The 288,358-nt window shown below is 43.3% G+C and overlaps 5 protein-coding genes and 1 long non-coding RNA gene across 9 annotated transcripts; 5 read left to right on the forward strand and 1 right to left on the reverse strand.

Moving 5' to 3' along the window:
- The first annotated feature begins 14,518 nt into the window (after nucleotides 1-14,518).
- On the forward strand, nucleotides 14,519-67,411 carry PLS3 (plastin 3). 3 transcript variants are annotated; one of them, XM_065846589.2, is made up of 16 exons: nucleotides 14,519-14,644; nucleotides 44,958-45,044; nucleotides 52,521-52,684; nucleotides 55,066-55,195; nucleotides 55,610-55,742; nucleotides 57,025-57,106; nucleotides 57,793-57,958; nucleotides 59,507-59,649; nucleotides 61,070-61,165; nucleotides 61,938-62,133; nucleotides 62,733-62,811; nucleotides 63,474-63,588; nucleotides 63,707-63,840; nucleotides 64,525-64,648; nucleotides 65,108-65,232; nucleotides 66,054-67,411. In XM_065846589.2, exons 2-16 carry the CDS (start codon nucleotides 44,978-44,980, stop codon nucleotides 66,184-66,186), a joined length of 1,887 nt encoding a protein of 628 aa, XP_065702661.1. In that variant the 5' UTR covers nucleotides 14,519-14,644; nucleotides 44,958-44,977; the 3' UTR covers nucleotides 66,187-67,411. The 3 variants fall into 3 exon arrangements, with proteins under 3 accessions (XP_065702661.1, XP_065702663.1, XP_065702662.1); XM_065846591.2 differs by lacking the exon at nucleotides 14,519-14,644 and adding an exon at nucleotides 21,636-21,776; XM_065846590.2 differs by lacking the exon at nucleotides 14,519-14,644 and adding an exon at nucleotides 34,623-34,709.
- A 4,171-nt stretch (nucleotides 67,412-71,582) lies between these two features.
- On the reverse strand, nucleotides 71,583-72,869 carry LOC136106085 (uncharacterized). Its single transcript, XM_065846133.1, has one exon. It carries the CDS (start codon nucleotides 72,867-72,869, stop codon nucleotides 71,583-71,585), a length of 1,287 nt encoding a protein of 428 aa, XP_065702205.1.
- Nucleotides 72,870-80,949: 8,080 nt separating this feature from the next.
- On the forward strand, nucleotides 80,950-85,125 carry AGTR2 (angiotensin II receptor type 2). 2 transcript variants are annotated; one of them, XM_065846581.2, is made up of 2 exons: nucleotides 80,950-81,818; nucleotides 83,551-85,125. In XM_065846581.2, the coding sequence occupies exon 2, from the start codon at nucleotides 83,576-83,578 to the stop codon at nucleotides 84,692-84,694; it is 1,119 nt and encodes a 372-aa protein (XP_065702653.1). In that variant the 5' UTR covers nucleotides 80,950-81,818; nucleotides 83,551-83,575; the 3' UTR covers nucleotides 84,695-85,125. The 2 variants fall into 2 exon arrangements, with proteins under 2 accessions (XP_065702653.1, XP_065702652.1); XM_065846580.2 differs by having other exon boundaries at nucleotides 80,954-81,818; nucleotides 83,503-85,125.
- An 8,824-nt stretch (nucleotides 85,126-93,949) lies between these two features.
- LOC136106291 (uncharacterized) lies at nucleotides 93,950-116,687 on the forward strand. The gene is made up of 3 exons (XR_010652117.2): nucleotides 93,950-94,051; nucleotides 110,422-115,723; nucleotides 116,254-116,687. It is a non-coding gene; the product is annotated as an uncharacterized lncRNA (long non-coding RNA).
- Nucleotides 116,688-122,900: 6,213 nt separating this feature from the next.
- SLC6A14 (solute carrier family 6 member 14) lies at nucleotides 122,901-138,009 on the forward strand. Its single transcript, XM_065846421.2, has 14 exons — nucleotides 122,901-122,973; nucleotides 123,899-124,067; nucleotides 125,519-125,650; nucleotides 127,111-127,272; nucleotides 128,227-128,362; nucleotides 129,099-129,231; nucleotides 131,047-131,187; nucleotides 132,198-132,426; nucleotides 132,511-132,636; nucleotides 132,728-132,846; nucleotides 134,263-134,362; nucleotides 134,601-134,710; nucleotides 135,706-135,873; nucleotides 136,438-138,009. The coding sequence occupies exons 1-14, from the start codon at nucleotides 122,926-122,928 to the stop codon at nucleotides 136,585-136,587; spliced, it is 1,923 nt and encodes a 640-aa protein (XP_065702493.1). The 5' UTR covers nucleotides 122,901-122,925; the 3' UTR covers nucleotides 136,588-138,009.
- A 14,437-nt stretch (nucleotides 138,010-152,446) lies between these two features.
- LOC136106565 (protein FAM162B-like) lies at nucleotides 152,447-156,899 on the forward strand. The gene is made up of 4 exons (XM_065846941.2): nucleotides 152,447-152,709; nucleotides 154,552-154,657; nucleotides 156,046-156,154; nucleotides 156,792-156,899. The coding sequence occupies exons 1-4, from the start codon at nucleotides 152,577-152,579 to the stop codon at nucleotides 156,897-156,899; spliced, it is 456 nt and encodes a 151-aa protein (XP_065703013.1). The 5' UTR covers nucleotides 152,447-152,576.
- The last annotated feature ends 131,459 nt before the right edge of the window (nucleotides 156,900-288,358 follow it).

Consider the following 288,358-nt stretch of genomic DNA (forward strand, 5'->3'; position numbering starts at 1 on the left):
TGCCAGAGCTCAGCAGAGCAGCCCCTCCGCATGGTCACACTTGCCCTTCTCATCCATATTCTGGGTAATCAACTCATGAATCAAAAAGCTGCTCTCCAAAACTCTTCATAACCAAAAATCTCTCTTAAGTCAGTTGTTTGCTTCATGCTTTAGCTTTTGGAAAAGTTATATCTCTTTTCAGAACAGGGGGCAAAGTACTGTACGCTGGCATCCAAATGCTCCTGTACAGGGAACCTGTAAAACACCACTACAAAGTCCACAGGCTGGGAGGTGTCCTGGCAGGAAGGAGGGAAGAAAAGGTGTCGTATGTCATAACCTTCATCCCCTCGATCTACAGCTGATCTCAAGCTGAGCTGACCCTGACTTTGCCAGTGCTAAGGGACAAGTCCCACATAAACACTCAGAAGGAGATTTGGCCCCAAAAGGTGTGTTTGGCACTATCCTGCCCTGAAAAACATAGAAGCCAAAAATCCCAGGCTCCTCTGCTTGGCAGCACGCTTGGCTCTCCCCAGTACCAACAGCCTCCGAGCTGCTGAGCCTGCCTTGCTCCACGGCAAGGTGGCTCCGTTTTCACATCACCGCCTCCAGCACTGGATACTCCAAAAATTAAGCCAAGGGGGCTTATCGAGTACAAGCCTGATGCCAGGCTCAGAGGCTGATGGTCTATGACACCCACTGCTACTTGCAGTTAGGTGATTATATGTTCATAACAAGTAAGCAATCAGATCAGTGCAGTCAGGAACCTGTTTCACCACGTGCATACCAGGGCACAGATACAGACTTGAGCTGCCTCCTTCTTCTTAAACTCTTTAACTATTTTCTCCTCTGCTGGATAGCCCCTGAGTTGCTGCCTATGAGGAGTGCACACATCTCCCTTTCAAAAAATGAATGCACAAAGGCATTTGTGGAGAACTGAAATTACTTGTGATGTTAACAACAGATACAGCTGAAAAACACGTTTCTTTCAACATCTTCTGGTTTCCCCTTTTTTTCACCTTAGGACCTCTATAACTATTGGAATTTCCAATGGAAGTTTTTAAAATGCATTTTTTCCATTACAAGTGACCTTAAGTATGAGGGGAGTTAAATATAGGTTTAGGGAAAACAACAATGTTCAGGTTGAACAAAGTGCTTTAGATTGCTCAAGATTAAATATTTTGCTCCTCCTCAACTCACTAACCCAGACCTGTTTTCTTTTGGGTTTTTTTGACCCCTGAGCTGACAAACGCTTCCCCTCCTGTGCCTGCTCAAGTGTACCTGTAATACCAGTGCAGTAGGTACACCTCAGAGTACGTTTTGTGTTTCTCCTCCCAGCATTCTCATTTGCCTTGAGCTCTTCAAATTTGAAGCCTTCATCTCTGCTTTCCAGCACATTTTCTCCTCTGCCAGCTGAGAAAAAGCATGTTGAGCATTGTGACAGAAGAGACAGCCACGCTGAACCCTGCGGACAGGAGTTGCAGCAGACCAGGCTCACGAAGCTGCAGAAACCAGTTGTGCCCCTGAGTGCCAGCGTCAAGGTTTCTCTTATGAGAAAAAAAGAATGCTTATGCTTTCCCTTGGTAGATTTTTTATTTGTGAAGGAGCCAATCTGACCTCAACAGGTTCTCTTGCACATCTTGCTTTGGGCAGAGCCAAGGCCATGGACCTGTGTTATCCTTTCTTGGGAGTACTCCAGTAGCAGATGGGGACACTGCCCTCTTTCATCATGAGTTTTATACCATCTATTCATCAGTTCTGCTAGAGCAACCTCCATTCTCAGCCTGAATGGGTGAGCAGCAGCGGAGGCATCCCCGTCCCCATCCCCACCCCTGTTGTCCCACATGGAGGGTCAGCATGGGACCAGCTCCAGCTCCCTTCCCCAGCTGAGCAGGTGGCTGCATTGCCACACTGACAGTGCCCAGCTGCATGGATGACTGTACTTTGCCACGTCACAGGTCATCTGTCACTGCTGAAAGCATCCTTACTTTAAGACATGAGGATTCAGAGGATTTTGAACTTGTCAAAGTTTTTCAGAGGTGCATCATGGCACAATAAGTTTCCTTGGTTTGTGGTTCGTTCGTTATCTGCACTTCATTTCATATGGATCCTCAACACTATTCACTTTAGGATGGGTATTTATCACACGCTTAGAGCCTGCCACCTGCTCATCAGGGACAGCTACTTTATCCAACCAACAGTTTGATGTGTGGAAGTTTCAACATCTTCATCAGTGGCTTGTCTAACTCTTCCTCCTGATCCCCCAGAAGGGAATATTGCCATCCCTGATCCTCCTGCCAACGCCTGCTTAGGGTGTGGAAAAGTCATAGAAAAGAGTTCTCATTGACAAAACTGTAAACATGGGCGGCTTTACAGAAAAGCTGGCTAATTATACCTGCTGCAGATAACTGTGCTGCTAGGAGAGAGATAGCACAGACAATCAAATTCAAACAATGAGTGTTTGCCCAGCAGTTTGTGGACTCGCAGCAGGCTGCTGGAGGGAGCAGGGAGCAGCTTGTATCAGCTACTTCATGATCAAGGCCAGAAAAGCAGTAAAGGAGAACTTGGGGATTATCTGCTAACAGTCAGGACCCTGTTGAGTAGGTCTGCATTTGTGGTCCCTTAGAGACAACCATAGCCCTCTGGTCTCAATCATCCTAAAACAGGCCATAGACAGATCACATGTGACTTTTCCCTCTGTCTGTTTTCTTCCACACTGAGCATGTTACAAGAAAAAGAGAAGAGAAAGCAGATGTGAGAGCAAGCAGGAGTGTGGACTGTCCCCAGCTGAATTATGTTGTTCATACAGCAAGTGAAGAAACACTATGGTCTTATGTGTGTGCCACTGAATAAATTGTGCTTTTAATAATAGTAATGAGGCTGAAAATCAGTTTTGCACACACATGGATGTGCAAGAGTGCCGACAGGAGCTGCCCCCCATGTAACAGGTGATTCCATAAGCCGCTCTGGCTGCCCACATTGCAGGCAGCTGCCTGCACCCATAACTTGACCTACCAGGCTGTTGTTTTAGCAGTTGTGTCTTCCTAATCCCCCCCACCACATGTTAGCACTCCTTTGGCATGCTCAGCGCTCCCGGCCACGCTGCAGCTCTGCTTGGCTGGAGCAGCTGGGAGTGTGACAAAGGGTGGACTCCAAAAAGTCTTTATTGTCATGCTGATAAAGATCAAAGTTTTTCTCTTGATGACTTCATGTCAGTTCCCTGCTGGGGAGGAGGCTCACTGGGGAACTGCAAGATCTGTCCCAGGGTGAAGGCAGCTGTCACACCAGTAAGGTAGGGCTGCACGTGATGCCAAGGGCAAATTGCACAAACCAGTTTGGGACACAGGGACTGTTAGCAAATCCATGTTCAGAAGGTAAAGCTGTCGTTAAAGGTCTTTTGGATCATAGCATACGTGTCAGTCAAGACATGTCTGTAGAAAACATGGGCTTACATTGCCATGGCCTACCCCAGCCCACCACCCTCCTGTATCCTGTGGTGATATCACTACTGCCTCCATAATCATGGCTCTGAGAAATCCTGTGCTAGATGGCACGTGAGGGCTGGACATGATCAACTTTATCTCAAAGCATCTAAATACTCCGAATAAAGAGTGAAAGGCATCAGATAGACACACTGACTAGTGTATTCAGGGAGCTGGCACAATGGAGGAAGGTTGAAAATTTTAAAGATAGTGCAAAATATTGCAAGCCTTAACAAAAAAAGTTGGCTTGTGCCACGGTGAATATCCAGCTCACAGGCTCAAAGGATTCAGCAGCTAGGTGACATTAGCTAGGGTAGGACTTGATAGGGGAAGCTTTAAACATCGTGTTTTGCTCACTCAAAGATTATTATCGTGGTGAGAAGAAAATGCCATGGTCTCAAGCTGAGATTTAAACCTGAGGAACTGTGCATGCACCAGAAAGATGGATATATGCATAGAAACCTTCCTCCCAGCTGGGGATGCAAAACCATTAGAGACTTATTTGCATTGCAGGGGAAAGGGTTTATTTAGTGTGTGTTACACAGACCACATCTTTCAGCTCCCAAGTCTGTGAGGCTGGTCCCAGTGTGGAAGTTAGATTCTTTTTCCCAGTTACAGGACGGGAAAATAAGAGTTTGGCTGGTGAAACAGCACAGGAAGAGGATCAGTTATAGTGAGACCAAAAATAAATGCTTCATTTTGTCTTGACTTGAACACTCAACACTTGCAGTCTCCTTTAACTGTTTAACCTCACATTCAAAATGAAGTGTCAAGTGAAGTTTCTTTAAAATATTGCACTTGAATGTGTTGTTAGAATTTGTACTCCCCAGGATTTGGGGTTGATTTACTGAGTTTGATCTGACTCCACGCATGTTCTGTCACTCGCCAGGGCTGAGCTTTTGGGGGAAGTTTACTATCAACTGTACAGCTCACACCCAGCTGTTATGAGAAGGGTTGGTCTGATGCTGTTTGTGGTTGAGAAGGAGCTCAGAGGCAATGGAAGGGCAGCACAGAAGAGTGAACCAGGACCCATGGGGCTGTGAAACAGAATCTGTATTGGGTTCGTGTGGCAAGGTTCTGGTAATGGGGGCTACAGGGGTGGCTTCTGTGAGCTCAGCTCAGAGGAGTCAGCATCCCTTTTTGCAGCCAGTCAGTAAATATGAGCAGGACCTCTGGGCTCACAGCAGGCACCCTCACTGTGGGGCCTCAGTGGTGAACAAATAAATCATGAGGGTGTAGCTGTGACCCCAAGGAAGGAGAGCAGGGACACATCTGCCAGCTTTGGGTATCATGTTCTCCTTAGCAGAGCACATCTAGATCAGCAGGATGGCTGGGACTCAACCTCACCAGGACCTTTCAAAGTGTGATTTCCAACTCTTTGTAAAACAGCTCTTTCGATGTAATTTTTAAATAATAGCGTTAATAAAGAAATGAAACCCACAGTGATCGCAGGCCTTTAGAATCATCTGTAAAAAAGGCCAGATTTTCCAAGCTGCCTTCATGGCGAGCTGGCCTGACAAATCCATTGGACAATATTGTAGTTACCGCCACTGCTGAAAGTGTGTTTCAAAGATTAAAGCAAGTATTAGCTACTTAACAGCTATGTGGCAGAGAAAGCTACCTCAGATTTTCTTCCAGTGCCAATTTGATGGACCACAAGTATATTATGATGGGAAAAGCCTCTTATCTCAGATCAGGAGAGGATACTTAGTGGCTGAAAAACGTTTTCATGTTTTAGTGTCTTTGGCAGTGCTTCATTCTCAAATTTCTTATGAGATAAATGTGTGAACAAAAAACTAAGTCAATTGTAAAAATATTCGGGTCAAAATCAAAGCTAAGGCCAAATGTTGTTCACCCATCTTCCAGAAGAAGTGTCTTTTATTCACAGATTTCACACTAGTTGAAGTTGGTCTGAATAGGAACACCAAAACCATGGAAAGTGAGGACAGAGAATGCGAAAACAGCAACAAAGAGTGTTGGAAGGGATCAAAACTCTTCACCCTGCTGAGTTTAATCATGAGGTGAGATCTCTGTGGAACAGATATGTGTTACACCATCCATCACAGGAGCTTCTTACTCCATCTGGGTGCTGGTAGCTTTTAGCATTGTATTTTGTCTCTGTCTGGAGCACAGGAGATGCTGAAGTCGGCAGAGCTGTAATAACAGACACCACCTGCCCGAAGTGACTGCTGGTAAGCACATGGACAGCCCTCCGGCAAGAGTGTCCCTTGGAGATGTCTTGGACCATCCACCCCTTGTTAGAAAAGCTGGATCTCTAAAGAAATGAAGCTTTGGGCTCTTCTGTTGCAGTGCCTTCTGGGGCAGGGACAAAAAAAGAGGTGCAGAGACCCAGCCCTTAAACCTCGGAGTAATAAAATGCCTGGGGCAGCCATTTTTGAGCAATATCCTGGGCTTGGTGAGGATGGGAGCAGGGTCCCACAGTGCCTTTCTGAGAACCAGTTTGCTCTTTCTGTGTAGGTCAGTATGGCCAGGTCCTGGTTGTCTCGGTAGTCCTCCACATGCAGGAGCTGAGGACATCTTGCTGACATGATCTGCCATCCTTTAAAGACCTTCAGTGCCCGCTGCAGAAGCAGGAGGATGTGGAGTGCCCTTGCTTGAGGACAACACAGCCTGTTTTCTAATTCTGCCTGTGCCTAGCCCACTAAAGAACATTTTATTTTTTTTTTTTTCCCTGCAAGAGTATTATTTTCTTCTGTTTTTAAGCCCTGTTGCAGCTATGAATACCCTTCCATCCCACAGGTCCCTATCAACTCTAACAAAGAGGGCGAGATGGGCTTCTGGGAAGAATTCCTTTCTGGAGCTGATGCTGAGGAACAATTTTTATTAGCTGTTTACTGTCCTTTTCCAGTAAATGACTTTTTTTATAGACCATGTTGGTCAAAACCTGCAGGCTGTTGTCAAGCTGGAATGTGAAATGCCAGGACAGTGTCCAGTTAAAAGCTGCTGTGATAGAAGTTATGTGAGTGCAGAAGACAAGGTTTCTGCTCACCCATCTTAATTGGCATAAATGCTCTTCAATGTCAGCGAAAGCAAATACTCATACAAAACATGTTTTTTTATGAATTCATAAAGAATTGCCCGTCCAAATTAATTTTCAATTTTATACAGCTCCTCCATTGCTGAGTACTCTCCCCTCAGCCAGGACAAGGTACAATCTTGCTCTGGCTGCAGAGGTACTTTTTGGGACACAGGAATTTTCCACAAACTCCTTGCACAGACTGTCCCAAGGCTGCACACTCCTTGGAGGCATTGTTGAAGTACTGTCTGCAGGACTGGTCTTGCTCTCAGACTTTGTGACTGCTTTTAGAGAAAGGTTTTATGTTTTCTAAGGTGGTTGTCATCACAGTAGAGCTGTTCATTTGTCTTCATCTCTTCTTGCCTAGGAAACATTAAACATTAGCTACAGCCTACTGGGTGAGGAGGAGGTATATGGAAAAAAGTTTCTGCACTACTGGAAATAAGCGTGGTGATGATTCCAGAATGCAGACCAGAGTGGAAATGAGCTTGGCTCTTGCCCCAAGAAGGCCAATCTTTTTACAACATGGAAATGCAGTTTTCTTTTTCTCTTAGAAGACAATATTCCTTGTTTTTAAAATGAATCTTGCAGGAGTTTGGATGCTGACTAGTCATCATTCCAAATTCAGTGGATAACCAACCCACAGCACAATGCAAATTATTTTGGCAGCTGACAGTCACATCCTGCAATGACCCAGCTACCTAATAACCTTGCCTAGAGTCAGGGACCAAGAGAAAAAATAATTTTAATGCATCTAGATCAGCAAGAATTAGAACAGCAAGAGCTAAGCACAGGGAACACAGTGGTGGGATCAGGACAGAGAAAGCATTGCTGCCAGCTGGATCCAGAACTCCACATACAGCTGCCCTGAGGATTGACCCATGCTCCTGTGCCAGCAGGATGGAGCTGAGCACCACTTACAGGTCTGGGGATGAGGTTATCCCCATTGCAACTATATCCTGCAGCTGTTCCATGCACTGGAGATGCAACCTACATGCTGCTTGGGGTCTTGCACAGATGGGAAGAGAAAGAAATCTTAACGTGATTGGCACTAAGAGGTGCTTTCCTGCAACAAATGGGAACTGCAATAGCAGAGAGAAGGCTGGAAGGGCCTTAGAGAGAGTAGCTAGTCCGTCCCGTGCCCCACAGCAGGATGACCTGAACCCGAACCACCCTAGTCTGATTTTTGTGTGCCCTGACTCTGCAGTTCCTCATGTTCTTCTCATCCACCACAAGCAGTTCCTATGCTCTCTGCATTGTCCCCACATCAATTACAACAAAGTCACATAATTTTCAGCCAGTTCTCTCTTTCCTGCTGTGACCATAGCAATAAAGCTGAGGGAATAAAAAGCACTGATATGTAAATATGGGCTGATGTGCCAGCACCAGTCGATGTACCCCATCTGTTCTGGTAAGGCTGGTACCCACCAGAGCCTCCCTGTTGTCATGTAGCAGGATCAGCCCTGCCTCTGCAGCTCTCAGCTACCTGGAGATGCAATTCAGGCCAGGAGGGCTAAGCAGATCTGCCTTGCTGCTATGCAAGTCTGTAAGATCAGGGCGTCTGGCCTGATCTCTCCTCTGCAGGACACCGGAGGAGGCAATAAAGCCTTGTGGTTACTAGATCTGTAAGATAAACTGCTCCTCTCAGTTTATCCCAGACACTGCACTGGATTTGTGCATGTTGGGCCCAACTGGAGCTACATGGGGTGTTTATTTTGGCAGGCATGGGGCAGCCTGGTCTCAGAGCTGGGAACAGTCACCCCCAGCCATTGCCTGCCTGCAAAAAAGCAACTTCTGTACTGGACAGGGTGCAAAGGAGCTGCGTGTGTGTCACAGATACACTTCAACACATGATCCTGCTGCCTTTCATACATGGTGTAGTGCCTGCGCAAACACACATATGGCTGGATAGACAGATATGCATTTAAGGATAACCTATTTTTTTCCCATTGCTAAATGTCCTTATCCAAAATCAGCTTATGGGAATTCCATGAGTCTTATCTTGTTCTGCAATTTTCCTGCTTTAGACAGTCACTAATAGTTCCCTATTTATTAGCACTGGCACATATCCATACCATCTCCCAAGCCCTTGGCTTGCAGGAATGTAGACAGCCCTGCTCTGTTTCCGCTCACCGTGGATTTTGGAAGCTGTGGGATGGCTGAGTTTTGTAGGAGCTGGGGGAACTTCGCACCAGTGTGAGTAAAATGGAGGAGGAGGCAAAGAGTAGAGGGGCAAAAAAATTACAAAAGCAAGAAGAAAGTGCAGAGAGAATGAGAATAAAATATTCAGAAATGTATTGCACAATAAAAAGATTTAGAAGTCCGAATTAGTTACTAGCGAATGAGGAAATATTAGGAACACTAGAAATAGTGTCCTTTGAGTAGCAAGAACACTTCATCAGTTATTGAGCACAGCCTCCTGCTCCCAGCCTGGAGCAGATATAATTATTCGTCAGCTGCCTTCCGGTCTCTGTGCACCTTGTTTTACCTTCAGTTGAGCCAAAGGAAGGTGGAGTGGAGAGAAAGAGGAAAGCGAGGCCATCTCTGGTAAGCCTGACTGGCATGAAGGGCAAGAGTACATGTGCAGACAAGAGCCCTCCTTGAAGGCCCTGTCCATGTTCCAGTTTATCCCATCCCAAGCTCCCTATACCATGCAGAATTGCCTGTGTCAGCAGCTTTTTTGTTTCCTGCCTCCAGTCTCGTCCCAGTGCAGAACCAACTGCATGAAATATTGACCCGGTCCTAGTTTGCCAAACCACCAGGCTTTTCACCCTTCAGACCCTTCCTAAAAACTCACTTCAGGGTGACGTCATCCAGCTCTGAGCAGATTGCCAGGATTTAATAAGAAGAAGTTGCATGCAGATCTTTGACCCACAGTAACAAATAGGTTACTGAACATCAAATCATGAACCTCAATAAATGCCCAAAATGACCGGTTGTGACCTGCATGGGCAGTGACTGTATTTTCCACAGTTTGCAGCTAACTCTGTTTTTTCTGCCCGAAGCTACCTATGTCTGACCTTCTACATCTCGTACTCTCTGGAAACATGATTTTCTTTGGAGACAGTTGTTTGTACTTTAGCTATGAGGAAGAGAATGTGGATTCAGTAGCTTTTGAGAGTCTGGTCTTGATAAGCTGATAAATTTGGGGAAGTGAAGAGACAAAAACACCTGCTCATTGTCATGCTGCTTTTTTTTTTTTAATTGGTCCGCAACAACGAAGGAGGGAAGTTCACCCTGTTGATAGGAACTGCAAATAAAGGCTCAAGTCACTTTCCTGCATGCTACAAAGGTCAATGAGTCCTCTGGAAGTTCAGCCTGTAAAAAAACTGTAGCTAAGGATTGTACAAAGACATAATGTGGATAAGTCTGACTTGCCACTGCTAGGTTGGAGGTGCAGAGCTCTCCTGCATGGGCAACCACTGAAACACTTCCCTTGACAGGAAAGAGCATGATTTCAAACAAATAAAATCTATACTGAAGAATAGAGGCAGCATGAAACCCCAGACAACCCCTTCGCCAAAGCACGAGCTTGCCTTACAGCAGAATAAACAGGAGACACTGGCGGTTTCACAACACAGTCCAGAGTCCCACAGCGTGATCTGTTATCTGGCAGCCAGGACGAGGGAGGGCAGGCAGCTGGCAGGTAGCTTGCCTACAGTCTGGTGGGCTGATAGCTTTGGTGGGTTATCTACATCCATGTGAGGAGTCTCAAAGACTTCTTTAGTCTTTGAATATGGATACTTTGCATGGGCCAACCTTACTGGATAAACTTACTGATGTTTGTTTCCCCAAAGATGTTTTAAAATAAAGAATTGCCCAGAATTATTTGAGTAAATGTTTCTAGCAGGAGGTAAATTCAATTTTCTGCAGTTCAAAATATTATCCAGATTTCCATCTGCTTTCTTGCAATGGAAAAAGAACAGTTCCATCTTATTAATCAATTCACAGCACCACTCAGTTGTTCTCCTTGATTGATGACAAGTGTTTTTGACATTAATGTCCTGGTTCTTAGATTCTGTTAATGTTGTGGTTAAGTATTTGCAGAAAACAAAAGTCTAGCTAAGAATAAATGCCCTAATTCTAATGGAAGAACTTCACACCAACTCCTTTAAAGCCCATTTCTTTAAAGACCACTCTGAACCCGCATGCTTACCACTCCCCCAGTACGTTTTGCAGTTTCTCTGCCTCTGACATACTGCACGTCCAAGACATAAGTTTTTAATTATCCCATCAGGCTTCCTCCCTTTCTTCTTGATTGTCACCACTCCTCACTAAGGGTCTATGATGATCGTAATCTTAAAGCAGCTAGCTTATACATGGGATATCAGGCATACATTGCAAAGATACCTGTCATATGATGTTTCACAGCTTCTCTTTGGGCTGTATTGTTTCTTGTCTACACTTTCCAAAAGGCACTGCCTTTTTTGGGCTTTTTTTCCGGTTAGTGATGTTGGTAGGAGGTCTCAGCCAGAAAGGAGTTAGATTTATCACTGAGAAGACAAGCATTATTTATCCTCATAGTGCCTCCCCAACTTTATTTCATCTGAGCATTGCCTCAGTGAAACAATCTCACAGATAAGCTACCATCACTATATGCTAGAACCACATGTTATTCAATAACCCAGCCAAAAGTAAAGATTTATACAATGGAAAAGCAGTACAGGAGCTAAGCTACCAGACAAGAAGCTTACATTTTAACAGACATAATTAAAATTCATTTTACTTCTGTAGACACAGAGTCACACTAATGTTACTCTGGCAGTGGCAAAGTCTACTAAGGGTTGGTCCGGCTTCCACTGGAGTCAGCGACAAAGTCATACTGGAGGCAGGGTCAGCCCTCCATCTGTCTGGTAAGGATTATTACAGTAAACCACATTTATGGAAATTTGTAGTCTTACAGTTAAAAATGTTCAACTCGAAAATCCAGCACGCAGTACTTCCGTTGTGGCTCTATAGCCAGGGCATTTTCTGATACCCGTTGAAGTTACCATAGTCTGCTGAAGCCCTCTTTAAACTTATCTTCAAAAAATATGGCCTATTTTCTTACTCCTAAGTTTCTATATGCTAGTAGTTTGTGAAATCAGCATCTTATAAGTGCATATTTTCTACAAAAAAAAATTTCACTACAACTTTATTTCAAAGTCATATTAAATAAAACTACCCAAGGTGTAAATCAGGATGGAAATACCTGTTGTCTGTCTGCCCTAACCTCTCTGTTCATGCATGCCATTATGTGGAAAGTCCCTCTGTGTAAACAGTGCTCTTTGTCATCTTCTTAATAGCAATCTTTTTGAAAGGGCTTTAAAAATGTCTCAGACATAATTTCAAACACTGCCTAACACTGTTTTTCCAAATCCACCCTGTGCTTCTGTCTCTGTTTAAAATCTCCATGGGACTTTTTATAAGGGCACAGGTTTTCCCCTGTGACCTTAGCCAAAATCTCACCTTTCCTCCCCCAGCTACATCAACTGTGGATGGAGTGAAATAAGAATTACACTGCATACAGTCAGGTGCTCTTGAAAAACTTTGTTCACTGTTTCACAAAGCAGTCATTGCTGAACCTTTTTTTTTCACTTTTTGTGAGAAAAGGGAAGCTGGTATCTGTGTTAATGAGTGTTTTTAACCATGAATAATTACCTAAGAACATGCAGTTGTGTGTTTTGCAAAGAAGGCATTTGCTAATTGTGTGTAAAATGTATCTCCACATTTTGACGCAGAATACAGTAATTACAGTGAGTATGCAATAAAAATCTTAAACGGAGCTTGATGACTATATCATGATGCTAAGCAGTGGCTGTAGCTGAATTAATGGATTTGTCTACTACAGCTTAACTTTTTTGTGTGTGTATGGAGACATGGGGAAATCCTAATGAAGAGATAACTGTTAAATGTTCCATATGTTTAATACTTTGTTCCCTCATCTAGAGAACAAAGACTTGCCTGTTTCATACTACTAGTTTGGACAAAAGCAGGGCACGGAAATGTGTAATCTGCATTTTCTGAATAGGCAAGATCTACAAAGATGATTTCATGTCTGTAGCTCTTTTATGTTGGCGTGCTAGCAAAATCTGACCAAAAAAAAATATAAAGTGTATTTTTATTGGCTAAAATTTGCAACCAGAATCAGAAATATTCACAGTTCTGTTGTGTTTGTAAAGCAACGTGAAGCATTGACCCAATCTGAACACAGGGCTGCCACCACATAGCGTAAAATTGACCTAAGCCTTTAAATCTTTGTAAAATTATTACTCCTATCTACGAGAGTCACTCTAATAAACTGATGAATATGTAAGAGTTTCCAACATCCAATGAGAAATCTGGCTGCATAAAAAGAATAAAAGGCTGAACAGAAGAGAGTCTAATTCTTCTCAGGAAGCTGCTACATCTGATGTGATGAGGAAACTCCCACTGTGAGCTGTGTCACTTCCATCATGTGGGACCACTCTGGGAGACCTTGTCATTTTGTAGCTTCAGAAAATTAACTACAAAATTATTTTTCCTGACGGTTTTGACAATGAAATGTGTTTTGTTTTATATTGTAATGACTGGACTGACAGTCTTTCTCTAAATAATTCATACAAAGATTCGTTATGTGTGACTGGGCAATGCAGATCCAGAAATGTGCACCTGTAACATTGGCAACATAGAGAAATAAATACTCATTACAATGAATTTTACTGGGCAGTTCTAGTCAAATGTGCCCTACATCTATTTAGCTTTTAAAGAGAAGAGAGAGAATGATCTAATGTTGATGTGCACCTCATCTATTAATAGTTTGTTAGGTAACTGTCATGTTTCTAGAATTTCATTTTTTATGGCAGTGGTGGAAAATAATTAAACACAAAAAAGGGACATGTACTATCACTTTATACAAGAGCTAGCGCCTTGTATTAATGTTCCTGTTTCATGCCTGAATTGATTACTTTGCACTGTTCACACCTCCAGGCATAGGAATGGCTCATCTTTCTGACCCAAAAAGGATCTTCTGTGCCTGAATACATATTTGCTTTTCTCCTGAAACCAGAAGAAGATATTAATACCTGAACCCATGTTTTCTTCTGGTCCTGGTGGAGGTGGCAGAATCGGGTTCCTGGGCTGTGGGAAGTCCCTCACTGGGGGAAATGGTTTCCCCCTTTTCTGGCCCAGCTCTGCAGTGCAGCTCTGACCCCCAGCTCTTTCTCTCCATTCACCTCCGTATTCCCAGAGCAGGTTTTTGCTTTTTCTTTCTCAGTTCAAGGCCTCTCTTGAATTAACTTCTGTTCTCCACCACTTCTACGCAAAAGTGTCCCTAAGGCCCTCAGTTTCCCGAGCCCTTCTAGCAATTTTTGGTGTGAATGTCGGTGTGGCAAATGTAGAAATTAGGACAGTTATGAGGTCACCTATCCCAAATCAGACAACCGGAGGCTGGATGGGGAAAAGCTGTGGCAACGCTCCCTGCCCAGGAGCACAGAGAACAGGGTGCAAGGGCCCAGGCACCCACACCTCACATGCTCCTCATGGGAACCAGTCTCTGGGCCAGCCCCTGGCTCCTCTGTGTGGGGAGCCCTTCGTCCAGTGTGCCTACCAGCATCAGTTTCCCCTGAGCATCCTCAGCAGCACCCAACGGGGTTGCTCCTCGGAGAAAAGGGGAGGCTGCAAGGGGAACCCAGAGCTCTGTGCTGCAGGACTGAGGGAGCCAGAGATGCCGATGCATGGGAGAAAGTTTGAAGTCTTGCATGGGAGAAGGAGTGGGAACCCAGGAGAAGGCAGGGATACTTATAGAGAAGAAGGCAAGCATGGTTGGAGGAAAGTTGCGTACCGGGTAAGAATGAGGGATGCTTGCAGGATGGGAGGAACGCATACACGGGAGGTGGGATGCAGGCAGGGCGGAAGGTGGGATACATGCAGAACACGAGGGACACAGGCAGGGCAAGGCATGGCAGAGCAGCCCGGTGGGAACGGGAGCGCGCCCTGGCTGGGGCCGCAGCTCCTCCCCATCCTGAGTGATTCCTCGGCCGCCTAATCGCCGCGCCGGGACGCCGTGATGTGCAGGCGCACGGCCCAATCCGGCCGGGGCGGCGGGGCTGGGGCGCGCCGAGCGCGGGCAGCGGCGCTGGGACACGGTTCGGCAGGACGGATCGGCTCAGCTCGGCACGGCGCACGGGAGGTGAGCGCTACCAGGAGCTCTTCCAGCGCGGCTCCGACTTGGGGAAAGTTGCCGGCGCTCGCTTCGCCGGCCGGAGCCGCACCGGCCCGAGCGGAGCATCCCGGCAGTAGCGGCGGGGAGGGAGGCGCCGACTGGCCCCAGCGGCTCCGCGGGGCCCAGCCCAGCCCGCCCTGCCGCCCGGCTCCGCTCCCGGCCAGGCGTGTCCCCGCGCCACCGCCCCGGGAGAGTCCCGGGACAATGGGGCGGCGGGACGGGCACGGAGCGGGTAGAGGTCGCGGAGCCCTGCGCGGAGCCGGGGCGGAAGGCGCGGAGCCCAGCGTACATCGGTGCGCGTCGGGACGCGGAGTACGTGTCTGCTGGGCGCGCTCCTGCCGCCCCTTCCAGCCTCCCCGCGGCGATGAAAAGGCACTTGGCTGATTCATTCCCCTGGAAAACTTCAGCCCTGGGCTGAGGGGGGGGGCCCGGCACGGGAGATGCGCTGCCCCGTGGCCGCTGTTAGTGCGTTTTGTGCGGCCGGGCCGGGCCGTGAGCTCCGCCGCTGGGACAGAGGGACGCGCAGCGAAAGCCCCGATTTCTGCAAAACTTCAGGCTTTGTGCGAGTTGATAGAAGCAGAACCCGGCTGCAAGGGAGGGGAGATGCTGCTTCCCGCTGCGGGTTCCCGCAGAGCAGTACTGAAAAGGGGCTTCAGTTTGCATTTAACTTTTATCTTTTATGCAGGATAGTGTCCCCAAAAGCAGAAAGAGTGAGGAAATTGGACCCAACTTCTCATCTAATTGAAGTGAGGTGAAGTGAAGCAGTGGGACAGCTGTGTGGGTTTATTTTTATACATCTCTAATTTGGTCTGGGAGAGGAAGTGTCACCCTGCTCCCCCGAACAATGGCTTCTTGTCGGTAGCCTACAAAGTGAAGGGGAAGAGCAAGGAGTTTTTCAGGAGGTGAAGCTTTAGACTTTCCTTTGCATAGGAAATTCTGGGGCACCCTGACACTGACTGTGAGCATTGTAACGGATGGCATCAAGTCTCGATGCTCACAAAGGTAACAAACTCTGTAGTGTGACTGTGCTCCAGTTTTAAGTTCTTGTATAAGTGGAAACAGGGGTGAGATGTGTGGAAGGGAGTCTAAACTCTGGTTAATGCTTCCTTGGGACAGGCTGCATGTGTCTGCTCTGTAATAGCATCCCTACAGCAGAGCATCACTTGAACTCCTTTCTTTTCAGGAGAGCTGTTGGTATAGCTCCGAGCAAATGCCTCTGATGTTGTTATTGCTGTTACACAATCCCAGTGGAATGTGTGTGCACATGAGAGCTTGGCTTCCTGTTTTTGGTCAGTCTGTAGAAGAGACTATAAAAGATAATAGATATCTCAGATAAATTGCTTTTGCATGAGAACTTTAAGCTATTGTTCACCCAGTAACACTTGTGACTTATCCAATGAGCCTGGTAACCTGAGGAAAAAAAACCTCCTTAATGCTGGGAGACTCACTCAGAGTAACTTTAAAGACAACAGCTGGAACCTGGATATAAAGAGGCAATAGTTATAGAGATCAACATATGTCAGTGCTGTGCATAATGATGTATAGAAATTCAATCTGTTTTGAAAAGAAGTCTTGTGTAAAGAGGTGCTTCTGGTAGTTTGTCAGTGGTGGGCAGGGTTTCAAGGAGATTAGTGGACATAAGGCAAGTCCTCTGGGTGCAATATTCTGCAGCTGACTTCTGCCCCAGGGGTATTTGATGGCCTTCTGTGGGGTGTGTGCATGCAGAGAAATTCCAGATCTGCTGGTTTGCATCTGAATAACTCTTCAAAAAAAGTAGTATGTTATAATTTGTTAAGAGAAATGTTTTTGAAACACTACTGTTATCACAGCCTGCTAATCTTGCCAAAAGTTTAACAATTTGAGGATGTTGCTTGGTTGTAACCAAGCTCCTTTGAAAGAATTCTTTGCCTGTGAAAGATGAATTACTCATTCTTTGTCTGGGTTAAGAGATCATAATGTGATTATTTAGTGCTAGATATCAAGAATTATGCTTAACCAGGGTCTTTGTTCTCTTATCAGAGCTAATCTGACGAAGTTTCCCCTCCTATAAAGTAGGCAAACGTGTCTCCAGATTAAAGAATGCCCAAACCTTCAGAAACCTGTTTACTAGTTTTGGCTAGATTATCTTCACAGTGGGGAGGGGTCTGGGGACTGACGACTTCATTAGGTATTCAGCTGATGGATGCTCGGATTTGGGATAAATGCAGAGGAACTCCTTCCCCTGGGGCTCCCCTACTGACTTCTCTGCCCCGGGTTTCAATTGTTGGGAGATTAAGATGGTGAGTGAAGGAATTGCAGCCATGTTAAATGGGTTTGCTGGTGAATTCACTCATGTGGGATCTTCTAGTAACTCTTTCCTGTATTTACTTGGCTCTCTAGTGCAGTGACTTAACTGGCTTTGGAGAAGTGGAAATAATAAAGTTCTCACAAAGGAAGTAAATGAGAATGCTTCTCAGTGATTGATTGAGAAGGATGTTAGGGACAGTAATTAAGTAATTTTGCTTGAGCAGCTGCCAGTGATCTAAGTGATCCAAGGGACTCATGAATAACTTCATAGGTAAACTTCATGTTGGAAGTACTGTCTCTGTCTTTTGTATAGTAAAACTGCAAGTGCTTCATTTCTGCTACCTAAAGGGGACCTATAAGAAAGCTGGAGAGGGGCTTTTTACAAGGGCATGTAGTTATAGGACAAGGGTTAATGGCCTTAAACTGAAAGAGGGTGGATTTAGACTAGATAAAAGGAAGAGGTTCTTCCCCATAAGGGTGGTGAGGCACTGGGACAGGCTGCCCAAAGAAGCAGCCTGAATGCCACATCCTGAAAGTGTTCAAGGCCAGGTTGGATGGGGCTTTAGGCAGCCTGGTCTGATGGAAGGTGTCCTTGCCCATGGCAGTGGGAAGTAGATGATCTTCAAGGTCCCTTCCAACCCAAACCGTTCTATGATTCTAAGGGAAATACTTTTCTTTTTATGTGATCGGCAGTGGGTTTAGCAAGGGTGTGCCCATCATTTTTCTATGTAGGTATTTTAATCCACTTCCTTATCAAAGTATTAATAGATGGTAGTTATCAGTAGTAAGTACACTTGATCACTTATGACAGCTACATTTAGTACTTAAGGTTGTCTTGGTGATATTTCAGGTGTTAGTAGCTCACTTGGTGATGTTACCCAAGTACACCCTGTGTTCTTCGTAACCTGTTTTACATAGCATTAAATGATAGGGGTGTGTGTGGGGGGGAGGGAAACAACAACAACAAAAGAGCCTGTGTTTTCAGCAAAACCAAGGACTGAATGAGTTCTGCTTTATGCCAGGTTTTTTCAGGTTGGTTTTTGTTTGTTTTGATGATGGTGTTGTCGTTGATTCTTAGTTTTGGTGGTGGTGTTGTGGTTGTTTTTTTGTTTGAAGTTACAATGTCTTATATCTCTTTCCTTCTTAAAATGTTTAGTACTGTGGACCGGAATCCTCTGGGGACATTTGTCCCTCCTTAGATACAGGTCTGTTAGCTTGATTTTCTTGCATGTGTACAGCCTATGGCAGAGGAAGTGATGGTAAAGCAGCGTCTGGCCTATTTGCATTATTCTAGCACAGGTTTTGTACAGATCCAGCAGAGCCCTGCAAGGAAAGTGCAGTCCCAGCTCACTAATGACGTTCAACAACAGTGTTCAAGGTGACTCGCAAGCTGCTCTGCTGGGAGGCAGGTGAATCCTGTGCAGGGACATGGTGATGCTTCTGAGCCAGAAGAGAAAAAGCAAAGGTGGAGACGGAAGGACAGGGGTGTCAACTGCTGCAGGGTTGCTTTGTAGCTTACAGAGAGTAGCACAGGTGAAATTTATGTGGCTACAACTTGGTTTTTATCAGTGTGCCACACAGTAGCAACAAACAGTAAAAGAAACATAGTTTATGTTGGTGTTTTCTTTAGGCTTCGAGTATTAGTTTTGCTTGCATGTGTGTTAGAGTAGTAATTCAGCACAGAAAAAAGCAGAGTCTCATGTCTCGGTGCCAGTTGTTTAAACATGTGACTGACAAGCTATCAACCTGCATGGTGCAATAACAGATATTAATTTTTAACTTATTAGTTGCTACTGAGAAGTTCCTTGTCATATAGCCACAATATGATACGTTAATATTTGTTAACTAATTACTGACCTTTGCATACTCAGTACTTTTTGAACTAAGTACCATTGTGTACTAAGTATTCTATGTATCTTTTTGAACACTGAGTTCATGGAGTAATTAAAGCTGTTAATTACATCAAAAAAGCCAAACATGAATCCACAAAATTCTACCACCAGATACCTGTGGAAAGGTAGTGTTAAATACTGAATTTAACAAGTTTATCAAGTAACCTTAATGTGTATGCAGAGGAAAACATCCTCAGAATCTCTTAACTTCAAGTACATTGCAAAACTGAGACCGACTCCAGGGGGTGATGCAAGGTTGTATTAAATCAGTATTTGCTGGGTTACTCTAATGAATGTCACAATATTGCCTTGCTCTTTTTTTATCGCTGGTCCCCAAAACATTTGATAGGCATCTGTTGACATCTTTGCACATACATTCCTGTTGTCACTTTGGGAATTGGGTTATTGCACAAGCAGGACTGTGTTTGTGGTGACCAGGTCTTGGCTGCAGTGCTGCTGGTGGGGGTGTGCATGGAAGAATTGTTTTTTCTCTGACCATCCAGAGAGTAGTTGCTCAGTCTCTAAAACAAAATTGGCTTTCCCTGCTTGTCCAGCCCCGAGATACCTGCAACTCTTGCTGCTAGTAGATGAGTAGGTGGGAATGTGAGAGGTGTCACCTCTTGATTGAAGGCAGTTGAGTGATGGTCTGCACCTGGGCTTTGGGTGGAGTGGCTGGGAGAAATAGTGCTAACTGGCCATCCTGGAGGTCCTCTGAGTAGAGGTAGCTCAGCTGACAGTGACTGGGCAGCTATAATTGCTTTCAGCTGTGTGACTGCTGGCCGTGAATGGGTTACAGTTATATCCCCTGCTCCACACGCTTGAGTTTGGGTGTTCATATGGGTACACTGTCTCTCTTGGATTGATTGGGTGGCAGGGAATTAAAAGTAGGTATCACCAGCATGGTCTGTGTTGGGAGTGGGTGTGCAGTGGGTGGCGCTTAGACAGAGCAGCATTTAGTACAACTTTGGACGTAGCAACTGTTGACTTCATGCTCTTCAGTGCTGAATTTGTAGGTAATGGGTCAAGTTTGTCCTGTCCATCCTCACTGGTGTTTCCTGTCCTGAATGTTCTTCCTGCCTCTTGGTCAGGTTTTTCCTGAAGTGGAGACTTCAGTAATACCTCTCCATCATGTTCTGTGCTGTGAGATTCACTTGGGGTGCTGCAGCATGGCCTTCGAGAAGTCTCATGGTTTGTGCAGGTCCCTTCCCTGACTGAAGGGCTAGGTTAGGTGTAGATTTCCTCTGCTTTACCAACAAGCAGCATGAACCTGTCTGGGTGGCATTGCCACACTGTGATGTCAGTATCAGCCTGGGGACAGGGTATGCCAGCTGTCATAAATCCTCCTGCCCCGTCTGCAGCCCCCAGCCCACCCAGTCTCCCTTGGCATGTGGCACCAGCACAGCTCTCAGGGTGTGTCTGCTGTGGCATGGAGTACGAGCTGCCTGTGCAGGGTGATGGATGCCCACCCTTGTAATTGATGACCAAAGAGATTATTTGATTACAGATGAAAAATGGGAGTCATGAGTGTTTGTGGCTGCAGAGCCCAACTCTGGGCAGTAGGCTCTGTGTCTGACATTTCAGGTATTCAGTGTGACCTTGTGTGATAAGGTTTTGATGTACTCTGTGTGATCTGCCAGCAACCTTTCTTCTCATACGGCTGAGCAGGAAAACATGGTCAATTGATGGAGCTGGAAGATGGAAGTCTCCACTTAAAAGGGCTGGAGAGAAGGGTGGGAGGAGAGGACATGCCAGTTTGCCCTCTGCTAATACCACGTTGTTTGATTCAGAAATTGTGGCATTGGAGATGATCAAGCTCTTCCCTGCAGTGGCCACATCTGACATCAGTGCTGCCAAGAGGCAGCTGCTCTGACAGCAGGACTGCCCGCTTGGCCCAGTCCACCCTTTCCTGCTGGGTCTATTCTCATTACAGGGGTGTGGACCTCCCTGGACAGAGTGCTGAGAGGTAGTTGCCAGTGCACTCAGTTACTGTGGCATCCACCAGTCTCCTGGGAATCTGTCATCTGTTGGCTTTTTTGTTAATAGATTAAAAATGCCAAGAATGACAAGCAAGTCCTGTCTGGCCTGCTTGGAAGAATTATATCATGTGTGCTCTTCTAACAGCTAGTGTTTCAGATCTGGGTTTTGTGGGTTAACACTTGGGCTAGTCAAAGCTAGTTCTGTCACTGGGCTTGTTAGTGGAGTGATGATGATGAGGAGGAGGCCTCTGTGCCCCAGGAGAGTTGCTATCAGCAGAGATGGAGTTATTGAGGACCATTCTTTCTCTTTTGTTTGTTTTGCTAGCTGATTCCTGTTAGTTTATCTCCACCTTTCAGCAGCCGTGAGTCATGAGGCTGACTGCTGCTTGTGGAAATGCAGCATCCTTGTCAGACGGGCTGCTTGCCTTAGGTCCCTTTTCTTGCGTCCCCCTATGCCAGCTGGTCTGTGGTCTCCAACGCCCTGTGCCAGGGGACAATGTGCACATTCCTGGGGGTGAACTGACTCCACCTGCAACATCCAGACTGTTCCCAAGGGTGCGGCAGCCTGTGCACTACTGATATTTGGGAATCATAATGGAAGAAATAAAATAATTATTGGTTTGACATGCATCTGAGGATGTGGGGAGCAGGACAACTGTCTGAAAGAGGAAGCTCTGGTTAGGAGTGCTGCTGATTGCTCATGTCAATCCATATGCGCCATATGTTTCTAACCAGTCCCCGTGTCTCATTTCCTTCTCTCAAATGCTTACAGCTGTTTTTCCTGCCTCTTCAGTAGGTTTTTTGTTCCTGTGAAAAGAGTGACAGCTCACAGATGCTGCTAGGAGTCTCTACTGCATAGCTGGGAAAAGAGACTATTACTGTGACCTTCAAGAGAAGCGAAGGGTGTAGTGTCTCTGCAGGAGGCCTAATTTCTGATGTTTTGAAGTAAGCTTTTATTTTTTTTCTTTTTAAAGCTGAAAATAGTTTTCTGTGTCATTCACGGTTTCCCCATCACATACTGCCCTTAGTGATGGAAGTGAAAGACCAGGTAGTTGGTGCTGTAATTTAGGGGTGGAACAAAGAAGGAAGAAATTACATTGGCCATGAACATTTTATCTAGACTTTAGAGGCGTTCACCATCCAGCCTTGCTGCTATACTTGTAAAATCTGGGTTGAACTTCTCAGTGTTGCTTAGATGTTGGCTTTTTTTCTAAGAAGTCCATGGCTGAAATGATAGCAGTGCTTGAGGTTCATTGTTGCTGGTCTTCCACTTAGCCTGGTGTACTGTCTCTTCTATTCTGCCTTTTTTCAATTTTGCCAAGAGAAGTAATTGCAGACTTCTGCAGTGGGGTTAATAATCCAGCTCTGATCATGTGAAGGAGCAGCTCTAGAGATGCTGTTGCCTATGTGAGTGTCTCACAGTTGTCAGATGGATGGATTTTAAAAGGACACCTGAAGACAGTGAGAGAAGATCTGTGTGTCCTTTTTTATACAATGACCTGAGTACAGCTAAGAACATGGGGTTGATATGGCAGAGTAAGTGGCTGTGTTGAGTTGGCTTGGATGTCAAATTGAGCCTGTAACAAGTAAAACTTAGTGATGTGTTAATGGAGGAAGTCTGTGTGATGTTAGGTTCATTAAGGTGCTGATAGCATACAAAACATCTCTGCTCTTAGTGGGTTGGTTGCCTGTTTACCTTTAACCCTAAATAAGCAAAACTTAGTTTCCAATCATCAGGTCACTTTGGTGTCTTTGCTTTGCCTTTTTTGCAGCCCCAATATCACAAAAGAACAAGGTGTCCCAACAGCTGCTGTACTGGTGTCTGAGATGGGAAACCTTGTGTCGGATCATGGTGGTGTGTCCATAACTAGTGATTCCCAAGGATCTCACTGCTGTGCAACGAGCCACAGATTGGCTCTTACTCCTGTACAAAATACACTTCTCAGCCCATGTTATAAATGATACTTCATAAACTGCTGTAGGAAATGGAAAATAATTCTGATTTGTGTTCTTTTACAGCCATGTTCTTTAGACCAAAATACACAGGATAAGTCTGGCCCTTCCCTTTATTCACTTTTCATAACCTCCTTTGTTTTTAATTTATATATCTTTTTATTCTAAATCCTCCCATCCCCAAAATAGAACAGACATCAGCCTGCAAGCAAAAGTTGCCAGTCTTGTGGATTATAGTGGCTTTTTGGCCTGGTTGTAGACTGAGCCCCACCCTACGTAGGCTTGGATTAAAAATAGCCTTTCTTTTGAGCAGGCTGAAAACTGTAGACAACATGTTCACATCTTGGTTTCTGAGGCACTGGCAACCACAGGAAGCCCTCCAGCTGTAAAATGCCTCAGAAAAATCTGGTTTTTGCTGGTTCATCCAAAAGTGCTAAGGTGACCAGTGTCAGGGAGGTGTACAGCCAAATGTCTGGCTGCCAGCCACGTAGTTATCATAGATATTGAGTAAAATTTTAGTCATGCTTCTTGCAGGACCTGAGAGAGTTGAAAACAGTAGACCACAGGCTCTGCAGTCCAACAGCCTGGAAAGAACCCCTCGTCCATCCTTGTAGTGGAGAGAGTTGGCTGAATGGGATGAAGAGAAGAATGGATGCTGTATCACTGAGTCTTAAGGGTAGGAAGCAGTCAAGGCCTTTTATTGATTCATTGAATGCCTACCTGGCTTAAGCAGATGTTAAGAAAATACTGGCAGAAGCTTTTGTAGTTCCTTACACGTGATGGTAACATCTTAGTGTTATAGCAACATGTCTTATGGGTGACAGGAGGACTCTGATGTTCCACTCTCCGGGGCAAGTGTTTGTGAGTGGAAGAGGTTCCTGGATACAAAGGTGCTTTCATGGAGGAAGGTCCAGCAGACTTACAGGTCACTAACTCTAGGAAGGAAGGACAGAGCTCTGAGCAGCTGAAAATGAAGGCAAGTGCTTCCTGCAACTGCTCTTCTACCTGGTTGTATGAGCTTGGCAGAGAGCTGGGTGAGAAGAAAGGACATATGTGGTGCTCTGATGGCTGCTGGCTATGCATTCAAGGAGAGATAGAAATCCTGGCCTAAGGAGAACAATATTTTGGGGCTACACTGGGCATTAAGCTGCCAGTTTAAGTATGAAGTGGTGTGGGCAGAAGTACAAGGGCCAGGAGAATGCTTCTGCCCCACAGCCTCCAGCTCAGTCCTGTCTGTCCAGACCTGAGCTGCACACTCCTCCCTCTTCCAATAACAGGAAAAAGACATTAAGGGTGAAAGGTTGACAGCATCTGGGATGGTGATCTCATTCTACCACTGCCTGCTGGAAAAGCCAAGCCTCAAAACCAAGATTTCTCAGGCAAGTCTGAGTGGTTGGCCATGGGATAGCAAAAGGGAAGAGTCAAGTGTCTCCTTGCTCTGGGCATCTGTTCTCTGCCTCGTGAATGTCAGCTGTTGACTTCTTGCGTTGTTCAGTTTGTTTTCTACTGTTCTTTGCCATGCTTGTGTGAGGCAGCAAATTGTTTTACAGGGTGGTAGCAGATGCCAGGTCCTCCAGCTTAGCCATAAGCCTCTGCGGTTGTTTAGGCCTGGGGTGGGAATAAATGAGCAGGGAAGTGAAATGGAAGGAGGGCAGGGAGATTCTTCCCATTGCCTGTTCCATTACTGTTTATGATGAGCATGCCCTGTGGGCCTGGAATGGTTTACATGACCTTGTTGATCAAATGACTTTCTGAAATGCCTCTTTCTCTTCAGTTTTGTAGACACCGCCTTGGCCTGTTCTGTTTCTGGTTCTTCTATTCTAGACTAGACTGTAAAAAAAAAAAAAAAAAACACATAAAAATGTGAAATATTGTCTCTTTTATAAAACCTTTGTAAACAGTCATGAAACTGACTGTGGGAGGATACTAGAAAGATTCAGTTTCTCCCAAAGCCTGGGGACAGAGCCTTCAGCCTTTGTCTAACTTGGTTGCCTGTTTTTACTTTAGCTGTGAATCAAGGGGCTGTTTGTTCATATCTCAAATTCTTAAAGTGGAAAAACTGACTCCTGCAGTTATGTCTTTACTACAGACATTTTTTTTGCTAGAGGAAACAGAATTTTCCTTAAAATAATGCTAGTTGGGCGGCTTTTTAAAATGGTGTACATAGAGGGACTTAAAGCAATATGAACCGTTGCCTACTGCAGTGTCAGGTTAAGATGGGGTAAAACCTGCAAAAAGCCAATTTTGGCAAAAGCATGAAGACAACAATCTGATACTCTGCAAGATGGGGCAGACTGGATAACATCTGAAGTGCTGCTGTCTCCTGTCAGTGTTTCCAGCATCAGGTGCTGAATGAGGCTGTGGTTTGGGGAGATGCTGGGATTTGCAGGAGGTGTCGGTGACTGTTGGTGCGATAGCTGGAGAGGGCTCACCTCTGATGTGCTACAGGTGATCCTGCCCCTGACCTGTGTCCCATTAGTGCAGCCCTGCCAGAGTTTTGTTTGCTAGAACTGCTGCTGTTGCTTGGGCTCTGGATGATGGAGAGACTGTCTTGCTAGGGAAAAAGGAACAAAAAACCCCTAACAAAACCTAAAAAAAACCCCACAACAAACCAAACAAGAAAAAAACCAAAAAACCCCAAACAAAACCTAACGAAACCCAAGCAAACTAACAAAACAAAAACAAGACCAAAAACCGGAACAAAACCCAAACCCACAAACTGGTTAATTGGATTCCTACTGAAATTGTTATATCTCATTGGGGTGGTGGGAAATGGAGCTTAAGAAAAATCCCCTTTGTTCTCCCTTGCTTTTTTTTTTTTCTATGACCATCAACATATGAAAAGTATTTTGATACTAGAAGGAAAACAGGAAAGCATGCGATTCTGTGCTCAATTTAGATATATGGGACTGATTTTTGCCAATATGTTAGGGATTAAATTAGGGCTCTTCAGAGCTGAATGCATAAGCTGTTTAAAACACAGGTTGAAGACCTTGGATAACAGAAGCTTGTAGCCTCTTTGGATTAGGTCCTGTTTTTCTACAAGATCTTTCCTTCAAAGTGTCTTTGCAGCTTGGCATTGCAGGAGCTGACTGGGCAAGTGAGGTGTGATCCTGCTTCTTCATACTGGAAGTACCACTGTTAATGCCAGAAATAGTGGCTATGAGTGATGCAGTTTCTGTCAATAGAGTGGTGAGATTAGTCTTTTCAGGAGAGCATCCCACCTCTGAAGTACCCATTAGTTTCCAATGGTGACTGGAGCGCTTTGAGTTACCATATTTGTAGCAATGCATGTGTGTCTTTCTAAATTTTATCAGGTTTTGTTGTGTTTGTTTGTTTTTTAATGTTTGTATTGGTCTTTGCCCTAGCAATGTTGTTCATGTATGTGATACTGTCCCAGCCCTGGCTGCAGAAGCCCATGGTGCCAAGACTACTTTTTGATGAGCTGTGCTCAAAATAGCAGGGGAGGGGGATTGTTGATCTGCTTTTCCCACTGTCTCTCCAGTGCTACAAGGTAGAAGGGTGTCTTGCTCTACTTTCACAAACAGTAGGGCTGAACTTGCTGCCTTTGACTCAGCCCTGGTGGGAGAGACGGAGATGGTGGATGAGGTCCCATGTGCTTTCACAATTGCTGTCCCCATTTTTCTGGGAGAGCTCAGAGCAAACCCTCCCAGCAGACAAAACTGCTGGGCAAGCATGAAAGTTCTCAGTGTGTCCAGAATGCTGCTAACCAAGTGGAAACTTGAATTCAAGCTACCCATCCCTGTAATTGGCATTTTTATTTTGTGAAGCAGTGCTTCAGCTGGGTCACTTGCTAAACAATGTCTGAAAGATCATAAATCCCAGGTCCTTGTTTACACTCCCATTGCTATCTTGCTCTCCTTCCTGCTAATCAGCCGGGAAGGGTCTGTGGAACCTTGTTTGGGTTTGGAGCAGGGCTGTGGTTTTGAGATTCCAGGATGCTGAATCTCGTCCCAGGGACAGGCTTGGATGCTCTCCTGCCTTGGAGCCTCTGCAGCAGGACACTAATGAGCAGCCTGATTGATACTCCAGCCTGTTGCTGTTTTCCTTGGGTTAAAACAGTGTTTGCCTTCTGCTATAACTGCTGAGCAGCTGCAGTGCTGTGGTGGTATATATATATATATATATGTGTGTGCATATATATATGTATATATATATATACATATTCTGCTATAAATACTCTAGTTAAACATTTCCTTGACCCAGCATAGAACAAGTGCTTGTCTCCAGCTGGTCACAGAAATAAAGGAAGTGAGTTCCAAAGCAATATAGTGATTAAGCTTTTTCTTCCTGAATGCTGCACAAAAGGTTTTGCCTTCAAGAATGGATTGTGAGGACATTATTTTAGAGAATACATAGGGTGTTGCAGGTGTATGTGAAGTTATTCTGTTAAGATTGGTATTGTGCAGACAAGCAGGGAGGTTGGCTCCTGTTTTTAAGAACTGTTTCTGAGATAGCAACACTTTGAAGGAGGTCAATATGGAAATATATTTACAAATGCATCCATGTTTCTCAGTGCTTCTGGAAGTAATAAGCAAGTTTTTGAATCCTCATTTAGGTGAAGTTCACCTTTCCATGAGGAGAGGGGGGAAACTGGGCCTTCTGAAAACTGAAAATATTTTGAATAAGTGGCCTTAATGTCTGAGCTAAACTTTAGTCTGTTCTTTCTTCACTGTTCGGCTGAGGTCGGGACTGAGTTTTCCTTGGGGACACGGATGGGAGGTTCCCGTGCAATCCTGCCCCTGCCCTTCTGTTGCCCAGCCCTTTGTAACGTTCTTGTTGATCTCATTTCCAGCTGGGCTCTTGCCACTGTTTTATATAAACCAAATGCTCAAGCAAAAGCAGCGTAGTCAGACTTCTTGTTGAAAACTTGTACCCCTGCCTGGCTCAGAAACTCCTGGAAGTTACTGTAGTTCTCCTAGTTGGATGGGTATGGCAGCAACCAGCCTACTTTAGTTAGATCCATTGCTAAAGACAAGACCTTTTGTGCCTCCCTCCCACCTCCTCCTCTCGAAGTGGTATATACCTTTTTTCTGGGTTATATAGGGTTGTTTTAGTTGGTCCCTTTGCTTCTCGTCATCTGAAGGTCTATGCAAAGTGGTCTTGGAAAGACAGGAGATGAAGTAAGATTCTGTCCTGCACTAATGGCCTTGAAACCCACTGTTATGCAAGAGGCTTTACAACCAGTACTGGTCAATAATTCACTTTAGTGATTAAGGCTTTGTGCATTGCGTTGATATCAGCTTGGCACATAGCAAGGTATTGCACTTTCTTTTACTGCATTGCCCTTTGAACTGTAGTACTTGTAGCTAATATTCTTGATCAGCATTTGGACCTCATTGGTGTAATCCGTGTTGTGGTCTTATTGCTCCCAGCTATAGATCTTCCCTTCCTACCTGAGCTGTGGAGTTGCTTCATGCCTTCTATCAAATAGCATGCCTTGCTTAGTGTCGGCTTTATGTAGGAACTGTAAATATTTTTTGTAAATTTGGAAGGATGAGGTGTTTTTATGGTTTTGTGTTGTGGTTTTTGTTGTTGTTGTTGTTGTTTTTTTTTTGTTGTTGTTAGTTTGTTTGTTTTGGGTTTTTTTTACTAATTCAAAAATTATTAAACTTGGAAGCAGCAACCGACTTGAGAGTCTGTTGAGTCAAAGCAAAGACTGGCTTCACAGCATAGAGATTGATCTGCTACTAGTAGCTGTTTTTTATGGGCTGGAAAATATGAGGCAGCTTACTAATTAACCAGTGTAATGAGCTGTACGGTGAAGATTGCACCCTAGGGACCTAAAGGCTATGGGTGACAACTTGCAGTATATGTGTGAGTGGTATATTCAGCTTATCTCACCTTTCTGCATGCTGAAAATAGTGCGATAGTCAAGAGAGCCCCTGAAGTCAACCTCTCCAGTAGATCCATCCTACAGAATGTATTCTGTTGGGGTCTGATATAAAAGGAGCTGTTAGAGGGGAAGCCAACAACTGCAGGCATGAGCTAAATACCAGGAAAAGCTTCGAGGTCCCTTGAGATGAGATTTTGGACTAGTCGAACACAGCTGAATTTGTAGGCCCACTTGCACAACACGATGAGCCACGTGCCAAAATCTTCTACCTCCAGCATCTGGCAGGATGTCCAGATGAGATACCGGCGATTCCTCAAAGATTCTTGTAGGCTTGGCTGGGCATACAGGCTGCTGCACAGGTGTGTCTGTGACTATACCAGCTGCACCTTGATGCCCCAGCACCGAAACCTTTCTGATAGTGGGAGGTGACCCGCAGATTAGTTGTGTGGGACTGAAGAGCCACCCAGTGGCAGTCTCTCGCAGCCTCCCCACCAACCAGAAGTGGTTTGCAGCAAACTGGTTTGGACAGTGGTCAACAGTTGGCTAAATGTCTATGTGCCATTTGATGACTACAGTGGTATAACCCCTTCCTCCACATAGGTGGAAGATACTAAGCAGTCCTTGACCTCTGGTTCTGCATAATTGCTGGTCTTGCTGCAGTCCACGGATTTATTTTTCAAGCCACATCCTTTTTGCTGTTGTAATCTTATTCTACAGATTATACCAATTTTATTAGTATTCTAATAGGCTTCTTCTCTAGACAAGTCACTGGTGGTGTTTGGCTTTAGAGATAGCTCTTGTTTGCTGTTGACTTTTTTAAAATCAAAATGAGGTACAGTGTTTGGCTTTGGTAACAGTATTTATATTTTAGTATTTGGCAAGTGAGTCTTCTCAGGGGAAAAGTCTGGCTTAAGTAGCTGAAAACTTTGCAGAGCTGTCACTGCTGCTCATTGTGCAAAGAATTTAGCATTGACAGAAAATGAAAAGGCTTATGATGAACTTGTATGAAAACATGAACCTCTCGTGCACAAATCTGTACTCCTGTCATTTGTATTGCGGTACCATCTGCAGTTAAGATTTTTCTGCTGTCTTTTAAAACTTTGTCTTCCGTATATCAAAAGGCCTTAGTACAAAGAACTATATTCCTATTAAATTGCAGGTTTTGCAAATTAATCTGAAGTTTATTCCATGAGGATGCAGCCCACATGAATCTTTTACATTTCTCAATTATAAATGTGTCTAAACTGATGTCAGAAAATGGATTAGAACAACTTCGCTGTTCAGAAATCTTGGGCAGTCACATGTGCTCCTCAGTAGTACAATTTCAGTTATAAAGCACTATTTCCTTGAGTAGTGACTTGCAGGCTTTTTGGTCTTATCGACCTTCACCTCATGCTGTTGTAATTGCCCAAAACAAAATGTTTTCTTTGAGGTGTGATAGGTGCAAGGTGCACTTCATGGTGAGTTAGGTGGAGCTGCAAAACTGGCTTAGAAATATTCTCCACTCCAAGTTCCTTCTACCAGCTTCTGCTTTGGCTCAAAGATGACGTAGCAGGAAGGATGAGAAGGTGCCCCAGAACTGGTGGTTCCCTGCTCAGGCCTGAGACCTGTCTGCAGGGCTGACCGGAGCAAACCCTGGTGGTACCGCAAACACCTGCAGCATCTTCAGCGCTGGCTTCCACCCTGGGAGATGCAGCACATCTGGCAACTGCTTTTTCAGTGGAAGTGCAGAAAAGGTTCCCTTGGTCACCTTTAGTTTCTCTCTCCCTTTACAATAAAACCCACCCAACGCCGGACTCCCCATTGCCTGTGATCGTAAGGGAATAACTTGTTCATTTATTTTTTTCCACATGTCCCCTCTCCACACCCACCTTTTGTGTCTTTTGAATTTAATAAAGTGGGTGACTCAGTACTAAATATAAAGCCTGCTTCCGGCATCATCTGCCTGTGGCTCATTTCCTGGAGCTGACATCAGTGGAGCCTCCGATTTCCTTACGAAGTAGCGAGACACGAGATATCCTTTGCACGGTGTTCTGGGCATACTTGCTGACTTCTTTGGTGACTGCATGGCTCCCTGCTCTAGGCTGTGAATAACTACTCAGTTAATTACTAAGCTGATAGCTGTTGGAGCGCAGGGTAAATCAGGCAATTCCTCAAATCTGTGTTGCATTGCAAAAATCGTACTCGGGTTTGCAAGTGTTTTTTAAATAAAGACTAACTTTCAGTCCCTACTACATATGCAAGTTTTTTATTAAATAAGCATGAGCCTGACTAATGTCTTGCTTTCTTCCTGATGACAGGCTTGCTGAAAGAGCAGTTCAGGAAGCTTTTAAGGGGGAAATCTAGCAAAGATGGATCTTTTTTTCTTTAAAAACACTGATAAATTGAGGACTTAGGTCAAATGCTTGCTCCTCTGTTGTCAAATCCTTCCATAGTTGTTTACATTGATGGAATGTACTCTGCAGTTGGTCGCGACTGAAAACAAAGGCAAGAAGCTTATAAAACCTCAATTTGAATTAAAAAAAACACAGGGGAGAGTGCTTCTATCCGTCTCTGCACAATTTATCTTTAAAAGAGTATGTGAACAGAACTGGAGGAGAGGAGCATCCAGGACGTGGTAAATGGTCAATGATCCCAGTCCAAAATGGGATAGTGGCTGGCCACTCAGCTTTGCTCTCTAGAGCCTTGGCTCGTAAAGTGTGGCAATTTCTTTCTGATGCACTATTTGGGTTACCTGGTTTCTCTTCCAGCTAGTTACTCCTTTGGCTCTGTCCGCTCTCCTTTCTTCGGGAGGATGCTCTCGAAAATGCTTGTTATGTGGCACCAGAGCAGGCAGATCCAGGCAGAGGTAGGAAGCTGAGCCACCTTTGCTGATTGTGGACACCCAGCCAGCTGATGCTCTGCTGGCTCTGGGATCTCCTGGGGCTGGTGTGGCCCAGCCCAGCCCTCTGACCATGGGGGTTTCTCTAGCATGGGGATGCTGGAGGGGACCAGCTTGTCCTACACCCCCTTGGCTGGATGGCAGTGGAGTTGTCTATATCCCAGCAAACAGCTTTTTTAGGCAGGAGCTAGAGGTGCCTACAGGCAAAAACCCCTCCCAAAAAGCACTAGGGCTAGTGTAGCATGCCCAGGGACTTAGACATTGCCGTGAGTTTCATTAGTTGCCTTGTCACGCTAATATTGGAAGATGTATGTCTCTTGGTGTTGCTAACGAGAGGTGGAAAAGACTACTTCTGAAGTGGGCAGGAAAACTGGGTGTCCAGGAGCAGGTGGCTGTTCTCTTCTGGGTGGTGATACTCACTGGAGAGAGCAGTGGGGTGGCACAGTCTGCTGTAGCTGAAGGCCAGCACATTGCATGTGCTCTCTTCCTGCCCCAGACCTTTGCCAGAGGGTCCGTTCTTGAGGGCTAGTGGTGAGAGTGACAAGGTGACTCCTGGATTTACCCTCTCTGCTCCCTTGTCACCTGGAGGGCAGTGTTTGCCACTCCCACAGCAGTTGCTGAATAACCTCTGGAGGGCAAATATGTCTTAGTGGCTTCCCAGTGAAACTTGGCAGCTGGAGCTGGGGAGGAGATGTGTCCTTGCGCAATGGTGTTCTGGAGGGATCCTGTCAGTGTTGCATGTCCTCCTCACGTGTAATTTTCCATCCTGATGCCCCATGCAGGAGAGCAGACATCTCACCTGAGTAGAGTAGAGTAACTTCTGAGCATCCTGGGTGTCCTGTGCTTCCCTAAAAGGTTTTCTTAAAGAGAAAAATACACTGCTATGCTAGCCTGATCGTAAAACTTCCTATTTTGGAAGAGTGTGGGGAGTGGTGTGTGCCCAGCTATGCCAGAGGAAGTGGGCAGGGAGTGCCTGGGGAGCTGCCTGCCCGCTGCCTGCCATCACCACACCCCAGCACAGCAAGTCTCGGGGCATGACGTGCAGATGAGTGGGTGCTTGCGCTGTCGAAGTGCTATTTTAGGTTTGAGTGTAATTGCAGGTTGGATCAACAGGGTGGATTTGAAGTATTTGGAGAGCAGAGTGCTTTTAAAGCAAAAACTGGCTATTGTTGATATTTTGCAAATGTGGAAGATAGATATTTCAGGTGCACTGTGTGTGCATCAGTTGAACTTCTCCTCATGGTGGAGCCCCTGAGGACCTGTGCTGACTGGGGGCAGTGGGTGGCAATGCTCTTTCCCTCCCCGGCAGGGGGACCAGTAGTAGCTGTTAGCCCAATAAGAAGTTTTAGACTCACCTAAAAAAAGAGAAGTGGGGGCTGGAAGACCCGTGTGCTGGTGGTTTTTAGGTGTCTGCCTCTCCAGTGTGAATCTTCAACCTGCACACCTGCAGGTGCTGCTTTTCTGTCCTAGCAACACAGATGTCAGAGACAAGGGGAGGAGTGCTTTTTCTTTTCCTTCCCCAAATCAGCCATTGCTGCTGCAATGATTCTGCTGTTGATAGAAGTCACAACCTGGTTTGGGAGCTGGGCTTTGGCACACTCTCCCTAGGACCTGTCAAGCCCCAAAGCCTAAGACTTCCTAAACCTTACAGGATTAATTTATACTGTGCAATGTGTTCATACTCAGAACGAAAAGTGGAGGGACTAAACTCCCTGAAGTAAGTTTATTCAGCTTTGTTGACTGTTTGTCCCAAGACTTTACGAGCTGGATGCAGTCTCCGGTTTGGATCAGAGCAGGCAGATGTGCTCCTTGCACCAAGGAGCTGACGTGATGCTGAAGCCAGTTGCTGATGCAAGTCAGAGCAAAGTTGTTTCCCTCTAAACCTGGTGCGCAGACAACCTGGTCTTGGTGGAGTGCAGAAGTGTTTTTCAAGCCATTTTTTTCTTTCAAGTGGCAGCTGCAGTTCTGGGCATAAAACCCGCTATTTTAGTTTCCATTATATTTGCCATTCTGAGGAAGCTAACAAGTTGTGGGTTTGGGGTTGGGTGTTTGTTTTTTTTTTTTTGTACTTCTTTTGAAACTTTACAGCTGGAAGCTAAATTTTCAGGTGATACCCAAGAAAAGGGAACAGGCGATGACTCAACTTTCCTGGCTAACATAATTTTTAAAAAGAAAAAACCAATGACTGTATTGGTCAAGTATTTTTAATTTTTAGAACATTAATGGGTTCTTCAAATTCATCACTAGTTCAAGTATTGTGTTTATTAGTAAGTGACACCCTTTCCTTTTAGCTATGGGAGGGCTCAAGCATTATGGACTTAACAGGAATAGAAACTTTTGAAATATGTGATTATAATTTGGAAATCCCACTTAACCTTTTTGATGATTGATTCTACTCCTGTGCATTGCATCAGCAACAACATAGTACATGATGTTTCTGTTTCTTGTGTCTTCCTGGTTGGCAGCAGATGTCTGTCTGTATTTCCTCTAGAGCAGACAGGGATTAACTGTGGAGGTAATGCAATATATTACTATATGGATCAGCTTTGAACTCTGTATTTACCACCCATTCAGACTACCTTATTTTTGAGGGGGGAAATTTGAGGTGAAAGAGCAGGCAGCATCTTCTTTCAGTGTGGACTGAGTCCAAATAGGTCTGGATCCTCACTGCTCTGTTCATGAGTGCCTGGTGATTTTAAAGACATCCGTAAAATAAGTACAAAAAACAATATCCAAACTCCATACCACTGTTTGGCTGAACAAGCTGAGAGCTAGCAGTACAAAATGCATTTAATTTAAAACATTAAACGTAAAAACTGTTATTGTCTTTATTAATTAAAAAAGAAAGTTTGATTACCTAAAAGTTCTATATCTTACTGCCTCCTGTCCCTAAGTGTCAAACAATAAAAGAACAAAAGATTGTTGTTGGGGGGGCATCCCTCCATCCTTGCTTCATATGTGTATGATGCTCCGAGCTGCTTGTCCCTTAGCCCTTCCTAATGCATTTTTTTTGCCACATGACCACATCCCTTCTGTGGCTCTCGGGAAGCGACCTCCCATTTGCTGGGCGGGGATGGTGGGAGGAATGCTGGCTGTCCAGATCCCTGCCCTGGGCGTGGGAGACGCTTCAGCGCTCGGGCCGGGCGAGGGAGCGATTCACCTTCCCGAGGAGAGGAGGAGAGGCAAGGTAAGGGTGTTAGCAGCTGCGGGCTGGCCTTGGGATGCTGCTGGCTGCTGCTGGGTTCTGGCTGGCTGTGTGGATGCAAGCACATACCAGAGACTGCCCTGCCACGACTTGTTTTGCTTTTATTTTCTTTGCGAGATATCTAGTGATTCCTAACACTGTAGCAGATAAAGGAAAATAACTGTAGGCAGAACGAAAATATTAAGTTTGGGTTTTAATGTGTTTTAAAATTGGAATTTATCTGTGCACCTGACTGAGCAGCACATACAAACAGAGCAGCAGCAAGTGCTGTGACTGACTTTGCATCACTGAGTATTTAACTTTTCAAGTGCGGACGGAGGGTGTGCCTTCCCAGAAATCTCAATCTGGGGCACATCTTACCCTGTCTCAGTCTGCAGCAGGTTTTTAAAAAGCAGAACTGCTTGAACTTGCATGTTAGCAGTGTTAAATATTTAAACCTTTGCCTTGCAGAAAGTGTGAGGAGCTCTGCGTACTTCTGGGAAATGGCTGTAGCCTTCTGGCTGTGATGGCTTCCTAACTTTTTGGGCTCTTTTGCCGGTAGAGAATGGGCTCTGAGTGCTGTTCTGGTGGGAATGGCATATGGTATCACAGCCTGGCTGTGAAGAGTTTATCTTCCTTACTGTGTTTTCTGGTGAGGGCTGGCTATACTTGATGCTGGAAGCTGATGTAGACCCTCTCCAAATATTTAGCAGTCACTGTTGGCTAAAACACTTATACAACAAGTACTTTTAAGTATCAGACTGAAATGCTGAATCTTTTGTGCTGAAAAACTTAGACTTAGCATGTGTGAAAACCTATAAAACACATCTAGTGTAGCTTTTTCATGTCCTGATTTTGTTTATACTCAAGGTATTGCTCTGAGGTTTTGCTTAGCTATATTTTATTTCTACCCGGCATTTATTCTACAAAACATCTGGCTGTAAAGTGTGATTTCCACAGCTGGTGTCCTCTCACACCCTCCTGAAATTCAGAGTAGTGATGAGGTTGCCTGCTGTTTACAGTGCACACATTTCTTTAACCATTACATCTGTTCTAGGGGTATCAGACACTGGCTGAGCTGCTAAACTAAGGGAGGAGGAGAAGGCAAAATAGATTAAAAAGACACAAGAAGAAGTTTGTTCTCAGCTCCAGAAGTGCTAGGTGCATTTTGGAGATCCTGCCTGGCCTTGAAACCTGCTAATCAAGGTGCATTTTGTAGAGATTATTAATACTTGTCCAAATTTCAAGAGTCACGGAGTAGAGTTCGTCTGATTCCAGATTGGCAGCTGCTACATTTTGCTCCCTATCGCTCCTCCCTGTAGTAAGTCAAATTATAGAGAGGTGTGGGGAACACCCTGCTGTAAAAGTAAATGTGATTTCACTCTCATGGCAGCCTCCTGGGAGGCAAAGACAGCAGCTCTCCTGCTTTTCTAGCCATTTCACATTAATCTTTGAGATTAATCTTTTGTTATGGGTAGATAGGATTGGTACCATCTTCTCTAGAGAAAATAAATGTTGAATTTACAGGGTTTTTTTTCTAATTTCAAAACCAGCTAGGACAACTATGCAACAACACTGATTTATTGCAGTTTAGTGTTGCTTTCTTGTACTGAATCAAATTATTTTGACTTCTTCCCCTTTTCCCCTAGCGCTTTCTAAATAATATTACAAGCAGCAGGGGAAGGGGAAAAAGGTTTTTCTTCTTTTATCAGGAGCTCTTTCTGGTAAGAGATAAGTTACTGAAATTCCTGGTTTTTAAGTGACTTTTGAAATATAATTCCAATGCTTAGAGTATGGTTTGTAGTTTCTAGTGGTTTGTTTCATATTTAAGACAGCATTCGTCAACACACTTCTCAGAATGTTTATCATCTGGGCAGCAGTCGCCAGGCTGCCGGAATTTCAGCCCTGGTTGTGCCATTTCAGGACAGCTCTGTTTATCTTCAGACTGATAAAACAGTCTGCAAAATCGCTCAACTGCAGCTGTACCTTCTAAAAGATTGCACGAAACCCACCCTCCCAAAATTAATTGCTGAAACTCCCTGTTGTCCAGCTCGCCAGGGATCGGCACCATCACGCTGGGTGTTTGGCTTGCAGGAGCTTGTTTGCTGGCATTGAATAAGCAGTGACTGTACCATGATTTAATTTAGGGATCGGGCTGATTCCCCAGCTTGGGCGGAGGGGAAGTTTAAGAGATTGAGTAATGCTTCTTGCTTTATCATGGCATATTGAATATCAGTTGCTTTACCTGCCAAGCAAAGGCCCTACCTGGGAGAGGAGGCTGGAGATGCTGGGTTGATGGAGATGAGTCTGGGCTGGGTGGCCTTGACTCCCTTCAACCTTTGAATCACTTTCTCCACCTGCTGGGGACCAGGACACAGGCTGAGGTCTACAGCTCACCCTTGTAAGGAACTGGGCTCCTTTCAGTCTAAATATTGAGAAATCGAGAGGCACATGCTTAAAGCACATTTAGGCTAACATGCAGGTCTCAGCAAGCAGGTTCCAGTTGCTTCTGGGGAAGAAAATCAGCACTGATTCAGCCTTGTGATTCTCATTCCTTCTGGCTTATGCAGGCAGGGAACCCATTGGCTTTCTCAGAGTCTTGTTTTAAAATCAAGGATGCCTTATGCCAACTTCTGCGATGCCTGATAAGAGGTGGGTCCTTTCTCAAAGTCATTTATGGTTAAGAAACAGAATAAGCAGAAGGAAGTGTTTAATGCTGCTCTTTACTTAGGGAATAAGCAAGAATAAGAACTGCTATAGTAGCAGCATAAGAATTTCCTGAGAGGCTGTCATGATTTTTCTGTGTCTGAGTCAGGAATTTAAATTTAGCCTTCTGAGTCTCAGCCCATTAGCTGACATCTGACCCTTGTACCCCCTCTCTTTTACCTTCTTGCACTGAAGTTTAAATTATCTCTGAATGTTATTTGCTTTTGCAGGTTCCAGGCAGGATGCATGTTATTTTCTTCCTTTCCTGAGAAGTCTTGAAAGGATCACCTGTTTCATGTTGTACTAATTAGTTAATAGGGAATATTTCGGTTCTGTTTTCACTAGATGTGAACAAATTATCGAAATTCAAAAGTGAGTTAAACCAATCCAGCAGGTTATGATCTCAAATGTGCTCTAATTTTGGAGTTGTTGCTCTGCTAAAACCAGAGGTGTGACAAAATGCAACGTTTAGAAGTATTTGGCAAAGAGGCTTTTAAGAACTGACTCATTGGTGCCTTGAGCAGTATTTATCTGGTTTCTACTGTGCCCTGCAGATTCTAAGTAGTCTGTAGATCATGCAAGAGAGTTGGAGCAGCAAGGTGGCCTGTACGCTGCGAGTCTGCAGTGTGGTGATGTGTGTGAACGCTGCAAGGTCTCGCAGGCAGCTGCTCTCCTCCTTGAAAATCAGCACTGCCCCTGCTTTGACCATCCATCTAATCCACTTGGTCCTGATCTTCCATGTCAGGAACCTTCAGAGAAGAGTGTAGGTCTGCAGGAAGATTTATGTGCTTCTCCTTTCCATTTGAGTCCCAAGTCAGTTCTACATTTCTGTTGGTTCAGTCTCCTCGTAGTAAGTGCTGGGTCATGACGGTAGGAAAGCATCCGTCTACTCTGCTCCAGGATCGCGTGTCAACCCTTTATGCGCATCAGTGGCAGCTCTGGCTTCTAGTCCTTCAGGGCTGGATGGGGAATGTGTTTGGGGAGGCTGCATTGAGGACTGGGGAAGCATTTCTTTCCCTCCCATGTGCAGCTGGAGCAAAGACATTTGCGTTACTCTGAATTCTGCTCCCCTCCAGGCCTTGGGCAACTGGATATCATGTGGCTACGCATCCTCAGCTGCTTATCTTTCTGTTTTCTGCATCTACAAGACAGAGGGAATTGTGTACTCAAATTTCTGTGTCATATCCCCAGCTTTCAGTATTCTGCATGCTGCACTGAAGGACATGGCTTTCCTGGGCTTTTAGCAGGGGCCTGATTCCTGTTAGATGCTGTGAGCGGGTTTAATGCTGATTTTTGTTTTTCTGTGTGTACTGGCTACAGCTGCATTCTGGGTCAGGGTGCTGAACATACTGACCATTATCCATGCCTGACTGCACCCCAAAAAGGCTCCTTGAATGTGCAGGGGAGTCAGAGGCATGTGAATTGGCTGATGGGTCAGTGGCTGTTTTTACGAAGGGATTAAGATGATCGAAGCTAGTGAATCTGGTTCTGTCTTAAAGGGAGAGAAAACACTTTGACCAGCATGCAAAAAGTGAAAGATTAGGTTGTCCGGGATGACAAAGTATGTTGGGGCAGCAGTTAAATTCTAAGCAGAAGGCATAGGAGAACTGGGTTGCTGTGGTTGTTTCCATACCATTGGAGTGACCCTGCCTCTGTGCAGCCCAGGTCCTTGCTGGGCATCTACGCCAGCCCTGCTCAGAAAAATCTCTGTCACTATTCTACCCAAGTCTAGCTGGGAGAACTTAGGTTTTTAATCTGGACCTGCTGGATGAAGGTGCATGTCCAGAGGTAGCTACCACATTGAGACATCTCTCCAAATCTGGAGAGAGCTGCTGGCAAACCAAGTGCAGTGACTAACTGCAGGATGTGTCTCTGATCCTGATGGATTTGACAGATTTTTCCTCTGCAACAGCAGTGAGTTGTGTAACAACAGGAGCAAAGTCTCACAATCTGCTCCCAGGTGAAAATAAACATAGCAGGAAGCCTGTCGCCCCCAGCATGACAGCTTCAGGGATTCGAAAGAATATAAAGCAAAATCCACTAATAGGGACTTCTGTTGACTTAAAGATGCATCAAAAACATCAGCTGAAGGTAATCTTTATATGGGATTGGGAAGATGTGAGCGGTAAGGTGCCTGTTCAGTAGGAATTGCTATCTGTAGTCTAATGTCTTTTCCCTGTGATGCGCAAGTGGCTCTATAACAGCTGGTGGGCTGCACAATCAGCATGGACGAGTCAAAGTATGTACTCTGTGTGTACTGAATGTACTGCGTGTAAAGGCAGTAGCTTGAGGAAGCTGGAGAATTGGGAGGTGAGAGGTAGTGATGTCAAATAGCAAGACAAGCTTAGAGAATTTCAATATTAAGATTGAATTTGTGTGTAGCTGGTCCTTGGCCTGTTGAGGTGAGTTTTTTTGATGCTATGCATGGACAAAGAAAGCTGGATTAATAATGAAATAAAGCTGGATTTGGTGATTCCTTTGCAGGTGTTACAGCTTAGTGTGGTCCAGTAGTTAAAGCATTACAGACTTTGAGAGCAGAGCTGTAGTTTCATTGGTGTTGAGCCTGATGTACATGGGGCTGGGAAAGCCTGCTTGAAGGGAAGAGCCACAGACGAGAGATACAGCTACTTGGCCAAGTCTGGCACTGCAAAGAAATAACCTGCTCAAAGCTTTTTGTGCTCCTTTCCCCCCAAGGCAAGGAAAAGAACTGAGTTGATACAAACACCTCCATATTTTCCATGCATGTGTACTACATTCTTGCGAAGAGCAGCAGCGAAGCAATTTCTGGAGGACACTTGTTTGTAGCAGTGTCACACTGTTGGTGAGTTGTTAGACACTGCAACGGTGCCATCTCTACGCATGGGGTAGCATCTCCTAATCGCTGCTCTTACCAGGATGACGCCTATCACCACGCAGAAAGACAAAAGCATGGAAAAGGTCTTGTTTCAGCCTGTGTCCCCGACTAGTGACTGTCTGGAAGGTAATTGCCAAAGAAAAGTTTATGTGTTTCCAGCAGCCTTGTGTTTGCTAATAACCGCACACAACAAATGGTGCTGTCTTGGAAGAACTTGATGAACAAAACGTTGTTTGAAACACACAAACTGATTATGAGCAGGAGAGGATGGATTGCATGATAGGTTTTTGTTTACAGGCCATCAATCTCTAAACTCGCCTGTCTCCCCCAAAGCAGAGGTAGGTATTTATCTTGCAGGACTCATCAGAGTGCACTGCAAGGTTTTGCTTCCTCCTGTTGCTGTCAAGTTTGAAGATGTCTTTAAAACCCCAAAGGCTTTGCTTGGACTGGACCAGAAAAAGGAGCCAGCAGAGCTGCTGGGTGCACCTGATGATGAGGTGTGTGGGGGTGCATGTGCCCTCTTCTGCCTGCAAACATTTCTAAATGCAGCTGGTGCCCATGGACAAGGGTTCCTGCAGTGTCAGGAAATCCCTGCAATACCCCAATCGCCTGGAAAAGGATACAAAGAAAACTCAGGCTTTCAGTCCTCACCAGTGACTCGCTTCCCTCACTGCTTTGCCCTGAGCAGAGTGGCTGCCCAGGTTAGCCCAACAGCTCCAGAATTTGCAGAGCCATGCTGGGATGCACATGATGACGGTGGCGGCACGGACAGGGTCTGTGCAGCAGTAGGGGAGAATCTCTTGCTGCAAAGGACTAGGACAGACTTTGTGGTGGCCAAGATTCATACATCTTGCAAAAGGAGCCAAGGGGCTGGATGGGGCAAGGCAAGCAGCGGAGTGCGGATAGTTACTCCATGCTCTGATGCGGCCCTTGGCAGGGCCCAACCCAACCTGCAAAACAGGGAGGAAGAGGAGGATGGGGTGAACCACAGGAAGCCTGAGGGGCCAGATGCTATGCCAGCTGAATCACCGGGATTCCCTCCAAATTAGCCAGGCAGCTGTGTCAGTGCCTTGTGCTGCAAGCCCAGGGGCTCTGGCACTTGCCATGGCTCTTGGGGGAGACCAAGTGCTTGCCTGTCCCCCTCATTATACATAAAGCAAGGCTGCTACGTGCTGGGTTAGTGGTCAGACATAAGGGTTTTGAAATATTTTTATTAGCTAATGCTGACTGACTTGCCTTCTCATGTCTGGAGCCTTTGTCATGAAAAAGCAGCAAAACCACAGGTTTCTCTGAGAAGGGGAAGATGTACGGGGTGAGTCACTGCTCCAGTCTAGGCCTAGCTTGCTCTTTTTTTTTTTTTTTCGATCGTATGGAAAAAGAACGTATTAATACCTTTTTGTTGACACTTTAATATGTCTCTGCATTTGTCTGTTTGAGTAAACAAATTTATGCTGTTAATCAGTCAGTTGTTGAGATATTAAAACAGGATGAGTTTGGGAGGGACAAAGCGTCTCGGTTTTCAAACTAACACGGAGCTGCTAAGAAGGCAAATTCTTCCATTTGGATCAGCAGTGAATTCCAGCTCTGTTTCTGTTGGAAGTGTTTGAGTGGCTGTTGGGAAATACTTGGTTTCTGTGCTTTCAAAATTGAATTAATCCTCCAGCTTTTAAGGAGATGCACAAATACCTGAATGCTTCTCCCTCTGTCCTGCTATTTTTGACCCATCCTCTGTGCAGGATGCATGTCCCAGGACTTCCCTTCTTGGGGAAGAGTCCTGGGGACTTTTTCTCTGGCCTTGAGTGTTCTTATGTTGCTGTCTGAGTAGTTAATTTGCCCAAATATCCTGGTTAGCTTTTGACACTTGTGCTGGAAGTGCTGAGCTCCACAGCCCCTACATCCCTCCAGTGACAGTCACCGCTGCAATGCTGTGTCTCCAGGTGGCTTACAGCTGTTAAAACACATGGTCTAGGGCAGCTTTTATTTGACCTGTATTGCAGTTCTGTCTGGAGAGCAAATAAACTAACCCTGATTCAGTGACTGTAGTGTGTTTAGAAGCTATAAAACTCGTTTGCACAGAAACTTGATACAACTCCTCTCAGGGAAGGGAGTTGATATTTGAAAACCTGAGATGTACTTAAAGCAGCTCTGATCTGCAGCACAAAGTGAAGTCTTCAGGGGACAGAAACGGGCTGCACCGTCTGCCAGACACTCGCTTCTGTCAAGCTGCTTTAGTGCTTTGTGTGTTACGGAGCTGCCTTGGCTTTTCTTCTGTGGCGTGAGCGAAGAAGGCAGGAGCAAAAGGGATGTGGAGCAGGAATTGCTTCCTTATACACTGTATTTATGTGTGCATTGACCTATGGACTGTTTGTCACCAGGGTGTAAAATGGGTGTGGGATCACTACCTCACTTCTGTCTTCTCTTTTCCCCTTGTTGTCTCTCTAAAATGGGTCTTTAAATGTGAGTTTGTCTTTGGCTGTCATTGCATGCCCTTGGAGGAGACTTTTCTCCTGGTAGAAAGGACTGGATGTGGTGAGGCGTGAGCAGCGGTCCTGCATCCCCACAGGGCTTCTAGTGGGGCAGCTGATGTGTGATCCCTATGCCAGGGTGATAAAAGGGCTTTTTATCTCCATGAAGACAAAGCCTCTTGTTTGAAAAATGCATGTGAATGAAAAACACGATTCTCAATGCCCTAGACTCAGCTATTAAACAAAAAAACCCTCAGGCAACAAAAGTCTGAAAAGCTTCCTTGCCTCCCAACCCAGTGTACCAATGTGAGTGTAATACCCCTCCATTGCAAAAAAAAACTATGTAAAATTGCTTTGGGAGCTTAGCAGTCCCTGTCAACTTTAACTTTGTGGCCCACTAACCTCTTCATATACTGTTTTGTTTGTTACTTTCCCCTTTTCAGACAGCTATAACAAGGTCAGGTATCACCTTCTTCTCAGGTTCAAATTCTCCATCTGTCCTCCCAAGCTGAGAAATAGAGAAGGAAGAAAAAATATGAAAACTGAGATAGACCTGCTTTATAGACTGTTGGTGACTTTTAGTGACTGTTAAACATCTTGTTATGTCCACTGGCAGCCCTGCAGATGCTGGGAGATGGGGTCCGATGTGCTTTCCTTCGTGTCTCTGCAGTGATGCAACTTCTTGTTGACTTTCTCTGCTGCTGGCACCTGTCTGAGCTGCTTTCCCAGGCTGCTTTCCCACACCTGCCCATCGCTCCCATCTCTAACAACTTCATCCTTTCCACACTGAGTGAAGTGTTACAGAAAATGAATATTTACAGCTACAGGCAAACTTGTGTTCTTAAGCTAATAATTCCTTGTGAAGGCAGCTGGGAGCCTCAGACAAAAGAGGTTTGCTAATCAGAGCACAGTCATTTGTGGAACTGAGACTCTCATTGCTTGAGCAGTGAACCAGCCCATTCGGGATCCTGCCTTCTGACAGTCTGTAAATCTGAATTCACCCTGAATTCCTTTTGCTTACAGAGGAGGAGGCAGCTGTGTCTGTTCCCGTAGGCAGAGGAGGAACCTTTTATTTCTCAGCTTGCAGTGACTGTAGCTAACAAAAGTGAGAGCTGGAAAATCTTGGCATGCAAATCTCATTTGAAGTTGCACTGAGCTTGCCCAGATCTCCATTTTCAGAGACTGAGCTAGAGCTAGCATATATGCTAGAATGTGCTTATCAGTGTGTACCTTTTTGTTCATGCATGGGGATTGTCCTGTTTGCATTGTTCCATGAATTGCTAATCTCTCTTGGTTGTATTGCCCCAAGTGCCAACAGGGCACAGTCTGATGTGCTGTCATGCGTGTTGTGGGAAAGGGACATGGGCAGATTGTTGGTGTTTTCCCACCCCTATGGTGATACCTCCTGTCCAGGCTGGCTGGGTGGCACCTAACAAGTGCTTGGAAAGGAGGATTGTAGCAGATGGGTGTAGGAACTGTGTGGTTCATCCTCTCTGTTTCGTTAACACCAAGCAGATCTGATCAAAGTGGGGTTTCTGCATACTTGGGGTTTGAGCATGGCTAATGCCTGCAGCTCTGTGCTTGCTTGTGATGTTCCCACCATGCCTCACTCAGTAGGGTGGAGGGGTCAGTGGCAGTGCAAACAGCCTCTTGCTTACATGGTTTATTGAGAGACTGACTCTGGGGAAATAGGCAGGTGGTTATTCAAACAGTTTTCTCATAGAAAAGCAGATTATTTCCTTTCTGCAAACAAGGTCAGGTATACTACTTTGTGCAAAAAGACCTTTTTCAGGTACTGTTCAGAATCTGTATGATTTGAGTTTGGTAGCTGTGTGCTGTTGGGAGACAGAGAGGCAGACAGAGCACTCAGTATCTCTTGCATTAATATTTTAACTCTGGTTTCTGATTTTGTTCGAAGTTGTGGAAAAATCCCTGGAGATGTGAGCTTTCCTGAACTACAGAACATACTAGTAACGGGTACCTTAATATGTGCAGAACAGTGTAGCACATAAAATAAATACACAGAGCTAAATATTAACAAGGCTAATAGGATTTTTGACTTGTTAAGGAATGCATTTAACATCTTCTGAGTTTTAGACATCTGTTTTCTTAGTGGAAAGATAAACATGGCTTCAAGAACTGTAGTGACCTTGCTATACTGCTGTTCAAAACTGCATCCATTTGAATGCATCCTGGTTTCACACAGTGTCTTTATTCTCTGTTTAGGTACTCCCTAGATTCATGAGATGGCCAACACCATGCAAATCTCCAAGGATGAGCTGGAGGAACTCAAGGAGGCCTTTGCCAAAGTTGGTAAGTCACAGTGAGGGCACCTTGCTCCTGTTTGCTGTGCATCTGAAATGGACTTATCCACCCCTGTGAGCACTGGTGCCAGCAGGACATGGGCATTCTGGTGCTCTCCTGATCTCCCCCATGCCAAGGGGCCCCTTGGCAGACTTGTTGCTTCTGGCTTGTCATTTCTAGCCAGGGACCAAAAATGAAGGGACTTGGGCAGTTCAGCCCTCAGTTGGCAATGGCAGGCAGCCTTGCCCTGTTGCTCCAGGTGGGCTTTATTGATTCCTGATGGCAGAAGAAATAACCAAACAGGTATTGCATTGCTTTGGCCCAGGCAACACTGCAAGGTTTGCACAGTGCTTTGTTCTGGTGATGTTGGTTTTGGCAGATTGGCTGAGCTGTGCAGATGGTAAATGTAGGTGCTACATTTCTGGTTTGTGCATGTGCATTTGAGGCACCACATTTGGTGAGCTTCTAGGCAAAACCTAATTAGTGGCTGTTTACCTGGCCAGTATAGAGTGACTTGTGGTGACAATAAAATGTTTTGTGGTTGCAATGCATGTGCATTGCCCTCTGGTGGCTTTATTTCTTCTCTGGTTCTCACCTCCCTAACAGCCTGCAATGCTCCGGGAGTGCTCTGCCTGCCTTCCCGCTCTCCCCCTCTGCTGGCATTGCAGAAGCCTCTGGCAGGCTGCTTCAGGAAGCCTAAATGGGGAGAAAACTGACATCATGGAGAAAATTGTTTTCTGCTGGTTTAGTTTCCCGATATGGCTTACTGAGGATCAGAGGGATGCCAGGGAGGGGTGGGAATAGAGCTGGATGGCAGCAGTGTGAGCTGAGGTCAGTGTGTGCAGCTGGAGAACCACACCCGGGACTGGCACTGCCCGGGAATGAGTTGCACAAGTGATCAGAGCCAGTGTTTCGTTCTCCTAACGGGATGTCAGCATCGCTTGTGCGCTGGTTATGAATACAAATTGGTAGTTGCCTCACATCTGCATCGGGTAATCTGCCTTTTGGAGCACGGTGGCTCTTAAAACTCTCACATGCTCTAAACTTGCAATCTGTAGACAGGAATATGAATTTCAAAGACAGCCTGTTCTCATGGAACATTATTGCCTGTTGGATTTGTAGCAAGTTGCATTTTAGGCAGTTCCCTCTCCGGTCTCACTCTTCCTGAGACTTTTCCAGCAGGTGGAAGTGAGTTGCTGTGGAGGGAGATGAGTGACCATCATGCTTCTTGATGCCTAATGGGCCTCTGAGTGCAAACCTTAAAAGGCTGGGATGCAGGCAGCCCATTCTGTCCTTGGATAAACTTAAAATGATTAACCTGGCTGGAATGTGGTGGCTTTTTGTCATTAGTGTGTGGGGAAATTATTAGGTTGGCTGGCTGCCTTTGCACTGGAAACACGGAGAAACCCAAGTCAAAGCCTGATTTGTTTTAGGAAACTAGCTCACCCTGCTCAAGAGGTGGGTCCCTGTTTGGTTTTAAATTATAAAAGCAATGTCAAAACTTAGGTATTATTGAGAAATGTGATAATTAGCCTGGACATACCCACAAGTGAGATGGGATCTGCTAGTCCTTGTGTTTTGTGTGCTTTAGGCATTGTAGAGCTCACAAGCATTGCTGTGGGACACACCTGTCAGGAGTGTCTTGAATGCTCTCACTCATTTTTTTTCTTGCCTAAAGGAGCCACATTTGACCTAGGATATAGAACTGGTTGCCAAATGGGTGACTGACTCTCACTGGGAACTTCAAATAGCATCTCTAGTGAATGTTGGACTAAGTTGGACTAAGGGTGCTGTTTAAAATGAAGCCTTTCTTTCATCTCCCTACTACCTAGAAGACTTGCAACCCAGCTGAGAAGCATGGTTATAGCAAAGCCCAGCTGGTTGACTTCTAGGGTGTCATAAAGGAGACGTGGAGACAAGGAAGTATCTCAGGGTGGTTTCATGGGCTACGTGGGCTTCCTGGAGACCTGCTGTAACGCTAGCATGAGGCAAGTTGTTGCTCGGGATATGTAGGTTGATGAGACTTTAAAGATGTGTGTTTGACCAGCTTTTCTGTATACGGTTAGACTGGATTGAGATATCTGGTAATGCTGGAAGGCAGTGAACTGTGCTACTGCATACTCTTGTCACCACTTCCCTTCCATGCCACTTGAAGGTATCCCCCCTCTCCCGTGCAGCTGGTGTGCTATACTCTGACAGCCAGCAAAATGCAAGAGTCCCACAGGCTCCCTACTGCTTACTGGAAGCAGTCCATAGGTGAGAAAGTATGGTTTAAGGTTAGCACTAAAGTCAGCCACAGCTCACATGAGCAGCTCTCAACATCCTACAACCATTTGTATTGGAAGTGATCCAAGTGGTAAACAGCAGTGGGGAAAAAAGCATTTGAACATCTGAAAAAGCAATTAGGTGGGGCATAAGAACTGTCTTGACTTTGAATGACCCACAGGTTAGTGAGAGCAGGTTGCTCCAAATCTCGGCTGATCTCTGAATTTGTTCTGTAGAACAGGAATGGGTATGCATGTACTTGGCCAAGCAGTGGCCCTTCATAAGGGAGGTATGGCAGAACAAAATCTGCAAACTTGTTTTGTTTATTTGTCTTCCTTCTCCCTGCTTCTAATAGCAGAGATAAGCATCATTTCTGGAAAACACAAAGTACTTCAAAATCGTAACCCAGCTGAACACTTTGTTCACTGCTGCAAGGTGGTAAAACAATGCTCTGAAATGTTAGCTTAAGGCAAATAGGGATCTGTGATCCTGCTAGAGTGTGTCCTGCTGAGCATTTATCCTTAAAAGGGAATGTGTGGGTTACTTTTCCCTCTTGCATCCTGTTATTTAAGCTATTTTAAGGACTTGTCGGCCGGAAGCTGAGCCAGAGCTTGAAGCAGCTTCTGGGTTGCGTTTATTGTGGCTTTGCTGGGCCACCTGCTTATGGGCAGAAGATGGTGCTATACATCGCTGCAGTGACCTCTGCAGGGTTGGGATGCTGGCATGCATGCATCTTTCAGTAGAAACAGGAAACTTCAGATGTGCTGTAGTTTCCTTTCCACCACGCAGATTATAATGAATCCAGGCTGTAGCTTGTCTGTTAAAATAATTTTGCTTTCTTCCATTAGTAATTCTGGGCCGTAGGCCGAAGGATTTAATTTGGGATAGCTTCTATTTTGACAGCCTCTTCAGCTGTTGAATGTCCTTTCAGATTTTGTTAGAGAGGGGATTTTAGATCACCTTCTGTCTGAGGTCTGGCTCTGTTGCAGGACATCCAGCAAGGCACCATATGCTGCTAGTTTGTATGTTTGACTGTGATGCCAGAGGGAGAACAGAGACAGCAGGAAGCGAAGCAGCAGCTCTCCTGTGGGATGGGGATTTCAGGCCTATTTGTCATGTTTACAGGGCTAAAGGCTATTTGACTTCTTGAGAGTAGAATGGGTCCGTGTTCTACCACATAGTCAATCACTAGTTAAAATTACTCAACTCTTCTACCAAGCCAAAACCATAGACTACCACATTCACTGGGCTTTAGGACTTAAATCTGTGCCCAAGAAACTACAACTTGAAATGAGAGCATCTTTACTACAAAACCAGTGACTTGGTGTAGGGTCTTGCAGTTGCACCGATAGACATGTCTTGCTCATAAATTCTGCTACCAAAGTGTCTGGGACATAGATGCCGTTTCACTTTATGAAGTAAATCAGTGATTACTTTTTTTTTTTTTTCCAGGATACTATGGAATAATAAACGTTATGAGTGGGTGTTTGGGATGTTGTTCAGAGTTGGGAGAACGTAGGTCCTGAGACCCAAGGATTCTGATAGAGTTAATGTGCATTACTCAGCAGTGTGTGCACTTCACACTGGATCACATGCTGACTATCTGAGCCCAGTGCAGGTGCTGGGAGCCACTGGTGTGTGGCTCCTCCTGACGGGCAGTACCTTTCCTGGTGCCATGCTCCTGAATCACATGATCTCACATCTGAGTGTGTTTCAGGTGGCTTTTTGTGCTGCAGAGTTGCTAATTTTTTTTTTGTTGCTTTTTTTTTTTTTTTAATTGGGCAGAAGTAAATCTTCCTTGAACTGTGCAGACCCAGAGGACTGGGAAAACACTGCTTTCCAAGGGTGACCAAACCCCTCAAAATGGGCAGATGTTGACCCAGATTGCAGTAAATTCCTGATACCTGCCCTGTAGCCAGGTCCAATGCTTTCAGGCTGAGACTAAGGTCTGCTGAGCAAGTGTGAATGACCAGACAGTAGCTTGGGCTACCTTCGTTGCATTTCAATCAGTGTTTTTAAGTTTATGGCTTCTGTTTTGCAAGCAAAGCAACGAAAGTGCAAGGCTCGAGATTAATTCCTTGAACTAGATCGTACCCTTAGAAGACATGCAGGGCTTCCTATGAACTGACTCTAAATAGGTTTAAGCATCTATGCAGAACTGAGCTCTAAAGAGGTTTAAGCATTGTTTTACCTGGTGCTTCTCTCCAGTGTATTGGAGGTGTGGACTTCAGAGCTTGGTTCCCTGCTGTCTCACCCAACAGGCTTTTGCCTCACAAAATACCATATATTCTATTTTTCCCATTCACTTATGAATAGGCTCAGACATGGCACATGCAAACTTGGTTCAGAAACACTTCTGAATGCTTAAGCTAGATGTGTCAAAAGGAAAACCTTTACCAAATAATGAATCAAAATAACACCTGTCATTCTGTCAAGGATACAATGTGTATTTTTGAAGTCTTATTTTTCTCTGTCCTTTGCCTACAAATACTTAGGTAGAAGTAAAACTTAGATTTTTAGGTGGTGGATTGTTTGGAAGAAGTGATAAATGGTTGTTTCTGGATTTACGTGTTTAATTCGGCAGCATGGCAAAGGATTGTGGTCAGTTCAATCAGGCACAGGCTAAAGCAATGAGTGTTGGCTGTAGGCAGGCTGAGGGTGAAAGCAAAATTTAATTTCGGGTCCATAGGCCCTAGAGATTAGCAAATCCCTTCTTGTCTGATTTTCTTCACTGGCTTTGAGATGGGGAAAAGATGCATATTCTGGGGTTAGATTTAGTAATAAGAAAACTATAACAGAAGAAACTGTGATTTATCTTGAGGGGAAATAGTTTGCTGATGACATCTCAGGCAGGACTGTTTAATAAAGCTTTCCTTTGTAAGTTTATATCCTTTTGGAATAAAATTCTGAAATCAAAGGCCAAACAGCAGCTTGTTGCTGTCATTAATCATTGACCCAAACTGCTTTATTTCATCAGCATTATTGTAAACACTGACATTTCATAAAGTAGTTTAATGTATTTATTAATCCACTGGAATTGATGTGCTTCTTTAGTTTGAGAACTAGGGACTGGGTTATGGTAGGGAGAACAGGTTTGTTCTGTGTTACTTTGGGTGTTTTCTAATAAGCATTTGAATTTGACTTTCTTGCTAATTTATAAAAACAACTTTAAAATCCATGTGGGTCTGGAAAATGAGGAAGGTTGGGGTGGTGGTGAGGACATGCTGCTTGCTGGAACATTGCTGTGAAATAAAACCTAAAAAACACCACTGACACCTCATTAAAATTGAGTTCCAAAATTTGCTTAAAAAAACCCCAAAAAACCAAACAACGACAACAACAAAACAAAAACCAAAAAACCAAACCAAACCAAAACTTTAGAACTATCATGCTTGTTTTCTATTATTCTTGAAAGTACCTTCTTTTAAGTTTAAATACTGATCCCAGTGGTTGTGGTGTGGGATTCATTTTAGAAACAAACAAACAAGCTGTGAGTGCAGCTCTTCCCTTGCGCAGCCCTTGGTCTGTGAGGGTGTTTGGGCACCAGAAGCTGTTGCTTGAGTAGAATTTAATTCCATGGCCTTAGGGAGAGGCTGCTGCCCTATAAATAGGAAAAAAATCCTCCCATGCAGGATATGGGCAGAACAGGGGCCGGGTGCCTTGCAACATGATGTGGCTTTCACGGCCGGTGGGGATAAGCAGCCATCGCACCATCACAGCACCAGGAGCTCTGGAGGTGGAGGAGAAGGTACTGCAGCTACTTAAATGCAGAGATTGCTCTTGTTTTGCTTCAAATGGCTCAGCTGATGTCTTTGATAAAGGCACTGTGTCGACTTTGCAGAGCCTGTGGTTGAATGTTGATGGTAGGAGAATGATGAACCTTCATCTCCTCAGCCCATCCAGGTATTCCCCACCAGCAGCAGTAATCCAGAGTTGGTATATCTCCACTGCCCCAGCCTCGGGGAGGAGACAGTAGCTCTGGCACTGAATTAACTTCCCTGGGCTGTCTGTGCCGCTTACTGACAGTAAAGGGATTTTAACATCACAACCAAGCCGATAACAGCGCAACATACCCTGAATCTCCACCTCTCCAAACATGCTGGAGGGTCATCCTTATGTCTTGGAATGGGAATCTGGGCCATCTGACTGCTTCAAATGCTCTGTCTGCTCATGGACTCTACTCGACAGAGCCTGGGTACTAGCCACACTGTGAACCACAGTCTGCTCAGCCTGCTTAGCCTGAGGAAGGAGAGACTCACCCTGTTCTGTCCATGGTGACAGCGAAACCTCACTTGCCTGAAGAAAGGCTGGGGCTGCTGCATTTGCCCTGTGCAGTCAATGGATGTGATGACATGACAGATACGATCCCAAAGGGGCTGGGATCTGTTGATGTGACAAGCTTCAGAGTCACACTAGTTTCTTCTTTTCCTTCTTCCCAAATCTAGTAGGCGATGATGTCTTGCTAAGCATGTAGTACTGCTGTGGCTTGGTGGTTGACTGTCAAAGCAAATGTCCTTGCAGAGCATTCTTACACAGCATTAAAATATCTGGCTGCAGTTTTCTGTCAGTGGTAAATAGGTAACATTCCTATCAATGTGATAAAAAAATGTAATGCAGAGCCAGCTTATTGTTTTCAGTTCAGAAAGTAAGAAGTGCTGTGTTTCATTGCTGTCTGTTTTTAACACACAAAGTCAGCTGCAGTTAGGTGTAAAAAGAAAAGCTCTGGAGATAATTTATGAAAATACACATGCTTTGTTGTGAAACTTTTACACCAGACTTGGTCATGTGTGCCAAGAGCCATCCTGGTCAACTCTGCTTTGAAGCTGCTGTTGCCCAAAGCCTGGAGATCTCGTGGGTTGTGCTGGGACCCTCTCTGAGAACATGTCGTATGTATTTACCACATGCCTTTGATTCCTGGTGTATTCTTGGTTGTGTCCATTGAATACTGCACTACTTCGGCTTTGTATTTTTGGTGTGGGCATGCTGCTGTGTGTCCGTGTCCTGCACAGATCTTGCTTTTAGCAAAGATGAATTCTCTGTGCGATGTGGCCACAAACAAGGTATGCCAGGGGATTCCTGTGTACCTCCATGTCTTGTAGATGTCCTCAGTGTGCAGGTTACTCTCTCTATTGAGTACTTTTCTTTCCCGCCGTCTGGGGCTGATTCTGTTGGGGTAGTGTCTTGTTTCTAAAACCTTCTCTTTCCCCTCTTGTTCCTCAGACCTCAACAGCAACGGGTTCATCTGTGACTATGAGTTGCATGAGCTCTTCAAGGAAGCCAACCTGCCTCTTCCTGGGTACAAAGTGAGAGAGATCATCCAGAAGCTCATGATCGACAGTGACAAGAATAAAGATGGGAAGATTAGTTTTGAAGAGTTCGTCTATGTAAGTGGTATTTCTGAGTTTCCAGCAGCTGGGGGAACCCCTTTTAGACAAATCTAAGGAGGAGGTTAGAAGAGGTTGAACCTGGTTTCTTGGCCACTTACCCTAATCTGAGTTTTCCTCCTGCAAACTAATCACTTTTGAGGACTTGCTATGTAAATATAAGACATTTGTACAGATCTCTGCATATGACTGGTCTTCTGTGCTGTCACTATCAGCCTTTAGATTTGGATAAAGGGGAAATACTTTGATTTTTAAACAAAACAAACAAAACCACAACATCAACAAAAAATCCACATGCTTTTCCTACTTGTTGGAGGTCGAAAGACCATTTCCACATGAGGTGACAACTGGAAAAAAGATTTCCAGTTCTGCAAGCTTACAGCATTGACTGGAAGCTACTCAGTTTTTTCCAGACACATGGATGAATTCTTGTTTTCCCAGTGAAGCAGTATAATTTCCTTTCTCAATTTAATGGGACTACAAGTATTTGCTAAAAATTTGACACACTTAGAGATTCAACCTAGATGCTGATGTAGGAAAATTCAGATCCATTTGTTGCCTTAAAAGGAAAGGAGTAACAATATAGGAGAAGCTGGAGGATGGGTTTAACCTTCAGGCATTTTTCTGTAGAAACAGGGCAACATTTCTTCTGAGATACTGGTTCAATATCTGTCCCGTCACACTTTTTATACTTTGACTGAATGCTGAAAGGGTAATAAAAGTATGTGCAGTACATTGAGGGAGCTGTCTTCATGTCAACTGTTTTTCTCTGTATTTCTTAATTTATCTTCACCTTCTGTTCCTTAATTGTTTTCAGACCCTCTGAACTTTTGAGTTCGGAGTCAACTAGTAAGTCGGAGTTTGTTTGCAGTTTGTGAACACTTGCATGCTGGGTGCATGTTTCAGCTGTTGGTTTGAGCTGGTCTATAACTTTAACTTTGCACTAGGAAGGATGAAATAAATCGCTTCAGTCACATTTGAATGGTACCAATGATCGAGTAAACATGAAATATCTTACAGGCAACTAAGCTATATAGTAGAAGCAATGATTTGTCATAGGATTTTTGCAAACCGAAATGTTGCTGTTTTTCTAACTCTGAGCACTTTTGCTGGTGTTTATGGTACAAAGGATGACATGAACTGACTTGAGGTTGGGGGCAAGTGACTTAGTGGTACCTCAGCATTAAAGCATGTATTTTCAAAGAAGGCATGTGATACCAGTAATTAATTCAGCAAATTTTTAAATAAATAAATCTGTATCAAAATCCTTATGTTTAAAACCAAGCAACCAATGAGAAAACCCAAAACTTTTGAGCTCTTGAGTCTTCACTCAGCTCTGCCTGATCACCAGGGTAAGCAAAACCTCTGCATGCCTTCAGGAGATGGTTTGACTGTTCCACATCGTCATCTTGACCTGCCACCTCCCCTGTGTTAGGGCTGGGGAAGGCAAGGTGTGACAGCCAGTGGGCTGGCCCTGCGGTGTCACCTCTGCAGCCAGGCGGTCAAGTCCCCTCCTCTGTTTTAAACACAAGCACTTCATTGTTCTGTTTTACAGTTCTGGTTCATTGCCTTTTTCTGGGCAGTGTTTAGAGAACCTGCAGAGGTTTCAGTTGTGTTTTCAGCGTGGCTGAAACTAATTGGGCTAGGTTTTGAAGGAGTTACTGTAGGCTTTCAAGCCATTGAATGTATTTCTTTCAAACAGTTGTTAAGTTCTGTAGGACATCAGGGCCACTAAAATTAACATTCAACCTGCACAAATGGCACATCTAATATTTCTGTGCTAAAACATCTCTTCTGCCCTCAAACATGAGGGTGTTTCGTTGGTTAGCCCAAACCCACTTCAGGGGGAATCTTTACGTGGAGTGCTCAGGGTTGCATATTATTGCATATTTGATGTGGCTGTTAGACACTTACAGAGAATTTTTTCTTGGGTTGTGTACAGTGTGTTTTGTGTGAGCTAAAGTCACAGTCACACAAGCATCTGGCTTATGCAGGAAGGTTAAAATTGCACAACAGCTTTCTCAACTTTGGTCCTGTGGAAACTGCTGCATGTGCACCTGTTCTCAGACTGCAAAGGTTTCACTTTTTGTTTTTCTCATGGTCTCTTGAAAGCTACTTGAAAAGGTAAATGTATGTGAGGTACTTCATGCCTAATGCTTCTGTTTCAATAATCACTTGCAATATGTGTTTGAGAGAGGGGGATGACTCTCTGCCCACTCTCCATGTTAAATCTAATACCACCACACCCTTACTGGGCCCTTCACGTTTGCCAATTTTACTTCAAATTTTGCTTTAAAGCCAAGAAGAAATAGCTTCTTGTGTGTTCCTTTTATTTTATGAAGACAAGTTCTTCTTGTCTAACAGAGCACTTTAAATTGTAGATTTTCCAAGAACTGAAAAGCAGCGATATCGCTAAAACATTCAGAAAGGCAATTAACAGGAAGGAAGGAATCTGTGCGATCGGGGGCACCTCGGAGCTCTCCAGCGAGGGGACACAGCACTCCTATTCAGGTACCGCTCTGTCTTTCAGCTCCTCTCTTTGCCCAAAACAGTAGATTTCTACTGCCCCACCATGTGTTGGCTAAATGATCTCCTGTCAAGGTGAGAGCAGGACAGAATTAGAGGGTAATGCAAGATTAGCAGCCTATAAATTAAACGTGTGCTTATTTGTTTTGTTAACTGTGCTTGCTGATGAAGTCCTTGTGTCACACTTGAATATAAGAAAGTTGTTGAGGAATGAGTAAATAACAAGAAGATTCTGGTTATTGGAAGTGATATTTCTTTAAACTTTGTATGACTAATACAATAGTGTGGTAATGATAGCGGGGCTTTTATTTCCCTGGGCTATTGTGCACTGATTTATTTTGGAAAATTTTTGCTATATTATGAAAAAGCCTGTATTAAATTTACAATTCGTTATCTTAGAGGAAGAAAAATATGCCTTTGTAAACTGGATAAACAAAGCCCTGGAAAATGATCCCGACTGTAGGCACGTTATTCCAATGAACCCAAATACAGATGACCTGTTCAAAGCTGTGGGAGATGGGATTGTACTATGGTAAGTCATGATGGCTTCTGAATTAAAAAAAAAAAAAGTAACCAAAATAACTTCCTAAAACTGTATTTAGAGGAATTTTCATCTTATTCTAGGCTGTACTTTTGGCTACTGTGTGTACATAATGTTTTGCACATATAAAAAGCGGCTCAGTCACCCAGGTTTTCATTGTCATTGTGTGATGCTTCAGCTTTGATGCCAACTTCATGAGCTGGTATTTTTGTCTAGTGTGTTTGTTTGGGCTTGAGACTGAGTTTGCTAAAGGGGAGAAGGTACCTTGCAGGAGCAGAAATTGTCCTGGTGCAAACTCAGCCTGAGGCCAGGTAGCTCGAGTGAAGGCAGATGTGTTAAATAGCCCATTTTATTGCATATTTAGACAGACAGTAACCTCTGTGGGAATGTTAATGACCTTATGAATTAACTCCAAAATGGATTTTCTGGGAATCCTCGTGTTGCTTTTGATAATAGCTGCAGTAAGTTAGTAAAGTAGCTCATTTAACTGCATGCTGAAAAGTAGAAAGCATCAAGGACAGTTAAATACCAGACACCTTCTATATATGGGTTTTCTTTTGTTTTTGTGGTTTTGGTTTGTTTTTTAAATGTAAATGAATTCATATAGTGGAGAACTCAGCCTGGAATTTCAGTAACTCTGTATCAATATGCAGAAGATGTTTAGTGGACTGCCTATTGCCCTTAATTTCTTTATTTTTTCTTTAGCTTGTGACTTTTTTTTTTTCTAATGTCCCCAGTTTCAAGTAATTCAGGTCTTCAGGTGAAGACTGAAATGAGTGGGAAGTAGTTCATAATATAAACACTTGCCGTATTTTTTGTTGACTAAAAATTCATTGTGCTCATGTACTCCCCACTGAGCTCTCAAAGTGTTTGTGCTTTTGGGGGGCAGTTTTTTCTTGCCAGCAGTAGTACACCTTTACAATAGGAGAAAATGCATTTTTTTACTAGAATCTGCATTGGATGTCAACAGAGAATGAGTCTTTGCTAGTACCGTGACTGCACTGTGAATAATTCATTGGCGCTTTTTGCTCCAGCAGCTGAGGTCGGTAGTAGCCAGTAACATGTTTAAGGTTTCAGGCTTTGCTATTAGTTACAAATACATTCTTGATAACATAAATATTAATTTCTTATTTCCACAACCTTGATTTTAAAAAAATACACAAAACCAAACAGGCAAAAGGAAATTTACTGCCGTGAATATTGTAACAGTTCATGGAGTTCTGTTGAGATTAAACACTAAACATTCAAATATTATTGTTTTTCTTCCTGCCAGCAAGATGATCAACCTTTCTGTTCCGGACACAATTGATGAAAGAGCAATTAACAAGAAGAAACTCACACCATTCATAATTCAGGTATAATACATTTCTGTATTTTTTTTTCTGAAATTCATATCCAGATAGAATTAATGAAAATTTAACCTGGTGACTTGAGGGATTATTGTGGAACTCTGGAAAGGGGTAAGTTTTATAATTTACATTTAAATATTAAGAGCCGTTTTGTACTGTGCAGAACTGACAGTCTCAGTACTGTAGGTACAGTTGAAAAGACACAAATGTTAAATTAATGACAAATGGGTGGAATGGCTGGAATACTGTGTGCACCTGATATTGTTGTGGTGATTATATACAGTGCTGTCTTTTTAAAACAAGATGATTATTGGCATTGGGTCTCTATGAACCGTTCCACAATACGACAGGTTGTCATTGTGAGGATGCCTCTGTGTGTGTGTGTGTCTGTGTATAACTTAACACTTCTTCTAGCCTCATTCTTGTTGATGCCACTAGATGTGACTGACTCAGAGGATGAAACTAAATACCAGAGGCTGAAATTAAACCCTGGTGCCTAGTTCTGTTCTCATTGATTCAGCCTGCTGCCACCACGGCTCGGTTAAACTTCAGGTAGAGAGCGGCTGGGAGCGTTTCCTTGAGCTGTTGTTGTTTGAGCAAAGGCAAGGGGGAAATCTCCACTCCACTGGCACTGGATGAAAGGCAAAGCAGCATCTCTTCTGGCTGTGTCTCACTTGCTGTGCTGTTCACAGGAGAACCTGAACCTGGCGTTGAATTCTGCATCCGCCATTGGGTGTCATGTTGTCAATATTGGTGCAGAGGACTTGAGGGAAGGGAAACCCCACCTGGTCCTTGGGCTTCTCTGGCAAATTATTAAGATCGGCTTGTTTGCTGACATTGAGCTCAGCAGAAATGAAGGTAAATGAAGCTATAAGTGATTACTTCTAAAGTATGAATGCCACGTTGCTTGCGCTGTCACCTCCAGCCCCATCGCTGCCTCTTCCCTCCCCTCTCCTCATCTCTGCTGAAAGCCGAGTGATCACCTTCGGGTTCATGGGGGCATGTGCCGAGCTGAATGCTCTCCAGCCTCTTTATAGCTGTGAAGCTGGTTCAGGTGGGTGGGTTGTGCCATCCTGGTAACGTGTGTCTGCCTCGGAGAACTGGCTGAACACACATCTATACGTTGAGATGCATCTTGGCTCAAGCCTTGTGGTGCAAATGAGTGTGGTGCTTTGGGCTTCCTTGGGCTGGACGGGTTCTGCTGGTGTGATTTAGCTTGGAGAAAAGGAGACTCAGGGGAGACCTTGTCGCCCTACAACTATCTGAAGGCAGGTTGTAGCATGGAGGGTGTTAGTCTCTCCTCCCAAGTAACAAGCGATAGGATGAGAGGAAATGGCCTCAAGTTGTGCCAGGGAAGGTTTAGATTGGATATTAGGAAAAAATTCTTCAGGGAAAGGGTTGTCAGGCATTGGAACAGGCTGTCCAGGGCAGTGGTGGAGTCACCACCCCTGGAGGGGTTTAAAAGACGTATAGATGAGGTTCTTAGGGACATGGTTTAGTGCTAGAGTGAGATTATGTTTGGACTCGATGTTCTGAAGGGTCCCTTCCAACTGAAATGATTCTGTTATTCGGCCACAGGTATGCAACGGTATTAAAAGGTGGCAAAAGCTGCTTGCATCCTTTTAAGATTATAGACAACTGCACAACTTCCTCAAAACAAAAACAAACAAACACAAAACAAAAAAGAGGAGGGCTTCCGCTCTTTGGGAATGTGTTCACAATGACTTGGTTCTCCTAAAATCATCCTTGCTACTGTCAGTGGTGCAGCTCAGCTCTCCATTGGTTCTTGGTGTGGGGGGTGCTGCAGCTCTCCCCGTGTGCTCACCTGGTCCTGTGCGACAGCCTGCAAAATGTAAACTTTAACTTTTCAAATAATTCAAAGAGCTCTGTTATTCCTGCATGAGCTATCAGAGCACCCAGATGGATGGAGGGGCTTTGGTATCTTTTATTTTAACTTCCTAATTGTGAAGTGGTAACATGGTTTCACATAGATCAAAAATTCATGGCAGGGGAAGCACCAGCCAATTGAAAGTGTGCTTGTCTTGATTTCTCTGGCTTTTTTTAACAGTGCATATGAAGCTGCTTGGAAGCGCTTTTTCATTGAGAAAGAGGCACATTTACATTTAGCTTACTGTCATCAGTTAAAAGACTGTGTGTAAAATCCAAATAGTTTTGTTATAGAAGAAAATGAAAAATATTTTTTACACACAGTTTTCTTGATCATTCACACTCTTTGTAACAACCAACCGGGGAAAACTCCACTAATACCCAGATTATTTTGACTTAATCAGTAGTTGGTATTGTCCCCAACTTCTCCTCCTGAAATGCTGCTGCAGCTCTAATTCTGCTGTCCAGGTTTGTCTCTTGAAAACTCCTTCCTCCCCCTCACAAGTGTTTTTCTTCTAGCACTGGCTGCCTTACTTCGTGATGGTGAAAATCTGGAGGACCTTATGAAGCTATCCCCAGAAGAACTGCTCCTAAGATGGGCCAACTTCCACTTGGAAAACGCGGGCTGGCACAAAATCAATAACTTCAGTGCAGATATTAAGGTACCAAGAACTCTCCTGGCCTGCACATGCCTGGGAAAAGGCTGGAAGGTGGCCAGGGCTGTGTCTGCATGTGTGAATGATGCCCTTCATCCACAGACAGGACCTTTCTTGACCCTAACACCCTGGGCAGATTTAACATGGGTGGTGTATTTAAGGTATCGCAGTGCTGTTCTCTCTTGCCATGAGGTTGAGCCCAGCATTGAGCTGTCTTGAGGGTTTTCTCCAGTGCTAGTGGGACCCTGCTGCAAAGCTGTTGCACGTTTTAATCGAGTATGAAACTGGTATCACTCATGTTTTCAAATGTTCTTAATCCATCTTTTTTGATGGAAAAAAAATTTCAATGGCATTCAGCTTACTCAGGGTGAAATGCTTTGCTGCATCCCTGGAGAGTGTGACTTCCACACACTTGGCAAGTGATGGCATTTCATCCAAAACATCACCGGCTGGATAGAGGAAAGGAAACAAGACCCCTGTACCCTGGGCTGAGTAGAAATGGGAGCAGAGGGTCTCACAGCTATTTTTGAGATGTGAGAGGGTGGCTCTCTTCTCTCAGTACTAGTGAGAAATAGAGGGTGGTGACACCTGGTCTGTGTGGGGTTTTTGGACACTGGTCCCAGCAGGTTTCTGGAGCTTATTCACACGGCCAGCGGTTTTCAGGAGGAGAAAGAGGAGTGTAGTGGACTCCTTGTTAAAGGAGTGGAAAAAATAATTGATAATTGAGATCCATGGGGAGCTCAGAGCTTGCCTGCGTGTGTGCATGTGTGCAACTTCAAAATTATTACAGCTTTGCTGATAGTTGTTGGCTTGTCTAGTGCAACCCCTAGGCTGCCAGGATATGTTGAGGTGCTTCTTAGTATTGAGGACTAAACAGACTTTCAGTTGATAATTACTGCAGCTATTTGCTTCTCGTAGTTTCTGACCATCCCCGGGCTCTCTCCTTTAAGCTATTCTATTAATAGCTAACGGGCAGGCACAGGAGAAAACATCCAAATTTCTTGTGATCAGCTTTTTGTCTGGACTTCGTCTTCACTGAGCCATTTTCATAATTGCTGTAGCAGTAGGAATGGTTGCCTTGTTGAGGGGATAGGTCTGTCTTAGGACATCTGGCTGTGGGGACTGTGACAGCGAGCAGCACAGGGTCACTGTCACAACACAGCTTGCAGCAAAAGCAGTCTTCAAATAGTTAAGCCCCATAATTTTAATTTTAAATATTTCTAACCTTTTCCCTTTTTGTTTCCTTTTCTGCTGCCTGGATTTCTGCCATCATGCTCTCTTTTAAGCTTACAGATTTTGGTAATTCAGTAAAGGTACATAAGCAAATTATGCACAGTGACTTATTAAAGATGAGCCTGAAATGAATTGTTATGGTTGTATTCACTGCTGTACTGGAGACCTGAATTTTCTTTTTTATCCATTTCAGGATTCCAGAGCTTATTACCACCTCCTCAATCAAATTGCACCTAAAGGGCAGAAAGAAGGAGAGCCTCAGATTGATATTAACATGTCAGGTTTCAATGTAAGTATTCAGGCTGTTGTGTCCTCATGCTGTACTACCTGTACCCTATAATTGCCCTGTGACATCTAGGTAACCTGGTATCTTAATTTCTAGAGCGTGTTAAGTGTCAATGGCCTTGCATGCACCTCAGGTGTGTGCTAAATGAGTGGTTGTTGCAGACCTGATCACTACCCACCAATTACCATATAAGATTAAGAAATTATCTGTGGTTTTGTTCCATTTGGGAGCATGCTGACTTCTGCTTTTACACCACTAAGTTCAAAAAGCATAGAAGTTGGAAAGCGTATAAACTTGGAAAATACCATGCTAGGTAAAATACCAAGAACTGGGACAATTGCAAACAATGGTTTTAAACTAGAAAAGGGGAGATTCTGGTTAGATATGAGGAAGGAACTTTTTACAGTGAGGGTAGTAAAACACTGGCCCATGTTGCCCAGGGAGGTGGTGGACGCCTCATTCCTGGAGACATCTCAGGCCAGGCTGGACGGGGCTCTGAGCAACCTGATCTGGGTGAAGATGTCCCTGCTCACGGCAGGAGGGGTTGGACTAGATGAGCTTTGAAGGTCCCTTCCAACCCAAACTATTCTATGATTCTATAAATGACATCCAGAGCAGCAGGGTTTAGTACATGTACTTCATCCCTTTGCTTGATCAGTGATTGATGCTCAACGAAGGCAGGTGGAGTGGTGACCAGGTAGCAGTTGGGAGTTTCCCATCTGCTTCGTAGCCCAAGCTCTTCCATGATGGCTTTTGTCTGTTCCATACCTGGCAGGAGAAGGACGACTTGCGGCGAGCGGAGTACATGCTTCAGCAGGCAGATCGGCTTGGCTGCCGGCAGTTCGTCACACCAGCTGATGTAGTTAGTGGCAATCCTAAACTGAACCTGGCCTTTGTTGCCAACCTGTTCAACAAGTATCCAGCACTTACCAAGCCTGAAAACCAGGACATCGACTGGACACTACTGGAAGGTGATGGCCATATCAGTTTATAAAATTAACAGGAGGGAAATATCTAAAGTAGACACTTGGGTCACAGGAGGCTGTGTCCAGGGGAGGTACCTCCACTGAAATAACACCTATGATTTGAGGCTTCAGTGCTGCAGTGGTTGTTTACTCATTTGGGGCAGATGAGAATGGTACTTGGCAGCCTGTTCAGCAGCACTGATGTGAAGTGGGAACCTGTAGAAGCACTGTGAGCAACCCATCAGCCCCTGTGACAGGGCTGGGGAGTTGGTTTTGCCATTTCCTATGATGGGCAGGAGCACCCAGTGACATAGCGAGATGTTCACAGCACCACTAATTGGGGATTTGGCTGCCTGGCTCTCAGACAGCAGTTAGCTAACACCCATGTGAAAGACCTTACTGTTAAATCAAAGTGATATCTAAAACTAGATAGCAGGGCAACCCTCTTCCTTTGAAAAAATTATAGTAGAAAAAAAATATCCTTTTTCTGCTCAAAAACCTAATCGATGAGCTATGCTGCTCAAAGCTCCCTGCCTTGCAAGGTGACAAACCTTGCTCAGCTTTGAGCTTGCAGAAGTTGCATGAAACTGTTTTCTCTCATCTAGGAGAGACACGTGAGGAACGGACCTTCCGCAACTGGATGAACTCCCTTGGTGTGAACCCCCATGTAAATCACCTCTATGGGTAAGGGTCAGGCTCTTGGGAGAGACCCAACTAGATCGGACTAGAGATGTATCCACACCAGTGTCCTGTTGCCCCCAGTGCCAAGCAAAGAGCTTGAGAAAGGGTGATGAAAGGGAGCGGGAGATGCTCACTGCACCCTTCCTGCAGTCCGTAGCTTAGGATTTGCTGAGCCAGCACTTGACAGACTCACAATTTACTTTAAGGGCTGTGAGGACAGTTTGTTTATTTTCCCCTATCTTGTGTAAATTGGTACCCTGAGATCCCAATACATTTAGATCTACTTGAGCAACAGTGTTAGTGCAACTGGAACTACATTGCCTCTCACCAGGTTTAACCAAGACATCATAGTTAAGAGGCAAGATACTCAGGATCCCTGTACTCAGTGGTGAGAGGTGGCTACCTTGAGGTTTTATGTAGCAAAATTCTTCCCTGAATCTGTTGCTGATTACTGTGCTAAAACCTGATTTAGTTCAGCAGCTAGCTGATGTTAAGCATGAAGCAGCATTTCTCCTGCCCTGAGAACTACAAAATGTTTTGACTTTTTTTCTTTTTAGTGGTGTTGGAATAACAACCACCTGTAAAGAGTAGCAATTATTCTTGATGTGACAGAGAGTGCATTTAAATCTTGCAACATCAGACTTAATCAATGTTTTCCACTTTAGTGATCTCCAAGATGCACTGGTAATACTACAGTTATATGAAAAGATCAAAGTTCCTGTTGACTGGAATAAGGTTAACAAGCCTCCGTACCCTAAACTTGGAGCAAATATGAAAAAAGTAAGCATTTCAAAATACTTCAAAAGAAGCCACAGACATTAAAAATTTCTGTTTGAGGCTTCCAGTCACGTGAGTGTATTTGTGAGTGATTTTCTGTTTAAATTCTCTTCCTGTGTAGTTAGAAAACTGTAACTACGCTGTAGACTTGGGAAAGCATCCAGCTAAATTCTCCCTGGTTGGCATCGGAGGACAGGATCTGAATGATGGAAACCCGACGCTGACACTAGCCTTAGTCTGGCAGTTGATGAGAAGGTAGGACCCATCTCAAATATGTAAAACTTATGAATCGAGTACAGAGTTTGGGAAGTTTTTTGCCATGAGGGTACTACAGCGCTGGAAGAGGTCACTCAGAAAGATTGTAAAACCTCTCTCCTTGCGGGGTTTCTGACAGTTGGACAAAACTGGCAGAGCTGATCCTGCTGCGCATGGGAGGCTGGAGCAGAGACCACCAGAGAACCCGCTGGTGGATCTGTGAACATCCTACTGACCAGGATCACTTCTCTCTCGCCTGCTGGTCCATGTACAGAAACCCTAAGCAGGAAGATTTACACAATTTTTATGCTCTAACTTTCAACTGGAAATCGAGAGAGAAACATTCTGGGGCTGTTCCATAGCCCCCTTCTGCACTGGAATGGGAGGAAAGAGAAACTTCATAACAGATAGTGTTGATAGTCCTTGTGATCATCAATTATGTGAGTTTACGTTAAAGCAATTGAAAGGCTAGAAACACTAAATGCTTTAACAGAAACCACACTTCAGGTAAGGTAGATGATTCTTCCTTTTTGTTAAAGGAGTTATTAAAAAAAAAAAAGGCAGAGCTGAGACTATGTGAAGGCTTTCCAAGCTGCCATCAACTCACATTGCATCCTGGCTGCACGCTCACCAGGGCTTTGCCCAGGCTCTGTGCCTAATGTTATTCTTTCTGCTGGTTCTCAGGTACACGCTGAATGTCCTCGAGGACCTGGGTGACGGTCAGAAAGCTAATGATGACATTATAGTCAGCTGGGTAAACCAGACCCTGAAAGAAGCTGGCAAGTCCACCTCCATCCAGAACTTCAAGGTGCAGGTTCCCTCTTGCATCCAAAAGGAGAGAGGTGCCCAAAAAGTATTTCGTTGGCTGCAGGAACAGCAGGACATCTTCGGGGTTTAAACAGGACAGGATATGGTCTCTGCTGGAAACCAAGTGGCTTCAAGCTACCAGAGACACGACTTTTTAGGGCTACCCACAGTGGCAGTGATGGGGCAAAAAAGCCGATGGGTTGGCAGAGGAGGAGGGGTGGTCACGCTTTGGCATGCTTCATATTTTCAGAGCATTTGGAGTAGATTGGAATAATGGTCTTGTACTATTACCAAAGGAAAAACAGCAGTTTTGATTTCCCAGTGGTCCAGCACTAACGCTGTTGCTTTGAAATGGCTTTTATAAGCGTGTTTTGTTGCACGTTGCAGAGCAGCTGAATTGAGGTGAGAAGTCTGCTTTCAGGATTAGAAATTCATCTTTGTCTGTTCCTGTGTTCTCTAGGACAAGACTATCAGTACAAGCTTGGCAGTTGTGGATTTAATTGACGCTATACAGCCTGGTTGTATCAACTATGACCTTGTAAAGACTGGTAATCTATCGGAAGATGACAAACAAAATAATGCTAAGTAAGTTGGCTATCTCAAAAGCTGTTTTGCATTGAAAGCGTGTGCCTTGTATGTGCTGGCCTTAAGCTGCAGGTGTTTTTACCAGTTTATTACTGTGGTTTCCAATCTCTTTTAACGCTGTACCTTTTAACACTTCTTCAAGTCTAATTGCTGTACTTGTCCGTGACGCTGGAGGGAGTAATTGTCTGGACTCTTGCTTGTTGAGAGAAATGCAGAACAGCCCAGTCAGTTCTTAGCAGTGATGTTCTGTTTCTCACCTGTTTGTTCAGGCATATGAAGAGCTCAGCCAGCGGCTCAGGGTTTTGAAATTGTACTCTTGTGTGTTTCATGTCTTGTTGAATCATCTTAGGTTGTCAAGTTCAAAGTATGCCTATTAAAACATGCCTTTGAAATGTGTGTTCTGCGACTGTTCTGCAGTGGCAGAATGACAGCAAAGTTTCTTGCAGATAATAGTCTTGTTTGATTATTCTTAAGGAGCAAACAGGAGGGAAATGTAAATGTTAGCTGATTAATCCTTAGTTGTACATGCTATCTATTAGCCCTGATTATTATTAATTACAAGTTTTTAAAACTGTTGGCAAAGCTGATGACATTCAAAAGTCAATTTGTGCATTAAAGACACTTTATTGAGGAAAAGGAATACAGCAAAAGATCAAAAAAACATTTATGAAACAAACATGTGGTGTGATTGGAATGTTGCACATCTTGAATCTTAATCAAGAAGATAATAGGTGAAATGGTGTTGGATAGGGCAGGAGTTGACTTGTAATTTCTTGCTAGCAATCTCAGTGCTGACCCTCTCCTCTTTCCGTGGTGAATAGGTATGCTGTGTCCATGGCAAGAAGAATTGGTGCCAGAGTTTATGCGCTTCCAGAAGATCTTGTGGAGGTGAAACCAAAGATGGTCATGACCGTGTTTGCCTGCTTGATGGGCAGAGGAATGAAGCGAGTATAAAGGGGTTGATCCATACAAAGCAAAAATAAAAAAGCAAAATGCAACAAAAACCCAACCTGCCACCCTGGGTGCATGAGTAGCAGATCAGCTCTGACCATGTTGAAATGCTGTTGGCCTAAGAACTGTTGAAGTTCAAAGGACTTTGTTTTGCTTTGCAAGACAACTCTTATCAAAATTCTCAGGGAGAGGAGTTTTAACCAACAGATGTGCTCTTTTCCCAAAGGAAAGTTTAACTTACCAAGGGCTCACAGAAATGCATTCGTAACAGTCCTGCATCTTGCAATATTGCTCTGGAGCTGTTTTCACTCCATTATTTCTCAAATACTTGGTGCATGGTTTTTTTTACCCTGGAGGGCTATAAGGTGGTTGGTATGAGTTGTAATGGAAACAAATATAATTTCTATCTGCAATCTGGTTTAATTTCTATCATAGGTCCGAGCATATTCTAGGTTTGACCACTTCCATAACTTTGTGGGTAAAGCTACAGTACACGTTGGAACCTGCAAGCCAGCTCGCAATGCTAGATGAGAAATGTGTAATTAGGAAGATGCAGCTTCCTTTGGTATTCTCTGTACATGGTGCTTTTTTATACATCTGACTATTTTGATTACCTTACAAATAAACATGGCAGTTTTTCCTCTTGCTGCTTATAAAAAGGGTGGGTTTTGTTTGTTTTGGGATTTTTTGTTTGTTTGTTCTTTTTTGTTGGTTTTGGTTTTATTTGTTTTTTAAAAGTTATATTCTGTATGAGAATACCACCATCCTTGGACCTCTCACAGTAACATATGATATCATGTTCCTTATGGCACAGTTACACCTGAGAATGGAAGCGAATGCATTTTTGTATGCATCTTGGTTCAGTTCTGTGCACCTAGAAAATAATTTTTACAGGATCTGCATGAAAACTATAACTTTTTTATTTAAAATGCTGTTGGATATAAACCCATACTACATTGTGGGGAGGTTTTGTGCAGGGAAAAGGCAAATGTTATAAACAGTAGGGTTCAACAAGCTGAATAGCAAACGTGCTGGAACATAAAAGTATTTTTACAGATAAAAGGAAGCATTGTCGCCAAAGAAGGAAGATGCTGTATCTGTAGGATTTAATATTATCTTGCTTTGGCAAGCTGTTTGCTGTATTTGAGATCATATTGCTATTCCAAGCTATTCGAAGTGATGTAATATGGTGGCAAAGCATTAGTTGAAATAAAAACATTTAAATACATGTTTATCTCCTTATTTACACTGACACAGCATGGCAGCCTGTCCTCAGCTGCTTTTAGCTTTCCTTTGGTTGATCTTTTTACACCAGGTCTGCTGATCTGTAAGACACCTGAAAATTGGCGTGTGCTTGAGGAGCTCTTGCTTTTTAAAATGGGCACTGGCAGTTATTCTCAACTTGTGTTTTAGTGAGGCTTTGTCTTAATGGCAGCTTCTGTAAAATCTTGCGCTTGAACTCTTGCTGTGTGCCCAAAGGTGATGTCTGTGGGGGTAGTAGAAGACCCCTGTTAGAGCAAAACCCAGGAGGAGGAAGAAAACTGTTCCCTGTGTCAGGAACGTGCTATCCTGGCTCATTTCGAGAAACCATGGATCTGGGGCTGTAAGTGGCAGCTACCACAAGCCTGGCATGACTTAAGTCTCAGGGCGCTGTGGTGGGAGAGGGGATGCCCAGCAGCCACTGGTTGTTGGATGGATTTGCCAACTTGCTGTGTCCAGCAAGGCTGTGGGTGCTGGTGGGATGTGGTGATCCCAATGCACCAGTTCCTTCACTTGTGCAACCCATGGGTGGGAACCTGAGTATCAGCTGAGCTTTACCAAAACTGTGACCTGACAGTGCAGAAGCCTCCAGAACCACCAGTGGCTTTAACAAAAATCAAGAACAATTTGTGTGAGACTGGTGTCACATAAACAAGTTCTTGTGACCATAACAATAGAAGCCTGCTCTGGGTTGTCCCCTTCCTGACCTGCCTGGCATGATTTTTTTTTCAGTGGTGAAAACAGGTAGGTGTGTTTTGTGCAAGAGGTGTGTTGCAGTTTGTCTGCTGATGGAATGGGGACGAGCTTGTGGATTAACCTAGATTATAGGTTCATTCCTGGCCTCTGCTTTGGGCATCATCTTGGGCGAACAAGGTGGCATACCTGTAAGCTTAAACCACTTCAAAACACCCACAAGCCAAATGCTTGGAGGAATGTGGGAACCCAACTACCAAATATGTCGTTCCCCATCCCATGCTCCAAATCTTTCTGTGGGGTGAGGGTGAGAAGGACTTTTGTTCCAATGCCATGTTTTCAGTGCTCCTGAACCACGTGCATGGTTGTGTCCTCACTTTTATTTTTAAAGCAAGGAGAGGAAAAAATAAAGGCAAAACCAAAACAACAGCAACAAACAAGCCCTTCTTACCGTGACCTTGTCCTCCATGAGAGACTGCTGCCGAAGCAGATCCTGCTGGAAATTATTTCTGTTGAAGCAGATGTTGCACAGATCATCTGGAGCCCGTGGTAAGAATCACACACTTCCCTTTATTCCCCTTTTGTGTTTTTTTTTTTTTCAGGTAATTAAGTGTAATCATATTATTATAGTAAGTTTATTTGGGGCATGGCAGGGCAGTGAGGCGACGTGCGTGTCCGTGTGCGCTGTATGTGTTCCCAGTGGGGTGGGTGATGCGCTGGGAACACGCGGGTAGTGCAGCAGAAGCTCCCACCCCACGAGAGCTGTGTTTCGCGGGGCAATTCAGGCAGGGACTCTCCAACTGGGGAGGGACAGAGCTCAGCCTGGGGCTCGGCTGCCACCCAGGGGCCAGCGCTCGCCACTGCACCCCGGCCGTGCCCGGGGCCGGTGCGCCCTGCCCGGGATGGGGCCACGGGGGCGGGTCCCCGCGGGGTGACCTGCTCAGGGTCGGGAGGCCAGGAGAGCAAGGGGGGGGCGTTTGCAGTGTGGAGGATGGGGAATCGTCAGCGCCTGAAAACGTGGAGGGCCGTGGCGCTTTGGGAAGTGCAAATTTGAGACAGGAGTGGGTGGAGATGCAGCGTCTCATAGAAACTTTTGGTTTTAACACCTGAAAGATTATCTATTTATCTATTTTCCTTGCTTAGTTTGAAAATGATGGTCGGAGGGAGATGCCATCTCCTTTTCAGCCCTTTTTCTCAGGTCAGGCATCTTCCTGTGTCCTTCCTCCAGCTGGTGCTTCTGGGCTGTGATGCTCTATGCCATCTTTCCTCATCTTTAATGGCCAGATGCAAATCTGCTCTTAGATGCTGGTCCTTCAAAGCATATTGAGAAGCTGGTGCTGCTGAGAGTGCACCAGGGAACATTCCATTAAAAACAAATGGAGATCACATTTATTTGAAGTAGCAGCTTATTCTTTACTGTTATGCCTAGTGCAGGCTTCAAAGATGGAAATTTATATGAGGGCTATTTGACTGATAGAGACTTAATTTTTCTATGTGTAAGAGATTAAAACAGGGCAGGTGAAAGGGAGGGGTTTGGCAGGGAGCTGGAGAGGGTCTGGTGCACAAAAGAGGAGAGGTGCAGGAGTCCTGCCTGCTGCAAGGGTCAGGACATGGGATGCAATGGTACCAGCTGGGAGCACTCCCTGCTCAGACAGCACCGGGAATGCCAGAAAACCCTTAGTGGTTTACTGCACAAAGCCTCACATACAGCCAGCTGGGAACTTTCCACTGATAAAACTTTCACATATGAAAATTTGTAAACAAAGCTTCCCACAGAAAATGGCATATATTTTCACTGAGTACGGAGTAATATACCATAAGTAGAATCACGTCCATCCTGATGAAACAGTGGTCTAGTGGTTTATAGCACTGGCTGGAGGTATGGTATAATGAATGTCAAAATTCTTAGACTTTGGAAGTGACCATCTGTCTTTTCTTGCCTCTTTTGCATCCTAGTACCATGTTAAAAGGGGAAAAATGGATACTCTGACAATCACTGAATGGGAAAGCATCTCCTTCTTGTGCTGGATGTATTCAAGAAATGGGCTAACTCAAAGAAAAGTTTTGGGTCAAAGCAAAGCAGAGGTCTCACAGTGAAGGGCCAGTGCAGGGCAGGGAAGACAAATCCCAGTGTTTTCCCGAAAGAAAGCCCCTGGCAAGCAAACTTTCAAAATAATTCCTGTTTTATCAAACACTTCTAAAAATTTCTGATAGGAGCCAGAGGTGTAAGCTTTAGCACGTTTCTTTGTTCCTGCAATGCTTATTTTGCTCCTTCATATTCAGTTATTTGTTTTCATTCATTCAATTACTTGGTTCTATTTATTCAATTACATGCATTTTCTTCCAAGGTTTTTTAGCAGTATCAGCTTTCTTCATGCTGATTTTTTTTTTTTTTAAACAGTTGAGTTTGCTGAGTGCATGCTGTCCTTAATCTCAAGGATCTCCTTCAAATGCCTTTCCAAGCCCAGACTGCATCTTCAGAGCTGGATTTTTTTGTACTCTAAATGAAGTTCATCCCAGGCCATGTGGCCGCTCATGGCTCTGATGCAGCACACGGGTGGCGTGAGAGGGCTTTCTAGTGGATCATCACATAGGCTGCAGCAGGATTTGGGCTGTGTTTAATATACCCACGGAAAACGAAAATCCCCTTTGGGAGGATGAAGAAGGCTGATCTGTGTGAGGGAGGAAAAGCAAATAGCACTGTGATGGAGGAATCATGGTGACCATCAGCATCTCCTCGCAGCTGGAGGGAGGCAGCTCAGGGGTATGGCACTGGTGGGGTGCCATGCCTGAGCTTGGCAACAAAATGCAGGGAGACAATACTCGTACAGACCATCCCTGAGACAAATGAGCTCTTTGCAGGGGTAAATGCAGAGCCATGTTAGCTGAGGCTCAATACTGCAAGGAGCAGCTGAGTGATAAAAAGTTTTGCTTGGCGACATTTTCACCCGCTCCTCCAACACTGTTTTATATTGTAACAACAAAGCAGCTTGTGTGCCAGCTGTGGGAACCTACAGCACATTGACAGAGACGCTGATGGACTGAGTCTTTGCTAGGGACTCCAGATGTGCTGGAACATGTGCAATTTATTCCTACTTAACAGTACTTACAATATCCCCAGTGTGGGAAGGCAGCCCTCCTTCCCAAGAGATCACATGTGGCTGCAGGAAATGGGTGGGACAGAGGCTGTGGTGGGGCCACGCATCAGCCAGCACAATCCCCCACCCTGAGCTTGCTTCTGAGCTTCTCCTCTGTATGTGAACATTTACCTTGAATGTTGATATTAGCATTTCAGATTTGACCATTGCCCATGAATGAAAGAATTTATTCCTACATAATGAAATCCCTCTATTTCCATATAAAATCCACCTGTAATGAAAATCATTTTTCACAAGCAAATAGCAAGAAAATAAATAAGTGGCCTCCGCTTTATAATTTAAACATTGTTAAAATGTGGTCATGGAGGTGTCCCATCCCCTTGCAAAATACCACACATGGCAGACAAGTGCCAGCAGGACAACCTTGCTGGGGAGAGCTGAGGGCGCAGGAGCCACGCTGGTATCAGCCACCCTGCACTTATCTTCTCTTCCCAGCTCAGGTGGCACCGTGCAGTCCATCAGGTCCCCTGGACGGGGGACATCGAGCGCCGTTGTGTTGTGAGGGCCAAGGAAGGCACAGTGCAGCCCTTCAATCGCTCCCCTGAGCGTTGCAGTCCACCGCAAGAACCAAAGCATCTTGCAGTCGCATTTCCAGGGGTTGTGGGATAGAAACACGTACTTCAGTTTTGGCAGTTCGGCGAACAAGTGGATAGGGAGGGAGCTGAGGTTGTTCTTGCTCAGGTGAAGGAAGTGCAGCTTGTTTAAATATGAGAAAGCAGAGTCTGAGATGGAGGAGATCTGGTTGTTGTTCAGGTATAAGTTTCTCAAGTTCAGCAGATGCCTGAAGGTGCAGTTGACAGCAGTGATTCTGTTGGCTTCAAGGTGCATGGTCTTGAGCTGCATCAATCCGTCGAAAAGCTGATTAGGCAAGTCAGCGATGAAGTTGTGTCCTAAATTTAACACACCTAATCTGAGAAGCTTTGTGAAAGCGCCATTTTGAATGATCCATATACGATTCTTCCTGAGATTCAGATCGTACAGGGTTTCCAGGTCCTTCAAGGAATCTCTGCCAATGGCTTCTATGTGGTTGCCCTCCAGGGACAGCCTTGTGAGGCTGGAGAGGTTCCTAAAGGCTTGTGGAACATACCGCATGTTATTGGAGGCTAAATCAAGTATTTCTAAAGAAGGCAGGTGTGAAAATAGAAGTGGGTGGATTTCAAAGATATTGCAGTGGGACAAATCCAGGCTGATAAGGTTTAACAGTCCTCTGAAAGTGTTTGCGTGCAGGTAGGTGAGGCGTGAGTTCCTGCTAAGGTGCAGTTCTCGCAGCTCACTGAGAGCATGGAAGGTCCCCGGGGACAGGAAAGTCAGATTGTTTCCATCTAGCCAGAGGCTGTGGAGAAAAGTCAGGTTTCTGAACGTGTTGGTGGTGAGAATCCGCAAATAATTATTGGAGAGATTTAGAGAGACGGTGGATGCTGCAATTTCTCCAGGAAGGGCTCTCAGTCCAGCTCTGTTACAGTGAATAATCTCTTCGGGTGCACATTTGCACATGCTTGGGCATGAATCAGAGATATTTAGACTCAGCCCAGCCTTTGCTGCACAAGTAAATATAAATATAACAAGAAAGAACATGACCAGCCACAAGTCAGCCACTGCATCTAATACCTGATGGACAGTAGAGAAGGAGGCAAGAAAAAGAGCATGTACCTTTTGAATAGGTGAACCGTGAGCATTGCAGGATCGGTTGGGCTGTGCTTTTAGTGCACACTGAAAATAAATTAGCCTGTTCTTCCTGCTCCGGACCAATGAGGATCAAGTCTTTAGGCAGATAAAAGCTGATTAAGTGCTGTCCTGCTATGAAGAGCATTACTGAGAGGCAGCGAGATCTCTTAGTCAAGCATTACGTTCTGACAGTGATTTTCCCCATCTCCTGCCCTCTATAAAAAGCAGCAGGTAACAGATTTCTCTTGCAATCTGTCTGGGAGCAGCTCCTGCTGCTGAGTTCATCACCGTTCTCAGGATCTTCTTGGCTGTTTGCTCAAAAAGCCTCTGGTTTTGGGGAGGTTTTTTGTACTTATCTCTAGTTAGGACTTCAGCAAAGGAAGCTGAGTGGCTCTACCATCTGGATATGAGATAGGGGCTCCCACCCTGCTGTGGTTGCATGTGCTGGTGGATGCCCTGGGCTGATGATCTGGAGCTGTGACTCCCCTGTGGTAAAACCAGAGGCTGTGCAAGCCTCCCGCTCCCTGACAGCCAGGAATGTACCGGGGAATGCTGTGTCCTGCTGAAGCGCTGAACCACCTATGAGTGGTAAAAGATGATCCCCATGGGTGACATGCAGAGCACCCCAAGGTAATGCTACCCTTCCCAGGGCCTGTCTCCAGCTGGGCTGAAGATGCCATTGAGCAGCTGGAGCTGGGCCTGGGTCCCTCCCTGGTTTTTGTCCTATATCCAGAGTGCAAACAAAAAAACGCAATGATGAGAGCCTGACTGATGCACCAGGAATCAGCAATTTGCAGACTGATTATTTTGCTTATGATGCCAAGAGAACTGGACCTGGGCCTTGCAGCTGATGTGTCAGCAGGGCAACCAGTGACACACAGTTGCTGCTCTTGTTTTTTTCTCATTATTTTAATTTTTGTTTCCCCCCTCACTTCTCTCTGCTGGAGTTCTCATGTTTTTTATGTGTTTGAAGGCGCTTCTCTCAGCCCCCTCCTTTCAGGTACATTTCCACACTCTTAGTTTTATGGTCTGTCTCAGCTTTTTTCTTTGCAAGTTTTACAGATTTGAGTTTCCTTTCTTCTGTTCTATCCAGGTAGGGGATAAAGCCCCATATATATCATATGCCCAGTGGTAAGTGTGAATTGGACAAATATGCAGATCCATTGTTTTATCAGCAGAAACAGATTAGGTTTCCTGTCCTGTTAAATCATTGTGCTTCAGCTAGTTCTGATTTCCTCTTCATTTTTTCAAGCAACAACCCCACAAAGAACAGCTTCTGCCTGGAAGTTTGGCTGGGATGGCTGCAATGTTTAAAAGACATCATTTTCCAGCTGTAAACAATGTCATTTATTTAGTTAGACAGGCTTTACCGCATTATTACTAGGGGCCAAAAGCTGATTTTCGCCCTGAGAGCAGCAATGACAACAACTTGCCAAAGGGCTTGTCCTGAGAACCCCGGAGGAAGGTGGAGATACAGGCTATTTGCTCCATCCAGCTGCTCATGTTTGGGGCCATGCCAAAGGTTTTGGTGGGTGACTGTTATTGTTGTTGTTATTATTATTATTTTTTTTCGTACTCCTGGCTCAGTGGGACTGCTCCTTCAAGGCCATCACTTTGAAAGGGGGTCCTGCTTGCTGGGATCTCTGTGGTTTCTCTTCCCTCCTGCTGCAGCACAGCTATGAATATCCATTGCTCCATGACGTTGCCTGTGCATCCCTGTGAAGCCGACAGGTTTCTATGAGTCTCTGTGCAGGATGTGTCTGTTAAGAATGGTCTCACCTCCAGCTGAGGTTTTGTAGCTCAGGCTGAAGAAGATGGATAGCTTCCTCTGGTGTCCTTTTTATTCTACCCAGGCTTCAGTTCTGGTTGTAATTCCAGAAGTGGTGCTGTGTTCAAGCCAGTATTTAAGCTCAGTTCTCGCTCTAATTCTCCTTGATCTCATATTGGAAATTTTCAGAGACCAAAAGCATGCAGCTCTTAGAGCTCGTCATTGCCAGATGTTGCTTAATTGGACTAAAATACACTGGTGAAACAGGACAACACAGCTGCAGAATGTCTCCTTGCTTCAGAGCCTGTAGGCCCAAGGAAGCCCTTAAGTATCAAAATAACCACATTTTTATACCTTGTCATGAGTTTGGCAATTTCAGCTGCTCCCTGCAAGGATTCCACAATGCATGGGGGGTAGCAACTGCCTTGTCAGGATTTTGACTGTGGCTGCTGCCTCATGGCAGCTCTGGTTGCAGCTCCCTTTGGGCTGGAAGCATTGCAGAGGTACCAACACCGTGGAGAGCTAAACCTTTGCTGGGGGCTGATTGTTCATCCAAGATAATGATCACAGGTGTATCCTGTGTGTGTTGCAATGCCCAATGCTCCCTTGCAAGAAGTGCTCAGCATTGCCTGTCCAGCTTCAGCTTGCTGAGCATCACTGCTGCAGTCAGCAGCAGCCAACATTGCTACCGCATCGGATGCTGCAGAGACAAGGTAACAACGTGGTCCTTGAGAAGAACAACCACATGATTTTTCTCTCTAGCTACTCTTTTAACGAATTCTATCCCACTATGGTCGGTTTAGTTGTCTCTTGACCTGTCTTTATCAGGCTCAGCTCTTCGTGCTCAGCATACAGGGATTCTGGTTGTCTCACTCCATCTGCTAGAAGGTCTTTCTGGTGTGCATCATGTGGTTTGGCTGAGGTGGCTCATCCTTCTGACTTTAATGGAAATGCTGAGCTGCTGCAGATCTTCTGTTAAAATATATTCCACTCATTGCATGACAATTATGATGTTTTGTACTTTCTTCAGTGACTGATTTATCTGACATTTGGGATTTGTAGCCCAGCACACCCACTTCAGAAATTGTTTGTAGCTGATGCCAAGATCTTTGCCTAAATACTGTAGATTTTAAGGAACAGTATTCTCTTTACAGGATTGAAGTTCGACACAGGAACTCCAAACATCTACTTCATCTTGCTGGTCTAATAACTTCAAGGAGCAATACTTGCTTTCTTTAAGCTTTCTAGTGGGCAAAGGTTGGGTAAGCAGAATCACTTAATAGCTTTGTTGATTAAAAGAAGGGCTAAATAACTTTGAATACCCAAGTGTCAGGAATATTCTGACTTCCCCAAAGCTTTATCTAGCTGATGAACTCTCTTTCATGTGTATCTCAGCTTTTTTGGTACATAAGAGAAATTCCTGACAAAAATAGTTAAAAATGATGCTTGCAATGAGTATAGTTCAAAACATCAAAAATAGGAAGATTTTTAGTTTTAAAGGATCTCTGAAAAGAGACCCCTGGGTACTCTGTAACTCTATAAACTGACCATGGAGTCCTAGCTCTTCCTAAAAAAATCACTCTGAGACCCTAAGAGAAAAGTGAAATATGCTCCTACATCCTTTAAATGCTGGGTTATATACACATATATTAATTGTAATAAAAGAGAAGTTAGACAAGCGGAAGCTCTCTCCCACAAGCTGTAGGCATCTTGACTTCTGCTGTTCATGACAGCAACTGCTCAGGGAGAAGTGAGCAGAAGAAAATTGTCTGGGATGGAAAATCGTTCTTTATGAAAGCTGAATGTGGGTTGCCATTGCGATCTGGCTGAGCAGGTCTCAGTTGCTGGAATGCTGTGCTTCAGCCATGGCAGCATTGTGGGATTTAGGCTTTACGCCCACTGTGGGCAAGCCTGGGTGCCTGGTGGTTTATCTTTACCTGGGACCACAGCTTGAAGCACTCAGCAATGGCACTCTGGTCAAGTCCTGCTGTCTTCAGCAAGGCTGGGAGTGCTGGGGTGCTCCCCCTGAGAGCCAGCAGCTGTACCAGGGCACACGTGTGCTCGCTGCCTTTGATAACTATGGGGGAAGCATGTTTTCAAAGTCACTTACGTGCTTGTTTTCTTTACTACTTTTAGTAACTTGTAAAATGCTTACGGCCAATTATTTGAACAAACAATGTCATGGAGGATATCTCAGTCTTGGCAGTGCTATCAGCTGGACACAAACACCTCATAAAAGAAATGCTTTGGAAAAGTTTTCTGCGTGCTGGAAGTGGAAAGGACATCCCTCTTCCCTCTGAACTGCCTCTGCCACACTCTAGACACTGAAATGCCTCAAAATCTGACTTATTCCAGGAGATGAATGGGACCAGAGCACTGTGATGGGTCCTGGCTGGGTGACCCATGTGCTCACTGCTGTGCTGCTGTGCAGTGGAAAATCAGGGCTTTCCCCAGGCCTGCTCAGCACTTCCATGTGAAATTGTGGCTTCAGGAAGGAAAGTGAAACACTGACCAAGTTCTTCCCTTTAAAAATGCTAGTAGTTCTCCCTCCTGGCCAAAACACTGGGTTCGCAATTACCCACTGTCACAACTGACCATGCTTCAGAGGTATGTGAGACAGTGTTAAGATCCAGCACATGAAAGCAAGAACCACGGATGCTGGGTGTGAGCAGGACCATCAATTTTCAACTGGTTGCTGCTCACAACTGCTCTACTCACTAAGGCCCCAAAAAGGATGCAAGAAAGCAGCCTTCTCTACAGGAGTGCTCTGGGGCTGGGGAAGGACAAGGTAAGTACTCCAATGTTACTTGCAAGACTGAGCAATTAATCTCTAAAGACACCCTTAAACAAACATGTGGGAAGGAAGAATGCATATAAAAGTTTATGGAGTGCTGGGAGAACCCAGCTGCAGGCAGGATGGTTTCGATGAATGTGTGCAAAAGGCCTGTTGTTTGTCATGATGCAAATGCACTGTCCGGCACGACGGAAATCATCAGTTCCATGGCAGTGTGCGTGTACTGAATCCCCAGCTCCTGCCACCAGCTCCAGGACCAGGGAGTCAGTGTGTCCTGCTGTAAATCAGCACCAAAGGGGTCAGAGCCACATTGACCTCTGTTGGGTTATGAATCCTGAGGAGCACATTTGTGAGAGAGATTTTTGTCCCCTCTTGCTTTCTCTGAAAGAAACAAATCACTTCCATGGATACAGTCTGTGTCTGGATCCCACATTGCTTTGGGGATTTGGCAGGCTGGCAGGGTGTGGACCTCAAGAGCTGTCTCTGACTGTCTGCTGGTGTAGTTGGATACATTGTCTGTTTGGAATATTCCAGCCCTGACAGCAGCACTTGCTTGCAAAAACCAAGACCTAGGAGTTGGAAGGCATTAATTTTTTACTTTTTACATTTTTTTTTTTATTATTTTTTTAATGTGCACAACTGATCAGATGTTGCTATTTGTATTGTGTGTATTTGTGGTTTTGTGTGGGTATTTTGGGTTTGTTGTTGTGGTGGGGTTTTTGTTTCTTTTGTTTTTTTTTTTTTTAATTGTTGTTGCTGTTTTTTAATCACTTCTAGTAACCTCTTCAGGTGTATGGGCTTGAGGACACAAAGGTAAACCTGAGTGCCATGTACAAACCTGTGGCAAAATTTCTTGCTTCTCTTGAATGGTGATTTGTTCTTTTTCTTGGTATTAAATACAACATATAATCCTTCCCCAAATACATGCCCTGGGAAGAACTAACTCCTCATAATTTAAGATAAAGCAGGTGATCTTGTGGTAAAATCTCCCAGCTTGTGTAACTTTGCAGCCAGATGAATTGTATTATAAAGAGCCTGAAGACTCTACCCCTGTGCTGAGCTGTGTGCTGGGCTTTGATGCAGCAGATCCATGTGCTGGGTTTACCAGCCTGGCTGTGGAAGCTGAACAAACATGTTATGGAAGCTCAGGGGGCATCAGATCAGCTGCAGAACTGTGTGGCAAAAAGTTGGCTTGTGCATGGACAGCTTGGGTGTCCATATTGGGTGTACCTTCTATTTCACAGCCATTTGTATCCAGACAATGCTCAGAAATAGTGAGAGGAAGAAAGAAGTAGTGGCAGAAATAGAAGAGGGAAAGGGGTATATACATTGGCCAAATGGAGCTTTGGAGAGAGTACTTAAGATCAGATAGGGAATTGGATACATTGAGCACTGGTGGGGGAAGAATGGGAGAGGATTTGGCAAAGAGCAGCCCAAGGTATGACCCCCATTGCACCAGGTGCATCAGGCTTATCTGTCATCTACCAAGAGGTATGAACCCAGCACAAAGTTTCAAACAGTTTTGAAGGTAAAAGAGAATAGAAACAGTTGGTATCTGTAAGGATCAAAAGTGCATCTGGAAAGGAAAACATATTTAAATCTAAACAATTTATGTTTGTTATCTTTGAAAAAATAAACATTCACATGCGTTTGACTCTTTCCCCTGCTTGCAATGCGTGCTGGGTTTTTGATGAGGAACAGAGCAGGATCTTTCACTGGTTGCTTGTGTGCAAAGCAACCAGCAGCAAGAATTCTTGGCTGAGGATGTCTTGTCACGTACTGCTAGTAAAAATTGAATTAATATGGGTCAGAGTGAGTGCAGACATCTCAGATCACTCAACTGGGAGTCAGCAGCCCTGCAGACCCAAGACAGGGTATGCACAGGGGGGAATGGTGGCAAAATGTGCATTTCTTTCCCTTTGCAGTCGGATGTGCGACCACTGCACTTGCACATCCTATATGCTCCTACTGACCTGGTTAGTAGATGTTTGGTTTGAAGAAGAAAAGAGTTCTTGCAGTGTGTCTCTAGAAGGTGCATCATCTGTTTAATGCCTCTTGAACAAAACAGCAAGTCTCCTGGTAGTGGTTGTAGTATGCAGGAACTGAGTGCAAATCTTCATCTTAAAGTTTTTAGTTAAGTCTTGACCTTTTCAACCTTCAACCTATTATGGAGGTTACTGTCTGCTTTACAAGCTTTCTTCATATTTTGTTGAGTAATGCAAATTACAGTGGTGCCAGGTTGTTTACTCTTTCCTTTGCCTTTTCCATGAAAACCTCAAATGAGAGTGGGGAGGAATGAGTGAGGAAAGAAGAAGGGATGACCCAAAATCAAACTAAATATCTATGGAATGGGTGACTGTGTGCATTGAAGAGTTTCATATGTATCTCCAGGTAACAAGGATGTGCTGACATGTATGTTGTCTAACTCTGGCTGTGACACACGGTACCTGAGCCTTTGAGACAGATAAGGTCTCTCATCCTGTGCAGTGATTTGATATTACCCTCCTTCAAGACACCTGTGAGGTTTGGGTCAGTTGCTGTGTTATCTGCTCTCAGCATGTCATTTCATTGAGCTGTTTCAGCTTTTGTTCCCTTCCAGTGTCTGCCCCAAGCACAGGCATTATGCCTGCTTGCAGCCTGACAGTCCTGACTGCTTTATCGTTGTGTTTGTGAAGCGATAAATCAGCTGCACTGTGATAAATAGAAACGGTGCATGAGATTCCCCTTCTTTAAATAACCTGATCTCCTTTTTCACAGAAAATGTCAAGAGCTGGACTCTTCAAATGAGGCAGGTAAAGCCAAGAGCTGCCAAGGATTCCTCTCCCTCTCTTGAGTAGTGCTCTCCTCCAGGGCATGTATATGAATTTGCTGATGAGCTTTTCCAGCACCCTCTGCAGCTCTGTTTGGGTCAAAGACATCATAGCTGGGTAGAAATGTTTGTCCTCCACAGCCTGCTCAGCCCTTGGTTCCTCTGAAGATGCTGGCAAAAGGCTATTTTCTCTCTTGCATCTCTCTTCTGGGTCACCTTGGTGTCAGTAGAGCTGATTATAGAGCCTGTGATGCCTCTGGTGTGTTGCACAGCCCCAGAGCAAGGGCAGGCACTGGGGTTCCTCCAGACCACCACAGCTGGATACCCCTTCCTGCGAGACTGTGCCAGTGTTTAAAGAATGTGATGAGTTTGGGTCCAGCTGTGGCTGGTGATAGATGGCCAGCCAGCAGCACCTGGCTGGGGCAAAGAGACACATCGCTGGCAAGGACTTCTGCAGTTGCTTTCAGGTGGCACATGCAGCCTTACCTGAGGAGCACAGCACACGTCTCCAGTAGACAGGATGCTGCTGCAGAGGCAATCACACTCAGAATATCAGGGCAAAATGTTCAAGGCTCACGGCTGCTTACTTTGCGTCCATGCTTGTCCTCCAGCAGCTGTCTTGTTGCTCCTCCCAGGGAGAGGTGGCTGGGGCCAGGTGGAGCTTGTGACGCAGGGAAGAAACAGATGTGAAAACTCAGTTTTGTGTGAATGGGAAGTCAGAGTAAGCTGTGCTGATCTGCTCTTTGTGGCCTCAGTGCCAAGCCTGCTCCCTGCCACGTGGATTGGTCCTGCTGCACTCCTCTACTCCAGCAGCATGCATGTCTTTGCAAGGACTTGAGCAGTGGCTTTCCCGTCCTACTAACTGTGAGACAGGATCAGATCCCTTACACAGGCAATAGTGTTATGAATGCTGCAAAGTTCCTCTGCTTTCTACCTCTGCGTGTTCACATTAAGCTCAGCTCTGCCAGAACTAACAGCCTATTCCACTCTCAAATGTGTCAGAAAGTGCTGGGGTTCCATCAAGTGCACAGGAATCCCCCTGTCCTCAGACACACACAGATCCTTGCACAGAGGCTCGCACATGTTGCATGTACACCTGGGAGGCAGACTGTGCTTGCATGTGGGTGTATTCTCCTGGCCCAAGAGCTGCAGTAGAAAACAGCAGATATATTTGTGTGAATTTCCTTTTTCTTCCTTGCTTGCTTGCTTTTTTAATATGGTTGTCTTGTTCCTCTCTCCTGATTTACTGCATGGACTCACGTGACCTTCAAAAAGGGGGGGGTTCTCAAACTGTTTTGCTTCCAAAAGGAAAAGAAACTGGCAGGCGTTCATATTTCAGTTCTCAAGTTATGTAGGTTCAAGTCTCCCAGCGGGAAAACTGAAGATATGAGAGAGCAGATTGCTGGTGGTTATACTCGCCAGAAGGAAAGAAGAAAAAAGGAGCGTGAAATTCTAGAGCTACATCCAGGCAAATGTGAAGCTTGAGAGGTATGTTTTCTATCTGCTGTTAAAACATAATTTCCATTTATTTAATACAATTTGTGATAGAATGCTTCATTGTGTCTTAAGTAATAGCAGGAATTACTGGTTTAGAAGCAAATTCTAAACCGTCAGTTGTCCATGTGCAGAGAGGGGACCGTGTTTGTCACTGAAACCTTTTTGTCAGTAATGTAGCTAAAATGAATTATATTGTGGTCCTTCTACTAGGAATAAGTTAGATATGTAATGCTTTGTGAGTAGTTTTGAGATTTCGGCTTCTGTAGTTTGAAGTGAAGAGTTCAGGAGATAAAGAGATAAGGGCGAAATGGAGCTGCAGACCCTCTCCTGAATCTTTGCCCTCCCCAAACAAAAAGCTTTCCTCTGTTTTAAGACCTGTTTGATTACAGAACGTGGGCTTGTGATACAGTATTTGGGACTTTAAATATTGTCACTCTGCAGAAATTTGCATTAACATTCTCCTATTGAATTTTAATTGTTGAGACACTATAATGAAAATTATTTTTTTGTCTATATTCAAAGTAGCATATTGCATATATTGCACTGGGCAAATGACAGGCTACAGTACACTAAACTGTTAACATAGAAAAACACATTTTAAATGATCAGTTGCCTTCTATTATATGCGAAATCCTTACCCAATTCTGTTGTCGTAGTCAAAATTTCTGTTGTATTTAGAGCCCCTTGAGAATCCTTAAATGGCTGACTGCTTCCATATGGATTTAATTTAAAAGTAATTGTCTTTCTATTATGTAAGATAAAATATTTGGGTATGATATCTTCTCTATTAATTCTAAAGCCCTAAAGTTTAAAAAGTGCCCTGCTGGAGTGCAGACATGAGCTGTTGAACTGAAACAAAGACAGACCTGACAATTAACTCTATTTTAGCTGCTTTGTAGCTACATTTTCCTCTGCTGAAACTGATCTTCCTAAATGAATGAAAAATGCTGCTGTCAAATCCAATGCCTGCAAGGACTGAGTACTTGACTGTCTGTTGCTTGTATCTACAGTGAAAATATTTCTTTTAGTCTTGTGCTTAAAAGCCGCCATGAAGGCAGGAGATGCAAATTTGCTTTGAGAAGGACTGTGACAGTAAATGACATTTTTAAAAGACCCTTCATTGTCTCTGTATCCAGCCCTGTGAATTAAAATAAAGTCAAAGCTTGCTTTCCTAATAGCCTTATTAAAAAGCTGCTTTCATGAACTGTGAAGTCCCACAAGACCCTCAGATGTGAAGTACCTGATCCCCACTGAAAGTGCTGCCTTTCTACATTATTTTAACCTTGTGGAGTGCTGAAAATAGTATGAGAAGGAAAAAAAAAGGATCACAAGGAGATTTGGTGCTGCCTTGGTCACAGAAGTTCTCAAAGTGTCTGCAGCCCCTGAGCCAATAATCTTTCTGTTCTGCTGGCCACAGAAAGCACCATCTGTAATCACAGATAAAGCCTAGCTGCTCGCCTCCCTGCCAGGCTAATTAAAAAGTGCTGTGACCTCCCTAGGGCTCATTACGTCCTGTCAGTGGGACAGAAGAAAGGAATCCAGCAGGGTTGCTTGGTATTTCAACTCTCAGCTTACAGATCTGATTTTTAACTGTTTTTATTTTATTGTAACTGTGTGATTCCAGAGGTAAGATGGCTGCAAAGTGCATGTCTAACACAAGGTTTTTGATCTGCAGGTGAGCGATGTGATAGAAAAGTGCTGCTAACACATGTATTTCCTGCAGAACCTCCCTTTCCACCAGCACCAGCATGCAGAAAAACTACTCCCTGGTCACCACCACCGGAGAAACTCTCCAAGTCCTTTATACAGCACTGACAAACTCACCGGCTGCATTGCGCTCAGCCTCTCCCTGCCCACTTACTTCTTCAAATTATGAGTTTTCACTAATTCCAGCACTCTTCTCTGTGGTTTTTGTTCTGGGGTTGGTTGGCAACAGCGTGGTGGTTGTGGTGCTTTGTCGTCACAGGGGCCCCAAAACAGTGGCTAATATCTACATTTTCAACCTGGCCGTGGCGGATTTGCTGTGCCTCGCCACCCTTCCCTTCTGGGCTACCTACTATGCGCAGGGGTACAACTGGCTCTTTGGGTCTCTCATGTGCAAAATCTCCAGTTCTGTCCTGTGCTTGAACATGTTTGCGAGTATATTTTTCATTACATGTATGAGCATGGACCGATACCACGCTATTGTCCATCCTATTCGCTCTCAAAGAAGAACTCCACAACAAGCTTATTTTATAGCATTGGTTGTGTGGGGCCTTGCCTCTTTGTCCTCCCTTCCAACGTTTTATTTCCGTGACACTGACTACATTGAAAGCTTGGGTGTCAATGCTTGCATTATGGCCTTTCCTCATGACAGTTATGCAAAATGGTCTGTGACAACAGCCTTCCTGAAAAATACGCTTGGTTTCTTCATCCCCTTGACAGTGATCACCACATGCTACATCTGGATCAGGAGGCACTTGCTCAAAGCACAGAAGTTTGGGAAAAACAAGCAGAAGAGGGACAAAGTCCTAAAGCTGGTGGCTGCTGTTGTTGTGGCCTTCTTAATTTCCTGGCTCCCATTCCACATTTTAACGTTTTTGGATGCCTTGGCTCATATGAACATCATTAACAACTGTGACATGACAGAGATCATTGACACAGCACTGCCATTTGGCATCTGCATGGCATTTACCAACAGCTGCATCAATCCTTTGCTGTACTGCTTTATTGGAAACCAGTTCCAGGAGAAGCTCCATCACTTGTTTAAGCGACGAGTTTATCAGTTCAACAGCCATCGAGAGAGCTCTTCTTTGAGGAAAGGGAGCTATTTCAAAGATGCTGAGATCCCTGTGGGCAGGGAAGTGGGGCCTGAGTCCTTCCTGTAGGCACTGGGACATGATGTGGGGCGATGTCAGTGCAGCTGGCTGTCCCTGCAGTGGTGACACTCCTGTCTCCTGTTCCCTTTATTTTGTGCCTGTTCATTCACCAGCTGTTTGAAGAAGAATCTGTTTTTGTCATACATGGGGATTTATTCTTCCTTCTTTTCCGCAATGAGCACTCAAGTTTTACATAGAGGGAAGATTCTGGCAAATAAATATATTGATGGTTTTTTAAATATCATCTTGTGCATGGCTGAGATTGGGCAAGTATTTAGTGTAACACAAAAAGACAAAATATACCAAAAGGCCATTGTATGATAGCTGCAATTGTGTCGGTGCTGAGTATTATACCCTAAACTGATTTTCTAAAATATATTCTCACTAGGGATTGTATAAATAAAGCAGTGCAGATGCTTCTTCAAGTAGCTGTAAGAAAATATTTTGACCTGTATTTATATATGGATATATATATGTATATATATACACATATCATTTTTTAAAAAATACATGGCTAGCAGTGTTGTGTGTAAAATGCATCAAATATACCTCCTGCTTGCTTAGCCTGGGCCCCTTAGAACAGGTGGAGACATGGTTCTGCAAACTGCTGGAGGCAGGAGAGTATCCTTGAGGGAAAATACAACCACATGCATGGTTTTATACTTAGAGCAGGTAACAGGTCCTTAGGTCTGATGGTCCTTTGCTGTCATTCAATGTGGTCACTTTTGACAGTGTTGCCCCAGGAACTGAACATACTACATCCTATTGGTACATGGCCACGCTGAGTCCCACACACTGTCCAGTGGCCTTTGAGGGAAGGACTTCCTGGTTGTCTGGACTTTTTGTTGATTACTACTGTGATTTTGGGGTATTGGGTACAGAAAGCCTATGTGACTCTGTCTTGACACTCAAAAGCAAAATTGTGGTGTGACTCCTAAGACTGACTCACATCTTAGTATAAGCATTTACTTATTTGTAAATAAAAGAAAGAGGGGGAAAAATAGTATTTAGAAAATGTTGATCCTATTCTGAGAGAACTGTTTAAAAAAAATATTTCAAAATATTTGAAATATTTTTTTGCTGAAGAGATACTGGTCCTTTTGGACGCTTCAGAAAGGATCATGTTCGATAGGCTCAATCTAACAGAAGGATCTGTTAACTTCTTGCTCAATTGCCAGCAGGTTGTCCCCAGGCTGGGTGATCCTGGGTGATCGTTATCTTCAGGGGATTCTATCTGGTAGGTTACTCTTGAGGCTTTCATTAGCAATTTTGAGTCTATGGGTCAAAAATCATATCTGCCAGTTGGGTAACCAGGATCTGTCCTCCCTGGAAGTCCCAACACTGTCTGATGCCTGGAAGCCATGGGAACCTGGTGAAGAAGCATCCTTCACTGTTTGGATGGGGGTAAGTTTCTTCACTGGTGCCTGTGAAAATGGGATTATGCAAGAAATGTGCCAGTATTGGAGCGACGAGAGATGAAAAGTTTGTGTAGAACTTGGCAAAATGTGGACTTGACCACAAATAACCTCTTCTCCCTGTTCTGGTCTGGTGTTCTGTACTGGGGTATGTAGCTGGTGACATGCTTGTCCCAGAAAGTGGAAGAGCTGCTAATGCGCTCCCTCCCATGGAATGTTTTTGTTGAAAATGTTCCGAGGAGCTAATAGTGTCTGGGGCATCGGACATTTCTGGAAGGACAAACTGCTAATTGCTTAGCAATGAGCACAACAATACAGCCGTGCTACAGCAAAACAAATACTAAGAAAATTATCAGGTGTTCAAAGCGGCAAGAGTAATAAGAGGTTGTGGAGGCTTTTTACCTTTGCTCCAGTACAAGTCAGTAATGAACACAACCGTGCCATTAATTGGCATCTTTGTAGTCTCAAAACAAAAGCTAAACTGACCCCAGTCATACCTGTGCTTCAGCTGTGCCCATCCTGAGCAAGATAAACACAGACCTCACATTTTCTACATGTCAGTTTGAGCCTGCTCAAGAACAGTTTCTAACAGTTTTAACAAGTATCACGCCTTCTGCCTGGTGTGCAGACTTATACAGATAAGAAAATATGACAGCAACCTGAAATCCAGCTCCAGTTGCATTTATGTCTGTGAGAGGCTAAAGAAAATGAGGACAAAGCTTTCCCGAGGAGAGAGCAGCAATGCATCATCTCCTACTGCTGCAGGGATTACTGACGGCTCATCGGTGCTGAAGCACTGGCTCTTCACGTTACTCTCCTAGAAACAGGGAACAAAAACAAAAAAAGAGTATTAAGTGGGAAGCAAAACTGAGAGGTGAGGAAAATTCCTTCTTTCAAAATGCAGTTTCAAAAGAAGTCTATCCTGAAGGTCATACTCCGCAAGAGTGACAAAGCAAGTGACCCCGTGAGTGTGATATTTCTGTTTGCCAGATGTTCCTTGTATCTCTAATAGGTGATTGATTTGAATAGCGTGGTTAAACAAATATCCAGAAAAAAATCTCTCTAGAGAGGAATCTGAGATGGAAGTTGGGGAGGTGCTCTATCAAGGCTTTTGCTTTATTTTTAGAACAAACTGAATAATGTTGAGCTCTATGAATGTCTTCCATCATGCTCAAGTTTCTCATGGGACTTTTCAGGGATTTTTAGTGGAAAATGTGTTTATTTTGTTGTTTGGTGGTTTTTTTTTTTTCACAGTTTCAGTGTGTTGTGTTTAATTTTTCAGGATTTTCCACGAAAGAATGCAGACAAAAATTTAAGTAGGTTTTTTTTCCTTGCAAATTTAAAAGCTACTTTTTTCCTTTCAAGAGAACATTTTGCTGGTATTTGCAAATTATTCCAGTAATTGTGCTGTGTTACAGCCTCTCTCTCTCAGACCCCAGTTCCCCTTCCCACCCTGCCCTTTTGCAACCCCTGTGTTCCCTTGGGCACTCCTAGGAAATGCAGACAGCCTGTCTGAGGCAGGAGCCCTGCAGCCCTTTGGCAGAGTTTACGAAGCCTGGGAGCCCCGCTGCCTTGAGATCATCTCCTCAAGTGATTCAATGCAGTTTCTGCAGGGACATTGGGTATGTGTGTGGTTACTCAGTGTCTTGCTCACTCTGTAAGTACAGTGAGAGTACAGTGAGCAGCAGCTGGATTTTGGCTGGGGCTGTGCCTGCTCTGCCCTGCCATGGTGCAGTCAGTGTTAGTGCAGAGAAAAAAATCACTCTGGAAGGGGTGCACTGTGACCTACCAGGTGGAAATGCTGGTAGGTTTGGAGTTAAATCTGAGAGTGGTAGAATCATATAATCATTTTGGTTGGAAGAGACCCTCAAGATCACTGAGTCCAACTGTTAACCCAACACTGACACTAAACCATTTCTCTAAAGCAGCAGGAGGATTTCCTTGGAGAGAGAAATGTCCCGGAGCACTTCTGGGCCCGTCAGTGGGTCTCACCTCAAAGAGGTATGGGAGGGATGGTTTCCTACAAGAGTCAGTTGATCTCTGTCATATTTTCACGGCAAATCCTGAATGTGGTTTCCTTTTCTAGCTGTAGTTGATTATTTTCACTTGAAATGAATTGCAGAAAGAGTCTCAGTCAAAACTGAGCATCCTGTGTGTGTCCCTGAGCTGACTTCAATACATGAAGCAGAGAAACTCACTGGCATTTATTAGCATGAGCAAGTGCTGGGTGGTGAACTAAATGCTCTGTTTATATAAGATACACACTAAGAAATGTTTGGTACAGCATGTTCTCCCTGAGAAGTCAACACAGCCTGAGCCTGTGCTGGCACTCATAGCACACTTGTCCTGTTCCTCGGTTCGGATTTTGGACAGGAATATAATCTTGCCACCCTGTAGCCGACTGCCTCAACTTGGCTGCTCTTCACAACATGTCCCCTGGTCCTGGCTGAAGGATGAGGACGTGCCATGAAGTAAGTGAACTGCTCACATTTCCCCATGAAAATGAGGACTTTTGGGTACTGTATTTGAGTGGTTTTGGCAGGAATGCAGGAAACCTGAAGACTGGGGATTGAGGTGGTCTGGCAGCCTTTTCTCTGTGCTGGCAGAGATGCTGCTCTCATCTCAAATCTCCTTCCCTTGGTGGAAAATGAATGCTGTTGTTGGGAAAGGCTGCTCCATTCAGCAAGGTCCTGGGATGTGCCTTCCTCACATCTGCCTGCTGCAAGTTCCAGGTGGGTGCAACAGAGGGGCTTGTTGCTCTGGCCCATGGGCTCTGCCAGGAAGGGTTTGTGAGTCTCCTATGGCTTTGTTTTAAGAGATACCTGTCTACAGAAGGAGCCCAGGGCTACTGTCTGCAACATCACATATCCCCTGGGCTGGGTGCAGCAGTCAGTCAATCACCTTGCTGTTTTGCAGCACATCCAGCAAGGTACCTGGCTGAGAGCCAACACTCCCCCCTGTTTGGTAGGATTCATTAGAATCAAAAGAGGAAAGAAAACAAACAAACAAGCAAATCCCACAACCCCTGAGTAAAAACTGAGATTTGTTTATGCAAAACAACAGTTTTTTGTGTGTATGTGTGTGTTTAAAGGAAAGTGATGCCTAACCCTGTGGGATACCCAGCCGACAGCAACAAGCCTGTGTGCATTCACCTCACCTAATGAGGTGTTTTCAGACCTTCTCCCACACTGGCATTTCCACATCTGTAATCACCACTTTGCAGTATTGCAGTGCCCTCAGCTTCACTGCCACTGGGAAGCAGGGCTTTGGGGTGTTTGGACTCATGTTCCAATGGGGTACACCTGCTGCCGTGGTCACTAGGAATGGAAACCAGAGGGTCTTATGCTTCTTCTGCATGGTAACCCCAGAGACACCTCCCCATAGCACTGTTGTCCTTGATAACCCACAGGACATCCCTCCCTCCCTCTCTGTAATCCTGCCCACTTCACATATCAGCCCTTACATCTGTCAAAGACCATAGATGGTGGTATAACTTCTTCAGCTTACAAAACCAGCTTTTTTGGCTTTGTTGTCTGCACACTGTCAGTGATATGGGGCGAGAAGCCAGCAAGCAATTGAACAGGCCTGGTTAAAATGTTTCTGGACCTTGGTCTTGGAGTGGAAAACCCTGGGACAGGGAGCAAGCCAACCTCTCTCATTGCCTCTTTCAAATGTTTACTTTCCACTTTCTCTTCAGTTGAGACAGCTCTGGATAGAAGTCTGTTAATCCCCAAAACATTTCACAGAGACAAAACTGACTAATATGGAAGTGGATGAGGGTCGTGACGTTAATTTACCTCCTGTGAGACACATCTGAACTTACCCCCTCTCCCCCACTGACAACCAGTAGCTCTTCAGTATAAGCAAATGTGTGCAAAGCGCAGCTTCATGCCTGTAAGACAAGTAGTTATGGGAAGCCAGGATCCCATGTGAGTTTTGGTTTTGACAATTGTAAATTGAAATATTTGCTTTTACAGCAAATAAGAAAATCAACAATACCCAACCTAATGAACTGCAACAGTGCGAATGTGACTTATCCAACACAGCTGCCAAGTCAACATGACAGACAGCTAAAAATGATAGAGAGGACAAGACTGCCTCTAGAAATCAGACTCATCTTGTGATAAATATAAGGAGAAAGAAGAAAACTGTTATAACCATTAAATTAATTTAGACAGAGATTCGTTTGGCATACAAGATACAATTACTGTTGAATGGTGTGTGGGAGAGCTTGCAGGGACTTAATGCAGTGAAACTGAGAGATGTCACTTACATATAGTATATCCATAAGGAAGAAGAAACAGCATACTATTATTGTTTAAACTTTGGTTAGCAGTGTCTTCTGCATTCCCTAGAGGTGCCTCTGAGGTTGTGCTCTGAAGCTATCTGCCCACATATAATGCAGTTCATTCATTCTGGAGGAAGTACTTCTATGTAAATGTGTTTGCTGTGCTGGAGGCATGGACCTGAACTCTGAAATAACTTGCCTGTGCCCCAAACTTGCCCCTTTGTACTTTGCTACAAACTGGCATGTGGGCAGCTGGCAGGTGAACCCTGAGGCTGGGCAATGAGGAGCCATCAGCCACAGCCACCCCTGCCCTCAGCACAACAGGGTGTCCCGCTAGCTGGGTGCAGCCTCCTTCCACACAGCGTCCTTCAAAAAGCACAGCCAAACATCTGCGTTAAGCGTTAGGACAACGTCCAAACACGCAGCTCTTTCGCAATGACAGGAAAGTGAAAATCATGAATACAGCATGTGCTAGACATGCAGCTGTGTTGTGGCAGAGTAGAAAAAATGTAGCAACTACTGCTGTCTCTGGAGACAACAAAGCACTTCAGCTGTACTCTTAAAATCTGTTGCTTCCCGAAAGTCTTTGATGAGGTTTATGTGGTGTGCACCTGTCTAGGTTCTTCATTTGCAGAGGAACACGGTAGGTTTTCTTCGCAGATGCTGAGCAGCATCACTCCGTATTGTTTGACTTGATCTGGTAAGTTCTTTAAGAAGTTTTATATGTAATGAAATACATCTCGTGCCCCTCATGCTGCTAGCATCTTACCCTGCAAGCACCTTCATTGACTGTAGTGAAGCTCTTTCCAAAGTAAGGACAGTGCTGTTTGGATCTCTATACAAACCTCTACTGTTGTGAACTCCGGGGTTTTAGAGCATCATGAATCCGTTTTTGTCAGGAAATGGTGAATGTCCTTGTTTTAGATGAGTATGTTCTCCTTTTAGATGAGTACAGTGTGCAGAATTTGTTCTTCAAAGTGGTTGTGCTTCTTTTGAAGAGGATTCCTCCATGTGCAATTCAGTATGCAGTAAATATATGTTTGTCAAAGGTCTACTTAAGAATCTACTTTCAGACCCAGACAGACATTGTAATATAATCAACATGCTTAATAGTACCAAGACTTGTTTTTCTTTCACATCTGTGGTAATAGACTGCTGCAGTTCGGAACATGTGGGCTTTTATTGGGAAAATGATACAACACAAGGGAGTTATTTTCAAGGATGAGTATAGGAAAGAAGACTTTACAGCATGATACTTGATGTGCTATATTAACTGGGGAGAACCCTATGGATATCACTGGCTCTCAGCCTGGAATTTGACAGTCTTTCATCTGATTTTATTCTGATCTTCACGCCCTGCAGTTCCTGTAGGAGATCATTCATTCACCCCCTGGAACACCCAGAAGAGAAATCACCCAGAAGAGTCAGGAATGTTTATTCCTTCAGCTCTGAGTCCAACATGGATCTGAACTGCAAGAAAACTAGCTGCTTTTCTAGCTACTAGGTACTCAGCTGAGATTTGATACTTTTCAGGTAACTCTCTCTAGGATGAACTGGAAATGCAAACAGGTGATGGAAACAGATAGGAAAGTTCTTAATGTTGGGCTGCCTTGTAGTTAATTCAGCTGCCAGAGTACCCAGAGCAGACTTCATGCTGAAGGCAGGAGCAGATTTTATCCATACCCAAGGTGGGTGGGAAATCATGTTGCTGTCGATTGCTGAGATAGCACTTGAGTTAGGCAAGACTCTTTTAAGGCATACCATCCAAAAAAACACAATCTGCTGTTTGAAAAAATGTCAGAGGTTCATGTGGAACAAACAGGGTGGATTCAGCATGAGGGGCAGTTGAAAGCCTCTGAATAATTACTGAGGTATGTTCATGGGTTTTCCTTGGGTGGCAGCACAGGAGACAGCACCGAGGACTGGTTCTGGTGTATTGGGACACTGGTAACACATGGCCCAGTGAATCACATGAGATGAACTTGGAGACTCATGAAGAATTGAGAGGATGTTCCTGGAGCTCCCCCCTACTGTGGCTCCTGTCACAAATCATTACTGTATTCATCTTGCCACCTGTGCCTGTCCTATAAATTTGTCATGACATTACTGCAGGTACACACATTAGACCTGCTGAAAATACAGGGCGTTTCAAAGAGGTGGACCCAATTTGAAATCACCGTATCTCTGCAATTGGGTCCATCTTTTTGGAACAACCTGTATAACATTAAATCCAGTAACATTTAATGTCCTTTCATAATAAAGTAGCATAATGCCCATAGTTAACACCTGCAGCTCCTGTACAGAGCATTTTCTTTGCCTTTTTTCCCTTTATGTCTCCAGGCTCTTTATAGACGCAATATTTAGTCAGAGCACATCGAGGAAATTTGTGTTCAACTTCATTGGGGTCTTAAACCCTCCCTGTCACTGGTTCAAGGAGAAAAACACTCCAAAGTAGCAGTGGAGCTAAGTCAGAGATACAGCAGGCTGAAATGGAAGCTGTGTTCTCCTTAAGGTGGTGACCAAAAGATGTCACTAACTACTCTCCTCTTCGTGGGGGTGTCCATATGACTCCCCAGAAAAGCGGCCTGTTGTAGATCACCCTTGTGCTAGCTCCTAGTTTAGTGTCTCTGTAGGCTCCAGTCTTCATTCTCTGCCTGGCATGAAGTGTTTACCTGCTCTGTAAACAAATTCATCTCATTTCTACTGACAGAGGAAGTCACTGTTCAGCCACACCATGGCAAAACAGGCTTTATTTCCTCATATGATCTCACATAACAGCACATGCTGCTCTAAAGGCTGAATGTACTTGCAGGCATTTGTTTAGCACAAAACTTATCCTGCAGAGGCACAGTGATTTTGCAATAAAGTAATTGTGCCTTCTGTGGTTGGGAAATACCAAAAGACAAATTAAGAACCCCTTTCCTGAAGCCATTTTACTAGAGTCCTCTCTTGCTGTAGGCAATACCTCATTAATACCTCGTTTCCTCGTTAGCCTCTTCAAGAAGGCTAAGTGCTCCAATTAAACCATTATGTGCTGGTCTCTGCATTAGAAACCTTAGTGCCATTAGATTTTTCACCATCCATGATAGTTTCTTAAATGTTCCACGATTCATCACAGTTTTATGTTTTTGTAGCCCTCTTGGCAGCAAGAGGCCACACTACTGGAGTGTATGAGCTTTGTTCAAAGGCAGAGGTGAGGCTCTGAATGCTTTTTTGGATCTCACCTGGGAAAAACTGAAGCAGAGTAGAGTGACTGTTTTATCTTCACATACTCCTCCCCTCTGTAGGCTCTGGCATCTTTGAGTTGGATGAAGGGACATTGTGGGGCTTTTTTTCAGAAATGAAATACTATGTGCGCCTCCTTGGAGGTTGCTGTGTGGTTAAAACATTGTTCAAGGCTCAGGCTGCAAGCCAAGTTACAGATATTCGGTTCTGTATTCTGAGCTACACTGAATGTATGCCAGTTAGGAAACAATGAGCTGTTTTCTAATATTCATCTTAAAACCATACTGAACAGAGTTCTGTAGATTTGGTTAACTTTTTTTTTTTTTTCACTTTTTATTAAGTCCCTAGGAGATATAATGACATTTCAGACCTTCTCTGAAAGAAGAAAGAGGCCATCTAGTGCTGAATTGTAGGCTGCTGCAGAAAATCATCTGGAAGGTATGAAAACATAACAAACGTAACTTCAGTGTAATAACAATACTGTTTCTGGGTTTCTTTCGGGTTTGTTTGGTTGGTTTTTTTTTGTTTGTTTGTTTTGATTTGGTTTTAAGAGAGATAGTTAGATATTGAAAATCAGATTGCAATTGCCCATACTTTAAAAATTCCAGCCTATTTCGCCAGTGGAGCTACTGCTTATCGAGTGAGATTTGGCAGTCTCTAAGTTACTGAAAGTTGAGTGTAGCACTTAGATATACTGACATATTTGTGAAAAGCCCAGTACCCCACAGAATACTGTCAAAGCTGACTGAAAGGGGAAGGGTAAATGAACGAGTGTTCATGAAAGGTAATTGATGGTGTCAGACCAGCTATTGGCCCACTACAGAAAATCCTTGTGGGCTGCTCTCACCTGTGAGCAAAGATGCCACCAGCACTGCAGGAGCTCTGGTTTCCTTGCTATTCAGTGATGCAAAACGTGATGCAGCAGTTTGTTTCATGTCTTACAAGTATGAATTGCCTGCTGGCATTGCTCCTCTTTCTGCATTGACTTCTAAGGAGTTTAGAGCTATTGGTATGTTTGGAGGAGGGTCTAAACTTACGTTTTTTTTGACCTAATGTCCCTTTGTTGTCCTCTGGAGATACTTAGCTTTTCATGCATTTTCTGCACAAGGAAATCGAGCTCCTAGCTGGCTGTGCTTAATCTCACTTGGATGACTAAAGTAGATGATGCAAATAGCTCCCCAAGGCATGTATCAAGTATCTCTGTTAAACATTGGTCTTGTATGCTTTAGGTATTCAGCCAGGTTTCCAGTGACACCCTTGCTTTCAAAGGAAATCTGCTGTACAGAGAGTGCAAGGTAATCAGGATTCCTATAACCACTCTAAGGAAATGCCTGTATCCATCTGGAAATAGTCTGCTTATACAACATGAAACAATTTCCCTAGGAGAAGAAAAAACACTTTTCCATGTTCCATTCTTAGTCATAGTGTTGTCCAGAAAGATGGCTCAAACAATGATCGTTCTTAAATTTTAGATTTGTCGTATTTCAGTGCTTAGTTTCTCTTGTTAGTCACTGGCAGCTGGAACGTTCTCAAAGTTTAGACCCTAAGTATCTTCTTTGAAGCACCAGAAATGAAGGTGCCCAAAACCAGCATTTCTGCACAGTTGTGCCCGTTTTTTCGTATTCAAACAGTATCATGAAAATACTTCCTCTCTACAATTATTTACTATACACAGCAGGACTTTATTTTAGTAGTGTCTGCAAGCATGGGGAATGCTAGCATGGGACTTCACAAGTCATAATGTGTTGTCCGTATTATGGTCCCCGGTGGCATGGAATTTCAGTAAGGTCGATTTTATTTTTTATGTAATTATAATAAGAGCAGAGTTCTGGTGTACAGCACTTCTCAAAAAAACTCTACATAAAAGTAAAGGGTAAAACAGACAACAAGGTGAGATTCCATCTAAGATTACACATTGATTAAATCAGCTTTGTTCTGTGTTTGAGGCATTTTGCTGCGGACCTAAATTATTGTTTTCCAGATGAGATGGGAACAGCAAATGTAATATTTTCTTTAAGTTGCATCACTTCAGAAAAAAATTAGAGTACCTGATGTGACAAACTCCACAAATATGAATATTACTTTATACCTAGATGAAATATTTAATACGTCTGAAAATGTTTGTAGCAGTTTCATGGGACAATTCCAGCCTTTTAACATATTTTGATAGAAGCTCTAACTCAATCTGGTACCTATTTGGGTATTAAACTAATTTCAGAGCAAAGCAGTTTGTTTTCTGTTTGGTGGTAGATAAGTCAGTCTTAATAGGAACTGAAGGCCTCAGTTTCTGGCTTTAATACCTCAGAGTTCTTTGGCTCATACCACATCTATCCCAGGTGTGCTGTTAGATATGTCCACTGTTCATGAATAGGACAGCTCACATAGGCTAGCGTGAGCTTAGTTTTCTTTTTATTCTTCGACTGCCTAATATCTGAAATTCCAAAATTTTAAGATAGGAGGGATGTTTATAATTGTCTACTCTTATATCCTGCACAGGAGCTTGGTGAATTGAATCTTAATTTAGCTAGGGCTTGTGGTTGAACTTCATCAGTGATTTTCTACCTCTTCGGATATGTGAATCCTAAAAATGAAGTCCTATGAATGTGTAAGCCTAAGAGAACATTAGCAGGCTGTTGTTTTATAATTGTTCTTTGTAGATCCTTAGAAGTAGTCCACTGTGAGGCAGAGATCAGGAACAAGAGACTGCAAACCACTGAGCTGTGTTTTCCAACAGACTGGAAAAGCACGATGTATGTGATTAAATGCGATTTTAACATGCTGAAAACAAATGTGCATGTGCCAAGGCATACACCTGCAAACTCACTTTCTTATAAGTCAAAAGTTACCACAGGCACTAGTGCTGATCCTTTTAGGTCTACAGAGTAGTGCCTCCACCCATGAGTCATTGATATCAGTATTATTTACAAATCAGTTAGATTGATCATGGAGAACAAAAACTCTCACTGCACAGAGGTCATCAAAAGGTCTCAGAAAGTGTTTCGGGTAAATATGTTTTTTCTTTGTTGGTGATGGAAATTTTGATGGTTTGTTAACACCATTTGAAGGCAGCAGCAGACTATATCTTCATATCCCCTTCCGAAACACAATCCAGGAATAACGCATTATTTAAGTCTGCAGATGGTGTATTTGCCGGTGTGTTCATTGCAATGAGCAGTCCCTCCTCTGGGGAACTTCTGGGCTGCAACTAAAAAGTGGAGTCCTCTTTTCAATATGTACTCACAAGCAGGAAATTTGTTGCTTCTTTCTCTTGTACCTTTAACAACAGCTGTTCCCTCTTCTGTCTGAAGCAAATGATAACTTCAGTAAATAAATACCATCTGGTAAATTTATCAGCAGCTCTCTTTCCTTTCTGAGTGCTAACTTCTGCCTGCAGAGTCCTCCAGTGTTTTCTGTCTTGTGCAATTGAGGAAATGTTCGTAAACCCTTAAGGCAGAAGAACTGAAGGAATGCTTCGGAGCTTTTCTGATAAGCTTCAAAATTCCATGCTAATGTCCTAACTTTGCAAACCTGAAGAAATAATACAAATAAAAATTGCACACAGAATGAACACATACAGACAAAAATGCCATTTTTCAGCAAAGATGGAACATTCTTCTGTAAGATTCTTTTTAACAAGATACTACCAGATTTTTTGCCCTTTCCAACAAAAGCTAAAGCTAATATTGAGTAATCTGATGGTGTCCATTAGTCTCATTCATTGCAATAACTCCTGAAGAAAGAAAGAAGCACCCAAAGCTTCACTTTACTTTTTCTCCTTTTGCTTTGGTTCAAGCCTACAGAAGCTGTCTTTTAAAAGTCGTCAGGTCAGCATTTCAGAGCTGAGCCTGACTGTCCTTGCCCTGAGCCTGTCAGGGCTGCAGTCAATCATCCTTGTTAGTAATGATCTTGTCAGATCTACTTTTCTTTTTTCAAGCTTACCTTTTCTATTTTGCAAATCCCCGACCAGCTCTACTCACGTGTCTTCCCATCTGGCTTACAGAGCTTTAGCATTCCTCAGAGCTGAAGTTAGATTTTGTGTCCAATTTCACTTGTCTTTCATCTCCTGTGCCATGGTTACTTTCTTTCTTCTGATCTTCCTCAATTTCAGGAGAACCGGTTAAGGTTTATTTTTGTCTTCCTTCTGATAGAAAACACATTTTGCTGAGTGCTTTTATTTGTTAACAAAGCAAGTTGCAAACAGTCAGACTCAAGAGTTGGTCGTTTACATTTAGTTTCTTCCAGATTTGTTAACCTTGTCATCTTCTTTCCCTCAAACCCCATTACACAAATGACCAGAGTAGTGCTATACGGCATATGTAACTGTTACAGAACTTAATAATAAACAAGCACATCACCTCCTTCATCTGTGAAAGTTTGCTGCTTGTTTTACAAAGTGCGAAGCTATGGCTTCTTTCTTTCTTTCCTTCAGCTCCTTCCTTCATTTCAGCTTCAGAAACTGAAGTTTCTTGCTGTTGGGAATGCTTGGTAATACCAATAAAGCCAATAAGTCTTCTTTTAGAAGGTGGGGTGTGGATGGGCTGTCAAGGCACCTTCAACATCCAGTATGAAACCCTCTTTCTCCCTCTTCTAACATGTACAATAAAGGGCTTATAACAGAGCTTCCTCAGAAAAAAAGGATCTGCTCCAGAAGACTTGCAATGGAAATTTTCTTACCTTTTTAGCAAACGTGTTTCTTTGAACTACTACACTGAGATAAATCCAAGGAAACCCTTAGATCAACCATCCAGTACTTATGCCTGCATCTAAATTTGTCCCAGGCTCTGTACTGGAGAAGAATACACCTCCTCAGAGGGTCTTTCTTAAGTTCCTCCTAATTGTCTTTCTGTGTTACTTTTTTAATCACTGCCTGATGTTAGGAGACCTAGTGATGTTTGTCCAAGATCTTTGATCTAATATCTTTCCAGTGGCCAGCTCTTCTTTGCACAGTCTTCTAAACTTCTTGAATGAGTCATAAAAAGCAATTATTTGTATAGGTGTAACTCTGTGGATGTTCCTCTGGGTCCCTGCACAGACTGCACAGAAAAACTGCCCCTCAAAATTATGCTGTGAAAATCTGTGATGTGCTTCCTGAAGAACTGGTCAAGTATTGCTTCAGCGTAATCCTCTAAACTTTTTGCTCCAGGCCTTAATCCTCTGAACAGGTATTTCTCTAATTCTCAGTTATGTACTTTGGGACACCATCCCACCAACAGTCAGTGACAGTGCTTCCTTTTCTTTTTCCCACCAGACAGGAGGTCAGAGGTTTTAGTGTCACTTGTTTTTCTTGACGAGAGGGAAACTGGGGGAAGGGGGAATATGAATATATATATATATTTTTTTTCATTTTCTATATATTTATTCATTTTATTTTTATATATATATACACATATACATATATATATATATAAGTAGGCTGCTGTTGTATTTACCTTTGGTAGGAGGGAGGGAAATGGACTGGTCAATGTTTGGTTTTGATCTGGCAGCTGACAGGTTCCTGGTTGTTCCAATTCCTCGGAAGCTTTGCCTTGTACAATCACAAAACTCTCCCTATTGGACAACAGTTTTGTTCCTCCTCTGGAGCATAATTGACTTGAAAAGTCTATGCTCCAGTTGGAGCACAGAGCAACCACAAGGCAAGTGACTGCAAACCCAGTATCTGGCTCAGGCTGGATGGGATGACATTCTGTGGTCCACACCTGGCTGCTGTGCTGTGCTGTGCTCAGCAGGGAGGTCTCCAACACCAGCTAAGGAGAACTGTGCTCACCAGCTGTGGTGCTGGGGAAGTAGATTCCATTCTGATCAGACTGGGTGTGATTCCTAGACCAGTCCCAGATGTGTGGGAACACTTCTTCCCAACTACAATTCTGTGCAAGTCAAAGAAGGTCCCACGGGTGCTTATTAGTTGAGCAGTCTGAGGGGAGAAACCTTTGAGGGAAGGACTTTACTCTACAGGAGGGAAGCTGTCCATGTTCTTCTCACAGTTGCATTGCAGTGGGAAAGTTACTATGCCTTGGCATCCTCAGTGCACTCTGTGCCAACCTCTACTGCAGGCATAAGATATGACATCAAATGCCACTCATGTGGGTAGGTTTCTGTCTGGTGGGGGCGGGCTGTGGGGTTTTAATTTTCCTGAAGCACAGGAGCAGAGGAGAGTCCTAAGAAGGGGTGAATATGGTAGGACAGGGGCCTGGGGAGAAGGAGGAAGTCTCAGTCCCACCTTTACTTTCTGTTTCAGCAGAAACACCTTTATCTGGAGGTGAAGTCCTCCTCCCTGTCCTCCACCCTTTCAGTGAGGTCACTGTAGCTGAAGAATGTGAGAAAAGCAGCCCTGTCCCACACCCAAATATAGCCCTTAGAGCCTATGCTGTCCTAAGACTTAATAACATGTCACTTGCTGATATCATGATAATTTCATGAAAGATTAAACTGCATATTCTATTGCTAGTACTACTCCTCAGTCCAGTCTGGGTCTGCTATCAGCTTCTGAGAGGCTGCTAGAAGTTCAGCTTTGTTGTCTTAAAGGGCTGCAGAGTCCATGGATATTTGCCTTGCATGTGGTCTTGATATTTCTATCCCCAGTGTGATCCTCGAGCAGGCATCAGGGAGCAAACTGGCAGCTGGTCAGGCTTTACTTTCAGACGACGTTCCACAAACGCGTGCCAGCATCCTACAGCTGATCAGGTATCTGCTCCCAGTCTGGGCCCGAAATTCCAAATTCCAGGGCAGATTGGCTGGTGTGTGAGGGGAGGAGGGAGGTTAAGGTGGTGTAGTTTTTGGTTGTATGATGGAGAAGATCTGTCTCTTTTTGCACTGCGCTTAGGTTCTAGAAGGGCTGTAGCCCTATACATACAGCTTTTTGCAATAACCACACATCATCTTTAATGCTGTCCTAGTCCTACTGATAAATGAAACAGGTCTTGAGTTTCTCTGCACTACAACATGCTACGCAAGGATAACCTTAGGTTAGATACGTAGCTTAGTAGTTATCCCGGTTTTATATAAGGGGAAACAGAAAGTTGAAATTGCCCACTCAAGCTGTATGTCTGCATTCCAGGCACATCCCAACCTCCCACAGGTTCCCTGACAGCTGTGGGCGAGAAAGACAATGGGAACTGGTCAGCAGTGAGTCTGTGTCAGTGGATATTCATAGTTTTGAGTTCCCTGTTCTGTCTGGTAAGCCTTAAAATTTGGAAGAATGCACTAAGGAAGTGAAATTATGCCAATAATTCCATTTATCTCACCTGCTTTTACAATGTAATAAAAAAAGAAAATTTGTCTGTCTAGAAATTCTGAGAATTCTTTTCTTTGGAATCATTATGAAAAGCTCAAATTTCTTAGTTTAACAAAATTTTTCTGATAAATTTTATTTCTAAAACATAAAAAATAAATGGATTAAAAATTTTTTTTTACTAGATCAAGGCATTTCATGATTTTATCATAGGAGCAGTGTTCAAATCAAGATTTTAGAATCTATTGGACTTAAAGAAACATAAATATTTAATTCATTTAAGTTGAAACAAAATATTTCTGCAGAGACGATATTAAATTAATGCTGCCAAAGACCCGTTACACAACTCTACCAAGTTACTGTTCTTTTGAAGAATTGTTTTGTGGGTAATTTCTAGCTAGTTCTAAGAGCAGTTGCAAGAATGAGACTGATGGGCTTTTCCCATCACTCCTAAGTCTCCAAGGCAAATAATTTCTGTAAGAACTTTGTATTAGGGGCATCTTTTAATAAGAAGTGCTACAGTTTTTTCATGCCAATGTGGTAAATACAAGCATAACATTATGAAGCATGTAGAACATCTACTTTGAAGGGTTTAATTTAGCAATTGCCAATTACTTTTAGAGTAATTCCTGAATTAATCCCTGAAACTACCATGGTCAAAGAGTTACTGTCAGTGACCCTTGTGGGATGGGCAGATGATTGGTTTCTCTACAGCACTCGTCCTCCGCAATTGCCTTGGATCCAGTCATGCTCCAGTAGGGCAAGATTGATTGTTTTGGTATTCCCAGTGGGAAAGCTCAGACTATCTTTTCCTGGAGGTGATGAAATCCTGATCCTGCACTGACAGTTCTGTTTGCAGCTTTCTGGTGTGTACTTTTGTTTGCTGTTCCCCGGCCTTTAAGTAATTTCCACTGAATCAGATCAGGTTACTACTACACTGGGGAATTCCAGTTCTCAAGAAAATGAGAGGTTCTGACCTGACAGTTATTTCTAGTCCTTTCCCCATTTCTTTCCTGGAAACCCTCACCTTGGTCTCTCCCTGACTTTGGCATTCGTTCTGTGATTATCTGTGACCTCTGGAAGTACTTCCTTACCAGAAGCCAAGCCAAATTCTCTTTACTAATTCCGCAACAATTGCTTCAGTCTATGCAGCACTTTAAACAGTCAGTAGTGATTATCAGGGTTTTTTTTAAGCTGCTTTCTGCCCACAACTGTGTGCATGGCTTCATACACTGCTCTTGATCAAATATTATTTCTTACCAGATTTCTAATCTAATCAACATATTCTATGATATTTTACCTAAGACAGATTGAAACTCAGCCCCAAGCTCTGAGCTGCAGTTTAGAGCTGTGGCTCTGAATTTGCCCAGTGTCTCCACTTCTGAACTTGACCTTGTTTCCTAGTAGTTGTTCAGATAAACTGACTTTCCTGTAACATTTCAGTTACATTCATTCAGAGAATAAGGAAGCTTCTAGTCTTTCCTCTATGTGCACTCCCAAGAGCAGCTTTTACATCCAAAGCTAAACTTTCTTTATAGTCCTGACAGACATCCTAATGAATCTGGACATTTATTGGAGTGCTTCAAAGATGAAAAGGGAGCACTGTACATAAGCAATCTTAATTCTATACCTAGTAAACTTTGGAGTACTGACAGTTTGAGTTTTTTGCACATTATTAAACTCAGAAAACTATACAGAGAGCCTTTCAGAAGATGTTCAAAGTACAGAAATACTGCTGTATTAATAATGAGTGAAAATGTTTTCATGACATACTCACAAATCATTATGCTGTCTTTACATGAAGAGCAAGTATTCAGTGGCAAAGCAGACTTCAGTCTGAGACCTGAACTATGGGCAGATTCCCTGCAATCAGCAACCAAAAGATGTATATGCATGTAAGTCCCAGGCAGAACTTGGACATTGCATCACAGGAAAAAAGGGTTTTTCATTAGTGTGTTGCACAATATATGAATTCGCACAGATTGTCCATCATTGCTTGAACAAATTGTTCATTGTGTAACATGAATGCCCAGTCCCATTTCCTAATTTAGCTCCCTGTACCTTCAGCAAAAGTAAAATATCCTTTTAAAGTTTTATTAAATCTTAAGAATTTTAATCTGTCCTACAAATAAGATTTACAAATAATATGAATCCCGACCTTTGCATTAGAACAAGATGTTAAAATTGAAGTTACCAGGAGCAGTTGGAGCCTTTACCCATTGGGCTGGTCATGCTGCTAGATTCCTGTTCCATAGTGAGTTGTACCTGGCTAATGAGCCTGACCTCCATATACCTCATGATGTGGTCAAGGTCCTCAGAGGTTTGTTTCTGATGGTGTTGCTGTCAGAGATTGTTCCAGTCAGAAAGCCTATATCTTGAGATTCCTATGGAATAAAATTTGGGAGAATTATCTTTAACAATGAACTTAATGACTAGCTGAGCTTGACGGCAATGAAATCTTCCTGATTAAGAATGCTGCAGCAGCTTATACAAGACATTTTTTTTTGTTTTTACCTTCTACTCCTAATAGTGTATGTGTCTGTGATCTCATACAATTTTTATGGTACTTCAAACAAACTATCTTTGATCATATTGTGTTGACATAGTTCGTTGTTCAAGTTCATGTGAAGATTTCCCTCCTATCTGTGCATACAGTACAAACAGAAGTCAATGGCAAAAGCACAAATGGAACTGAAGGAGCAAACAATTGGACTCCTGAAACTGATGTTGCTACATTTAGTAAGACAAGATCAAGACACATACCAACTGTGACCTGAATGCCACAATGATGGTGATGAAAGACAAGTGCAAGAATGGGTACCGCTCCCACAAGAGCTGACACTGAATGTTGCCAGATGGTCCTATGGCCTCTTTGTATTTCTGTGGTGAATCTGCTCCTGCTGTCTGTGTTTATTTAATAGCACAAACAAAAAGATATTTTTCTTCCTTACTGCAGTTGATGAAACAAAAGGCATTTTTGTGTCAACACAGAGGTGTCAGAGAATGCAGGAACTGATGTGCATTGTATATCCATCAACATTTTCTAAAATAATAGGTAATAAGCATCCCAAAACTTCTATGTCCTTTTGAAGTCCTTATATCCTTAGATGATAACTGGGCTGCAGTTCTTGTGAGAGGAAACTTCCTTCTGAGAAATTCAGGTGGGGTTTTTTGTTTGGTTGATTGGTTTGGGTTTTTTTTGGGTGGAAAGTATCTTTTACTGGCTAGTTTGAGAACCCAGCAGGAGCTGGGAGTAAGGCACTTCAGCAGTCATACAGTACCTTCCTTTTTTAAAGTGCTTACAACACTAAGTATCTCCTTCCTCTGGATTTTATTCCCCTTCTTCCAACTGAACCACCACCGTGATTGAATGTCTTCTCTGCCTTAAATAAATTTTCACATGTGGTTCTGTTTCTCAGTATCTGTCTGCCTTTGATCAGCATGCCCAGCAAGCTCTTGGGGACCAGAACAATCCCTCAGTATATCCGGTACATGGGCTGAGTGTCTTTGACCACCATTACCATATAAATCAAATAGCAATAAAATAGTGAAATCCTGTCCATACTTCTTTATAGCTGGAGTTATCTAAATATAAGTGTTATAATAACCTTCATGAATTAATGGCAAATGCATAGGCAGGGAGTAGCGTACGTGAAGAACAGGATGGTGAGGCTTTCTGACGGAAGAATGTCACAGGGAGTGAACTACTGCAGGAGAGGAGCATGTGTGCGCTTTTGCCCAGGTATGACATGTTTGCTGCACATGAAAGTGCCATAAATGAGCCTTGTGCTGTTCCAGCAAGGGAAGTGTGGCTTGGATCTCTCATCTCAGTGTGTGTATCTGGTACCTAACATTGTTTTGATTTGGATACTTTTGAAGATGATAATTCATACTCCAAAGGTTCTTGCTGATTAGTTAATTATGGCTTTGTGGTCCCTCTTCCTTCTAGAGATCCTTGCTGTTCTGTCTGTTGTGAACAGCATTTAGCTATATGCTCACATACTCTGGTCATCATCATGACACAGTTGTTTTGGTTTTTTTTAGGTCAGAGTTGTAGGCACGACAGAAACACATGCACAGAAAGCTTTTATCTATGCAAATAAAGGGATCTGCAAGGAAAGTGATGACTGCTCCATGACCAAGATAACGGAGTGTTTTGTGCCAGATATTACATTTCCTCCACCAGCTGCCAACTTCTCAGCACTCTCAGGCAGCGGCTGCTGCCCTGTCTAACTCCTGTGCACTCTCTGCGAAGGTGTCCAAGTCCAGGCAGACTGCAAATGAGAAATGGTAGTTTCAGTGGTATCTGTATTCTAAGGCATGTGTCTTGCAAGATGTTCTGTGTTGAGTATAATTGTGGACATTTTATTTTTCAACATGCAGCCTTTCTCCAGCAGCAGTGGTTAAGCTAATACTGTAGGCCAGTTACTTACAAAAAGAAAGAGATTTTATTTGTGGTAAATCCTAGGGCCAGATCAAACCATAGTGAGGGCAGTAAGAAAAGGAGAGGCCAAAATGAAGCTGAAAAATGTTTGAATGCTGCTGCTGGCATGCGTGGAAGCACATTGCAGGTCTTTAAGGCCATGCTGAGTGGGAGGAGGACACTGCTGGAAGGAGCAAAGGGGAGATTCCTTTGCAGCTGTAGGACATAATTCCTTGTGTTAATTAATATGGGAGCTTCCTCTTATCTGAAGAGAAGTTGCAAGAAAGACATACCTAAGCAGTAGGTGAAGTCCCACCTTACTTAAGTCAACAGAATATCCTACTCTGTGTGTTTGTGTGGTTTCCATAAACACACAGGGTTTTTTAGGCTGGTGGAAAGTCAGTGAGTTTGTGACTTCTGTATCTTGAATCTTCATAAAACACCAGTCAGATCCTGTTTGACAAAAAGGAAGTATTTATTTCTCACAGATCTTTCAGCGTATTCCTGTTGACTCTGGAGGCATTTTACTTCAAGCAGTTGGGAGTTATTACAAGAACATATTGCTGTTTGGAGTTTGAAAGAGAGAGCTGTAGAAAGATAATCAAGTTGTTAAAGATGTTCATAATGTTGTCAGAATTTTATTTACATTGTGGGATTGCCTGCCTAGATTCTCCTGAGCAGAATCCAAACTGAAAAATGACTGAGTCTTGCTTTCAGACTTGGAGTGCTGGTATGAGCTTCCAATTATACGAAGTTGAATCTAATTCTCGGCACCCTAATCTCTATTTGACCCAAATTTAGGCATGATCTTTTTGCCCATTTTTGAAGAAAAGTGCAGCAAACAGTGAATAAAACTAAGCTGCAGAGAACTAGAAGCAAGTTTGTACTGAAGTGCTAAATACACACAGCTGAGAGACATGTATTCACTTTCACCTTTGTTACTGCAAATGTAGCCTAAACCTGGTGAGGCTATGCCTTTGAACAGGATAAAACGACAGATGAAGCTATAACTTAAGATACGCTAAAAACTAGAAGCAGATGTTCATACCAGCTTGTCACATTATATTAGCAGGTAAGAACAGAGTTCAAGTCTAATAAAGGCAAGCTTGGTGCTGTAGTTTTTCTTAACCTCATCATCATTAGCATGAAACACGAAATTATTTAAAATCAGAATTGACCAAAACCAAGAATAGTTAATATGGGCTTTCTCAGACAGCATCCAAGATAGCCAAAGATGTCTTCTGGTGGAGAACACCATCTCAAAATTCAGTTGAGAATTTAATTTTTCTATTTTCCACACAGGAGACCTGAAAACACTTTTCACTGCCCATTGAACTAACATTGCCATTGCTTTTGATTTGTCTGTTTGCTTGAATGAGGAGTTTTAACTGAAAAAAACCAAACAAACAACAGCAACAGAAAACACTGAAAAAATTTAGCTTTTAATTCAAAGTTATAATTTGATGTGGTTTGTTTTGTTTGTTTTAAAGTTCAATATTTTGCCTTAGGAAAAGAGACTTGGAAATTATTTACCAACAGTACAAAATTGTACAAACCAGTACAGTACAACCCTCTTCACAGCCTCTGTCACCCAGAGCTACAGCAGAGGCTTAAAGGGAGAACTGAAGGGCCAGGAGCTGCCTCTTGTGCTAAGGGTAGGACAGAACCAACCCTCCCGAGTCTCACTTGTGCTTTCACTGGAAGGGAGATGTACGACAAAAACTTGCAGTTAGCAATCCAGCACATTCCATCTTCCTGAGCTTGAGTGTTTCCTCTCATTGTAGTGTCCGTCTCAATCTTGTTTACAGCTTTTTGCTCCTCAGCCTGGGCCAGCCCCATGCTGTGTGTTTGTGTTTCGCAAGGCTCTGCTGGTCTGATCCCCAGACCTTAGTGGTGTGACAGTGTTACCCACTGTCTTGAACTTTTCTCTGCTGGGGCTTTACTCTGCGACTGCTGCAGATAGGAACCGTGTGCTAAACCAACTTCCTCCTTCCAAATCTATGGGAGAAGACTGTTTGATAAAGGCTTTGAGTGAACTTTTGGGTAAAACAGAGAAGGTTATCTTGGGTTATCTTTGTGTCTAAATGCCAACAACTTCTATGTAAATGAAGTATCTTCCTCAATGCCAGGCCAAGTTAAGGGAAGTTTAAAATATAAACCTGACACCTTTGAAACAAACTACCCAGAAAACAAAAACAGTTTATAGTATCTGGGAGTTGCCTCTTTACACAGCTCCTTGACAGGTATTAAAAACCTCCTACATTTCCACCTGCCACAGCTTCACAGCATCATCTGTGGTTTCGGGAATCTGTCAACAGAGAAAAGCAAGGTGGGGACACGGCAGGAGGTGTGCTGCAAACATTTAATGCCTTCCTATGGGGGGGCTCTCTTGGTATATCTGTTGGTGAGCATGAATAAATAGAGCTCACGGCACAAAACAGTTGTCATTTCTAACTCAGTATCCCTGCTCCTCAGCCTTCTAGAGTATTTTAACTCTTGAGCACTGCAGAGTGCGTGGAGGTGACAGCCAGAGCTGGACCACAGACAGGAGCACAGGAGGCTGTACTGAGTGGGTCATGCTGCCCAGGGAAGTGATCACGGCACCAAACCTGCCAGAGTTCAAGGAGCACCTGGACAATTCTCCTACTCATATCGTTTACTTCTAGGTAGTCATTTGAAAAGCAGGGAGTTGGACTTGATGATCCTTATGTGTCCCTTCCTACTTCGGATATTCTGTGATTCTATAATTTGTTTAGCTCAACATGGACTTGCAGGGGAGAGGCTTTTAAGTTTCACAGTGTTCAGGACTTTCTGACAGAGTCAGGAATACACTTACTGGGAAAAACAATGAAAATATATTCACCTCCCAATTTGCAACATAAAAGGTCTGGTTTAGCTTCACAGGAGGTTCCTGCAGTCTTTAAAGCAATTAGCAAAGCTTCATCAGGTCCAAGTAGTAGGCAGTACTAGGTTCTGTGAAAATATGCATAATTAAACGTAACATAAACTAGTGTCTGGCAACTTCCATGGGTACCTACTGTGTCCCATTTGGGAAGCAAAAGGAATTTCATGTAGCCTTTTAGAATCCAATTCCCCTCCTGGCCTACTGCACTCTTTGCTCATACAGAAATCTTTTTATCTAAATGTAACTGCAAAGAAAAAAGAGACAGACTGTTATGTCTGTTAGGCGTCACACCTGACAGCTGATGGTCTAGTTTAACAAAGAATTGGAGCAAGTCTGACACTTGCTTCCTAGTCTAAAAAGTCTAATCCATAGAAATCATACTGGCACAGAAACACTAAATTGTTTGAGGCTTTTTAAAAACAGAAAATAAGGAATAAGGCTTAATAGGAGAAGGCTTTCCTTACCAAGTGAGGCTCTACCTCTGGTTGTGCACAAGTGTTTTGTCATAAAAAGAGCTGAAGGAAAAGAGGAAGAATAAAATATATAGAAAAGGATGTTTTGCTCTGGACTGCTCCACATGATTTTTAGGCTGTACTGGCATTTTATCCAGACACCGACTTTTGTTTGTAGGCAAAGCCAAACAGTGTACACAGGGCTTTGTTTCGATACCAGAATGTTGCTATTGAATAAATAGCCTTATTCCCAACTAGGTCTGAGAAAGCCTCTTGCTGGAGCAAAGAGGCCTTGTTCCCAACACTGAAGGGTTGCCCATGTGCAGGTGCCTCCTTGACAGAGGCCACACTTTGCATGTTCCCTTGCAAGATTTTTCAGGTCAGATGCCCAAGAAAGAAGGTCCCAGATCATTGCTGAGGTTTGAAAGCTTGATTGATGAGGAATGGTCCCGTCATCAGGAAAACCAGCTGAATGGGTTTAGTACTGTTAACACAGTTTAGTTTCTTCAGCAACTATAAACACAAGTTATCTTTCTCTGTAAAATAGTTACCATGGAACTTCTAGAGGAGAAGGAAGAAGGTATTTATAAAAATGGCTTGGAGGTTATCTAAATGTCTTTGATCAATGTGACTGACACAAGCTCCAAGGCTCATGCTCATCTCAACTTTGCATATACACAAGCAAAGTGTGGCATCTCATTAGAGGGGTGGGGAATGGAGATAGTGTTAATCAAACACACAAGTCACGCTTGTTATCGTTCTTCAATAATTAAGCTCAAACTTTGTCTTTTTCTCACCATCCTGCTGTGGAATTGGAATTTCTGTTGTGATTGCATTAGTCTTAGGTTTAGTGTGTGCTGGTTAAATGGTGTCTGAGTTATGTATCAGTCAGTCAGAAGTGGAATCAACAGGAGCAGGTTCACAAGGAATTAACTGGAGAGAGAAAAGGAAATGGCCAACTCACACAAACACACCTTACCTACTGCATCTGCAAATTCTTCTTCATTCATGACACAAAATAACTATGGTCAAAAACCCTAGAAGCTGGCAGATCTCAATAAAGGTGAGAAACTATATATTGTGATCTCACAAAAGAGCTTTTCAAATATATTTCAATATATATACAGCAGATCGACTCAGAGATAGTTGCAGAGGTACAACTGCAGGGTTCGGATGACACCGCAGAGCTTCATTACTTCATTATCATAAGGTTTTATAGCATCATCACAACATCTGTGTATGTGATGGACCTGCCATATTGTATAGACATGAGATAAACCACAGTGACTCTGAAGGTAATGGTTGTTGTGATTCCCTGTTTTAATGGCTCCTGTCTTTAGTTTCCTGTTTCATCTCAAATACCATCTCAGCAGAAGAGTTGAAGGGGGGAAATGCTTGAGTTCTTCACTGAGTTTGTTTTTTCTCTCAAAAGAAAAGTGTCTTCTGTATTCTTGGCATTGACTTGGCAAGAATTTTTGTTTCATGAGTATGAGGAGATGACCTCTTTACTGCTTTCTTCTTGCTGAACCTGTGGAGTGCTGTACTGTATCCAAACTGCATCTCTAGGATTCAGAAACATCAGTATCTTCTATCTGTCTTTTCCTGTTTGTTTCTCTATGGCTGTCAAAGCCTTGTTTTATTTTGGTTTTTTTTTTTTTCCATAACTTTCAATGATTTTAGGGTGTTAGAAACTTTTAGTTGTTCTATTTCACTATTGTTTCTTTCTCTCACCTCCTGCAGGCTTTTGCTTTGGTATTGATTTTTTTAAGCACTGAAAATTTTTCTTAATTTCTTTTTCAGGAGTCTCACTGATGTTCACTGAAGCAGATCTCAGGACTTGCAGCAGAAATATTTGCAGTAACAATATTAAAACAGGACACCTCTGACTGCATCTGTTCAAGCTGAAAGGAGGATAAGCTGTTTCTTTTGGCTAAGGGAAAAAACTGTTTCAGCAGAAGTGCCAGATAAAGTTAGAACTGAGTCTTTGCTTTAGCCTAGATCCCAATCCTATTAAGTGGCATAACAATATTCCAACTGCAGAAGTTTACTTCATTTTATACTTAAAAGGCAAAAAGTCTGTTTACCTCATAGGCAGGAGTCTGGACTAGAGGTACCTTCCAGCCTGAGTTGTTCTGTGATTCTAAGCAGTGTGCTTCTTAGTCCTGTGGCAGAACTGATACATATGTTCAGGTTAAGTTGAAAAAAAAATAAAAAAAATAAAAAAGGCAATTAGAACAACATTTTAAAATGTTTTGAAAATAGAAGTTAAAAAATTATGTTACAGTATTTTCCCACTTTTTTGGTTTTTGTTGATTTTGAAGCTATTTAGTCCTTCGGAAAATCAGTTCTGATGAATTTCCTATTTAACAGTCACATGCCTCACCTCCAGTGACTTCCTCCCAGACACTTTTCTTATTATAAAACAGACTAGTATTATCTAATCTTCTGCAAATACAATTTAGTTTGTTTTATCTCTAGTGGGAAACTACCTTCAAACATTAACCAAAGAAACACTTTAATAAATAAATGTATTAAAGTGATAAATCATCTTCTTTATCACCCTGCTAGGGTCAACAGCTTTTCAAAAGGTTGGAGAATCTGCCCCTTCTGTTTGGGCTCTCATGTAAACATGATGCTTAGATTGTCTTCAAAGGTTTCATCCCTGTCCTTCTCACTCTTTGTTCCTACCTGTGGTTACCCATGTCCAAAGCAGCTTAATCCAGGCTGGAAAATGTACAGAGAATGACCAGAAGAACAGAGATGTGACTAGAGGAATTTGGTTTATTTATCCTAGAAATACCAAAGGCTGAGAGGAGATAGCATAGGTCTCAATAGACAAAGGGCAAAAGGAAGGAAGGGGAAGGGGTGATCACAGCAAAGGAGGAAAAGAAAGTTGTTAAAAAAGGTACATATGATCTTCAGAGGTGTCAGATTGTGGAACAATGCTCTATCTGGAGTAGCAGGAGGAAAACCTTACCTGGTTAAGTTGAGGTTTGATCATTCCGAGAGGGCAAAAGAATGACACTAATGTCCATGGCATGGTGGATTGTGTGACCTAGATCTGCCCTTTCCAAAACTCCTCCTTTGCACCTTCTGACTCCACAGTGAACCTTCCTACTAAAGAAGCTGAGTAGGATAAACCCTTCCAGGTCACCCATTCTGAAAAAATCTTTGTAGAGGTGGTCACAAAAACCACTGTAATGAGAATGCTTGATACCTTCTTTTGGTAAAGAAGAAGATCCAAGCGCCAAGTTGGTAAATATCCGTACATTATTGGAGCAAAGCTAGCAAGTTAGCCATTTGCAGGCTGTTTTATAATTTGTGACCTTAGTGTGCCTGTGAAAACCCTGACCTTGTTCGGAGTGTCATGTGGTGGCTGTATTCTTGTTATTTTGATCTTTATTTTTCCAAGCTAAAGGCCTAAAATAGGTGTCTATGTCATTAAATAATGTGCTTGAAATTTTAAAACTAGTAGTGATGTTATATGGCCTTTATTTAGGCAGATAAGGAAGGACAGAACCTCGAGCTTCATATAAACAGCCAGCAGTATAGCAGTAAAACTATGCCAGTGTGGCATATTGAACTCTTCTTGTCTAGGTTTCAGCCTGAACTCTTCTCTAGGGCTTAGTTTCCTCTCTACCATCCACACCCATTTTATCAGCCAATGCGTGCCCATGGAGAAAACATATTCAACGTCAAGTGAACCAGTGAACCCTGAAAAGCCTTAGGAAACAGTCAAGATAAATATACCAGCATTTCTGACAGAATTGGCATCACCAGCAGTCTTTTAGTCTTTGACAGAGAAACGTTTCTTTCACAACAGCATCAACTTCCTTGCAACCTTGTTGAAGTTAATAAGTGAGAACATCTGTTTGTCTAGTGTCTCCGCCAGTTACCCTCACACACACCCAGAATAACCCCCAAGTGCATGTCATTTGAATGCAAATGAAAAAACTGATTGTCTTCTAATCAGTTAAGCAAGTGGGTAAATGCAGCTCTCATTGTTTGGCTTATTTTCTACCAACATGCTTCCTTCCCCTCCCCAACCTTCACTTAGCTAGGAAGTTTAAAGGAGTTTAGACACAAATCTGCAATTTATGTTATAAAGCAATGTTGTATATATGCACAAAAGCCAAGAAATGGGAAGTGCTGAAACATTTGAAAGAGAAAGACAGCCAATATTAAACCCTTGATAGGACTCAAGTCTGTGTGTTCCCCCTTCTACTACCAGTGCTTCATCCAGTATCTGTGTTGTTTTAATGCTTCACACATACCCAGAGCCCTTCTTCAGTGTCACAGTGAAGAAGGCAACCCTAGGAAGATTCAGGTAATGTTTTGTTCTGTTTCCATGCATGCGTATCAGAAGTGATCAAGTTAATGGAAGGGAGTTTCCCAGGCCTCCTGGCACTGTACTGTGCAATTGGGAAAACAATCGTGTTACATGACCGTCGGTAGGACAGGACCTGCTTTGATTCAAACATATAATTGTATCACATGATTAGATTCTATATTGAGGTAGGTCCTCTCTTTTCAATAGCCTGAAAATATAATGTGTTTGAACTGCATACCTCAGGCTGCTATAACGTGATCAATATGCCTACTTATGCTGGCATGGGAGGTATGATTGCAAAGCATGTATCTGCATATGCAAACAAGTACTATCTCTGTGCCCATTTCTTGTTTGTGAAGTTGTTTTTTAAACTCCTAGGATTGTTACTATTTTTAACTTCTTACTGGCTACCATAATTCTGCTAAAAATATGTACAGTCTCTTTACATGGTCCTGGATACTTTCCCATCATGGACAGAAAATCTAGTTCTCTCCTTCAGCTTTTACAACTGTTTGTAAAATAAAAAAAGAGAGAGAGAGAAGATGAGCATTTGGTGACAACAAACTGAACATTCCACAACTATCACAACCAGATTTTCGCTATAAACTGGAGCATTCCTCACAGCTAGTCCTCTACAGATCAGTATTTGCTGTCCATCACACTTCCCAGGGGTTGCTCAACACCCTTTTTTCAGTAGTTGCTGCTGCTGCGACATGTCCTGGTGTTCCCTGTCGGTACATACACCCAGGTTCTTGTGTCTTGCTTCATCGCATGGAAAGGACGTCAGCGCAATTTCTCATTTTGCATTCCAACACTCCTGTGCAAACTTCCTTGCTTGCAGGTCAAGGAGAGGTTTGTAATGAGGAGTGTGGGAGATTACAGGATTGCCAGACCAAGATTATGCAAATAAACTCATCACTGAAGAAAAGTTTATAAAGCTCCACAAACATAAGTATCTGGATGAGTGCCATCGGATATTGGTAATTGCCCCAGCTCGAAGGAAAAATGTGTCTTCATAATACTTTTTTTCACTTGAACATTAGAAGCAGATACAGAAAATGCAGGTTCTTTGAGAATAAAAAAAATAACAGTGTAAAACAACATACCTCTTCAGCTCTAAGACAAAATCCTATAGAGTAAAACATTTGTAGAAGTGGGTATCCTTTACACTGCAGAGCAGTTGTAACCTGATGGAAGCAGGTTGTTAACATTGGGTGTTAACATTCTTTTAGCAATTCCACAGAGAAGTGACAACATTCTTGTAAACTTTTCCCAAAATTTAGGAGTGGTAGATCTATATATTTCCTGCTAATTGTAGCAGAACTGTATCTTTCAATCTCTTCTTATAGCTGAAGTAAAAAAGATGAAAAAGCTTTCTCAGTTCATTATGCAGAGATGTATGCCATGGAGGAAGAAGAGATAAAACTCTGTTCTCTTTGGAGCCTTGATTCCACATAAATCATGGACACTAAAATGATGAAATGAGATGTAAATGAGTTGAGTTGCCAGAAAAGACGAGTTCTTACTCTTTGTAACTAACAGTAAATTGTCTTCCGAGAAATTAATTTCAGATGCACATCTGCACTGAGACCTCACCTCAGGACTACTCAGTCCCTTACCTTTCTGTACTGAGACTCCTTGAAGTCTCATAGAAATTTTGGCCTTTTGCCTAAGTAAATTACCAGCCCAGAGTGGCAATTAAATAGAACTGTCATCCAAAACTGGATTACTAACCTCATGCTAGGATGCTGCCTGACCCTAACATGTTTGAACACTGTTGTCCCTGAGTTTAGACATGGGAAGTCAAGCAGCCTGAAAGACCCTGAGGTTCCTTGGTGTTGGCAGCTCTGAGTGGCTTGATCAAAATCAGTGTTTCATCAGAAAACAGCATCCCTTTGGCTGTTGGGGCAGGTGCACTGGCAGCATGCTAAGAGGATGCACCTCCATGCAGGTGTTGCCACTAATGGCATTGCCATGTTAAGGGAGGAGTTGCCTTTACACTCCTTTTACCCAGCTAAGGCTCTGGTCCTTTCACTGGGCTTTTGGAGCCGGGTATGGTTGTTTCTGATACTGCTGGAGAAGAAGAGGTGCTGGAATGTGAGAATGAGCTGCGCAGAAGAGCCCAGTCCAGAGGGAGAGAGCTGTGGGGCCTGGAAAGGAAAATCAGGAGAGTGGCCAGGCTTGTGGCAACCAGAATGTGTGTTGTGGGTATTAAAATAACCTATGATGTTTCCAGTTAAAGTTTTTTCCAGTCACTTATGGATTGTATGTGGGATAGTTAGTTTTCTTCCCTGCTTAAGGGGACTACAAATGCACTCCTGGGCTTTAGAGGTGAGGAGGTCTGTGATGAGGATAAAGAAAATCATGAGTTCTGGGATTTGTGGGGCACAGTCCTCATGTCCACTGTAGTTCATGTGTTTTCTGCTGAACAGATGCTGCATAAAATAGTTGGGCTACCCAACTTCTGCTCTCATCTTTGTAAAAAGAGTGTAAAAAGAGCAATTTCTATATAAAGGATTTCTAACTCTAGTGATGGCAAGAGCTGTAGAAGAACTAGGTGGTAGTAGGAGGAATAATAATGGTACCTGTTATCATTCATATTATTTTGAATGTATTTATTTATTTTTTTAATCTGAAGGTGTTCAGCCAAGTAATTTTTGTTCCTGTGTCCCTGTAACACGATTGACACAGATTGTGGAGGACCCAACAAGGAGAGGTGTGCTGCTGGACCTTGTCCTAACCAATCAAGAAAGACTGTTTGGAGATGTCAAGGTTGGGGGCATCCTCAGCTGCATCGACTGTGAAATGGTAGAGTTCAAGATCCTGCATGGATGAAGCAGAGCAAGAAGTAGGATTACAATCATGGACTTCAACAGAGCTAACTTTGGCTTCTTCAAGATTTTATTGGAATAATCTCGTGGGTTAGGAATATACAGTCGCTGTTAGAGTATGCAGGGATGTGGTGAGGAAGGCTAAGCTCCACTTGGAGTTAAATCTGGCCAAGGATGTTAAGAACAATGAGGAATTACTGGAGAGAGTCTGGGGGAGAGCTACAAAGATGCTGAGGGGTCTGGAGCATCTTTCTTAGGAGGAAAGACTGAGAGAGCTGGGTCTGTTCAGCCTGTAGAAGAGAAGGCTGAGAGAGGAACTTATTTATGCTCATAAATATCTCAAGTGTGGGTGTCAAGGATGGGACCAGACTCTTTTCAATGGTGACCAATGACAGGATGAGGGGCAATGGGCACAGACTGAAACACAGGAGGTTCCATCTGAATATAAGGAGGAACTTCTTTACTTTGTAGGTGACAGAGCACTGGAACAGGCTGCTCAGAGAGGCTGCGGAGTCTCCTTCTCTGGAGACATTCAGAACCTGCTTGGACGCACTCCTGTGCGATCTGCTCTGGTGAACCTGCTTTAGCAGGTGTGTTGGACTGGATGATCTCCAGAGGTCCCTTCCAACCCCAACCATTCTGTGATTCTATGTAACACGCATTTATGTTATCCTCTGCGAAAAGCTGTTCATGTGTAACTAGCAAGAAAGCACAGAACTACAAAAAAACCAAACCAACAAACAACCTTCCAGCGTCTCCTGGCTTTACTGAGCTCCACAAATATTGGCACTTGATACCGGAAAAGAATTAGAAAATGGAACTGTTAATGAGATTGATGAACTCAGTTCAGCGTATGTGAAAATTAGTATTGTACTCATTCCTAGGCTTTATTTTACTCAATTAAAAATGACTCCTCAGTTTCTACTGGTCACGCCCCCAAAATATTTCCCAATAGGAAAATCATTATATTCTGACACCTATGCGCTCACCAGTCATTAAGTTTTGATAATTGCATACTGCCAGGTTTTTGTTCTTCCATACTTTATCTCTGCCCTTTTATTAGTTGTATCTGCTGTTACGTCTTCCACGATACGATACCTGATGTTTTGCATTTACGCAGTGTTTCAGTCTCTGAAAGACAAGTTGAACGTGTTTGAAGCATCTATCTAGGATGGGCAGGGAGGGGGCAGGTGGACTGAGACTTGCCCGATGGTTCTTGGACAGGCTTGGATGTTTGTTTGGTGGCAAGCTGCTTTGTTCAGGGAAAACTGAGATGTCTGGACCATGTGTGGAAGCAGAACTGTGGGAATTAGGATCCCCGGGCTGCAAATGCAGTTTTTCACTGCAATCTGGTAACTCTTAAGCAAGTCAGTATTTCAGCAGAGATTTTTCAGAGGTTTGCACAGTTGTGATAAACACCTAGCCTGTATTTAATCATACTTCAAACACATTAGTCCTTTTCAGATTGTTTTTCTCCTTTTTATAGATGAAGCTCTGTGTTTGAGAAGTGTCATACGGTAATTACTAATATCTGACAAATTGACAAGTTCTCAGGGACTGAAGGCAGCCAGTGCTACAAGAAAGGCCGTGCTATCCTGAAAAGAGCTTTGGTCTCAATGAATGAAGGATTTGAGGAGAATGTTCCACCCAACAAATCCTGAAGAGACTTGAGTCTCTTCTTAGATTCTCTTCAATTAAGAGTCAAAATGATAAAATCAACTGATACTGTGATCAATGTAACAATGACACAAAACTGACAATCTTGCAAATAGTCTTGAAAACACTCTGATTAATTTTGTGGACGGAGACCTGTGGGTCTCTTTTGAGTGGCTGGGACAGTAAAATCTTCTTCCAGACCCCGTGTAGTAGAAGAGTGGTTCTGTGGAGATTTTCAGGTTTACTGGTGTATTTGAGTGAATTTATTTCTGCCTTGTGTTTTCCCACATGCGTATGTAAAACTTCCCAATCACTGACATGATTAGTGTGTATTACGTTAACTGCAGGTTGCAGACTGATAAAAACGCCCAAAGGCAAATCTGCTTTCCAAGTCTCTGCCCTCAAATATAAAAAATGGGTTTTCCTAGGAGCATGACTTAGAAGGCTTATGCATTTTGCACTTGCAGCACTTTTGCAATTGTTCTGTTGTGAGGGCATAAATGAGTGAGCTTTTGGCAGCCTCTTTTGGGTTATGATAGCAGATTGTCCATAGAGGCAAGTAGCTCAGCAGCAATGTCCTTAATACATCTGTCACCTCTGAGTTGGCCACACAGATGAATCCAAAAGTGCTGAACCTGGGGGGAAAAATCTGATCAAGCACCAGTCGTTGAGATTAAGTCAACAGAGGTCTTTAATCTGATTACATGTTTTACAACAGAGTCTGTTATTTAGTATTACATTAGTGAATTAAACTCTTTAGGCATTACCAAAAGCTTTTAATGTCCCTTTTCTAAGTTTCTGAATCAAAGTTTCTCACAATTCCCATTCTATTAAACCTTTAATGAGAATGGACTTGTGGCTTGCGATCTGGAGTAGATGTGTTCTTCCTGATGGTCTGTTGAAAAGCAGCAATGAACATCCCAGCTATGCAGGAAAGGCACAAAACTGCTGAGAAAAATAGAACCAGGAAGAAGGATGTATAAAAGGTCATCTCCTTTTCCTGTGAGCAAAATCTCACCCTGAAGGGATCAGCAGGATTGGAAGCAGAATCTGTTTTGTATCAGTTGTCTGAGCTGCACAGACTGTTGGATGGGGGCCATGAGAACCAGGCAAGCCAGTATTGGCATGCAGCTTCTTAAGTAATTATTTTCCAGTCTCTTTGTGTTTTGCTATAAACCCTGGCAGTCTGCTTCCATAGGTACCTCTGAAGCCAAAGGTGGCTACTTCAGAAACCATTGCCCTTGTCTCTGTAATTTACATTGCCTGTGCCCTTGGTAATATCATTATTGTCTCTCCATCCTGTCTTCTGAGCAGGAGAGCCCCTTCTTTCTACGCCTTCCTTTTAGATACACTTCCACCTTGCTGACAGCTGCCATACAGTGAAATAATACATTTCTCTCCAGATGGAGAATTCTATCTTGCTTTCATGGGTTACTTGACCAATGATTGAACTTCTGTTGTTGTTAAGTTGGTGGTAAAGGTTTGTTCTAGATCACCTGCAGCTCAGTTCACCACCAAGTAAACTGGCTCACTCAATATCACTTGGTTTTTAAACCAAGGCTGATGTGTTTTTAAGCTAAAATAATCAATTTAAATTTGTACTGTAGAACTTGATTCTGTTTACCTGTAGAGGAGACTATCATTCCTGCTGCTGCAGGAGACAACAGTCCAAATTTTCTGCCTTGCTGTGTCTGTTACTCTGTAACAGTTTCTTCTGGCTTGTTTATAAAGAGTGCAACTTGGCTGTGGAGGTCTGGATGAGAGTAATTACATGCTATTGAGGGATGGTTAGATGGTTTAGGTAATCATCCTCTGATCCTGAAGGCCAACGTGGTGTGGTGGCTTTGTTTGGTTTGGGTTTTTTTGTTTGGTGTGTGTTTTTTTCTTTGGTTGGCTTTGTTTCTTTGTTTTTGGATGTTTGTGTGGGATGGTTTTTTGTTTCTTTTGTTTGTTTGTTTTCTGGTTGCGTTGGTTACTGCCATTTGCTCACCTGAGCGTTGTCTGTAGCTGTAGGGAAGCTGCTGTGCTGGTGCCAGAATAAAATGTGAGGAAGATATTTCTGTCAGCCAGCAAATACAGCTATGTAGTCCCTCACTGCCGTCTTTGGCTCTGTGGGAAGATACCAACAACCTTGTCACGACCATCCAGTGCACACTGGCACCTGCCTTCTTGTTCTGAGGTATGGAGCAGGTTCATAACACCGCACTGGATACCATGGGGCAAGTGTCACGTAGGTGCACTCACAGGCATATGAGCATGGCAGATGTGAGTAGTTTGATCCTTGTGACAGGGATCTACACAATCAGAATGTATTGATCTGTAGGCAGGTATGTCCAGCTCCATCAGCTTTTCGTGTAGCATCCTTGTGTGCTGCTGGTGGGTTTGACTGTCAGCCTTGCAGAACACCAATAATTATTCCTACACTTGGGCTCTCGCTTATTTGAGGCTCTCAGCTAGGCCAGACATTATTTTGAACAACATAATTCACATCTGGCAGGTAGACATTTCCATGTGCAGTTGGTGGTGCTGCTTGATCTTCTCTGGATGGGAAAAAACTTAATTTGTTTTGTAATTCATTACTTTTTCCAGGACTTGTGCATGTTACAGGTGGCAAGGCTGTAGGTATCTCTTTCATTCTCTCTCGCTCCTCTTCTGGATCACTTTATCCTAGAGAATACTGCCGGCCTTGTAGACACACCAGTGATTTCCTTTTACTGCTTTAATGCCAGGATTAGTGCTATTCTAAAGCCATTGCTCCTATTTGCAGAGTGGGTTTTCTGGTTTTCAGCTCCTTCCAATTGGGAGTGGGAGAGATAAATGAGCCCCTCTTCGTCTGCTGAATCAGTTTTGAATGTGTGTACCAGGTGCCAATATTAGTAAGTACTGCTATTGCAGAAGATATAGATTAAGAAATAGAATTCACTCACATTCTTAAATAAGCACAGCAAATACATCCACTTCATCACCATAGCTGTGTTAGCCCAGGGGAATACCCAACATCTGATAATAGCACTACTGCAACCAAATGGAAAACACAGGTATCTTGCTGTTCCTAGGAAATGTCAGAATCGTTTACTTTGTTGTCAGCATGCTAAGGTTATCATTAATGATTTTTTTTATTATTATTATTGTTATTTTATTTTTTCCCACCATTGGGTTAACAGAGTGTTCAGTAAATGGAGTTCATAGTAAACCAAGGGTGCTTTCCAAAGAAAGAAGGTTACTTAAATACCTCAATTATACTGCTGGTCAGGAGATGGAATATCTCATTTATGGCAGAGCGAAGCTGGCTTTGGTTTGCCGGTTGTTATCTCTGGGTTTGTAGCTGAGACATTCCAGTGGTAACTGGCTCGTGGGGTGCTTGCCCAATGGGTGGCAGTGAGGAACCAGCCTCCAGGGCTCAGCCTGATGGACTCAACCTCTAGTGAATGCAAATCAAGCTGCCATGCTATTCAGCTGCATAGCTAACAGAGAGGCAAAATAAAATCCTGCTTCAGGCACAATTCTCTCTTTAATGACACTCATCTCTCCACTGTTCATCCCTGGAATTTTGACTGTGCTGTGATTTTTATATTTTCTTCTTTAAATACAGAAAATGCATTAGAATCGAAACTTCCACGTGGTCAAAAACAGAACATATCCCAGGAGTGGTACCTCCAGTATGGTTTTACTTTTAGTCATCTTGAGTTACACACAGAGAATGCCACAGTCCGTGACTCCGCAACATTACAACACACACTTAATACTAATAAGGAGGGAGAGGCTGAGGCTAACAGGTTGTTTTTCATCTCATTTAATTTCTAAACAAGCTGATAGCCAGTTCTGAATCATGAGTTTGGAAGAGAGTTCAGTGCTTTTGTCAGGCCCAGCACTGTTTACAGGAACATTTTTATTTTCCTCTGGGGAGACAGTGACCCACAGATACTGAAGTTACCCAGAATTACAACCAAAACTATCCTATCTAATTTTATTTCAAACTCATAACTCAGATCAGGATTGGCAAAAAGGTTCATTTAGTTTATGTACAATTCAGATAGGCTTTGGAAGAATGTTGACTGATTTCTCAGTGTGTCCTTGGTGTGGGTGGGTTTTGTATAGTTTCATACAGAATCCAGAATTCACAGGTGGCCTGTGAAGGGATGTTTTCTCAATTTTTAATGTATTTGTTCTCCCCAAAGTCTGTGTCATGCCAGGACACTACACTTGGACACACTTTTTGCTCCAAAGGTAAAGTATTCTGGCATCCCTACAGTTTCTGAAATAGAAGTCTCCTAGAGAACCAGCTGCACAGTGCAATAAAACACAATCTGATTTTACCTTCCCTAACTTTCAGATACTGTCCCACACACTTCTCACTCCTGATATACCTCTGAGCTGTGGCTAGATAGAGCCATGCTGGGTAGCACTTTGCTCAACAAAAAGTCCCACTAATTGAGGACAGAAAGTGTGTTTGTCACGGTGTGGATCTGGAAGAGCCATGGAAAACAGCAGTTAGAAATTAAGGAGGCCAATTAAGCAGCCAGTCAACCAGTGTCCCCTTGTGCTTGTAAGTGGAGTTTGTCCTCCTGCGTGTCCTTAGGGGATACCTGGGGAAGGTCACGCAGGCAGGTGAAGCAGGAGAGTGCTTCAGGAAAGGTCTTTAAGTCGTTGCTTGTTACATTCCTCCTCTGGCAATGGCTTTGCTTTTATGACCTGCCATTCTGTGCCTGTCATGTGTAGTGGAAGGTGTGTTTAGAAGCTGAAATTTCCATACTATTTAACCCCCTTGTGCCCTTTGCTTTCTTGTCTCTCCTGACCCTAAACTCCAGAACAGATTCAGAAGGAATGAGAAGTAGGTATGGTTGGAGATGAAGCCATGAGCAGTGTCTCTGGGTGAGTGAATGTAGGTGAGGTAGCTGGGCAGTGGCTCTGTGGAGAGGCAGTGGGGTCAGCACAGGCAGGTGTGCGGTGCTCAGGAGAGGGTCATTGTGTGATGGGGAACCGGCAGGTCTGTAGATAGAAGACAAGGGAGTCGTTGTGGGGGTAGGTACTGGCAAACAGGGGAGAAGACAACAGGTGAGGGGCATGTTAGAAGAGGAAGGTGGGGGGCAAAGAAGTGGGCAGGCAGGGGTGCAAGAAGGGCTGAAGAGCCCGGGCTCAGGGAGCCAGCCTAGGCGAGTCGTGACGGGGGAAGTGGGTCGGGGTAAGGTGAGGAGGGGAGGGCGTGTGGAGGGCAGGGGATGTTTAGGAGGGGAAGTGGGCAGGAGGCCGGGCAGGGTTAAGCAGGTGAGTGTTCCCAAGGAAGTGGGCACGGGACTGGGGCAGGCGGCGAGGGGGTGCCCCGGGGGCGGGAGGTGCCGCATCGCCGGCGGCTCCGCCCGGGCCGCGGGGCAGCCCAAGGGCCGCGATTCCCGGCAGGGCGGCGAGGGGCGGGCGGGAGGCGGCTCCGATAAAGGGCCGGGCGCCGACCGGCGCGGGCAGAGCGCAGCGGTTCCGGCAGCGGTGGCTATGGGGATGCTCAACCTGCCGGGCTTCCTCTCCTGCGGGAAGAAGAAGGTGAGGCGGCCGGAGGCTGGCTGGCCCGGGGCAGGCGGACAGGTGGGGTATGGGGACACCTGGGCAGGTGTGAAAGCACCCGAGAAGGTATGGGGCCACCTGGGCAGGTGGCATATGAGGATACCTAGGCAGGTATGGAGACACCTGGGCAGGCGAGGTATGGGAATACCTGGGCAGGTATGGGGACACTCAGGCCAGTGACGTATGGGGACACCTGTGCAAGTATGAAAACACCTGGGCAGGTGGGATATTGGGGGTTTCTGGGCACGTGGGATAAGGGAACACCTAGGCAGGTGTGGGTGCATCTGAGTAGGTAGGGTATGGAGGTGCCCAAGTAGGCATAGGGGCACTCAGGCAAGTAGGATGCAGGTGCCTGGGCAGCTGTGGGAGCACTGGGCAGGTGATGTATGGTGCACATGGCCAGGTATGAAATTATCTGGTCAGGTGAGATCCAGACAGGTGTGGGAATATGAGTGCACTGGGTAGATAAAGAGGCATGAGTTAAGATGAGCACTTGGGCAGTTGTGAAAGGCACCTGGACAGGTATTTTTAAAGTGAACTTACAGGTATGTGCTGGGATGAACTTCTGAACAGGTATGGGGACACCTGGGCACATGCAGGGACAGAACAGGGCAGTCCCCTGGAGGTGCTTCCGCTGGATCTGACAGCACAAGCAATTAAGGTAGGAGCAGGGCAAAACAGACCATGAAGATATTTTGGGGGGTCTCTGCTGGGACCCTCTCTCACAGGTCTATGCTGGCCTGCCAGGGATCAGCTGGACTGGCAGCCCACATGGCTCTGCCCACCCTGTCAATCTACCCTGCCCAGCAATACCAAGGTGCTTCTCTGGACAGAGAAATGAGGATATGACTGCTCCATTTACCTATGGGGCAATCCTGAACCTTCCCTATTCTTCCCTTCCAAGGACTTCAGTTTGTCAAATGAAAAAGATGCCCACGCCAGTGCCAACGATGAGAACTCAGAGCGTGGCAACTGGTCAAACAAAGGCGACTACCTGCTCTCCATGGTGGGCTACGCTGTGGGTCTGGGCAACGTCTGGCGGTTTCCCTACCTCACCTACCAGAACGGCGGAGGTACCTGTATTGAATGGCAGGGTGGGGGGGGCACACCTTGCTATCTCCAGGGCAGAGGAGGGGCAGCCCTGAGGATGGGTACATTTTATCAAAGCTGGATGTGAGCATTGCCCTTGGAAGTGGTATAGTGCCTGCTGATGGGAATGAGGAGTAGGAGACCTCTCTGGTTTTTGGGTGCTGGCTGAGGAGGGAAATAGTATTTACTTTTAATTGCAAATGTCCACCTGAGAATTCCAGAACTCGTCTGATTTACTCAAGATCAACTTTGCATCTTTTTGTCAATGCACCAATATCCACTACTTACCTAAATAGCTGTTCTCCCTCCTCAGTGCTTACCTCCTTGATATGCTTATAAAGAGCAATTGAATCCCCTCTCAACCTTTGTTCTGCCAGGCAAACAAGCTAAGCTGGAATAATTATCCAAGCTCAGTAATTATCCCCATCAGACAACTGCAAGTGTGAGGCAGAGAGAGCCTCTACCTGCTTACACAACAAACTAGTGGCAAAGCCAAATGGAGGCACTGACTTCCCTGGCTGCTATTCCAGGGCTTTGTCTACTTGCCAGGCAACCACTGGTAATTAAAGAGAGCATAAACGCCAAGTAACTGCAAAGGACTTACTTGTATGTACTTATTTGCTCTGCCTAACAGTCATTGGAAGTTGAATTCTGTACTGTAAATGCAGCAAAGCCCATACGGCTATCTGTGGAACACAAAGTGGCATTCTTGGTATAGAAGTTTTATTGGAGTGAGTTTAGCTGAGTTGCATTGGATATTGGATCATGTTTAGGAAAACCATGCTCTCACTTGTCCTATCTTCTGCACAGACAAAGAAGTGTCAGTCCCTTTCATGGAACAGGGCAGTCATTGATATATCAGGTTAATGTACACTTTAAAGGGACTCAAACAAGTTCCATGCTGAGATGCTGTTTAACACAGGAGTCAGCCAACCATAGAAAATAATTTTCATGCTTCGACATCCAGTAGCTACTCTAACAGGGCAGTTGTAAATCTCAGTTAAGTACATGAAGAAATGGTTCTGTTCCTTTTTAAATTAAAAGCTAGAAGATGAAATAGTAAGCAGACAAAAACAATGGTGCCTACAGCTGAGCAGCGTTCAGCTCGTATGAGAGCAGTATGTCTTTAATAGTTTTTGTAAAATCCTTTTAATTCTATAAGAGAAGCCATCCTGTGTAAATCACCAATTCTTCTGGTAATATGTGTTTCTTCACTGAAGGTACTATTTAGTATTACAGAAAACAGAATTTAGAAACTGGTCTCTCTATTCTGCAAAGAGAAAAAAAAAAAAGGAAAAAAAACCAAAACACAGTGGGATATTTGAGGCAAGGGGAAAAGGGGAGTATAAAATGTAATAGAACTGTGGTGAATACTGAAAGATTCATTGTTTTCTCTCTGTGTGTGTTTGTGGGTTTTTGCCCTCTCTCCTCTCAGGTGCTTTCCTAATCCCGTACACTCTGATGTTGGCATTAGCTGGCTTGCCCTTATTTTTCATGGAATGTTCCCTTGGGCAGTTTGCCAGTCTAGGGCCAATTTCCACGTGGAGAATATTACCGTTGTTTCAAGGTTGGTATTATGTTTCCATGTTTTTTTTTTCTAGTGATAAAGTAATTAATTCTAGTAATAAATGAGTTAATGATTTCTTCACAAAGCTGCTAATTCTGAAAGGAAGTTTTATTAACGATTCTCCTCATGGCATGCAGTATACCACCCTAAGTGTAGCTCTCCAGGCAGAAGGCAATCCCTGTTTGCTGCATGAGGAAAACCCTCAGTTAAACACCTGGTGCCGTGTGTGACAGATAGAAAATCATATTTAGAAGTTCACTTTTATCACTGCTTCTTTATACTTTATGTACTATGTAGCTTGCAAGGCAGTTCACTGTTGGATGGGCTAATTTTGTATTGGACTGTCAGGATTGGCACAGGCACGTGGCTCTGATTGCTTGATGCAATTCTGTGCACTCATTCAATTCGCTGCCTTGGGAGTCATCTGCTGGTATCATAAAACAGGCTAGACTCCGGCTTCATAAGGTGTCTCTTGTGACAACATAAATGGTTGTGTTCTGTAGTGGTAGTTTGCCTTTCTCTGTGAGGGACTGAATTTTAAAATGAAGATTTCTGTGTTTGGAAACAATTAACCATGTGCTTTACTCACTTCTATCCATCTGGGTCCTGTACCGAAGGGTGGAAAGAGCTATGTAATTGGTCTTGTTTATCCTCTTTCCCTACCAGTGGAATTCATGTAGGAACAGGGAAGTTTCTTTATAATGCAACAGGAATTTCACCTGCCGCCTCCTACAGAAACAAAAGGGATTCCAGTGTGGCTGGTTGCCTGAATGCTTACTCTTTTTGCCAGCAGACACAATCTTTCACAAGAGCACTGTATTTAACTTTAAAGCAAAAGTCTATTGACACAGCAAATCTCTTGTGTGTCTGTGAAGATATAAACTTAAATATAGTCTCCAAGATAACTGGGACAGTTTGGCAGACTTTCCCAAACTTGCAGAACAAAGTTCATATTAACAAAGGAGGAGAACAGTATTGTTGAAACAGATTTACTGTTCTGTGTTCCTTCTCATTTATTGGCAAAACTATACATTGCAATGGGATCTTTAAAATGACTTCGTCAGTCAGAGTTTTTGTATAGTTTGTTTTATGTTGCTAAACAATCAAAACTTCCCACTTAGCTGGAAGTAAACAAAATATCGAATTTTTCCTTTGGACTTGCACTTAGCAAATAGTCCAGTTTTTCTGTGGGCCTGATTCAAGCTTTCTGTCAAACCACATTTGAGATGGTCAGTTTGGATCACAAGCCTCCTTCATAGCTTCGCTCTTTCCATGTTTGACTGTTGTTAAAATTATTTTAAAAAACAAACAAATGAAAAATAATTTCAACTTCTTCCCAAGTAGCCTTTTAAAAGTCATGTGAAGGTCATTCTTTTATATATATATATATATATGTATTTTTTTTTTTCCTTTCAACCGAGTCTGGGTTAGTTAAGACACCATCTGTTTCTCTTTCCTAGGAGTGGGCATCACGATGGTCATCATCTCAACGTTTGTGGCTATTTACTACAACGTTATCATTGCTTATGCACTCTACTACTTATTTGCCTCATTTCAAAAAGTGTTGCCATGGTCAGACTGTTTTTCCTGGGCAGATGAGTTCTGCAGCAAAACACAATTAGGTATTGTATTTAACAGACAGAGTCTAATATTACTGTTTTGGATACTCGTACTTTGTAGTTTTCTGGGAGAAATAACAAGAGCAAGACAGCTACCCATGGCTTGAAAAGTCCTTCCTGGAGTTTTGTCTCTGGACACACTGGTGTGATGCTTGTCTGATTACCTGCAGTTCTGGGCGTCTGGGAAATCTACAGAGAACTGGGCTGAAACTTCCTTGTTGAATCCTTTATTCTCCTTTAAACTCTAAGGTTTCTTCTGGTACACACACTCCCTGGAAATACTGCATTCCCATTTCAACAGGCTTCATGGCAAGGCAAATACCTTCCTTACCTGCAGCAAGAGTATTGCTATATAGCTTTTATTGAGCATTCTTCCATTACCCTTGCCTCCCCAGTGGCTGTGGTTATCCTGAGCACTGGTGAGGCACTGGGTTCACACCGGAATAACTCTTCAGAACATATCTCCATGCTATTGTTCTTGATGTTTGGCAGTACATGTACTGCCAAACATTTGTTATCTTGCCAATTTCCATCTCAGACCAGTATAAGGCAAAAGGTGAAGCTGGTGAGATAACTATTAATTAGCAGCTGGAAATGTGTTGCCAAGTGTTAATGTAATTGTAATTCACTTAACCATATATCTGAAAATATCTTCTAAGTTTCATAGTTTCATAAAATGAAGTTGAGATGCTTTACTTAACAAAAAGTATTTGCAAGTATTCTTCACAATAAGTGAATGTTGGAGCTGAGCATACCAGATTCTTAGTGTTTTGATTTACAGTCAAAGTAACTAAGTCACAGCTGCAAGTGATAGTTCAGGTTTGTTTCTAAATGTTGTTAGTAGGCAAAATGAAGTTGTAACTCTTTCAAAAACATATTTTTTGTGATAGTCTTATTTTTATAACAGTCATTACTGTGTTAACAATCCCCTTTTGTCGCTTGCTTGCTTTCTTACAGTAAGTGACTGCAATGCAACCTTAGATGGAGAAATCATTCATGCAAACTACTCGTTCATCATAAACAACAATCTCACATGTATAAATGGTACCATGAACTACATATCAGGGCAATTTCCCAGTGAGCAATACTGGAAGTAAGTAAATGTTTTAAAGAAATGGCTCAAAATGCTTTTATTACACACTGTGGTTTTGAATATATCTTCTATTTTTGTCTTATCTTGCTGTCCAGAAATAGTCAAGTCCAGGGGGGTGGGCATACAAATGTGTACAGAGGGGACTTAAAATTTAATTGATGAGTCTGGGCCCCTAAAACAAAAATTAAAAAATAGAGAGAAACAAATGAGTAAACCTGTAACAAATTGAAAAATAATCCAGCTTAAAGATGTTTTCTTCTTTGGAGTCCTGGTAGGAACTATTTAGCATCTTTATGTACAGTCTAGAGGTTTTTTCAGGAGCTACTATGCAAAATATTTTCACATATATTCTGAATCTGGGCCTGTTGTGAAAATGCCATTTCTTTAGCCACATGGTGGCTCATGTTTCATGTTCATTGGGCTTCTGGGAACTGATTCTTCTTATGAGCTCTTCTCTTGGCATCAGAGTTTCACAGTTAACATGAAAGAGCTGAGGTAGTTCTGATGGGGAGATGTATGGAGAGCTGAGGGGCTGATAGCTTTTAAAGAGGGGAAAACTGTAGTTAAGTATTCAGTTTTTCAATGCCAATTATGCACTTCTAACCGCATATTCATGGAAGCAGCTACAGGGACTTGTAATATCTGCAGAAACCAGCTCATTTCCCTCCAAGAAGTGGCTGAAGAGGAACATGTGCTGTTGCCACTCTCTTCTCATTGCAGCGTTTTGTGCTTTCAGTAAAGTGGCTCTTCAGCGCTCGAGTGGGTTGGATGAGACTGGTGGCATCGTCTGGTACCTGGCTCTCTGCCTCCTCCTGTCCTGGATAATTGTTGGAGCTGCATTGTTTAAAGGAATAAAATCTTCTGGAAAGGTAAGTTAGGAAGAGCCAGCAGCAGACTTTTGGCCTGATCCTACCCTTCCAATGTCAGCTGGACCTGCAGGATGCACAAGGCAGGATGCAGTTCCTAACCCACTACCCTCTGCTTGAGTCAGCATTAGACTTACTTTCTGCCCCTTGGCTTCATAACTGTTACATAAAATATGAGTAAGGTGCTGATTACTTAACACACGGGTGTCCCAGCTCCACCAGCGCTGCAATGTATTTGGGGATCTTGCTGTCACGCAGGTGTTTCCAGCTGAGTTTTGGCAGTCACTCAGCCTGTTATGACGGACATGTGCGTGTAACTGCACAGGCGCACACCCTGGGAACACCTGGTAATTATTTGCACCTCCAAACTGGTTGAGATGTTTGGACAGTACAGGTCAAGTCCTGCCAAGAGATGTGTGTGTGCAGGTTCCTTTCAGATTGTGAAATGTTATTTGTATTTAAGATTTCAAGCTACTTTTAGGGACTAGGTCCCTAGGTGCCTGTTTTCAGACTCTTGACTCTGCTGAGTTTCCATTTCCACATGCTGGAGCATGATTGCCTGGAGTATTCCCTGGGCTAGGTCAGCTCCTCTCCAGACTTCGGGCAGGCTGAATTTTATTCTTCTTTGCCTGAGGCCCTTTTCTTGGTTTAGTTCCTCCCCGTGTTCCTTTTTTACCTCCATGTTGCATCTCCATTGCTTACCTCCTCAATCTCTGCTGCCTTCATTCTTTCTCTTTCTCATCCTTTCTGCACTGTGTTTGGTTTTTTTTCTCCTTCCTCTCTTCATTCCTTTTGTCACTGTGCCTTTCCATGATTCCTTGCTGCCTGTCTTCCTTTCCTCAGTCTGATGTCTCTTTCTGTTCTGCTTTCTATTTGGAGCTTTCTGCCCTATGTCTCAGCGCTTCAGGCTGGAGATCTGTGCTTACCCAGCCACAGTTTCTGCCACATGGCTCCTCTCAAACTCACATTCTTTGGGTTCCTGACAATTGGCTCTTCCTGTTGTCACTTCTCTTCTGGCACAAAGGTAAGCGTCTTTGAGAAGCAAGGTAAGACTCAGAAGAATCTGGCCGGGCAGGAACAAGGCAAAGATGAAGAGCGGAGAAAATTGACTATTCCGGACAAATATGTAGCAGGTCTTCAGAAATGGCAGACTCACCATATGATGGTGCAATGCTATGGCCTGGTGTAACCAGCAGTACTGGGTCAATTATCTGTCTGCGTAACACTGAAACTGAGACTCAAGTAACAAGGGTATTGTTGAACGTAACCTGCATGATAATAGCACTGCTTAGCCCTGTTCCTGGCCTGAATCCCATCGCACTAGAAATAGTGTAGACAAACAATAAAAAAGATCTGTGTCTGGGAGAACCTAAAAGTTCTCATTCCCAGTAAAGAAAGCCTCCAGCATGGCTGCCTTTTTTTGACCCCAGTCTCAGAAGGAGCTTATTTTATCCTGGTAACCTAATTTTGACTGGTCTTCAGTTAGCTTTTGCTAGAAGCATGCCTAGCAAGAGACCTCTGGGGTAGCTGAGTTCAGAACTTGCTATAGGAGTAAATCATATCAGAAAGTACATTTCTGAAACCGGTCAACTCCTATCTGAAAAGTGTGTATGTGTCTTGGGCCTTCTGCTTCTGCTGGAATGCAGCTCCAGAACCGGCTAAGCCAGATGGTTTTGTGCTTGGCATGTGTTCATTTCCCTGGTTGCCTGTTTATCATTTGTACCAGAAGACCTTAGCCTAAAACCCAGCCTTTCCTCCTGCATGGAGGTCTGTGCATCCCCTTGCTTCTAATATGTGTCCCTGTGCTTCATTCTGCAGGTTGTCTACTTTACCGCACTCTTCCCATACGTCATCCTGCTCATCTTGCTGGTGCGTGGTGCCACCCTGGAAGGTGCTCTGGATGGCATTGAATACTACATTGGGAGACAGTCCAACATCACCAAGCTGATGGAGGCAGAGGTGAGAGGTAGTGCCAGCCCCAGAAACGTGACACACTTCTGTGGTTCTACATGCTTGCCACTTGCAGAGCAACTTTTTTATCCACGCAGTTTCTGCATTTTTTCAGCAACCCCTAGCTCTATCGGAAGTCCAAGCCTCTATTCTAGCTACTCTCAATCTGAAAAATAGCCACCCTCAGCCTTCTCCCTGCCACACCAGGTAGTGATAACTGTGATGTTGCCCCTAAGCAGATCTCAGGGGTCATGTTGGAGTTTCATCCTAGCAAGGCCTGTAGAGAAAGTTCTTGCTGTGGGATCAGGTGTTGCTCTCACACGCCCACTAGCTTTGTTTGCTGATAATTTCGAGGGAGTTAATCAGAAGGTTGGAGGGATCCCTGAGTTTGAAATTCAGGCTGTGCCTTGCCTGGGAAACTAGCTTGGGAAATCAGGAGGACCAGGAAGGGCACCTTGTGCAAAGGAAGCCTGGATTTTTGGTTCTGACTCATGCCAACATTAATTTAGATTTACCAAAAGCAGACATTAAGCATGTTATGTACTTGTAGTATTTTTTGTGAGCATTTGGCTTTAACTGAGGGACTGCAGCAGAGGTAAAAGTAGTTTGCCTGGATAATGGTGTGAGAACAATAAGTGGGAGAGCACATGAAAGTTCTCACTCTTGCAACCCAGTCCTGGTTTTCCTTATTCATTGGCACTGTGACAAGATTAATATCTTGACAACCTGCATATGTGAATGACTTGAATCTCTTCTTCAGGGTTAGCTCAGTAAGATTTAAATATTTGGCAACATGCTTGGGATGTGTCCTTCAGAAATCAAAGAAGATATTGTCTGTGCTTGAGACTGCAAGGTCACAAACGTCCTATATCCCATCTGCTCTGCAACTCATGTGAAATACAATTAGACATTCAAGCTAAATGTAGAAAAAGCCCGGAGCTTTAGCAGAGGGCAGACTTAAATGTTTATGACATGCGCTGTATGTAATACAGTAATTCCCATGTTTTTGTTTCTGGTAGGTTTGGAAAGATGCAGCCACCCAGATATTCTACTCCCTGTCTGTGGCATGGGGTGGACTTGTTGCTTTGTCTTCATACAATAAGTTCCACAACAACTGCTACTCAGATGCTATTTTAGTTTGTGTAACCAACTGCCTCACCAGTGTATTTGCTGGGTTTGCGATATTCTCCATCTTGGGACATATGGCATTCGTGTCTGAGAGACCAGTCTCGGAGGTTGTGGACTCAGGTAGGCTGATTGTCATGCTGTCATTATCAGGACTTGCTTTGACCAAGGCGTGACAATAACCTCCTTGTTTCCACTGCTTTCCAGGATTTGATCTGGCATTTGTAGCCTACCCAGAGGCTCTCTCCAGGTTACCAGTTTCTCCTCTGTGGTCCTTCTTGTTTTTCTTCATGCTGCTGCTCTTGGGCCTTGACTCTCAGTTTGCCACCATAGGTGAGTGGGGTTTTAAGTGACCCATGGCTTTTCAAATGACCATTACCTGTCTTAATTATGCTGCTTAAAACCCACGCTTCTTCCTTTGCAGAAACACTTACAACTACCATACAAGATATATATCCCAAAGTGATGAAAAGGTTAAGAATCCCTATAACTCTGGGTGTGTGCATATTGCTCTTCTTTCTTGGTCTTGTATGTGTTACTCAGGTAAGACATTAAACTATTTTTTGGCAGTGAGTTTGGTTATGTTGCAAGTGATGAACTCAAGTAAAAATATCCTTTCCCACTGTTCCTGTTTGCATGGATTGATCTTAAATTCTGCCAGTGTACCTGAACATGCAAATAAGAAATTCTCAAGGGAAGACTGAAGAACCTAAGGTTTTCTGTGATTATCGAACTGAGATGTGCTTTTAAATAGAAGGCCTGTGAACTGCCAACCTAATGTATTGCTCCCCAGTTAAGGAGGTTATTTGTGTAATCTCAAGCATCCACATACAGTGCATGTGCAGTTCTGCGGGTACAACTAATAGATGCTGATGGGATCTTCTTGTTCAAAACTGACTACCAAACAGGACAGGATTTGAGAAATGGCCTATTCACATCATAAAAACCTACTATTTTGCAAGTATCAATAGACTGTATGGTTACTTCTCCTGTATGTGCATATATATATATTTATGTACATACATAAAGATAATATTAAGCATACTGTGTAAAATTTCTTGAGACAATTGCTTGCCAGGATGTAAAGGTTCACTGTAATTGCATCCATGCAGATTTATATATGCAATTAGACTGAGAATGTGAAGAAGATAATTGTGGTGAATAGACAGTTGTATAGTCAAGTTAAGCACATAAGTCATAAAACATGACATCATGGAAGCTTGCAAACAACTTAGTACACAAGAGTATGAAACGGCTAAAAGCTTATTTTCTGCTCTGTGATCCTGCTGGTGTTTAAAGCTGTGGAAAACCTGTGTGTGTGGTATACAGGCTTACCAGAACTGATAACTGGTATAGCTGTTGCTGTAGCTCAGTATTAAAACTTCAGCACCAGCTTTAAGACAGTTAAGTTCCAAATTTACATTTTGCTCTCGGCTGTCTGGAGGTACTTTAGAATCATAGAATCCTTTTGGTTGGAAAATACCTTTAAGATCATCATGTCCAAACATTAACCTTGCACTGTCAAGTCCACCTCTAAACCATGTGACTAAGGACTTCATCTACACATCTTTTAAACCCCTCCAGGGATGGTGACTCCAGTGCTTCCCTGTTCCAATGCCTGACAACCATTTCCATGAAGAAGTTTTTCCTAATATCCAATCTGAACCTTCCCTGGCACAACTTATGGCCATTTCCTCTTGACCTAAAACTTCACATAGACATGTCATGTTATTAGTATACAGATCTACAGTATTTTGTCAGATGTGCTTTTCAATTTTACATAGAGATATTTAAATGAAACAATGTTCATAAATGTGTACTTAACCTAGAGAACTGGGAATTTGAAAAACTCAGACTGGTGATTAGTTAAGCTCTCTTGAACAATGCAATTCATTTTATTTGCATAAATACGTTTCTTGTAATGGGTACATTTTTATCTCTTTATTGCTTGTTCTACAGGCAGGAATTTACTGGGTTAACCTAATAGATCACTTTTGTGCTGGATGGGGAATCCTTATTGCAGCTGTACTGGAGATAATAGGCATCGTCTACATTTATGGTAAAGTGCTTGCATTGAAAATCCATTACTTGACTATACAGTCCCAGGCACAGTGTATAATAAAACAGTAATTACCACAATAAAGCATTTATAACTTAACTGGCCAAAAAGCTTTAACAGGAACCAAGAAGTGAATAAACTGACCTTGACTGTTGCCTTTCTTCTATCCCCCTTGAGTAACCACACCTGCAAGGGAGGCACCTGCTTTACCATGCTCCATATGATTGTGTTTCAACAGGAGGAAACAGGTTCATTGAAGATATTGAAATGATGATTGGAAAGAAGAGCTGTTTATTCTGGATGTGGTGGAGAATGTGCTGGTTTTTTGTTACTCCTGTGCTGTTAATGGTGAGTGTAGTCAACTGGGTTGTATTAGTGTGACAGAACTTAGTAACTGGATCTTGAAGAGGTTTCCATGTGAAGATCCAGGGCTGAACGCCCAGGCTCTGTGTATAAACATGTGATATGGCTGTGCCATTGAAGCAAACTATGTGCTATCTATGCTTTCTAATACATTCCCACTCCTCCTTGGGTCCTCTCCAGGAGAGGCTACCCTTCAGATCAGTTGCTAGTGAGCTGGGTCTACACTCTGAGGACTAACACAGAGCAAACAGGTTGGCTATCTTAGCTAGATTATCTTCATTTCAGACTGTAAGAAAATGTTTTGACAACCTAGATTTTTCTCATTGGAGGAAAATCCCATTTTCAGGACAGATCCCTGGCTTAGCTTTGCTCTTTGGGTATCCAGCTGCTCCCCTGTCTAAGACTTTTTTACATCCTGTCACATGTCTCAGTTTTTTGTTACTCCTGTACTTCTAATTGTGAGTGTAGGTGGTTGGATTATGTTTTATGAGATAATTTACTAACATCCCAAATCCAGCAGCAGTGGCAAATCGCTCTGGCCAGCATTTAAACTGTCCAGTCTACAATTTAGAAAATGCTGCCCCTGGAATACCTTATTTCTGCAGCAATATTTACCAACAGCTAATCTTAGATTCTTTCCTATATTACTGTAAATAACAGAATATGGGAACACATAAAACAAACAGAGAAAGGTACGGGGCTCATCCAGCAACGTATATATTTTCCAACATAAGATTTCAACATAACCCAGAATCAAATTCTGTTTAAACACTGATGTACTTTAAGTTTTAGGGTGCATATCTGTGTCATTTTTAGTCCTGTCCTTCAGTCTTACTGCTCGGCCATGACTGCACAACTGTTCTTACACTTAGAAAGCAAGAAGGAACTGTGCAAAATTTGTAGGTAGCAAGTTCAAGTTGGCTGGAAATTGACTTTCCTCTCTTAAATCTTCTTGCCTTTTTTTTTTTTTTTTTTAATAGGCAATTTTGGTCTGGTCTTTGGTCACGTTTTCACCTCCCACTTATGGCTCAGTGTCATATCCAGACTGGGGAATCGCTGTTGGCTGGTGCATGATCATCTTCTGCATCATCTGGATTCCCATTGTTGCTGTTATAAAAATAGTTAAAGCTGAAGGAAACCTCTGTCAGGTAAGGCCACAAAAAAAGTCGTCATAGCCTCAAATCTTTATTTCCTTGGCATTATCAGGAACACTTGTGCATTCTTCTCAAAACATGTTTGGTATTTCGAGGTGTTCATTAATTGAATTTGTAGACCAAAACACATCTCTGGTGGTTGAATCAGAGGCAAATTTATCCTACTATGCACACACACATTCAAAAGTGGTTTTCATAGTTCCTGTTATTATTCCAGCTGATTTAAATTCTTTGAAGAATTTTTATCCCCATATCATTTTCAAGACTTTTGCCTCCCATTTCTCACAGAAATGAGCAAGTGCAGGATTTGAGTTCTGGTCTGCTCACCAAGCTTTCCAGAGAATCTTGTTGGTCACAGATTTCATTGTTTGTTTGACTTCAGTGTCTGGAATCCACTGAACCCAGAGACATTTGGAATTATTTTTAAAACCTTTTATTTGTTTACCATTTATTGAGTTGCAGGGCATATCTAGAGTTACAGCTTTACTGAACTTTACAAGTAGCCCAGACCAAGGTAAAACATCAAATGTCTCTTTTTTTTTTTTTTTTGCTTTCTAGCGCATTGTAAGCTGCTGCAGACCTGCTGCGAACTGGGGTCCCTACCTGGCATCTAACCGAGGAGAAAGATACAGTCATGTTGTAGATCCCAAAAAGGAAAAGGACCATGAGATTCCTACCGTGTCTGCCTTTGTATACAGTCAACAATGAAGTGGCCGTTTGGATGACAACTTTTTAACTTATCTGTGTTGTTTTGTTTATTTTTTTTCTTTAACTGTTAGAAAGTGACAAACCAAAACAGCAACAACAAAAAGCAAATCAACCCTCTGTCCTTCAAAGCCTAGCCCCTAAACGATAGTGAGCCGAATTATTTATTTTTAGTGCTGTTTGTTTGGGGAGAAACAGGTAAATTAGTCACCAAGATCTCCCCAGATATCTAAGTTGAGGGGGCAGGAAAATGCATTGCAGGCTTCCCAGGCTGATGGACTGGGTGTGCTTAACCCTATCCAACCTGTATCCAGCTGGACTCCAGATACTGGTGTGGAAGAAAATAAAGACACATTTTGGTCCTCCCCAGCTACAGGGAATTTGAACCAAAATGTGCTGTGCTTGCACGCCCCAATGTGCTGAGGGCAGTTGCTACCTTTGCTGTGCTTTGCCATCCCCAGCAGTGTGCAGGCAGCAGAAGGGGAACAGGTGTGCTGCTGCCTGGCACTGTGTAGCTCAGGGAACTTGAATAGTTTTTCTCTGTCTAAGCCTTGCTCAGTGCTGTGAGGCTCCTCAGGATTTGATGTGGACTACACAGTGTTGTGGTTTTTGTCTGTGCACCTAAATGTTGAGTGGCAAAAAACTGCCATCACAGGAAATATGTCCTTAACATGGTGAAAAGCAGGCTTTTTCTATTTCTCATTATTCCCCTTGGGATCCTCAGAGAGACATATTTTGTGTCATGCCCCATGCTCAGCACATTCATCTGTCTATAATTCAAAAGTCCTGTGTTTCCATATGCTGTCATTAGATGCTGCAGAATGAAATAGTCACCGTTGAATTCTGGTGTGTCTATTCTCCTGCACTCACCAAGCCTTCACCTGTCAGTTTGTCCTCTGCATCTTTGACTCAGGTTTGTGTTTTCCCTTCCAAAGGAGACTCAAAGTGCTTTTTAAAGATCCAAACAGTGTTATTGGTGTTGTGGTAGAGCCAACAGAAGCAGAACTTTACCCCAAGTGAAGGTTGTAACTGCCTTGTAGTGCTATTACTCTAAAACTTGCTGAAATAAGGCAATTATTGAAAAGTTAGGAAGTTTGTAATGCATTTGGGAACACAGACTTATGCTTTTACCTAGGCTCTAGTGAGTTAGGTTAAGAGAACCTGACTTCACTCATAACACAAATGAATTCCTGATGAAGAAAAAAAGACCAATGGATTGAATGAATCCATTCCATGTGCTGAGGAATGCCTCTCCTACTGTGACAATGGTTCCTTGGGAACAGTGCAGCACTGTTTCTAACTGTCGCTGCTTCTCAGGGTTTTGTCACTGTTTCTGGGCATAAAGGAGTGTGGATAGTGGCTTGTTGCCCAAGCTACACACCTTAGTGTATGTTTTATAGTGATGTTTTTGTGAGAAATCGATACTTCATGGCAAATAAAATGTGATTTTCCATTTTTAATGGTTTTGGAGCTGGAAAATGAGATTTCAGTCTTTTGTATGGAGTTTGTGGGGAAGGCGTTTGGTGGGAAGTATCACCAACTCTTCTGTGATCCTAAGCCTTTGGGAAATTGAACTGGAAAGATTGAACTTCCAGGAAGGTTTTTCTTATAGAATTTATATCTAGTGCAATAGCCCTGTTTTGATGCAGGCTCAGAAAGTACAGAAAGTGATTGAGAATTTATAAAAAAGGACTGTGGAATTATAGCCTGTAACAGAAGCTGTTGAAGAAAACCCCTTTCCTGCACTGCAGCTTATCTAGAGTCATGGTCCAGCCACAAACCAGCAGAAAACAGTGCTGTCACTGGCCCTGAGCTGTGGAAAGGTGGGAGGAGGAGGGAGGCTTAACTGCAGATCTGTGGTGCTTCACCCGCCAGTGCAGCACTGGAGCTGCCACAGTGGGCAGCAGTTCATACCCAGGAAGGCAGAGACTCTAGGAAAGAGAGAAGTTAGTCAAGTAACAAGGGCAGTTCAAGAGGTGGTGGCGAAGCAGCCTGACCAAGTTGGTTTCAGAAAGAATCCAGCAAAGGTTTGATGAAGATCAATGCTGAAGGCAACAGCTGTCTGCTGCCCTGCAGGAAGCCCCTGCTGCTGTGCACAAGGTTCCTTTGAGGCGTCTTCTGCTCTGGACTTGGCTTATGCACTTCTAGGAGCTGTTTTCCTGATGTTGCACTATCAAAGTTTTCCAGAAGAGCCATGGAAGATGATATCTCAAGGACTGGGGATTAACTTTCGGTGCTTTTTCCCTTCTCCAAGGTAAGAAAATTCCCCAGTTCTGAAGGCAAGGTTTGCTGTCCTTGCCCCTGGCAGACCTGGGATCCTTATTTGTGTGTGCATGTCTGACATCAGCCCAGTACACCCAGCTGCTGTTGCTCTCTTTGGATGAGCTCACTTCTGACATCCTTGGAGGAGTCTCAAAGAATATCTAGGAGTTGGCATTCACATTCCTCACCCATCACAGTTCTGGTCCAGCAGGGGCCACACCCCTGAGGGTTCCATGAAGAAGTGGTGGCTCTCAGCACTGCTCTGGAGGCAGGATGGACCCAGCAGACCTGGGTGTATTCCTCACCTGTGCAGGCTGGTGCCCAACATCCTGGTGTTTGCTGTGTTGAAAAATCCGCAGTGCAAACCAGTGCAGCATTCCCAGTAAGGTGCTTGAAAAACCAGGGTGTTGGGGTTTTTCACTTTGAGGGAAAAAAAGAAAATGGTTCTGCTTTGGATCAAGCTAAACAGGAGTGAAAGGAGATATCTTGGAAAAAGAAAGTAGAAGTGCAAAAGAGGTGCATTCACTTTGGATTGGCTCAAAATGCAAGTATGTTTCAGGCAGGGAAGAGAACACAGTTCCAAAAAGCCACATCTGCAACATGGAAACATTTAAAAAAGAGGTATTTGAACTGGCACTTGTATATGTATGTAAAGCACTTAGTTAGGAGCCAAGCTTATGAAAGCAAATATTAAATCCCAAAGACATCGCTATTGCAGAGATTTTTTGTAAGCAGGAAGTGATTTATTTTTTTTTTTTTTAAGTATTTACTTTTGTTTCGACCACATCATCAGTTTGCAATAGGCCATTTTCCAGCTGGGCTGTGTGGCAGTGTGGTAACCAGCAGAGAGCAGCGTCTGCTCGTCTCTTCTGCTCCGCTCCGCTCCCGGCAGCGGGGACGGGCGACGGTTCGGTGCGACCCCCGGCCCAGCCCGGCGCCCCCCGCGCTGCTCCTGCCCGCCCGCTGGTGCGCGGCTCTCAGAGCGCGTCGTAGAGCAGGAGCATCAACCTGAGTTATTTGGCACTCACTCCTGTCTGTCTGGCTGAACAGCATCTGAGTTTGGAATCAGATCGGCCATATAGAAAGGTTGGTTTTTTGGGTTGTTTGGGTTTTTTTTAAATCTGGTTCCAGTTGTGTGAAAAAAGATAGCTGGTGCACCCTTGAACTCCTGCGTGCCCTTGAGCTGAGTGTTACAGCAGCAATATGGCCTCCCTGCTAAAACCACTCCGGCCTCTGCAGGCTAGAGTTGACCCTGGGTTATCTCAGCAGATTGGTTGTCCCATGAAGCAGACCTTTCCAGCCCCACAACTCAATTTCATGACACTTTATGCACCCCCATTCCCAAATCCCCAGAGCTCTGCTGAGCTTCAACCTGTTCTCATTCTCCATACCTGTCGATGAGGTAGCCCTGCCAAGGCTTGTCCTCTTCTTGGCTTTTTTTTTTTTCACTTTATTTTTTAATTTTTTTTCTCTGTAAGAAGCATCAGCATGGACCCAGAAGCAGCACACACATTTTTAACTGAAGGATTTATTTTCTTGTTGCAGCTTTAAATCTAATTTTCCATCATTTCCATCAGATCATGGCCATGGTTTGTCTGACATGGCACCACATTCAGGCTCTGAGGAATGGGGCATCTGCCACACAGTCACAGTGTGGCTGTTTGGAGGCAGATGAATGAGAAGGGAGAGGCACCAGTGTGTGAGCACAGCTGTCTTGCTGGGGAGCTGTAAAGGAGTGCGGAGGTGATTACACAGTCTATCTGTTGAAGGTAAAATCATGTATTCCCTGCGAGTTACCTTTTGAAGGGGCTAGGAATACTCTACCAAGTCTGATCCAGCAGAAAAATCCCCAAATGTTCAAATTGAAACTGATCTTAAAAGAAATTAAATGTCTACTGGTCTCAAAGAAATTACTAGGGCAAAAGTTTTTACACTGTTGGAAGAAGCTGGTTTCAGTGATTCCAGAGAAAGACGAAATGGTCTTTGTTTTGGAAGGTTAGTAAATACAGACTGCAGAGCAAGGAAGAAGAAAAATTCTGAAGTTTAACAAACACCTCTTGAAATTTAAAAAACCACTTGGTCAATCTGAGCTGTTCTGGAAGGGAGGTGAGAGGGAAATTCACATTTTAACTTCTTGATTTGGAATGAGGAAATTCTTGTTCCAGCTCTCGGAAGGATGACACTCCATGATGCAAATAAGGGAAATGCTGGCAGGCTCCTTTAAAGAAAGAAAAAAAAAAAAGTTTCTCTGATGCTGTTAGTTAGTTATTTTTTAAGAGATAATATTTGACATCCCTTAAGGGGATCCTGGGAGCCAATATCTAATCCCAGGCTTCTGTGAGTCCCAGGGAAGCTCCACATCCTCTGTGTAGATTAGACTTTGGGGCAGAAAGTAGGGGGGAGGGAAAAAAGGACTGGAAAATTTCCCAGGACTGGGGAAAAAATGAACTGAAATCTATAGGCTGTAGGTTAAAGGCACTTGATGAAGGTAATGAGGAAAGAAGACTATATATAGAACTGTTCATTTTTATGTAAGCATTTTTCATTGATTTTTGTAGATTCTTTTTCTGTAAAAATATAGGTTAACTAGGTTTACAAATGAAACTTTGCAACCAAACCTGTGGTCTGGTCTGGGGCACATACAGAGCAGAAGACCCACTCTTGGCTCTGGTTCTCCTCATCCTCTCTCCTGCCCCAGCAGGGATGTAGAGGGAAATATGTGTGATCTGAACTCTATGTGAGCAGAGATTTTCTCCACTGATAACTTAACCTGATTCATCAACTCATGCTAATAGCATCTGTAGTTTCACATTGAGTCTTTTGGCCAGATCCAGTTTCAGAGATCCTTGTTCCCACCACCCCTCCAGTTCTGGTCCTGGTGCCTGGCTAGCAATATTATTGAGCTTATTGCTATGCAAGAACTAATGACCTTACTCTAAACTAGTGTGTAATTATTTGGTAAAAACAACACCACCAATAATAAAAACAAATTTAAACACACACAAAAAAACTCAAACCCCCAAAAAAACAGTGCTGGTAGTTTTTTTCACAGGATCATATAATAGATCCCCTAAAGATTAGAGTCATATAAATCAGATGAATCAGAGAGAGCAACCGCTGACCAGGCAGGGGAGGAGGTGATGTGGGACAGAAATTACGGTGAAAGGGAAGACGGAGCAGCTCGTTAAACTGGATCTTCCACTGAAGGAAATGCAGTGGGAAAGGGCATCCTTACCTGGGCTGACGCTGCTCCACCAACCATGCTGACTGATAGCACAGTCACAGCTACTACAAGAAGGTTTTCTTCCTCAATAAAACAATCTACATAATGCTTGAGGGAACTTTCTTGAACTGATTTATCAGTGTGTGATGACTCAGCCCATTATAAAAGAGTAAAACTACACCCCAGTGAAGTATGAAGTCAATGCGGAGGTGAAGTGTGCATGTGCAGCTCCCCCAGCCCAATTGGCACAGCAGAACTGAAGAGGTACAGAGAAAGCACCAAAAAACAATCTGGATGTTGGGATAGGCTATGCTTAGCTACCAAGTAAAAGGAACAATGATTTTGCTTTGCAAAAATCAGGGTTGTAGAGCAGAGTCAATAGCCATCTATGTAAATCATGAGATCAGGGACTAAGCACACTATTTTTAATAATTTTAGAACAAGAGAAAATATGAAAACTTACCAGGTTGCAGCTTTAAAGTCAAAGGAGGAATGTTTTGTCCAATGCTCAGTTCAGCTGTGGTGATCCTTGTCAAAAGGTGTTGGTACTGAATGGTTGCATGCCTTCAAAATCTTTCAGAAAACCTAGTGAAAAAGGATAAAAACTCAAAGAGACAGTACTTCTGGTTCAGAAAACACTAGGGAACTGGGTCTGTAATGTTTCTACTGTTCTTATGTTCTTCCCTGGGTGTCTGCATCAGGCTGGTGCAGAGACAAAATACTGGCTTGGACTTGCCCTTTGGTTTGATCTCACACAATTGTCCTAGAGAGCCAAACTTGAACTATGTAATTCATATTTGCAAACTTTAACTCTTATACAATAAAATGAAGAATGTTGCCAAGAGAAACCTATTGAATTTTCTCTCTTATGTGTGCTCAGCCAGATACAAACAGATTCATGTTCAGCAGAGCCTGAACACAGTCCAATCTGGACATCTCCCTGTAGTGCACAATCTCCTGAGTTCCTGACTTTCATTATTTCTCTTCAAGCAATCAGGAAAGCAGAACTTCTTCCGGTGTAGATTTTCTTGCTATAACCAAAAAGCAGGGAAACCATGACTAGCTTTGCTATGGGCAGCTTAAGCTCCACAATGTGAAAAAAGAGCAGTGAGCATCAATGACACCAGCTTCCCTCCCCAGGAAGGATAATTGTCCTCCACCATTGTTAATAAATAAAGGTAAAAAAAGATAATTCACTTCAAAAGATGAATTGTGGAGTTTGCAAGAAAGTAGAGAGCTAATGTTCAACACCACCACCTAAAATGGATGCAGAGGAGAAAGAAAAAAAGAGGGAGGGACGGGGAGAAAAGGCATGCAGGGCTCGCTCCCCTTCCTGTCCGTTGCCTTTGCAGAGTGGAGCACACTCCGTTGCTGAGCCAAACATCTGAGGAGGTCCTTTGTGAACTACAAGAGATCCTCTGAGAACTCCCACAGCTGTGAGACGAACACCAATTCATGGTGATGAGGAACACAGTGATCCTCTTTGAGAGTTCAGCACAGGGGAGGCTCTGACCCTGTCTGGGACATGCAGCTGGTGGGGACAGTCACTGAGAGGTGGCGAATTGTCTTGCTCTGGCACAGAGGAGTCTCAAGCTGGCTGGAGAACTGCAGTTGCAGTAGGAGCTGGGTGCAATTGCATTGGTGGTGCATGGTACAGCAGATCTACTTGCTACGGTGCTACCAGCATGAAAACAGGCAGAATTCCCTCAGGTGTTATGTGACCAGAATGATTAAACTCCAGTGAATGACCACCAGGAATTTTAGTCCTCAGATTTGCTTTGCTGAATATTATTCAAGTACTTTGAAAGCAAAGGAGGAAACAAGCAAACATCAAGTAAGTGCCAAAAGGATCAAACACTGGTGATATGTACAGGACAGATTGGGAAAGCAGGCGGCAATGTGGGAAGGCATAATAGAGCAGTATATTTGATGCAGCTGTTGATCAGAGAAAGAGGAATGCTTAGCAGAAAATCTGGAAATATGTAGAATACTGTGATACTGGTTGTTTGACAAAACCTAAAATAATGAGAGGAATATGCCATAGCCCACCTGTTCAGATAGAGCGACTGGGCTGTGAAATGCAGATCGCATTAAGGTCCCTGGCAGAAAGGCTGTAATGAGACACTTTAATTGCTGAGGCATCAGGCAGACTTGGAGTTGGTGGCCTGGGAGAAGCCAGTGGGAGGGGAGTCACTGGAGGGATCCAGGGTCCAGGTAGAGGGTCTGAGGCTGTGCAGTCCTGGGTGCACTGACTACTCTGCAATCTTGGAAATGATAATTTGTGAATGATGTTTCCATGAAAAACAGCTTGGGAAAAATTGTGTTGAAGTTTTTAATCTAGGAAACTAGATAGCAAATTAGAAATAGAAATGATTTGAGAATTTTTTTCAACAAACCTGTTAAAAACATTCTGATGGGCATTTCTGCATAGGTGGAAATATTTACTGTGAACCAGCAGTATTGGACTTTCCAGCTGCTCTCTTGGAGTTTCAGCAGGACTAACTTCATTAAAAGAACTAACAGACACAGGTCTTGATAGAGAATCATCTCCACCTGCTCTGCAAACCTTGCTGCTCTGGAGCTCTGCAAATGCTAATGGATACATGCTGTGGTTTGCACTTCCATCAACCAGAGCACTTTCTGAGGACTTTGGCTGTCCCGCGGCATTGTCTCATGGAGGTTTAATAGATACTCCTTCTACATCCCAAACACATACAGAACTGGCTAATGTTATGCTTCAGCTACTAGATGAAGTATATATATATATATAGATAGATAGATATAGATATAGTACTTCCTGAGGGCCACTGATGGTGCTTAAAATGTGTCTCTATTCTCTGTGTATGTGTGTGTGTGCCAGGTTTTTACCAATGTGGATGAAAGAGGCAAACCACCCATGTTCTCTGTGGCTTCTGTAACAGGCTGGGATGGAGGTGTCCAAATCCCCAAATTGCTGCCCAGTGCACTGGAGTACAAATCACAGCAGGACCACGGGTTGCTCTATTCTTGCTGAACCCCAGTGCTACCTCTCAGTACTCCTGCTCACCTGGCACTGGGTATTATTTTTTTCTTTGGCCAATTTTAGTTTTATGAAGAGTGTTCTTTTGGGGGGAGACACTATCTTCAATACAGCAGATCAAGTTGTTTCTACATTTAAACTCCACTGCAGCAACGGGGTCATATTAACTTCGGTTATCAACAACGCATTGTTTAATGGCTCCAGTGCAGAGGTCCAGGCACAGACTTCGGAGTTGGTTGCAATAATAAAATCACCTTTTCATTCTGAGACTGATGAATGGTTTAAGTATAGTAGGCAGGAAAATAAAACTTGTCACTGAAAGACAGATGGGGGCAGCACTTCCCTGTAATGTTAGGACATGCGTGTTCCTCTCTGAATAGGTTTTCATCTTCGGCTGTTCCTCTCTAAGCTCCTTCCCAAGGAGCCTTGCCAAATGTTCTGGTTCTTCATATGAAATTTGGGAGCTACATTGCTACATTTCTTGTAAAGTATGCAGAAAGCATAGGAAAAACAGAGCCAGTCTAACTCATTCATGTTAAAGACATTTGCTTCTCTTTTCTAATGGTTTCTTTAGCACTGCTTTTTTTTTTTTTTTTTAATATAATTGTGTACAGTGAATGGTGTATTTGCTGTTTCCCTGGTTTTTTAAGGGGCTAATGGCCACAGTAGCCGATGAGGAACTGTGTTAACGAAAGGCAAGTGACACAGAAATGGGTAAAGGTCCTGCTACTGTGTTTTTCCATGGCACCCATCATGAGCAGCTTATACTCTTCTTTCAGGTGCAAGTACTGTGATTTAGCCTACCTATCTGCTCTCCCCTGGCACTGAGTTTCTCAGAGAGAGATCTGCCATGATCCCTCTCCATTTGTATTTTGTTAGATCAAAAAAAAAAAAAAAGTCACATTCCTCTTCTTTATTCCTTCATTCCTTTTCTTCTTGACTAACTTTCTTGAGGAATCAGAGCAGTGCAAGCTATTCCTGACATCTTACATGAGAATACTAAAAGTGTTTTCTCTATACTGGAATGGCTTTGCTTGTACATCTTGGAATTTTATCTGTTTTTCCCATGGCAGCCTCTGCTTGGCAGCCTAAGTTAAACAAATGCAGCCAGAAGTCCTCATCCTTAGCCCCAAAGAGGTGCCATTGCACTGTGGGCTCTTTGTCACATTTCTACAACACAAGCCCTTGAGATCTTTTTGTTTTCCTACATGATCTTCTCACCAACCTCTGTGTGAACTTGGTGACACCATCCCCATTTTAGCCACTTCCTTCTCCAACTTATATGTTTTTTTCAGAATCTCTAGTTCTCCAAGCATGGTATTAGTAGTTGTGGGAGATGCTTTATTTACGTCTAAGCAAACGAGAGCTGCCCACTGATGGGGGTAGCACACTGGAATTGTAATGTACCTATGAAAAACTCTATTCTTGAACAAATTCCTCTTTCAGTAAGACAGCTTACTGCAATGGCTTTGTATATGTGTTTCCATTACATATATAGCCCAGAAAATGCAGGACAGCTTTGTGGTATTGTCAAAGAGGTAAAGTCCTATTTATGCTGGATGTAATTTCTTTTACTGCAGCTTCTACCTGCTCCGTAATCATTACATATCTTGCCAAGAGAAGTCTCTCATTTTCCTCCTCCTTGTTATTTCTTTACCATACTATGGAGGAGCTCCAGTAACTTTCCGGGACTCTCTGGTGCAAGGACTTGTACAAACAACGAGCAGAGGAGCCACCAGCCCAACTCTAAGCCCTACAGCAGCACACATGAGCCAGTCCCTAAGAGTGCAGGCAGATGTAGCCAGCGGTTTGAACAAAGCATCAAGACATCGCTGTTTCACCAAAGCCCCTGGACCACAATGCAAAAGCCCTGTCTGACAGGAGATTGTCTCTCTCCTGTCCCTTCCATGCTGCACTTTGAGGACTATGCATCTTCTAGGAGATGCGTTTCCCTGATGGCCCCTTTGGTCACCTAAGAGCTGTTGGGAGTAAATCTCGTCCTACAGGTAGGCTGTGTTGGCAAGAGTTTTATTGTCTCTTCAGAGGGATTGTCGACACACAGGTCATAAATCTGAGGAGGCACCTGCCCTGTTATGGACTACTGTGGTGTGCATTGCTGGGACAAACTGTTGCCAGGGTAGTGTCTCCCACTGAGTTACCCAGGACACATTCGCTCCTGTATTGATTGCATACATATTCAGCCAGTCACTAAATGGGGAAATTTGACCCCACAGTGCGGGGGATCGTAATGATCTCAGCAATTTTATTGGCCTGATCGATGGTACATGACTTCTCTGCAGGAGCTGAAAAAAAGGTAAGTCATCCTTCTATTAAAACAAGTGTGGGGAAAAGACATCTCCACAAAGAATTGTTCAATCTTTTAAAATTAGGTTTCTTTTTTCCCTAAACTATTGACTAATGGACTGAAAAATTTCTAAATGTGTCTGGTTTTGAAGACAATGTCATTTTTCTCAGGAAAGAAAATCATTAAGTGACAAGTGAATGAGTCTGTCCTTGTCAGTGTGTTTCTCAGGCTCAGCTGGGGAAACAGGTGTGGAAAAGGTTTAAATTAAATGGTTCTCCAAACTCTGAGTCAAAATGTAAATTGTTAGGATTATTATGGTTTTGTTTTCCTTTCAGAGTTTTGCACATATTTGCTCTGTGGTTCAGTTCTGCATTATTCCAGAACTCGGAGGCTTGGTGCTGCAAAGCTCATCGGTGCATTAGTTTCCTTGATTGTAAAAGCTGCAATTTCATCATAACACCCTGAACACCTTGGAGGATTTCCTGTGGGTCCTGGGATTTTTGCTGCTTGCATCTGACTGCTCCTCCATGATAAGCTGGACTTAGGCAGCTACCCCATGGTTCAGTTCTGCACGGTAAGCAGCTGCTGCTTGTGCCAAGTCACCCTGTGCTGGAAGTGACATGCCCTTTCATTGCCCCTGTATGATCATTCCAAACGCTGGGAAATACTGGGGCTTTGCCAGAGCAATGACTAACTTTTGTTTTGCTGCCTTGAGCTTTGTCCTTCTGGCACCAACTGTTATAAACCCTGCACTTTGTATCAAAGGCATGTCAGACTCGTCCCAAGTCCCTTTTTAGTGTTTGTTTGCAGAGGTTAGTGACTCTAGGTCCAGCTCACAAGTGCCACTGAATTTGGTCCCTAGGAAAACAAAAACAAAACCATCAACAACCCAAAAATAAAACAAAAACAAAACCAAACAAACAAAAAAATCTGAGCATCCTGCAGTGATTAAAGCCTCATGCTGGTTCTTGTTTGTAGAGCTCTTTACAAACCCTCTGACTCTGTTTTTGCAGTAAGATGCTGTGACTATTCCCTTGGTTTGACTTGGCCATGATGAGAAACAGTTAAGGAGCTTATAGTCTCTTGGAATTTGCATTTGAGTTTCCTTAGGGTAGACACTGATTTCCTGATACGGGGAGGATGTGACTCGCCTCCTGGAGAGAACTGAAGTCCTGGGAGTGCTGCTCCTGGGGACCCTGGAGAGGAGGGACAGGCTTTTGGGCTGGGACTCTGCAGGTGACCGAGACATTTCAAAGCAATTCATTGCTCTTGCTGTGTTAAATTTTGCTGCTGGAGAATACACAGTTTTGCAGAGGAATATTTCCTGACTCACTTAGAATTTCATGAACCACAAGCCCATCCAGGATTGCTTGTTTATCTCATCTAGGAACCAAGACAGAGGTCTGCTGCATATTTAATCAGATGGGGCGAAGGCAAAGAATTTTAAGATAAGATTATCTTCTGCTCCTTATCACAGCCGTCATGTAAAAAGTTTGCATGGTATGTAAAACAGAGCCTGATTGGTTTTGAGGACTCTGCACACAAAAACAGCTTTACAGAGTAACACTTTTTGGTTGAATTCTCCTACGAATTCTTTTGTGTATATGACTAAAAAAATTTCTTGTGCAATCCTATGAAAATTAATCTGGAGATGTAAAGAGATGTGCAGGAACCTGGGGCTTCTGGAGGAATAAACTCTTTCATTCCTGTGGCTATTGAAAGCAGAAAAGGAAGAACAGGCGAAGAGGATCCAAAGTCAAGTTTCTCATTGCTGTAATTGGTTGACAGTAATCAGAACTAAGCTACTGGGAATGACAGTACAAAGTCAGAAAACAAAGGTAAATGGATTTTATATTCTGGGCTTTCAGTTCCAGTTCTGCAAAGGTTTTTGTGTACATTTAGGGAGGGGAGAATGACTCTGTCTTGGAACAGGCTCCCCAGGGAGGTGTCATGGGTCCAAGCCAAACAGTGTTTGAGAAGAAACTGGACAATGCCCTCAAACACCCGGTGTGAACTGTGGGGTTGACATATGCAGGGACAGGAGGTGGACTCGAAGATCCTTGTGGGTCCCTTCCAAATCAGGGCATTCTATGATTCCATGGCTGGCTGCCAGTTCTTGCTGCACTCAGCTACAGGAACAGAGTCCGAGGTGGCAGAAGGGATGTGAAGATGATGCAGGACCGGGAGGGAGTCCTGTGAGGTTTGTGTTTAGTTTTCCATCCTCAGTGTTGGCACCAGTGTGCTGCAAGAGTTACAACTGTGTATCACTCTTGCACAGAAAATGGAAACGTTGAGTCTGCGCCACCACAGCTGCAAACCATCCTCTCCCTCTGAGCCAGCCTGCTCCTTTGGAACTCAAAAACCTCCAGGTCTGTGCTCTCTCCTTGCAGTGTGGCTCAGAGGAAGCCTGGGGGACATTTCTACAGTTGGTCAGTGTGTGAGTTGTTGTTGGTACCAGTCGGCGCTTGCTGAGGAGCTGGGGTCTTACTCTCTTCCTGGCAGAAAGGTGTGGGAGGAGGATAAGATGGTGCTTTAAGCCTAGTTTTGCTAATTCTGCGTTTCTGATCAAGTTGTTACTGCTAGAAATTCCATCTGTGAGCTTAATGGTCATGAAATAATGGTTACACTTTGCTAATGAGCCACTGATGGGTATCAAGCGATGGTGAGGGGAGTGAATGGATGGGCCTTATGGGGATGTTTTGTAACTTGGGCAGAGGGGGATGTGTATGTACTGGGCTGGGCATAAAACATCTCTAAAGACTAAGGCAAACAGGCTGCACACAAAGCTACCTTGGTCCCAGAGCATTCTGCATCCCTCTGATGTTCAGGAAGGGATTCAACACGCTCTTGGTCAGAGAGAGATCCACAGTGCACAAGGCAAAGCTTGATTTAAAAACACAGTGGTGTATATAGGCTTTGTTAGCTTTCATGCACTGCAGTGAAACTCATCTTGGTATTAAGCATTCAGGGTGCCAGAGAAACAAATAAAATGCAGGAAAAAGTAACTGCCTTTGTGGTTTCATGAGGACCTCTGTGTCTGCACTTCTAAATGCTGGCAAAATAGATACTGAAGTGCTTTTTTTGCTCACAGCAGACATGATTAATTCAGCTGTTAGCTGGTGTGTCTTCTAGAGGAAACAATTGACAACCCCTAGGTGGATAAGCACCAAAGTCCTGAAAACCCAGAGATTTTCTCCACATCTGAGAAACCAAGAGATAAAATAAAAATGTTCTTTCATTCCTCTTCAAATCCATAATCAGACAAGACTTAAAGACAGACAATTTTGCAATAAGCATTTTGGAGGGCGGCTGTTAAAGTGAAAATTCTCCGAACAGCTGGAGCCCCTGTGGGGTTGGGTGGTTACAATTGCCACATGAGCATCACAGCAGCACATCCCACGTTCCATTGGCTGCACCCAGCCCCTCCTGCCTATGTGGCTTGGGGACCGAAGGATGTCCACGTATACAGTACCTCTTTTACACTCAGCAGCTCTTCTACAAGGTGAGAAGGGGCCTGTGGGATGCTCAGGGTGCTGAGATCTGTATATTTTATGCTATAAATGCATCTTTTCTCCTCCCCTGCTCATCTTCCCCCAGGGAAATCCTGAGCAGGATGCAAATGTCCTCAGCAGCTTTACCAAGTTTGTCTTCTGCTTCTTCCAGCATAATCACACCCACTGATTTCTGCTTGTCTGCAGGTCTTGTTTGCAGTTAGAAGCTCAAAACACCATTTATTCTTTGTATGGTTTCTTAATCTGAAAGCAGATCAAGTTTACTTTACCAGATTATAAACAAAGTAAGTTGAACATATCGTGTTATGTTCAAATGCATTGTACAGCTTTCCTGAAAGAGGGAAAACCACGTTTGACTTTGTTGTGAGTTTCTTCTTTCTTCAGTATCAATAACTTTCTGTTCTCAAAAAATATAAAACATCTCTATAAATGGTAGAGTTTTTTCTTGGGGCCAGGAGCCGGGTAGCTGGAGCTGCATCTGTCTCACACCTTTCATCCTCTCAACCCTTTAAGGATATCCTTGCCAACATCCCAAGGTCTATTCCTTTGCAGTTCCTACCCTTGCTCTTAGACACACTTTGATTATCTGCAGTATTGCATTTGATAGTATTACTAAATAGTTCTGATTTTTTTTTGTTTTGCCAACAGCTTCTTTGCTCTCCAATGTATTTTTTTCCCTAGTTGTAAATCAATTTTAGAGCCTTGCATGTCTAAGGCGAGCAAATACACCACTGCTCCAAATGAGACAAGTATTTTACATGTCCATTTCCTGAACCATCAGAGAGAATTTTGTGCAAAATATGGAAGAAATATAAAAATTATAAAATAGAATTGGTTTTGGTTCATTCTCTGGTTAGAACAGCTGATGTTATGCAAAACATCCATCATTATTCAGACTTCATGGAGATTGAATTCAAAGAGGGCAAATACTTTATAGGTACTGCTACATTTCAGTGACAATTTTACTGACTGACAAATACTATATCACCTGAGGTTTTTGACATAATTTCTTAGTTTACTTATTTAAACTGGAAATATATCTGAAATATTTGCCAGGGAAGTTTGCAGTCTGGATGTGAGGTGAACTCCCCGTGTGCATTTGTAGCCACAGATAACAGCTTTAGTTTCCTTCTGCCAAACCACATTTATTCTGAAATAGGGGGATGCTGTTCCTCCTCAAAAAGTCTGTTTAAAGCAACTGATTTGCAAGATTATTTTTTAGCCCAGAACAATTAAGAACTCTAACAGCTTAACTGGCTGTGATAATTAGCAGTCACTAAGCCTGTCTTTGGGGAAATATAGCATACTGTCCTATTTTAGTACTACCATAGGAAAATAATGAGAAAATAATGTGAAAGCCCATCTCTCTCCTGAACAACTCCTTGGGATGCAGAACCTGGACTAGCCATGAGCTGCCGCAGCGGTGATCTCTGCTCGCTAAGCTTGGAAGGTGTGTCATTTTGATAACCATGGGTGACAAATTTAGCTAGTCATCGTGATGCAAGCACAAACTGTTGGCAGCCAGGGTGGAAATACCTGCTACTCCATTCTTACAGGAAGGGGTAGTTTTATGTTAATCACCCCTAGAAGCAGCCTTCTGGGATCTTGCCGGTTCCCCTGAGTGCTCCCAGGTTGGTGTGGAGGTGGTGGCTCCGTGCCGGTGGGGGCAGGATGTTGGGGAGGCTGTTGGGGTGCAGCCCCAGGCTGTGGCAGTGGGTGACTCGGCCGGTCCCACACCCTGCCAGAGCCATTGGTGACAAAGTGAAGGGCGCTCAGGATGCAGCTTTGCCGACAGCTAATCCAGGTGGGTAGAAAGACTTTGGTCGCTGTTTCGTGCTGCAGCACAGAGGGAAAGGGTGTTTGCAGGAAAGGGTAAGAAAACAACCCTTGCTGTTGTCTGTGGCTGTTACTGCAGTGCTGCAGCTCCTGGGGCTACAAACTCTCGAGACACAAACCAAATTGAGAGCTCTGGCCAGCACAGGGGTAAAGTATTTCCTCTTGAATAGTCTTCCTTCTATGACAGCAAATACAAACCGATACTTAGTGGCAGGGAACCTGTTAATTAAAGAAAAAAAAAGTTCCTCATTGCACCCAGCTGCCAGGTTTCCAGAGGAGGACCCGTGCAGGTGTCTGCATGTGCAGGGCTGGTGGGAGTGGCAACCTTGCACCCCTCTGCTCCCCCCAGCGCCTGTGGCACGCAGGTGCTGGCTTACCTGCCAGGGAGCAGTCATGGGCTGCTCCCACGTGGGCAATCTCCTTGGCATAGGGATGGTTTCTCTTTAATCTGTACCACCACCTCCTTGGCCGTGCCTTTGCAGATTCCTCACTCCAGTGAGACTGGGCTGCATGGGGCTGCCTGTGCTCCCATGGGATACTTCTGGGCCTCCAGTATGGGATTTTGACCTTGTCTTTCCCGGTATGGACCCTGTCCTTGTAGTGATCCATCCTACTCCTTGCCACAAATCTGATTCAGACGCTGATATTTCAGATGCGACTCTACTGATCTTGCTGGCACTCGGTGAGAGAAATAGGAGAAGCAGGAAATGGAATTTACCTGGGGGTCTGGGTGCCAAGATTTACACCTGGGGTTTTTCAGCCATTCACAAGTCCTGGCATGCAGAAGCAGGCCTGAGGCCAAGGAACTTAATGTAATTTTACCATCTTAATGCAGGCAGGAAGAGATGGTGCCTGTGCCCTGTTCTGTAGCAGCAGTGATTTTCTTTCAGCCAAACACTAACAATCCAGCAACAGTCAAGGATCACAGGACACTGAGACTGGGGGTATCTTCATGTCCATCCCTTCCTGCATGCCCTGGTCACTTACAGCGTGTTTCTAAACACCAGTGCTACACGTGCAAGCACAGGGCACCATAACTGGACATCTTGGGTGCACCTACCTAAGTGTGTGAGCAGTCCCAGCTACCTTGCAATGACCACCTGTACAGGTGTGCAATGCAAAAGCCAGGATTTGAGGTAGCCAATACTTGCCCTATTTTTGCAGCATCTCTCTGCCACGGCTCTTGTCATGGCCTGTCATTGGGCTTGTTTCCATCCAGAGGAGCCAGACTCCCTTTCTCATTGTGCTCACAGTGACAGCATGCTAATGGCATCACTGTGGTAGGCTGGTGGGGTGTAATGTATCATCATCAGACTACAGTAACGTGGTACCCAGCTTGCATGAGAACAACTGCCAGCCTCACACCAGGCTGTGTTTTAACAGACCTCTCCATCAGCACTTTTAGAAGGAGATGCTGTCAAGGAGTTATTGGAGCTGCTGGCAGTTTTCTTAACTGGACTATTTGAAAGCAAGATGCTAGCAGGGTGAGAGCATGTTGTGGGCTTGGGTGGCTTCAGCCCCGCATCCTTCCCCCCATAATCAAGAAGATTAGAAGAGATTTTTGGTTAAAAACCTACCTAAACTGAAGGAAAAAAGAAAAAAAAAAGGCACAAAGAAAAAAAAAAGCTGCAAATATAACAAAGCATATCACACCAGCTGCTGAGTCCTTTTGACATTAGAAAGCACATTTAGCTCTCACAGAAAAGTGCCATTCTGAATGTTCAATCCTCCTCCTCCTGTACAAGCAGTTTTTTGTCTCTTCCCTTCTTTAAGGTTAGGTCATTGTTTTCTTTTATAAAATCTCTTACAGGTTACGAAACTTTCAAGAATGACAGAAGACCTACAAATTTTGATAAAAAGGTGTTAGTATGGGCAGGACGCTTTAAAAAGGAGGAGGACATTCCCAAGCTTATATCGTAAGTAGACCTGTCTGAATGACACTTTTTGGATATGAAGATACAGACTGAGACTCCAGTCTGCATTACCCAGAATTGTGTTCACATGGTGAGGGTTAGTGCTTCTCTATGCTGATGGGGTCTACTGCTACTGATGTCCAAAAATCATCTGAATTTTTGGGAACGTGAACTTTTTGTCATGCCCTGAGAAGTAAACTGGATTCACTTGTTGTAGATATCATAAGTTTCAGAGTAAGCTGAAATGTCTTTTTCAAGACAAGCGGCTTTGTAACTTAGAAGTCACCATGATAAATTACTTTGGATTTTTACATGCTTTGCTAACTTTTATTGAGTAGCAATCAATAATGCTGCATAAATTTTAAAAAGAAGCTGGTGTTGTACACAGTTACTGACAGACTTCTGCAACAAGACTCTCATGTCTGGGCTATGGTTTCGCCTCCTTGCTGAAGTATTTTTGTTAAATCATTGTCATTTAGTTTCGGAGACCTAATGCTTCCTGACTTGTGACAACCCCGGGGCTTCTCCAGCTGACCTTCCCCTTGAAGGTGTAAGGAAATCCATGGCTAGATATGAGTTCATGAATGACCCTTTGCCACACTGAAGTCTCTTGCAAGTGTGAATTGTCAGAAAAATGATGTAAAGCTGTTCATGGAAGGTGGTGGAGATCTCCCAGTGACAGCTGTGACTGTTCAGCAATTTGGGAAGACAATTCCAGATGGACAGAGCGGTTGTTCACTCCAGCTGAGGCTCAGCCTCCTGCTGCAGGCAGATGCTGGCAGGGCTGGTGGCAGCTGCCTGGCAGAGGGCTACGCTGCAGCGGGACAGGGACACAAAGCACATCCTGCAGCGGGAATGGGGATGTGGCCACAGACCCAGGCACCACTTGCTGTGTCTCTTCGCTGTGTGAAAACTCTCCATTGATCTGAGCCAAAATGTCATGCATGTTCATTTATTTTTCCACTGATGGTGGTATTGCCTGGCCCAGGTGGCACAGACCCAATGTCTCCTGGTGCTGTACAGCACTCCATGCCTTGCCCTGCAACACCCAAAGGTGAGCCCTTCATAATGAAAAGACTTTCCTGTCCTTGTCATTTTTCAGGTACTCACTCTCATATACACTGTTAGAAGAGAGCAGGATTTGTTATTCCTGTTGTTACTGATGACCGGTAGGAGTAGCAATACCCTACCTGTGTGGGAGGGTGACTACATCTTTCCCCCTTAGACTAATTTTTTGAGTTCTCCTCTACGCACATGCAGAAAGAGAAGGCTGAAACACATTGTACATTCACACGCAGTTGCTGGAAAACTCGAGGATTCATTATTCAGCTCTCCATGATCTAGTTTTACACACGCTGCTGCAGACAGAAACTCTGCTCTGTCCTCTGCAGGTCTGAGGTCCTTGATGCAGCGAGAAGCAGTGTCAGGATAAAGGTTTGCTACATCATGATTGCGCTGACCGTGCTGGGCTGTTTGGCTATGGTAATTACAGGCAAAGAAGTGAGTATTTTTTCTGGGTGAGGTTATCTGATTCACTTAATGTATGGCCTCTGTATGCTGTCTTTGTAAATAAGCACCCAAGTAGACAGATAGGCTTGAGAATAAGTCCATATAAGCAATATTTGCACAGGACCTGTATCACCCCATTCTCCGGAGGAGACACTGGCACAGAGAAGCACAACTTGCTGATTAATGTGTTCTTTCTGGTCCACTTTGCCATAAACCCATGCAGTGCAATGCTCTGTACCATGGTATCTCAGAAAGAGGCCGGTCCAAAGGTTGTAGTAGCTGTCTGAGTAGCTCAGACAGTGTCAATGGTGCCTGATGCTCTCCTGCATCTGTGGGCTGTAAGGATCCTGCGGTCCTGCCTGCATAGTCTGTGTGTCACACTTCTTTCCACCCCGCTGGTGGGGAAGGAGGCTCTCCAGCCTGGCTTGCATGTCCCAACACACCTCTAAACAATTTACAGTGTAATTTTCCTGCTAATCACAGCTGAAAATGCTGAAAACTTGGTAAAATAAGGAAACACATTAGCTTCTGTCACTGCAAAATATCAAAAGGGACAGTGGTGCAAATCTGAGGAGATTTAATGGTGGGAAATGTGTGCATGCAATGATTTTCACCGTTTCTTTTCCAGGCTGCTAAAAGGGATCACACGCTGCTGCGGATGAACATAGAAAAGAAGGCCAAATGGAAGGCTGAAGTGAAGAAAGATGAGGAGGCAGCTGTTGGGAAGCTGCAATGATTTGGAAGAGATTTATTTTAACAGTAGGAAATAAATGATTTGCACACATGGCATGTGTACCTGTCTCCAATTAACTCTTTGGAGATTTTTTACTGAAACTGTCAGTGCAAAGATTTCATTGCTTAAAAATTGTTCCATACAAGCTGGGAAACTCCTGTGGAAACTCCAACAGCTGCTTTCTGTGGCCTCTGGTCTTTGCAATGAGTTCTGCTGAAACACAGACAACTTTTCTAAACTGGAAAGTGTGGGAAGGATGGATGCAGGACTCCCCAGCTCAGGATCAGCTTTTCATGGTGCTGCTGATGTTCAGTGTGGCCGTGGGGCTGTCTCCTGGTAGCCAGGGAGGATATGGCCTTACATCAGAGGGCATCCCATCCTGTGCAATGCCTCTAGCACAAACACCCTTGACCAAAATGATTCAGAGCAGGGCGAAGTAGAGTCTGCAATACATTTGGCAAGCACAAAAAGGTCAACTATCCAGAGTCCTGCTGCCATCACTGTCTCCTCTCCCTCCCCAGCCCCTTGCAGGGTCCCGGGTCAAGAGGAGAGCAGGGACATAAGTATGCAGAGGGGCTGGGAAGATGGAGGGGTGTGAGCAGATCCTGATGATGTATTTGGGCCAAAAGGGGCTTTGGGCCAGAGGAGATGGCAGTGATGTGATGTGATGTGATAGCTTGGGCATGTGGAGGGGTTTGGTTGCTGTGGGGCAGCCTGCGGAACAAGGAACCTGTCCTGGAGGCACCTCTTGTCCTGTTGCACCTCTGATTTTTCATCTTCTGCTTCCAGTCATTGTCATGCAAGTTCTCTAGCACTTGCTTAGTTGTGATTTTAGTCAGGAGTAGTTGTTAATACATGTTTTGCTAAAACCGAATTCTTCTTAATCATCATAGTTCATTAATTCATAATAAAACAACTGTCCAATTACATCTGAAACAAATACATCTCTTCACAGCTTCATTTGAAGTGTCACCAAACTCTCTGGGATGATATTTAACAGATGGGAGACATCCTAATGAAATATTGAAAGTTTCATTTTCATGAAGTGATTAAACTTCAAGACAGGCCCCAGTTGATCCTTGTGGGCACTGGTGGTCTGAGCCCCTCTGTATCATTCATAACCCCTCAAGACCCATAGGACAGGCTGGTGGAGCTGCATGAACCGCACAGAGTGTCAAGTGACATGGAGTGACAAAAGCCAGACATCTTATCTACATCAGGAGATGGCAAATGCCATCAGCTTTTGTGCAGTGTCCTGAACATCACACCAAGGCTTGGCCTGTGCAAGGTTTATTACTCAGACCAGTTGCACTTGCGCTTCAGTGGAGTCTGAAAGCTGCTGCTCAGGTCTCTGGGATCTATTGTGTCAAAAATCATGTCTACTTATTGCTGATGTGTCACTACATGAAAAAGATCAGGCAAATGACAGGCTGGGGGACTGACAAGTGGACAGCAATTGTTGGGCTCTGGGACTCCATGTCCTGTGCCTGTGATTGTTGGATGGCTTTTTCCCTTTGATGCTTCTTAGGAGCCCTTTTCTTCATGTTGCACACCCATTTAGGATGAGGAGTGTGTGTGATGGGGATGTTACATCTGTCACGGCTCAGTGTTTGCAGTCCTTGTTTCTAGCTTACAGCCGCGTGCAGTACAATTCACCAGAAGTGATGTCTGCTCCCTGTGGTATTCAATAATGTAGTAGCAATAAACCTCAAGGATTACCTCAAAGTTACTGTCCATTTGGGGATAACCTAAAACAGCTCTGGTCAGTCACTTAGATTTTTTAAAAAACTCTTAAATGGCTCTCATGTCAGCTTTTTAAGAAGGCACACATAACACTTAAAGGAATCCATTTTTGTGCTCATAAACAAACTCACATTGATGCTCTGAGCTTCCCTGATTTAAGCAGGAAAGGAGATGACTATAACCCTATACAAAGAACAAGTGAATGAACTGTGAGTTGTTCCACTCTCTGCTCTGTGCTTCCCTCTGCCTAGGAAAGAAAAAAAAATGTTTCAGGTGTGAGCTATTGTCAAATCCTCTTAAGCAGCCTGGGTCTCTGTTGACATGAAGCTGCTGCATTAGACATTGTCATTAAGAAAAAGGAAAAATCAGTTTCTCCTCCCTGAGCCAGCGATGATGGGCCACTTCTGAGAGATCATATGACCCAGGTGCTATTGGGCTCTCACAAGGACCTATGACTATTATGTAGGAAATGATCCTTTACCAGTCCCAGCTACATGATTATTCATTTTAATATCATAATATTCCTCCCAAAACCGATCAGACTAATTGCTGGCTTGCACTCAGTCAGTGTTGGGCAACTGCTGGCCCTGGAGTAGCGCAGCCTTGGCTGGAGCCATCCCCTGTAGTAACTGGAGATGCCAGCAGAGGACATTGCACTGCTGATGCCTCTCCAACGCTGGGGCTTGTTAAAATCACTGCTTGTTAAAATCGGTTTCCATCTGTGTTTGCAAAGTCCTTTGACTCTTCTCTTGAAAAACTTCTAATTAACACATCTTCCTGAATGTATAATTGGCTAATCTGCACCACCTTAGGGTTGTGGTGTGATTTTTTTTTTCCCCCTCCCATCTATGTTACTTCAGTGTCACACCTGATTTCCCCGTCATTTAAAGAAGGGATGGGAGTTGTTATTAGATAGGAGCTATTCTTCCATTTTAATAATGTGCCCTGTATTTCCCTAGTGTGGCCCTGAGGACAATGCAAGGGGCTGGTTCCTCTCTGAGGGAGGGGATGGAGCTGAGAGTGTTCAGGTTTGCTGCAATGTTGGAGAGACCAAGGGTGAGTCATTTCAGCTCTCACCTCCTCCTTTACTGCTCTGTACTGGGAGGAAAGTCCTTCCTTCTTTGCAGGATTTTTGCTGTTTTAATGAACTCTTATATGGAAATGGTTAACAGTGTGCTGTTGGTTGGTGCCATAGAGATTTGCATTATAATATTTTTGGGGAAGGTTTTTCCTTGTAGCTGAAGTTGATCTAATTCTGCTTCCACTAAAATCAGTGCTGCAATTCCTGCTGGCTGTGGATTAAGGTAATCACCCGCCATTTTTTGAAGTTTCAGCCATTTCCAGAGACTCTGTTTGCTGAGGGAGCCAGGCTGCTGTGGGGCACAGCTGGGTGCCCTGAGCTTTCTCCTGCCAATGCAGCTGGCTGCTGCTGCCCCACAGGCATCTGGGGTCCTCATCCCCATCGTGATTTCAGAAATGGCTTAAACACCACTCCTCTGTTTGGATTTGGCACCAAGGTCATTCTAGTCTAGGAGGAAAGCAAGGCCTATGTTCAATAGTTTGAATTAATTAATGGATTGTTCATTAACGCATTGAAGTAGCATTAAAGCAATTTTCCATGGTTTGATGGTCATTAATGCAGCATGATTTATTGCAAAACCTCTGTGACAGTCATATGATGAGTAGGTAGCTCATGAAGAGCTCTGAAAGGACCTGACCATTTAATCAATTTGCTTTGTGAAGGATTCAGACACAAACCTCAAGGCTAATTACTCTAGCTGACTCCACACCTTGTCTGTGCATGAGACAGTTTTCTACATGGAAATTGAGAGCTGGGATCTGACCATTTCTCTGCAGCACTGTCATCCTCTGTGAAGGGACACAAACCTGGAGCTATTTAGGCAGGAGCTGCCATTTGCTGGGTGTGTGAGTGCTTGCCATAGGGAGGAGGTCAGTCTGAAACAGGATTTCATAGGAAAGAGTTGGGCTCATTCATGGCTTACGTGTGCTCTGCAGCATGAGCAGAGTTATCAGAAACTGCTGGTGAGACTAGACAAGAAAATTGAGGAATTGCTATGCTGGTCTGTAATACACTTCTCCCAGATGATGTATGGTCCTGAGACTTTTTTGAAGTGAAATGGAAACCAAAATAGCCCAATGAATTAGTCATATACTAATTATGATCATTCCTAACGGTTCATGTTGCTGTTTCCACAGAATGTATGAATGCTAACACAATTCGTGTGGTGCGCTGTGAATTGCACCACCATCACACCGAACTCTGGGCTCCCCAATAGCTATTTTATCATGGTCTAAGCATTGTCCTGCAACAAATTTCTAACAGCAGGCCTATAATCTTTACCAAGGTCATCCATTAGGGCTGTAAAGATGTCATTAAAGCAATGCTGCGCCAGGGGGATGGAACAATCTCCTAAATGGTTTCAAACTGTATGAAGGGGCTGGGGTAAACCTTGAAAGGCAGGTAGTTAAATATCTCAGCATTTCAGCACTCTAAGCCCCATGAGAGGGCAATTTTCCTTGACAAACAAACCTTAATGTAAAGCAAAAATACAACTATTGCATGTTGTTCTCTCCCACTCATTTCCTTTTTCCTTCTTTCAAGAGACGTGCAGGCGACGCAGGGGATGTTGTGAGCTGGGGACTGCTGGGTACCCACCGCTGTGGAATGAGCCCACGCATGGGCAGTGGGATGCTGTGGGGCTGCCAAGCGCTGCACAGTAAAACTGCAGAAAGGGGCAAGAAGCTGCCTGTGCAGCTGCAGTGTCTAATGTGCCAATTCCCACAGCATCTCTGTAGCTGCTAATGTTTAGTATTTGAGGATTTTTTAATCTACTTGCCTCTTGTGGTCTTTGCTGAATGCACCAGGGAGGGATTTTGGGCTCATTTCAGGTGAAGTCCAGATGTCTGTGATCTTCCATGGGTGACAGCTGAATGTGTGTCTCCTGCTTCTACAAGGACACAGGTGTCCAGCCACAATGGGCTCAGGGAGCCCTGTAAGGAACTGCACAGGGTGAGGAGCAGAGACAGTCACTGCTCAGATGGCACTTTGCAAACAGTTCCCCAAATGTGACTGATTCCCTCTGGTGTCCTTTGCTCTGGGCCAAACTGACCTGGCACCTGGCTGCTCTACAGCAGATGCTGCCATCCTCCCAAAAGCCAGCCTGTGGTTGTGCAGCTGCTCTGGAGGTCCCAAGGCAGCACCAGCTGAGTCAGTGCAGTCTCATGACCCCTGGTTTTCACCTCCCTGTGGGGTGACAGGGCTGGGAATGGGGTGTCTGGCTGTGGGGTGAGCAGAGCAGTGCATCCGCCCTGCTGTTACATCCTTCCTCTGCTCAAGCCACAAGTAATTGCTGCAATTCATGTCCCTCTGGACTTCCCACAACACATGGACTCTGCAATTATCTTCAGGTGGGACAGTGGCTTTCTTTTTAAGAACTTTTTAATGTACAGTGGCTACCTTAGGGCTGGTCTTCCTTTGGAAGAACTAGGACAGAATGTTCAGCAGAGCATCTTGTGCCCAAATATTTTATTTTGCTTCAATTAGACAGAGATAAATAACAATAATAATAAAAATCCTGGCAAAACTGTGCCTGCACATAAGCCTGAGTCACCCATCTCCAGATCCACTTTCTGTGCACAAAGTTATGCACCAGCCTGGAAAATGATTTGCAACATCCCTCAGCTTTTTTCCTTTACACATATATTTACATAAAGGTAGGCTGCAGAGATTTTACTTTCCTTTATCTCAAAAGTAGGTTTCCCTTGAGACAGAGTGAAATAGTGTGGCTGTCTCATCTGAAGGAGGAATGATGTGAATTTTGCTTTCAGCCCTGTGGAAAGAAGCTGACAGTTTTGCACCAGGAAGAGGCAGCCCAAATTCTACTTCCCTACAGCTACTGAGGGGGGGTCTAGCCCCTGCTTTCCTCAGCAGCTCCCAACACATGCCACAAAGACAGGTAGTGACATGTCACTGCTATTAGAGGTGGGGAAATCTGCACCCCCTGGGAGCAGGGTTGTCCTGGGAGGGGGCAAGTGCAAGTGTGGACTGGCACAGGCATCACCCCTTTATGGGTTTGTTTTGCTTTTAGAGCTGAGGACTTAGAAGGAATGAGATTTAAGGAATGGGGTTAGGGGATCTGGGAAGGGGTCCCTCATCACCCAGGGGCCTGGAGATGCTGTTGAGCTCTGTGTAAGATCCTGCTGTGGTGGTCAACCCCTGTGAGGCTACCCTGGGAGTGTACCAGAAAGAATATAATTTATGAGGGGGTATATTAAACATAGAAAGTGTCAGAGTGCAGAAATAGTCACAAACCTGGAAGGGAGATGGAAAAACAGCCAAGGGTGACACAAGAGAAAAGAGAGCTTTCCCCCAGTCTTTCTCTGACTCCTTCCTCCCTGTTAACGTTTTCATCAACAAGAATAAGTGATTTGAGTTGCTTTTACATATCAGCTGGGGATCATGACCTGGGAATTAAGGCAGCCCCCCATAAGCACTTAACCCTCTCACAGAGGCTTGGCTGGGGTCTGGATGCTCTCACACAGCAGTTGGTGCAAGCTCAGCACTTCCTGGCTAATGTGCTCCCTTGCTGCTCTGTATTCAGGCATACTTCTATAAACAGCAATAAAACCATGTACTTAACCAATAAAACAGGCATAGAGCTCTGACACCCAGGCATCAGAGCTGAGATAACAGCTCTCTTGGAAACTAACCCTCTGTGCAGGCTGAACCATTATGATTTCTAACTGTACAGCTATTATACTCCATTATCCCACCCGCTGTCTCTCTGCCCTCATCAGAGTGTGCACTGTGTAACACACCAGCTTTCAGACCCTGATAAGTATCCCTAAGTCCCCAGCACTGATCCACCCGGACACTGTGTGGCTGGGACAACTTGGGTGCTCACCAGCTCATGGTGTTTGCCCAGGTGTTGTGGTAGTTTACTCAGGTTTCGCTGAGAATGAGATGAGCTGTGTTTGCATCCTGGCGAACCCAGTTCTCACAGGGAAGGGCTTGACACTATGTGCACTGCTTATCACACACATTGTGCATCCTGGCTAGAGACACACTTATGCATTTTATCAACCAACCTGTGTATTGGCCAATAAAGCATGTTGCTGAAGGAGAAACCTGTCTGCCTGCTGTAAGGTGGTGCATTTAAATCAACTGCATGCTTTTTTTCTAACTCCACAAACCCAGAAGCGGTTTTACAGCACTGGTCTTCCAGAAACACAAGCTTTGCTCTGGAGAAGTGGAGGAGCAGGTGGGCTCTGAAGAGGAAATTGAAAACACAAGTTTGTGTAAACTGACCTACTAAGAAGTCCAGACTTCTGTGGTTTTGAACTATGAACTGTTTGGTGCTTCATTTTGGAGCTGTAAACCAAGTGCCTTAGAAAAAAGAGGACTGTGTGGTCTGTACCTCAGTGTAGCAGGTGGTTTTGTGATGCAGGTGGGGAGCGATGCACTGGGGGACCACAGGGCTGGGCAGCTCAGTGCCTTAGTGAACTCTGTGCCTGCAGGTCTGCCTGCTGATGGAGGGCGAGGTGCACCAGTGTTGGATGCACTCATGTGTGATTACTGCTACCATGAACCCTCTAAATTTGCTGTTGTAAAAGCCGGTGACCCCTTCCCTGTGCTCCCTGTGGGGCTGGCATAGCCGGTGCTTGTGAGGAGATGCAACATCACTTGGTGGCTATGCAAGGGCTGACCCCAGTGCAATGCAGCCTGATGCAGGGCTGGCAGCACCTCCCAAATGTCTCCTGAGCCCAGGAGCATGACAAAGCCTTATGAGCCTCTGGACAAAGGGCTAGTGAAGTTTTGTGGCTGAAGTGCTCAAGCTTCACCTTAGCTGCCAGCTGCACCTGGGCCCTTGATTTTGGGCACTGCTCTGAGCTAGGAAGAAATTTTTTACTATGAGGGTGGTGAAACACTGGCACAAACTGCCCAGAGAGGTGGTGGATGCCCCTCCCTGGAGACATCCCATAACGGGCTGGATGGGGCTCTGAGCAACCTGATCTTGGTGAAGATGTCCCTGCTCGTGGCAGGGGGATTGGACTAGATGAGCTTTGAAAGTCCCTTCCAACCAAACTATTCTGTGATTCTAGTGCCCTGTTACAAAACCAGGAATTCTGTTGCAAGGCTGCGTCTGATCCATAGCTCTGCCCCATCTTAGGCCTTCATACCAACCTGCCAAATACTCTGCTCCTGGTGAGGTGGCATCCATGCAGACTGACAGACCTTGCTCTGGGGTGGGATTTTCTGGTGAGCCTTGCTGGGGTGTCTGGCTCAGGTTAAGCCCATTCCCCTGGTGCACCTGAACAAACATCCTTCTAGTGTTCCCTCCTCCCCATGTCTTGCAAGAGAGGACTGGGACTCCTAGCTACATTTTAAAATGCAAAACCACAGCCTGACATCTATGGAAAGTTAGGCTTAGTGCAAGAACCACTTCAGAGACTCCAATTTTAATTGACTGGAGAATAGTCTTTAACCTAGGTTGCATCTAGAGGCAGATTTGCATAACAATTGATCTAAAAGCTCCACTATCTCCCACAGCCAGAACAAGAAAACTTATTTCTGCTCGGTTTTATGTTTTAAGTGCTTATAACAATGGAACAATTTAGTGTTTAAGCACAATTTGAAGGCTCTACAACAGTAGCCTGCTGCAGAGCAAACTCTCTCCTGGCATTTCCTCAAGTTCTGTTTGGAAGCTTGAGCACATTTTAGTAAAGACTTCCTCCTCCTTTCAGTTTACTGTTCGTCCAGTTCCTTGATTGAGACTTAAGCAGTTCTAGAATACTTAATTTTATTTTTTTTCTTCTGGTGTCAGTAAAGCCACTAAGCCCAGATTCAACTTCATGCACATGAGCAAAATAGCTTTTGTTAATGTATTTAGCTGTGATGAGTGAAAAATCCAAGGTGTCAGCTTTAAGTGCAGGAAGAGTCCTGACACTGTGCTCAGATTTTATATTAAAAAAGGATGAGAAACCACATGTCAACATGTTAGTGAAAAACCCATGAAAGTGAGAACAGGCAATACATTTTTTATTAATGCTATGGTTCAGTCAAAATGTGAAAGCTGTCAAGTGGGGAGGAAAAAGTGGGGCCTGAGTTTCTATCCAGTCAGGTTTACAGTCCCTGTTTGACTATTTTTTTTTTCTCTCTTTCGCCTTTCTAAGTAGAAAGCTCAGGGTCCAGTTAAAAGGCTGTTTATCTACCTCCTCACACCAGCAGATAACAGTGCCTTTCCTCGCTCTGATCACCTACACTGCTGAGCAAATCTCTCCATGCTTTCCTGAGATTTACTGTCAACCTTTTCCATCAGGTCACAAAATCTGGTTTCTTGCTGTGGAAAGGGACTTGCTGAGCAGGGCTGCCTGTTCCAGAGAAATGCAAGTCTCCTCTTTTTCCTACCCAGAAGCTTCATCTCAGCAGAGAGCACTGTGTGGCTTTCTGCCTGGGGTTTTTGATGTGGGGTAGAGTTGAGCAGCTGGACTGGAGCCACACAGCCATGGCCATGAATGTCACCTCCTGGGTATTGCAACCCTCTACCCAGGGCACCAGCCACCAACCATAGCACCCAGATCCCAGCTTTTTTATCATTGAGGCTGTCAATCAATACATCTTGTCTCAAGTAAAGGATTTTGAGGCTGTCAATCAATACATCTTGTCTCAAGTAAAGGATTTTGATCTTGGTTTATTTTAAATCTGTGGGTGAAATCTTGTAGCCGTTAGAGACAGTTCATTTGTTAGATGCTCAAAGAACAGGTAGGTATTATTAAAAATACTAGCGATCATCTTTGGGGCATCTGTGAGGATTGTGAGGAGTAGCAGCACATCCAGGTGGCTTTCAGAGGGAGGCTGGCAGCTCAGGAAGCGCCCTTGAACTGCTCCTGCTTTTACTGTCAGCCAGTACTGTGCTGATTAATCACTTTCAAAGTTCAGTGAATCCATAATCTTGCTGGGAAATGCTGAGAAAGCAAATTTCCTCTGAACAGGGGGCAGTGAGTAGGCTCTGAGAGTAGGACTTGCTCTCATCTTTAATAGGTCTTTATTCTTGCACTTTTATATTGCATTTGTTGGTGCAAAACTGAGCTAATGTGCGTTCTATACGTGTCTCTATTTTTCCCTCCCTTGGCCTTTTTCTCTTTGAGGAAATACAATTTCTTCATATTTTCACTGTTCTTTCCTTTCAACGAGAGTTTTGGAAAATAAAGGTTGGTTTCCTTCTGTTTCCAGCAGGGACGTGATGGGGATGAAGGCAGAAGATCATCTTAGGAGGACGGGAGTACTCTGCTCCTCCTCACCTACCTGCCCTGCCTAATCCATACCAGCCATTAGCATCAGCTTTACAAGCAAATATCCATCCTTTGGCTGGCAGAATTTTAGAGTGCAGGAGTGACACTAACCAGAGCTGTAGTTATGATGAACAACAGAAATAAAAGGAAAAAAATTGCCCTTTTGCAATTCCTTCTATGAGTAAATGGCAAACACTTCAAACCCAGCATGGTTAATTCGGGAAAAATGGGAGCCCGTAGAAAGAGAGTTCAATTCCTGTTTCTGTGTGGACTCAAGCCACCAAAATGACTGCTGCTATGGCATCAGCTCCTCCATCACCAGTAGAGTGAGTCCAAGAGGTAAAAATAGTCAGGAAGGCAGGAAAAAAACAAAACAAAACACACGTCTATTTTTTCTTACCAAATTAAATGACCTGCACAGGGGAGTTGCTAACACTTCTAAATGGTTGACTGAAGGTCCAATTTATTCCCTGTCAGACTCTCACATGTTTCAGCGTGATGAGGGCTGCCCTGTGAGCGCTGAGCAGCCTCTCCTTGCTTGGAGCTGGTGTCCCTGGTGCACCACGTGTGCTCTGCCCGTGCATCTGCTCTGGACCACAAGCTCCTCGCCCTCCTCCAAAAGCCCCACTCACCAGATGTGCTGCTTGCACTTATCCCCTTGGACATTTATCAGGCTTATAAGATTGCAACTACTCAGGCAGTAGGTGAAGCTTTTGATTTGTTTTTTTGTTGTTTTTAAATAACTGCTGTGTTTGCAGCACACTGGGGCTCCTCATGGCTTCCAGCAAAGACAATGCGGTATGAGCTGCCAGTGTGGGTAACTATTCCTTCTTTCAGAAGCTCAGTGTAGTTTTCTTGTGGGTGTAAGGATATTGCCTTACTTCTGACACAGGTGTATGGACATATGAAGCAAGGAGGAAAGTTTGGAAATGGATAACGGTGGATTGTGTTATGTCAGGCTGAGGCAGCTTGTAGTCTGCCCTGGGGTTACCGCCAGAGGGAAGGCAGCCAGAATACAGCTGTATTTCTGACAAAAGCCATTTCTGAAGCACTTGATAATTTTAATAGCTTTCCGTTAATGTGAGCAGATGAGGCTAAGCCAGGAAGAGCAGCCCAAAATGTGAGGCTTGCTGCTTCCCTAGGGAGAGCAGCTTAGTACCAGGTTCCAACGGACAACCGAGATACTGCAAACCAGCCAAGCTCTGCCAAATGTGATGCTGTGGGGCTGTGCCGGCTGGTGAGGCAGGTGATGTGGGCAATAACAGCTTACCTGGGTGAAGAGAAAACCAACTCACAGAGTGTCCCAGCCACACAGACCTGCTGCTCCTCAGATGACTCAGATGGGCCAGAAAGTGGCTGTCATAGAGCCTGGCAGGTCACCTTTGCCCACCCACCTTCCCAAGCTCCACAGTGTTTTGTGGGTGTTTAAAATGCCCAGTGGTGTGACTGAATAACTCCAGTTTTCACCACCTTCCATACTCAATCTAGATAGAGCTTGTAGATAGGATAGGTTTGGATGGACCCTGCCCCTGCAGTTCCCAATCTTCACACAAGGCTCCTCTTCCACATGGCAGGACCTGAGAGTGTACTTGAGCGTCTCCATCAGCTTATCAAACATGTTTGAGGCCTGAAATGTGATATTTGGCCAATACAATACCCTCAAAGGTGCTGTGTAGAAGCTGAAGAGCTCATATTGGTAAAAACATCACCCTCCTCTACCACACAGGGCCGCAATGTTGAGAGCTGAACAGCACATTAAGACATACATAAAATTAGTGACTTTATGTTTTTATTTTCTCCTTTGATGAGGAAAGCTTGTTGCAAGTGGTGTGTTTAAACAGATATTATGCAGGATAGTGATAACCAGTTTCAAGTCATTATGCAGGCAGTTTAATTTGATGTTGCTCTATAAGTAATCCAAGTCTATTTGTATGCATATTTTGTTGACAGGAAGATAAAAACCATAATTCCTACAAACAACATAATGATGTTATGTCAGTGGCAAAAAAAAAAAAAAAGAAAAATCTGCTTTTCAAAATGAAATGGTTCAGTCCTTAAAAAACAGAACTTCATCACATCCAGTAATATTAAAAAAAAAAAAAAAGAATACACCTCCAGCCCTAAACTCTATTGGAAGTACAGAAAAGACTCAACCATGAAAGCTGGAGACGGTATGTTTTGCTTCATAGCTGAAAATACTGGCTGATATCAGCGTTCTCCAGATCAGATCTTGACGTTGTTTTAGGTGGTTGTACATCCTGGTGTATCATTTAGACACATCAAGTAAACGTAATGTTTTTTTGCCTATTCTTTGTAAGAATATCACATGTTTACAAAAGAAGAAAAGAAACAGTTTCATAGTTCAGTTAAGAGAATCTTTAAAACAGATTTCTTTTTGTAGTGAGTACAAATGTGAATCTCACAGCCCATTGCTGTGACTTGTGAGCTCAGGGGTCATGTTGCCCCAGCCCAGCTGCCAGCGTTGGCCAAGATCTGCTGCCAGTGCAAGCCCTGCTACTGTGGGAGGAGGGGAAACTCCCAGGGACTGGAAATAAGGCCTAGCTTTTACAGATGGCAGACAAAAATCTTTTATTTGCAAGTTTCTTGGCACCTGTAGGGAAACCTGGGCACTTCCTCAGATGTCTCTCTTTGTATAAAGATGATTTTTTTTGAGCTCATATGGTGTATGCTGCCTTGCAGTGAAGTTTTTTGGTCAGGTGTCCCTGCTGAAGTCTCCTGCTTGATGCTGAGAGAAGGGTCCCCAGGACAGGGCATCCTGGCCTTGAGCAGTAACTTGATTCACTCAAGCATGTTTTCTGTGGAAGAAATCCTGGGATGAGGCTCAGCTGTGTCCAGCTGTGCTCAGCTAAGGGCCACCTCACCTGGCCAACACTGCAAGGATGAATTCTGTAGAAAACATCGAATTCTTCCTGCAGATCTCTCTGCCACATCCCAAAAGCTTCACTACAAAGAAGTGTCAGGAAACAAGATTCATTCTCATCAATGGTGACACAGAGATGCTGCCACCAATCTTTTAACTAGCTTCTAACTTTCACTTGTTAAGAGTTAAGTGTTGCTTGAAAAAAGAGACGAGCATAGCCTTCTTTCTTTTTTTTATTACTCACTCAGTTTCTTCTGAATGAAGCTTGAAACTGGTGCTGACAGTTTGGAAGAAGGACTCTGCTTTTAGTTTTGGTCGGTTAGGTCTGTTGTTTATTCACTGTTTATTACTCCTTAAGACTTTGCTTTAATTTAACAAACAATTTCATCTGTCTGCAACAAATAAATAAATAAAATATAACACTTGCTTTTCCACAACCACTTTTGCCAAGTCGGGGATGTATTGCTATTTCATTGAGGCACAGCACTGGCAAAGAAAGTCATTGTATCTCTGGAGAACACACTTCATTCTTTTCACAGTGGGTGGTTCTTGATTATCCAAGTTGAATTCTTAATAAAAGATGCCTGTTGTTGGAAATAAGCTGTAATTTAGCAAATATTCTTAGCACAGAAGTTAACAACCCAAGCATTTTAGAGGCAGCACTTTTCGAATTGTACACCTCAGTTTTGAGACTGTGAGGAAGTGCAGGGTCTCTCATCAGTTCCTAAAAGACAGTTTATTGACTTGAACAGAACATCCTTTTGTTGTCATGTTGAACAGCTGGAAGTTTTTCTACTCTCGCATAACTTCTTTCTGCTTTTTTGCCTTTTTCTTTATTTTTTTTTTCAAACAATCAGTTTGAATGAAGAACAGGTTCCTCATAAGGAGCAAAAGGAATCAAGAATGAACAGCACAGATGTTCATGCCAGCTCCAAATAAAGAGTTGCCCAAGCAAGGAAATCAGTGGGAACACCAGGAGGTGGATTTTTCAGCTTGCTTGCAGCTTTTGTAAGGAATTATCTTAGAAATGTGAACTTGCTAAGAGTTAATCCAATTGGGAATTTGTATCCCAGTCAATTTATTGCTAGTCTTCCATGGAGGAAAATCCAGATGGCCATCATACTGATAGCTGGCACCTTTGTTTGTGTATTGCTCAGTGGGAGGCAGCAGGTGGGACTGTTAGGTGTCATCCTGGCTCATGCGGGAGACTCTGCCTTACATTCATTAAAATAGATTTTTCCAAAGAGCAGCACACACAGAGTCAGCAGCAGGTCTGGGTAGCTTTTATGTCTTCCTGGATCAAGGACTTTCTCCCAGACTGGTAAACAATACCACTCTCTCTATGCTTCACTGAACACATCTGAGTACAGAGTTATTAAGCAAATGCCCTTTGATTCATGATGGGACATGATCAGTAGGTCTCTATGGGTTTACCAAATACATACTATGTAAGATGACTAATAATTTCTTAACATACAGTATGCATTTACTGCACATCAGGACTTAAACTAAATTGGTCCCAGATCTGAAGTAAGATGTGAAAAACAAACAGACGAGAACAAAAACATCTCCAGTATGAGGCTTCTGACCCCAGAGGCACAAAGACAAGAAATGTGAAGACCTCTCTACTGCTGCTCCCATCTACCCAGGAGTGTTTCACTGACCCAGGGAGCCCAGGGGGTGTCTAATTGACTCTGCTTTTTTAGCAAATGGATAATTGATGGCTTGTTTGTAAATGACATTCTCATGGTTGGTTGAATACCCAGTGAAATCTGTCTGAAGTGATGGCTGGAGGCACTGGCGAGCTCTGCTCCATTCACAAAGGAGCTGCAGTAGATAGAGCAGAAGTGCGCATGGCCTCCTTGCGGATGTCTGGGCAGACACGTTGGGAAGGGCGCCTTCTTGGGCTATTTTCACTGTTCTGGCAACAACAAGCTTTTTCACAGCCAGAACAGAAACCTGCTGAGCAGAGGCCAGCCAGCTCCTGTGTGCTGCCCTCCCTGCACTGCCGCATGGCCCAGCTGGAAGTGTCTGCTCAGGTCCACTCTCACTTCCACCACCAGCATTTTTCACTTCCTTTCCTGTTTTTTCCAGTTGTTTATGATTTTTCCTTTTTCAGTGCATTGCTCTGTTGGGCCCTTTCCTGCGAAACACAGAACTCCCTCTTACTGTTTGTGTTTGGCTTTCCACCTGCAGAGCTATGCTTGAAAGGACCGTTGTGAAATCTTGCAGTTTTCATAAATTAAATGGAACAATGGGAAAGCAAACAGATGTAGGCCTCTCGGAGCAATTACCTGTATTACAGCATTGCTTGGGCTTTGCAGTTTGGTATCTGCTGGACATGGAGAGAGTCGGCCTCCCTAGGTAGGTGGTGTTGGGCTTGGGAGTTTGCTGTCCTTGCAGGAGGTTCCTGGAGCGCCTTCCAATAGGTATGTTGGACTTCTTTTCCTTTGAGTTTCTTGCTTGGCTGCTGAACTGAATAGTCCCTTCCTGGTTGTCTCTGCTCAGCCAAGGTCCTCAAGGACACTGCAAATAGAAATCAACTTGACTGGGGAATGGGTGCTAAGGAGACTTTCCAAAGGAAGCAGAAATGCATTTGCAGACTCATGTTTTCCAGCCTGGGCCTCCAGCAAGCCCCAGGCTGTGTGTCCTGCAGAGACTGTGCAGGATTGTCTTTACCAGCAGCTCTAAAAGGCCTCCCTTATCCAAAATGTACAGATGTCTGTGCTGTGTTTGACATAGCAGCATTGCTGTCTGATTTCTCTAACTCCTTTTTCCAACTCATTTGTATGAATCATTTGATTTTACTATAGAAACAAGTTTGTCTTCCTTCTTCCGGATATTTTTCTGTCTAGAAGGAAGAAAGACAAAACTAAATCATGAAATATTCTTAAAGAGGTATGGCACTTCATTGACAAGAGAAAAAAATACATCTTTCAACTCAAAAGCTCCTGGCCATTCTCTCTGGACAATGTCTATACCCTCCATGCCTACCCCAAGCAATCAGAATTGCGCATCTATGCAGGAACAGTTCTCATTGTAGAGGTACATCCGCGGATGTGGAAAGAAATTTGAAAGGAGCTTTGTGTAAAGGATGGTGCAAAGAGGACCACTGTCCCAGCAGCTGCTGCTGTTCAGTCCTGCCTTCCACCATCTCCATAGCTCAGACCTTTCTGTCTACCTCCCAGACCCCTTTGCTTGTCTCCAGTGCATCCAGGCTCTGGTCCTGGCACAGTGCAGAATTCAAGACAACAAAACCCACACCCCGCCCTCACTTTGGAGGAGTCATGCAGGATAAAGGAGTTGCAGAAGGCTTTAGAGGATGGATGTCAGAACTCAGGAAGCAGCCAAAACATTCAAAGGCAAAGGGAGAAACAAAATTTAGGGAACTGATGTAGAGGATCTCTGCACAAGCACAGTGTGGGAAGGATCTATCGCAGTTTTGAAAATGGCAGAGAGTGAAATGCAGGGATGTTGCCTCTGCACAGCACTCCGCACCTGAAACCACAGTCCAAAGAGTCTTTTATGTGCTTTACTCTGTCCCAGGATTTTCTGATGTTTCTAATAGCTGTCCCACATGGTAATGTCTTCAAAACTGCAGATTACCAGTGCAAATCAAATTGGCTCAAGTTCTTAATGTCAGATGTGGACTTTTTTGATCAAAACATAGAATTTCACATCAGAGAAAGCTGTATCTTCAAATCTGGCATGCAGACCCACAAGTGACTTCTTTGCAAAAAAGGACTAGATCCTGTGAAATAATATTCATCTACTTTAATTGTCATGCAGCTGGGTTAAGTCTTGCCTCGTTATGTTACCGTTAGGTGCATTCATACTGTTCTACTAAACTACATCAAAACTTGATCTTAGGGTGCTGTGGAGACCATGCTGGTTTTCTGAAGTGCCTGGAAATGTTTTGTCTCTTGATGTGAAAGAAGATAAAAGGAATGAGAGTTGATCAGACAGATGTCCTGTGTGGTGCTGTGCCATTTGGTATGTCACATTTTCAGAGAAGGATTTGACATGGAGCATGGTATGAATGAAGGAGTCCATAGCCAGAATAAGTCAGGATACAGTAAAAATAAAACCAAAATATATATAACATGAAAAGCTGCAAGATCAAGTGACTTCAAATTTTTAATGGAATATCTTTGATTTGCAAAAAGTCCAAAATTTAGAAGTGAAGGCTGTTGTCATCATTAATTTCAGTAGTTGCCTGTTCTACTGCATCCATACATCTAATATTAAGACTGAAAGTCTGTCTCTCTGAAATAACTGTGCATACTAGAAATATTCCCAGTGTTGTAATTTTTTTACACTGGGATGTCCTTACTGGCTGGATTTTAGCAAATAGATCAGTCATCTTTTCCTAGGAAAAGGCAGCCTGGGGTGCAGGGTGGGACTGGAAATTAGGGGAAGCTCAACCTTGCATAAAGTTCAGTTCTGCCTGGTAGTTATGGTGATTAACTCAAAAAGCTGAAATCACATGCAGGAAAGAATTGTTATTTTTAAAAGTGTTGACTTGAGAAGTGTGGGCAGATTATTTGTACATTTTTAAAATATAACTCTTAGAGAAAGATGAGCTAGAGCTCAGCCTGATTGCCACCATGGGGGATTTGGCCAGGTTCCTTGACGTCTTGACACTGAGATGTTTTGTTCCTGGCTCTGATGTACAAACAGCAGTGACTGAATGTTAAGAATGCTTGCAAGTGAGTTTTAGCTCTCTTGACTTAGCCAAGGGAAGCCAACAAGAACTCAGCCTGCATTTTAATTACCACAGCATGAAAATTGTGCAGCAGTGATTGGGTGGTTTCAGAGGAAATGATACTGGTATTTGACAGAAGTCCATTACTTGTTCCTCACCGTCATGCCCAGAGCAGCTCTCCTCTTCTGTGCTGAGGACACCACTTGTGCCCTCACTTCATGTCTGCTTTCACTAATCATCTAGAAACACTTTGTTAGCTGTTGATCAGGGCGGTGACTAAATATGGATCCAGCCTCTCATTTTCATGCAGTGACACTAACAATGTCCCTTAAAGTGCAGTTTCTCATTGCAAAAGCTCCTTGACTGGATGGAGTTTTCCCATGTGGCCAGTACCAGTTCAGAGCATCATTTGGGTTTCCTCCTATTATGACTGTGAACCCCAGTTCAGGTGTCTTCAGCATGTTATTTACAGCATCACTGAGTGTTCTGTTCAGTCTTGGGGGAAAAAGAAAAAAATCTTCCAATCTTAATATGATCTTTGCTCCATTTTATCTTTTAAAAATTTACCTGACCAGCTGGGATTAAGGCTAGAATATTTCTAACATCTCTTTACTCATATAAAGCAAAATCAAAGCTGCTGAATTCTGCTGGGCTGACTGCTGGTTGAAGTGCAATCACTCCTAATCATTGCTGCCTGTGAGCAATTGACTTCTGGTGCTTCTTGAAGGCAATGGCCAAAGCTGACTGTAGGGCAGGGTGGAAGAGCCTCATGGAGATGAGCAGAAGGTGGCTTTAGCCTTCTGGCTCAGGAAGACTAGTGTGAAAACACAAATAGCTTCATGGACTCAGGGAAGAGCTGTAAGGAACCAATTAATATGAACCTGAGGCACAGAGAGAAGCTGATGTTGGTGGTCAGGAGTTGGAGCAAGCAGGAAGGGAATGGAGACAGAAAGGTGAGAAACAAGGGTGAAAGAAAGGGGTGTAACAGGAGCCCCTTTCTGGAGAGGTGGAGGGACACATCTTTCTGAGGTTATTTGCTGTATAGGAAGTAGCAGCTACCTGAGGTGTTGCTGTGTTTGTTCCATACCTTTAGTTTCAGGGTGAGCCTGAAGCACCCTTGTTTTAGAGAGAAGGATCTTTCCCTGAGGCAATAGTTGAAGCAAAATTCCCTGGGGCCAAAAACATGAATTTTCCCTTTGTTACCTTCTGGGGTCAACTCTGGAGGGGGAAGCCTCTGCTTCTGGGTCCCCTTTTCTCCAGCTCTGTGCCATGCTGTGCTTGAACCCCAGAACCCTGTGGTTTCCAAGGTGAGCAGGGACATGAAGCCCCTCTCAGAAAGGCAGTGTCCAGCCTTGTGGCAATCAAGACCTTGTGTGGTGAAACAGGTGGATTTGGTGCAGGGGTGGAGGCTGGCAGGGGGCAAGGGGGATGCTGCCCAGCTGGCACTGGAGGGCAGCCTCCTTCAGAGAAGAATTAGCTCCTATTAGAAATAAACCTCATCTTAATTAGTTTTGCTTCACTGCAACAATTTCAATTAGTTCATCATGTCTCATGTTATCGCTCCTGTTTTGCTTAGGCAGCATTTGCCCTGATTTTTTTGCTCTTGTGTTAGAGTTTCCCACGATCAGAAGTCTCACCTGTTTTCTAGGTGCTTTGCATTTTATGCTCTGTGTCTCATTGTTTGTCAGATAATTCAGGATATTGAAACAACTTATTGGAAGCAATTTCCTTTTCATTAAACATCATCTGTAGTGTGGAGGTTGGGCTCATTTATCTGCTCTCTTACCACACCAGAATCAACTCTCAGCCAGGCGCACCCTCTCAGATGGTTACAAACATTCTTATAAAGTCCTCTCCCCATTTCCCCATGGTAGTCGCTTAGCAACTGCATCCCTGTCATGTCACACATGTGATGGAGCTAATGCGCAGGCAATGTATCTTCATTTGAGGGAAAAAAGTGTGCTTTGAAAAGGAAGAAGCTTAAGTACAGAAAATTAGCTCTGTGAGCTTTGGAAGTAACTTGTTCCCATGGGGTAAGACATTTAAAATCTTCACCCCAAAGTCTTTATTACTTTAAGACAAGTAGCCTCCTCTTGAGCATGTCATTGTCTCAGGAGGACTTCTTGGATCTTTTCTCTGTTAAAGAATGGGGCTCCTGACTCCCCATCCCCTGGTTTGTATTAAAGTTAAAAGAAAAAACCAATTCCCTTCCCCACACTGCCTACAACTCTGAGATGGCTGTACCACCTTTATTTGTCTTCCTTCTTTCCTTCCTTTATTTATGTATTTTAATTTCTAGGCTGATGTGTGGGGTTTCTAAAATTTATTTATTTTCAATATGTGTTAGCTGTATAGTTACATGATATAAGCCACTCTGCCACTCTGCCACTCCTGTCCTGTTTTGAGGGGCCAGTGGTTGTACAGATGGCTGCGACTTCCTTACCCCACAGAACGGTGATGTCCAGCAGCATCTGCTTTCATCTTTCATTGAGGACAGGAGCTCTACCTGTGTGTAGGTGGAGACCTCTGCTCATTTGGAGTTATTCTCTGTTATTTTTAGCTTAACCCATCTCCCAAGTGATTGGAAATGTCAAAGAGATGTGATAGAGTGATCTGAAGGATTGTTTCTGTTCAATATCAAAGTAAACTCATGGTTGTCTTGTAATAATTAAAACCAGCCCAGCTAATCAATAAGTCTCAATTTAGCTAAGTCTTGCTCAAGTTCAGACTTTCTCTTTAATTAAACTTGCTTCAGTGACCTTTTATTCCTTTGCTTGCATCAATAATGCCACCCGTTTGCATATATTAATGCAATAGGAAGGATGTACTCTAGCCAGCTGCATGGGAAATCTTGATTAAACAACTTTATGAGGAAAGGTCTGATTTGCCAGGACGGTTCTTGATGTATTTTCAAGAGAAAGGCAGACTCAGCTGGGAGAAATTAGTTCAGCTCCTTCACAGGAACTGGAAAGGTGTTGGCAGTGAGTGTCCTGACTTCTGGTACTGTGGAATACTGTATGCTTCCTCTGGTGTTCTCCCATGGTGTCTTGCTTTGTTTGCTGTGCAGGTGGATGCCCATTTGTCGTGAAGGCAGCAGGGATCCCCATCTACTATGAATCTTGTTCGAGTTATGCAGAGGTTAAGACCCCGTATAGTTGAAGCTAAGCAGTTCTATGTCCAGAACCATGGGGGTGTTTTAAAACCCTGTGGAAGGTGATCTATCAGACCACCAGTCTACTCTGATGTGTCCCTTCTCTTCTTCTGCCTCTGCAAACTGCCCAGATTTGCAGACTGGGAATTTACCATTTGTTAATTCTTTGCCCTGTGTGAAACTGGATCAATGAGGAGAACTTTTGCTATGAGTGTAGCAAATGTACATGTTAAATGTTTCCACAGTAAGAAGCTGAGTAATACAGATGACATTTTGTCTGGCTCTGGATTTGCAGGCTCTGTTGGTGCGCCTCATCCTGAGATCTCTTGGCATTGCACAGTGATATCTATTCAGCTGTTTTATTTCCTCTCCCCAGTAAATACACGCTAATCTTTCTCAAATGCACAGCTGGAGAATTTCTAACGGAAATAAGTCCACTTCATGCAAGGCAGCACAAAAATCCCAGTCCTACATCACAACCACTAATGTGGACATGAGAGTTCGGAGAGTCTTAATAAAGCCAGGGGGGCTTTGAGCAGGGCTTAGCACCACCCAGCCCAGTGCTGGACTGGTGTTCTTAGCTGGTAGGCAAGTTCATTGCGCTGTGATTCATCCTGAAATGGGGAAAATAATTGAACTTTTAAATGACAAGAGGGTGGGCAGCATGCTTCAAATTATTTGAAAACATTGTTGTGTAGCCAGTGCATGAAGCGAAACAAATGTGCTCACTTTATACATCCCCTGTACATCTGCTCCCCAACCCTTTGGTATTAAAGGTCACCAGGTACTCTATAAAACTTAGCAAACTCTTACTACATTATGTTTTGCTTTCAATGTACTCCTCTGTCATTGCAAAACCCAACCGGGGGAGGCTGCCTGGTAGTTGGTTATGATTTCTCTGCACCATCTGTCTCCTCACGGTGCAGGGAAGCAGGAGCGGAGCTGTGCAGGGAGCTCAGTGCCTGCATGGGGAGCGCTGGCAGGCAGCAAGGCTCTGCTTTGTGGGCACAGCTGGGGTTTCCAAAGCCACTTCTGTCCCATGCTGGCACAACATGAGAAATACATTGACCTTTTTTTGACAGTGATAGAGAGAGGCTGACTGACTCCAGATGTGGTGTTTCTCTTCCTTTCTTCTGCTGTTTCCCATTCTACATTAGAGATACCACCCAAGTTTAATTGAAAATACCCTATTCTAGGAGCTTAATTGCAAATATGATTTTACAAAGTGTTGATTTTAATGCATTTTTTAATGAGGTGGGAGTGGGACTCAAGATGTGTTTTTTGCAGAAGGCTGTCTTGTTCTGCCTGCCCCTGACCTGCCGTCCAAGATCTCCCAGTCCCTCTGATTTTACATGCTCCTGAATACTCTGTTACATGGTTTCCTAAATGACTGTCAGAACTGGAGTGGTTGCAGGTACCGACTGTCAGAGGACAGAATTCATGCTGTGTCATGAAATGACTGGCTTTGACACCTACAAAATAATGAAAAGTGTTTATTAGGTTGCTGGTATAGGACATTTTATTTTGTAATTTTTTTCTGAGCATGCTGGCTGTGCTTAGCTCAACATCTAGGTCAGAAACAAGGGGCTGCTGTGCTGAGCTGCCTGGCTTTTCCCACAGCTGCATCCAGGGCATGCTGAAACCTGGGAATGGAGACGAGAGCCTCTGTCCCCTCACAGCAACTTGCAGGTCTCTCCTGATGCTGGCGTACACCTGAGTCTCTCTAATGAGCCCTCAGATATTATCACTCTCTCTTCAATGAGATCCAGATTGTGTCTTTTCCCCAGGAAGGGCGGTGTGTCTGTGTTACACCTGTTAGAAAACTGTCCGTTTTTACAAAGCACTCAGTCTGCCCCTCCATGTTTTTTTGTTGTTGATGCTTGTCAGGGCTTTCTTCTGCTTTCTTCCTAATTTTTTTGAGTCTTTAGAGCTTCATTTCTGTATTTTGTTTGTGGTTGGTTTTTTGTGGTTTGTTTGGGTTTGTTTGTTGGGGGAGGGGGGTGATGTGTTTGTTTTTTAACCAGATGTTTCTTGTGTTCTAAGGGTTTGGCCTTAGGTTTTAAGGCCTCAGGGTTAAGTGAGGTTGTACAGTGCTACAAAGTCAGGAGAAGTACAACTTATTGCAGGTTTAGATGTAGAGCTGAGTGTCTGAGAAGAAAGTTCTTCTACCTGTATTTCTAAGCACTACAAGGTTTAAACAAAACAACTACTTTCAGTGGTCACACTGTGTTATGTCATACTGAACTACAAAGTGACTTGAGTTTGTCCAAGAGCCAAGTGAGAAAAGAAACAGAAAATATTAAGACACGTAAACTTCATAGTTAAAATGCATTTTCCTTTTTCCCTGAATTTTACTGTACAGTATATGTATCCTGTTGTGTTATTTTGTCTACTCAGTTTAAGGTCCTCCAGACACAAGATCATTTAGAAAACCCATGCAGTATTAAAAAATCATTATGCTCATGCTGTACAACACTTACCTTTACCGTCTAAAGGCACATCCAGCCATGTGCTGTGGTCCCCTTTCTGGAGGCTCTTGCTATGAGCTACACTAAAGAATTCCAGGTGCTTAAAGCTAAGGATAAAACTCGAGCTTTCAAGGAAGGTTCCCAAGATATTTTTATTTTATATATTTATTTTTAGAAGTCCATAAGGCACTTTGTTAATTAGTAAGCAATTAGTGAATTATGCTTTATTAACAGCAGGTTTTCAGCATTTAGCAGTGACCCACTAGCAGTCCTGACTTTCCCAGGAAACATCAACACCTCCCAAAAGCAATAATGTTTTCCTTTTTGTGGAGTTTGGCAAAATGCTCATCTGCAAGAGTCTGACAATATTGCCGACATGTTTGACTGAACATGAAACCTCGGTGATCCCACCTGTAGAAAACCATTTCTAGGTAATGCTGGCAGCTATAATAGGATGCAGTTTTGGGCAGAGCTCCCAGGGGAACTTGCACCACAACTAGGTGCTTTTGAGCCCTATCAGCATCCTCAATCAGCTGAAGAGAGCACTGCATGCTCTCTTAGTAGCATCCATGTCCCCTGAGACAACACAGACTGTGATCATCCCCATTCCTCACCCAAGCAGGCTTCCTGCACCCTACTGTACCAAGGGTTCACCTTGCACCCAGACTCCGTGGCAACAAATAAACAGGTGGGTGCAGGCACCTATAAGAAGGGTGGGGACAGACTTTTTAGAAGGGTGTGTTATAACAGGACAAGGGGTAACGGTTTTAAACTAGAAGAGGGGAGACTCAGGTTAGACATGAGGAAGACATTTTTTACAATGAGGGTGGTAAAACACTGGCACAGGTTGCCTAGAGAGGTGGCGGATGCCCCATCCCTGGAGACATTCAAGACCAGGTTGGACAGGGTCTTGAGCAACCTGATCTCATTGAAGATGTCCCTGCTCATGGCAGGGGATTTGGACTAGATGACCCTTTAAGGTCCCTTCCAACCCAAACTATTCTATGATTCTAAGGTTGTCCACTCACTGCCAGGCTACAGATGTTGCCTGAGTACACACGGGTTGTCACCACACACACCAAGGGTGTACAGCAGAGTCAAGACCTAGCTGAAGGTCTGGCCATCTGGAGTTGCACTTTGACAGCAACAGGTCATTCTCTGTTTCTGCAGCTCTGTATCAAACAAACTCTTGTGCTGCTGAGGCAACAAAAGATGAAACTTGCGGCTGTTCAGTTCTGCTTTCAGCTTGTAGAAAAGAAGCCTGAAGGATGGAAGCCAAATGAAACAAAGAAAACATTTTGCATGAATGTTTTCATAAGCTCTATCCTAAGATAAGGGTAGTATCTCCCATATACCTAGGTAATGTGGCCCTGAGTTAAACTGACAATTACAGTGCAGGCGCAAGCTGAAAACTGCACTGAGTTAGCTCAGTTGAAATATAAAACAAGGAGAGATGGTCATGGCTACTCTGAAAGCAAAAAGGAGGCTTCATGCTACATCACTCTGGGCTGAGCTGTGCTCCTCACTGCTGGTACATTGTCCTCATAAATATCAACTCACAGAAGCTAATGTTTTGGGGAAAAGCTGTGAGCCTTTCTTGAGACTCCTCTGTGATGACAGTAGAGTAGGAAAAAATGTAATCCATTAGAGCAATTCTGCCTGATCTCCCAAGTCTACTGGATTTCTGTGTATTAGGTCTGTAACTTTCGATACTGCAGACAAAGGCCACCTGCACAGCTTGGAGCAAAAGCCCTTTCACTGCCAAAGAGAGCGGACTGGGGATCGCAGCAGTTTGGCTGTGTGTAGGAGGAGATGAAACGCAGGTAATGGAAAGGCAGGTAATGGCCCTGTGGAACAAACTGGGTATCAGCTGTTGAAAAGAAATAATTATTGGGCTTCCCATTTGCATGAAATATTCTCTTTGCTATGTATGTCAGTCAGGGATTGGTAAAGTCCCTGATTATCTTTAGCAAAATTGTATGTTTCTTACCTGGGTCTCTTTTCATTCTCTACCTCCCCTTTTTGACACTAGAATTAAAGAAGAGTAGGATATTTGGTGGTGCTTTTTTTTGCTATTGAAAAGGAAAGCTGTAATTAACTAGTCCATCATGATTGCTTTTTATACCCGAGATCGTTGGAGGTAAGGGAAAGTCACACCTATTCATATGATATACTGCCATGTTATTGAATGCATAGATATATTTTAAACATTTTCCTATGAGTGCTAATTTAACTGAAAGTTCCTACAGCCATAGGGCTGCTTCTAAGCAGGGAGCTTCTGTGCATGCATACATATGTATGCATATATAACCCTAATTATGCAACTCTACGTCAGTAATTTGGTACTTAATTATAGAGGGTCTTTTTTTGTTGTTTTGCTTTGGGTCATGACCTCCTCTTTTCACTCTGGATCACCACCAGAAGTTTATTTGGTGCAATACCATTTCCCCTAATTACAGTCTTAAAATAATCTTTATTTGTGTTACTATGGAAGTAAATACCCTCTAGTTAGAAGAGACATGACAGTCTTGGTATTTCTGTCCAGCAAAGGCTCATTGGATTGATTAAGCTGTGCAAAACAAGCAAACAAAAAAGACTGAACAAATTAAATTTAAAAACTCCAGTCTGAAAAGCCCCTCCACTCCCACAAGAATTGGGAGGACTCACTGCATTGGTGGTTAATTTTAGAAGATGGCAGTTTTGTAATGACCCCTGGAGCTCTTGTGTATGTGTCTGTCAGCTGCTCCCTTAATGGTGGTGGCGGGGGGGGGGGAATAAAGGTTAAAAAACCCACACAAAACTCCAAGAGCATCAGAGTGTCTCTCTTTGGCTCAGGGCTATGTTTCACCAGACCGCAGTGTAGCCAGGCACTGTCCCCAGGATTTTGTAGCCTGGATGCAATTTTTGCCATTCTCCTGGCTAAATGTTTCTAGTACACTGGTGTGGGGAAGAGGATTCCGAAGGAGCAATGTGAAGGGTTTTCTGTAGAGAAGGAAGAGAGAAGCCACCTGCAAGTGAATGCCCTGTGTATTCTATGAAGTTAAGGATGGAGCAGGTTATATGTCTGCACAGGTTTGTAGGGCAGCTGGGACAGCTTTATGCCTCCCTGTCTGGCACAGCACATGGGAGCCTGTGGTGTTCCTGCTGTCTTTGCTGTTTCTGCATTGGTGCTTGTTTGTGCATCAGTGACCTGAGCTCAGAAGTAGCTGCAGACAAAAGCTCCTGAGCTCTGAGCACCCCATGTCATGCTGGGTTGGGATCTGGAGCTCCCAAACTCTCTGGGGTATGCACCTTGCTCCACAAGCCTCCTGCTTGGCAGGAGTTGTTGCTCACACTCACACCTCAGCAACCTTGTGCTTGCTGTGGGTCAGAGCAGGAGGAACAAATGACCTCGACATTGTTGACAGCTACTTCACAGATGCTGGCTGACACCAAGCTGTGGTGACAGCAGTGGAGCATGTCAGACAAGGGGCAGAGCCAGGCTGTGTGTCCGGGTGCTGCTCAGCTCTGGACCACCCTTTCCAAAGACCTTCTGGTACCATTAGCCTACAAAACTGAGAGTTTTCTGGTGAATCAGAAGATAGAAAGGAGCAAGTCCTGCCTGTGTCCTTCCTCCTGCTGCAGCCACGGGGCTTCTGCCTGTGTTTTAAAAACCAGGCACTCAAATAGCCTGGTCGCAAGGACAGAGTCCTGCTGATGGGTCCAGCAAGTGCTTGGCAGTGTGTGAAGGTGGGCACCACTGAGGTGCTCTGACACGGGTGGCTGCATTTGTTAATGTTGGCCATCAAATGTTAACCAGGCCATAAAAATGTCTGTGGGTTGGCTGTAAAGTGTCTCCTAACGAGCTGCTATTTCAGTCCCTTCTCCGGCAGCTGGGCTTGGGAGAAGGATGGCTTCACAAAGACTGCATTTGTGGAAATGTTTTAGGGTTAGTAATCATTTTGTTCTGAGAGATGGTGCTGGCTGTGGGCTGTGAAATGGTTCGTCAGCTTTTTAGGGGTTGTTTTGGTCAAACATTTTTCTGTCATTTGACAGAAAAGATGGTGTGTAGGGTGGCTTAGGTTACACAAAGGCAATTACACTGCTCTTCTGAGAGCTAGACAGCATTGGGATAATACCCAGATATATTTTCACAGCCCCTTTTTACTCCCATCTACCTGGGTTTATAAATCATAGCATTTTATTTTAAGCATTTGCAGTTAAAAAAAACCCAACCCAAAACAACAGCTTTCCTGTGCTGTGGAAAGCTGTACTGAGATTTTTTGCAACCTGGCTGGAAACTCTAAGCAACCAAAAATGCAGACTGAAAACAGTAGAGAGAACATTTCCTGGGCAGGAGGAAGTGTGGGAATGTTGATGGGAGTCAAAGGCAAGGAGCTTCTTATTTAGGGAGGGGTTGCCCATATGTAAATGTTTGCTAAGCTGTGGCCCTTCGCTTGGGAGTTGGATTGCTTCCTGCCTTTCCACAGGGAGTATTGCGTGGTGGTGGTGGAGGGGGCCCCGGGGGATGTTGTGTGCCTGTTTGCTCGCTGGTTCATCTCAGCTGTCCCCAACCTCTCTGTGAAGCTTCAACCCTGCAGCTGATCTGCAACACAGGTTTTGCTGTAGCAGTGCAGAGCAACTGCCTGCAGTGTTGGCCCATCTTTCTGCTCCCACCTGAACAAACAGATTTCGTGTTGCCAGAACAGAAGGAGTAGTCAGATGTGCGTATGCTGCAGCCTCTTGTGAGATTTGCTGGAGAGCTGACTTTCACTAGATAGAGTGGCTAAACCTCAAAGTGGCGTAACCTGAATTGGAGCACCTGGGCCCGGCTCAGCAATGTGGGAAGTAGCTCAAGAGATGGAATTCAAACTCCCAAACTGCCTGTTATGAAAGGAGCTGTGCAACTTTCGTAAAGGTCAACTGAGGACAAAGATGTTTCCATGTTTTGCAAAGCATTTCTGTGTTTTTGCAGAAGTTTTCATGACCATCAAGTTTGTTTCCATATCAAGGTCCAGAAGTGAGGTAGGATTTGACAGTACATTTGACTGTTGTTCCTGGTCCCTAGCTTGGCACAGCATCACTTGAGCAACGCAAAGACTGCCCCAAAATCAAGCCTTCTGCAGACAACATGGTCCTGAGTTCCTGTGCACACCTTGGCCACATTGCTTTCCTACTGACAATTGCATTGTCCCACAAGCGGTGTGTGCCCAAGGAAAGCCACGTCTCCTCCTTCCCTCTCTTCCACCTTGCCCCACAGAGCATGCTGCCTGCTAACTATAATAATTGAAGCCTGAATTCGATCCCAGTGAACCTAGCGGGGGACTTTCTGCTGACTGCCTGGCATCTGCCTGCCTTGGGCTGCTCTAGGTACTACAGGAAACTCTTGATATCTACCCTCATTGCACTTTTCCTGGCCTTGGCCAATGCCTTGCTGTGCAGGGCTGCTATAATTAGACTTCGATGAAGCATGAGCTTGATTTAGACAGGGACCATGTCCCTTTACACCGAAGCAAGGAGGAGAAAACCTTGCTGTGACTGCCTATGCAGACTAGCTGCAATGAGCTCCAGGTGGAGCACAAAGTACCACCTATTCTGCAGGGGAGGTAGGAGAAAAAACATAAATTCTTTGGCTCATTGAATTCAGTAGCTTTTGTTCTTGCGATTGTCCAGATCTGGAGCATGTGTAGATTCCTGAGGGATGGTACATTAAACTCTGAAAAAACGTGTTCTTGACAGGAGTGCAATTTCTGCTATGATTTAATTCTGCCTTTCTGTCCTTTGGAGCTAAATGATCAGCCAGATTATGTGCTGTGCTTCGTTACTTGAGAACATTGCAGCAACAAACTGGAATAATCAGTGCAAAGCTTCATTCATATTGTAGCTGAGATTCTTAGAGCTTCAAAAGATCAGCTTCATCAATGACAAATCCTGAAACATTCTTATTTAAGAAGTGTACATTTTCTAGGGTAGTTCTGAAAATTACAGCAAAATCAGCTGTGATGACAAGCACGAAAAGAGATACAAAGCCTAAAGATGGACCATGTGATTCCCGCTAATACCATCTGAACCGTGTCTGTCTTGGCTGCCCTTTCTGGCAGTCAGCATCTTGCAGTTCTCATTTCCAACTCATATATAAACAGCTGGATTTGGCTTTTCATATGAGAGGGAGAGATCTCTCCACTAGCAGTGGAAATAGAAATAACTGACATAGCAGCAGCAAAATGTAGAGAATGTAATTAACTTTGCAAGCTTTAAAATCCTTTCTGGAGGGGAGAAATGGTAGTACCCATCAAACTAGTCTCATCTCTCTTAGCTTCTTAACGTTAGGTTTCAAGCACGATGTAATCCACAGAAATAAGAACAATATCCATTTCAAATGCACAAGGCTGACAGGCTGCTTTTGTTCACATGAGCTGTTGTGTAAGGAGCGATTCAGTTTGCCCTTATCTCCTGCACCTTCTCTGAGCTAAAATATTGGCATCACTTCCCCCAAAATATATTTTATCTGTGCAGAAATGAATTTAAATATATCTTTAAAATATTTTTTGTAAGTTGTCATTCATTATAGACTTTGAAGAGTGTCATGAGCTAACTTGCTTTGTTCCGCTTCTTCAGACAAATCGCAAGAACAAAATCTTTCAACATCATCCCGAGATGTCTTGTGACATTTGTGTTCTCTCAGTGAGCATTTTGAACATAATTTTGTCCCTTCCTGGGTTAGTTTTGCTTTACCAAATCACTCAAAGATTATTACTTGTACCTTGCATCTTGTATGACTCCTAATTTCCTGGTCTGTAATTCCCACAAAGAACTTGATTAACTTCTGAGGTATTCTGGATAACATTGTCCTAAGTCTCGTTAAGTATCCTCAAAGCAACCTGGCAAGCCTTCCTGCCTTCACAGTATTAATGTTCTCTTAATGTTGTATTCTTGTGATAAACCTTACTTTAAATAAATAAGCCCTCAACACTGAGTATGCATTTTGATCAGACTAACACTGATCTCTCATGCATTAATATGAATGAGCAGGATTAGTATAGGCAAATTCACAATTTCTATAAATACCGAAAGTCTGAGACAGAATAACAGTGTTAAAATCCTGTCTTGTTCATCCTTACAGTTTGTTTGTTTATTTTCCAAGTTATAAACAAGCATATAAACTCAGTCAAAGGCTGAGAATATGGAATACATTTAGAAAGGTGAAACTTTAATGATGTAAGTTGGAGATGTGATAATTAACAGGCATTTCTGTTCTGAATTTCCCACATGATTAGTTTGTGGGTTGGTGGTTTTGTTTGGTTTGGTTTTTAATTGAAACACATATCCTGAGCTGGTAGAGGCTGGAGCATGGGATGCATGGGGAGGGTTGAAGGAGCTGTTCAGCTTGGAGACAAGGACATGAAGCAGGAACTGATTGGCATCTTTAACTACCCAAAATGGGGGCCATAAGAAAAGAGGAGCTAGGCTCATCTGGAAGGCACACCGTGAAGGGCCATGAGGTACCTTCACACCTAATTTATTCTGTGACTATATGCGTTAGCCAGATATTTGCACGCAAGCAGCACCTCCAGCTGTGTTTTTAACATGGTTTGCAAAACCTCAAGGGTGACAAATAGTCCATGTCCCAAAAGGCAGTGGGAAGGAGGATGCGCTGGGCATGCTGTTCACAGCTGAACTGTGACAGGGCTTTTGTGGTCTGCAAGCTCATCCACCCTGTCCTGCAGAGGGGTCTTGCAAGGCTGTGGGCTTCCATGGGTAGCTTGGTTTCATGGTCCATGCAATCGTTCAGACTTACAGCTGCCTTCCCAAAAGAAGATGTCAGGCAAGCTTCTGGAAACTGCAGTGACGAATGGCATTTTTTTGCTTCTCTTCTTTGAGACATCCTCCTCCAAAACGGAGCAGCTGCAGTCTCCTTTCCCAAGGAACTTAATTGTAAATAATCTGATAAGCCAAACTTTCCTCTTTAGGTCATGACAATGAGGAAACAGCTTTGTCAGAGCATCATCCATCAAGGATGAACTCTACATCGGTGACAGCTCAGAAATAGAACAAGCTTCACTAGTGCAGCTGCGTGAGTATCACTGCCCTGACACTGATTTATCAGGGATTTCTCTGTCAGTTGGGCCATAACACACATGGAGCTGGAAATTGGAAAAAGACATCATGGAACATATTTGCTATCCAGAGCTCTCCTTCCTCTGATTGCTGCCTTCTCCCTCTGAGCATATGTTAACTTTTGTTATCAAATATACATCAAAGCATTGTATGTTGCTACCTCCCACAAATATTCTCTATCATTATTAAACAAATTAGATGCAACTGCCAGATGAAGTTAATGAGTGTGCCTAGCTGGAGAGAAGGAAAAAGAAAAAGAATAGGAGAAATCTCTCCTTTTGTTTGTTTGGTTGGTTTTTTTGTTGTTTTTTTGTTTGTGTTTTTCTTTTTACTGTGCTAGGGACACTGGATAATTAGGACATGAATTTTCTTGACATACCATCGTGCTGTCAGAAAGCACACATCTCCCTCAGGGTCTGGAACAGGAGTGGAGTCACGAAGGCAGACGCCAGGTCTGCTGGGAGGAGGGCTGGCTCTGCAGCAGGCTGGCTCTCTGCCGCTCCCTTCCCAGGTGACTTTGGCCTTTTATTTGTTATTCTTCAGCTATGATGCTCCTTGTCTGCAGGGCTGGGGCTGATCCCAGAGCTGAGGATGTTCTGGGACCAGGGCTGTGCTGCCTTTCCCGTGAGGGAGTAGAGTGCAGGAGGTTTAAAATCACTTCCAAATATGGATCTTCTATGGAAGCCTTAAACCAATATATTATGATTTCACCATAACTGTGTCAGTTTGACTTTCCACATGATACTGCAGAACCATTTATATGCAAACATATCTGAATAGATTCGACTCCTTAGGCTGTTTCTAGGACCTTAAGCCACTAGAAAATCCTATTTTCAGACAAAAATATCATGAGAACAAGAAAATTCAAAAACTGTGGGATCTGTTTTTGTGCTCCTGAGGACTGAGAGCACTGGTTCCTCCAGGAACAACCCCAGCTCCTGTTTGGGAGGCTCTGTGGTGACCCTGCTTGTGCAGAGCCAGCGAAAAAAGTGTCCCCCTCCTTGATCTTATCTAGTGCAGAAGGCTCTGCAGCCTTCTTTCCTGCTCATGGAAAGTATCAGCTGCTGGTTGTGGCTCCTATCTCCAAACCTCATTGCTTGCTCAGCCAGGAGAAGGCTAGAAGGCTGTGTGTAGAAGGTAAGGGTGCACACAGGAAAGCTTGGCTCTTTCTTCCTTTTTACCAGTCTGCACTGATGCATTCAAGTGACTGCAGGGGAGTGAACAAACTCTGCAATCTCTTAGCAAAGCCAGTCTGAGTGCAGTGCAACACTACGGAGAATTGAAATACTTATGGGCACCATTAAAGCGCTGGAGGCACCAGGTGTTTGTGATGCTGGCCTCCTCCCATGAATTTTTTATTTTGTTATATTGCAGCATGCAGTGAAATATCAGGCTCCCCACGACACAGCAGCCCTGCATCCAGGGTAACAGCCAGGCTTCTGCCTGCTGAAATGAGCCTTTGTATTTGAAGGTTCCCTGGCAACCAAGGTAACATATCTGGCCCCCTTTTCTTTTAAATGTTAATATAGTTTTGAATTAAAGGAAAAATCCTGGCAAGTACAAAATATGAGGTATTAATGGGCTATTCTGTGGAATTAATTTGCTTGCTAGAGTGATGGGAGGGCTCAGTCTGGAGGCACAGTGAGGTTTCTCCAAAGGCTTTAACACTGGGTCAGGGTTAAGCCCTGGGTTTCTCTGCTGTTTGGGAGTGGAAAACTCCAGCACTGGGTGAGTTAGCAGGTGATTTCAGGCAGACACCCCTGGTGTGCTGTGGTGCTGAGAAGCCAGAGACCTGTAAAATTTAGGTGGGATTCAAGGGATAGAGGAACAGCAAAGACCCCTCGTAGCCTCTGTGCTGGGCTCTGCAAGTCCGTGACTTTGGCAGAAATCCTGTGTGACAAAATTTCAGTATCTTTAGGGGAGGTGGTGAATGGTCCCAACGAAGACGAGATAATGCTGACCCTGTGCCTCTATCCTTCCTTCAGTTTCCGCAGACTCAGTCACTCCAGGGCTGTCCCCGGTTTTCCAGGCAAAGGGCACAAAAGGCAAATTTGCAGCCACTGCAGATTTACCACTCAGCACTGCAGGGCAGTTCCCAGCCCCTTGGATATTTTACAAGAACACCTCCCAGTCCCCAGGGGGATCCAAAATCACAGAGAAAACTTTGCTGATGGATTCCCGGCTTTGCAATGGACTGACATTTGTGTGGACTATGATGCTCCATCTTGTTCCTCCTCTCCTCTTGTTAGGACAGATATAATCTCCGTGGCTTCTTTTGAGGAGCATGTGTGTATATGTGTATGCAAACAGTCAGGAAAAAGGCAATTTGTGATACTGTTATTCAGACAGTGCAGTGTGAATCCAGGAAACTGGACCATGGGGTAAGAAAGCAAAGCCTTTGCTGTGTGTGAAGTAATGGGCAATGCAGCCTAAGGAAAGTGGGTACTGAGTCTGTTATTTCCTGGCACTGAATTCCTGCTGAAGAAGCAGAGGCGAGAGCACACGAGGTGGTTATAACCAGGTAGAAAAACCCTGCAGTTCTTCTTGGCTTTTCCAGAAACAACTTCATTCACTGATGACAGGAGGGTAGGGAAAGTGTGGTGCCTTTCCCAAAGCTGAGATGGGTTAAGTGATACTTCACTGTAATTTTAAATTTCTTTAAATATTAGCAGTATTAGGAGGTAAGACGGTAATTTTTTTCCTAAAACTTGCCAAGCTCCTGAATTTGTGAGTGCTTCCAGAAGACCTGCAAGCAAGAATCATGCTTGAGAAAAAACAATTATGGTGCCACCCTCCACTCCTCGAAAGGGCAGTGGAGCAAGGCAAAGAGCTCTGAGTACTTGGGTGTGGGAAGTGGTTCAGTAGAGGCAGAAATTGCCATTTTGAAGCTCATTGGCATCTGAGGAAGAAGTAAAACAGAATGTGCAGAGACATCTCAATCCCAGTATAACTCTGAGCAGCAAGGCATGTAGGGGGAAAAGGCCACTGAGATTTTCAAGTTGATTTAATGTGGGAGTTTTCCTGTTGCCCGTGCACAGGGTTGCACAGCATGAACGTTACTGCTCCCACAATGTAACTGGTGTGAAGCCCAATGGAGCAGCAGCCTGGGCTGTCTCCTGTTCCTGCTGTGCTCATGCAGCAGAAAAAGCCTCACAGCAAAAAAAGGGGTTTGAGTGATGTAGCCTTAAACGCCTCCAGTCCTTCACCCAGGGTGCTGCACCGGGTTGTAGTGGGGTCTAAGTCAATAAGTCAAATTTATACTTGTGTTTAATTTGAATCAAAACATGCTCTCTAGATTTCCACTAGGAATTCTGTGATACCTGATGTGGATGACGAAAGATTGGAAAAGGGGCTCATTTTGAGCTTTTTTATATTTGTCAGTCATGCTGACTAATTCTCCGAAGTTTTTGACAAATACGCTCATAAACGTAGCTGTCTACACAAATGTGGGATCTAAATCTCATCTGCTTGAGATGCTAGCAAAAATATTAATGATCTGAACAGGAGCAGCATTGGCCAGGTAGCTGATCTGTTGCTCTGGGGAGCACATCTCTCAGTGTCTATAATCTACGTACAACTTGCATGTAATGATTTTGCTGCCAGGGCTTTGTGCATTAGGCATATGAAACCAATCAATTTATGTGATGCTGGCAAGAATTCTGGTCTAAATACAGTCACCCAAAAGTGATTTTGCTAGTAAGTGGCTTGTTTCATTCAGGAGGTTTTTAGAGGTGCATTTTAGAGGCATGAATTTATTGTTTGCTCTCTGTACAAACTGCGTTTCAGTTAGGAGGGTTCGGTGGTAAAGCAGTACCAGAAAACTGCCTCTGATAATGATGGATAAAGGTGGTAAGTGGATGAGGTAAAGCACAGGAAGCAATAAAAATGTATTCATTTTCCTCTACTACTAATAAATGAATACAGCCGATGTCCTGTGAAGGCTCCACATGATTCCAGGCCATGAGCTCACTTGGCATCAATCACTGAGCCTTTCTCCATGTTACCGACGTCCGTTGTGGGAAGAAAAATAGCACAGTTAGTCAGCCATCATTCTGCAGGGACTTAGAGCCTGGCTATTCAAGAGGGCAGATATTTTTTAACTGCAATTAAACTATTGGAAGATCTGTAGGAGACAGTTCTTCTGCTGAGTAGCAGATATTTATACAGTAAGAAGCTGTTCACAAACACTCTTAAGTAACTAGCAAAAATAACCTACCCAGTTACTCTCTTGGGACTGCATTTCAGGAGGATTTCAATAATCTCCCATGACAGACTCTAAAATTAACATGACTATCAAGACAGGAATAATGTCCTGTTTCAAATAATGTCCACTTTCCTCCTGAATATAAAACCTAAAGCTGCTGAGAGATAAGGAACACGTGGCTATTATGTAGTAAATCACTTTACTACTGGAAAGATCTTCTTGTTAGGTTTGCAGAGAGGAAATGTTTGTTTAGCTCCTTCAATCTGCAGATGCTGAGTTGTCTTGGAGTGGGAATAGTCATTTCTAGTTCCTTTACAATTTCAAAGAACATTTGATCCAGAAAGGTATTAGAGATAAATTTTCTGAGTTTCAGAGGGTATAGATAATACATCACAGGCGGTAGGAGATACCACTGTTGTTCTCTGAAAGATTAGACAGGGTTATCTTAACATCATCGGGGAATTTTAAAACTGGCATTGAAAAGTATTTGTTCCGTCACTTATGAGGAATATTTGATGAAGCTTGTTTGATTTGATTGTTTCACTACTGTGTGAGCTCGTTTATCTAATTATGGTATTGACCACTTTCTCATTGTATTGAATTTTAATAGTCCCAAGATTAATTAGATGTGCATAAAAAGCAGCTGCAAGAGATGTGAACCTTTTGTTCTGGATTTTTTTTTGTACTATTTTGAGAAGAAAGAGATGAGAGATAACCGAACACAATCAAAATGCAGTCATGCTCTTGGTTAACAACATAATTAGTTAAAATCCGAAAGTTTTGCAAGGAATATCTGCACTTGCTATATAGGGCTCTGGGATAACTAGAAATGCAATTCTGGGGTTTTGCTTTATTATTTACAAATAAGATTGTATGTTTTAAGAGCAAACCCTGTTTCTCTTCAATAGTAAAATAAGCAAATAATAAACAAACAGCCAAACCAAAACCTATGTTGGTTTCATTACTGTTCTGTTAACCCTGAAAAGGGAGGGTTTGGTGTCCACCTGCAGCTGTTTCACAGCTAGCTTTGCTCTAGGGCTTTATATGCAAACCCAGTCCAATGTTTCATAGAGAAATGCAGAGGAAAAGGGGCTTTTTTCCTGAGATTAGAATTTATGTATCTCCGCTCCAAAATTCATTCTGTATAAACTCCTGAATTCTCTTGGTGCGTTTACATGTTTGTGGTGCGTTCCTTACCAGCTTTTCAGCTGTCGGTTTTAACTTATCAAATCCCATTTATTAGCACTGCTGAGAAACATAAAAAATAGTAGAATAGAAAGCTAGCTTTTTGTGTGTGTGCGTGCAAATAAAACTATTAGTTTCAAAGTCTGGAGGAAATCTGGTTCAGCTGTAATTGTTTTCCAAAAGTTTTGATCTTATTTTTTAATGAAAACTATATTGATTATTTTGTTCACTACGCTTTCAGTGTCTGCGTGCGGCGGGGAATAACATGCAGCCGACTCAACATGAGTGATAAAGCGTGATTCGATTTATTAGCCCGAATAGCGCTCATTTATACAGTTCACACTAATTATGCCTACTAGTCAAACTGTGATTGGTTTAAGTCACTAGTTAATCATTTACATAGTCCTCCTACTTGAGATTAGCTAGTTGTGCAACCCCCTCATTCTTACAGGTCTCGGTGTCCCTGCTGTTCTGCTGCTGTCAGCATGACTAACAGTTTCAGCCAAGGCCTGAGGCCTAGTCTTACTAACATACTATTTAGAATTGGCTCTGCCCGTACAAACATTCCCATGATCCATGGCCTTTCTCATTCAGCCATTCTCCAACAAGTGTCCATAAATCCCTAATGTGCATGGAATACTACTTTGCAGAAGTAATTAATGGTATCGATTTCTTCCTTTCACCATTCCTACAGAGTATAAATATGCAAAAGTAAATTCCAGTATGGAAATTATCATACTTGTATTAATAAATGTCTTTCCTGAGAGTAACGTGGGTAAACCACCATCTTCATTGATTCACCTTGCAGATTTGCAAGCCAGAAAAGAAAGTATCACCACATCTCACACCAGGGTTTCCCCAGGGGACAGATCCAGCCCTTTCCAGAGGGACCTGGGCAGGACAGGAGCAAGGATTTGGGCTCAGAAAAAGCCACATGAGTTTGATTCTGTTTTGGTGTTGCTGATACTTTAGTTTGAAGCCTTTTTTTCTATCCCAATGTGCTGAAGTGCAACACAGAGGGCTTGTTCTGTTTATGCTGAATGTTTGATAGCTAGAAATTAACTGTGTTTGCAGCTACCTCTTAGTGGGCTCGTAAAAATTCCTTTTAACTCTACAAGGCCCTTTTGTATGCAGAAATCCTCCAGTGCACCATCTGCTCAGGGCTTGTGGACATCTGCAAGTTACCTCCCTGTGACAGGGATATCTGAGAGCTGTGTGTCTTTAGCATCCATAACTAGCCAAAACCTTTCAAAGCTGCTACAGGTGAGAAAGCGAAAGGGATCCTAGCACAAAATGAATGCATGCTATGAAATAAAATACAGGAACATATTTGCAACTGTTTACCTTCTGCTAAGCTTGTTGCTACTGAATTAATTCTGGAAATGTGATCATTTCATTCTGCTAAAACTGTAATTTCTGTGAGATGTGTTCTTAGAGCTTCAGATTATGGAAAAAACTAACTCCTCTTAATTTATCACCTGCTTTCCAAAAATCTTACTTTGTAATTTTTCTACTGTGCAATCAAAAACCTATTACTGAAGAGACTGTCACTCAAATTTTCCTCTTTCCCTCCTGTCATCTACATGTTGGAAAATGAGCTCTCTGTCAAATGTGCTTGTGGAGTTCACTGGGGCCAATTCTGTTACAGACTTGATCCTACTTTCACAGCTGTAAAGCGTGAGAAAATCCTCTGAATCCACTGCAAATCATCTGATCAGCTGTTATGCAGGCTCCTGATAGGAAAACCAGAATGTAACAATGGTTGGGTGGATTTACAGGCTGCTAAATAGCTTCTTCCTTAAATCGCCATGCTCCTAAAAAAGAAGGTCGTGTAATGCAGGAGCAGAGCTGAGGATGCCCTGACTATAAGGCACTGAAAGGCCATGGTTATACTTTCCTTTCATCAAGCAGAGAGAACGGATCATTTGAGTTCTGTAATCTGTTGCTGTTGATATCTGACCTAATTTCTGAGTGCAGAAATGACTCCGTAGCAATCCCATCTCTTTGATAAAGGCATTGAGTAGAAGTGGGCTGTTGTTGAATGGCCTCTGCCAAGAAGGTCAGCAAGTTCTTAAGAGAAAAAGTTTGATAGATGCTATTAAATGTACAAGGCTTCTGTCTATTGCTTATTGACGGATTCTGAAATGAAACGATTTTCTCTCAAGCTTGAAGGTCATTTCTGATATGTGCCTTGGCATTAAACTCAGGATCACTTCAAATTAAATGCCAAGAGCAGAAATGAAAATTAAAAATGTTCATCTGCTGCAATTACAGAAAACAAACAAATCAATAAAGGAAGCATATTTAATGAGACTCACAAATGTCAGAATGCAACTTCAGGACACATCCACACCCATGGCTGAGTAAGACTTTACTCCATGTGTGCCCATATTGCACAGCTGATAGACAGAGATGAAAATTGAACCTCACTGACACACTTTATCTATTTAAAATAATCGCTTCCAACACATTGCAGGGGAAAGCAAAGTGGATGTATAATTAGACATCTCCCTTGGTAGAAAGCCAGTCTATAGGCTTGGATGTTTTTTTGTTGTTAACATCCCCAATGCCATCTGGAGGTTACACTAACCCCCAAAAGACTTCTGGTGGTAATACAGCTCTAGAGCAGCTTCAACAAGGTTGAACCCTGAGGTTCAATTATCATGCCTGGTGTAATGTCATAACTCATTACTTTTCAGAAATATAAATTTATAATGTAATACAGCAGGCATAAATATTTCTGGCATTTGATGTGGGGGGCGATTAGAACACAATCGGAACAGAGCTGTACTTGGAGTGGCCTTTTTGGAAACATTGATGTGATGCCTGCTCGTTAAGGGAGCAGCCGAGTGCCGGATGTGGTTGATTGCACAGCTTTCTGTCTCTGGGAGGTATTTTTCTCTGATTCTACAAGCTGTAAAAATAGCTTCTGTGAGTGTAGGTTCAGACTCCATGCCACGTTTGCACATTCCATTAGTGAAATAGGAAATTTGCTCTTTACGGTATGGGAGGTAAAATAAGGTTACACTTTTTGCTTTAATGTATATGTATACACTTATGTAGCATACCCTGCAAAGCTTTAACTGGCTTTCGTTCTGTGTGTATACTGTTCACCCCTAAACACCCAGCTATCCTGCAACCCATTACAAGGAAACTACATAATATGCTAAATTTAATCTTATTGTAACCACAGTAACTTCAGAGTTCCCTTGGATCTTGACTCTTTCCCATGAAGATGTGGCCTCAATTTCCATGGTTTTGCAGCTCCATGTAGGTGCTTGTGTGCAGCAGCAAGGGACATGGGACAGACAACCTGAGGGATGGGGTCAGGCATAGTCCAGAATAAGTTACCTGGTTGCAGAGTCTGTAGGGTCTGCACACAACCTTCCTGCCTCTTGTGCTCCTCTGAATATTTTTCTAGCAAGGAGCTTTTGGAGCTGCAGTGTGTGGTATTCATGGGTCAGCTCACCTTCCTTTCAAATGAGACAGGTGACTTGGAAAGCCCTTATCGAGAGTGATAATGCATTCTGAAAGATGGATGGAGAAATTCTCACTATGCATAATGCATGCTCTCCCCCAAGGACAAAGCTGAAAGTAGTTCTGTAGGATGTTAATGATGGAGATGAGATGGAAATTCCCACTTTAAATTCAGATCCAGGGTGCCATTTAGCATCTGGTAAGCCCTGAAAGCTGGAAGGCTGAGGTTTCCTGGTGGATGCTATGCTGAGTGTTACCAGGGTGGGCTTTTGGGGAAGGATGGCTATAATGCAGTGTTTCAGAGAGGTGAGTGTCTCTATTCAACCCTCACAGGACCTGGGACCTTCCTAGAGCTGCTAAAGCATTCTGGTGATGTTGTTGTAATCTGAGGCCAAGTACCACTTGTGCAAGGGGGAGATGGCAATGGCTCCACATCTGTGCTCCTTCACCAAAACCACTAAGGACACACTCGACAGTCCCTGGGGACAATTCCTAGCATCAGGTGACAGAGTTTGGCCACTGGACTGAGGATATTGCATTTGAAAGGTTATAAATCAGGGCAGGAGCAAAGGAGACTATGGGAAAAGGTCTGAGAGGGCTAGTACATAAATGGGCTCACTTTTGGGGGGTGTGCATGGACCTAGCACCAGCACCTGAGGCTTGTGACATGCTCCAGGGTCCATCATTTGAGACTCTGCTTTCAAAAGAACACAGCTTATAGTGCACTAAAAATACTTAGGGAAGGAGTGCTTATTCAGAGTCTTTTTGACAAATGTGCTCCTTCTGTTCAACGGTGTGTCTCGGCTATGCACGCTGGTGTTCAGCAGCTGTAAGAGGCTGTATCCGAGATCTTCTCTGATTTATCAAAACCTACCCGCCTCTTGTGGGCAGAACTTGCAAAAGGGTTCCTTAAAGCAAAGAATCTCACTATAGATGTCTATGTGTCCAAATACATTTAGGACTACTTTCATCCACATATAGTAGGTATGAATTCATCCCCAATATGTGATCTATAGAAAACAAAGAACCCTTACATACATTTGCTTTCTCTGTAAGATAGTTGTCCAGTGTAGCTCTACACCGTCCTGAAAAACCTAGGCTATCTTCTTCTGAATAACATTTAATTAGTTGCCACTAGGGACAGAAGATGTTTTGGTTTGGGTTGGGTTTTTTGCCCTTAATTTCCCCATGCATATGGGTATTTGAACAGAAGCAGTTGTGTATATTTTACTGAATTGCTGACAAACCTTTGTCTGCAACACTTTAGTATATGTGAGATTCACAGAAAACAGATTAACTGTGGGGCTGTGGAACAGGTTATCAAATGGTCAGTAGAGTCTCCAACATTATTCTGGACTGGCAATCCTGCCTGGTGTGGATATTTGTTTGGGTGATGAAACAGAGGAATGACGCACTAGCATTTGATGTGTGAGTGTGCATTTGTGGCACTGCATGGCTCCTGCCTGCAGTGATGCTAAACCAGTATTTTTTAAGATTGTATTAGCACAGGTGACCATACAAACAGGCCTTCCTGCTGGTGACGTGGGCTCTGGTTGTTCCCTGGGTATACAAAACCCCTGGGACCCCTCCCAGGAGGATATGTAGAATGTGGCACAAGCTTTTGGCACTGGAAAGAAAAGGAAGGCAAGAGCCTGCAGGTCAGCTATGAAATGCTGGGTTTGCACTGCAGCAATGAAGATCATAATCAGATATCTGGAAAAATTTCCTAGTGGGCAGTGTAGTGAAGTACTTGAATAGTTTGAGGAGGTAGTTAAGGACAGATGAGGTATCTCTCATAGGCAGAGGTCTAGCTGATCCTGCCTGAGGCAAAAAATTGTATGAGCTGGACTTGTGAGGTACCTTCCAGCCTTGTTTCCTGTGATTCTGCAAATCTGTCGTTTTGGTTCACATGGCATTGCCCGATGCGCTCTGATGGTTCTTGGCCTCCACGGGCCCCTGCGCTGTGCTCAACACTGGAGCATCTGAGAACTCAGCACCACGTGCCACAGCCCTCGGGCACTGCTCAGGTCAGAGATGGCTTGTAAGAGTAAATCCAGGAGGAATTTGCCCTGCAAAAAACATGTCCAAAACTGAGTAGTGCGGCGGCACCGTGTCCCTCAGCAGAAGAGTAAGTACCTGGCCTTGCGGTGCCTGTGCAGCTGTGCAAGGTGAGGGGATTTGTCACTGCACTGAGCTACATGAGGGCTGGCACTCTCCAGCTCACCTAGAGGGATGTGTTTGAACACAGTGGATGGGACAGCATCTTTCTTATCCTACACCCAGAGAGCACCTGCGCAGGGCAAAAGTGCACAATGAGATGCAGTAGCTTGTTTTCGGAAAAACTACAGGAGCCACAGACTTTCTACCACTCTTCACACTCAGTCACAAGGATGAACAACTCTACTTTGGAGTCAGCTTTTATCCTCAGAGGTGCTTGTCACCTTGTGAGTGGAACAGCTGATTTACTCCCACATAAGCATATGACTCTACGTGCCACAAAGTATCAATAAGCAGTAATTAGCCCAGTTCAGGTGCAGTGGCTTTAGTCTGACTCCAAGGCCCATTTTCTTCATCCCTTAGAAATTCTGTTCATGTCACTGAGACTCCAAGTCACTTGACACATGGCACGTTGCAGCAGCCTCATCAAAATGGAGATTTGCTCCAAAATCCACTGTAGTTGCCTGCAATGTGGAGCTAGTCATTCTCCTTGTATCACCACAGGTTAGAAAGCCTTTTGCTTGTCTTCATAACTTATACTGCAACAGAAATACAAATCTTCATTCGTGGAAAGAGAAGTTGTATTGTGTTACTAAGTAATGCTGCATATGTGGTTGGAGTGTAATACGAGAAAACTGCTATTTCCAGGCTGCTTGGATCCAAGATTCTGATCCATTGTTGTCAGAAAGAAAAGACTTGTGTAGAAACTGAAATCTGCCACCAGATGCTTTCCAAACAGTCAGATCTGTGACTTGGGTCAGGGCTGGATGCTGTTCCGTTCTTTGCTCTTGTTCTGGTGTCTCTCTTTGTGGATTTCAAGGTGCAGATGTAATCTGCTGTTGCTGGCACCTAGATTCAATTTTACCTCCTATGAAATACAGATTTCATAAAATGCTTCAGGACTTCTCTGAGCTCTTTCAATTTTCTTAAATCAGTTTTGAAAAAATATTTTACTTTCTTCAGTCAGTCAATTTGCTTGACTTTTTGACCTTTAAATTCAATCTGTTATATCCAAATTAGTTGGCACAGAACTAGAAATACAATACTAGAAACTCAGCTGCCTTACAGAAGCAATGGCAAAATCCCACTTGCAGTACAAATCTGGAGCAAATTTAGTGGCTTTAGACCAGATCTGAACTGAAAGCAAAAGGAGGTTGTTTATTTTGATGCCAAATTATATATAAATGCTGTACAAATTGTGTCCTTGCAGAATATCACTCTTTCTACACACAAATATTTATGTGATGAACAGACTATATAGCAGAGTTACTGTGGCACTGAACAGTCAGGCATTTGTACTGGAACTGCTATGCAGCTTGCTGATATTTTAAAAGATGCTGCACTTTTGAGTCTTTGCATATCATCTTTTTTGTATGGAAAATTTGCTATTTTTCTACATAGTTATAAATGTACCCATAAAGTATCTGCAAGACCATATTAATTAAATATATAATTAATGAAACATTATGCAATTTAAAGTTGTGTTCAAACTGCAAGTGATGAGATATTGCACTTCAATGCTACTTTCATTACAGATATTACAAGCAAAACATTGGTATCTACCAGTGAAAAGCCCTTGGCTACCTACTGGGAGAGGGGCTGTGAATTTTATTGTCCATCTAATTACTTGGCTGAAGATTCTGAGATTTAAAATCCCATTTCCCACCCCAGTAGGGACGTTAGCTATTGTTGCCTGGCCCGAATCCAAGCCAAAGAGTGAGTTTCTGCATACAAACCTGCCCCTGCTGCTGCACCTGAGTATCCTTCTTGAGGGTTTGCCCTGAAAATATTATATATGTTACATGTTTTGCTCTCTGCTCTGCAGGCAAGTGATGTGACAGAGTACCTAAGCAACGTGGAATGTGATGTTTTGCCAGTCCTCCAGAGCCTCTGCCAAGGGACACTGGTAGGTGCAGACTGGTGGCCTGAGAACCTCTTACCTCCACCAAGCCATTATCCCACTTTTCTGGTCAGTGGGAGTCAAAATGAACCTGGTGTGTAAAGGCAGGATGCAGCTACAATCCTTCCGTGAGTCACCCTATTGTCCAAAAACAAAATTAAGATTCTTTAGAAAAGCTCTGCCAGAACTGATGGATGACGCATGTTGCAGGGTGAACCCCTTATATGTTATTGAGACCAAACCTTTGCACTGTTGTAAACCACATTTATCAACAAGTGATTTTGAGCTTGAAGACAAAATTTTAATGTGTGAAATGGTAGTGTCACGTGTATGAGTATTGTATGAACAGCTCAGCACCAGCCCCATGGAGGATCCTTTGACATTGTTTAAACCTCCAGGTCTTGCCAGGCTCCTTTTTCTCCAGAGCAGGGACAGCCTCCATCTTTTACCCAAAACATCCATCAGTGTTCGAAGAAGTGAGAAAGATCCAAATTGCTACTGGCAGGGCACAGGAGCTGAATTGTGCTTAATGGGCTTCAGAGCTCCTCCTCCGACTCCATCCATGGACCAAGTGATGCACCCACATGGGGAGACCTGCTGGGAGTGATGCTTTCCCTGCCTTAGCGCTCCTTGAGTTCAGGGCAGGGCTCACTGCTCGTCTCTTATCATCAAGGCAGATCTATAGGATTCACTATGTAGAGCAGCACAAAATTCCCAGAAATGCAAAGCTAATTTATTTTGCTTTTTTTGCCTGCGTGTGATGCATTTAAATTGTAGGGACCTGGAAGCCCCACCACAAGGTCTGCAGCTACCCTGCTGATTTACAAAGAAGTAAAAAAAATAGTGAACTGGGCAAAACAAAAGATGAGACAATATTTTAGATTTTTCCCTCCAAAACAGTAGTAATTTATTGAACATTTAAAGCTCCTAATTAAGTGTATAAAACAATAAATCCTCTCTCTTTTAATAAGTTTTCTAGAGCAAAGCAAAGGTGTTAAGTCAGTCAGGCATTCTTCAGAGGATTAAGGCAAATTGTATAAGATATATTTAATTCAATTAATCTTTCCTGATAGGTTCTAAATCATGTCATCAATCTATTTGATTCCACAGGCATAATCCTCAACATGCAGCTGCCTTGCACAACAAGCCAGGGAGACACTCGGTTGCATTCAAGGGAAATAAACTTAATTATAAACACATCATAGAGTTGAACATCTCCTGAATTTGGAATTCAATGTCTTGTCAGCCTTCCAGCTGAGAACACCATCAAACTTTCATAAGGAAGCAAACTCTCCTGAATTTATTCATACTGGCAAGCACCTTAACCAGGGGAAAGATTTAAAACTACATTTTATTGTTTTATCATTTTAAAACTTAAAGCTACTTTTGTCTTTAGTAGAGTTATCCACAGTGTTAACTAATGCCAGGACTATAGTTATTAGAGCTTGTCAGAAAAGGAAGAAATACAAAAATCTACCTGGTCCAGATGGCTACAGCATCACAGTCAAAATACTGAGGGCTGCAGAGGGACTGGAGGTGTGAGGGGGTGCAACAATCCATTGACAGCCCAGAAATTCAGTCTCTTACTCCACTTAAAACCTGGTGGCTCCTTTTTGTGCTGTTTGTTAGCAATTCTACCAAAGACCTTAAATGTGGGCCTGATGCCACCGTGATCACTGTGACTTGGTAAGTTGAGGTATACAGGGGCCGGCAGTCACCCAGTAGCTGGGACGTGGCAAGCGAAGAGGGACAAGCACCCCGCAACAAGGAACTTCGGGCTCTGCTGGGCATGAAGAAGCCAAGCTCTGATACAGCCCTTGCTGACCAGCAGAATCCTGTTAGCACTAATTAAGCACTTCATAGGGCATCTGGATTTATTAGAACATGAATAATTCTGTTTTCCTCTTTTGTTGACTTGTTATTACAACTCACTATTGTCTCCTCAGCAATGCAGATGCTCAGTTCTTTCTGGGTTCCTTTAAGAGCAATGATTGACAGGGTTTTTTACTGCATGATTTTTTTTTAGCATAACCCCAGATTATGCTACTTATTCCATAATTTTTATATATAAACATATGTTTTCAAGGAATTTTATGCTTTGGAAATTCTATGAAAAAGGGGAAAAAAAAAAGAAATCCCTGACACATCCCCTTCCAACATTTATTCACAGTGTTCCACTTAGGGAGTCAAAATTAGTTTTCATTATGAAATGTGAGGTGAAGTGTTTTCATGGCTCCTCAAGTGTTAAAGTGAGAGTCCAGGCAGTGAGCAGCAAAGGTGTCAGAGAAAGAGCAGCTGTGAGGAGCTCACAGAGGCTGAGCAAGGGGTTTTATTGTTCTCAAAAGAAGGCATCTGTATTAGTGTGTTATATATCATAAATGTATAATGGGGGAAAACTGTTCTGCTAATAGCTTCATTTAGTTCAGAATAAATTTTTAATCTTCACTTTTTTGCAAGCTTAATTATTAAAGCCAGTTTCACACTAGTTGGGGTGTTTTACACTAGCTTTGACCCTTCTTGGGGAGGTAATACGTATTTATTTATGTGACAGTTTTCCAGTGACCTGCCAGCTCCCATCTACCAATTTAACTTCTTCCACCTTCCAGGATTTGCATTTAGCTTGTTGTTTCTAACGTTACAAGAATAAATTGGTGGCTTTATAACCAAACAAAAGTTGTCCTGGTCTCCAGGGCTTGCGGTTGCCTCTACATTGCCCTTTTTTTGATGCCTGAGTGGGACATATTGGTTTGGGTTTGTATTTTCTTTTCCTCAGCTGTTCTGCAGACTGGTTTGTTGTGTGTTATCGTGCGCTGAGACTGAGAAATTCTGAGCTGAGAAACAAGAGATCAGATGTTTTCCTCTTGCCAGGGAGATGCTGTGAAGCAGATGCTGGGGAAAAAGCAGAGGTTGCTCGCTGGGGCTGGCAGGGCTCAGCCCCAAGTCCTGGGGAAGTGCTGGGTCACTGGTGGGGGGCTGCACCCTCCTGCACACGGGTGGGGACGTGGCAGCTCCACTGCATTGCATGCAATAACCCCACCGTGCCTATGGCACTACTCCTGCTACAGAGAAAAGCTGTGAAGCTCTAAACACAAGCAAGCACAGAAGCCCAGGGTCAAATCTCTTGGAAGGAAAAGGCCATATTTTCTCTGGTGTGTAATACCTGCTACATCACTTTCCCATACAGCCTACTGAACATTTTCTTTTTGTATTATCTTTTAATTTAGGTTGTGACTGCTTTTTCTAAGTGCCCTTTAACTATGCTTATAATGCAGAGGAAAAATAAGAACTAGTGAGCGGTAACTATCTGTTCATGCATGAACAAGAAAATCAGTTTAAGTCAGAAGAAAGGAGAGCCCAAGCACTGCTTATTGGCTTTGCTTAATATGTAGCATTAGGCAGGCACAGTTATTTCACCTGATATTTTATTAATAGTTTCCCCATGCTTGCCTGGGATTGATGCAAGGCAGGTGGAGGAGAGCAGAAACTCGCCTGCGTGTGCTGCCCACGCCGCAGAGGAGAGGCACCCGTAGTTGCTGTGCTGTGTGAGGAGCCATCATTTTTAGATGACAGCTTCATCTGTGCAAGATTTGCATTTATCTCAGGTAACCCTGAGACAACTCACCAGCAAATTCAGCTGCTTCTTATTTCTACCTTTGTTTTTACTCACTTGGCAGCTTCTCAGGAAGAGTTAACTTTTCACTGATGAAACACTCAGCAATATTAATAATACTTTTTGTTAAAGGTTCTAGAAAAATTTTTGTTACTCAAATCCTAGGGTATTTTTTATTTAGCAGAAACTAGATACTACTAATAAAAACTAGATGCCAGGTATTTTGGTGGTGCTTTGAAAGAGTTTTCATAAGCATGTCGCTAAATCTGTATAAATATTTTCCTAATTTTTCTATTGCAATTAATACAGAATATTTTTCCAAACTGTAGCTGATGCCTTCCCTGTTGTAAGTGCATAAAGCTAAGCATAGAGCTTATATCAAGGTAAATCACTGCTGCCTGTGATCAACCTCTTAGACTATAATCTGTTTATCTTGAAAACAACAAGGATGAGCAGGCAGATCTTCCCACAGATGGTAAGATACCGTCTGACAGTGCAGAAGTAAGTGACCACGGCTGTTGGGGACACGTGTGCCAGGACATGGCCCAGAAACTGGACACTGACCACTGCTGCAGGCCACCATATCCCACGGAGCAGCAGCATGATGGGCTCCTCATGCACCATCCTGTAATCTGCGGGGAGGAAAGCAGAGCTATCACGAGGGACTTCACTCTGACTGACACATGGAGGTCTCAGGCTGTCAGCGCTAAAACGTCCTTGAAATATTTTGTAATTACAGATGACAATCTACTCACTCAAAAAATGTTGTATTTGGCACAGAAGAAGTCTGTATTTGACCTTCTCCTGATAGGGAAAAAGGAAAGATATGTTTTGAAGAACTGAGAATGAGCTATTTGCCTGGGTGCAATTAATTCTGGCAGGACTACACTGCCAAGGCCATCTTTACTTGCCTTCATGGTGGACGGTGATTTGGTAACTGTACGTTCTGTAGTGTAATGGACCAAGTACAAGAAGATTCAGTGAAGACTGAAGTTAGTTCAAACTGGAAGAAAAACGAACAACAAAAAAACAAACCATGCTTTTTCCGGAGTGAGGAAAATGAACTCTGAGAACAATTTGCAGTAGAGTTGTGGTCAAGATGTTATTACAGGAAATTTTCCCAAACACAAGCAGATGTGTCTCTCTAAAATCTCTGCTCTGGCTCCCACAGCGACTGGACTGGCAGCAGGAGTTAAAGTGGGGCAGCACTGCGGACAGCCTGGGCATGGTGTGGAGAGGGATAATCACAGCGGCTCCCTCCACCCTGGCAATTGCTGAAGCTCTGAAAATATCCACCCAAGTGAGTATTTCACTCTCTCCTGCTTTTCCTTGTTTGCATTTAAAACAATGTATTTAGGCACAGTGATATGGCATGGCAAAAGCTTCTTTGGGCAGAAATGATGTTGAGAAATGAGCTGTAACAGAAGGGAAAATGTTTTCCTGATGCTTCTTTGCACCATGCAGTCCCTGAGAGGGTCTGTTCCCCTCTTGGTGGTGGGCTTATTTGAGGTGACAGATCTGGATTACAGCATCGTCTTTGTGGGTGGTGGGTGCCTCACAGCCACTTGTGCTGGGCATGTGTACTCTGGAAGTGCCTGGAGGACAAGGCTGCATCCCCTCCTATTTTGAGGTCACCCAGAGCCAAGGGAAATCCCATCAGGCCCTGAGTTGTGGCGTGTGCCTGGAACAGTTCTGGCACCCAAACAGGACGGGTTCTAAGGCTTCATTTTCAAGGTAAATTCTTCAAGTTATTTTACAGAGTGTAGGGGAGAAATGTGGCCTTCCAGCCTCCAGCACTTGACTGGGGTGAGATTTCACATACTGGGGGAGGGTGAGGGTCAGATCAGCTAATCAAGGTTAAATTAGAACTAGGTGACAAGTGTTCCAGTTTTGGTGGCGTTGCAGTTAGTCGCAGCAGCAGAATTTTGACCCTTCATTTGGAGGAAAATGGGAGGTTTTGTCTTCAAGATTCACTTTGCTTTACTTGGTTAATACACCGAAGTCAGAATGTTCAGTGCGTTTTTATGTATTTGCTTGTGCTTTAATTATTGTTAACAGCCCTGCACTTTACGTGATGTAACAATACCGCTCTCCTTGAGTTTATCTCTGCTCTCATGGAGATAGCAGCACGCCAATTGGTGTCTCTACTGGTAACTGCTGCTTCAAAAAGGGTGAGAAATCTGTCTTTTGAAGTGCTTCAAAGTACACAGGCAGACCTGATCTCTTCAGTGTGTGTTTATCAGGAAACTGCACTAGAGAGAAAACCCAAGGAGAGAAGGCCACCAAGCTGGGGAGTGGGCTTTGGTGGAGGTAGAAGAAAAAAAAAGATGGAAAAAAGGCATTTCAGGCATGGACGCACATCTGGATGAAAGACACTGTTACTCAGCTTATTCAAGAGGATCAATGCTTCCAAAATATCAATGTAGCTCTGTGCAGAGGGGAGTTTCTAATGGCTTTAATGCTGGTCATCTCCAACTCTGTATCCTTAGAGGAGTCCGCAGGGGCGGTGGCACACGTTATGCTATTTCTGGTAGGGACATAACATTGTTTTACTGGGCAACCTGGTAGGCAGGTTAGCCAGTGCAGCTGTGCTCCTGCTACGGAGGGTAGGAAAGGTAACTCCTCCACTAAGGAGTCAGAGCAGGACTGGTTAGATAAGCCACCCTGTAAAGGGTGCCAGGCCCTACCTCACAAGGCCCTGAGAAAAATACAAATAGCTCTTCTGCAGACAGAGTCAGCAAAACCTGTGGTGTCACCACATAATGGATTACAGCCACACTCCTGGAGACAGTCACACCACTGCACACTGAGTCATCTGCAAGGAAACTGCTGGCCAGTCTGGATGGGGAGGAGGAGAGGCATAAATACACCTAAAAGGCTTTCCTCTGTGAAAACAGTCACCAGTAAACACTTGTTTTTTAGCAAGAGTCAAGTGCAATCTATTCATATTCTTCTGCATTAAATTAACATGACAGATTAGCTTACAGCAACGGATCATTGCGGGGGAAGATGTCTGGAACAACTTGCTGGGAGCCAAGTTTTCTGAAAGTCCTGCAAAAGGCTGTGCTTTGACCAGTAAAAGGCTGTCCTTTGACCAGTTTTGAGTGGGGTCCTGTTTGCCTGTGACATTTTAGCCTGAAGATATCACACAGTTGAATCCTTGTCCTCCATTCTCCATCCTAGTGATCTCAGGGCAAGAGAAGACATGTAAATCAACTCCTACCCACTCCCAATGTATAATGTGATTATTCCTCTGCCTGATAAGCAGCTGAGAAGTAGAAAAGAGAGAAAATAGAAAGAGGTGTGTGCAAAGGAAATGATGCTTCTGAGATATAACTGAGAAGTGCTGGTTTCAGGGCAGAGCTTTGTACTGAGATGATTACTAGTGGTGCAGCAGGGATGGAGAATCAGCTGTGAAGGCAGTAGATTTTCCAGCTGATGGAGGCTATAATTAAGCATAGCACCTGCAAGGAGAGGCTGCCTGAAGAGGCTTCCAAAAATACTTTCCACAAAAAGGCTTTCCCTCCCACTGGGCAGGAGATCTCTCCTCAGCTCCCCTTGCGAGTAAGCCTGGCTCTGAGCAGACTGGGGAGCAGAGAGGGACTGGGGGAGCCCAGGCCCCGTCACTGGTACCTCAACACTGCCCCAGCATGGGGTGATGTTGAAGTCCATCCTCCTGGTCTCCTTTTCTGCTCCACCTTAACAAGTCTTAGCAAGTCCTAGCAAGCAAGCAGCTCTGTTTTCATCTCATTGGAAAGTGACAGTGTAGAGTGCTCTACTGTGATTATGGTCCTTTCCACTCCTCACCACCTCTGGAAGTGGATCTCTATTAGCATTATTGTCAGTCATAATGAATTCATTTCCATTCTCATCACTAAAACAATTTTAGTTCCTGATAAGTCACATTATTTTCACTTGTTCTGAGAGCTAATTGATTCTCTCTATTTTTCCCAGGAGCAGGAAAAGCATCACTCGCTGCTGAGCAGAAGCTTTTGCCACTCTCAGGCCTGCTCTTCCTCTCTCCTATCTTTTCCAATCAGTTAGGGCAAGATGAAGACACTGTTCCTCCATCTCAAGTGCAAGTTTCCTCTCTGCACAGCTCTGAGGGGCTGGTAGGAGGAGACATGGGGAGGTGACTTTTTTTTTGGTGTCCTCCAAGTGCTGCCAGTCCCTGCTCAAAACACAGAGGAGGAGTAAAAATCCTCCCCCGCCCCAGTCAGACACTTGCTGTTCTTTGCTTAGAAAGTCATCACATGCAAGTATGGGAGGAGGAAAGTGAAGACAGGTCAGAGATGTTGCCCTGGGCAGCCAACTTTGCAAATAATCATGTCTCTTGGTAGGAGAAAGAATGGTTTTTACTGTTGGATGTCTGTGTTTAGGAAAATGGTCTGGTTTCCTTATAACTCTTCTTTATGCTTCTAAGTCCTTAAGCAGCTTGAAAATGTATAGATATATAGAACATAAAAGTGTCTTTTTGCTTGTTTTCTATAGAAGCAGCATAAGCCCTCAGTTTCCCTTTTCAGCTGTAAGGCTCAGAAAAGCCAGTCCTGTGGTACAACCTCTTAAGGGAAAAGGCTGGAATCATATCCAAGGTTTTAATATTTGTCAGACAATGGTTTCTTATTTTTGTGTCAAAGAATAGGACAGAAATAAAAGGAGGGGCACATTTCTTTTAAAATCTAAGGGACGATATGTTGAATTTTATATTTCTATAGCAACATACACATTGGTAATATGCACACAAGGAGCTGAAAAACAATTATAGCAATCTAATGTTAGAGACAAAAAGTAAGGCAAAGCAGGGGAATCAAGCGTGTAATTTGCTCATTGTTCGTTTATCAGACTCAACATGAATATTTTTGTATCTGAAACTTGGACTCAGGGGAGTTGCATCATGCAGTCATGAAGCCCTTCTTAAAAAAGAGCTTTTTACACTAAAAAAAACCAAACAATAACAACAACAGCATTCGTCTAAGAGATCACAGCTGAAGAAAAGCACTTTTATTTCCAGGAATAAAACTGGTTAAGAGAATTAGTGGCTGTCTGCGGCATCAAGCTGTGTGTGATAATGAGACGTGTTACAAAATAATGTCATTAATTCATGTGTTATTCTAACACATACCACTCCAGTTAATGTACAAATCCAAAATCCCTCAGTGCAGTATACACTGACCTCCTCATTAAAGTGTCTAATGGCATGAAGCCTGGTTTGCATGTATCTGCTGTCTAGTGCTCCAGATCAGGAATAATTATAGGGCAACATTTCTGTTCCTGAGCTAAGAGGCAGAAGTATTTCTGTCACCATAAAATAAGACTTTCCTCATGCCTCGTTCTGTCCCATGTGCTGTCCCATAACACATCCACTTTTCTTTATTCACCATTTTTCTAACAGACCTCTTTAGAAGTGAACATTCTTCTGGAAAGTGCTTGGAGAGAGCAGTTATCTTTGACATGGTGCGGAATTTTCAGCAAATGCATCTTGCCTGGCTTCTCTCAGGGTGCTCTGGGATGTCAGAGCCACAGACGTGTCTACAGTTCAGCAGCAACCAAAGGAAACCACTGTTGCAACCAACAAACGGGTCTTTTTTTCCTCTGTCAGCGTCACATGCAGCCTAGGTGATATTTGTCCTGTTTCCGTAGTAAGAAAGAGAATGAGCTGGGTGTTTTCAACAGGTGAGCAAACTACCTCTCTGCAGTATTATGACTTTGTTGGTGACAGTTTCCATGTTATTCATGTCCTCTTTCTCAGTCTTGGAGTAAGCACAATTTCATTATCTCCAAAGATACGGTTTAAATTGCTCATCTTGTTAATAAATTAAACCCTGATAATAATGGGCTTGTCTAAAAAATCTAGTAAAGATGCTTCTGCTTTGATGGGGATTGTCTAATTGTAAAAGTAATATTTATAATGTGCTTGCAGAAACTGTGATCCACAGGAGTGGCTTGTCTGGAGACCAAAGGTCCTCTCTGCCTCTCTACCTTCCACAGCCAGAGTACAACCTCTTGATGGGAAAGGAGCTACTGGTTTAAATATAGGAACCATTGAAGCAGTGGTCATTTCATCAAGTGATTCAGGTGGTTTTTGGTTGAAGATCTCCTTTCCCACTCCTCATGCCTTTCCCAGCTGATCTGATCTCATCAGGCACAATACTGCCTGTGGGACAAGATGCCCTGTGGAGCAGAGATGGTGCAGCCCCACTGCCCACCTATGTCATGGAGATACAGTCTGGTTTTGTTTGGTTGTTTTTTTAACAGGGACATTGCTGATTTTGGTGTTGCTGGAGTGCATCTGCACTGTAGCAAAGAATGGGGCTGTGTCAGACAGGTTGTGCTGCTCAGCCCTCTTTATTGTAAAATATTCACAGGAGCCAGAGCTGAAGTGGAGCAGGAGACTTGTGCTGTGTGTCCCTGTGGCTGCACTGCTGCAATTCAGCTGTGGCTTGGAAAACCCCATTCAGAATGAACTCTGATTAGCCTGGGTATCACTTAAAAGAGCTATTTAGAATACAGGCATGTGTATGTGTTGGAGCAATAGGATGAAAAACAGTATGTGGGATGAGTGCTGCCTACAGCTTATCTACATTTTGGGGTATTTCATTCCTTAAGGCATCTTCCTGAAGGTTAAACCATGGAACAAGAACGATCTGAAGGACTCACAAGAACTGAGGTTAATCCTTGCCAATGACTTTTCTGGCACTGAACACTGCATCCATTGCAACAGAGATCACAGGCTGTTCCTGCAGCATCACAGAGACAGTCTTAAACTCCCCCGCACTAAGGGACTGTTCCGTTAGAGAACAGCTACTGAAAAACCTAATCCTGCAATTACCCAGTCACAGAAACACGTCAGCATTTGCTTGCAAAGAAACAGAAGGGTCAAGCCCATGTTGGAAAATCTCCCTGTCTGGGGTTTGGTGTGGGGCAGGATTCCGCTCCGAGACTGCTTGGCAAGCCCAAATGCCCTGGAATCATGATATTGACTTACAAGTCATGAGATTTAGAAAGTAATATAGCTGATGTGGGTTTTTTTACCTTCTAGGATTTAAGTCTTCAGAGTGCACATATTCAGGCTTTACTCTGAGCCTTTCAGGGAAGCAAAGAAGACTCTGAGATCCCCTTGTAATCACCTGCCTCTGGGAGTTGCAGCTCCACAGACAGTACCAGCTATCAGAATTGCTGGTGAAATCACAGGGGTTCAGAGCTGGTTTATCCACTGTGACAGGTAATGTGCTCGCTGTAGTGACTGAGAAGTGTTACTGCTGTTGTGCAAGTATATTCTGTATAATTCCATGTACATACGTTCAAAAAAAAGAAGACAGAAATCTGTGGCAGAAATGTGGAGAATAGGGGTCCAGGTGGCCTATTTGGGTACCTCCAGGACTAGGGGGTGATCAGGGCAAATGGAGAAAAGAGTGAGCTGAACTGTGGTTTTGGGTTGAAGAGCCAAAAGCCAACCCGAGTGGGTCCTTCAAAAGCAGCCCAGAGTTGCAAAGAGCTAATGTCTACAGAAGATCTATGGATACATCATTATGAAAAATTATTCCATTTTAAATCTATAATAAAATAATCCGGGTTTGTAATATGATGCTGCTGGCTAGACAACACTGGCTTGTGATGTCTGTATAGGTGTTTCTTGTTCAGTTTCTGCAAGATTGGAATGAAGTTTGTTCATCAGGCTAGGGACTAATGCCAGAAGAACTGATTTGATTCCTGGTATGTCCTCGGCACTTCCTCCTAGGTAAGACATTTTGCTTTTCATTGTTCATAACCTGGTCGTGAGGATAGTGGACTTTATCTTCATGACAGCCATGGGTCTGCCTTAGTCCTCCGCTATTGCTGCATGAGCTGCTGGTTCTGGAAGTGGTATAAAACACATATAGTTTTTCTGGAAGAAATTTAAAATGGTGCTTTTATATGGGTATATGTCACACACCAGCTGGCTTTTAAATATAACTTTAATGCCTAAAAAATGCTATAATCACCTTCACACTTGCTTAATAGCATCTTTTTAAACTGAATTACTGACATTATATATTACATTCTTCCCCTACAGTAAATGGTCTCTTCCTGCTGTATTTTACTACTTCTTGTAAATTCATTTGAGCAGTATATTTTGCTTTTCAGCATGGTACCCTGAGTTACTTTTTCTGTCCAGGATAAATTGAGATAAATTTTGCCTGTGCCTGAGTTTTGTTCATGGCATCCATCTTTGCCCATGAAAAGTTACAGCTGGAGTTGAACAGGGCTTGAGAAATGATAATATCATACTGCAGAAAGTTACAGATCACGAATCGGCAGTCAAGCTGTGTACAGAAGGCTCATTGAAGCAGCCAGGAGTTTAATAGTAAGTGAAAAACATAAAGAAAAGTGATATATTCTCTAATGTCTATCCTGATAAAGTAATAAGTACAAGAAAATGACACTAGTTGTTTACCATGACACCATAAAATTATACAGTAGCATATCAGCCCAGGCACTGTTCTTTGTCTCTAGTTACCATTTTTGCCATTGGAGATTGTTAGATTTATGGCTAGAGCTATAGAGAAGTGAATCGGGGGGTGGGGAGGGGAAGGGAGGAGACTTCAAATAAAAGAGATCTCCATCCTTCTGCTGACAATTCCATGCTCCCAAGACTTAGGGAATCTCATAGCTGTGGTGCCTGTGTTGTCAAATTGAATAAAAGGTACTGATGAAAGGGCAGGTCTGTGTGTTGGAGGGGACCAGGGCACTTATGAAAGGAGATGCTTGGGCTCTGCTGGGCCATCTCTGTTGGCTAGCCACAGTAAAACCTCTGAAGTTGATTCCATCCACACATGCTACTGAAAAGAGAGGAACATTTTCTCTGGACATTTTATCACTATGTAAGTAGGATCAATTGATTTTTAGATCATGGGGCTGAGAGTTGAAAGCCAGATGGAATGAATTTGGTTTAACTTCTCTATTTAGATAGCTCATGGTGTTTGAATACTTGTACTTGCCTTTTTATTAGCTCACCCATGTTAGCGATTTGTGTGTCTATAGCTCATATCTTTGAAAAAAAATATAAGCAGGTGGCATGTAGGACTACAAATAGGTATGAGTCGATGTCTGATATAGAGAAAGTCAATGTTATGGCCTCCTAACCCAAGCAGGGCACAAAAACCTCAGTTTGTCACTGGAACACTTTGCTGTTCTCACTGGCCCTTCTCACTGCTGTTTTCTCCCATGGCCAGTGTCTTCTGGGATGCCAAGAGCACCAGGATCACCACTGTGCTTTTGTTGTCTTGTAATGACCCTGCACACTGCTATAATAGCTAAGCTGTGAAGGGCAAGGTCACCTCTGATACTTGCAAAGCCAATTAGGACTTACAGAGCACTAAACTCAGATTTCTTCAAGCCATTTCATTTTATTGATCAGACACATTTTTATTTCCAGATAGCTCACTCTTGGGAACCATCCAGGTTTCATAGTGCGAAGGACTGTGTAAAATGTAATGATTCAGCACTCCCAATGTGGCTGTCTGTGGATTTTGTTAACCTTGCAAGCTACATTTAAGATGCAAGATAAGCCTTGAAGAGCACCATCATATATCCAATGCTCTTCTGAAAGATTTCTTCAATTTGCATTTCCCTCTTGTCCTCTTTAAAAGCAGAAAAAAAATCCTTCAGCTCTTTCTCAGTTAAATCTTAGGATTTTACTGAAGGGGAGATTCCCAGCATGTAAGAGAGTTCAGCACATGCACCGATGCTTTACTAGCTCTTCTTCCAAAACATTTCTGTACAGGTAGTTCAGTTTTTCCTTAGGGCTGATGGGTCTCAGATCAGACAGGCAGCACTTCAGGTGAGAAGCTGGAGCTCACCCGCGCTCACAGAAAATGCAGCACAGCTACCTGTGGTCACTACTGCTTTACCAGCCTCCTGAGTGCTGACTCCAGGCACACACAAGCACATCTTGGAGACCCTGGCATGAGCAAAAACAGTTTAACGGACAATATAATGCCTTTTTACACAGGAAAGATATATTCTTTTCACCTCAACTGAGTGAGAGGCTTAAAATCCCAAGAAAGGAAATACAATGAGTCTAGATCAATAGAGAGAAATATACAGTAAACACTTTAGTATGTTGTGCAATAATAAGAGCTCTCATGCCTTATAAATACAGGTGCTTAGCTTATCATATGAGTACAGTCAGTCCTCCAAGCTGCTTGAAGGGCACACAGCTGAGCAGGTGTGAAGCCACTGAAGCTGCCTTTGTATGTGTTTCTCCCATGCGGTGAGATATCTTGGACCAAGAAATAGTCTGAGAAGAGCTACTGTTGTTGCCCTGGGCTGGGATATAGTGGGGAATGCAGAGCAGAGAAACTTGTGCTGGTTCTGTGTGGACCTGGCTTATGTTTAAAAACTATAGCAGCCATTCTTGTTACTCTAGGAAACATAGAAATAGCTCTTACAGAGCTGATACACACAGGTTGCCTGGGTATAGGGAGCAGTAACAAAGCTGGTGGCAGTATGGTGGTGGTTGGAGGATCTTTGTGTGAGGCATCTACAGAAACATCTGCAGAGCTGGGTTGGTTGACCTATCTGCAGTTATTCTCCTAAGCAAGCTAGCTGTGTCTTTGATGTTTGCAGATTTTCCTTGCTGTACAGCCAAGTAGTCCTTTAGTCCAGTGAAATTTGAATTATGGAAACCCATTCTGTCACACTTCATTAGAGGATGGTCAGGGATAGGCAAGGGGAAAGAAAACAGAGGCTGACTGAAAATGCTTCATTTCCTTGAGAAATCAGACTAGAAATCTTTGCAGCACACATGTGAGCAGCTCTGAGTGTGTGTGAGATGAGAATGGTGGCCTCTAAAGTCAAACGAGCAGGATGCTGAGAGCTGCAAAGATATACAGCCTTTCCTCATCAGCAGCACAGGCTGAACTTCGTGGATTTCCATGGTTTTTGTTTTCAGTCTTAACTCATCATCTTCTCCTTTGAGGTCATTATGGCTGTGGCTGCTTGGCTCCCCCTTCCCAGCCCATGTAAGTTCATCCCAGGAAAGCACCAAGCCAAGAACTTGCACAAACCCAAACAGGTGCTTGCAGGACTCCTGGCACTGGCCTGTCAGAGGCTGTCTACAAGACCACATACCTCTGGAAAAAGTATTACCAATGCCTTGAATTGCATTTCTGTACATCACAGAAACATAGGAATTGGATGGCAAGCTCAAGTCATGGATTACCACACTTTGAAAGTATTATTCCCTTGGCCTTGTCTACAAGCCAAGGAGGAACTGACCTGAACAGATTCCTGCCTTTGCTTGCCTGAGGCTCCCATTCTTCCTTCAAAACACTTTTTCAAATTTCTTCTGAGAAACAATACCACAAAATAAGGTAGTAGAGAATATATAATGAAATATGAGAAGATTTTTGTGGAATCCATTGTATTGGCATCTTCACAGTTCACCTTCTTGCCTCAAATTACCTTTGTTCCCCCTCCATCCTCCCACAACCCTCCCTGTTTGTTCTTTTTTCTTTTGACTGCCCATTTTCACACTTGTTTTGGCTTTCCTTCAGCTTTTTAATATTATATCTATTCCTTGAATATACTGTAGTTTGACATTCTGTTTCATGAGTCACTGCTGGGGATAGAGTTTGAAGTAGATCAAATCACACAAACTAGTTCTTATAGCTCCCTAAAACTAAATTGAATTCATGCTCCTTTTCACCCTGATAAACCTTTGTGGATTCTTTCCTCCACACACTCCCCCCAAAAGATTATGAAGTAAATGTAATTATTGCACATGATGATGACTGTATGCTGGGGATGGAGGGGACCCACAACTTTCTTTTTCCCTGTGCAGAGGTACCAAGCTAGCATACCACAAAAAGTCTGAATCATGTGTCCTTCCTCAGAAGGTTTCTTTAACCATTTTTTCTCCAATTAATTCCACTTTATGATCCACAGTGAGAAAATTCAGTGGTAGTAAACTGAATATGCATTCCCTATTTACATGTTCCCTAGTGAAATGCTGCATGGCAGCAACACTGAATCCCCAGCGTTTCTCTGGCCAAAAATTCTTTTTCCAACCTTTTCTTCTATCATGCTTTATTGAACTTGTTTTCTCTACTACAGTACGAATAATGCTGGTGCTTAGAAGAATGCATGCTCACCAAAAAACAACTGAATTCTCCATACAACTGCAGTTTGCTTTGGTGTTTAATCACCTTCAGAAATTGTTCCTAAGCTGGTATCTGCAACTAAGAACATTAGTCTTTAAATAACTTCATGTTATGGTGGTGTTACACGATTATGTTGGCAAGGATTTTTGTTATGGTGTCATCATAATTTTCATTAGTACAGTGAATTATGACAGCTTGTTCTCTGCTTAAATTGATGTGACTACTACTCTGAAACCCTGGCACATTTTACTAACACCTGATATCTGGAAAAGAAAGGTGGGAGGCAAAGCAAGCACTGAAAGTTGCTGTGTGATGCACACCAGTGGTCTCATTTGTTCCAGGGCAATGGCCTTTTTTGGTCAGCAGAGCTAATTCCACTCATGCAATGATAAAACAAATAGCTCTTGTGACAGAAAATAATACCATCAAACAATGTGTTGTGCTGAATAGGCAGTGACTGGAATTAGCAGCACATTCCTATTTAAACTAAGGCCATGTGTCAAAGTGGGTGGATGAAGTGGAGAATTATTTAAAAAAATAACAGAAAAAAACATGTCAAGTGTACATATGTACATGCAAGCATCAAATCAAAGACACATGTAAGAACAGAAATGGTTGTTCTACCTTGTTAAATGGAAGATTGTTCTACCAGCAAAACTGTAAAGGGATTAATTTCTAGCTCACCTAACAAAGGATATACTCTAGCTCTTGCATGACCAGACTGGTACTGCACAGGGAATGTTGGTTCTGCGGGAGCTGCGCAAACACACAGCCTGGTGCAGCACAGCTCTGCTTTGTGCCCCGCTGCAAAGGGAGAGACAGACATACCTGCTCCTCTCTGCTACGGATACAGATCAGCTGGATGATGTGGCCTGAATGGGAACAGCCACCACCTTGTCTTTGTTCTCCCTTTAACCCTGTCCTGCCCTTTAAGGGAGGCTGGTGACACCATCAGATCAGTTTTCACACCGAAGGTTCCTGCAGGAGCCCCTCAGTGTGGGGTGACAGCAAGAGCTGCCTGGTCAGGACACCCACACTGGCCTGGCCCTACCTGTGACACTTGACAGACTGCAGCTCCCCACTGTGCATCTATTGCTGCTGATAAAAAATGCTGCTGCCAGCCTGCCTTGCTTCATATCTGGCATTTAACAACGGCAGCAAAAGGAGCCACCAAGAACAAGGCAAGTTCACAGCAGAACTGAATTTTCTTTGCATTACAAGCGAAATTCCTCTTCTGCAGCACTAAACCTCTCTAGCAGCTCAAAACGCAGACCATTGGCAATGTTTTTCTGTGCAGACATATATATTCCAGCACCTGTCAGTGGTGATGAGTCTTTTCACAGTGATCTTATTCCCTGCAGAGTCAGCAAGCCCCACGTGCTGCCAGTGCTATGAGTGTCCGACAGGAAAATCTGATTTGCACTTCCACCATTAAGCTTCTATTTCCAGCCCTGAAAATTATGCTGGGTGACATTAGGCAGCCAGGCTCCATAAAACAGGGTAGACAAGACTGTCAGAGTGCTGCCTTGGCAGAATAATCTGCTCTGACACTGAGGAAGCCACTGTAGTGGTAAAAACGAGCCATGACCTAACCAGGAACATGCGTGAGTGTGTAACACCAGCACTGCAAGACCTGGGGACATCTGGGTGGACCACACAGGAGACACCACTGCCTGGGGACTTGGCCAGTGCCATGCATCTCTGAGCAAAGCCAAATTGCCTTCATGAAATCTCTGTGCCTGAGCTGTAACTATATGAAGCAAACCCCCAAAAACTGTGGTGGTGTGATCTCCCTCGTAGAAGGTTTCTTAGGCCACTGGTAGCAAGTGTGCTTGCGTGGGTCTGTAGTGCAGAGACCAGGGAGGCTGCAAAGGGCCTTGCAAGAGCATCAAGTGCTTAGCCAATTTATGTGCTCTTAGCAATAAAAAAACGTGCAACTTTCACAGCTCTACATCCAACTTTTCTTACAACAGAGCGAGGTCTTGTGGCTGCTGTTACCAGAGATATTTTCTGTACAGCTACTTATTGAACTTTTAAGAAAGTAACCAAAACCCATTAATCACTAGCGTATTTCTTACTACTGTACCAGCCAAGGATTACTTCAATACTTACTTTAATGGATTGCTCAGATATGGATATTTTTAAGGTTAAAGGTCTTGCAAGACTCTTTTTATAAGCTTTCTGAAATCTAATCCATCACTAATTTTCATATGTCCTGCGTAGCACTAAGCTAATGTAATGCATCACCACATAACTCCCTCTCTGATAAAATTATCACGGGTATTACAAAAACTCAAAGCATTATTCCTAATTACAAGTGCCTTTTCCAGATGTCTCACTATTTGAGACATAAGCCTGGTGTGTTCAAGAGGTTTTTTTCCTTAATGATGACTGGAATAGGAAGTTTAAGATGACACCTGGCAGCTTAGATTTTCCATGTCAACGAAAATCACAGACAGAAATGGGGCTTTTTTAATAACAGCTCTTACTTGAGAACAACTAGCTTCCTCCTTGTGTGTCCCCAGACTGAGTTTTTTGCCCAGGTTTCAGTATTTTTCATCCCCCAAGCCAGCCTGTTTTCTCAAACACCATGTGAAACACTGACACAACTCCTTTGCACTTTCAACATTGATTTCCCCAAATAATTTTGGTATTCTCTGCTACCTAGGATGCACAACCACCAATCTAAGCATCAACACTATCTGCTTCTGATTGCCTTGCTGGTTATCCAGCCGTGATCTCCCGCAGAGGAGAGAGGTAGTGGCATTGTCCAGCTAATTCTGGAACACACAACTGTACGCTCAGCTAAGACTGGACAGCTTTTTGTCTTTTCTGTCCTTGAGTCACCAAGAAATTTCTTATAAATGGTAGGAGAAGTGCAAAATGAGAAGCCAGGCCAGGTCTACCATGCTATATGTTATGGGGAAAGCTTGTGTCCAGAAGCAGAGTCCAAGACAAGCCAGCAAAAAATTGATTTTTCCAGTAAGTTTAAGGAAAGCTTGAAAATACGAGCCTCTTAGGACCTCACAGAATCAATACAATGCCCGAAAAGTATAAAAGAGGAGATAAACAAACTGGAAAGGAAGCCTTGTTAGTACACTGGCAAAAATTATGTTAAAGGCAAAAGTCTGATGGGTGAAGTAATATGCAATGACTGTGGCAAGACAAATGGTTATATCAAAGCCTGAAGACAAGAAAAGCCAAGTAAAAAAATATACACCACGTGAAGTAAACAGTGATTCAGACAAGGAGACTGTGCAAGTATCTGACATTACTCCAGCAAAACAGTACAAATAAATTCTATACATTAGGCTACTTCAGATGTAAGAACCAGCCCCACACAGCCCCTGGGAAGCAGCACACGGAGGAGGAGCTGCAGGGGGTTACCTGCAGGGAGTCTGAATAACTTACCCAGGAATAAGTGAGTTGAGTAGTGTGTTATGCAGCTGCGTCACATCTGTACCGTGCCAAAGCTGTAAAGCAAAGCTGAGCCAGCAGTTCGGAATTGAAGACGGCTGCAGAAAGCAAAGGCAGACACAAATTTAAGAGAAACCAAGGACTCAAAACCATCTCTAAGAGATTTTTTGTTTTAACCTAATACACCTGTCACTTTAAAGTCCATGAATACCATCACCAGTACAGTTGCACTGCACATGAAAGGAATATGCAATTCACCTTTGGCTGCCTAAGTATTATCTATTCAAGACTGCCCAGTGCTTCTGGGTACAAAGGTATTTCAGGTATTTCTGAAATTATGAGATGCCCAAGCAGCTGGGCTCTTGGCTTCATCAGCAGTGAGGGTGGTTACTTTCTGAAAACAAACTTTCTTGGGGTTTGCAATGGGGCAGACTTTCCCCATAAGGTTATTTAATGTGAGTCCCATGACAATTCTTAAAATTGCAAGCTGCCAGCCAGGTTTCCCAAGCCAGCAGGTTTCCGACAAGAAGTGCTTGTTTTATTTACAGGTTACTATTAAAGACAAGACTTGCGTTACATTATTAAACTAATATTGCTGAGAATGATGTGACCAGAATAGCTATTCATGCCTCATGACCATAAATTATTCATGCCAAGCCCACCTCCATCCCTCCCCCTGTACTACCTCATCTGTACTGACATTTCTTCATGAATACTTAAGGTAATGTCTGCTCTCATCTCTTGTTCAAAACTGAACACAAGCACACTGCAGAGCATGAGGGGCAGTTGCTATTCAACACACAGAACACTGACAATCAATGAATGCTGCAGCTAATGGATACAGCACCAGTTTATCTGCTGAAAGGTAATCCTTGCAAGGCTGCTTTGGGGTGTGTGTTCTACAACTCACAGCAAGCCTTTAAAACTTCTTTACCTGGAAAGTGAATGCAAATATTGGAGCCCTGTTACAGCCTTTCCTTATTTAAGTACAGGAACATTTGATGGGGCAGGAGTTAAGTGGTGGTGGTGTGAAGGGTATCTGGTTGGCTCAGTCTCTGGTAGAAAATTCACCATCCCAGAGCAGGTGTGTGAGCAAGGGCTGAGCCTTTTGGAGACCTTCCCTCCATCCTAGGATCTGCTCAGGAGTTTGTCTTTCCCAGAAGCGCAGCTCTGCTCAGTGTGCCAGCACAGCTATTTGAGCGTGCACCAAATAAATGACAGCAGAGCTCATTCCTCCATGTATGCACTGACCTTGCGTGACAGAGTTGGTAGCGAAAGACATTTCAAGACACTCCTGAATAGGGACACCAGTTAATTTGTTCGTTTACTGAAATGACACCTCACTGCCTGCAGGGCCATGTATTACGCCACTTTTAAACCTTCTCAAGCAATACATATTGATGTATAAAAAACATTCTGTGCAGCTATATTTGTGTGTTCTTCTCGTTGTGACCTCCTGGCATATGATTGGCTGTCAAAACCACAGTAATCTGTCCCCAGTGCCTGCAGGGTTTGTGCTGCAGAGCTACTGGGAGATGCACATGAGGTAGGAGGAATGGGGCACTGGGTTTATGATTAGCAACTGCATTTGCCACACTGCACATGTTAAAGCAATCTCTATCCTGTTTCTGCATACCCATGGTGAGGTATTGGAAATAATTGGGCCTGTAAAATAAAGGCAGGCTCAAGGCACAGGGCCCATCATGCTCACAGGATACTGTGTCCTGCTGCATACTCCTTCCCTCTTTCCACCTGCTCTACTTCAACCCTCCCACCGGGCTGCAAAAATCCCCTGGCTGAGCAGTGGCAATAGGAAGGATACTCTTCATCTCTCCCCACCCCCACCTACCACATCTGCTTTGTCCCCCTCTGTTTGGTTTAATCCAGCAGGCAGCAAAACACCACACATAACCTCACTGACTCCCCACCCAGTGGGATGGGGAAGAGAATCAGAAAAAGGTAAATGTCATAGGTTAAGATAAAACCGTCAAATAGGACAGAAAGGGAAAATAATAAGAAGAGTAAGAATAAGAGATCATATAAAACAAGTGATGCACAATGCAATTGCTCACCACCTATTGACTGATACCTAGCCAGTTCCTGAGCAACAATTGTTGCCCTCCCAGCCATATGGTACTAAATATCCCTTTGGCCAGTTTGCGTCAGGCTTCCTGGCTGTGTCCCCTCCCAGTTTCTTGTGCACCAACAGCCTCCTTGCTGGAAAGTCCTTGATTTACCATAAACGTTGCTTAGCAACAACCAAAACATCAGCGTATTATCAACATTATTCTCATACTAAATCCAAAGCACAGCACTGTACCAGCTACTCAGAAGAAAATTACCTCTTTCCCAACTGAAACCAGGACACCATCTGGCAGCATCACCCAGCACTGGGCTGAGTTCATGGCTTACCTTCACCAGGATGCATGCCCGTGAAAGGGAAAGGGCTCTGCCAGCTTTCCAAAGCCCTTCATGTCTTGGGCACTACAAGGAGATATCACCATTTAGGCAAAATACTATGTCTGTCCCCCAACTTCCTTTTCTTACTGTAGCTCAGAGTTGAGTGAGAGTCCTGTTCCTTTTTCCTGGCTTGCATTTTACACCCTGTGAGTGGAAACTGGGGTGTCACAGGACCATTTGCAATGGAGGTAACTGCTCCTTTCCTTCTCCCCATGTTTCCTTTGTTCATTTGTTGCAGTGTCACTTGCTTGGAGAGCAGTCCCTGTTTTTGAAAAGCTCTCCATGTTTATAACCCACTGGGAACACCGCTGTGTGTTTGCCCATTACACAAATCACACCAACCCGTTGCAAGATTTCGAGAGTTTTCTTCATCTCTGGCAGTGTCAGAGCAGCACCAGAACAGCCCCAGCTGCAGGAGAAGGCACCCAACTGCTGCCCTTGGGCCGTGTTAGGATGCAGAGAAGTCACGCTGGGGACAGTTGCACTGAGACTGGGGCCGTCCTTGTATGCTGTGTCACCACAGGCTCTGACTACAACATTACTGTCTGTTCAGAACATCCTCTTAAATAAAATCCTGTGCATTGTTCCCAATTTTTACATTTAGGGACTCTTCCAGCAAACCTCCCATTACTCCTTTGAAAGGAAAGGAATATTGTAAGTGCTCCCAAGATTATTAATGAGATAAACATTTCAGTTGTGCAAACCTATGAATATTCACCCACATGAAGTTGGGCTTTTGTTACCGTCAGCTCTTGATTAAAGTGTTGGACAAAACAGACGTTCTTGAGGATACTTCGTATGTGTGTTTGGGGACTAAATAATAACCTACGTCATTGCTGTAGTTGACAATACTCATTTCAATGTATATGAGAAATTATGTTCTTCAAAATACGAAACAAAAAATTATGGGGATTTTGTAGTTATATAGTTGAAATATGCTTATAGAAATAGCTGGAAAATGTTCTGTTGGTTGATCTCAGCTTGTCTCCCTTTTAAGGGGAAACAGTGAAGGAAGTACAGGCTGATTTGAGCCTACAGAGGATCGAACAAGATGCTGGCGCTCAGCATTGCAGTTAACAAAAGAGGATGTTCAGTTTCATTAAAAAAAAACCAAAATACTCACTGCAAGCAGTGATATACTCAACCTGCCAAAGAAAAAGGAGACTCCTCTACCCAAATGGTGATCAGACATTAAAACAGGCACGTCCTTGGCTTCCACATGATTTGTTCACAGCACAATCTGCAGATCCTCTGTGCTGCTTTGCTGGCACAAAGAGCCACCAAGTGATGAAGAGCTTTGGGACAGACTGAGCAAGGCATGTTGTGCCTTCAGAGGCTGCTGCCCATTGCTCACCAGTCCCTGGGCAACAGCAAACTGGGCACCGCAGACCCCTGGCTCTGCTCCAGCTCAACCTTTGCTGGCACCCTGTGCCATACAGCAGAAGAGAGCTCATGCCAAAGAAAATGCATCAGAGTGCAGTCTGCTGGCAGCTTGTTCTCTCTATTACAACCAAGATGTTTGAAAAACATCCCTGTTTTTGTTCACTGGAATGCTGGCAACAAAGCAGGGAATCTAGGGGAGCATCACATGGGGAATGATGACAGGCTAAATGTGATTTTCATTGCAGCCACATTCGCGTGATTAGATAAGGTGGTCACAGTGCTAGAGGAATTTTCTGTCCTCTCTCAGTTTTACATTACTGGAGACATTAATCCAAAACCAAACTTACCCCTTCCCAATATCTTAGATCTTTTATTCTCTTTTCCTACTGCAGTTTGTGAGCTTTCAGCTTTCTGGCATGCTGCAGATGATTTTTAAATCATCAGACTGTAGTCATGGATAGTTAATACTCATGGATGTATTTTCTGTGTATAGGTTTCCCAGCACAGGGACCACCTTCCTCACTATGCACCACCTAAATACAGAAATCTTCACCTGAAAGACTGTCCCACAATATTGTTAAGACAGAGCAGGTTTTGAGCCATTCTGTGCAGCCATGAACCATGCTTCACATCCCTAAAGCATATGGAAAATTGGCAAAGGGTCTCTCCCCTTCAGAAAATTGAGAGAAATCCTCTGTCTGAAGGACAGAAAGATAAGGAGTGGGCAAGGGCAAATGGTGCCCAGGGAGATAATCACCCAAACTTAGGAAGCAAGAACCTTGAAGGGAACAGGAAACTGAGCTTGGATAATTTTCCAATTCATTAACTAGTGAAATGGAGCAAATTCCACATCTGGACCTGGCTTCATTGAATTGCAGGTTTGAGTCACATGGACATCTTACTGCCTAAGCTCATCCCTCCCTAACCAGACCAGAGAGCCTGTCTCACAGAGAGACAGTCACTCAGCAGTGCTGTCCCATTGCAGACATCCCCATCAAGCACCTTCTAGTTGCCCATCCAAGATTTAGTACCAGCCTTTTGAACTCAACTCCACTTTTCAAAGCCATGGCAGCCCACGTTACCTGGCACCTTGAAATCCTGGAGGTGAAACGAGCATCATCTGCCTGCACAGAGTTAACATAGCTTGGAAATGCTGCTGCTTCTGCTCTTCCATCACACGCCAAGCACCAGGCTGCAACAGGACTGTTGGCTGTTAAATTGTGCAGCACAAAAACCTCTCCATGATTTCTGACAGCTCAAAAAGTTTGTGGCCAGGAGAGCCAAACAACAATGACAAAAAAAATAGATGCACACATTTAGTCACCCTCAGTCCTTATTTAGGCACCTACGTACATTGCCCACTTTCCAGCTGGGACAGACAGGATTTTATCTGCAAGGAACTGAGATCAAGCTTAGCAGGATGCCTACACACTTCAGCATCCCCCACACTTAATACCCATGATTGTTACAACATAGCAACTAGTCTGTAATTAGTACAGACATTGCCAGAGCTGCCTTTGTGTTACTTATGAGTCATGCTACTAAAATATTCTTTATTCATTATCCAAGTCCTTTTAATTTCAGTGCCAGGCATTACCCTGTTGCAGGCTACCTAGGACTCTGTCAGGCTTGTGAAAGCCAAGTTCTTTCTGATAGGAATCTCCATATTTAATTTGATGAAGAGTTACTTTACAAAAGAGTGAGATCAAAAAGGTTCATCTCTGCACAAAAGAAGAAAGAAAAACTTAAATGCCTCTCAAAGTGAGGAATTTTCTCCTTGTTGCTTCTCCAGACAGCCATCTATTGTTAGAAGAACCACTTTCAACCTTGGCTTAAGTTGTTCTGTCAGTTAATTAAATATTTGTATTTTAATGCCTTTCTAGTTAACTAGCGAGGAAAAAGACTTATTAAAAACTCAAACTGAATATGAAACTTTCTCCATCTTTAATGTAATATATGGAACAGAAAGGCAAAAACAGAGTCGAAATATATTATGACAAGAAAATAAAAGTAATATTAGAAAATTGCTTTGGGCAGATTCTGTTCTAGGCCACTAGTATTTACGAAGATTTATTTTTTTATTCATCATGTTATTAAATCACTGGGTTGGAAACTCCTTGGGTCATTTCAAACCACTGTCTCATTGATTTCTTATTCCTAAAGCATCCTTAATATAGGATTGTCATTAGAGCCGATGACAATGATCCCTCAGTTTCCCCAGGCAGCAGACTAATTGTCTAGATGTTCTTGCTGTTGAAGAGGAACACTGACAGATTAATTCAGGTCTCAAGATCAGGTTGGTAAATAAATGGGCAGATTACAGAAAAAGATTAACTGACATAATTAGAGAAGTTCTTGTAAAAAAAAAAAAAAAAGTAGAAAATTAGTGTATGAGTTTGCTGTTTCCCTGCTTTTGAGCAGCCAGACGGATGCAGGGAGTAAGCAGGGACTGCAGCACAGCAGGAGAGCACCCCTTGGCACAGTAGGGTGCTTGGGTGCAAAGATCCTGCATGCTAAATTACTACTGTTTTAAAGACGGTACATTTTGGTGCTTTAAATTACATCTATTATTTCTTACTGCTGGAATGCAACTTGCAGACAGAACTTTCTCCCCTGAGTCTAATATTTTACAGGAATGGTGTTTTCCTATTCAGTTAATTTCATGATCTCATCATGTTCTGCATTTCTAAAATCTGTCAACTTTTTTTTTTTTTTTTGAATGTTGCTATTATTTTCAGATTTAGCTGTATACTTCAAAGACTTAGTATTACCACAAAGTGGAATTCATTGCTTTATATTTTGGAAAATACACTCTCAAGTGCCTCTGCTTCTGCAGTCGAAAGAGTACCTTCAATTTATTTCTGCAGTTTCTTAATTCTTTTTCAATGAGCATACAGCCCTTGTCCTGCAAACAGAAAACCCTGCACTTTCCTTTTTAGCGTATCTAGCTGGTTAATGGCTTCTAACTCTACTGTTCTGCTTCTGTTTTCTACTCCTTTTTACTCTTTGGTAATTTACTTAGCAATTCTCTTTAGCCTTTTGAAAACTGCTCTATTTATGCTTCAGAGAGCAACAATTCTCCCTCCCAGAACTGCACCAGAGCTGGAGCATTTTCTTCTGAGCCATGCAAGCACTAGAGAAGGGAAAAGGCCAACCCTGGTACGTGTTGGTGCAACACTGGACCAACGTAACAAGATTATTGATGTTAGTGATGCCTGAGATGAGCCTATAATGTATTATCTGTGTCAGAGGGTATCCATCTGCAATCAAGAATAATATTTGAACTATCCAGTGTAGTAATCTAATTATTTCCCAATTAAAAAGGACATGGCAGAAATGCAGCACAGTGTGCCATCAAGAAGACAGAAAGAAAACTTCCAAAGCATTAATCTAGAAATAATATTAAATTTCTATTTTTAAGCTGGAACAATTTTTTTTGTTTCTGCTTGTTATCCATCTTCCTCCTTTCAATAGAATCCCTGGGTGCATCCATTTCTGAAAGCACAAAAGCTCGGCACTAGGATGTAACTACTGCCTTTCAGGAAAAAACAGACTCGGTGGCATCGTTTCCTGCAACCATTACAGACCTGGAAAACACATCCATGTCTGTGTGGGGAATGACATCAGCTGCTTCTGCCAGATCAAAACCCAGCAGCAGTGGGTTCCTTCAACCTTTTGCGTGTGCTTTTGACCGGTACTAAAAGCACATGCACCTGGTTAAAGACCTGTCAGTCAGTTTAGGGCATCATTAGGCTTGAGCAAGAGAGGTGGGTGAGTAAAGGTTTCAGCTGCAGGAACGATGGCAGCTGCTGTATCCAAATCTACTGCCAAAGGAGTTTAAAATAATGAAAAATGATGCAAAACTACTTTTGAGAGCCAGAATAAGCTTCTCTATAGCACTAACAAACACTAAATTGTAAATTTCTTGATTAACTCATCTTGCTACAGAAGAAATGGGGTTTCAGAGGGAATTCAGGAATCATTTCTTCCACATGAAAAATTTGTGCACTTAATTTGTTGCAGTAAACCAGCATTCTGAATGCTGAGGAGCTCTGTGTTAGCCAGATGATGAAACAGCATCTGCTTTAAATGCTTTTTTCTCCATTTAAGTAGTAAAATATTTCCATTTCAGTGATGAGATGAAAAGCATAATGGAGAAAATCAAAGAAGAAATGCCTGGTTTTCTAACCAGGGCTTTAGAGTGAAATAACGGATACTGCCAGATTCAGCACAGAAGAAAATTACAGAGAATTCTTTTACAAAAATTGTTACAATGAACAAATACAGTAAAAGTGTTTGGAGGAGTATATAGCACACAAGTGGGATTTCAAAACAACATAAGGGACCTATGTATACAGAGATACATCTCTTTTATTACCCAAAATGTTAGACTTGTCTTGGATCTAAAACCAAACATTGGCAATGAAAGGATTTACAGACTCAGGAGCCTGAAATCTGAGTGTGGCTTCCACAGATTTCCAGGTATCCAGAATAAGCCAGTAATCGGAAACCACAGCCTCATAATTGTGCCTACCATCAGCTCTGTACATTGATAGCATCTCCCTCATTAAGTCCCTCCAATAATAGAGGTGCAAGATGTAATTTGCATAGAAAGGGGGACAGTGATGTCGGTGCTGGTGCGGCACAAGAGATAGTAAGAGCCCTGTGTCCCAGATACTGGGCTTTGACCTTCTCATTTCACATATAATATGACTTTTTAAACAAATTCTGACTGAAATATTAAATAAAACTACAATAAAATATTAACCCCAAAAAAATAAAATATTATTAAAAACACTTTCCAACTGCTCCTTCCTTTTCGTCTCCCTCCAAATACTCAGTTTATTGTGCCCAAAAACTTCCTGCATATAAAAATACATTATTGAATTCGAAGTGAAATCAGAAGAGTGTTAATTGCTCAGAGTCTTGGGAGGCCCCAACCCCATCTGCATCAGGAACGCATTCAAGGATTCAGCTGCTGGATTAATCCCACGGCTCAATGGATGGATCCAAGGTTCAAACTGAAGAGGCGCCAGGTCACTGAGCCCAGAAATCCTTACAGTCAGTGATGTCTGACATTTTTTCCTGCAGGGTTTTTGCTGCAGTCCTCTTCCCTGCATTAAGAACAGTGTTCAGTGCTCAGTTACCCCACTACTGTTGCACTGTGTCTGGAGGAGCTGACCAGAATAATCAGGAATAACTTAATTATTGTGTCAAAGCTTTGAGAGCTGAGAAAATGGATGACTGCAGAGCATACTTCTTTCTGTTGCAACGTTTTGGCAGAGTTCTGAGCACAGAAAAGGCACCATTCCCAACAATGATGGGAAGGTACAACAGCTATCTACTATTTATTATTCATGGTTAACACAATATTTTGGGCTTAGTCACAGAGTGGCAAACTCTCTTGGCATTGCAGATGCTCTTCTCCCTAATGCAATGCAACACATAGGACTGGAGAATCAGCACCTATAAATGTTCACACATTTAAGATATGATAGAGAGAAGTGGTGAACATTAATGTGAGGGAGCCTGACTGAATCTTCTGCTCCTTTAGAGGGGTTTCCAAAGTCTTTCTCTGCCTATCAATATTTTATCTTGCTGGAAGATGCTGTTTCAGTGAGGTGTTTTGTGCTTTTCTCTGGAGGAGAGAACTTTGTCCCCATAGGAAACTAGCCATAGATATCAGACAAAGTCAGTGTGCGGATTTGCATCCTCATTTGCTTTAGCAGCTACAAGTATCATGAGGAGAAATCATGGATGGAGTTGTATGTATATCTATAAACAGTCAAAAAAACCAGAAAACTACGTTTGTCAGGACTTTTTGCTGTAATAAGCCAAGTGTTGTTAAAAACTCGTTATAGAACATACCCATCTGATCACTATTTATAATTTCAAAGCACCATCCTGGTTCCACCCTGCACACTCTGCTTAGCAGCCATCTCAAAGCAGTGAGGAATTTCTCAGTAAAGAGAAATCAGAACATGCCAATTCATTTACCAGTGGGCTCAAAACTTTGCCACTATCAAATTGTATCCAGCCATCAGAGTTGCTTGAGTTATAGAAAGCACAAGATAGTGTCAGAGAAGAAAATGTCTCCCTAAGAAAAAGTTATAGAAGTGATCTTGTTGGAAACAGCTGAGCAGCATGGATAATGAGAGTCCTCCGGAAACATCAGTGGGTTTAGCAGAGACTCTCAGACCAATGCTGGTAGAGTTCAGCCACCTCTTGCCATTTAAATGTTATCACAACAATCCTGTAAGTTTTTAAATTGAAAAAATAATAAGCACTACATCAAAATTAATAATTGGCTTGTACTGGGAAAGCAGCTAACCATAATATAAAGGACCTTTACAGCATCACAGAAATATTTTTGATGTAGTAATGACTACTGGGAAACATTTATGCTTGTCTCTGTTCTGCTGCCAGCCTAATCAGATCAGCATCGCTAATAAAACATATTTCCATCTAGCTGGGTTCGAGCTTGCAAATGTGTGTGCAACTCAAGTCAGGGAAAAAAGAAGAAAACAATTCTTCCTACTCTACTCTTCACAGGTTTCGGGAGAGGGTTGACACCAACTTGTAGGAAAAGCAGATTTAAATCCTGACCAAGATCCACAGAGCCATGGGTGAGCAGGGTGAGCCCACTGCTGAGCCCTGTTTCACCCACCTTTGCTAAGCTTTGCTGTGCAGGGAGCAGCTGCTGCAGGGCCCTGTCCAGCTGGGCTTGTACAGAGGAGCTGGAACCTCAGCTTGGCCTTGGCAGAGCGCGGTGTTTGTGTGACCAGTCCCACCTTCCTCACTGTCCCTGGGCTGGACCAGTCCTGCTTGGGCACTCTCCAGGCATACACAGTGGCTTAAATTGCCTCTGTGTGAAATTCCCTAAATTACTGCTAGGATTGATATTATCAAGTACATTTTGTTAGTGTAATAAAATATCGTTATCATCTATGAAGGAAAGCCAGATGCGCAGCAGATGAAGCTGTCCAGGAGAGCGCTGGTGACAGCACTGCAGATCAACTTAGATGCAATAAATTTGTGATAACAATGCTAAGCAAAGGAGCAGATGTGCCAGTCTCCCAGCTTGGGTTTGGATGCTGCATCTCCTGACACCTTTAATCCTCCATCTCACCACCACATTTAGCTGTGAATTTAGCCTGTCACCAGACTGAGGGTTATCCAGCACAGACAGCAGTCACACCATGCTCACCATGCACTGATGGTGAAGAGCGAGTGATACTTCAGTGCACGTTCAGGAAGCATCCTGCCGTGCTTTGCTCAGTGAATAAATTCATTTTTTCATCTTGGCAGCCCTGAGATACTTGACTCTCGCCTGCGTGTTGGACTGTCGGTTTGTATGACTACAAGGACCAACTTACTGCAGAAAAGCAGCTATCATGCTGATTTTCTTTAAGTGTTCCTAAGTGACCTTTCATAAAAGATATAAATAATGTAGCCCACCACTTCCCTGACAAATACCTTTTCTAGCATTTTTACTGCACAGCTGTAAATACATCACTTGGTATTGTACATGTAAAGTCTACTTAGAGATCTTTCTACCAGCCATATTTCATCTAGCAACGGGTGGAATATTGACAAAATATGTGGTCTTTGAGGGAAGATGTTTTGGCCAGCTGGCCTAAATCTGTCACTTAAAAGAGGAATCGTCCCATCAAAATACAGGTGTTTCAGAATGATCATGCTACCTTGGCTCAATTTTCAAGAATACCTGGCTGTCCATAGTTTTTACTATGCCTGGAGCTGATACTGTGAGGGACACCAAGGCTATTTGATATATTGTTTTATGGAAGTGGTGAAATTAAAAATGACACAATAAATACTGTGCTTGTGAGTTATGGTATTTAGACTCATTGTGAGTCAACTTTGACAAAGTAGCTCCACAGGCCACATGACGCCTTTGGGATTTTACCTAGTGAGGGTTTCTAACCCCAAGAGCTGCCCAACACATCCTCCCTGACAGGACGACACTCAGCATCACTCAGCAGCTGGGCATTAACTGACTGTGCTTCATATTTTGCTCCCCCAAACACCTGGAAATGGATTCACTCACAGAGAAATTTGAACACAGCACTTCCAAATTGCACTGTTCTCAAGGGAGCCCCAAGGTGTATGGCACTTTCTGGAACCAAAATGCCAGTAGGACATTCTAGCTCCATATCCCTGCAGATTTTGCCACAGTCCTGTCCCAAATACAGGGCTGCAATGTGGTCCCTTTGCACACTTCCTCTCTTTCCACACTTGCTAGACTGAAAGAGCACTCTAATATATATTCATTGAATTAAATCACCAGGCACCAACACTGTGATAGAAAATGCAGGTGATGCCTGGAAACAGGGAATCACCAAAGCCATTAAGGGGTTTTCATGTGCTTCGTTGTAATTTCTTAAAACGAAGCTGAGTTGCATCTTTAGATGGGTAACATTACAAGATCACATATAGTGTATAACCCCTCAGTATCTGCCCCTTGACAATGTCACATTCATAAAGTCAAAGATTATTTTGCTTTTTGTGATATCTTATGCTAGGCTCAAACATAGGAAGAAGAAAAATAAAATGCCTGTTTTGCACATCACTAGTTATTAGGTTATGTCTGGCTACATCACAACAGCTGACGTAAAGTAAACCAAAGTAAGCAAACAAAATGTGACACAAATGTCATGTTACATCAGATTTAAAAGGAATTGGCAGCTTTTACACTACGGATGAAAACTACCAAGTTAAACCATCATACTGGTAGACCTTCAGGATAAAGCAATAGTAGCCACCAAGTACAACCCACATTTTCATGTTCTAATGGCGCATTTCTAGCTTATGAAATGACCATTTTTACTCTCTGTTATGCTCCTATTCCTTCCTGAAAGACATACAAACACAATGAGGGCTGACCTTAACAAAGCACATATCAGCAGGGAATTAATCCACTGAAAAATGAATAAAACATACAGCCTTTCTCAAAAAAAAAAAAAAAAAAAAACCAAAAAAAAACCAAACACCACCAAAATCAATAGCAACCTTTCTATTGATCCAAACAGGAAATGGATCAAGGTCTCCGTGCCTCAGCAAATATTTTTACTGTATAACTAATTTCCCATTAGAAGAAAAGCATAGGTTTTTTGTAGGCCGGGGGGGGAAAGCAGAGCAAATTTCATGTAACAGAGCAAACATTACAAAGAAGCAGCAGCACTCAAGTGGTGTATCAAGAGCTAGTACTATGTTCGATTTTTCCATTTTTTCTTCATTTTCTATTCACACAGAAATTTTACACTGAGGAAAGAACAAGCCTGATGTTTGCACCAGCAGCAGAACCACAAGTCGTGTACATACCCCTCTTAGCTACAGCTGGCGGAGAAAACAAGGTACTCGGGCATCACAGAGCCTACTGGGCACTGGCCCCCTCATCACTCACCTTCTGGAGCAGAAAACAGGTCTGGGACTTTCAGAGCTCCCTTACTCCTGGTTTCTAAACTGGAAATTTCAGAGCCACATTATGTTGATGTTACAGAGGAGCCTGACAGTCTTCTGCAGAAACTCCCCTTAGCCACAGCTGCAGCTTATATTAATTACTTTCAGCAGGCTGAGGGTATTTATCATGCAGTGGTTTGGTAATGTTCTGCCTTTACAGTAGATTATTGTCATAAGGCTGGAAACTCTCATGCCATGCTAATATGATGATGCTTTGGTTACACAGCTGGTTAACAACTTTTGTTACAAAGAGAACCCAAGTCAAAACTACAGAACTGCAGCCTGACAGAGGAAAGAAAATAGACCGCATCAACACTGCCTGCATCCCTCCTTTGTCACCTGCTCCCCAGCACACTGCAGCGCTGAGCTGCAGCAGCACCAGGAAAGCATGAACCGGCTGAGCGATTTTGTTCCTCAAAATACATCACCTAGATAATTTTCTTACATGCTGATTTTCTTCCTCTCACAATATCATCTATACATCAGAAAAATTTTCCTTCCCTGGTTTGCATGCCTTAGAGTGAAAGAAAAAGGACAGGTATTCCTGCAGGGATGCTGAGCAGTGAGCTGAAAGTGCTTGTCAGAAGTGCCAGGAATTAAAAGGACACTGTCCAGGTCATGTCGTTCTCTGTAAACTTTCAGTAACCTCCTCCTTAGCTTTGCATCCATCTCATAATAATGCTTCAGAAGAGGGATTGTGTTTAACATCCCTCTTATACCAGACCTTGCTCTGCCATGCCACTCATTTTACAATTAATCTCTTTCTACTTGTTGAGAGCAAAGGTTCATCTTGCTTGCCTTTTTTTTTCCTAAAGGCTGTCATTGTTCCACTCTTCAGCCCAGCTCTGGGGGAAGAGAGCACACACAGGGGCATGCTGGGGGCAGAGGTCCAGTTTGGTAATTGTTGAAGTAATGTTCAACTAAGATTTTTCAGTATATTAAAAAAAGGTACCTGTGCTTTTCTCCAGGCTCCCTGCAGCAGCCGCTGGCAAGGACAGGTTGCATGGAAGAGAGGCCACATCACTGAAGCCAATACTGCCCTGTGAGTTTGTCTTTTGTACAGAAACTCCGATAAAGGGCAGTCAAACAAATCAGGTATTTTCTCTGACATGGAAGCATTTCTGGTTTATCCTCTTGATCCTTCAGATTGTTATTCACTGTGTGCATTAGAGCAGTGCCTGTAGATGGACCCAAGCAAAGGTATTAATTCAATAATGAATCTGGCAATTTACTGGTAGACTAAGACTCAAATTGCAAAACAATTCATCTTAGAACCTGTTTATAAGTGAAAAATAGATATCTTGAGGCTGGTAACTTTTTAGAAACACCACAGTGACAGAATCTACATTACAGGTTTGATATGAATTTTGCCCACTGTATAAACATTGATGGGTTTAATGCTTAGCATAGCAGACAATCTTCTTAGCAGGTACATTTCCAGATCCAGAGCTGTGCTGATTGCAAGGTCGTCCCCCCCTCCCCGCCCCAGCACAGCGATGATGAGGCACAGTGCTCAAGGTGTCATTTAGAGTCATTAGTCCTTGAAAGGAAAAAGTTAATTGACAAGTGTTCACTAATGTTGTGTGCTTGAACATCTCATGGGAATTGCCCAATTAATATACTCTCAACCAAGCAGATTCAGGGTCATTAAGAACCCCTGACACGTTAAAAAAGGCGCAGGGAAGGCACACAAGCAAACGAGGACTCGTGTGATCGCATTGCCCTTGTGAAGGGTTAAATGATACACCCTGGCACTGCTGCTGCGCTTCCACTCTTACAGAACCCCTGCACATCTCCGTGACCAGGACAAAAAGGAAGGAAAGAGCAGGAATTCAATCTGTTTACTTTTAGAACCCGATCTTCTGACCAGCTCTTCCAAGAAGGGCTGTGTCCGTGGAGGCTCAGAGCCCATCTCCACCAGCCAGATGAGTAATTCATAACTCCTTTTCTTCAATGTCAAAGCTAACTGCACAAAGGACATGCAATATTAAGAAAGACCCAGTTTTACTGACACTTTGAAGGATGAAGGAAGCAAGAGAGGAAAGGAATAGTAAACAATCTGTACAGTGGTTTGCTCTGTTTTCTCGTTTCTGGACAGCTCCTGTTTGTTTATTCCACCTGTACATATCAGTTTACCTTTACATAACTTTGCTAGTGAAAGTTTTTTCTCACTCTTAAAATAAAGAATGTTTTAATCTAACTGTTGAAGTTACTGAGCTGCCCTGCAAATTTTCTATTTTGAACTAGAGCCACACTCAGTCGGTCCCGCCAAAGCAAATTATTTGACCCAAATCCTAAGAATAAATTCCCTCCTGAAAGCTGAATGCAGCCGCACCAATCCATATTGTCCAGCCTGCTGAAACTGTGGTTTTATAATGGAAATATGCAAAGCCCTTAGCAATGGTGATGCAAATTAAGCTGCTGTCTTTTGTTTTTTTCGGGGTTTTTTGCCAAGGCTATTCTGAAATTCAGAGGTCAGTGCTTAGATGGCTTGGTGACAAGAGAATTAACTGCACAAAGATCAGGTGATATTAGAATAATAATAAAAAGAAAAAAGCTTACTGGGAAAAAATAGAAACATTCAATAATGTATGAAGCATAGATGTATCATTTCTTAAAGTAAAAGAGCTGGAATGCTATTTTTACTTTTGCACTGGCAAATAGATGCAAGAAAAAAAAAATAAGGATTTTGTGCTATTAATAAACATTCTTTGAAAAAATTATGATCAGATCTCTATGATAAAATTTTTAAAGATATATTATATAGAATGAGATAACAGATATATATTAACTGTCTGTTACTTGCAACCATGCAAATCATTTCCCTTTGCCTCTCCTTTCTGTTTTGGCTGCAAACCCACATGTCACAAAGTGTATCTCACTGTGACCTCTTGCCTGCACTATAAATCAATGGTAGTTTTGCTGCTGAGCTGCTGTGCTTAAATCAAGTCCTATGTATATTAATAAATATAAAATCACGTAGCAGCTCAGTACTGTAATCCTGATGGGACTGTCATCAGTAGTGTAGCCTGGTAGCAATTGTACCCCAGCACCCAGGATTTGTATTTCTGCTCAGCGCTGGCTAGAACAGGACCCTAGTTTGCTTTGACCAGTGTGGATTAGGCCTCTTTTGTCTGTCCTGGTGATATTTATACATGCTGTTTCTCAGGGGAGGTCTTGATAGAGGCAGAATACACCATCAGACTTTCTACAAGGCCTTGATCTTGCGAACTCCTGACTGGGGGAGACCCTGGGTTCCCCAGTGCAGAGCGAGGTCTGGCTGCACTAAGCCAGGGACGAAAGGAGCATCTCAGAGAAGAGCCGTTTGCTGCCACAACTCTAAATCTGGTGGAGGCTGCAGGAGCACAAGCCCAGACTATCAAAGAGCAGAAATCACCATTCTCCCAGCACAGCACTTTAGACGTGATAACAAATGTCCAGATCTGGAAGGACACTGGAGTGATGAGAGTTTACAGTCAGAACTGAACCCCTGGGAGAGGACTCTCAACAGCTCCTCAGGTACCTTCTGCAGAGACCACTCTCCTGGCTGAGCCATTTACCTCTTTCTGAAGATGCAAAGACACAAACCAAATTTTGTTAATATGAACATCTCATGAAACATGGATGAAATACCCTCTGCAGCGGTGTTCCCATCCACCCATGCTGACACGAGGCAGGATGAGGCTCAGGATGTTCTCCAGCTATGCCAAGCTCACCCAATGACAAGGAGGCCAGCAGTCACCCAAAAATACCACCCAGAATAATTTATTATTCACTTGCGCTCTGCCTTGGCTCTCAGGAGTACTTTTTTCTGCTGAAAGTGTACAAATGTATTTAGTAAAGCTGATATATCGTAAGACTAGAAACTTTGTAACTCCATCATTGTTATTTGCTTCAGAGAGACAATGTATCTCTGAATCAGTGCAACAAAGGACTTTTCTTGTATTTGAATTAGAAAATGATATTTGTGCATTTCAAAGAGAAATATTTAACCATATTCAGATGGGCTAAAAATGTTACTGGAAATTCTTGTCTAGATTTATCATTTTAAACAAAAATAACTAAAAAATAATCCTTAAGAAAACTAACAAAATAAGACATCTCTGAATGCAAAACAGACAGAACTGTAGTTCTATAAAGCAGCAAAGATACATTCACAATTTGAAAGAAAGAAAATACCCAACTTATTTGTAGTCTTTCTTTTAAGGGAAAAAAGGTTTTTGTCACCATCAAAAAGAGAAACTCAGCACAGACCTGGTCAATCATGCAATCAATTTCCATTATTACTTTTTTTTTTTTTTTTTTTTTTCTGAAAGCAACAAGCTTCTGTGAAGCTGCATTTCTTCCATTTTTCCTTGGGTGAATGATTTTGCATTAATAAGGAGATTATCAGTGAAAGTTATGCACATACTGATTTCTCAGCATGTCCTCTGTGTAACTGCAGGGTTTCTTTCCCTTCAGATGCAAGAGGTCAATAGTGAAAACAACGGTGCATACACCATGGTCACATGCTCTGGTCAGTAGAAGGCAAAGCTGAGATGACAGAAAATATATATTAGAGGATACTACACAGCTGTATGAGCCAGTAGATGACCTCCAGGATCTTGCTCAACTTGGATCAAGATAGCTGCCATTATTGCTTTAAATGGCAAGATTTGGTTAGGATGCTGGGAAGTTTTACTTCCAAATGTTGTCTATGATCCCATCTGAATTTAGCTGACAGCAGTATCAGTGCTTGTTAGAAGGCCTCGGCAGCAGTCCTAGAACTTACTTTTCCTCCAACCAGAGATACTCATCACATACCAGCTGGAGAAGAGCTCTCCTGGCATATGGAACTGACATCATGCTACTGCTGAAGTACTGCAGGCACAGCAGAAGGTCCTGTCAAATCGATGTTTTACTTTCATCCAAAGTCTAAGGATGTGTCCTGACCACTGCAATAATCTCCATGACTTCTCCTTGCTCCTTTGGAAAATGCAGCACTGGTTTACAACCCTGCATGGTAAATGCCAGAAATGTGCCTCTGCAGAATGAGGCCCAGCAGCTAAACCTCTGCTGCAGGACACAGCTCAGTCCATCCCTTGAATTTTCTGTGCACTCCCTCAAAAGCCTCTGGGGAGCCTCAGGAAACTTAATGTGAGGGCATCAAACACTGAACCTACCCCCTTTGTTTTTTGTGTTCAACGACTTTGCTCTCAGCCCCATTCCCCAGTGGGATGCAGATGCTGAAAGCGATGGTGGCACCGTTTGTCTTGCAGCAGGTGCCAGCATGCCAAAGGCACAGGGAAGTGCTCTGGCGTGTGGGCACGCTCCTCCGCAACATCCTTTTTCTTCTTCTTCTTGCTTCTCAGGGGCCTGGAGTCCTCCTGGGCCTGGGCATGCAGTGAGACTGTATAAGAATAATTTGTTTGTACAGGGACAAGCAAGAAGTGAGAGCAGCAGCAGGGTAAGTCACAAAAGAGAGACAGGAGAAGAGAGGATTTCGTGCATTGAGGTGATCTGGGCTGCAGTTTTGCTTCTCTACCCTTGTCAGAATGAAGATACAGTAACTGCTTGTATCAGTGGAGGAGAAAACCATGGCAACAGAAACTTAGTTCATACTTTAATTTATTGCCATCAAGATATTTGCCAAGTGCCAGGTCCCTGGGAAAAATGCATTTTTCATCAGTGCTACATAGAAATTAGCATCAGAAGAATTAATGCACTTAATAACTGTCAAGGAACACTGAGAAATGTGCCTGAGACATGAAGACAACTGTATTTATGAGTCACTTTGACCTATAGCAAACATCAGCTAACTGGATAAATGTCAATGCAAGTTTGAATCATGATTTGGTGTCATTTTAAATTCAAGTGAAGCAATGATTTTCTTTATTTAGCTAATGCTGCAGTGACATAACGGACAAAGGGCATGAACTCCTGTTTTTGTTGCAAATCTTTCAGCCTTAAATCTAGAGGAAGGTGAGGGCATTTCCCAGATGGGTCAAGTCATAAGCTGCGGTGGCTATTTTGTACCCAGAAGAGAAGGATTGCGTAAAAGAGATGGAACCAGTCAGACCCTTTGCAGCCTGGGGATTCACCCCATCTCCACCTCCTCACTTTTCCTCGTTCATCTAGGCAAGACACAACTGAAGCCCTCTGGCATTGCTGTGCAAACACCTCCTAGCCAGGAGAGCTCTCATGAAACACAAGCAGCCAGTCAGCTGTGATTTCACAGGTGGCGAAGCAGCAACACAGAAAATTTATGAGTGGCTGTAGGAGATCCAGGGGTTAGTCTGCTGAGCTGAGTGCTCCTGAGCCCTCTCTGATGCTCTGTTCCCTGGCTTAACTCCAAGATTATCCTCCTGCTACCCCACACTCCCAACAGCACGACTTCTCTGCATCGCTTTGGTATGTTCCTTCCCTCCATATCGCAGCCTGCTAATTTGAAGTGACAGAAAACAAGCAACCAGCTGCACAGAGCATCTCCAGGCTTTACATCCTTATGTCATGGGAATCCATGTCTTGGTTTTGGCCCAGGGACAAAAAGAAGTAACTTTTTTCCCCAACACTAATGTTGAATCACAACTAATGCATTAAATATATAACATATGGACTGCAAATAAAATCAAGATGGCTACAGGTAGCATCATATCCCTATGAATATTTTTGAAAGAACATCCATCTCTGCTTTTTTTTGCCTTTTTTTTTTTTTTTTTTTAATATGCTTCATTGCTAACATACAGCAGCACTTACTGACAGCCATGTGCTTCAGAACTGAGCCCTGGGTTTGCTTTCAGGACCTACAGGGACTTTAGGAAATTTGGGTTGTTATGGGCCTGCTTTCCCACCTGAAGTAACAGCTTCTTCCTACATTTCTAGAGGATGGTGTTTTCAGATATCTCCTGATCTGGACCCAGACTTCCTATTCCAAATGATCAGATGCCATTTGCTTACACTGAAGGCCGTATTGCTGAAATTAATTTTGCATATTAGTCTATAAGCTGGTAACAAACTGATGACTTTATTCAGCTTCATTATTTTAGCAGAGAACTTTATCTAGTACCACATACAAAATGGCATCTTTACTATGAGAAAAATAGCAACTGATCCGTTGTTCAGCTGATGGGAGGAATTACCTCCATCACTGTGTGATTCATCTTGATTCATCCCACGCCTGGAATCATGAAGGAACAACTTAAAGTCAACTCAATATATTGGTAAGCTCTAAACCAACTGCAGTCACTGGGCATTGCCATGGGCAATTGGGCAAAACCTACGCTTTGTATGTTTTGCTGATGGACAGAAGTAAAATGTGAGGATATCTTGGTTGCAAAGCAGCAGTACTGCAAAGATGAAATAGAGTTATAGAAATGGATGATGTTCCCTCAGCCAGAGTTCACTGTGGAAAGACAGCTCTCAACAGAGAAGGCAGAAAAAGCAGCAAGCTGGAGGAAATGAATCAAAATTTTATTGTAGACAAAACAAGATCTGTGCAGGGAAAGAGTGACAAAAATTGAACTGCTAGATGTGCTGAGGAGACAAATAGGACTGGACATGGTAGATCATGCTAAAATAGTGCAAAGCCTGGTACGTGCCTGCCTGCACGTAAGACAAGCAGAGGGAAGGTAACAAAAGGAAAAACATGCAAGTCAGAAGCAAATATAGGGAAAGGTAAGTTAGAAAAGCAGCAACACAAAGCAGATAGTCCAGGACCCAGTAACACTGAAAAATGTAACATAGACAAAACGAGAACAACAACCAGGAAAATAACTCCAATACCAGAAGGATTCAGAACCCCTGATGGGGTGGCATAACACAGGTGACCTTATAGACAAATGGCCAAGTATTTATCTGCTAGAGAGCACCATTTCTTTCAGGATCCTGCTATGGTCTGGACAAAAGGCTGCATGAGACAATAAGGCAGTGTATATTGTTCCCACGGCACAGCTTTTGCGTGTCCAGGAGCATGGGGTTTTCTAACAGCGTTCTAGCACAGGCAAGAAAGCGTGCTGTGGTGCCAATGGGAACACCCACAGGGCAGCCCTATAGAATGGATCAGGTTATTGATTCACTAAGTGAATACTCTGAAACACTGTAATTGCTGTCTGGGCCGCATTATTGCAATACGAGGGTTTTAATGGAGAGTTAAGAGTAGTGCTGACCTTTAAATACCTTATGTATTCTAAGGCTACACTAGATGATTTTACAGTAATTATTTATTAGCATTATAAGTAAATGCATTATTATCATTCATGAATTCTGTAACAGTCAATTTGTTTCTCTGCCCAGAGCCTTGAAGTGCCTATTTCACAGTTTTTTTTAGAGATGTAACCATAGGAACTAAGTGATTGCCAACATAAACCTTCATAATTAATGATGATAAGCTTTCACTCTATTGAGTGATACTGAAATGTATACAGAGTCGATGAAATACACCTCAAGGGTCATGGGACCCTGAAGGCACTGACACATCGACTTACTGTATATAACACTTACATACTGCTGGAGTGAGGACATAGGCTCAGCTGTGCATTTTTGAAACTCTCCCACAAAAAGCCTGCTGTGAAATGGAAGACCAAGAAGGCAGATTTTCTGCCCTGGAAAGCAGAGAAACCTCCGAGCTGTAGGGAAGAGCAAGGACAGTGTCCCTGACCCTCTCTCTCCCTGGGAGTGGGAAATAGCTGTGGAGAGGGGCCACAACCCCCAGGGGCAGTGGGAGCAGCAGGGCAGTGCCAGGTCCCATGCCCAGGATCATGCAGGGAGCTGCAGCGCTGAAGCGTCTGGAGCAGCCCCCAGAGCTGGAGCAAACCTCCCTTCCATTGCAGAGGACCCACCTCAGAGGAGGTTTTTAGCTGTGGATACCTCCTTCAGGGCCAAGCACAAAAACGCAGTCAAATAGCTTCTGTGGGGATCCTTCTCATGCCTGTCACACTGGGATCGATATTTCCATTGTGTTCCCCTCCAAAGAGTTCTTTTCCTATGCACTGAGTGCTGGAGGGTAGAGAGCTCCGCTGCCGATGAACATCCTCAAGTAGGCATGTGGTTTCCAAGCAATAACTTGGCTTTTCCTCTGAACCTATACAGGGACACAAACAGTCCATGCACGGAGGTGATAATTTTATATACCTATATGCCAGGCCATGTAAGAACGCTTTTGCCATTCTTACAGAGAAAGAAAGAAAAAAAACCAACAAATCAGTAACCACACAAATAGGGCTGGCAAACTGCTTTCTTGCAAAGGAGGGCATATTCACCAGAAGTGAGGTGAGAGGAAGTCAAAGGACTCTTGCAGATTGAGCCTGGCACTATGGCTCCAGAAAGCTCAGTTGTGAATCGCCAGATGGTCTGACCAGCCATGTGGGCTGCCTGTTTTAACACACATCAAAAAAACGCAGCCCAGCAAGGTGCACTGTCTGCTTGCAAACTGGCCCTGACTACTAGCAACAGATTGTAATATTTTTGGGGAGAAAGGGGAAGAAACCTACAGGGTTGAGATGCCTGTGAGATCCCCAGTACACTTTACTTATGAAAAACTGGAGCTGCTCACAGCAGGCATAGCACAGGATGGTTAAATGCAAACTGCATGGAGCAGCCAAGATGCCAAGCAACTGCACAAACTGAGAAGCAGCGTGTGCACTCAGAACTGGGGTCCAGCCCTGCTCCCCAGCCAGCTGGGATGGGAGCGCTGGCATGTCTACCAATCTGTAGGCAAAAGACACGGGAGCTTTTGAAAGTTGTGATAAAAGGTTCAGAGCATGTCTTGCAAGACATCTTCATTTACTGCTTCAGAGAAATATGTACAAGGATCAAATGTCCCTTAAAAACCAGAAACGAGATCCAGATGACTTTTCCCACAGCATTTTAGTGTGGTAATTTGAGGTGTCCTTGCAAATGGTTCTGAGTTTCATGAGGCGGCTCTATCATAAGAAGATATGAGACTTCCCCATTTTTGAGATTCTTCCTAGAGGGATGCTGTAGAAAAAGATTGTGAGTATACTCCAATTTCAGAGATGAAAATTGTTATTTACCTACAAGGAAGTGGAGAACACGAGAACAGTCACTTGGAGCCTGACCAAAAGTGACTGAAGCCCCTGTGCTGCTGGGGAAGCTGCTTGGGGAGGGAGCACAGGGCAAGGCAAGCAGCAGGAGAGGGGCTGCAGGTACATCTCCCACCTTGCATCATACAGAGAGGAAAGGACTGCCTGAGCCAGTGAGATCAGCCCTGCAAAGGAACAGAACCGAGAGTTTACCATTTAAATGTTTTCTGAAAGAAAACATCTGAAAACAGACACTGCAATGGTTTCCTTATATCTTTGGGGAGTGCTACTACAGAGAAGTGAAGTGCTTCAGGAAAGAGATAGTATAGGCTGGATATGCTTCTGTGCATAGTTATATACACACATATCTAACTCTATCTAAGTTGTCTATACACAGCATCTTGCTTTAAGAAGCTCCCATTTAGCTTCTCTAGTGCAATAACGCTAAGAATAAACCAGCACATTTGAGTATTTGACTTCATTAAGTCAGCTACACTGATCCTTTAAGCAGGTTATTGGTTATCTTGATCATCAGAAACACTCAGAATCCTCTGTGTTTAAATGTGTCTGTCTTCAATTTGGTATAGATACACAGTCACTGGCAGATAACATTGTCACACAAGATAATAGGCTCCTGCTGCTAGATAAACATTTAGAGGAAGATACACATTTGAATTTTTATTCTCTTGGCTTTAATGAGATGCCATCAGCTCCGGTTTGGCCCCAGATTTAGAGGTCATTAAGAGAAGCCCTATACAATCATCAAAACAATAAAGATGTTCCAAATAATTTTTAGAATAATTTCTACTGGAAACAGGTTTTTCTTGCAAACACACATTTCTTTGCAGACTTCCTGCAGCATTGAGTTGGCAGATAAGGAGACATGCACAGCGAGGATATGATGGAGATTTCATGGAGTCACCCAGGACTCGGCCACCTCATGCGGGCTAGTTGTCCTCTCACAGGCAGTAATACAGCCTGTGCACTCATAGTAGCCGTATTCTCTGTACAAAGCATTGGTGTTGATCCATGACATGATGCTGGTGCAGTAATATTTGGCACGGATATAGTGTACAAATCTTACCAGCCAGCCACACAGGCAGGTTTGGGCCACCTGAGAGCCCCCATTTACAGCCATTTGAGCTCCTACATGCTCTGGCGCACAGGACACCATCCATCAGTCCCCAACAGTAGCAACAAAAGGTTAAAACCATCTGGGTTTACTCCTTCTACTCTCTTTGTCTGCCTCGTATACTGTTGAATTTCAGTGTGTCCAGCTCCACATCCCTTTCTTAGTGACCTCGGAGGATTTTAAGATCTCCCAAACTCATTTTATCCTTCAGATTCCAGCATGGATAACTTGGAGAAATAATAATTTGGCCATATAAATATATTTATATCCTGTCATATTATACTCTAAACAACTGCCTCCGGGTACAAGAAAGCACATTAAAATGTATGCAAACTAAGTTAAGAAATGTCAGATAGAGGTCCCAAATATGAACTGTGCTTCTCAGCCCCCAGGCTAGAAATCTGAATAAACAGATGTTCTTTGCACTGTGCCCTGAAGGTTAAATTTAACCTTTGTTAGACAAACAAGGGACACTGATATTCTTTTCTAAATAAGAAGGGTTGATGACATATATAATCAAGGCTTAGACCATTCAACATATTTTAGGTTAAGGATTTCAGCAGAGGAAGACAAGTTGTAATATTTCTAGGAGAGGAGAAGCAGACAGATTGTACACAATAAATCCATAAATCTAGAAGTCAGAGGCATCCACTGAGAGACACCATGACCCTGTTTCCATACCTACTTTCTTTGCCACTCAGAGTCCAAACCAGTTGAAGGGATGATCTCAAAGTCGCCTTAAAGGAATGGCTCTGCTCTGACACTCTGCTCTTGGCAGGTTTCCAGGTTCACTTGACACAAAACTCAAGTTTTTCACATATCAGTGAGTTAGGGCTTGAGATCTGGCTGTAATTCCACCAAATATAAACCTTGTCAGAAATGCTCTTATCCATAAGAAGAACCTCAAAAGCCAGACCCATGTCTAGACTACAATAAAATCCTCATACTAAGTATTTTCAGCCTAAAGCTGAATCTTTATTAATGTTACTGTTATTTTTAAAAATTATAATGTTCTTGCTAAGGTTATTATACAGAGAAATTATCTGTTGAACAAATCCAGCCAGATATGCCCATTTCTATCATAAACTTTACAACAGCTTTAATGTCTCCCACCGAAAAGTCAGCATTTTTCAAGATTTAAATCAAAAGTACAACTTTCATAGCCATTTTCCTTGGGAACAAAGTCTTCTACAGTGAAGGCAATTATTCCTTTTAAAGTATAGATTCCACTGTTCTGTTGTAAGTTGCACTTAAATAGGGACTGAACTCATCATCCTATACTTTAAACATCTGTAAATAGTCTAAATACAGGACATTAGATCTGGATAAGAAATCTCTGCAAAAATGCTCATTGATATTTTGTGCAAATTAGAACTAACTCAATTTTGTACATGACAGCATCATCACTCTCTGCTCCTCACAAAAGATCTGGAACAGTAGATGGTGGCACTTTGCCTGCCTTGAGTGAAAGCTGAGGGAGCATGATTGATGCAAGGTGTAGTGAATATCAGTAACTAGGCCTTGGTAGATTCAAAACAGAATCTATGGAAAAGAGTGTGGACCATACTACCCTGTATCAGAGACTCACTCCTAGAGCTGTATTATTTTAATTATAAGCTGCCCTGCAGCTATTAATAAAAGAAATAAAATGATAACCTAAGGATGTTGCACTTGGTACATGTGTAGTATCAATGAATGTCTCATCCCATCTTATCACATCTGTAACAGCTCATAACTTAAATAATATCCTTTTAAAATACAACCAGACTCCCTACTTTGAAGAGAGGGACTCAGTCCCCGGTGCTCATACGAAGGCAGAGCTGCCACAACAAAAGCACAGCAGCTAAACATAATTTCCAGAGAAGCTCAGAATTGACTGCACTTGTGGAAGATACATCAAAATGTCCCAAAATGAGCATGTTATTCCTTTTTTAATTTGCTGACAGTTTGCCCCCAGGTAAACCTCCAGCATAGTAAATAGTTTTTCTTGGCCAATGTAACCAATATAGATTCAGTATCTTTCTTTGCTAAATAAGAGGAACATTTACAATAGCTGCTGGCTAGAAAATTAAACAAGTGAACTCTTCAATTTGTCTGTCCCTGTCTGTCTCCCTCATTAATTTTTTATGGAAATCAAAGACTAATTCTGTCTCTCTGCTTGTAATCACATTCAAAACATGCTCATGACTCAGTAATCTGCTTATGAACATTGCCGTTCTCTGCAGTAACTCTGCAGACACCCACATTTGGGGCGATCTAAATGCTCACACAGCTTGCAGTTGCCAAGACAATTTTTTTCCCCTTGCTGTTTTTGTCATCTTAGACTCTCCCCTCCACTATGAGAGCTAACGGATGAACAGGAAACCCATCAAGTCAAAGCTGGAAGTCATAAGAAGCTATTCACCATGCTGCAGAGCCCTGGTAAGCAATTTCTGATGGCCTTATTCAAAAAGTGAAATTGCTGCTGGTGCCTTATCAAAACAAGCCCAGCCTGAAGGCCAGATGTGAAATCCCACTCTTATTATCTCAGCGCAAAGGAAGTCTGATCCAAATTTGATATTTTGGCTTGAGCAAATGCAAATAGCAGAGTTGTTCTGCATACAGAACACACTGTGAATGAAACTTTTTTTAAAACTAAACTAGTTGCCAAGATGTTAACTTTCTGAGCCATGTTCAGCAGTGTGATTACCCGCTTCAATGACTAATTGGTTGCCTTCGTACGGTGAAGCCATCTAGTTATTTACCCCAGTCAAAAAGCCTCTGGGGAAGAACTGTGAGCAGGTATCCGTGTCACCTTCCCACCAGCTACTGGAATAAAAAGTAGCCAAAGGTGAATTCACATTTAATGGTACTACCCAAATTTGTGGGCTCCTTAATGAGAAGAGACAGAAGGCAACAAAAAACAAAGGATAAGGAGCTGCTCCACGGAAGCACAAGGTACACAGCTGGGCTCATCATTGTTCTCCTCTCAGCTGCATTTTGATGGCTTAGCAACCCAGCTAATTTTATCTAATAGAGAAACAGCGAAGCAAAGTGATAATACTTCTCTATTAAGAAAATGCACTTTTACTTATAGCCAGATTTTGGATCACAAAAATAAAGGAGAGAAGCACAGAGATTCTTTTCTAATTTTGTGTACAATCAGTATAAATTCTCTTCCACTTTAGAAACATTCCACAATTTTTTTTCTGACTGTGTGGACATTCATGGAAACATTGTTAGGAGAGTTTGTAGCAAAATGATTTGAACATTTCTACTTAAAACCTTGCTCTGTACACAACAAACCTACATGTGTGTCTCACACAGAGCTCTGGTAATGTATTCTAATGTTCTCTCATGCTTCCTGCGATCATAGTCCCTAGAGCATAATATTTTGGAAGAAGATAATTTGTCATATCGTCTAAAGAAAACAAGCACAGTCTTTCCAGCTCTGCTCACACAACAACGTATAAAAACAGAAAGGATTTCTTTATTCCTAAAGAATGAGCCATGAGTTACCTAAAAATAGGCATTGAGAAGCATGTAAAAATAAACACCAAAAATATGAATGAGAAAGGATTCTAAATCAGATATTTATTAGATCCAGGAAGGCAAAGAAATAATGCAGCAGCATGTGCCTTCTCTTCAAAACTAATTTAGTTTGATTTGACATGTTCATTTTTGTGTGTTTACAGCTAGGAAAGGATTTGCTGAAGAGCTGTGGTCATGGGGACGTGCAAGTGGGTCAGAATAACATGTTTCTGCAAGCTGAATCACACAATTTTTTAACAATTGGAGAAGGTGTAAGGACAAAAACACCCCGCTGCCAGCTAAGCAAAACCTCTCCTGAAAGTTCTTGTGTAGAACGTACTGTACTTCTGCTTATTTACCCCGTTTCTTTGTTTTATTTTGCCAGCTACGCTATTTCTATATTAATCTGGAGCATGCTCATTTTAGGCTTTCAAACTGGGTCAACACACCCAGAAAATTCACACCAAACTGCAGTTCCTGAGCACAGATAGGCGGAGTTGTCAAAATATTCTCATCACTGACTAAATTTGTGCTTAGAGCAAAACCAACAGCCTGGAAAACACAAGTGCCCTGCAAGCTATCAATTAGCCCTTACATCAGGACAAACTTGTGTCAAGAGGAAATTACTTCCATTTTATGTGAAGAAATTCAGCTCAGCGCTGACTTACAGAAGAGGACAGCTTAGGAAAGACTCCACTTGCCTGAAGAAAGGGTATATTCTTGCTGTGTTATTTGATAAGATCCTGTATGAGATCTCCTATGCCCTCAGTGGGGTATGATTTTAGTTTGAGCACCTTCTGAGGTTTCAAAGATTCCCCATTCCTCATAAAGATGAAACAGAAGTGCTTTCAGGATGTTTTCACAAAACACACAAAATCTTCCCAGAGCAACCCAAAGCTTCACGACTGGGACAGCAATTTGAATGTTGGACTTTCCACACAAAGCCCTAAGTCAGATGCAGCAGGGTGATGAAGTCGTTCTCCCAGACTTTGTGCAACTGGCTGCCCAAGGCTATTTGCAGTTTAAGGGAGAATACTGTCTTTCAGGGAATGGGTATTTTACAAAGTAAATATGCCCCTGCAAATTCCCAGACATCATATTGTATAAGGTGCTAGCAGCATCTGTAGATGAACCAGGGTTCACATCTCATTCCAGTGTGTCTGCTGGATTGTGTGGCAGTTGCGGACAATATCAGGGCTGCAGGATCATGGGGGTTTCTGAAAGTATAGAGGGGTTTTGACTCTTACTGTCTGTTCTATGCTGGACCTTGTGGTTTCAGCAGAACACTTTAATTTGCCACCTATTGTTAATCTCAGTAACCCTGCCTACAGATCTGGCAGCATGAGCCGGGCCCCAGTATTTTGCAAAATGTGAATGACATGTAGGAAACCAAAGGGCAGCTAGAAGGGAAACCTCAGCATTGGGTGCAGTATGAACGCTGCTCTTTCCAGGGTCATCCAGATGAGAGCACCCAACACAAAATGTTCCAGTCCACCTCAAAGTCCACCAACTTCAGCAAGGGTCGCTGCTCCAGAAATGCTTCAGGGAACACATGCCAAGCTAACAAAAGTTCTGCAATGTCAGTGTAACCTGTAGATTAACTTTTTTTCAGCTAAACCACTTTCCTGCAACAACCTGGATGTCAAAAAAATCCATCTTCCTACAAATACTCTGGAAAGTCGCTGTTTTCCCAGGCTGGTGACTCCTTCTCGCAAACAGCCATCCAGGCCCAGGAGCCCTTTGCTTCAGAATAACAAGATGAATCAAAAATACTGAGATATATATAACTAAGGCTGCATGAAGACCACAACGTTTTTGAAATTTTTGAAGTTTAATTTGCAATGGCTCAAATTCAACTTTCTGTCTTTTTTAAGCTCCTCTTACTGCCTCTAATTAAAGAATTCATTTGATTTGACTAACATATGCAGAAAAGTATTCCATAAAACTGTACCTGAACCAAAATTTCATTAACTTCAACAGAACTAGAATCTGTTGTCAGGTGGTTGTTTGGTGTTTGTTGTTTTTTTCCAATCCATGGAACAGATCTAAGATAAGAAAATATTCAGAGTACTGTTATTCCAGGTTATGCTTACCAATTATGCTTCTCAGCTCCATATCAAACACAGAGCCAGATTGTATAAGCAGGTGAGTTTTTCCCCTCCTGTAGATAGTCACACAGGCCTACATGGGCAGTAATGAAGTTTGCATAGAACCTGTGAATCCAATACTCTGTGGGTGGTTCAGATGCAAACATCAAACCTTTGAACAGAGGAACTGGTAGAAAGATTAATATTAAAAACTACTATTTCATTATCTCAAGTTTTTGGAGGAGTAATACTAACTACCACAAGTTATGCTTAGATGGGAATAAGCACTTTGTTTATGATTCAAAACACGGTACCGCAAGCCAAAATGCAGAAATGTTGGCTCCACAGAGGTCAACAGAAAAATTCTCATAGAGTTAGGTGAAGCCATGGCTTTCTCCCAAAACACTGACCACATGTCTCTCTTCCCGTGCTGACATTTTCCTGCTCTAGTATCACTTTTTCCTCTTATTGTACATGGCGTTCTTATATCTTAATCCTTCCCTCATTGATGATGCATTTTCTGATGTCTCTTTTCAAAGCACCATCCTGCCCCAGTACATCTTTATCTGCTTCTCTTTCTTTTTTCTATTCTTTTTGCATCTCTTTCAGAGTATCTAAGAAAAATAACCTTTATTGCACAGTGTCTTCCCAGCCAAACAAGCCCAAAGCGAGAAAAACCCACCCCTCTTTTCTCATCAAAGGACCTTTCGAGAGTTTCGGTCCTATGAGACTGAATTCAGAGACCTGAAATTTGCTCAAATATATTTTCCCACACTAGTGTTATTGGCTGTATGTGGCTCCAAGGCCCAGTCCTGGTTGTCTAGTCTCCAAATAGCACTGCAACATATTTCTGGTTGAATGTCACAAGGGAGCACTCTCTTAGACTCCAGCAGGATTTAAGGAACAGGAAAATATCCCTTTTGAAACACATCATGGCTTTCAGGCTATTGAATGGGGTAAATGTAAATGGAATGCTGAAGATCAGTTGATTAAAAAGAGGTGTAATGGCTAAAATAATTTCTAACAATATACACTTTATAATAAGGCATATATTCCCCACTCTAGTTTCAGTACTACCAATATAGTGCCACATGTGTTACTATGACACACAGGATGGATGGATCAGAAGAGTTCAGTCTTAAATTTGTAGGAAAAATGATTCTGTATGTATTTTCCAGTTCTTGTCTGTGTTAAACTCTCCATCATGAGATACACAACATTTACCAGCTTACACGTTTGACATTTCCTGCAGTCCTTGCTTTGACTGAATGCCCATTCTCCTTCTACTTTGGAATATTTCAGAGTCTGTTAACAAGGGAAAATAGAACTGGCCAGGAAAATAAATTACTTTTTGAAAAAGATCACAGTAGTGCAGACATGTTTCTGAGTAACTACCTTGAGAAAGCGGATAGCAATTGCAAACCACAAGCTTAAAACTACCTGGACAAAGTGACTTTGCTTTACAAATTGGGCTTGTGTTATTCAAAGTTATCAATTTGTCTTTTGTTAATAGTTACCAGTTAAGAGATAATTCCATTTAAAAATAATATCTATTTAAATATTATTGAAAATTATTATTTAATACAAATATTAAATAATGAAAATCAGTAATTGTTTATTGGTTAATTCAAGTAATATATGTAATGTGTAAAGGACCTCTGTAAAGAGAACTTGCTTTCAAGGCTAACATCAATGAGCTATTGCAATATCATGATCCTCTCAGGAAAGAATTTGCACCAAAGCTAGAAAACAGCTCTACCAGAAATCGATTACAGAGATTCAAAACCCCTCATAACCCACAGCCTGTATCACGCTATCAATCGATATGCAACTCTTTCCATTAATATCAATGAGGATTCCTGTGTTTAAATACTCTTTAATTGGTCACTGCTAGAAAAAAAATGAACCTTCTCTTGGTGACACTGCAAAGCTCTTCCAGACCAGCGGCATGATGCAAACCCAAGCACCGGGGACAAGGGCTGCCAAACACCTCCCGTTAACCAGCCTTGACCTGTGTTGATAGCTAAGGCTTGCGACACCAAGGTCTATATTTTAGAGAACTGTTGGCCAGGCAATGCAATCCTGACACCTGTGTTATAGCATTGTGCTGTGCCTTTGTCAGAGCTTTGCAATGAATAGAAAAAAGGCTTAGTTTAAAAAAAAAATCTCCTGCTGACAAAGGGCATGCCCTGCTCTACTGCAGAAAGCTTCTGTGATGCCAGGCGTGGCTGAATTGTAGCTGCCTAAAAGAGTCATTTTAAAAAGTTAGGAGTAAATTCCTAACTTTACACTGTTATTCAACAAAACATGAGTGCAGCCCTCTCTGGTGCAATGACCAAGACAGAACTAATCTGATTTTTAAGGAAACATTCAGCATTCATCTCCTTTTGTCATTAGAGAAGGAAATGAGATGGGCCATGCGTGGCCTTTACAGCTGTTAATGATGAGCCTGGCAGGATAATTTGGACCAATGTTGCCCCCAAATCTCAGAGCAGGCTGGGATATCTGTGCTCCAGCAACCCACGCCCCTCCCATCTGACCTGGCATGGGGGGCACAGAGGTCTCAGGTCATGAGTTTCCCTTCTTCACCTCCTCTGTAAATTCCCTCTGGATAAAAACCACCTCCATGGACTCACTCTGTGTCCCAAGGGCTCAGGTCAGACTCCTGTCTCTTGTCCACAGCTCTGCAACATAAAGAGAGTGAGAAACCGCCTCTTGCTGAAGAAAAATTTGCAAGAAGGAAAAGATTAATGTGGAACAGCTGTGCCATGGATTTTATGAATAATTTGCTGAAAATAAATTTTAATGGCAAATTAAGAACAGAGATTAGCTCTGCAGTTCTGCGTTCTCAATGGGTAACTTGCTTGCACAAAAGTACACAACTAAACTTGGCACGATGAGCAGCTCGCCTGGCAGCGTCTCCCCAGAAGCAAGGCAGCGATGGCCCATCGGGGCTGCTGCCTGCCGGGGTGCTGGCAGGGAGCTGCTTTTCCACAATCTGCTCAGCTCTGGGCAGGCTTTTGCTTTCAGGAGCTCTAATGCAATGAGCTGGTTCAGGAATAAAAAGGAGATGAGGGCCAAACAGATCAGCTTGGCTGCTCCTCTCCCCTCTGCATCCCTCCCAAGAGGTGATATTTTGGGCAGTGGTTTAACACCACGGCCTTTGGCAGAGAAGCTGCTGGCTCTGCCTGTTTCACTGTTTGCTCTCCTGGATGGATCTATTTTCCCCTGTTGCATTCAGGAGGGCACCACCAACTCAGAGCCCCAGTTGAACCAGCGCCAAGCACCAGGATCTTTCCACCGATTGCCATTTCTACCCCAGGTGCTGTGTGGGGCTGATAACTAGCAGGCAGCATACACCCCACTGATCTATTAATATTTGAGTGCATTTTCTGAGCTTACCAAAAACACAGGTTCTTCAGTTTGCATATCCTAAATACTCAGCAGCACAAACCCCTTACTTTACCTCCCTCTTTCTGCTCCTACCCCAGGGCTTTAGCCCCTTCCCCAGCAGCAGGGCACTGCGGAGGGTCAGTGGTGCGACAACCCCTTCTCATAAGCAGCAAGATGTGAGGTAAGGCACATTCTGCCTGGCTCATGGCATCTCTGCTGCCTCCATTTCTAGGACCACACCTGGCTCTATTTGCACAGCAAATACCTTGCTGTCAAAGCAGAGTGTGTTGGTTCCTCTCCTGCTATGCCATGCCAAGGGCCAGAGGTCACAGGAGGTGCCTCCCCCAGCAGTGCTGGGGTCTGGTCCCTGGCTGGGGGGCAGGTGGAGGCTCTCCTTGTGGGAAGGAGGTTTCTGTGCTACATGCCTATGATCTATGAATTAAGCCCCTTGGCTCTATCACCAGTTTCTCCCATAACAGCTGGGCACACTGACAGAGTGATGAAAACACCAAGCCATTCCTCCTCGTTTGAAAGGATAAAGGCCAATAAAAAATGGATATTGGCAGGCTGGTATGAGTTACCACACGGGCTAATGTTCTGAAATGTCCCAGCTTTGCCAACGTGCCTGACTGCTTTGTGGACATTGAACAACATGACCCCAGATAGAAAAGAAACCACTTGTGTGTGCAGAAATGATGGCAATTTGTTTTGTGGATCATTCAGTCATCTCTGATCACTACTTTTGCTTCAGCTTAGAAAAGGCATTAATCAGCCTAATTTTTCTCTCTGTAATTCAGGTCAGACAATCTCCATTTACTAAATGTGATTGATCAACTAATTAATTGTACAACATTCATTCTTGACGCTAGTTCAGAACATGCAAGCTGGAAATAAGTCACTAGGAATCTCTACATCTGGAAGACAAATTATGGATCATTCAGGACATTTTCAAGCTCAGTACTAAGGGAGGGTTGGAGTCTCATCCAGCCCAGTCCAATTCTTCCTTGTCTTACACCTTCAGAAGCCATGAAAGATCACTGGAGTTGCACAGCCAAACATAACGGTGTGTTTGGATGGATAAATTGCATCTGGCAGAAAAATTTTCCTCCGTGCTTCATGTTTGTCTGAGTTGTGTTCTTATTCCAATAAGCACAAGAGGTCTTGTACTTTCTTCCTTTTAAGAACAATAATACCCAGCCAGCAAGTTAAAAAAAAAAAAAAAGTGGTTTCTCTTCAGTAGCAAATTTTCTTCATTTTTTTATGTTTGCTTGCTCGTTAAAAGAAAAAAATGAAGAATTACACAGTATATAACAGAAGAGATTGCTGCTGGCAAGAGGTAGGGGTGGAAGGTTCCCAGCACAGCCAGCAGCCGACCCAGGCTCGCAAGGAAATGACACTTGCTCCTTTATTAACCCACACAGACACACGGGGTAGGTTGCAATCGAGATACATCCTGATTAATGGAAAATTCTTCCTTAATGCTGATGAATCACTCATCAGGAAACACGAAGCACATCCAGTTCCTTCCGAACAGGACGTTTACTAGCTGCTCAATAAGCTTTATTACAGTATCTTCTACAAGTTTTATGCATGTAATCAAAGCGTCTACATAAAGTTCTGCAGATTTTGAGCACCTCCATAAAGCAATGTAATGACCTTCACCAAAAAAAAAGTTAATAAAGGCCAATAATAATCAAGTTTTATGTCAGTGAGGCACAAATATTAACCATATGCAGATTGCACTGATAAGCCTGAAAGGAGCCGGCAGCATCCAGCACTTTGCATAGTCACTGGAGATACTGGGACCAGAGATAGCATAAGGAAAGGCTCCGGTTGCCAGTCCTGCAGGACAAGACATGGGATAGACAGGTGTCTCAAGGGGGGAAACTAAATGCAAATGTGTTCATAGGCCCCTCTTTAAAAATGACAGGAGCAAAGTGGTAATTCAAATGTCACTTGATTTTTATGACTTCAACAGCCAAACAAATGCCCTTTCTCAGGATTGGTTAAAACTCCTCTAATGGCACACAATTAGGAAAGGCATTTAATAAATCAATGACGTCCCACACACACCTCAGGCTGACTGGCACCTCCCTGCAGGTCCCTGCAAGCTGTCGTGCTGTGACATGGAGCTGTGAGTGGTCAGGGGACACAGAAAGGACTGTCACAGCGGGGACGACATGGCAGGTTCAGCTGTTCTCTCCAGTGCTGCCTCCAGTTTATCACAGGTTCCTGCTGAAAAACCCTTCTCACTCCAAGCCAACACGATCTATCACTGCTGGGAAAGCCCAGCAATATGCCCCCTTTCTATTTTAATCCAGAGTGATCATACAAAGATGTCTTCATATATTTAATACATTTTGCATCTAACAGCAATATTTTGACTGTTTTTCTTTGGACTGCACTACAAGCTCATCGACATAGTAAGATCTGCCTCTTCTTCAAATATTAATGAAGAAAACTGAAAAAAAAAAAAAAATACTGTGGTTGCATTATTATCCCCTTCTTAATTCCCACTCTTTCTTGCACACTCTGAGGATGCAGGTATCTGACAGAGGTGGCTGAGACAGAGACAGCTTGTCTTCAACACATTGCCGTGACCAGGGCTGTGCCTCTCAGGCCAGGGCTGAGACCACAGGAGGCTTAAGTTTCAGCAGCAGAAGCAGCATCATATTAGACCACAGATCAGATTTAACCTGCTTTATCTGTATATTTGTAGCCATGTCACAGGGAGCATGCTGCCAACCTCAAAGACCCACCAAGGATCATCCCAGGTCCAAGCTGCTCTGTCTGCATTAGAAGAGGACATTCCATACACATTTCTGCTGCTTCTGCATGTTGTCACGTGCAATCCCATAGCGCAGGAGCCCATAGGCCTGAAATAGTTGGAGCAAGACAAGTAAGACATTGTCTCTCCTTCCTCTGTAGCGAAAAGGCAACTATGCACCCCACTCCACCCCACCCCAACCCACAGTGAGGCAGTTTCTATCTCCATACCTTTTGAAAGCATCAGAAGATCTTTACAGTTTGATATCTATAGCTTGTATTCAGGTTTGGGGCTGCAGAAGTAACCCAGTATCAAGCCTGGGTTTTAAATACACGGTTTCCCAGCCTTCCTAGAATTCCAAACTTTGCCCCACTTGAAGCTCAGTGAGAGATGACACTTTAGAGTCACAGACTGGAGAGCAACCCTTCCAGAGGCCACATCACCTCTGATTGCAGTGTAGCTACCATTTATTTTCCTTAAGGGTCTTCCATGCTGTTAGTCTGGTCCTATAATTCTATTTCAAAACAAAGTTGCCTGTCAAGATGAAGTCTACTTTCCTGATAATGCTGATTTTCTCTTCCTTTCATATTGCAAAATAACACAAATAGCATGAAAGAGATTTTTTTTTCCAGATTTTTTCTTTCCATCTTAGCTTCACAGCCTCCAAACTAGGTCAGATCAGAGAGGGAACATTTAATTTAATCTGTTACAGGGATTTAAAAAGCTGTTATATTGTTAAAGATTACATGTGAAGGGTTTACCAAAATATCAACCACTTGGTGTGAATGGTTCCTAGACGGTGCTAAGAAAAAGCACCCAGGAAGCAGAGGACGACTAAAGAAAAGAACCTGACAGAAGCCCATCCGTCTGAAGCTCTGACATTTTGGGCACCTTATCAGTCCTCAGGATTTGAAATTATGTTATGCCACCCATTAAGAAATTCAGCACACTCCACAGCACACATAATCCTAATGCACAACAACAGTGATGGGTCAAGGGTCAGGAAAGTCTTGTAGACTCCAAAATTAAACACAACAGGTCTTATATCTTCTGTTGTTAACTTACAGCTTTTTAAAATTAATCAGGAAATGTGGCATCCAGCCCTTCAATATAAATAAAACTGGAAACAAAGCCCTCTCCTTCCTCCCTTCCTCCCTCTCTTTCTGGCATTGTGCTACCTGAAGATGTAAACCTCAGAGTGAGTGGTTTGAGGGGTGCTTGCAAACAAGTCCTAGCATCTCTATTTTGGCTGCAGAGCTATAGGCCTCAAGTGTAAGACCACTGGCTGGAGACATATAAGTAGGCTTGGGGTTCTGGCCGGGGCAGGAGTCTGCCCATCAGAGGAGCCCTGCTCATCACTGTAATTTTGCTTTGGCATCACTTAAGTTTCGGTTTGGCAGTCCTTGCTCTATGGGCCTGTGTAATTTTTTTCCTTATTTAAAAGGAGACACACCCTGTCCTGTCTGTGCACCTGAAGGGCCAGGTACAGTCAGAGATGGACGGTGTCTCTCTCTGCAGTTCTGCTCCCCACCAGGACCCCATGGCCCCAGGGAGGCTGCCTGGAGCAGAGGACACACCCCTCATCTGCTTCCTTGATTGAGTTACGTTAATGGAGAAGCATTTTATTACCCTTTTATTACCTTCATTAAGAGTCTCAGCAAGAGAAATGAGTGTTCCTGTGAATAGCTTCACCGCTGTGCCCGAGTCAGGAAAATGCTTGTTGCAGCAGACTCCTGCAGGTCTCTGTCCGTGCTGCAGCCTTCAGTCAGGTGCAGTATTTGTTGTCTTGTCTCGCTTGCTCTTCTGGCTCTCCTCATTGTCTCAGCATGTCCAAAATGCTGGAACATGTGTGCTGAGAAGAGCCTGGAGCTCAGTCTAGCTTCCTGCAAAACACACGTCTCCATTGACTTCAATAGGAAAAGCAGCTGACCTTTAAATCTTGCATTGCATTAGGCTTGGAATAACTCAAAGCTCTGTCTGTACAATTATTTTCAAGTGTATTAATCATATACAACAATTCACAGAGTATTTGTGTTACTTCACTACCTTGTTATTTCCCCAAAGCCCTGGCAAATAATCTCCTTCACATCTGGTAGTGTCTGGGGTATGGATGTTCTTCAGGTGCCATCCTCATTTTTTGCCAGGGAATGGGACGTGTTTTACACTTTGCAGTCAGGGATTTTGCTACCTTTGTAGATATCTTCTGCAAAATCCTTGGTTCCTTTTAGGACTAAAATTAAGCCTCCTTCATTGTGCATTTAATTAACTTTTATTTGCTTGACATTTCATTTTTATTATTTTTAAGCAGTCAAGGTTCTTGGCATTAGAAATACATGTAAACTAATTTAACTGATAGACTATCTTCACAAAGGACTTCTTTATCACACCACCAGGAATATTTTTCTGCAGAGCGGAAGCGATGGCAAAAATTCACCTTAATTACCTCAGTACAACTGACACTGTGGAAGGCAATAACAGGAGTGGAGAAAGTACCTGCTGAGAACATGTGGACACTAAATCAGACACATCATGCTTCTGGTGTAGCTCCTCCAGGTACCAGTAAGGGAGTGGAGTTACTGCAGAATGTTTATCTTACTGGAAATAAAGCATTTATTTCCTGAGTGTTTTAAAACCTGGTTTTAGCCTGGTTCTCTAAGGGATCAAAGAAATCTGCACTCCTCTGCCTGGCTGTTTCCACGCTCCTCCTCCCTCCCTTCCCATTTTGGGTGTATTTGGGAAAGAATCTGGCTGGTCTGAGATGTGAAGCCTCTTCTGCCTGGGAGGACATCAGTGGCCACACAGGAGCAGGAAACAGAGCAGGAGCCCGTCCTTGCTATGAGCGCTGCGGGAAGGGAGCGGGGAGCAGCCGAGCTCCGCCAGCATCCGCCCATCTCACCCAGAGCTCCTTGGAGATGGAACCTCTCACTGCTACAACACCCTCTCCTGTCCTCCCATTGGCTTCCAGCCTGAGCACAAACAACTCCACAAAAATAAAACAAACAAACAAAATTATCAACATGAAGAGCAAGCCTAAAGGGAGCAGAAAATTTGATAATGATTTTATACAAACACACACACACACATCTGAGAAGTAGAAGAAGAGTTTAAGAGAAATGTTACTTATCATAAAATAATTGAATCAATTAATATACTGGGCATTATCGAGACACCGGCTTGCTGAAGTACCTTCCTGAGAGTCAAGAAAAAAATACTGGTGTTTGCATTTACAGTTAATCTCAACCCACAATGTTCCCCCATCCATTTCAAAGAGCTCATAATTCAGCAAAGAGAGGAAACCTGGCACTTAGTGAATATGAAATATTTTTGTGATGGCACAGTTGGTATATTGATTACATCTTTTAAAATGTTTTAACACAGTCTTTGACTAATGGAGTGTTTAATTAAAGAGAAATAAACATTAGTTTTCCATTTATGACTAAGAAATACCCTTACAAGTAGGGGCTGCAGGATATGATCCTCACCGTCTTTGCAGATATATCACTTGTACCAGACACAGAGGATATAAATAACATCAGCCTTAGACTGGTGGCACCCACTCAGTCTTCATCACTTCATAATATTCTGCTGAAAAATCAGTGTTCTCTGAAATCTTAGTCCTGAATAACAGACAACTTCTTCTCAGCAGAAATGAAAAATAGTTTAGAGATGAGCAATGGAGGTAGAGTTGTCATTATGTAGCCATAGAGACAACATAGTCTATTTGGATGATAATAAAGCCAGCATGCTGCTTTCTGGGAATTGAAAATAATGTTTAATAAGCATTGGGTTTGCAAATACCCATTTTATTCCTGTTTTTTAAAATTAATATTTGCTTCCATTTCCTATAATCTGATGTATCCAAAATGAAAAATTCATTTTACAAAGTCCACTCACTTACTGCATGGATGCAGAAAAATATTCAAATGCATCACTGCAGACAAATAAGCCCTTTGGAGCCTCTGCTGCCAATAACCCCACAGAAACCAAACTAATAGGGGTCAGTCAAACCTTTCAGCAGCCTGGCAATAGCTTCAGACCTCAGCAAACCCTGAGAAGAGACCTCAGAGATCAGGGATGCCTCCTGCCCAGTGCAGCCCTTGGGTGGAAAGAGCTGAGCTCTTAAGAGAGCCTTCAAAGAGCAGCTTCAACCAAGAGAGAAAATTGAGAATTAGCCACAAAGGGATTACCTTGGGCAGTGAAGGTATTTGATTGCAAACACTTACTTTCACGTGGTTTTCAAAACATGACAAGGTTGGCACAAGGAAGGGGTGTACATGGGTTCAGGTGGCTCAGACATCCCTTGTAAGAAGGAGTCTGAACCTTTGCAGCTCTGGTGGCTCAGCTCCCTGCCCCTCGCCATCGAGCCATCCCCACGAGTCAGCGCCCCAGAGCCAGTGCCAGGGTGACTGGGCTGGGAAAGCTCAGAGCTGGGGAAAACTGGGGAAAATAGAAAGTTATATAGGGTCAAGCAAAAATCTTCACCTAAAAGACACAGCTGTTTGCTCTGAGGGTGTTCACCAAAAGATGGAAGCTGGAACCTCTCCCAAGGCATCCTTGAGCTTCAGGCATGCTATTTAACAGTGTCACCGTAACATTTTGAGGGCTGTCCTGTGACTCACACTATGACATTTCTACTTCTTTACTGTGAGACACAGTTTTTCACCCAGTTGCCAACGATGTGGCCCAGGTGTCTGCAAAAATCTGGACCTCTGTGCCTGCAATTCAAACGATCCTTCTTGTGCCACACCTTGCAATTGTCAACATTGAATTTCAAAGCTTGCAGCGCAGCATTAACCAGGAGCTGCTCTTTCTAACGGATTTCTGCTGGCTGTTTTTCCTCTCCATCTCTTCATTTTTCTCCCCTCAAACAGACCTTTGGGAGAGAGCGCCTCAGCACAGAAATACTTTGTTTGGGTGCCAAATCCTCATCACAGAGGGATGTAGCCAGGAGGCTCGCATTCCTCTGCCAGAAAAACTCTTTGCATTTCAGTAGCTCTCAACCCCCAGCATCCTTCTGGCAGCCAAAGGCAGGAAAGAGTAACCTTATTCCCACCCCAAAGCACTTTTTTCCACTCCCCTCCTCTGCAGGATTGAGCTCCACAAGACACATCCCAGCTCACAGTCATTACTCTGATCCAGGTCTCTCTCCACAGTGTCTTCACACGACTGGCCTCCAATTTGTCTCTCTGGCTCTAAACATAGTTTTTAAAATCAAAAGGAAAGCCAAAGCACAGAGGGAGAATGAGCAACCAGCTCTCAGTCTGAGCAAGCCATGCAGCACAGCCAGCCCGCCCAGTCCCTGGCACCAAACCAGGGGACACCGCTGCCCCCCTGCCTGCTGGCTCACCGCCCTCCTTTAGAGCAGATTAGGTATCCAGAAACAGAAGACACTTTTTATTTGCTACTTCTCTGGAGAGCTCTTGAGTTGCTCTCTGAGCAGCACTCATTTAAGAGCTGGTAGGGCAGCCATTCAATTTCTTCTTAAGCAATCAGTGGTGGAGGAAATTTTACAAAAGAAACTTAATTCTCGTAAGAACAATTTCTGTCTGGGCAAATGCAGCTGTCAGCAGTGGCACAAAGAAAACCAGGAAAAGAAACTTCTGCCTGTTGGGAGGGGTAGGAACAGGAAAGGCTGCACCAATGTGCTGCACCCCACAGCTTGTGATGTCCCCAGGACCGCAGCCATGTCCACAGGACAAGTGAGCTAGCCCAAGACATGGAGGTAGCACCTCATCCAACAAACCGCACTGAATGTGCCAGGAGTCCTTCCTCTCTCAGAAAGAGAGGAGATTATCTGCCTTTCTCTTCTGCCTTTCTTTCATTGCCATTTCTTTCCCCAGCAAGGAAGCAAAACCTTCACAGCAGTGTGTCAGGTCAGAGAGTTTTACCCCATGCATCACAGACCATTTTCAAGGATGCTGATTGCTCCCTGAGGAATGGCTGGGTTGCAGAACCCTGCCAGGGTATCCCTGCGAAGCACTTCTCTCAGAAATGAGAATCGCACAGGGTAATATGGCACCATTTCTGTTCTCATAGCACTTTCTTTCACACCTTGAGACAAAACACGCTGCTCCCTGTTTCACACCCCTCTCATTCATTTGCCATGAGCTGCTGGCTGAGAGTCCAGCAGAGTAGCTCTGGTGGGAAAGGTCTGGAAGCAGCAAATAAACAGGATGTTAGATTATTAAATTCTTGGGAGATTAGGGGAAATATATGCGTATAGTTATCCATTTGACTCCTTCTGTTACATTCCTTTTAGTGAACAACTATATATATATGTTGAAAGACAAGGAAAAATAGAAAAAAAAAAATGAAAACTGCAGGAAGAGCTGGGTGTGGTATTCCTGATACAAGAAGGGATCGTGCCATTTGGCACTGTGGAGAGATGCAATACTGGCAGGAGTGTGAAGCCCAGCAAGCTCCTTCGCTGTGGTCCCACGGCCCCCGGAACAAACAGCCACAGCAGCCACTACCTGCAGAGCTGAAGCCAGCACTGCAGTTTTCCAAGAGATTTTAATCAAGTTGCTGCAGCTATTTTCTTTTAGAAATAATGCAAAGAGATTTTTTTAATCAACGCATACACCTGGGAAGGAACAGGACAGGCAAGAAAAATTGCCCCTGCAGAACAGACACCGATGCCCCGAGAGCATGGCCCCAGGCATCGGCCAGACCTTTGTGTGCTTGCCAGAGACTCACTGCCTAAGTAACCTAGTGCCATTTTTCTTTGCTTTCCTTATTTTCTGCTTTCATGACAGAAATGCCTAAAGTACAGAAGATGAGGGGAAAATGGACAGGAGTTTGGCTCTGGTAGAACACTGATGTGCAGCAGCCCCCTCCTATTCCTTCCTCAGGTTCCTTCCTATCCCTTCATCACTTGGCAGCTTCTGGCTATTATTAAATTCAGTAGGTAAGAGAGGACAGAGCCTTCCTTCCCCTGTCCAGACGCCTGACTTCTAAAAATCTGCGTAACGAGCTGAGAAATGAACCTCAACATGTTACACACTACTTTGATCTGGGCTATGCTGGAAGAGAGCTCTGCCAATGGCAGTGCTTCTCCTAATAAAGTTTTGTAATGATGCATTTGCAACAAAAATATATTAGGCCCCAGGAAAGCACTAAAACTGCTTACATCACTGAGTCTCAAACATCCACATTTTGAAGGCTAATACCTCTGAGAAATGGAGCACACTGCACCATAGAGCAGACAAAAAATGACCAATTCACAAAACCCAGCAATGAAAACCAGTTTGTAATTTCCTTTTCCAAAGGGATTTGGAGATGTCACTCAGCAGAAAAGACAGGAAAAAAAAATAAAAACCTTTTCTTTCCCCTTGAAATGCATGGCTCTGGGGATCTGGCAGCACCTGGATCCATCCAGCAACAACCTTGTCACTTTGTGCTTTGTGAACCTGATGGAGGCACAAGCCTTGCCCAGTCCTCAGTGACCACCAGGATCTGAACCCTGCTTTGATGTGTGTTTGTTGTTGAGATCTGTCCCCCATTCCCAGCCCCCCACATTTAGCAGATGTAGTCCTAAAGTTTGCATACCGTTTCCTCTCCCATATGCCTCTGGGAACAAGGAGTCCTTTGGCAGGGAGGTTGACAGGGACTTTGCCTCTGTTTAGTGCCCTCATTAAGCTTACCAGTGAGTCCAGGAAAGATCTGATATTTGTTTCAATCCTTCCCTTAGCACTCCAGAGGCCAAGGGCATTGGCATCTCACACCAGTTTTGCACCAGGCTCTGCCAAGCTCTATTAGTGGTGGAATTTTTAAAAAATATGCTTGCTTCTATCTGCCACATTTCTCTGCTGGTAAAATATGTAGCAGAGATGTGCAGCACCAGATCGAATTGCATTTGTCAATTTAGCTTATTTTGCTCACTAAAGCAGCTTTGAAACTGTGTTTGTGTTTTGCTGGAGTGGTCAAATTTCTCAGCACAGACCAAGTTGGATTCCCAGTTCAGCTGGGGCCCAGGGCGCCTCTGGCTCTGCACACCCAGGGGCAGTCTGGGGGACTCTCCCACTCCTGCCTCTGGCTCAGCTCCTCCACTTCCCTGCTCCTGCTGGTGGGGACAATTGACCTCAGATGGGTCGATTAGAAAGATGATCTTTCACACTGTTGTGTTTCATCTTGCAGTTTCTATCAGCCAAAGGCTGACCTTCTTGCAGTTCTAAGAACTAAAATATTACCCAGCAAAAACCAAACATGACTCTGTTAACACAATCTAAATCACATCTTTTTAAGAATGTCTTCGAAGTGAAGATGTATTTTAGTTACAGCAGCAAGGACAGTTTTAATGGATGTTGAACAGTTCAGTTTCTCCCCTACGTCTTGATTAATGAGCAGGAAATACCATCTACCTTATAACTACTCCCAAATACCTAAATACGTTAAACAGCCTTTTGATTCTCTCCAGCTTTTTGAGTGTGTGTGAAACTTCAGTTGAATCCAATTTGTACCATCAGCAACTGGAGTTATTCTGCATTTGTCACTGTTGGCATTACATTTCTCTTAACCATAATGAGGTGACACTGAATTATAGAACTCTTTATACTGTTTTAATACTGCGATCATTCGAGTGTTATGAATCTGTAGGAATGTTAAGGCAGTTAAGCTATACATCTTGCCCAGATGAAAAGGCAGTAGTATTTCCAAGGAATTTTTGACCAGGTAAATTTAATCAAAATTTAAGCCAGAAATGGCTTTCCTGTGCCTCCCCTGCAGGCAGTCAGGAGCGTGTCTTCTGAGAGACTTGCTAAAGCTTTTGAAATAAATCTCAGCTACCAGTGGGAGCAAGACAGGTGTATGGCAAACAGCTTTTGTGCAGAGACACTCCAGTCTAGCGAAGCCATGTAGTCAGAAGGTGGCTAAAGACACCTCCCTGATAAATTTAGGATCCTCTAGCTTGCTGAAGGTGTAGGACAATGCCTTGTTAAACCCCATAGATGGATGCCTCTGACCCAAACAGCAGCTGCATCCTCCCACCCACTTCCTCACAACTTCTTTCACCCTTTGGGTTTGCAGCAGCCTCAGGGTGCTCATCCATGCTCTTCAGCATTCCTCAGCACACATGAAGGGTCAGACATTTGACTTGGACCACACAGCCAAAACATTCCATCTACCAAAACGAATGCAAGATTTCTCCAGTGCAGTTACAGCTTCAGCTAACCACGGTGTCCTAGAAAAGGACTCTTGGAAAAATCCAATCCTCTCCTCTGCTGTCCTGCAGAGGTGGTAACATGCATTACACTAGGTCCACATGAGCCAAAAAAACCCAAGAGCACTTTGTTTTGACAGTCAAGAGATGTAGACATGTTCTAGGGTAGAGACAGGATGAAAACAGTGGACAGACACGAACATCTGCATGGAATTCTGGCCACAAGCACAGCACATTCTGTGCATTGAACATGCATGCAGATGAATGGGGCCATTTTTAAGCTTTGTGCCAAGAAGGAAATCTGTGCTGTCTTCTTACCCAGAGGAGTATGCAAACATTCACGATAAAGCATGAAGGAAAAAACTACTAAATATTTTAATCAACTCAGTCATCATATGAAACAGAAGTAATTTTCTCTCTCAGGGCCACACGGATGGGTGCACACTTGCTGCCTGATGTAGCAGTGATCATCTATTTAGGCTGCTTTATCTTAATAGCTAAAATTCAGCTCTCTGACTTCCTGTGCTTAGGAAATAAATTGATATACATTTTTTAAACCTTGAAATAGAAAGAAGCTAGTAATAGCCACCGAGAGGGGGAAAAAGAAGAGCTTCAGTGCAAAACACAGGCTACAGTAATCCAGAATAGGTTTAAGACTGTTTCCCCTCATGTTGCCCATTTCCTTCACTTACTTAAAACCTCTCTTTGAAGATCCCCACAGTCCTTCCTGAATCTTTGAGTTGTCTACATGATGGTTACATTATTTCTCATTCAGATCATTAGAACAGGTGTTGAGTAGCGTGTTACCCAGGGCAGGACCTCAAGGTCCTGGCTACCAACTTTTGCCATAACGAAAACCAGCTATTTTGTCTCCTTCTGAATTTTTGATGTGTGTCTTCCACACAGCTCTTCATTTCTCCAGCACTCTGTTGCCAGCTGGGCTAAATACCAACCTCTGCCACAGTCCTTGTCCAACAACAACTCAGGAAACACTGGTTCCTACTGCCCCAGATATTTTCCTTTATAAATAAAAACATTTGTAGTGCTTTCCTAGCTTTTTTACTACTCTCATCTAGCTTTCTTTAATCAATGCATTTATTTTCTAATGTTAATCACATGCACATAAACAGTTTCAGCTCTTCTTTAAAAGCTTTAGTCTTTCTGTTAATGTAACTTGACCAGGTTTTTTGTACTCATTGCCTTCCTACTCCCCTTCCACTACCAAACAAAAAGAATGAGCAGGAACCTGTCACCCATTAAATTATCTTGACTGCAGAGACCTTGAAAACAGTTAATTCAAATACAAACCACAAAATACTTCATTTTCATCATCTTTCAGGCAAACCTCATTTGATTCTTAATAGCGAATCTTGATTGTTAAATCTGTGAAACTAGCTAAGCAAGAGATGAGAAAGAGATAACAGTGGACAAAAAAAATGAAGAAGTATTTTCAGATGGGATACAAAAATCATATAAAATATTCCCTAACTTTGGGCTGCTCTCAGTGGTGCTGTGTGCAGCAGAGCCTCCTCAGCCCCATTACTGCCCTGCTGCCCCCATGAAGCTCTCGCATTAGCCCATAACACCCCATATTAGTCCATAATGCTTCAGAAACGGTAGGTGTCAGTTTTCCTCAGTGCAAGGCACTGACTTGCACATTTAACTGGGTGTTTCCCAGTGGAAAGGCCAACATGGAAAATGAGCTGCTTATCTAAGGAGAGGTTTTCCCTTCCTTCTTAAAGACATACATCAGATCTTATGTTTTACTTGCCAGGATGGTAAAAAATTCCACTGCAGAATCACAGCTGCTGACAGCTTGAAATAAGCATGGACAGTCATGTTCAATTAGCAATCATACATTCATTACCAGGTCCATGATTTGTCATATGACCTTTTTTTTTTTAATTCTCTCTTCATTAGTGAATTCAAGTACAGATAAAAATGCACTGAAAACTGAAAAACCCCAAAACACTTCGTGCTGCATTCAGAATAATTAAAAATTGGATTTTTAGGCGTCCATTAAGACAAGTGCTGTGCACAAATATTTGTCTACACAAAGTGCACACAAACTTTCATCATCTTGCTTTGCTGAGAATAGGAAGAATGAGGATGTCACGGGATATATTTCAATTACATTCACCCAGAGCTCATGTATGTCTTACCATTATTACTAATTCAAAATTGGAGTATCCCAATATAGATTGTAATAACTGAGACTAGAAAGTACTTCTGGAGTTTTCTAGTCCATCCCCGATCAAAGCAGGGCCACATTCAGAGCTGGACAAGGTTTCTTGGGGTGGCACGCTCAGACAGAACATTTCCACTGGAAACCCTGTTTTAGGCTGTATCCAGACAAGCATTTACAAGTTTCACATCTCACAGATGTATTACCAGTCCAAGCAGATTTTTCACCTCACTACTATATTCTTAGCAAATTTCCATACAGGTTGAATAGTAGAACAGTGAGAAATATATGGTTGTCGTCAACCGGGATGGCTTCTGCAGAGATAAGAAATGGGTCCTGCCACAGAGCCTTGGGAAAGCTGTCTGAAAGAGACTCAGACACCAGTGAGGGACCATACTTAACACCCATCTCCATAAAGATAAGTGAACCTGAAAGTACAGATGATTAACTTCCATGCAAATGAGACATAACAGCAGTGAACTTTGGTTCAGTCTGCCTACTCCTGAAATCAGTCAGCCCTTTGCCATTGGCTTCAGCAGCAGCAGGACCCAAATCTCAGTTAAATGTGAAGCTTGTTCTAGTTTCCCAAAGCCAGCATCAGTTTTCTCTATTTGTTTGCCATTTCCTTTGTATGTTTCTTCTTTGCCAATGTCACCAACTCAAGCTTTCTGCCTCAGGTTTTGCAGCAATCCCAGCTCTCACCAACAGCAGCCAGACTGGCAGTCCACAGGGGAGGAGGGACTGAGCAAACTGAGCAAAAATAAGCACATATAGGGCTGTGCCTAAAACTGAATGTTGCCCTGGCAACATGGAGAACTTGGTATATCTCATGACCTGCAGCATGTACAGATTTCCTCGGCCCAGGGAGGTACAGGGAACTGTCTGAAAACAGTAATTCCTCCAGCTGCCACAAGCACCCAAGCACTACCAGCCCAGCATGGCTCAAGGGTCACTGTTAGGCACTGAACAGCATCTGAGGGACACAGCCCCCACACAACGGCTCACAACCTACTGAAGTACAATGCAAAAGCCATAATACTTGTAATGCTTTTCATCCCAGTACACAGCAGTGCCATAAAATGAAAACAACATAGCAGCAAAGCACAGCTTAAATTAATGTCTACTTGAAAAAAGAAGTGATTAACAATTATACTTCAAGGAGTTTGAAACTACCAAGCAACTTGGCTTTTAGTAAAGCAATGCCTGTGAGAAACATGGACCCCATATCGTAAAAGCATACAAATTGAAAACTCAGACATGTCCTCATTAGAAAATTTGCCCCAATTCCCACAGCACAGCTGGAAGAGGAACAACATCTCCTGACCCAAGACAAATTACAGAGAGGCTTTGACCTTTGGTAATGATTCCCAGCTTCCCAAGCCATCGTGTCATAGGCAGCAGCAATAACTGTGTGCTCGGAGTCAGTGTTTGTAGGAGAAAAATGCATGCCGTGCAACCAAATTAATTAGAAAACATAAGAAATGACATGATGATGTAAAAGAAATGTACAAAAAGGAATCCAAAATCATCTCCTTTGCTGCTTCTTACTGAAGATGTTTTAGTATATTGTTCTTCAATACAATTCAAATTATCAGCTGATTGAACAATTATCTAACTAAAAGATTTGACTATGATTAAAGTCTAAACAATCTGCTGAACAAACACCCACTCAGCCTCGCTTGAGCTGAATTTCAATTCCTTGCACGTTTAGTGTTTTACTTATGGATTTTTCTAGTAATAATGCTAGCAGGGTACAAGGTAGCAGCTCTTACATTCCCACGCACAATTTACAATTCATCACATAATTACCAGCAGGACAAATGCATTGGTTGCATGGGTTTCTTTGGCCTGACCCAGTCCATACAACTAGTTCATACCATCTTTCACATTCCCATCTGATGTAGTTTATTTCTCTCCCATCATAAAATCCAGAGAAGGTTAAAATCACATTGGTATCTGCAACAAAACAACATGTTACTCTGGCTTGTTTATCTTACAGGTACTGCAAAACCCACCACCAATGCCTTTGCAAATACATAAAGGTAAAGAGTATTGAACTTAAATTTTCAGATAAACAGCAAAAGCAGACAGTAGAGGAAAAACAGGCAACAAGGCATGTTTACTGTGCTGGGTAGAGCTCTTGGCTACACTTTAAGACCAAGACAGCCTCCCACAGCTGCAGAGATATTCCTTCTTCTGTGCTTGGGGCTGTTGCCTGCACTCACCTCATTGTGCTGATTCAGCAGTATTGTTCATTGTTTCCACCTGCCCATAACTCACAGCTGGGTTTGAGGGTTGCCTTTTTTCCTTTCTTTCTTTTTCTTTTTCTTCCTTTTTTTTTTCTTTTTGTTTGTTTGTTTGTGGGTTGATGGTTTCTTGGTTGGGTTTGTTTGTTGTTTTGTTTTATTTATAACTTGCAAAATAATGAAACACCAAGAGAAAATCCTGGGAAGTGTATAGAGAGAGGGAAGCAGGCTCAGCTTTGCAATAGATGATGAAAAAGGGCATGAGGGCAATCAGCACCACAGCAGGGCATCCAGGGCTGAACGCATCTGCTTAAAAGGATGTTTTAAGGACCCAGCCCTACTCACCACCTTTGTGATGCCAACACCACTTCAAGCACAGCAGGTCCCCTCCAACTCCTGTCCAACATAGGACAACCCCAAAATTCACACCATGTGTCTGAGGAAATTGTACAACTGCTTCTTGAACACTGTCAGACTTGGGGCTGCGACACCTCCCTGTGGAGCCTGTTCCAGTGTTCACCACCCTCTGGGTGAAGAACCTTTTCCTAATGTCCAACCTAAACCTTCCCTGGCACATCTTCCTGACAGATGCCTGTTTCTGGAGGCCCTACAGAGCTCTGTGGATCCTTTTGGAAGGGACTGATGCATTTTAACAGGTGATTTCTGCAGAAAGACCCAGGCTACCCAGCTGAGGCCTGAAGTAGAAGGCCAGTTTATAACTCTGCGTAATAAACTGCATCGTAATTAGTAATTGCAGAAGAAGACAAGAGCCAGCGCTCCTCTCGCCATATGCCACCCTTCCCTGGTGAGGCAGACGTGTCTGACCTTTCCATGGACAACAGGCAAATGAACCCATCAATTTGTCTGTGATAAATGATAGAACGCATTAAATTAAGAGTTTTACAGTAGCAAAATGTCAATATGCCAATAGGCACTGGTGGCTTTCCATATCACTAAACAACACCTTCACATCCAGAAAATGTCACTGTCCTATGGCAAGAGCTGACAGATGTTTAAAAGGCATCCATTTAGGAACCCACGCAGCCACACACCATCACATTCATCATCACCTGCCGCCACACACGGTTCAGCCTTGGAAGACCCCAGCAAAGAGCAGGGACGATCCACTGCTGAGGGCAAGAAGAAATACAAATATAGCCTAGGCTTACAGCAGCCCTTGGGCTAACTTTGAAGCATTTTAGAAAATGCTCAAGTGCTCATACCAATGTAATGTTATGTCATGGGTACATCAGCTGAAAACAGAGAAGATTAAACTGACAGTCTATATTCTGATTTATGACATAAAAATGGCAGGATCTTTACTCATTGGGCTTGATAAATAGTTATGCTCCTTTACCTTTTAATTAAAGTGTGAAGACTATACATTATATGACCATAAATTGTTTGTATAACTAGTTGTGGTATTGAAGTATCTGAGAGCAAAAGCTAAATAAAATAAAAACTAATAAAAATATATTTTTTTTACTATAAAATCAATAGTAATTTAAGCATGCTAGGGTTCACAGTTCTATTTGAGAAAGATCTATTATCTCACAGGAAGAATTTTTAAACATCTGGTCAGTTTCATCCATTTTCCTAGAACCATCTTCCGCTGAAGAGCCGACAGCAAAATGTTAAAACGTGCTCATTTTAAAATACTGGATATTGAAAAATCATCCACACTTGTGCATATCAGATACATGATGGGGAATATGTATTTAAACAAAACTGCCCATGAGCTTGCTAAGAAAGGTGAAACACACCGTGATGGTGTACTACATATCCACATGCAGCAATAAAAGTAATCTGTAATGTCTATTTCCCCACATATTAATTCAATGCCAGGTAATAAAAATCAATACATAAGAGGATCTACAGGCACAATTATGGATCTGATTTTGTGCCACTGGTTTAAAAAGCCTGGTAGCATACAGTAATGTTAGGAAACTTTTAGGCCAGGTGGATGACAGGTAACTGCAAGACAAACTACAACTGAAGGAAGCTAGTTATGGGAAATCCTGTATAACATAATGCTTAATGCAGAAGTGAGTAGAGCTTCCATATTTTTCTGTGTTACAGATGTACATATTTGTTTAGGTAAATATCTCAGAATGGTAAAAAGAAATGTGAGCATAAAAATATCAAATTTCTGTAAAGAAAACAAGAAACAGCAAGCTAGTTCGAGCTGGGAACATCTCCTTGTCCTTCAGCACATCCTCACACACACACAGGGATCTTTGCCATATGGACCACGTCCTGACAGGTACAACAGGTTCAATATCATTTCTTATTTATGTACACAAGTAAATAGAATGAGCCAGCAAAAACTTTATTTCTTTTGAAATATTAGATATGCAAGTCTGGGGGGTGAAGCTTACAGGGTCCCAGCTCATTTAGTCTTTGACAGGAACACTGAAGTCATTACCACGCATAAAGCCTGGAAGCTGTTATTTATGGGAACTGCATTTGAAAGTAAACCAGCTCAGGGTGCTCACCTTTTGCTGAAACCCATTTCTTAAGTTTGCCTAACATTTTCTATTAGAACTTATGCCTGTCGCCTATTTTGAGAAGGTCTTAAACCTCTGCCATTTGCTGCCAGACACTAAACTTAGTGGAGAGAAAACCCCCAGCTAGAAAATTGCTTTTTCTTGGGTTTGTTCTGTTTGGGGCTGTTCATGTTCCTTCTGCTCCTGGTGCTGATAGCAATATTTTTTCTGCAGCCTACCAAAAGAGTAATAACTTACATTCAAGACTGCAATCTAAAGTCAGCCCTCAGCAGCCCCAGAGAGCCCCAGCAGAGACAGCTGGGTCCCACCTGCACCCAGGGTTTCAGCAGGCACCTTGCATCAGGAGGGATGGGGAATGGGACCAAGCCCAGAAACACCTCCCGGGCCTTCAGTGGGATTAATGTGCTCCTGAACTTTCTTTAAAGGCAGGCAGAGGATGCTGCTGGTAGCTCGGAGGAAGGCTGCACAATAGTGCAGATGCACAGACAGAAGTACTCAGAGGAACATAAATTTACCAGCAGGCTGAGGCAAAACCTGCGACTGAGGAGACAATTGTTACGTTTGCATGAAAAGGAGGATCTGGAGCTTGTAAATGTCTAGAACACACCTTAGCAGCCTCACAGGAGGCCAAGAGCCCCTGTGCTTCTTGTAGCCCAGCACCGGGTGCTGAGCTCATCCCGACACCTTGGGTCCGCACATCAGCAGACACCTTCCACAAACCACAACTTTAGAATACCCAGATCTACTCTCTGTTTCTGCAAAATGTTATTGCAATAAAAAAATAAAGCAGTAATTTACTTTTGTGGAAAGAGAACTGTATTTTATTGCAACATCAAGGAAGCATTGACTTCTGCAAAGATGAAAAAAGCACCAGCCTAACAGAAAGTGATGCCGGAACTTCCTGAGCTTCTCTGATGTTTGTGATTCCTCTGGCAGAACCTAATAAGAAAGCAAAGATTATGCAAGCCATATTCTTTCACTAATATGTCTCAATCAAAGGCAAATTGATGTACTTCTAAATATTTTTAAAATTTATCTATATCCACACTTGGATTATTGTGTATCCTTCTCCTCCTTACAAACTTAATAGTGCCAATGAAGTATAAAAAGCTGTGCAAGCGGGATCGGTGAGGCTTAAAAATGTTTTGGCTGATTAGGCTTGGAAAGATGCCTTGCTTTAAAAATATTTTCCTTGTCCCCTTGTGCATAGAGCCAAAGGTGACTTCACTTTGCAGCATATTCCAGCTGACCTCCAGATAAGTAAATGGGCTGCTGGTCCAACAGGAACTCCTAGAGAAGATGTGCATTGAGATACCACATAGCTTCCTTTCCTCCTGTTTCATGTTCCTTAGACATGCCGAGTCAGGTTTGTGCATGCACAAAGTCCCATGGAGGGACTTTTCAGCACAAGGTTTGCAGAATTGCCCTTCACCACCTGCTACAGATGTTTAGAAGGATACATGCAGGCCAGGATTCCAAGTAAAGTGGGTTTAGAAAACCAGGACTCTCAGCATGCCAACTGGCAAAGTAACAAGGAAGGGTCATACATCTTGGCAAAAGTTCTGTGAAACATTTCATTTTCAATGAACTGGCATTTTCAAAGCAGAAAGTGCTTCATCAAGATATTCTCCTTGAGCTCTAATGTGAAGATATACCACAATTGCCTGATTTGCAACACCTTGCTCAATAGAACTGCTGAGCTAGCAGGGCTGTTTGCCTGAAAGGACATGCGAAAGATTTGTACAAACAACAAAGATGAAATGACATGTTAACTTCTGAATTAATAACTAATCCCTCTGGAAATGATCATTTATTCAATCAACAAAACAAGATCAGTTACATTAACCTTGAAAGATCTACTAACAGCTACTCCTCAAGTTTCACATACACAAATGATGAGGTTTAGCACCAACAGTTCCCAGAATCTGCTTTCTCACTCTATTTTCAACATAAAACAGTGAAAAATATCCTCAGGCCTTTCTACTGTTTTGCTTACATAGAATGAAATAATGTGGAAGGTAATTTTCTTCTCACATGGCCATGTTTATATCCAGCTTGACTTCAGCAAAGTTGCTATACTACACATAAACAGGAAAGCACACGGGGACGCAATTTCTCCATACAACACTGTGGACTTTTAGAAAATCTAATTCAAAGTGCATACAGGAGTTGGGTCCTGGTTTGAGACACATGGACAATTTTCTCAGGTGTTCAGGAGACCTTCCCAAATGCAGGCATCCCCAGGTTGGTCAGACAAGCAACACAGGTTTTGAAATCCTGGTGCCCCCAGAACCACCATGGATGGATGAGGGACTCACGGTGTTTCCCACATATGCTGCTGAGCTGCAGAGCAGATGGACAAAAGGCTGGGAGAGGGACTTCTAAAATTTTGTTGGTTTTTGTTTTTGTTTTTGTTTTTTTTAATTATTATTCTCCCTATCATCCATAATTTAAATGCAACATCCAGTGCAGTGTATTTTTGTCTCAAGATTAATTCTGATCAGATCTAGCTTCCTATGGCAAGTGTCACACTGTGGTATCCTTTGTTTCATGTTGTGCTGCTGCCCCTATGCAGGCAATGCTGTGTCTTCCCACACTGCACCAAATGCCTACAAAATGAGAGAATTTGCAGCAGTCCCAAGATCAGCATGGCCATTTCTGGAGGGTGACCATTACTAGTGCTGGAACACTCCTAGAGCACCAGAGGGATGGGCACTGAGATTTTGGACATAACACATCTTTATGTGAGCAGCACACACAGCTCAGCGAACAGGCTGGTGGGAAAGGCAAGGACATTCCCTCGGCCATCTTCTATTTCCGAGTCCTTAATTTGTTCTCAGAAGGGAAGTTCAGAACAAATGAAACAGAAAAGGTGACTCAGAGCCCCTGGCAGGTAAAAACTACAGGAACACCAGAGCGTTTTGCATACCCTGCCAGAGCTCCACGAGTGCTCCAGAGGAATACATTGACAAGAGAAATTGCCAAGAAAGGATGGTTCAAGAAGAGCCAACGACCAGCTGGAAGGCAGCACAAAGCTGTGGTGTATTGCAGCCAGCCTTCAACTACACTCACAAAACTGCTAGAAGTCAGCTTTGCTCAGTATTCCTGTAAAGCAACAGCATTTAGCTGCTGGCTATGAAGAGGCACCAGGATGGCAAGGTTTCCTGGAGAGCTGGAATTGCCTGGGAAATGGTCACCAATGTCCAGATGTACAAAAGGGTTTGAGTGCTGGTTTACATTTTAAGCCCTGTACCTGGGGAGAGCAGGTTGCCACAGGATGGGTTCCATAACCATGGTTACATACAGGAGATGCCTACAAAAACATGGAAGAAAAGTAGATGTCTCCTGTTGGCCAAGACTTGACTGCAGTATTCACATGTCTAGGTGCAAACTGTAAATATTGAAAAGTGTTGCCTCTTGGGACGGGCAGTGCCCCTGGAAACAGGCAGCAGCTGAACAGAGAGCAGAATTTCAGCTCTTGGGTGCTCAATACAGGTCTGGCTGAAGTTGAAAGGAAACTTCATTCTAACACACTAAGGAGCAAATTTTAGCGGTGTTTATAAATATATAATTAGTATTTGTGAAAAGTTCATTCCGGGAGCTCCAGAGAACAGCAACATCAGAAGAGAGAGGGTGAGTCAATAACAGAGCATCTTTATCATCCATGTATTTAACAAATGCATCTTTCTGTGCTTTTTTTTAGATAAATCAACCCTCATGTGCATTTTGAAACACCTTTACCATGCAATCCCCTAGGAAAATAATTAAATAGAATCCACCCACGTTACAAAGCTGAAAGTACTCATATTTAATAGAAACTACAGCTTCTAAATTATTATGGTATTTAATTCGCGTTCTTTTTGCTATTTTAATTGCAGCTTTACTAGAACAGCATTGTTGGCTGCAGTGTTTATCTTTTACCACCATTGTCATTATCAGAAAAACAGAGAAAGCAGATGAAAAACAGGGAAAATATAAAAAGAGAAAGCACGAGCAGAGTAGGCTGAATATTTGTGTTTGGGGAAAAAATATCTCAGATCTCTGCAAAGCTCAAATCCCTATTCATCCTCTGTGTGAGCTTCCAGGATGAGAAAAGAAGATGTAGGATGTTGCTGGCTCATTTCCATACCAATTAAACATCTTTTTGCTTCAGCAGAGAGGGGCAGACAGTCAGCAGGTGAAAACTCGGTCCTCTAGCAAGCTGTGCCCATTGGCACTGGGGGAAGAAACAGCTCACAGCTTGCCCGTTTCCTCCATCCTTAGATGGTGGGACCAGAAATTCCCTTTCTCTGCTCTCTCCCTCTCAGGACCTGCTCAGCTTCGTGGGTTGGACCCAGTGCCAGCTGTCTGTGTTTCTGCAGTTCAGCTCCCCAGCCAGGAAATTACGCACATCTGCACCGAGAGGATTGTCTTGAATTTCTGTTAATTAAATAATCACAAACATCAAGAGACAAGGCTGGAACACTGGCCCCAGCGCACCCAGACTGTTTGACAGTGAAGAATCACAAATGAGCAAGAAGGGAGGTGACTGGTGGGGTGCGTGAGCCAGGACCAGGTGGGTGCCCACAGCCCCCCACCCCGCCCCTGAACCCACAGCCCTGCTCCAGCCCCACCAGGCTCAGTCACAGGGTCATTCAGAGTCAGATTATAAATTGCAGAGAGGAAAATGTGAGCAGAAAAAGCAAGTTGATCACAGACCCCACTTTCTGAGCTGGAACCAAAAGAGTATTAACCACTGAAATTGTGAATAATCATACAGGGTGATAACGATGCTGCACAAACTGAGCTGCGATCTCAGCATCCATGTTTCCCTTTGCTACCAGTTCAGTACCATTCCCCAGACACTTTTTAGAGCCAGTGTGCAGTTCCCCAGCACACTCTTCCTCCTTGCCTGAGTGCAGATGCACTTCTGCCTGCTTCTGGCAGTGTAGCACCAGCCCATGCAATGCTGGGGGAGCGAGGAATATGCACCAGGCCACTTGCCTAGAAATCCGCACAGTTCAGCGCTACAGAAAGGGCCGTTGTCTGTCAGCATCTCCCCAGCCCTCTCCAGGCAGAGAGCAATGAAGAGATTTAAAGAGGGAAGGTGGGAAGACTCCAGCACTCACTGGAGTACAAAACACTGGTGAAACACGGTATTTTTAAGCAACTGGGGCACTTTAATAGCACTCACAGCTCAGTTATGCAGGGTGACCCATGTGTACACAGCCAAAAGATGGTCACTGTCCTGAATCCCAGGACAGGAGTCTGGTTAAAAAAAAGGAGGGAGGCAAGAGGAAGCACTGTGGAGTTACTCAGCTCTTCAAATTTGAAGAAAATGTGATACTGGATAATCAAAATATCATGTAGGAGCCTTACTTCTGCTGATTCTGCAAAACTAGTCATTAAATTGTCTTTCAACTTTGTCCATAGGTGGGATTTGCTTGGATTCATTTAGTCATCTTCATTGCTTGCTGGACGGAGTAAGGAGCGCAGCTCACCTTTTTATGGAAGTCACTGAGTTTATGGCCCCATGAAACTATGCTAAGCAGGCAAGGCTAATGAAGCAATTATTAAGTCTCCATTTGCTAAGAAATCAGGTTCACACTAAAAAGTAATAAAACTATCAATTTTTTTTTACTGTTTCTCTTTCTAATAGAAAAAAAAAATTACTACAGTGAAGTCTGTTTCTGATGAATGACAGACTTATTGAGATAATATATCCTCTGACAAGATTTAAAGGGGCAGGTTTTTTTTGTTAATGGATGCTTTTGAAAATAGTGAACCTTTTGCTCACTACAGTCATGAGGTTAGACAGATCTACATCAAAACGCAAACTTTGATCCAGCATAACACTCACCAAACCTGAAGCAGAGTCAAGGACGCCTGCAATCCCAGGACAGCAATATGCCTCTCTCCTGGGGTTCCTGTGCTACAATATCAACAAAATGTTTCAGACAGTATAATCCAGATAATATTTCAGATAGCATGATTAGTAACAATTGTTTTTATTAACCCTCATCAAACAACACAGAACAAAGTACCATAAAACCAACACACCAAGGCTGATGCAGATTGTTTAAGATTTGCTCAAGCAAGTCGTCATCGACAGCTCCGTCAGGAAACGCAAAGAGAAGTGGGTAACTGGAACATTTATGCAGAGACACATGAGCTTGCAACTGTTAAATGCAAACCTAGGAAAAAGCTTACTATAAAGGGCAACAGAGGTTCAAACCTGACCTAGACCTTATTGCCAACTGAGAACAGCTCTTCAATGGTTTCTCTGTGCCTACCGAATGTCACTCTTCAGCCCTTCTCTAAATATATTCCATGCCATTTGGGAGAAAAATTAGAATGGAAAAAATAATTTCAGTATTCGTACCTTTTCTTGTGAAAGGGCTTCTACCAGTTCCATCTCCCTTCTTAGATCTGCAACATAAAATGGGTCTGCTGAGGGGTTTTGCACAGCAAAGCTTCATAAGATGGTGATGCCAGAGCACAGAGCACAGCAGACGGATCCCAGCCTTCACTTGGTAGCAAGAGAAAACAAGGTGCCTTCAGCTTTTGAAGTCTTCTTTTAAGCAGGTTGGTTCATCTGATCAGAGGCAGGCTGGCTACTCTGAAGTAGATCTTGTAGGAGATTATAATGGCAGAGGAATAAAATTCAAATACCTATTTCAATTCAATTAATTTGTGATTATCCAGCATAATTCATCTGCAGTTCTGCCAGGATGGAACAGATGTACATCAGCACATCAGGGACAGACACATGTGGCCCAGAAGTGCCCACGCTGGCCCCCATCAGTCCCAGTGACTGAAATGGGACCCTAAAGCCCACCTCTGACCTCTGGCAATGCACCAAATCACTCCACTGGCATGGATGAATGAGTCGAGCCAGGGGTTGCCATATATCTAGAAGGTATCTTTGATCCAAAAAGACCACATCCCGTTGCACATCATTTCCCCACCAAAGTCCTCGGATCATGGCTGCATCTACCAGGCTGCAGCTGTACTTTGCTCTTTTCCAGCAGTGGCTCAACAGTTTGTGTTCCCTTCAAGGTGAGCTCTTCCTTCAATTTTAATTTGTCCATGTCGGCATGTTTTTGTGCTCACATTCAAGTGAAGCTAATTTTACATGGCAATATGCCAGCTCAGGAAACCAATAGGCAAACTCATAATTATTCATGCATAATTAAGGAATTATTTGCATACAGTAAACAGGCCATCATCCTGATGAAGTCTCAAATGATATAAAGTGCTAATGAAAGACAGAAGAATAGACAAGAAGAGATCATGAGATCAAGAGAGAGAGGAAGTGGGAGTGGAAATATATCCTCTAATGAACTTTCTAAATTCTCTCCAGGCTCTAGTGCATGACAAGAGACACCCAAAACACCATTAAGCACAGTCCCAGGTGCCATCCCTCCTCCTGCATTTGTGTCCAGGACAGTACAAATCCTCCCAGTGAGCAAAGATACATTTTAAGTCCAGCTCAGCCCAGGATTTATCTGTATATAAACCAGATCTTTCAAATCAAACCAGAAATTATTCATTCCAAGACCTAATAATTAAAAAAAACCATCGTTGTCAGAGGTGAAGTGTTTCATTATCAAAGGGTTCCTCGGCTGTCTCACAAGGGTACCTACACTCTTATTATGTATTATGTATGGCGAGATTATTTTAATCATTTCACTGCAAGAGCAAACATTTCCCAGCCCCATTCCAATCTCTCTTTTACTTTTATCTTGGGGCCTACAAGTGAGACAGAGGCCCCAGCACCAGCAAGAGCAAAAACACTCTATATTACTAAGAGTGCTTGTTAGCAACATGATATTCACTGAGAAAGAAAGGGAGAAATTGATTCACACTCTGATAATCCAGCGCTGGATTCATTCACAGTGTTTTACAATGAGTTTGTCATCTAGTGGCGAGACCCAGCTCTTAGTGAACGCATGCTATTTGCAAGGAAAAATAATCAAAGGTTTTCCCTAATAAACTCCTCCTTTTTACAAAATGCAGATTTCATTATTATTACCTTGAGCTTTAAAACGTCAATATTTCAGAAAACGGCTTTTAGCTTTCAAGATTCAGAATAAATGTGCCCTGTTTTAATGTATTTTTATGTAGATTAATATCTCCACTGAACCATGGGTCTAAGTAGTTTCAGTATTCATCTTAATAAAAACCTCAGAGAAAAATGTTGAAAATCATTGTGAGAAGTATGTTTTTTAAGTAATTTTTCAATATTTAATTTTCCAAACTTAAATTTTTAATCATAATTGTTAATGAACAACCCGACAGAGCAAGGAAGAGTGCAAAAAGAAATTAGAAAGCACAGTTCCTGCCCTGATTTATAGTGTATGACCCTGTTGCTTTGTGCACATGATAATTGGCATAAAATTAAATAGAAGTGATAAAGTATTATACCTGGTAGTAACTCCTGCTAGACCAAAGGAAGCCCAACCAGACAGTTTTAGACTCCAGGGGGCTATTGGAGTTTCTAGCACTTTTTTTGCATTTGCGTTATTGAGTGGTTTATTAGGTGTCATAAAAGACCTGACTTTGCTATTTGCTTCCATTGAAGTGGAAATCGGTGGTATCTGCCCAGACATGCTATAGATTTATTATACTTCTACTGAAATGAAAACTTATCTATTATTAACAGAGGGGCAGTTGACATTGTCATTTAGTACAGGTACCAAAACATTCATTATCTCTAAGAATTTGATTATATTACGATTTGCTCATTTCTACTCTCATATCAAGAGCAGCAAGGCTGCATTCAAAGGACAAAAGGAGAGATAGGTTTTCTCTGTGTGCATTTTTGCTTGTTTACTTGCTTTTTAAGCAGATAATATTGCCTCTCCACAAAACCTATTTACAATCAAGGCTTCAGTCTTGCTTTCTCTTTTTGTGAACGGAATACCAGGGGAGCTGAGATTGGGAGATAAACACACTGGCTGCAGTAACTCTTGAGGAGAGCTGAGGATCGGCACAGCTCTCTCTTTCACGCTGCCGTATGCATGATTAAAAGGATCTTTTCTGGTGAAGATGCTCTAGGAGAAAACATTCTAAGCACAGCGCACAGCAGAGAGGGAAGGAGCGAGACAAAGTCTGGAACAGAAGGCAAGAGCACTTTGCACCATGAGAAAAGATTTAAGTTGGTCAGAAGGAAAGACAGGTGCTTTCAAAGTGCATAATTTCCAGAGAAGTGTATGAGATGTGGGTGACTTCAAGGCTCCAGCTCCTGCTCTGCCACGGGTAGTTTTCAAGGCCAGAATCTAATTTTATCCTGTGATATAACCATCTGTATGATGAAGCTGCCGAGGTGTGTCTGAGCGCCTGTTGCTCAAAGTGATCCGTGCCCTGCTTGCCCTGGTTGTCTGGAGCCACAGGCAGCATGAGAACGAAGTGATTTGGGATCACTCTGTGACTTTTCACGTGTCAGCCTTGTAAAAAGCGCAGGTGACACGGTCACAACCACAAACACCACTTCAAGCAGCAGCACAACCATGCTTTTACGATGAGCTGAAGGTGGTGAAGGTGAAGAAATGAATGCAAAAACTCCTGTCAATCACAAGCTATGGAAGATGCCATTTTTTTTCAGTCATCTCACAGAAGTCTCAAGTTGAAACTACTTACTTCAGTGCAGGAACCAGAAGTGCAAGGCAGAGAGACAACATGAGCAGTGATCCTGTGCTTATGGACTCAAGACAGTCAGTCTCAAAAGTTTGGAATCACCCTGGGAGAAGTATTGGGACAAAATTAGACTTCAAGCAAACTTCACCCCTCCACACCCACCCATAAAAGAAGCAAAGGCAAATTACATGCCAAGGAGGCAGATTTGAGGAAACCCACGAGGATGAAAAGTGCTGATGTCTGCTCCTCCTAGAGGAAAGGAGGGACCACAGGGCTGGACAGCTGTGAGCTCTGGACATGGGTCCATCAGGGTTCCTGGCACAGACTCTCTGACATCAGGGTAGCCAGAGCTCTTCACATAAGTGGTTCCTGCCTTTGAGCAAACACAGAACGAAATGACTTTCTGCATTTCCTGCCAGCCCTGCTATTCAATCATTTTTTAATATCCATGAATTCCCTCTAATTTCTCTGTTGGCATCTGCAATGCATTGCAAAGAGACGTGAGGAGCCCTGTGAAAGAAACTCTGGCAATGTTTTTTGCAGCTCAGAAAGCTTTGTCTGATTCTCTAGAGTACCTCATGAGATAAATCATGGGTTTGTTAGCGAGGTTTCTAACAAGGCAGTGACAAATCCTTGGGAGATAATGGTCTTTTCAGCACTCAGAATTAAAAATAAAATAAAAAAAAAAAAATCATGATTCTGGGAATCTTTCTGAACACCAGCAGAGAGATCAGCAAGGGGCTTGTGTTCACAGACACTATGGACAGACCTATAAATAACAAAGACAGGAGTTGGACTTGATAACTCCTTGGGGGTCCCTTCCAGCTCAGGACATTCTATGATTCTATGAGACATGCCAAAAATGAACACAATCTTTTTTTTTTTTCTTTTTTCACAAAAATAAACTTACAGATCACAGGGCTGTGCAGACAACGCTGGAGAGCTGCACACTTCCCCACAGTCCAGGGCTGCTGCTCTGCAGCTGTCACACAGAAAACATCAGGTTTTACTGTCACCACTGTGTTCCAGGGCTGGCTCAAAACCTGATTAAACAGAAAGGTCAGTTCTGGAAGGGTCGATCTCTTCCCAGTGCAACAGCCCATCAGGTACTTGAGGACCCTCAGGGATCTGCCCTCAGCCATGTGCTCACAGCCTCCAAACACACACGGGTTTTTTGTACCTTGCAATCTCTCTTCCTCCTGTGATCTTACCTGTAGCAATATTAAAGCCATCTCCTAATGACAAGATCAAAGGTGATTTTTTTTCCTTGCCCATGTAAGATCACTGCCAGTTCCACCCACCAAAAGTATTGACAACCACTGGGATATGGTCATACCTGGAGCAGCAAGACAACTGAGAGCAGCAAATTGTAAAAGACAAATTAAGTCTCCATTGACACCTCTCCCTTCTGCAGCATGGATGACAGAGATCAGCTCATTTTTTTTAGCTCTAACCAAGCTGATACCAGCTACCAACTCCCAAATTAGAGACCCAGGGCCATTGCAAACACTCCAGTATCTGGCAACTGTAAACAATAAATTCTCATCTGAAACACTCTGTTAAAGCAAAAACTTCACTATCTTTCCAACACAGCCTACTTTTTTTTGTCTTGTACCTCACCTTGCATTTAGTTGTATTGAAATCAGTTTATTCTACACCAGTCCAGCACTGACTATAAATTATACTGTTGCTGATAATAAATTCTTCACGTTGTTACTTTCAATGTAGGAAGGATTCACAGGGTGGTAGAGTCTCTCTTATAATCCTTTTACCTTAATCAACCAAGCTTAAAAACTTATTATAGAGAAAACAATCAGAAAACCAATATCAAATTTGTCTGACAAGGTTATCTTGTCCTTCTTTAATATTTTACTGATTATGAAATAGGATTTAAAATAAAGATGCCTTCAAGGTACCTTCACCCCTAGCAGATGGCAGAAGTTGAAAGGCAAAAGCTGTAATTGAAAAATCAATAGCACTCTCATCATTTACTGCCTCCTACATCAATGTTGAAAAGAAAAAGAGGGGAGTCTGTTTGCTGATATTGAGGGAACCCGTTTTCCAGTTGGTTGCTCCTTGCCCATCGCCTCCACAGAGGACAGCCACATCCCACTGCAGTTATTTTAGAAATCTCAACCACTCACTTGTTTCCAGGACAGAAAACAGGAAGATATGTCACCTTGCCTGCTAATAAGTCCCCAATCACTGTTCTGAAATGATTTTGAAACTGATTCACAGGGACTGGCAGAAGAAGGGCGCTTACACTGAGACTATGTGTTTTGCATCCCCATGACCAGTGACCAGCCTCATCCCAGAATGTCCCCAACACTATGGTGAGTGCATGCAGAAAACCTGCACTCCAAGAAATGCTTCATGTATGTATGGGGTAGGCCAGTTTTAATTACATGCTCTTATATTATTTTTCTCCCCCAGATTCCCAGGCTCATGCAGGACATGCTGCAGGGCTGGTTCATGATCCACGCATTTAGAAGGAGCTGTATTCAGAAACCATAAGGATCAGATCAGACCTGCATCCTCCAGGCCTGTGTGGTATGCTACGGAGCCCATCTAGGGGCTTAAGATACCTGCTGCAAGCAGTACCTGGAGCTGCAGGATGGGAGCACTCTGTGCTGCAGGTAGTCCAGCATAGCACCACTAAGACGCAGTGGGACCAGAAATCTCCAAAAGTGAAGGGCTTCGGATGAGACTCTCAGAAAGAGTCTGTGCTGAGCTCACTAGGTACTTGCAAGAAGCTAATTTATAGGAAAGACATGATAAGTAATTTCTCTGCCTATACAGATAGGACACTGCTGTGTAAGGCGTACCTTCTTCTCTCTGGCCCAGGCAGATACACCTTCTGGACAGATCATACACACTGCAGAGCTATAAAAGGCTTTTGATTTGCGGAAATTAAATCCTGGCTCTGCTGTGCTAATGAGCAGTCATTATTTGAAGATGGTGGCATCAAAGTCAAGGCAGAGAGATCCTGGAGCGGGGTGAAAACACAAAGAGGTGTCAGGAAGAAGCATGATTGTCTTCCCTTCAGAAGGAGGGTGTTCTCACCCAGAGGCTGCCACAGTATATCCTAAAAAGCAGCTAAAATTAAAGAAGTTACCAGAGAAGATAATGAGGAAGTGGCTGAGCTGGAGATGGAGCATGTACAACCCAGTGTTTCCAGTTCCCTGGCTCAGCTCTGCCCCAAGCAAGGAAGATGCTCTCTGGCTCCAGGAAGGGGGAGCAGCTACAGTTGGCTTGGCTGAGCACCTGGATTTGATGAAGGTGGCCCTGTTGCTGTGGAGTTTGATGATCTTCCTTTCAGCTGCACTCTCTCCTCATCTTGCCTGCATAGGCTCTTGCCACCACATTTTCCCCTTCCAGCAGCACTATCAACAACAGCCATATATCTATTACCCAAAACTCCTTCTCACTCCTAACCTTTGCACCAGGGGCTGGGGAAGTTACCAGAAAAATCAACCTTCAGCAAGTCAAAATGGAGCAGAAATCCCTGATCAGAGGCAGAGGCTCTGCACCAGGTGCTTGGGTAGGAGAGCCCCCAGCTCTTGCCCAAGAAGGGAGGGGAGGGGAGGGGGAGGGGAGGGGGAGGGGAGGGGGAGGGGAGGGGGAGGGGAGGGGGAGGGGAGGGGGAGGGGAGGGGGAGGGGATGGGGACAGAAGGGGAGGGGAGGGGAGGGGAGGGGAGGGGAGGGGAGGGGAGGGGAGGGGAGGAGGAGGCTGAGGAGGAGGTGGGCACCTACACCAGGAACAGCTGTGGAGAGGGCAGGTTGCTCACTGGGGCTTTCTGGGAGAGCCCATTCACCTGGGTTATTCAAACCTGCTGGTTTATGTTGTTAAAAGTGCTTCATAAACCCAAGAAGGGAGCAAACAACGTAATCAGCAAGCAAACTGCACATCACAATGTGATAAAGAGTGAATAGGGGAAAGGTAACTTGTTGAGATCTATCTGCAAATAAGTTTCCAATTGGAGCAGGCTACCTAAACAATTTCAAAAAAATTTATTACATCTGTATGAGCCAGAATTGACTTGAAAGCAGGAAAAAAGGTAAAAGTTCACTGAATCTTAATTGACAACAAACCTGTTGTCAAACAAATTGACAACAATCAGCCTCACACTTAGTATCATTGTTGCATTACTATAAAAAAAATGCTGGCTTTCCTATAAAGTCTGTATATATGTCAAATAACATCCACTGCTGCTTTTAGTCCAGCTGGATGCTGTAAAATAATGCCAAAGTAGGGGAAAAAAAAAAAAAAAACAAACATTTCCAGTACGTGAGTGTCAGTAACCAAGGACATAAAAAGGTTTAATAATAATATTGACTGCAGACATATCTTATGCTATTGGCTGTCCAGGCAGAAACACCTAATTGAACTAAAATTATTCACTCTGAATATCTAATTAGAAGGCACAATCTGAAGTCTGTGATATACTCAGTCACTCCATGTCAGGCTTTTATATGAGATACAGCTGATGACACTCACTTGTGCGTGGCAGGGAGGAAACGCCAATGTGGGAATCGCAGCTTTTGTTTCCAGCAGACGTTACTGTTTATGATAGCCTTGATCTTTTTGTCATAAATTTACAGGCCCTACTGCTGCGTACAGATATCACACACTAAATCTATCAGAAAACATTACGCAGTATCGCTCTTGGCAACACCAACTCCGCTATGTCAACCAGCCAAAACAGGGCTCTAAATGAGGAGAACAACTTGAATCATATGTTTTACTAATTATGCACAAGAAGAAGATGTAAACAAGCTCCATTAGGATTATTATGCATGAGTTCATGTTTTTGCACAATTCACAAATTACCTATAACTGCTCTTCTCAGATAAATAATGTTCGAACAATAAGGCTGACATTTTGTGCTGAAGACTATGACTTCATTGTGACTTTCAGAGAAATTACCCTTAGATCTACAGTCTTATTAACCCATGACCCTGAAAAATGTCTGATGAGACTTGTTTATCATTCTAATCTGATGGCTGAAAACAGTCCTCTTCTCAATCCAGATGACTAAGTGCAGAAGCAATATGGCTCTGAACCGACTCCTTAATAAGCTGACCTTTCAGTACTTAAAAGGGGCCTGTAAGAAATATGAGGACAGGCTTTTTAGGAGGGCCTGTTGCAAATGATCAAGGGATAATTGTTTCAAACTAAAAGAGGGGAGATTCAGGTTAGACATGAGGAAGAAATATTTTTACAATGAGAGTGGTGAAACACTGGCCCAGGTTGCCCAGAGAGGTGGTGGATGCCCCATCCCTGGAGACATCCCAGGCCAGGCTGGACTGGGCTCGGAGCAACCTGAGCTGGTGAAGATGTCCCTGCTCATGGCAAGGGGGTTGGATGAGGTGACTGTTGGAGGTCCCTTCCAACCCAAACTATTCTACGACAATATGACCTGAAAAAATAAATTAAAAAAAATAAAAAAATATAAACTACCACCAAAACAACCCTAACTTTGTACGAGCATTGATGTCTCTGTTCTGCCTTGGAGAAAAGTTGCCTCAGGAGGATGAACATGTAGGATATCTTTCCGTTTCTGTTTAAAATCAAACTTATACAAACTGAGGATGCTGAAAAAGACAAAACTTCTAGAAAGCATTTGTCCAGCAGTATCCCCAGCTCACACCAAGCTTGCGATGCTCCTGCAGAGTGATGCATGGAGAATCTGTGGGGTCAGGACGAAGACATAGGGCTCCTGCAAGCAGCAAAAACACAGCTCCAAATGCAAAAAGCCATGGCCTCTCCCTGCACAGATCACAATGAGCATATTGCTTTGCAACATCGCGCCCTTTTTAAAGCCCTCCATCCCCAACATTTCTGTCTTCACTTTTAACTACATGTTTATTTGGGGTTTTCTGTTGATTAATGTTGCCAGGTGACTGCACCCAATTTCTCAGTGCCTTTGTAGTTTTTAACAGTGCATAATCAGATCAGGGCAGACTTGTGGCTTTCTCAACTAATCATATTATTTTGTACTATTT

The sequence above is a fragment of the Patagioenas fasciata genome, chromosome 11, assembly GCF_037038585.1.
Source record: "Patagioenas fasciata isolate bPatFas1 chromosome 11, bPatFas1.hap1, whole genome shotgun sequence".
Classification (NCBI taxonomy): Eukaryota; Metazoa; Chordata; class Aves; order Columbiformes; family Columbidae; genus Patagioenas; species Patagioenas fasciata.

Coding starts and splice junctions, on each gene's coding strand:
- PLS3 (XM_065846589.2), top strand. CDS start 44,978: ATGGCCAACACCATGCAAATCTCCAAGGATGAGCTGGAGGAACTCAAG. Junction 52,685..55,065: donor GTTTTGAAGAGTTCGTCTAT/GTAAGTGGTATT, acceptor TTTAAATTGTAG/ATTTTCCAAGAACTGAAAAG. Junction 57,107..57,792: donor TCACACCATTCATAATTCAG/GTATAATACATT, acceptor TGCTGTTCACAG/GAGAACCTGAACCTGGCGTT.
- LOC136106085 (XM_065846133.1), bottom strand. CDS start 72,869: ATGTTCTTTCTTGTTATATTTATATTTACTTGTGCAGCAAAGGCTGGG.
- AGTR2 (XM_065846581.2), top strand. CDS start 83,576: ATGCAGAAAAACTACTCCCTGGTCACCACCACCGGAGAAACTCTCCAA.
- SLC6A14 (XM_065846421.2), top strand. CDS start 122,926: ATGGGGATGCTCAACCTGCCGGGCTTCCTCTCCTGCGGGAAGAAGAAG. Junction 132,427..132,510: donor CTCGGAGGTTGTGGACTCAG/GTAGGCTGATTG, acceptor ACTGCTTTCCAG/GATTTGATCTGGCATTTGTA. Junction 132,637..132,727: donor CTCTCAGTTTGCCACCATAG/GTGAGTGGGGTT, acceptor CTTCCTTTGCAG/AAACACTTACAACTACCATA.
- LOC136106565 (XM_065846941.2), top strand. CDS start 152,577: ATGTTGGGGAGGCTGTTGGGGTGCAGCCCCAGGCTGTGGCAGTGGGTG. Junction 152,710..154,551: donor TTTGCCGACAGCTAATCCAG/GTGGGTAGAAAG, acceptor AATCTCTTACAG/GTTACGAAACTTTCAAGAAT. Junction 154,658..156,045: donor GACATTCCCAAGCTTATATC/GTAAGTAGACCT, acceptor TGTCCTCTGCAG/GTCTGAGGTCCTTGATGCAG.